The sequence below is a fragment of the Pan paniscus genome, chromosome 10 (genome assembly GCF_029289425.2).
Source record: "Pan paniscus chromosome 10, NHGRI_mPanPan1-v2.0_pri, whole genome shotgun sequence".
In the NCBI taxonomy this organism is placed as follows: domain Eukaryota; kingdom Metazoa; phylum Chordata; class Mammalia; order Primates; family Hominidae; genus Pan; species Pan paniscus.
The window spans coordinates 132,830,754-133,115,547 of NC_073259.2; the positions used below are offsets into that span (position 1 = coordinate 132,830,754).

At 50.7% G+C, this 284,794-nt stretch overlaps 4 protein-coding genes, 1 long non-coding RNA gene, 5 other non-coding genes and 2 pseudogenes across 19 annotated transcripts in view; 4 read left to right on the top strand and 8 right to left on the bottom strand.

Annotated features, from left to right (window-relative positions):
* Window positions 1-27,461: 27,461 nt before the first annotated feature.
* On the bottom strand, window positions 27,462-156,293 carry SCARB1 (scavenger receptor class B member 1). Of its 7 annotated transcripts, XM_034934815.4 has the most exons (19): window positions 153,681-156,286; window positions 144,083-144,193; window positions 138,943-139,035; window positions 130,932-136,137; window positions 127,719-128,054; window positions 120,287-120,435; window positions 116,902-118,825; window positions 71,261-71,418; window positions 68,741-68,882; window positions 67,969-68,172; window positions 65,638-65,733; window positions 63,941-64,056; window positions 61,525-61,691; window positions 52,888-53,006; window positions 48,103-48,176; window positions 38,010-38,061; window positions 36,960-37,106; window positions 33,296-33,424; window positions 29,180-29,195 (listed from the first exon to the last, which is right to left on the bottom strand). In XM_034934815.4, exons 7-18 carry the CDS (start codon window positions 117,025-117,027, stop codon window positions 33,296-33,298), a joined length of 1,530 nt encoding a protein of 509 aa, XP_034790706.1. In that variant the 5' UTR covers window positions 117,028-118,825; window positions 120,287-120,435; window positions 127,719-128,054; window positions 130,932-136,137; window positions 138,943-139,035; window positions 144,083-144,193; window positions 153,681-156,286; the 3' UTR covers window positions 29,180-29,195. The 7 variants fall into 7 exon arrangements, with proteins under 7 accessions (XP_034790707.1, XP_063449839.1, XP_034790706.1 ...); XM_034934816.3 differs by lacking the exon at window positions 33,296-33,424 and having other exon boundaries at window positions 27,462-29,195; window positions 153,681-156,269; XM_063593766.1 differs by lacking the exons at window positions 29,180-29,195; window positions 33,296-33,424 and having other exon boundaries at window positions 35,116-37,106; window positions 153,681-156,293.
* LOC134728506 (uncharacterized) lies at window positions 37,155-39,671 on the top strand. The gene is made up of 2 exons (XR_010108974.1): window positions 37,155-37,495; window positions 39,080-39,671. It is a non-coding gene; the product is annotated as an uncharacterized LOC134728506 (long non-coding RNA).
* Window positions 154,899-154,995, top strand: LOC112436765 (U6 spliceosomal RNA; annotated as a pseudogene).
* An 8,671-nt stretch (window positions 156,294-164,964) lies between the features above and the next one.
* UBC (ubiquitin C) lies at window positions 164,965-169,186 on the bottom strand. Of its 3 annotated transcripts, none has more exons than XM_008971119.4 (2): window positions 169,047-169,186; window positions 164,965-168,233 (listed from the first exon to the last, which is right to left on the bottom strand). In XM_008971119.4, exon 2 carries the CDS (start codon window positions 168,228-168,230, stop codon window positions 165,033-165,035), a length of 3,198 nt encoding a protein of 1,065 aa, XP_008969367.2. In that variant the 5' UTR covers window positions 168,231-168,233; window positions 169,047-169,186; the 3' UTR covers window positions 164,965-165,032. The 3 variants fall into 3 exon arrangements, with proteins under 3 accessions (XP_008969367.2, XP_063449834.1, XP_063449835.1); XM_063593764.1 differs by having other exon boundaries at window positions 164,965-167,781; window positions 169,047-169,114; XM_063593765.1 differs by lacking the exon at window positions 169,047-169,186 and adding an exon at window positions 168,465-168,597 and having other exon boundaries at window positions 164,965-167,781.
* LOC134728505 (large ribosomal subunit protein eL22-like) lies at window positions 169,104-194,194 on the bottom strand (annotated as a pseudogene).
* TRNAA-UGC (transfer RNA alanine (anticodon UGC)) lies at window positions 176,247-176,318 on the bottom strand. Its single transcript has one exon. It is a non-coding gene; the product is annotated as a tRNA-Ala (tRNA).
* TRNAD-GUC (transfer RNA aspartic acid (anticodon GUC)) lies at window positions 181,834-181,905 on the bottom strand. The gene has a single exon. It is a non-coding gene; the product is annotated as a tRNA-Asp (tRNA).
* Window positions 182,332-182,404, bottom strand: TRNAF-GAA (transfer RNA phenylalanine (anticodon GAA)). Its single transcript has one exon. It is a non-coding gene; the product is annotated as a tRNA-Phe (tRNA).
* Window positions 194,134-194,205, bottom strand: TRNAD-GUC (transfer RNA aspartic acid (anticodon GUC)). Its single transcript has one exon. It is a non-coding gene; the product is annotated as a tRNA-Asp (tRNA).
* A 247-nt stretch (window positions 194,206-194,452) lies between these two features.
* Window positions 194,453-194,524, top strand: TRNAA-UGC (transfer RNA alanine (anticodon UGC)). Its single transcript has one exon. It is a non-coding gene; the product is annotated as a tRNA-Ala (tRNA).
* Window positions 194,525-201,307: 6,783 nt separating this feature from the next.
* Window positions 201,308-246,128, bottom strand: DHX37 (DEAH-box helicase 37). Of its 2 annotated transcripts, XM_003817856.4 has the most exons (27): window positions 245,164-246,128; window positions 241,921-242,090; window positions 238,342-238,454; window positions 236,327-236,669; window positions 233,173-233,321; window positions 231,246-231,338; window positions 228,307-228,403; window positions 227,106-227,219; window positions 223,597-223,698; window positions 223,265-223,379; window positions 221,853-221,948; window positions 221,523-221,608; window positions 220,397-220,541; window positions 219,659-219,735; window positions 219,123-219,355; window positions 215,220-215,331; window positions 211,937-212,043; window positions 211,599-211,787; window positions 208,568-208,692; window positions 208,361-208,477; window positions 206,879-207,051; window positions 205,174-205,288; window positions 204,897-205,034; window positions 204,633-204,727; window positions 204,470-204,543; window positions 202,568-202,665; window positions 201,308-202,371 (listed from the first exon to the last, which is right to left on the bottom strand). In XM_003817856.4, exons 1-27 carry the CDS (start codon window positions 245,267-245,269, stop codon window positions 202,286-202,288), a joined length of 3,468 nt encoding a protein of 1,155 aa, XP_003817904.1. In that variant the 5' UTR covers window positions 245,270-246,128; the 3' UTR covers window positions 201,308-202,285. The 2 variants fall into 2 exon arrangements, with proteins under 2 accessions (XP_003817904.1, XP_063449833.1); XM_063593763.1 differs by lacking the exon at window positions 201,308-202,371 and having other exon boundaries at window positions 202,397-202,665; window positions 245,164-245,389.
* A 3,774-nt stretch (window positions 246,129-249,902) lies between these two features.
* The window catches only part of BRI3BP (BRI3 binding protein), a 39,935-nt gene continuing 5,043 nt past the window's right edge, over window positions 249,903-284,794 (top strand). Inside the window, exons 1-3 of the mRNA XM_034934819.4 lie at window positions 249,903-250,271; window positions 271,229-271,331; window positions 283,636-284,794. The exon at window positions 283,636-284,794 is cut by the window's right edge and continues 5,043 nt beyond it. Coding sequence (XP_034790710.1) covers window positions 250,062-250,271; window positions 271,229-271,331; window positions 283,636-284,075 — 753 coding nt within the window. The 5' untranslated portion in view covers window positions 249,903-250,061 and the 3' untranslated portion in view covers window positions 284,076-284,794. The remainder of the gene's footprint in view (window positions 250,272-271,228; window positions 271,332-283,635) is intronic.

The following is a 284,794-nucleotide window of genomic DNA, read 5'->3' on the forward strand; positions in this document are numbered from 1 at the left end:
TCATCCTACAGCTCACTCCCGTCACTCCCCTTGGAGCCTGAGAGACGGTTCCCCAAACAGGCACACTGCAGGCAGCGGGGAGGGGAGGGGGCTTGGCAGAAGCCACGGACATCCCCCCGGCAATGGCCTTTGAATAATTCACCAGCCGCTTCCAGCCCAGCCCAGTGGTAAACACTTGTTTAGAAAGTAACCAAGAGCCTCCAACAGGTTTCCCAGAATGTGGCCTGCTGAAATTTCTGGAACCCCTGGCAAGCCTTCATAACAAATCCCAGCCACCTATGCCCTCAGGTACACAGAACCGTCCACCACCCCAATGCCTCCTGCCTGCCCTGTGTCCAAACTTCAAAAAGTGCCTGCACACCCACACAGAGAGGAAAAGCACAGCTACAGCGCATGCAGGTCTGCAAGCCGCCAACCTGGTTCCCAGCAGAGAGGAAAAGCACAGCCACAGTGCATGCGGGGTCTGCAAACCACCAACCTGGTTCCCAGCAGAGAGGAATAGCACAGCCACAGTGTATGCGGGTCTGCAAGCCGCCAACCTGGTTCCCAGCAGAGAGGAAAAGCACAGCCACAGTGCATGCGGGGTCTGCAAACCACCAACCTGGTTCCCAGCAGAGAGGAATAGCACAGCCACAGTGTATGCGGGTCTGCAAGCCGCCAACCTGGTTCCCAGCAGAGAGGAAAAGCACAGCCACAGTGCATGCGGGGTCTGCAAACCACCAACCTGGTTCCCAGCAGAGAGGAATAGCACAGCCACAGCGTATGCGGGTCTGCAAGCCGCCAACCTGGTTCCCAGCAGAGAGGAAAAGCACAGCCACAGTGCATGCGGGGTCTGCAAACCACCAACCTGGTTCCCAGCAGAGAGGAATAGCACAGCCACAGTGTATGCGGGTCTGCAAGCCGCCAACCTGGTTCCCAGCAGAGAGGAAAAGCACAGCCACAGTGCATGCGGGGTCTGCAAACCACCAACCTGGTTCCCAGCAGAGAGGAATAGCACAGCCACAGTGTATGCGGGTCTGCAAGCCGCCAACCTGGTTCCCAGCAGAGAGGAAAAGCACAGCCACAGTGCATGCGGGGTCTGCAAACCACCAACCTGGTTCCCAGCAGAGAGGAATAGCACAGCCACAGCGTATGCGGGTCTGCAAACCGCCAACCTGGTTCCCGATGCCAGTTTTACTGTGAACTTGCTGTGTGACCACAGGGCAGTGACCTGACCTCTCTGAGCTCCAGTCTCCTCACTTAATGTAAGAGGGATATCAAGGCAACGTGCATACATGTCAGGCCGCAAGATATAACTGATTTTTATTTCTTTCCAATTGACTGGGGACTGATTCCAAACCCCATCCTCCCAGGATGAAGGAAGATTCAGTCTCAGGACTGGGGCTCCTCCATGCTGGGTCGGATCAAAGACCAAATGTCCATGAGGTCCCTCCAGTCACTGGTTCCCCTGGGCACCCTGGAGAGACCTGGGATGGGGAATGGGGACTGTGAAGTGGTCCTTTCTGGGGTGAAGGAGGCGGGCCTTGTCTGTCCTGGAACTCTTGGCTTAGGGCGCCCTCTTCCTGGTGCAGGACACAAATTCTAGACCCCTCACCTCCAGAGCATTGCGGCAGAACCAGGTCACCAGGCCTGCCTCGCTACCTGCTCCCAGCACACGAAAATCTCGCTCCCTCTCTCCATCTCCCTCCAGAACCAGCAACAGCTTTCCTCGCAAGCTGCGGTGTGACCAACGTGTAGTTCTCCTGTTCTGTGGGAGTAAAACTGGCTGGGCACATGGCCACAAAGCCTGAGACCTGGAGACCTCGCTCCCTCCTCCCTTGCTTCTGCTGGAATGTGAGTGGAAGTGTCCACACCTGCTTCACGGGCTTCTCCCTCTCCCCCTTTCCGAGAGCTGGAATGTGGGTCTGGTTTTAACACGGCTTCAACCACGCCATGAGGACCATATCCAGGGGGGATGGACAACAGGATGGAAGGGGCTGGACCCCAATTACTGTAAGGCAAAGCTCCTGGCCGTCCTGACGGCCCGCCTCCGTCAGCCCTCTTACAGTAGAGAGAAACAAGCTTCTCTCTTGCTTTAGCCAATGTTGCATTGGAGTTTCTCTTCTCTCTCTCTCTCTTTTTGTTTCGTTTTGTTTGTTTTTGAGACAAGGTCTTGCTCTGTCGCCCAGGCTGGAGTTCAATGGCTCTATCATAGCTCACTGCCACCTTGACCTCCTGCCTCAGCCTCCCAAGTAGCTGGGACTGCTGGTGTGTGCCACCATGCCCATGTCCAGCTAAATTTTTTTTGTATTTTTTGTAGAGACAGGGTCTCACTATGTTGCCCAGGCTGGTTTCAAACTCCTGGCCTCTAGTGATCCTCCTACCTCAGCCTCCCAAAGCACTGAGATTACAGACATGAGCCACCGTGCCCAGCCTGGAGTTTCTTTGTTACAGCAGCTGAATCTATACCCTGACTAATACATCGAGTTTTCACAAAAGGCCAGTATAGATGGACTATCTTCCAGAGGCTTCTCATCTCTGCCCAGAAAAACAAGTATCAAGGAAAGGGCTGGATGTTGCCTTGGAATTGAGGGAGGGAAATCACAGGGTGAATAAACACAGATGACTATCTCAGTAAAGAACCTGCTTACCACAGTGCCTTCCTTGGGGGGTGGTTTGAAGGACCCCCAGGGACTGATGCACACAAGACAGCCGGCTCCTGAGGCCTGGGGCACAGCGAGTGCCGAGTGCCAGAAAACACCATGGCCGCGGGGCAGCTGCACTGAGCCTTGTCAATAGTGAGCACTTTGCCGTGAGCCCTGTCTGGCTTACAACCTGGCATGTGGGCTTGGGCAAGTCATTTCATAGTTGCCACAAATAATTACCGAGCACCTACTGTATGCCAGGCACCAAATAATTACTGAGCACCTACTGTATGCCAGGCACCAAATAATTACTGAGCACCTACTGTATGCCAGGCACCAAATAATTACTGAGCACCTACTGTATGCCAGGCACCAAATAATTACTGAGCACCTACTGTATGCCAGGCACCAAATAATTACTGAGCACCTACTGTATGCCAGGCACCAAATAATTGCTGAGCACCTACTGTATGCCAGTTCTGGAAGCTGGAGACGAAGTGGGGAGTGAGAAATACCTAGTCTCTGCCCTCTCTGACTCAGCTTTGACTATCTTGAGAGGTGCCAGCCCAGGGGTTCTTTGAGTGCCAGGCTGACCAGCTTCAATGCCCTGCAGCAGGCACTCAAGTTCACAGCAGATGGAGTGATGTGGCAGAGGCACAAGGAGAATGATTAATCTGGCAGCGAAAAACAGAATGGATTCGGCTCAGATGATTAGCAGCCCCAGGAGGGACAAGAAAAAAAAAAAAAAACCCTGACTCTACGATGGCTCAGCAGAACTGCTCTCTCTAATAAATAATAATTCTCCAGCTTTCCTGCTAACAGTCACAGGCAGGATTTTTCATCTCTATGCCCGTCCCCCACCAGAAGTCAGGCATGGCCGTGTGGCTTGCCTGGGCCAATGAGATGTCAGCAGAAGTGATGTAAGTTGCATCTAAGAAGAAGCTCTAAGAAGCAGTGCACAGCCTGCCTCAAGCCCGATGATGCTCCACATGGCAGAGGCCCCCTCTGCATCCCAGAGTGAGAAGACGTGGCACAGAGCCCATCGCCAACACACAGCAGACACATAGCACGGGTGAGAGACAAACGTTGGTTGTTAGAAAACCATGAGATTTTGGAGTTGTTTGTTACTGCAACACAACTGAGCCGATACTGACTGATACATCTCCATTTCACAGGTGAGGAAACAAAGTCTGGAAGAGATCACCGAGGTTACCCAAAGTCAAACACAGAGTAGAGGCACAGACAAGACTCAAAGACAAGTCTGCCCTTTGCTGCAACCCTCCATTCTGAACAAACCCAGCCAAGCCCCTTGCTGCTAACCACTTCAATTAAAGCCAATGTCAAGGCCTCCTGGTTTCTAAATGAACAGCCCTGATCATGTTCGTTAAAGGCCCTGTCTGCACAGACTGCTCATTTTATCTGAAGCCGCCAACAAGATAAATGGCCCTGTAACTTATTATTCTGCTGCAAAGCACCTCACGGCAAGCGGTGGCACAGATGCCAGGAATAAATCACATCTGATCTTCCGAGAGCCAGGCAGAGCGCCCACGAGGAGTGTCGGAGGCAGGGGAGGTTGGCACAGCCCTGGACCTTGGGGGGCTTCACTAAGGAGCAGAGAGCTGCAGGGTCTTTATTAGGGCCCCGGAGCTCTGGAGTATACATTGTTCTTTTTTATCGGCCCAGCACCTATTTCCCCTTCTTGGGGTTTAATAGCACCCCTTTTTCTCTGGGAAAACCATCTCTCCTCCGCTCTCAGTCCGTCTGGTTCCGATGGGGTCATCCCTTCTCCCAGTTACAGGGAGGAGCATGAACACGTGACCTACCCTGGTCAATCAGAGCTTCACATTCTTTTGCAGCCGTGACTAGCTCAGAGCAGGCAGGTGACCCACACCAGGCTGATGGGACCCAAACCTCAGACTTCTGCTGAAACTCTAGGAAAAGAGGAGTTCTCTCTTCTAACAGGTTGCTCACAGAAGGAACTTTTCCGTTGAATTACCTCAGTTTCTAGCACAATTACAGGCACATGGTAGGTGCTTGGTAAAAATGGGCTGGATGAATGAACAATCCACCTGGAGTTAGCACAGCTGGCTTCTTGTCTGGGCGCAGCCATCTCTAACTTCAAGACAGCTTCTTCACCTCTGCAGGTCTCAGTTTTCTTGCCTATAAAAAGGCATTAATAACAGCACTTAGCAGTAGCTGATTGTATCAGTTAGCTATTGCTGCCGACATGCCGCGTAACAAAAGATTCCCACCTGCAATCACTCATTATCATTTCCGTGTCTGCCAGTTGGCTGGGAGTCACCTGATCCAGGATGGGCTGGGCTGCCCCACCTGTCTCTCTTCCTCTTTGGATCAGCAAGTTAACCCAGGGCCTGTTTTTCTCACCCAGTGACAGAGGCACAGCATAATACAAGGTCCCTGAAGGGATAGGGCCAATACTAGCACAGCCTCATTTCCATTGCCTTCTTATGGCCAAAGCAAGTCACATGGCCAGACCTAAAGTCAAGAGGTGGGGAAATGCACTCTACTTCTTTGCCACCCAGTAAAGGGCACAGATGTGGGGGGTGGTGAGGAATTGAGGCTGGCTGTGTACCCCCACAATGCCATTGTCTGTGCCTTGATGTTGACTTGATCCGTGTCCACCTCCTTCTCCACTAGAATAAACCTCGGAGCACCTGGATCTCTGTCTGCTTTGTTCACGGCTGTATCCCAGCATCTAGAACGGGGCCCAGGACAGAGTCAATGCACAGCAAATCCTTGTGGAAAGCCTGGCTAGCTGCCCCTGGCCTCCCTCTGCTGTGAGGATTGAGCCAGGTCAGAGACCCAGACATGGCATTGGAAGTTATGGAAGACCCTCAAAGACTCACGGTGCAGACCCCTGCTCTGGCTTTTAAATATCCAGTGGGAATGAATGTCCCATCTCTGACCCTGATGATCAGCAGTGCCAGGGGTCCGGTTCGGGTGAGGGTTGTCACATCTGGGGAGAGACCTGCTGACACTGGCCGTGTTTGCACACCCATCTCTCTCGCCTCTGACTCAGTGGTCCTGGAGAGGCCCCCTCACAGCTCAAAACCATCCCCTTGGATCAGGAAGGCACAGGTTTAACTCCATGCTGAGGCCACAGACCTCTCTGGGGTGTGCAGGAAGTGGCCCAAAAGGCCCTGGGGAGAGGAACAGTCTGCTGGGGCCATGTGCATGGCCCAGGGCGCCCGAGGCCCAGCCCTGCCCGGGCCTCCCATCCCTGCCCTATGCGGTTTTCCTCTTGCCCTGCTTCCCATCTCTGAGAAGCAGCAAAGTCACCCTCCCCATCTGCCCTTCCCTGGGGGAGCGGTCCCCACCCCCACGTCCATCTGGACCTCAGTGCGGCCATCCCTCCCATGCACAAAGCTCCTCCCAGCCCCAGCACACAGGAAACCTCTCGAGTCTGCCCCCGTGGTGCACACTTCAGCACAAAAGCCTTCCCCCTCTCCAGGCCCAGCCTGAAAGAACCAAATGTTCCTCTATTATGCAAGCTCATTCCTCTCTTCCTGCCGCGGCCGAAATTGCAATCTGTGCGGAGGGGTGGAGGGGGAAGAGCAGGCCTAGGAAAGAGAGAGCTGAACAGCGGCAGAAGGAGCATCCCTCCCACCCTGCTAAACGCCAACTTAGCACCAGCCCCAAGCCCTCGAAGGCCCCGGCTGGACACCCCAGCAGAGGGGATGTGGTGTCAGCACCTGTAACCAAATATGAACCCAGTCGTCCCTGTGGTTTGCCCGGAGGAGATAAACTCTGGGTGTATTCCCACAGTGAAGAAGAACACTGCTGCCAGCCGGCCATCAACTACAGTGCTTTCATTTCAGGGGGGCTAAGGCGGTGTCAAAGGCACTGATCACCGGAAAACAACACGTGGGTATTGTGTGTTGAGAGCTGGCTATGCATCAGGCACTGTTGGAAGCACCTTACCCGTTTAGTCCTCACACTCTACGGATAGGTCTTAGTATCACGCCCATTGCACAGAGGAGGAAACTGAGGCTCAGAGTGGGTGGCTTCACGGAGGAAGCATAATCAGGAAGCAGAGGATCTGGGGTCCAAACCAGGCAACCCGACCTCAGATCTGCCCCGTAAACAGCTGCTCTGTTAACCCACGGATCGGCATTTGTGTTCCACAGGCCTTTCCTGCAAGCCGAAAAGCCACACCATCTAAGATCCAGCAAACCCACTTCTGGGTTTTATTTATTTATTTATTTATTTGAGACAGGATCACACTCTGTCACCCAGGCTGGAGTGCAACAGCGTGATCATGGCTCACTGCAGCCTCGACCTCCTGGGTTCAAGTGATTCTCCCACATCTGCCTCCCAAGTAGCTGGGACCACAGGTATGTGCCACCACGCCCAGCTAATTTTTAAATTTTTATTGGAGACAAGGTCTCGAGATGTTGCCCAGACTGGTCTCAAACTGCTGGGCTCAAGCAGTCCTTCTACATCTGTCTCCCAAAGTACTGGGGTTACAGGCTGAGTCACCATGCTCAGCTTCCACTTCTGGGTTTATATCCAAAAGAACAGAAAAGAGAATCTCAAAGAAATATGTGCACACTGAAGTTTATAGCAGCCTGATGTGTTGATTCACAAGAGCTCAAAGATGGAGGCAACATAAGGGTTTGTGGATGGATGGATGGATGGATGGATGGATGGATGGATGGATGGACGGACAGATGGATGGATAAACAAACTGTGGTCCATCCATACAATGGAATATTATCCAGCCAGGAAAAGGAAGAAAACCCTGTCATGTGCTAACCCAATGGATGAACCTTGAGGACATTATGCTAAGTGAAATAAGCCAGTCACAAAAGGACAAATACTGTTTGATTCCACTTAGAAGAGGTAGCTAGAGTCATCAAATTCATAGAGACAGAAAGTAGAATGGCAATTGCCAGGGGCTAGGGAGAGAGAAATGGGAGTGCTTGTTTAATGGGGACAGAGTTTCAGTTCTGCAAGATGAAAAAGTTCTGGAGATCTGTTGCACAACAGTGTGAATGTACTCAATGCCCCTGAACTGTACACTCGAAAATGGTTAAGATGGTAAATGTTATGTTAGATGTATTTTGCCACAATTTAAAAAAGCGGAACACCATCATTGTTGTCACCATCAGAAGAGTTGCCATGCTTGGACGGCACCTTTTGGACACCCACTGCACTGTTGTAAGGACTTGACTTAACCTCCCTGATAGATTGTGTTGATGGCCCCAAGTTTATACCTCACCCTGTATGCATGCCCTTTGCTGTGGGCTTTGCAATTCCTCTCACCAAAGAGGTAAAGTTACTCCCCAACCCCTTGAATCTGAAATGGCCTTGTGACTGGTGTCAGCTGATAAAAGTAACAATGTGCTAGTGCCAAGGTGGGCCTTGAAAAGCCTGGAGCAACTGCTTGTACTCTTCCACCTCTGCCATCATCTCAGATCCTACCCAGGCTAGCCAGCTGGAGGAGAGATGTGCAGAGCAAAGCAGAGCTCTCCCAGCAATCCCAGCTAAGGCCACCCTGGAGCAACCAATAGCCAGCCACCCCCAGACATGCAAGCGAGCCCAGCTGAAACAGAAGAACCACCCAGCCGAGAAAGAAGAACCGCCCAGCCAAGCCCAGCCTCAATCACTGACCTGCAGATGCATGAGCCTAATAAATGATTATTGTTTGAGGTCACTGATATTTGAGGTGATTTGTTATGCAGCATTATTTTGTCAATAGATAACTGATACAAACTCATATAAAAGGCCCCATCTGTTTACTCGCATATTCAGGTGTTCCAACACAACCTTGTGAAACACCCACTCTGTATCCAGGGATAGAGCTTCAGGCAAAGGCTTCGTGAAGCCCACAGCTCAGAAGAGAAAGATTAAGACCCAAGTGCTCACTACAGCGTGATTAAGTGAAGAGCCCAGGCATAGCCTATGGCAAGAGCACACAGCCAAGGCTTGAGAGATCAAGGAAGTCTTCCCGGAGGAGGAGTGATCAAAATAGAGGCCCGAAGAAGAAGGGGGAGAAGACAGATTGGGGGTTGCATCCAGGCAGGAACAGAAGAAGTTCCGGGTGGAAAAAACAAGGATAAATGCCGTGGCTGGGTGGCGGGGAGCGCGTGGATGTCACAGCCTGGCTGCTTGGAAGAATTGCAAGGCCTTTGGGAAATCTGTGCTGGAGCCGGATCATGCAGGGCCCTGTGTCCCCCATTTCAGAGCTGGGACCTTATTCTGAGGGCCTGGGGGATTTTAGCCGGGAGCTACATGAGCAGATTTGCACTTGAGAAAGATCACTGAGGCAGCAGTGCAGAAGAGATGTCAGCCGAGCATGCAATTAAGCAGGGCGGTGAGAGGCCTCCTCCACACTGCAGTGCAGATGCCCCCATCACCAGGAGTCGCCAGCAGGCGATCGGCTGTCTCCGCTGCCCTTTCCAAAACTGGCTCCCTCTTGGGCAGCGATGCAGAAACGGAGGTTGACCAAGGGTACGCCGCTCCATCATTAGCCCGGCTCCCCAGGGACTCACGCAGTGGCAGGAAGGAGGACTTCTGCCAACTGTCAGCCCACTCCCTACCCAATCAGCGGGGCCGCCAGCTGCAGAAGATGCCCTGCCCAACCGGAGCCATGACGCCCCTGGGGCCACCTTCAACGCATCAGTGGAAAACAAATTTGCTGATCCCAGCCCTGGCCGAAGGCAGCCAAAATCCTCCTGCCAACCCCATCAGCATGTCGCCACCTGGTCAGGCAGCCGGCGCCCCTGCCCCAACTGGCCTCCCCGCACCGGTGAGACCCCTCATCCATCAAGCAGGATCATCCCTTGGCATCCATCACTCCGGAGAAGAGAAATAAAGACATTGCCATATCGTTGAACCAGGATTGATGTCCCTGCTGTGAAAACAAACGTCGCGTCTTCCCGCCAACATTTATTTTTGATAAATGCTGTGACTTTGCCTTGACATTTCAGAAGCAGCAGGAGACCATTACCCGGTGACAATGTTCTATTCCACTGACATTATCTCTTAATTATAATATGCAAGTAATGCTGAAAAAAATGGCCCATAAATAGCTCATTTGGAGTTGCTGCATTCTGCCCTGTCGGGGGACGCTGAACGATTTCATTCAGCACTTGCAAATGAGGGGAGACAAATGGATATCTGGGGACCTTGTGTGTCCTGCCTCCTCAATGACAAAGCTTGCAGGGTGGCAGAGAGGTGGCAAGGAGGTGAGGATTTCAGGGCATCTGCTGGGCTTCCACCAGTCTCCAGGGTGCCCTTCCCCATCCCCCAAATCAGAGGGCACTTCACTCCCACCACCAATCAACAGCCTGCCAACTCCAGTCCTGCAAAAACAGTTTAATATTTAGTGCAGAGGGACAGGCATTGATTTTTTTTTTAATCAGGAAATTAATTGCGTTAAGAGGCACGGAGGTTGAGGGAAGGGCCACCTGGAGGAAATCCCATTTGGCAACTCATTTGGGTTCTTGAGGGCGGACGAAACAGTCCCCAAAGTTCAGAGAGAACGGGCTTCTAGGAGAGGGTCTGCAGGGATGAGGCAAACAGAGGCTTTGGGATGGCTCAAGAAAGGAACAAGGACATCCCGTGTGGAACAGCAGACATGGCTTTTAGAGACTCAGCAGAGAGAGGACAGGTGCGGTGGCTCACATCTATAATCCCAACACTTTGAAAGGCCAAGGTGGGAGAATCTCTTGAGGCCAGGAGTTTGAGACCAGCCTGGGCAACATAGCAAGACTGTATCATCTCTATTTAAAGAAAGAGAGAAAGAGAGAAAGCAAGAGAGAGACCCACAGTACAACCAAAAGTCAGCACTAACATTTATGGGAACCTGACACTTCTGGGGACAAGAAGGGGCAAGTGAATTTATGCTTTAAAAATCATCATGGCTCCAAACACAGACCAGTAAAAACAAAAGCTCCAGGCCAGGGTTTCTCAACCCTGGGCAATTCTGCCCCCCGTGGCACAGCTGGCAGTGTCTGTAGACACTTTGAGTTGTCATAACTGGGATTTGGGGTGGCCCTGGCACCTCGCGGGCCAGGGATGCTGGTAAACACCCTAGAGGACACAGGGCGGCCCCACAGCCCCAGCGCCAGCAGAGCAGAGGCTGAGTGGCCCCGGTCCAAACAGCCACACAGGGAAGTGGTTGATGGGTATTTGGAGAATGTTAGGTGCCTTGACGTGGTTGAGAAAAGTCTAGAAATACCAGATAGCTGTCAGCTTTGGAAGAAGATGTGTAAATATTAAATATGAGGCTTTAACATCTGAGGATCTCTGCTAAAGGGACGGAAGACAATCTATGCTTTCCAGACTGGCAGGGGAGGGGAGGAAGCAAGGAGGCCGGCCCCGGCTCCGTCAAACGCCAAGAAGGGGAAACATCTTCCCATCAGCGCTTTGAGAAGGTTCTCTGTCTTCTTCATTTCACAGATGAGGAAACCAAGGCTCCGGGAAGACCACGTGCCCAGGCGCCATGGTGGTGAGGGCAACCGAGGGGTTCAGCCTTGGAGTCAGACGGCAGCCTGGGCTCACAGGCTGGTCACCTTGGGTGAACGACCTGACTTCTCTGGGCCTTTGCTTCCTCACCTGTAATTGAGGCTGATATGCCCACCGTGGAGGCTGCTGCAGGGATGGGCTGGGCTCACACAGCTCCTCCAGCAGGGAGACAACGCAAGTCCGATGGTTTGAGGCTATCATGAGGGGAACTACCAACCACGCAGGCAGGAAGGTCAGGGAGGTGCTGGGGCTCAGCGGCCAGAACGGTAGGGAGCTGCTGCCCCCACAGCGGAAAGGAATTTCACCTGCAGGCAGGGGAGAGAGGGAGCCATGGAAGGGCCTCCCGGCAGGGGCTGAGATGTGGGAAGGGGACAGAGCTGGCCCCACGGTCATGGTCACTGGGCACCAGCCACAGCCAGACCCCCAGAAGCAGGGAGGGCTCTAGGGGCTGAATACTGCAGCCTCTCTGCTTCCTACCCAGCCTGACGCCAGAGGTGTATGGAGTCCACAGGGTCCCCTTCCCCATAGAGAGTGTGGAGCGGGCACTGCAGGGACCTCTGGGAGAATAACCAGCAGCAGGACAAGCACCGCACAGGCACCAGGAAGGGGAAGGGCACCAGCCTATGGTTGCAAGAAGCAGCAGGAGCAATGGAGCACAGACCGAAGCCCAGCTCCCCAGGTTCAAGTCCACATTGAGCCCTCCTGGCTGTGTGACCCATGCAAGTGGCTGATCCTCTCTGTGCATCAGCTGCCTGATCCGTATAATGGGGTAAGGCTGGCAATCACCTCTGCGGGCCACTGCGAGCGTGAAGCGAGGGAAGGCAGGTAGAATGTATAGCAGGGCCCAGCACACAGTAGGTCCTCAACTAGGCAAAAATCATCCAAACCTTCACTTGAGATCAGGAGTTCAAGACCATCCTGGCCAACATGGTGAAACTCTGTGTCTATTAAAAATACAAAAATTAGCTGGGCGTGGTGGCGTGTGCCTATAATACCAGCTTCTTGGGAGGCTGAGGCAGGAGAATCACTTGAACCTGGGAGGCAGTGGTTGCAGTGACCAAGATCGCACCACTGCACTCCAGCCTGGGTGACAGAGCAAGACTCCATCTCAAAAAAAAAAAAAAAAAAAAAAATCATTCAAACCAGAAAGAAGAATAAAAGATGGCCCCAGTGGGGGTTGGGGGATGGTCTCTGGAAGGGAAGGGAGCTCAGGACGCCTCCAGTATTTTGTGTGTATTTTCCCCTTGTTCTCAAGAATGCCATGAGAGCTCAGCCAAGGGGACACTCACAAGCTCTGGGGGAGACCTGGGTTGGGATCCCAGCGGCCTCATGACCTCACTGTGCAGCTTTCAACAGCTCATTCAGCCTCTCTGAGCCTTGGTGTCCTCATCTGTAACAAGGGGAGAACTTCTCCTTGAAGAATTTGTGTATGGAGGGAAAGACGCAACAGAAGGCAAGCACTAAGCACATAAAAGGCACTTGGAAAATGTGAGCGCCCTTTTAGAAATTCCCAATGTCTATTTTAACCACAGCCCTGGCTGTTGCATCAAAGAGTGGAGAGCTTGGCTGGAAAATGTTACACCTTTAGGTGTTCAGAGATGTGTGGTGACTTCCTCCCCCAGCTTCGTGCATGTGTGTCTTGTACCAACTCTTTTCAACCCACTCCCCAGGCAGTCCGTGCTGGCCTGGTGCCATCACTGACATCACTGTGGGCAGCCTGGGTTGACCTGGCCTGAAACCCCGTAGTCCTCACAGTCTGTCTGCTGCCTTCTCCAAAGGGAGGGGCTCCCCACACCCTGGTTTGTCTGCCACCAGTGGGATCTGCAGATCTCACTTTCAAGGCACTGTGGCCCCAGAGCAAAGGGAACGGCTCCTTTTTCCTTGGGCATGCAGCTGAGGGCAGAGAATAGCTACTCTGTCACTGGAAGGGATTTCTATGACAGCAGAGATTTGGGTCTGTTTTGTTCAATCCTCTCTCCCCAGTGCCTAGAACCGAGCCTGGCCAGGAACATGTGTTCCATAACCATCTGCTGAATGAATGAAGAGGAAGCTGCCATTTACCGAGTACTTGCTATGAGCCAGGCACTGTGCTAAGCCCGTTCAATGCATCGTTTCATCGACTCCTCCCTGCCCGTGCAGAAGGTGTGTCAGTCAGGGAGGTCTAGGTCATGCTGCAGTAACAAATAATCCCCTAGATCTCCATAGCTTGAAATAACAAAAGTCTGCCTCTTGCTCATGCTGCAGAAGCCAGCTTGGGCTCTGCTCCATGTAGTCCTCATTCTGGGACTCAAGGCAATACATCCACCAATGTCTCAGACATTGCCTGTCACCATGGTGGAAGGAAAGAACTCTGAACCAGCAACTAAATGCTGCAGCCCAAGAAGTGAGCTGAGTGATTCTTCGCTGTCAGCTCATCAGCCAAAATGAGTCACAAACGCAACCCCCCATCCACAGGCAGGCCAGGAAGTGCTATCCCCCTGTGTGCCCAGAAGGTAAAAGTTAGAACTCATGGCCACCACAGTGGTGTTTTTATTATCCTCATCTTTACTGATGAGGAAGTTGAGGCTCAGAGAGGTTAAGTGACTTTCTCAAAGTCACACAGCTAGTGAATCATAAACCCAGGATTCCAACCCAGTTCTCTATGACTCTAGAAGCTAGCGTCTTAGCTGTTATCATTCGAAGCCCTTCAGTAGGATCTGTTTAGCCCCGCTCATGCAAAAAACACCACATTCAGTGAATCAGGCTGATGAGGTATAGCCACCCACACACCTCCAGAAAGAGGTGGATAGCCACAGACGTTTAGACTCAAGTTACACACCTAAAAGGCAGAGGCAAATACCACCTCAAAACTGACAGACTGAGTCCTGGCCAAGACATGTTTCATTTGGCCCACATGGTATTTTTTTTTTCTTGAGACATAGTCTTGCTTTGTTACCCAGGCTGGAGTGCACTGGCGCAATCTCAGCTCACTGCAGCCTCGACCTCCTGGACTCAAGCCAACCTCCCGCCTCAGCCTCCCAAGTAGCTGGGACCACACGTGTGTACCACCACGCCCTGCTAATTTTTGTATTTTTTATAGAGACAGGGTTTCGCCATGTTGCCCAGGCCGGTCTCGAACTCCTGGGCTCAAGCAATTCACCTGCCTCAGCCTCCCAAAGTGTTGGGATTACAAGCATGAGCCACTGCACTTGGCTGGCCCATATAGTATTATAATTGGAATTTGTTGCCAATAATTAAAACTCAGGAGATTTCACATTTTAAAAAACCACATTCTCTTCTTAAAAAAAAATAGACGATCTGGCAACATTGGTCTGCATTCCCTTGAGGCAGTAATCAGTTCTGCAATCACAGGAAGGCAGCCTGGGCCGGAGTGCAGAGGGAGGGGATGTCATTACCCCAGAACCCAACACACAGAATGCCACTCTCTTTAACCACAGGTCTAACGCCTCACTTTCACACTTTAACATGTTTTCATCATGGTCTTAACAATAATGGTGTTGGCTGGGCACGGTGTCTCACATCTGTAATCCCGACACTTTGGGAGGCCAAGGTGGGTGGATTAATTGAGGCCAGGAGTTCGAGACCAGCCTGGCCAACATGGTGAAACCCCATCTCTACTAAAAATACAAAAAATTAGCCAGGTGTGGTGGTGCACACCAGTAATCCTAGCTACTAGGGAGGCTGAGACACAAGAAGAATAGCTTGAACCTGGGAGGCAGAGGTTGCAGTGAGCTGACATCACGACACTGCACTCCAGCCTGGGTGACAGAATGAGACTGTTTCTCAAAATAATAATAATAATAATAATAATGGTGCCAACAGTGTACCTTTAAAAGTGATGAACAGGTGCCACTTTGGGGAGGTAAGGCATCAGCTGTTCCCACACCCACCCCCTTGATCTCTAGCCATGCTTATGGGTAGGGCATGCCTTTACCCTCTAGCCAGTCACACAAACTACCCTACCACTCAATGAACAAGCACCTGGCCTGTTGGGCCTATTTACACTGCCTGCCCAGTTCTGTAAGCATTTGAACTTGCCTCCACTGATCCACATGCATCCCTCCATTTAAAAAAACTAGTTTTACACAATGTACGATAACCACACTACTCCCATGTGCAAGAACGCTCATGATGTGTTTGACAGTGGCACCTGCTGGTGATGTGTGGTATTACAGCTCAGCTCCACTAGACCTTGTAAATACTTAGCTAAACTGGGTCGTGGATGTTAGGGTTTGTTCCAAGAGTACTTTATGACACATTTGAAAATCTTCCCAAACTATTTTCAACTGAAAGTGCATAAAATGTTTTTCTTAATGATCCTCATGAGAATCTGAAATTGATGGGGCAGGAATTAGAATTCCTGTTGGACAGAAGTGGACACAGGCACAGAGGGGTCAAAGTGACTTGCCTGAGGGACACAGTGAATCCAATCTTCTTCAGCACACAGCTCTAGCTTCCAAACCCTGCCATCTGCCTAATCTCCAAGGCTGACATCATGAAGGAAACTATGTCCTTCCCTCAAACAGCTGTTACTGCCACAGACAGAGAGACCACAGGGCCAAGCACACCACAGTGCATGACCAGAGATGCCAGTGTTTAATCTCAGAGTCCCTGTTCCCTGAAATGGAAGAAATTCCTGTGGCCCAGAAAAGAACAGATGAGGCTGGTCATAGAAGCAGAGGGAAAATCCCAGAGACCAGAAGGGTGTTGCACAGTTCTGAGAAACCACTGCAGGCCCAACCACAAGCCTCAGGCTTAATACCTTCCACACCAAGTTGTTCCAATCCATCTGCAGAGATGTTTTCCCAGGGGAGTGGAAGTCCCATTTTGCAATGGAAGCTGAGGAGGTAAGTGAGATCTGGTTTGCAGAAACATGTGCATCATGGCCAATGTTGCTCAAACATCTGTTCCTGAAAGGGGGAAGAAAAAAAAAAGCTCCCTCTTAAAAGCCTCCCTCTGCCTCAGTCGAGGACTTCTAAATGCTATGAAGTTTGCTAGGGCTAAGGCTTCATGGCAAACGTGTTGTGAAATCTGGAAACACTCATGACTCCAGAGATATTTGGCCTTTACGCTCAGACCCTCCATCCAGCCTAGCTCCCAAGACTTCAGAGAGGAAAGTCAGAGAAACAGCCCCCACCAGGGCAGTGCACCTTATTCTTCCCTCAGCCAAACCTCCAGGCTTCTCCCTCCCAGTTCTCCTGCCCTCTCTTTCCTGTTTTGTTGTGGGTTTCGGAGATCCAAGCACTATTTTTAGACATGTTTATTCTTACTCCTCTTCTTCCCCTCCCATTCTTGACCTCTCTGGAATGAGCCTGGATGCTCCCCTGCCAGGGGCTTTTCTGGAGTGATTGGACACATGCTTGGTATGCGGGGGGCCTCTTTCTAGATGGAGCTGGGACTGGATTTGGGGGAAATGAGCCTTGCAACCTCCTTTCCTCTCCCAGGCTCCTCAGAAGCTCTAGAGCCAAGACCTGTGTGCATTCATTGCCTTTGCCTGGAAATTATGTTTCTTGAAGCTGGGTTCCCAAGTTCAGTTTCACTTGGGATAAGGGATAAGATAAAGTGGGATGCCTCAGCCAGCACCCACAGCAAGCTCTGGTTCCCAGTCAATGAGGAGGTATGCAGAGTAGCTGATAAGCATGTATGCCCCCCAACCAGTGGCCAATATTCATATCCAGACTCTGACCCTTTCCAGCCATAAGACCTTGGACAATGACCTCGCCTCTCTGTGCCTCAGTTTCCTCATCTGTAAAATGAAGATGATGATGATAACAGCACTCGCCTGGGTTATGATGAAAACTAAGTAAGCATATGCCAAGGGTTTAAAATAGTGCATGGCACTCAGAAAGATTCAATGAATGCTAGCAACAGTCTGTTCCAGGAGAGCAAGCCAGGATGCCAGAGCTGAGCTTGCCTGACTGGGCTGGGAGTGGCCGGCATTGAGATTTTCTTTTTTTTTTTTTTCTTTTCTTTTTTTTGAGACAGAGTCTCACTCTGTCGCACAGGCTGGAGTGCAGTGGCACAATCTCAGCTCACTGCAACCTCCACATCCCGGGTTCCAGTGATTCTCCTGCCTCAGCCTACCCAGGATCTGGGATTACAGGTGCTCACCACCATGCCCAGCTAATTTTTGTATTTTTAGTAGAGACAAGGTTTCACCATGTTGGCCAGGCTGGTCTTGAACCCCTGGCCTCAGGTGATCCGCCCACCCCGGCCTCCCAAAGTGCCGGGATTAGGGGTGTGAGCCACTGCGCCTGGCCCAGTGTTGAGATTTTATATCTTCTGGGCATCTGAGGTTTGGATCAGGATTGCCCATCCCTTGGAGACCACAGCCAGCCATTTGGCCTGGACTCTGAGTTCACAAAAACACCACAAATCAGATTTTGGAGAAGATCTTGAATGTACTGTCCTAAAGCCCCACACCACCAAGATTAAAAGAACTGTGATAATTTCCCCTTTCTAAATCCTGCCCTCTCTGGACATGGTTCATTAAGAATTTTGCAAGCCCTGTAACTAACTTCACAAAAATATATTGCATGACTATTTCATGTATGGAAGCTGTTAAATTTTTACATGTAAACATACAAGAGAACATAGTTCTTGCAGCCCTAGTTCATCAGTTTTTCATTTTTTATCTTTGCTATGTCCAGAGCCTCAAACAACAGACGTTTCCCAGCCCCTGGGACCGCCAGAGAGACCCGGGCTGCTGGGGCCTCTGCACCTGAATCAGGGGCCGCCCTGAAGGCTGGACCCACAGCGCCCCCTGGCGGCCACAATCCGCACGTGCAGCCTCTGGCAGGCCCTGGGCAGGTCTGCAGAACTCCCCTCCCGCAACCACATCCCCAGCCTCGCTACACCCCAGATCATTTATTCATTAACTCAGCAAAGACTGATTTGCATGCATGCCCATGGACCACGAACCCCACAGAACTCGGTGCCTGCCTTCAGCAGCGTAAAGTCTAAAGAGGGAGACAGCGCGACCAATTGCTCACACACAAAAAAAGATCCACCTTGCAAATATAGCCTCACCCCTCAGCCTCCGTCTTCCCATCTGTGAAATGGTCCCCTCAAGACTCCCTGCTGTACAGGTCACTGGATAGCTCCATGAAACATGTGCTCCCCTGAGCATCAAAAGGGGCTGCTGTTATTTGTGCTGTTGCTATGTTGGGATTCCTGGTGGTGCTTTCTCTCTCTGGCCTCTCACATTCCAGACGCCCTGGGGGTGGGTGGACTGGGATAGGGGATGAATCCGGTGTGGGTGACACAACAACCTCAGTGTCCTGACTCCTCCCTCTGCAGCCCCCACAGGGAGTTCACAGCCATTCAATCCATGCTGAGCTAAGCCCGGGTCTGCACTGGGGGATCGGGGCCCTACTTGCTCCCAGCCCCACCTTCCTGCCTCCCTCCTCAGTTAGTGGCACCTCCCTCTGGCTCACACTTGTAATCTCAGCACTTTGGGAGGCAGAGGTGGGCCGATCGCTTGAGGCCAGGAGTTCGAGACCACCCTGGGCAAAATAGTGTGACTCTCTTTCTAAAAAATAAAAATAAAAAATAATAATAATTTAAAAATTAGCCAGGTGTCCTGGCATGTGCCTGTAGACCCAGCTACTCGGGAGGCTGAGGCAGGAGGATCACTTGAGCCCAGGAGGTCGAGGCTGCAGTGAGCCCTGATCGCACGACTGTACTCCAGCCTGGGTGACAGAGACCCTGTCTCAAAAACAAATGAAAATGGCCTGGCATGGTGGCTCATGCCTGTAATCCCAACACTTTGAGAAGCCGAGGCAGGCAGATCACAAGGTCAGGAGTTCGAGACCAGCCTGGCCAACATGGTGAAATCCCGTCTCTACTAAAAATACAAAAATTAGCCATGCATGATGGCGGGCGCCTGTGATCCCAGCTACTTGTGAGGCTGAGACAGGAGAATCGCTTGAACCCAGGAGGTGGAAGTTGCAGTGAGTAGAGATTGCACCACTGCACTCCAGCCTGGGCGACAGAGCGAGACTCTGTCTCAAAAAAGAAAACAAACAACAAACAAGCAAACAAAAACAAATGAAAACTAACAAACAAAAAGCAGCCTCTCCCTCCCCCTGGCCGTCAGGCTCAGACACTTGAGAGTCTCACTGGACGCGTCCTCATCCCTCCCTTCCCACATCCAGTTTAGCACCATGTTCTATGAGCTCCAGCCCCTAAAAATACACCCCACATCTGTCCCTTCTTCATCCACTGCTCCGCCCTGGCCCAGGCCACCACCACCACCACCACCACCATCTGTCACCAGGAGGAGGGCCACTGCCTCCAGCCGGACCTCCAGCATCCACGCCTGCCCCCGCAGCCTCTCCCACAGCAGAAACAGCAAACGCAGCCCTCCCCGATGGAAAAATCTCCAGTGGTTTCCCACTGTACTTAAAATCCTAACTGCAAGGCCCCCCAGCTCTCCACCTCCATCTCCCTCCAACCCCCTCCCACTGTGATCGTGTAAAATATTTATTTGGTCTTCTGCCTTAAAATCCTTGGAATCTCCAAAGTGTTTAGTTTGCCAATGACTCACTGGTGGCCAGCAGCCCCTAGGCAGCTTCAGGATGGGGACTGGTCTCAGGAAAAACCAAGTCAGCGCTACAGGACTGGGACTTTCAGCCCAGTCCCCAACCTCCAGCAGTGAGGGGAGAGAGGCTGAAGGTCAAACTGATCACCAATGGCCTGTGGTTTAATCAATCATGCCCATGTATACAAAAACCATATATAGAGAGAAAGAATGAATAAGACCTACTATTTGATCCCACAACAGGGTGACTATAGTCAAGAATAACTTGATTGTATATTTTTAAATAACTGAAGGAGTGTAACTGGATTGTTTGTAACACAAAGGCTAAATGCTTGAAGGGGTGGATACGCCCTTCCCATGATGTGATTACGTCACATTGCATGCCTGTGTCAACACATCTCATGCACCCCACAACTGTATACACTTACTATGAACCTACAAAAATTAAACATTTAAAAATTTAAAATGATATAATTTTAAAAATTATGCCCACCTAATGAAGCCTCCATAAAAACTCAAGAGGACAGAGTTTTTGAGCATGGGAAGGCTCCTGGAGGGCGGTGTCCTGGAGAGCATGGCAGCTCCATGCCCCTTCCCCATGCCCTTTCCCCGTGCCCCTCCCCCATGCCTCTCCCTAGCATCTCTTCATCTGTATCCTTCTAACATCCTTTATAATAAATAAGCTCAGTGCTTCCCTGAGCCCTGTGAGCCGTTCTAACAAATTAATTGAACCCAAAGACAGGGTCGTGGGAACCCCAATTTACAGCTGGTCTGTGAGAAGCACAGGTGACACAACCCAGGGCTTGAGAGGGGCATCGGGAGTAAGGGGCCGCCCTGGGGTCTGAACCCTCGACCTGTGGGGTCTGACACTGCCTCCAGGTAGACAGCGGCAGAATTGAGTTGAATCAGAGGGCCCCCAGCTGGCATCCGCTGCAGAATTAGGTGTTCATTTGATCTGCTGTGGGGGGAGCCCCCCATATTTGGTCACAGAAGTCTTCTGTGTTGATTGTTGTGGGGTGAACAGAGGAGGAAAAGCAGTTTGCATTTCTCCCACTCAGTCCCACTCTCTGGGCTCCAGCCACAGCGCACCGTTTCTGTTCTGCGTGTTGCTACCCCAGGCCCTTTGCACATGTACTTCCCGGTTCCTGGAGTGCTCTTCTCCAGATTCCCATGAAGCCTTCAGGAGTTGGCACTTCTCAGAGGAAACTTCCGGAAATGTGCTCTCATCTAAGCAGCCCCCCTGCCCAGCACCTCTTCTCCAGCGCACCCCCTGCTCTTCTTTCTATCCTGGCATCGTTGCTTCCCAGAGTGACCTTACTCATGTGTGACCTTACTTATGAGTGACCTTACTCATACGTGACCTTACTCATGCATTTACTCGCCAGCTGTCTCTCCCACTAGAAGGCAAGTTTGTGAGGGCAGGGAGCTTTCTAGCTTCGTCCAGCTTTGTTGTTGTTGTTTTTCTTTTCTTTTCTCTTCTTTTTTTTTTTTTTTTTTTTTTTGAGATGGAGTCTCACTCTGTCGCCCAGGCTAGAGTGCAGTGGTGAGATCTCGGCTCACTGCAACCTCTGCTTCCAGGTTCAACCGATTCTTGTGGCTCAGCCTCCCACAGCTGGGATTACAGGCGTGTGCCACCACACCTGGCTAATTTTTGTATTTTTAGTAGAGATGGGGTTTCACTATGTTGCCCAGGCTGGTCTCAAACTCCTGACCTCAAGCAATCCGCCCACCTCGGCCTCCCAAGGGTGAGCCACTGCACCCGGTCACCTCTGTATTTCTGAAGTGGATACCCTTGGTGTTCTAAGCAGATCCAAATGAATCCTCTTTTTACTGTATTTGCCCTGATTTTGGAGCATTTTTGTATCCAAAACCCAAGACCTATTGGTCTGCCTTTGAGAGCTGTCCATGGCCCTGGGCTGCTAGAGTCCCCTTTGCCCTCCTGGGACACTCCCTGGCCAGGAATCTTGGTCTCAGCGTCTGCTTCTGGGGAACCTAACCCAAGCCGATTCGCAATAAATATGAGGGTGTGTGACACACAGTGAGCACCCAAACAGCATTTGCTGAATGAAGGAATGAACAAATCGACACAGACTTCTCAGAGCTTGACTCCCTCTCAGAGCCCAGCAAGTGCTCTGCACACAGTAGGTGTCTGATAAATGTTTGCTGGAGGCTCAGCATTTGAGAGCTTTCATAATCGTCCCAGGCTGTGTACAGAATGCTCACGCATCCATTTCTTTTCTTTTCTTTTTTTTGAGATGGAGTCTCACTCTGTCACCCAGGCTGGAGTGCAGTGGGATGATCTCAGCTCACTGCAACCTCCACCTCCTGGGTTCAAACGATTCTCGTGCCTCACCCTCCCGTGTAGCTGGGATTACAGGTGCCCGCCACTACACCCAGCTAATTTTTGTATCTTCAGTAGAGACGGTGTTTCACCATACTGCCCAGGCTGGTCTCGAACCCCTGGCCTCCCACAGTGCTGGGATTATAGGCGTGAGCCACCGCGCCCAGCCCTCACACGTCCATTTCGATTCCACCCTTACAGGGGTTCTCAAAGATTCGTACACAGCAATCTTCACTCCCACCTCATGGCAGTCTCAGAGAGGTTATGAATTGCTCCAAGGCCACCCAGCAACTTGAGCAGAGCAGGGAGTAGCACGCAGGTACTGGGAGTAGCACGCTAAGGAGGAGCAGACATCGTGTGACCCTGGTCACCCTGTTATAGGGTTGTCACTCTTGTTCCCAAGGCCCCAGAGAGAAAGGGTTAAGACCCCTTTGAAAATCTGAAGACTTGAGGAAATGCTTCCCAGAATAAAACGCCCAGACACACACGTAAAATACAATTTCTAGGGGTCACGGGTTTCCGAAGCCAGGCTGTGGACCACAGCTTCCCCAGTTTAAAATCAATCCACTCCGTTCCAGGAACCGGGTGATCCGCAGCCCCTCCCAGGCAGCAGCCTCTGGACCACCTGTGTGCACAGCTCGCCCCCCAGTGGCCGAGCTCGGAATCGTCCTGAAGTCTCGAGTGCTGCCGCCAGATTGCAGGGGATCGCGGATGGAGAGACAAGTCGGGGGGACTTTACCCCCAGGATGGGGAAAAGTCACCCACAATTCAAGCAAAGATGACCCTTGTGACAGATTAACATTTCAGGGCCGCTACCTGGAGAATGGACGGCTCGGGACACGCGTGGGAGCCGGGAGGCCAGTGGACCAGACTGGCAGAGCCTTCAGGTGAGACAGGATGGCTCCAGGGCAGGGGCTCGGACACAGGGTCCCTGGCCCTGGACCCACCCACGGGGCCGCCACCTCTTGAGCCCCACGCTGACCCCGAGAGGCATTGTTTTCAGCCGAGGACCACCGCCCTGGCCCACTCCATTCACTATCCACTTCACCCATCTCTCCTGGGTGACATCGCTGCAAAGCAGGAGACGTCCCTGCAAAGCAGATCTGAGTCACCTGCTTTAAAGGAGAGAACATTAGGTCTCCAGAGAGGCTGTGTGACTTGTCCAGGGTCCCACAGCTAGTAAGTGGCAGAACTGTAAAGTTGTTTGAGAGGAAGGGCCGCCTCTGTCTGGTCCACAATTGCAACCCCTGTGCCTAGCGTGTAGTGGGCACTGGATAAATATGTGTTGAAAGAATGGGTGTCTGCGTGATCCAGGGAGTGCTAAGGAATGTGAGTAACCACCCTGGCTAAAAATATTTGTTTCCAGCACAAGGGCATGTACCGGGGTTTATGTTGCAGGTCCTTGGAGTTTGGGGTTACAGCAACTGGTATCAGGACTTCTGGTATTCTAGAACATTCTAGTATCAACTGAGATACAAAGTGCCCCAGGAGTCCTGAGACAGGGAAAAACAGCAAGCAGGAGTGATGGGGGAGGGGTGCTTCCTGGAGGAGAGGGCATGGCTGGAATTGCGCCTTTGATGATGGCGAAGACTGAGAGAGGCAGAGAGGGGGGAAAAGGCCACGCAGGGGCGACGCAGGCTGAGCAGGAAGAAGGGTGCATGGGACACAATCATGGGATGGTGCAGAGATCGCAGGTAGCAGGCTGCTTCGAGGTACTGGGAGGAACATCCTTAATAGTTAGGTATTTATTTTAATGGAGACTGGAAAAATATTACTTGCCCAAAGGACCCATAATTTCACAGATACAACTGCCTTCCTTTTAAAATAAAATTCTTTAAGAAAAAAAGTAAGCCAAATTAAATCAACATGGTAAGTAGTGGAGTCCCATCGTTGGCAGGGGCTGGCGCCTAAAGTGAAGGCATGAGAAGAAAGTCTCGCAGAGTCAAAGATGCTCAGAATCAGAGACACTGAAGCTCAACCGGGTGTCCCGAACCCCTGCCCTCAGGCTGTGGGGCAGGCGGTGCTTCCCTCCCTGAGCCCTGGCTAAGGTCGTTGGCTGGGCTTAAGACCAAGGATGTGTCCAAACGCACACCCTACAAAAAAATCAAACCTCACTCAGAAGCAAGATGTTCACCCAATGAGACACACGGGAGGCTAAGTCCCTCGGGAACACACACACACACACACACACACACACACACACACACACACCCCCCACACAAACACAAGAATGACTTAAGGGCCAGGGCAGTGGCTCATGCCTGTTATCCCAGCACTTTGGGAGGCCGAGGCGGGCAGATCGCTTGAGCCTGGGAGTTGGAGATCAGCCTGGGCGACACGGCGAAACCCCATCTCTACAAAAATATACAAAAAATTAGCCGGGTGTAGTGGCACAGGCCTATAATCCCACCTACTTGGGAGGCTGGCTGAGGTGAGAGGATCGCCTGAGCCTGGGAGGTTGAGGCTGCAGTGAGCAGTGATTGTGCCAGCCTAGGTGACAAAGTGAGACCCTGTCTCCAAAAAAAAACCCGAATGCCTTCTGGGGCCTGTCTTTTTTTCTGTTTTATGAGCAGGTAGACTTGAATGCAAGAGTTAAAACTGTCTGTGATGTGTTGCATACACAGATTAAGTCAAAATCCTCACCGTGGCTATCAAATAACCAAAGCTGGGCTCAGCTTCCCAGAGGATCAGACATGGGGAGTTTGAAGGGAACCATCCTCGGGGCCTGGACTCTCTCCTGAGCTTGTCACTCGCCTGCCATTTCCCCGGGCAGGTCACAAGACCCCCCACCCCTCCACTCTACAGCCAACGGGCAAAGCCTCCCTGACCTCCAGCCCCAATCAGAGGGAACTTGCCGGACACAGGTTTCGAGAACCCATCTAAAGATCGGGTAAGAAATGCTTTTGCAAGCCGGTGGTTTCCACTTTGCTGCTTTCTACAAATTTGAAGAAAGGTCAAACGGACCTGTCTGCTGGGAGATCAGTGAAAATCGCTTCCAATGACAGATCGCCGTGTGACATTCGCATACTACCCAGAAGGAGTATAAGAATTCCACTCCCAGTGACTTCCTTATGAAAACAAGGCTTCTCTGCACTTGCAGGGACAAAGAATTGATGGTAAAAATTGGTTTCATTCTAGCAATACGTGGCAGTCATTCACGGATACATGAATTAATTGGGGGTGGAGAGGAAGTCCCAGTCATCCCAGGACAAGAAGTATTTCTAAGCAAATCAAAGCCACAATGAGAAACCACTACGAAGGGCTGAAGTTTTTTAAAACTGAAAACACCAAGATGCTGGTGAGGACGCAGAGCTGATGGGAATGCAGCCTGGTACAGCGACTGTGAAACTGGCAGTCCCCCAAAAGTGAAATGCAGAGCTCCAGTTTGACTCAGCAGCTCCACTCCGAGGTATACACCCCAGGGAAATGAACGTACGCCTTCACACACAAATCTGTACATGAACGTTCACGGCAGCTTTGTTCATAGTTGCTGATATGGTTTGGCTGCGTCCCTGCCCAAATCTCATCTCGAATTGTAGTTCCCATAATTCCCATGTTGTGGGAGGGATCCAGTGGGAGATCATTGAATCATACGGGCGGTTTCCCCCATACTGTTCTCCTCGTGGTGAGTAAGTCTCACAAGATCTGATGGTTTGATCGGGGGTTTCCCCTTTCACTTGGCTCTCATTCTCTCTTCTCTGGTCCCATGTAAGACATGACTTTGCTTCTCCTTTGCCTTCCACCATGATTGTGAGGCCTCCCCAGCCATATGAACTGTGAGTTCATGAAACCTTTTTTCTTTAAAAGTTACCCAGTCTTGGGTATGTCTTTATCAGTGGCGTGAAAACCAACTAATGCAATTGCCAAAGGCTGCAACCACTCTACGTGTCCCTCAATAAGTGAACGGCTGAAAAGCACTGGTGTGTGCACCCCATGGAGTTCTGCTCAGCAGTGAAAAGAAATGAACTATTGCTACACACAACAACAGGCATGCATCTAGAGACAGTGCTGAGTGAAGGAAGCCAGGCTCAGAGGGTTACAGGCTGTAGATCCCATTTAGAACATTCTGGAAAAGGTAAAAATAGCTAGTGGCCAAGGGCTAAGCATGGGGATGAGGGACTTCCCTACAAAGTGGGAGGAAGGCAGCACAGGTCGCAGGCTGGGTGCAGTGGCTCACGCCTCTAATCCCAGCACTTTGGTAGGTTGAGGTGGGACTAATGCTTGAAGCCAAAAGTTTGAGACCAGCCTGGGCAACAGAGCCAGACCCCCATCTCTATAAAAAAAATTAGCCAGGTGTGGTGGCACACATCTGTGGTCCCAGCTACTCAGAAGGCTAAGTCAGGAGGCTCTCTTGAGCCTGGGAGGTGAAGGCTGCAGTGAGTCAAGATTGAATCACTGCACTCTAGCCTGGGCAACAGAGCGAGACTCTGTCTCAAAAAAAAAAAAACAAAAAAATTATGGGAGCCCACTGTAAAACAAACAAAAACAAAGGGAAGACATGAGGAAATCTTGGGGGATGATGAAATTGTTTTGTCTTGATTGTAGGGGTAATGACTCAACTCTATAAACATGTCAAAATTCATGGAATTGTACACACAGACACACAACTCTAATCTGTAAATGAAAAAGATATATAAAATGCATACCAAAAGGACATGCATTCCAATAAAATTTTGCTTCTTTGATATGTCACATAAAACATAGTGATATAGTTTTGACCAATTGTGTCCTGAGAGTTGAAAGGCAATCCAGATGGTATAGGCTGAATGTTTGTGTTGACCCAAAATTCCTGTTGAAGCCCTAACCTCCAGTGTGGCTGTGTCTGGAGATGGGGCCTCTAAGAAAATAATTAAATGAGGCCCTGATCTGATAGCATCAGTGTCCTTATAAGAGACACCACAGAGCTCTCGCTCTCCCTCTCTCTTCCCCCTTTCACACCGAGGAAAGGCCGTGTGAGGACACAGAGAAGGCGGCCGTCTGAAGCCAGGAAGAGACGCCTCACCAGAACCCAACCCTGCTGGAACCCTGGTCTCAGACTTCCAGCCTCCAGAGCTGTGAGAAATAAATGGTTTAAGCCACCTATTGATGGTATTTTTTCTTTTTGAGACAGTGTCTCACTCTGTCTCGCAGGCTGGAGTGCAGTGGCATGATCACAGCTCACTGCAGCCTCAACCTCTTGGCTTCCAGCAATCCTACCTCAGCCTCCTGAGTAGTTGGGACCACAGGCGCCCACCACCATGCCTGGCTAATTTTTGTATTTTTTTTGTAGAGATTAGGGTCTCACCATATTACCCAGACTAGTCTTGAACTCCTGGCATCAAGCAATCCTCCGGTCTTGGCCTCCCACAGGGCTGGGATTACAGGCGTGTGCCACCACGCCCGGCCTTGATGGTATTTTGTTATGGCAGCCCCAGACCTAAAAAAATTTACCCTTGATGGTCACAAGAAATAAAAAAAAAAAGTTTGCTTCAACTTAAATATTTATGTTGCAGGCAAGTATAAGAGTGATTAATAAAAGGCTTAAAAGCATCAAATATAAATATCATTTAGATAAAATTTTAGGAGGGAAGAAGAAAGGAAATACAAGTTTAAGGGGGAAAAGGGCATAACATTTCTGACCATAAATGAGCTTGTTCATATATTCTTTGAAATGTTCGTCAGTGAATACCCTCTCCTGTTCTAGTTAGATCCCAGCGGGCACACTTAAATACTGATGAAATGGTCTCATATTCAAACATCAACGATGATGACAATCGGAGAAAATTCCATCCTTTGCAACGATCTACACTTAAGATGAGAACTTTTAGATGGCTCCAATCTGTTCTCTTACCCGCTTCTCTTCTTCACCATTTATGTAACAAGCAGAAAGCAAAGGCCTAGAACAACACGGGGCATGTCCTACGGGCACCAGGATTTGTAGATAAATGCACAGAAACACATCCAGGGGGCCCCATGCAAAAGTGGCAAAAGCATCTGCACTGGGGGCTGTGGGATGGGACTCAGACCCTGCTGCTTCTAAACAAGGGCGTACTCATGCAGTATTTCTATGAAACTCAACATTGCACAAGGTTGAAATTTGAAAACAACAGGAAGGTAAGCCAGCAGCCCGGCCCTGGGAGAGACGCTCTTGGCAGCCACCAGAAAGGAGCTATTGACCAAGAGAAGAAGAGCCCGGAACTTCCCAGAGGCCCCCACCCCCACGACCTCAGCAAACAAGGCTGTCACAGAGGCAGGCATCCCATTTTTTTAAACGTTTATTACTTCAAGAGTGAATTATTTTTCAAAGATGATAAAACTCATTTCTATTCCAGTAGAAAAGGGTCACAGGTTTGCCCCTGGGTCCAGGAGCGCCCAGAAGGCAGGGCCCCCAGGCCTCTTCACCTCAGCCTGGGCACCTATAATCTGAGGGACCCTGTGAGGGGGTGGGGGCAGCTCGGGGGCACAGCCTGCGGCCACTTCGGCCAGAGAGTGGCCGGCTCAGTCCATAGGATGATGTCAGTTTAGGCTGGAGGAAAAGGGCGCCAGACAACCCGATGCAGTGCCTGTGAAGACTTCGGGGGGATCAAAGTCCGGCCGGGGTGGGCGGAGACCCTCGGGCAGCTGCACAGGGCATCTTGTGCTCACCCCATTGTTTTCCGAGGCCTGTGTAAAGGCGCTTTGCCCGGCCTGGCAGGTAGACCAAGGCCAAAGCTCGTGGCCAGGGCCTGGGCACTGAGTCCCCACTGAATTTGGCACAGGAAGGCAGCACTCCCAGCCTGGCCCGTCCTGCATGGGGAGCCACCACACCGGGACTGCAGTGTTTCACCTTGGAGGGGAGGAAGCCTGGGCCCAACGGCTGAACGGGACAGGCCAGGCTCACCCGAGGAAGGGGACGCAGGACCCACAGCCCCTGTGGTTAGGCCTGTGGGCCACGTGGAGAGAAGGTTCCAGAACAGTGCTTGTTGACGAGCCTCTCCCTACAAGTCCCTTCAGCAGCAGCTCCATCCCTGAGTGTCTGCACAAGCCTGCACGCATGTGTGTATGTGTGCCAGGGCGTGTGTGCAGGTGTGCAACAGGCACATGGCAGCTGGGAGGCTCAGGCTGTGGGGCTGGGGGGCTGTCCGCTGGGAGAGTCTGGGAGAAGCGGGGTGTAGGGGCTGGGGGGCCGGTCAGGCCCAGCGGCCAGGCCTGGCTGGCTCACGGTGTCCTCAGGACCCTGTGGAGAAAGGCAAAGCTGGGTGACCACCCACGCCCTGTCACCAAACCCCACCCTCATCCCCGCCCACCCCGGCCCTGTACCCACATCCCCAGCAGAGACTCCACCCCCGCCACCAGGCTGTCAGAGGTGAGAAGAGACTGGAGTCACCTATAGACTCCTGGAATGACTCCAAGGGCCTCTTCATCTCACTCAACACCCGCCTGGCCTCCCCGACCTCCTTTAGAGATGGAGAAACTGAGGCCCAAAGAGACTTAATACAGTGAGGGGCAGAGCAAGCGGGGCGGCCTGTGTGCAGCACAGTCAACATGGAACAACCGGGGCAAGCTCTGTCCCTCAGGAGGAGAACGTATGTTTATGTGTTGATTTATTTTTTATTTTTTAGAGACGGTCTCTCTCTGTCGCCCAGGCTGGAGTACAGTGGTGCCATCATGGCTCACCATGGCCTTGAACTCCTGGGCTCAAGTGATCCTCCCACCTCGGCCTCCCAAGTGGCCGGGACAATGACACGTGCCACCACCACGCCCGGCTCATTTTTTTAATGTTTTGTAGAGATCAGGTCTATGTTGCCCAGGCTGGTCTCGAACTCCTGGGCTCAGGCGATCCTCTCACCTCAGCCTCCCAAAGCGCTGGGATTCCAGGCGTGAGCCACCATGCCTGGCCTGTGTTTTTAAACCCATGTCACAGGACGGTATTCAGCCTGAACAGCATTCATGAACAGAAGACAGGGAGGAAAGCCAGCCACACAGCAATACACACAGCAGGATGCAGCTTCGGTCACATTCAAGTGACCTCATGCTCATGGCTGCGCACATGCAGATTCAGAAAAAACAAACCCACGTGCCAAGTTCCTGACCATGGCTGCTCAGGGTATGCGGGGCGCGGGACGTGGGGAGGGGGATGAGGGCCACCCAGGGAACGAGTGAAACTAAGGGCACGAGATGCTGGCCATCTTCAACACTGACAGCTGTCAGCAATGGCTGCGTCTGGGTGAGGGGAACTGGATACTGTCATTTGTCTAGTTTGACAGTTGTAGAAAATTTCTCAACTTAGAAATTAAAAATACAGATAATGCTAATGATAAGAGTGTGGGGTGAGCCTTCGTCCCACTAAGCCCCCTGCCTCCCTTGCCCTGAGCAACAGAGGCCTCCCTGCCCCAGTGGCTGGGGCTGGAAACCGCTGCCCACTCCGCCCACCTGTGCTTGCTTCACCACGGGGTAGGAAAATCAAACTCCTGTTCAGGGCAGAGAGCGGGCAGAAGGGCCAGGGTCTGCTGCACTGAGCCAGGCACGGGGGAGGTCAGCCCCGCCCCCTACACCACCCACTGAGGCAGCACAGGACACCCACAGGTGGCTAGACCTTAGCCATGTGGGCCCAAAGAGCCGTGACTTGAGAAAGTCTCACTCAGAAGTAGAAAGGGGAAACCACCCCCAGGCTGTAAAAGAACCCCTGGTCTTTCCCAAGGAAGACACGTGCAACAAAACCCGCAGGTGCCAGGGGGTGAAGCAGGTTCCTCCTCCTTCCCCTCCTCCTCCTCCTCTTTGCCACTTGTTTGACTGAGGAACATGGACTTGGCGTGGGAGAAAGATCGGTGAGAAGCTAAGAAAGGTCCAGGAACATACCCCTGAAGGGCCACCTGGACAGTTGTCCAGGCTGTTCACTGCACAAAAGGACCCAGCTGAAGGGTTACAGACCAGTGGACACACAGTTTACCAAGCCCCCTGCCCTACAGCAGGCCTCATCTGCCCAGAGGGGCTGTCTTTTTCTTATTTATATAAAAATATCCGTTTTCCCCCCTTCTCCCAAGCAAGGCAGCCCCTCAGGGCCATCCCCATACCCAGGTACAGGGCAAAGGTGTGGGGCCTTCCCCAGGGACTCAGGCCTGAGACTCAGAACAGGACCCAAGAGGGGGCAGCAGTGGCCTGCAGGGGGACCACCAGCCACCACCCCAGGTGCCCACCCCAAGCTGAAGCCAGCCACTGGAGGACACTGCATTCCCCGTTTCACATGCCTAGGGGATCCAGGGCGCTGGGCTGGGCTCCAGACCTTCCAGGAGGCAGGGCAGGAGGGTCTTTTCAAGTCAAACACTTGTCTCATCACCTAAAAATTGGATTCTGTTGGCAAAATAAAGGGGAGACCCCAGTTTTGTTTGGGGGGCAGATGACAGGACATCCTGGTTATGTCCAGGGAGGTGCAGCCATGGGGCCCTGGCCACTCTATCTATGCTAAAAGTGAAAAGCTCCCTGCTCTACACTGACCAGGCTCTGACCAGGCCCTGACCAGCCCCCCACCCCTGCACTCTGGGAATCCCAGGCAAGTTTCTGCAGAAGGGAGCAGTGGCTGGAAGGAGCAGGGACACCGATGGGGCCAAACCGTGCACAGCACTACGGTGTCCTGGAGGAATCCTGGGAGAGAGGAAAGGAAGGGGGTCCGGCCAGAAGGCCTTGCCCCCAAGCCTGGGGACCCTGTCCCAGGGAGGATCCTCTCCTAATATTAACACTCCGCCCCAACATGGTCAGACTCCGCCCCCTACTCCCAGATGGACAGGAAGGGCGCCCCAGAGCTTGACTGGGACACAGGGCTGGCAGCGCCTGCCAACGCCAACAGGCTCCTGCCTGCCCACCCCTTGGCATTTTCTTTTTCATCTCCTTGTCCAGCCCTGGCAAGTGAGATGAGTTAGACACAGCCAAGTGGCCCCAAAGAGTGGGGCTGCTGCCTCACGTCCCCACAATGTGGCTCCCTGGAAAGCTATTTTCACCCAAGTAGGCCTAGCCTCAGAAGCTCTTGAGGGCAGCACATTTTTCAGAAACTAAAATAACAGCTATTATCAGAGGCACCACCGTAGAGCGACTCACCCCTGCCCAACCCCAAGTTGTAGGGCCTGCGGCTCTGCCCGTCACCTCCCCTGGCAAGGACACCATCCCTGGCCACGGCTCCCCCACGACCTCAGCCCTACAGGAACCTGGCCAAGGAAACGCAGAACCCCCAGGGACATCAGCCCATGTCCCCAGCAGATAGGGCGGCCACATAAAATCAGAACGCCTAGTTAAATGTGAATTTCAGGTGAACTACAGACAGGTTTTCAGGATACGTGCGTCCTATCATTGCACAGGAACACAATAAAAATTACTTATTGCTTACCAGAAATTCATATTTAACAGGCACCCTTCTGTTGTTTCTTGTGTTTCGTTTGTTTGTTTGTTTGTGCTCAATCTGGCAATCCTGCCCTCAGATCCAGTCCCAGGTATACAGTTGGTGTTCAGTTGATGCCTACATTCTTTGTTCTTGGTCAGTCATCCCAGATGTGTTTATTTATTTATTTATTTTAGTTTTATTTTTTTGAGACGGAGTCTCACTCTGTCACCCAGGCTGGAGTGCAGTGGCACGATCTTGGCTCACTGCAACCTCCATCTCCCGGGTTCAAGCGATTCTCCTGCCTCAGCCTCCTGAGTAGCTGGGATTACAAGCGTGCGCCACCACACCCAGCTAATTTTTTTTGTATTTTTAGTAGAGACAGGGTTTCACCATGTTGGCCAGGCTGGTCTTGAACTCCTGACCTCAAATGATCCACCTGCTTCGGCCTCCCAAAGTGCTGGATTACAGGTGTGAGCCACCACACCTGGCCAGTCATCCCAGATTTAGATCAATGCTTCTCAAACATGTTTCTACATCAGAATCTCATTAGGGTCCATTAAAATACAGATTCCAGGGTCCCACCATGATCCTATTCCAGAAGGCTAGAAGGCTGCCCAGGGATCTGCATTTCTAGCAGACTTCCCCAGGGGAGTCTATTGCACAAGAGATTCCAGAAGCAGCAGGCCTAAGCCTTGCTCCTGTCTTTCTAATGTGACCTTGCAAATAGGCACCAGCCCACAGAATACAAGTTGCCCTCTGGGATCAAAAAAACTGCTATTCACTCAGAACATAGGAAGGGCAGTTTCTCCAAAAGCAAAATACACAAATATGCATCTTCAGTCTGTAGACACTCCAGGTGAAGTTGAGGCTGAAGGAATGAGCAGGACCCCAAATGTTTTAAGCCGCCAGCATTCTACTTGATATGGGAGGGGGCGGGGAGGCGCACGGCATTACCTGGTACCCACCTACAGTTTTGCTTCCTGCAGCACAGAGCCCTTGGGAGCTGATGTCATCAGGGATTCAGAATAGGCCTGAATGGCCTCCTTATCCTTTGAGCCCTTTTTACTACTACTCCAAAATAAATAGCATTTCTCCTAGAAGATAACCAAGCTAATTTATAGTTGACGTTGAAGCCACATAAAAATGGTTTTACACGGTTCTTCAATTTGCAAAAGGCAAAGAGGAAACAGGAAAGGCACATAAGTTTAGAGTCCAACAACCCTCAACGATTGCAGGTGGCTGAGATGTGGGGAGCTGCCGCTCTTAGACATAAGTACAAGCATCTTCAGGAAACACACCTGGGAGGTGGACAAGCCAAGCTGAAAAGGGCTCGTCCACTTGAAAATTTAAGCCAGCGAGGAAGCAAGGTGGGGAGATGGGCCATGGAGACCGACAACCAGTGGACTTAGCTGGGGGGCTGTTTAAAATCAACGAGGAACAGATTGTTCTGTTAAAATATTTTTGATTTATTTTAAAAGAATGACTTGAGAAGAAAAAATTACTGCTTTTTTTAATTTTTGAGACAGGATCTCACTCTGTTGTCCAGGCTGGAGTGCAATGGTGCGATCATGGCTCACTGCAGCCTCCAACTCCTGGGCTCAAGTGATCCTCCCACCTCAACCTCCCGAGTAGCTCAGATTACAGGCAAGAGCCACCATACCTGGCTCAAGTGGAAAATTTCTCTAAAGAGAAATTAAAATATGTTGAGTTTACCCGCATGTGATTTTTTTTTTTAAATCAGGACAAATTACATAAAAACTGATAAGGCCGGCCAGGCACAGTGGCTCACACCTGTAATCCCAGAACTTTGGGAGGCCAAGGCAGCAGATCATGAGGTCAGGAGTTCAAGACCAGCCTGGCCAACACGGTGAAACCCCGCCTCTACTAAATATACAAAAATTAGCCAGGCATGGTGGCAGGTGCCTGTAATCCCAGCTGCTCGGGAGGCTGAGGCTGAGGCTCCCGCTTGAACCCGGGAGGTGGAGGTTGCAGTGAGCCCAGATTGTGCCACTGCACTCCAGCCTGGGCAACACAGCAAGACTCCATCTCAAAAAAGAAACCAAAAAAAATAAAAATAAAAAAACAAAAAAAACTGGTAAGGCCCTGCTACATCAAAACACACATAATGGGATAAATTTCACTTACGTGGCCTCCAATGAAACCTGCAGGGAGGGAGCCACACTGCCGATCGTAGCATTCTTACTGGATTTGAGGGTGGGATGCTGATTTGGGGGCTGCGGCAGAGAAAGGGACCCTAGCCACAGCCTAGACCTTCTGTGCTTCCTGACCCTCCTTCCCTGTCCCCATTCTGGTGGACAATTTGGAGACAGACAGAAGGAGACAGAGGGATAAGGCTGTCGTGGCCTCCTCTGGCCCAGCCCCTCAGCCAGTCCCCAGGGACCCCCTCATGTGGCTGTGCGTCGTCGCCTGTGGACACCTATGGTGATGCTCTGCCACGGGAAGGTATTCATGGTCTGGGAGTGTGGATTCTGAGTCCTTCTGTCCTCCCTACATAATTCAGTCTAGAAACTGGAGGGAGTTCCCTTTTGCTCGCTGGAGTCACAGCCCTGCTGGGTCCTGGCTCCCCCTGGGGCAGTAACAGAGAAGGGGGCTCCCAAAAGGGCTGGTTGGACCCAATGGTCATTGTTCATCGGGAGCTCAAATGCTAGAGCAGCAACATGATGACAGCTGGTGTCCAGGCTACCACCTCACATTGTGGAAACCTTTTCCCCCCGAAGGACAGGAATTTTGAAAGGAAGTCGGGTTTCAGGTCTGAAAGCCAAGGTGAAGAACCAAGAATGCTTTATTCTCACCCAGCATGCAAGCATGGAAGCAGGCAAGCCTTCCCTGAGACAGGGGAAGAGGAAGAATCATTCACCAGTGCTAAAGGAAGCAGGTGCTGCAGAGGAGCCAAGACCAGCAGAGCAGCAGGGCAGCCCCAAGGCCCCTCAGAAGGCCTCGGCCTGTGGCCCTAGGATGATGCAGGTGGCGGCCACCTCAGAGAGTGGCTTTCTGGTCCATGCATCCAAAAACAGCCTTTCCTGATGCCCTGCCAGTGGGCAGCATCCCTTCCCCTGCCATGGCAGCCACTCGCCCATCTCCACTGCCCCTTGACCTCTGTGATCACAGCTCTCCTGTCCTTCGTGTGACTGTAGTAACTTGCCTAAAGGCCTGCCTTGCCCATCTTTGCTGCAGATCTCATGTTCTGGTCATTTCTGCATCCCCTGACCTGTGCAAAGGGCCTTGCAGTGAATGCATGAATGAATAAATAAATGACCCCGAAGCAAGGAGGGACACTGTTATCACCCCTCTTCCTGCTGCTTCTGGAGGTCTGAAGCCCAGGGCTGGAGCTCTTCCCCACTTCCGTTCCCTCCTGATTGCAGCTGCCCCATCCTGTTCGAGCCATCGACTTCCTCACCCACTGGGGCCTCCCCGCTGGGCCCAGGCTTCCACCCCTCCCAGCCCAGGGCCCATTCCCCAGCCAGCAGCTGACCTAGTGATTCCCCTCTTTAAAAGCCTCCAATGACTCTGTCACTCCCAGAATCAGTTCCAAACTGCTCACTGTGCACCACGAGGCCCTGGGTGGCCCGCCCTGTCCACTCTCAGACACCACCTCCTACCTCTGTCCCTGCCCTCACTCCCCTCCAGCCACCCTGGCCCTACCTGACCGTCCGATGTGCCTTGCCTGTCCCTGCCACAGGGCCTTTGCAGTGGCCGCTCCAGGCAGCATTCCTCATGTGGCTGTGTGCTGAGTGCCTCCCTGGCCTCCATGTCAAAGCTCACTATCTACCTCTTCAGAGAGGCCTTCCTGAAGCTCCATCTGTCCTTGTCCCCACTTGCTCCAGACATGCACTCTCCAGTCTGGAAGCTGCATTCAGTCTGGAAGCCCTTGAAACGGGGCCAGTCCAAAATGAGACCTGCTGCACATGTATCGTACACACAGGATTTCAAAGACTTCATGCAAAAACACTGCAAAAATATTGATGCCGTTTATACTGATTACATGTTGAAGTGATAATACTTTGCATATATTTGGGTTAAATAAGATTAAAATTAATTCCACCTGTTTCCTTTGACTGTTGAGTGGCTATTAGAAAATTTAAACTGAAAACCTCACACGTGGCTCACGCTGTATTTCTATTCGGCTCTAACCCCTCACAGCTCCTATCATGAGTGAAATTATCTTTTCTGCTGATTTACTTGGTTTTCATCTGTCTCCCCGGCTGGAATGCCAGCCCCCCTCAATCCCCCTGAGCAGGGACCTCAGCTGTCTCCTCCACTGCTGTACGTCCCCTCGCCCCTAACAGAACCTGGCATCCCCGGGTGCTGACTTGATGAATGGATGATGCAAGTACCAGGTCTCATTACTCAAAGCCCACCTGCGCCCCCTCCAAGGGAGGGTCCCAGGCCTTCCAGAACAGGCAGAGTAGTGGCAACGCGGCATGCAAAAGACGCAAGCGTGCGGCGCAGCCCCCAGCAGTGACCGCTCCCACTCCGGCAGAGACGCAGGACTGCTGCTGGAGGTGGGCTCCAGGCTGCGGTTGGCCAGAGGGTCCAATCTGAGGCCCCTTTCCCCCAGCAGGCAAGCGAATGGCTGTCAGCCCGGGCCGCCCTCTGGCCAGCACCTACTTGGCTCCGGATTTGGCAGATGACAGGGACCAGCAGCAGGACGCAGCCCAGCGCCAGGAGGACGTACTGGGCATAGTGCATCACCTTGGGCATCAACACCAGCTGGGTGTAGAATGTGTGAAGAGTCTCCCCCTCCATGGCCCCGCTCTGAGGAGACAGAATGACAAACACATGAGCTGGGGCCGCAGGCTGCGGGCTACAGCGCAGATGCCACCCAACACCTTCCTCTGTGTCCGCCTCAGCTTTTCCCCACCTGAAGCTTCCCGGCTAAAGCATGTGTTGGAGCCTGCCAGGGACCTCCTCCCTCCAGGACACAAGGTGAGACTACAATTCCCAGACTCCCTTGCAGTTGGGCAGGGCCATATGATCGTGTCCTGACCAATGGGAGGTGGACCTGGCCTCACGTGACTCTCCATCTCGTTCCCTGCCACTGAATGGAGGCTCTCCAGGACGGCGGGGCCACCGGGGCCCTGGAACCCTAAATGACTGCAGGGAGCAGAGCTCTGCCTCCCCATCAACCCACTTCAGATTCGGCTGTGAGTAGGAAGTAAACTTGACATTCGGAGGCTTGTTTGTCCTGGCCATTAGCTAGCCCTGATTTAAAACGAGGTGGGCAAGAAACAATAAATACAGTAAATAAAATAAAATAAAATAATAAAATAAAACAAGCTAGGCCAGAAGGAATTCTGAAAAGCTGCGAGAGAAGTAAGTTTAAGAGAAAAGCTGACACCTTGGAAACCAACTTCCCCACTTTCAGGAGAAGAGGCCATATGCCTCAACAAAATTATTTTACACCCAGGGCCAGGGACTTTACCTCTTCATGCAGCTTCTGTCTTCCCCATCTCTAGGGATCCCTTTCACCTTGGTGGGACAACTGACATAGGGTGCTTGGACAGTGTGAAGAAGTTTCTGATACGCTGGTCCATGTCACAGTCCGGTTACCCTGGCTCAGCCCTCTCCCTTTCTACAAGCTGCTCCCCGCCTCCTGCCTCAAATGCCCACATTGGCTCTTAACAAAAGCCCCCGACGCTGTGCCCAACGCACCCTTACCTCTGCAAACCAGAGCAGCGGCAGGACCACAGGCTCAATCTTCCCAGTTTGTCTGGAAATAAGCAAGACATAGCTGTGTGAAACAAAGTCTTACACCCAAACTTGATCTAATTCTGCTTGAATACAACATCTAAACAGGTTTAGTATAATTTTGCACACACTAAACCCTCACCACCAAATATAAACAATGAGCTGAAACACTTTAGGAGCCATATGACAAAACTGTCCCCAGGCTGAAGGTCTCAGTCTACAGCCCTCAATAATACTTGTAAATAAGACTAACTTTAAATCTTTAAAAGGCATTTTGTTTTTTTTTTCTTTAGTTGACAAGGTGAGATGTTTTCCCACAGGGCTGTTTGACATCACACAGCTTTGAACCTGTGATCATAAGCTCTGAGGCCAGGAGGGATTTGATTCTGCAATCTCAGTCATCCCTCCTTATGCCATTTCTTACCCTCAGTACAGTACAATAAGATATTTTGAGGGAGAGACCATGTTCACATAACTTTTATTATAGTATTTGTTATAATTACCCTATTCTTAGTTATTGTTAATTGTGGCTATGCCTAATTTATAAATTAACTTTATCATAGATGTGTGTGTATAGGAAGAAGCATAGTATATGCTATACAGGGTTCAGTACTATCCCCAGCTTCAGGCATCCACTGGGGGTCTTGGAATATACCCCCAGGGATAAGGGGTCCACGGTACTTGATTGGCGTGGGCTGAGGGAACCAGTGTTTCGATGTGCTGCCAGAAGGAATCTCCCCTGGCAAAGAGCTTGACAACTTGATGATAATCTTTTTAAACTAAAAACTCACATCTCCTACAGGGCAGAGACCACCAGTGACCCAGCCAAAATCCATTGGTCCCTTTTAGAAACAGGACCCCAATTTTACTCAGGATGGCAATGCACCCACTTCAGCCTCTCTTGTGGCAAGTGAGGCTCTGTGACCAAGTTCTGGTTAATGAGATGTTCGCAGAAGCGTTAAGTGGGATGGCCGGGAGGGCTGCTTAAAAAGAAGCTTTCACAGCTGGGAGGTGAACCTTTTTTCCCTCCTCCCTTTCAGATGCCTGAAACGCAGATGCAAGGGCTGGAGCTCTGCAGACACTGGGACCAGAGGTGACCTTGAGGATGGAAGCCATGTGTTGGGAAAATGGAACAGAAAGATGAGTGGAACTTGGACTATGAATGTCTCTTGCCATACTTGGACTGTCTGCCTCCAGACATCCTCTAAAAGAAGATTTTTAAAATAACAATATACCTTTGTCCCATTTGAGCCACAACTGTTGAGTTTACTGATCTATACTGCCAAACCTAATTCCACCAATATACTTCACGACCCAGCAATTACGCTCTTCAGAAACTGCCCTAGAGATGCTCACACATGCACACAGAGGCACAAAGATGTTCAGTGTTGCTTGGACTAGCAAAGACAAACAGACAAACGACAATATGTATCTTCTCTATGGCCACATATATATGAATGTAAATAAGTAGGAAAAGGCCTGGAAGGAAGCACAGCAAATTGATGATGGTGGGTACGGCTGGGGATGGCGGGGAGTCACAGGAAACCATATTCTTCCCCTCAGGAAGATATGTTCTTATTACCTGTGAAATTAAAACTTACACATCAAGTTAAAAAGATAATAAAATCCAAAGGGAGAATAAAAGTTAACTTGACACTGCAGAAACGTCACAGGCATGACCTCATCCAGGCTATCAAGGTCTACATCAACAGTGATACAGTATGTTGACGGAATGTACCCAAGATGCTCTGAAATTGGAACTTTCTCTCTGTGGTCCTCCTCCCAAAACCCATCACCCCAGTCTAATCATGAGAAAAGCACCAGACCAATCCCAGTAGAGGGGCATCCTACAAAATACCTGACCAGTGCTTCTCAAAAGTGTCACTGTCATCAAAATGAAGGAGAGATGAGAGACTGTCACAGCCAAAAGGTGCCTAAGGAGACCGGAAGACCAATGCGACCCCTGGGAAACTGTGACCTGCCACGACGAAGGGGACCGTGCAAACGTGACTGCATCAAGGCTCTCAGATGGGGAGAGCGTCCTGGAATATCTAGGTGGGTCCATGCAGATGTGGTTACATCAAGGTTCTGAGATGGGAAGAGTATCCTGGAATACCTAGGTAGGCCCCAGAGAATCACAAAAGTCCTTAAAGAGAGAAGCGGGAAGTCCTAGCCAGAGCAATCAGGCAAGAGAAAGAAAAACGAAAAAACAAAAACAAATTTTAAAACCCTAAAAAGAGAAAAATTAATTTTTAAAAAGAGGGGCTGGGGCGTGGTGGCTCACGCCTGTAATCCCAGCACTTTGGGAGGCCGAGGCAGGTGGATCACAAGGTCAGGAGATTGAGACCATCCTGGGCAACATGGTGAAACCCCATCTCTACTAAAAATATAAAAATTGGATATTCAGAGAAGGACTGTGTGGTAGATAGAGCTCCCTCTCCCCTCTCCCCTCCCCCCTCTCCCCTCTCCCCTCTTTCCACGGTCTCCCTCTGATGCCGAGCCGAAGCTGGACGGTACTGCTGCCATCTCAGCTCACTGCAACCTCCCTGCCCGATTCTCCTGCCTCAGCCTGCCGAGTGCCTGCGATTGCAGGCGTGCGCCGCCACACCTGACTGGTTTTCGTATTTTTTTGGTGGAGACGGGGTTTCGATGTGTCGGCTGGGCTGGTCTCCAGCTCCTAACCGCGAGTGATCCGCCAGCCTCGGCCTCCCGAGGTGCCGGGATTGCAGACGGAGTCTCGTTAACTCAGTGCTCAATGGCGCCCAGGCTGGAGTGCAGTGGCGTGATCTCGGCTCGCTACAACCACCTCCCAGCCGCCTGCCTTGGCCTCCCTAAGTGCCGAGATTGCAGCCTCTGCCTGGCAGCCACCCCGTCTGGGAAGTGAGGAGCGTCTCCGCCTGACTGCCCATCGTCTGGGATGTGAGGAGCCCCTCTGCCTGGCTGCCCAGTCTGGAAAGTGAGGAGCGTCTCTGCCCGGCCGCCACCCCATCTAGGAAGTGAGAAGCGCCTCTTCCCGGCCGCCATCACATCTGGGAAGTGAGGAGCGTCTCTGCCCGGCCGCCCATTGTCTGAGATGTGGGGAGCACCTCTGCCCTGCCGCCCCGTCTGGGATGTGAGGAGTGTCTCTGCCCGGCCGCCCTGTCTGAGAAGTGAGGAGACCCTCTGCCTGGCAACCGCCCCGTCTGAGAAGTGAGGAGCCCCTCCGCCCGGCAGCCACCCCGTCTGAGAAGTGAGGAGCGTCCTCCCTCCTCGTCTGGGAGGGAGGTAGGGGGGTCAGCCCCCCGCCTGGCCAGCCGCCCCGTCCAGGAGGTGAGGGGCACCTCTGCCCGGCCGCCCCTACCGGGAAGTGAGGAGCCCCTCTGCCCGGCCAGCCGCCTCGTCTGGGAGGGAGGTGGGGGGGGGTCAGCCCCCCGCCTGGCCAGCCGCCCCGTCCGGGAGGCGAGGGGTGCCTCTGCCCGGCCGCCCCTACTGGGAAGTGAGGAGCCCCTCTGCCCGGCCAGCCGCCCCGTCCGGGAGGGAGGTGGGGGGGTCAGCCCCCTCCCGGCCAGCCGCCCCATCCGGGAGGGAGGTGGGGGGATCAGCCCCCCGCCTGGCCAGCCGCCCCGTCCGGGAGGGAGGTGGGGGGATCAGCCCCCTGCCCGGCCAGCCGCCCTGTCCAGGAGGTGGGGGGGGCGCCTCTGCCCGGCCGCCCCTACTGGGAAGTGAGGAGCCCCTCTGCCTGGCCAGCCGCTCTGTCTGGGAGGGAGGTGGGGGGGTCAGCCCCCGGCCCGGCCAGCCGCCCCGTCCAGGAGGGAGGTGGGGGGGTTAGCCCCCCGCCTGGCCAGCCGCCCCATCCGGGAGGTGAGGGGCGCCTCTGCCCGGCCGCCCCTTCTGGGAAGTGAGGAGCCCCTCTGCCCGGCCAGCCGCCCCGTCCGGGAGGGAGGTGGGGGGGTCAGCCCCCCGCCGGGCCAGCCGCCCCGTCCGGGAGGGAGGTGGGGGGGTCAGCCCCCCGCCCGGCCAGCCGCCCCATCCGGGAGGGAGGTGGGGGGTCAGCCCCCCGCCCGGCCAGCCGCCCCGTCCGGGAGGGAGGTGGGGGGGTCAGCCCCCCGCCCGGCCAGCCGCCCCGTCCGGGAGGGAGGTGGGGGGGTCAGCCCCCCGCCCGGCCAGCCGCCCTGTCCGGGAGGTGAGGGGCGCCTCTGCCCGGCCGCCCCTACCGGGAAGTGAGGAGCCCCTCTGCCCGGCCAGCCGCCCCCTCCGGGAGGGAGGTGGGGGGGTCAGCCCCCCGCCGGGCCAGCCGCCCCGTCGGGGAAGTGAGGGGCGCCTCTGCCCGGCCGCCCCTACTGGGAAGTGAGGAGCCCCTCTGCCCCGCCAGCCGCCCTGTCCGGGCGGGAGGTGGGGGGTCAGCCCCCCGCCCGGCCAGCCGCCCCGTCCGGGAGGGAGGTGGGGGGGGTCAGCCCCCCGCCCGGCCAGCCGCCCCGTCCGGGAGGTGAGGGGCGCTTCTGCCCGGCCGCCCCTACTGGGAAGTGAGGAGCTCCTCTGCCCGGCCACCACCCCATCTGGGAGGTGTACTCAACAGCTCATTGAGAACGGGCCATGAAGACAATGGCGGTTTTGTGGAATAGAAAGGGGGGAAAGGTGGGGAAAAGATTGAGAAATCGGATGGTTGCTGTGTCTGTGTAGAAAGAGGTAGACATGGGAGACTTTTCATTTTGTTCTGTACTAAGAAAAATTCTTCTGCCTTGGGATCCTGTTGATCTGTGACCTTACCCCCAACCCTGTGCTCTCTGAAACATGTGCTGTATCCACTCAGGGTTGAATGGATTAAGGGCGGTGCAAGATGTGCTTTGTTAAACAGATGCTTGAAGGCAGCATGTTCGTTAAGAGTCATCACCACTCCTTAATCTCAAGTACCCAGGGACACAAACACTGCGGAAGGCCGCAGGGTCCTCTGCCTAGGAAAACCAGAAAACTTTGTTCACTTGTTTATCTGCTGACCTTCCCTCCACTATTGTCCTGTGACCCTGCCAAATCCCCCTCTGCGAGAAACACCCAAGAATGATCAATAAAAAAGAAAAGAAAAAAAAAAGACTAAAAAAAATAAAAAATAAAAAAAAAATAAAAATATAAAAATTGGCCGGACGTGGTGGCACATGCCTGTAATCCCAGCTACTCGGGAGGCTGAGGCAGGAGAATCACTTGAACCAGGGAGTCAGAGGTTGCAGTGAGCAGAGATCATGCCATTGCACTCCAGCCTGGCGACAGAGTGAGACTCCGTCTCAAAAAAAAAAAAAAAAAAAGAGGGAAGCAGGAGGTTAGAGGCAGAGAGAAATTGGACAGTGCTACACTGCTGGCTTTAAAGAGGGAGAGGCCAAGTGCAGTGGTTCACGCCTGTAATCCCAGCACTTTGGGAGGCTGAGGTGGGAGGATCACTTGCACCCTGGAGTTCAAGACCAGCCTGGGCAACATAGTGAGACCCCCGTCTCTACCCCCGTCTCTATCAAGATACCTTGATCTTAGCCTTGTTGTGTTCCTTTGAGACTTCAGACTCCCAACACTGCAAGATAGTTTTTAAAAGTGAGCCATGACATTTGTGGCAAAATTGTGACAGCAGCAAAAGGAAATGAATACAGCAACTCACACTCAGTATGGAGCAGCAGGGTGGGCTGGCTCACCACTTGCCCCACACAGACCCCCCCACAACAGGTGTCTAGCAGAAAAGGCAGTGTGGCAAGGTGGTTAATAGTGCACACTCAAGCGTCGCTGCCTGGGTTTGAATCCCACCTGGGCCGCTGTGCAGGCACGTGCTCACGTGGCAGGCCCGAGCCCTTCCACCCCACACAGGCTGCTGGCAAGGCTGGCCCGGAGCTGGCGTCTGGGAGCCTGGATTCGGGAGGCCTCCCATTGCTCCCTAACTGACAAGGATGGCTCACTGTGCCTGAGCAATCTGTACAAGTAATGTGGTTTATACTGACCACCAGCTTGCCTTCTAAGGGTCTGGAATTTCAGTACCTGCCAGGCAGAGGGTGGCCACATGACCAGCCCCTAGTAAAAACCCTGGGCACTCAGTCTCTCTAGCGGGCTTCCCTGGCAGATGACATGTCACGTGGGTTGTCACAACTCCTTGCAGCAAGAATTGGGTGACTCCCCTGGGAGAGGGCTCTGGAAACTGGCACCTGCTTTCCTCTGGACTTGGCCCCGTGTGGCTTTTCCCTTTGCTGATTTGCTTTGAATCCTTTTACCGTAATAAATCATAGCCACGTGTACAACCATATGCTTTGTCCTGAGGCTTCCCAGCAAATCGTCGAGCCTGCGGTGGCCTTGGGACCCCTGACACAGCCACTTACGAGCTCTGTGACCTTGGGCGTGCTACTGAGCCTGTGTCCCTTCTGTATAAGCGAGATATTATGATGTAACTCTTCCTAGGACTCTAGGGAGGATTAAATGCAGTAATACATGTAAAGTGCTTAGAAAATTACCCGGCATATAAAAGTGCTTGGCACATTTATTATTGTTGTTGTTATAATTGTTAAATCCCAGCAAAGAAATGGACACACAAATATTCTGTCACTTTGCCATGCACAGCAGTAGGGAGGGGAGATGGAAGTCACTGAGGGGCGGTGACGAAAGTCAGCACAAAAGGCTCAAATACCACAATCAGAGACCGGGCGCGGTGGCTCACGCCTGTAATCCCAGCACTTTGGGAGGCTGAGGCAGGTGATCACCTGAGGTCAGGAGTTTGAGACCAGCCTGGCCAACACAGTGAAACCCCGTCTCTACTAAAAATACAAAAATTTGCTGGGCGTGGTGGCGGGCACCTGTAATCCCAGCTACGCGGGAGGCTGAGGCAGGAGAATCACTTGAACCCGAGGCAGAGGTTGCAGTGAGCCGAAATCGCGCCATTGTACTCCAGCCTGGGCGACAAGAGCAAGATCCATCTTAAAAAAAAAAAAAGGCTGAAATCCCCCAATCACAATTATTGGAGGTCTCTCAGGCCACTTGTTAAGTAGGGTATTGCACAGTGAAATGGGCTCACACTATCACCCTACAGAGGACGAAACACGATGGGAAGACAACAGACGGTACCATTTACTTTGGCTGCTTTTCTCTGAAAGACTTTGTAAGAACCAATGGGAACTGTATTCAAGTAACACGCAACCCCACTGCCTTTACCTAGCGAGCAAGGAGCACAGAAGCTTCCCCGACAGGTCACGAGACAGCTCTGCTTCCCGGCAGCTGTGTCTCTAGACTTTTCCCACGGCCATCCCTCGTGGCCCTCCACATCTGCTGTTGAGACCACTTTCCTGGAGTGCCTTGTTCCCAGTCCACAGGGAGGTCAGCAGCTGTGCGGCCCAGAGAGGTTGGGTGACCGGTCCACAGGTCACTGGCAGGCACAATCCAGCTGCCCGCGTGAACTGTTTGTTAAGAATGTGAATTAGGCCCAGCGCAGGGCTCATGCCTATAATCCCAGCACTCTGGGAGGCGGATCACCTGAGGTCACAAGTTCGAGAACAGCCTGGCCAACATGGTGAAATCCTGTCTCCACTAAAAATACAAAAATTAGCTGGGTGTACTGGTGAGCACCTGTAATGCCAGCTACTTGAGAGGCTGAGGCAGGAGAATCGCTGGAACCCGGGAGGCAGAGGTTGCAGTGAGCTGAGATCATGCCACTGCACTCTGGCCTGGGTGACACGGCAAGACTTTGTCTCAAAAAAAAAAAAAAAAGAATGTGAATTACCTCCCAATAAGTAAAAATTGACAGAGCTCCTGTTAAAATTCAGATTTGGAAGTCCTTTTGAAAAATGCAGAGGATGTGGCCACACTGAGCCCGCATTTCCATGGGGCTACAGTCAGCTGGTGCTGGGAAGGGGCTGTATCCTCGGCCCCAGGTCGCCTCTTCTATCTGGGTCACCCACTTGGCCCCAGATGCATCCCAGTTAGCAGCCCAGGTGCCACGCAGTGGAACCAGAGGGAGGACTTGGGCTGCAAACGCCTGTTCCATGCCTGGGGCTGTTTCCCCACCCACAGATCCATCAAGAACAAATTCCCTAAGTGGCCTCAAAATATAAAAATAAAATGCAAGGGCGGGATGAAGGAAGAGAGCTCACAGTTATTACTCGCTGCCGTGCTCTGACAAAGTGTTATTCTTTCCAGCCGAGAGGCATTTGACAAAGCTGAATAGATGCTCACATTCCTGCAACCCAGGGATTTTTCTAAGAGAATTTTTTCTTAACGAAACTATTTCAGATATGCTAAGAAGTACAGACACTGACATAGCAACAAATCAGTATAATCCCTCACCAAGTTCTAGCAACGTGTAATGTTATAGCAAGTGCTGGTGCGCGTGGGGAGGAACTGGAACCCTGCTGCACTGCTGCTAAGAATGGGGATGGCGCCGGGCACAGTGGCTCACGCCTGTAATCCCAGCACTTTGGGAGCCCAAGGCGGGCGGATCACGAGGTCAGGAGATCGAGACCATCCTGGCTAACATGGTGAAACCCCATCTCTACTAAAAATACAAAAAATTAGCTGGGCGTGGTGGCGGGCGCCTGTAGTCCCAGCTACTTGGGAGGCTGAGGCAGGAGAATGGCGTGAACCCGGGAGGCGGAGCTTGCAGTGAGCTGAGATCACGCCACTGCACTCCAGCCTGGGTGACACAGCAAGACTCCGTCTCAAAAAAAAAAAAAAAAGAATGGGGATGGGGCAGAGGCTGTGCAAGTCTGACCGTTCCTCAAACGGTTAAACAAAGAGTTAACATAGGACCCAGCGATTCCACCCCTCGGTACATACCTAAGGAAAACGAGAACAGATGTCCACACTGGGACTGACACAGGAACATTTACAGCTGCATTATGCATAACGGCCAAGGCGTGGAAACAACTCAAATGTCCATCAACCGATAAATAAATGTGGTCTATCCAGACAGTGGAATATTATCCAGCCATAAAATATACTGATCCATGCTACGACATGGATGAACCTTGAAAACGTGATCCTAAATGAAAGAAGCCAGTCGCAAAAGACCACATAGTGTATGATTCCATTTATATGAAATGCCCAGAATAGGTAAGTCCGCAGAGATAGGAAGTGGATGAGCGGTTGCCTGGGGCTGAGGGGACAAGGAAGTGAGTGTTAATGAGTGTGGGGTTTCTTTTGGGGGTGATGAAAATGTTCCAAAATTGATTGTGGTGATAGATACACAATTCTGTGAATATACTACAAATCACTGAATTGTGCATTTTATTGGGGGGGTTTTTTTTTTATTTTGAATTGTGCGTTTTAAAGGGGTGAGTTTTATGGTACATGCATTATATTTCCATAAAGCTGTTTTATTTTAAAAATCAAAAAGAGGAAATCAGTGCTGAAAAATTCTTGTAAAATGAATAGTGAAACGTAAGAATGCTGTTTGGTAAGTTTCCATTTTCAAACATTTGGTTTTGCCAGGCTTTCATTTCTGCCACTCTGTCGTGTAGGAAACAGCTTGGATTGAAGCTCTGGCTAATTGGCGGGGAGGGGGTGAATGTTAAAAAAGAAAAGTGGAGGCCGGGCACAGTGGCTCACGCCTGCAATCCCAGCATGCTGGGAGGCCCAGGTGGGTGGATCACTTGAGGCCAGGAGTTTGAGACCAGCCTGACCAACATGGTGAAACCCCATCTCTACTAAAAATACAAAATTAGCCGGGCGTGGTGGCACATGCCTGTAATCCCAGCTACTCAGGAGGCTGAGTCAGGAGAATCGCTTGAACCTGGGAGGCGGAGGTTGTGGTGAGCCAATATCCCGCCCTTGCACTCCAGCCTGGGCAACAAGAGCGAGACTCCATCTCAAAAACAAAACAAAACAAAACAAAAAAGCGAAAGAAAAGTGGTGTTCTGGGGAAGGAATATCAGGATGCAGGTCAGGACCTGGCTCAAAACCAAGACTCCTCAGGGAGAAGATCCACAGGGACTGGATTCCACCCCCAATAGGACCCTCTCCCCTCCCCATGCCCTGGTTCCTGGGGTATGTCACTGGAGTCTGGGACCACTGGAGCACTGAGCACCTAATCTCTCAATGAGCAATGCAGCCCCAGCTCCCAGTCCCCACTCACCCAATGCCTGCGACAGATTTCATGTAGAGGCTCAGCTGCAGTTTCACAGAGCAGTTCATGGGGATTCCCGTGACCTGCGGCAACAAACACAGTGAGGAGACTGGCCACCCCCAAGCTCCAGGGACACCGTCAACCCTCCTCTCCCTGGTCCCAGTCAAGAGGGTGGGCGTCCCAGCTAACTGCCCAGTGGAGCTTGCTTGTATCTTACCTAAAACAAGCCACAGGCTTGGGGGGGTCAACAGTTCTAGAAATGCTGGGCAGGTGCACTGGGATCTCCTCTCCTGATTCTAACCCCTTATAGGGAAACAAGTGCTTCCCACACAGTTATGTTCACAGCCTCAAAGAGGTTCCTTCTATAAAGCAAGGCTGTCTCAGGGTGGAAAATACCTAATCACTTTCACCTGTCCTCCTAAGACAGCGTTTCCCAAAGTGCAGAATGGCAATTTGTCCATGCTCCCTCTCAACCTCCACATTCAATAAAACAGACAAAAGTCCCTTCTCAATTCACTCCCAACTCCTCCTGATCATTTGGAAGAGTAGGTCTCAGCCAGGTGTTTGCATGGTCTTTAATACCCCTCTAATACACCTACACAAAATCTCCACTTCTAACAATGGTGCTGACAGCTGGCCCCAGGTTCACTCCTGCTGACAGACAACAATATTTTACATAGAGCCTAATATTTTTTTCCTTGTTCATTTTTATGGTTGTCTTCTTTTTTTGGAGAATTTTGTAATTTCCTATTTGAGGTAGTAAGAAAAAGCTTCCCTTGTGCAGAAATTTATTTTTATTTCTTTTTGAGACAGAGTCTTACTCAGTCATCTAGGCTGGAGTGCAGGCAACCTCTGCCTCCTGAGTTCAAGCGATTGTCCTGCCTCAGCCTCCCCAGTAGCTGGGACTACAGGTGTGCGCCACCACACTCGGCTAATTTTTGTATTTTTAGTAAAGACAGGGTTTCACCATGTTGACCAGGCTGGTCTCAAACTCCTGGCAGCAAGCGAACTGCCCACCAAAGTGGGATTACAGGCGTGAGCCACCACACCCAGCCTATTTATCATTATTATTTTTGTAGAGACAGAGTTTCACTACGTTGCCCAGGCTGGCGTCAAACTCCTAGCCTCAAGTGATCTTCCTGCCTCAGCCTCCCAAAGCAGTGGAATTACAGCCATGAGCCACTATACCCAGCTCTTTTTAATGAGACTTTTTTTTTTTAAGTAAATAACAGAAGTGACACACATGTGTCATCAAAAACAACAGGAAGGTGGTTCCAGAATGAAGTCAGGAAATGATAGTGGAAATAAAACTAGATTTGAGGTCAGAGAACTGCAGTTGGTTCTTCTTAACTGAGAGTCGCTTCCTCATCTGTAAAACAGAGAGAACTCTCCCAACCTGACAGAATTTTTGCAAGAGCAAAAGTAAGGTATGCAAGATAGCCACACGCAGGGCCATAAATGCCTAGGTTATTATCACGTACACTATAGGGAAAGGATGTTTTCTTCATTATGGCCCAGCATGCTGAGGACCTTCCAGGCCCCTGTGGCAAAGAAGAGCTCATCAAAGGCCTCACTTACGCCCACGACTGGGGAGTGCTTGCCCTCGAGAGCCTGGTGGGATGGGCATGAGATCACCCGTGAGTAGAACAGAGTTCACGCCACAGGCCTGAAGCTGCTCTCCTTAGGAATTCTGCTGGCATCTGGGAACCCAGATTTCAGGAGGGTCCCCACCATCCCCTAACTGATGAGAGTAGTTCACTGGGCCGAAATTATTTGTACAAACAATATGGTTCTTGCTCAGCACCTGCTTTCCTTCCCAGAGCCTAGAATTTTGGTACCTGCCAGGCAGAGGTGCCCACATGACTGGCCCCTAGCAAAACACCATGGGCACTGAATTTCTAATGAGCTTCCCTGCTAGACAACATCTCCTACATGTTGTCACAACTCATTGCTAAAGACATTAAGTGCATCCTGTAGGAACCCCCTGGAAGAGGACTCTGGAAGCTCCAGCCTGGCCTCCCCCGACTTCACCCAAGGTGCTTTTTCCCTTTGCTAATTTTGCTTTGGATTCTGTCATTATAATAAGTCTTAGCTGTGATACCACCATAAGCAGCGTCCTGTTGAGTCCCCCATCCCCATGCCCTCCCCCAGTTTCAGGAGCAGAAAAGTGGCCACACGGAAGCAGCTTCCAACACACGTTCGTTTTTCAAGGCTAAAGGCCAACAGGCAGCAAGCTGATCTCCTGATCCCCCTCCCCAACGTGCCCAGCTCAAAAAACAAAGAAATAAAGGCCACTTCCTCTCCCCGTCGGCCTCAAGCTCATCTGGAGGTAGAATTGGAAGCAGCAGCTAAAGTGGCTGCGGCAAAACAGCTGTTTGCCTCTCTCTGGGCTCCCAAACTTAACCCCTTCTTTCTTGATGTGAGGGGAAGAAAGAAAATCCGTGCCCTGAAAGGAAAGCGATCACTGAGAGCACACAGGAGACTGTGTTCATGGTGGAATTCTCCGGAAGCCAGCAGAGCAAGAGAGGCTGGAGGAGGAATTAACTAAAAGAGGGAAGGCAGAGACCAGGGCTGGGGCCGGGGCCGAGAGGGTCTAGTCAGCGGCTAAGGAGGCCTGGGAGGACAAAGAAAAATGGTGCAGAACAGCATCCGCCACGGAGCTTCGGGAAGGGCCTAAGGTGCACAGCATTGTGGCAAACGTATGGAGCTTCCTCAGACAACGGAAACCAGAACTACCATCGGATCAGTGATCCCACTGCCGGGCATCCCCCCAGAGGAAATGAAATCAGTGTGTCAAAGAGACAGGGGCACTCCCATGTACGCTGTGGCCAAGATACGGAATCAAGCGAAGTGTCCGTCAGTGAATGAATGGGCAGCACAAACGTGGTGCACGCACAGTGGGATACTGTTCAGCGTTTAAAGAGAGGGAAATCCAGCTGGGCACGGCGGCTCACGCCTGGAATCCCAGCACTTTGGGAGGCCGAGGCAGGAGAATTGCTTGAACCCGGGAGGCGGAGGTTGCAGGGAGCCGCGATCATGCCACTGCACTCCAGCCTGGGTGACGCAGCAAGACTCTGTCTCAAAAAATAAATAAATAAAAACAGGGAAATCCTGTTATTTGTGACAACATGACGGACCTGGGGACACTATGCGAAGTAAAGTAGGCCAGGCACAGGAAAGCAAACCCTCCATGACCTCACCTGTATGTGGAATCTAAAAGAGTTGAATTCAGGCCAGGCGCAGTGGCTCACGCCTATAATCCCAGCAACCTGGGAGTCCGAGGCGGGTGGATCACCTGAGGTCACGAGTTCGAGACCAGCGTGGCCAACGTGGCAAAACGCTGTGTCTACTAAAAATACAAAAATCAGCCGGGTGTGGTGGTGTGTGCCTGTAATCCCAGCTACTTGAGAGGCTGAGGCAGGGAGAATTGCTTGAACCTGGGAGGCGGAGGTTGCAGTGAGCCGAGATCGTGCCACTGCACTCCAGCCTGGGTAACCAGAGTGAAACTCCATCTCAGAAAAAAAAAAAAAAAAAAAGTTGAATTCATGGAAGCAGAGGGTAGAATACTGGCTACCAGGGGCAGGGAGGGGGAAGTCCGTCAAAGGATACAAAATTTCAGTTAGACAGGAGGAGTAAGTTTAGGAGATCTACTGGGAAATAGAGCAACAATCACTGTATTGTACTATACAACACAACACAGTGACTAGAGTGAATAGCAATGTATTGTAAGCTTGAAAGTTGCTGACAGTAGATTTTAAATGTTCTCACCACCAATACATCATCAGTATGTGAGGTAATGCATATGTTAATTGGCTTGATTTAGGTATTCCACAAGTTATATACATACATCATAACATCATGTTGTACACTCAAAAATAGACAGCTTTTCTTTTTCAATTTAGAGAACTAATTTTGGCTGGGCACGGCGGTTCATGCCTGTAATCCCAGTACTTTGGGAGGCCAAGACAGGAGGATCGCTTGAGCCCAAGAGTTCGAGACCAGACTGGGCAACATGGCAAAACCGCGTCTCTACAAAAAATATGAAAATTAGCCAGGCATGGTGGTACATGTCTGTAGTCCTGGCTACTAGGGAGGCTGAGGTGGGAGGATCACCTGAACCCAGGGAGGTCGAAGCTGCAGTGAGCCATGATCATGCCACTGCACCCCAGCCTGGGCAACCGAGTGAGACCCTGTCTCAAAAATAATAATAATTTTGTTAAAGGCCCATGGGATAGACCACAAGTGCCCACCCAGGAAACAGAAAACCACAGATTTCTGAATCAATGGTAGCAGCCACCAAGACCAACTGGGCATATTTTACAGAGAACGGAGGTGCCAAGAGAAGAGGCCACAAGCTGAAGGAGTGTCCTTGGGAGGGCCACATGTCCAGCTCCCTGCTTGTAGACAGAACTTCACACGGGACAAATTCCCTGTGTGATTTATCTGCAAGATACCCCAGGCTCTTCTTGGTACCTGAAGATCTTTATGGTATCTTGACACATCCAGAGGGCTGCCTCCAGCTCACATGTAGGAGACATCCCAGCTGATAAGTTCTAATTAATTTACTGTCTTAGGGCCCATTTATGGAAACCAGTACAGGGATCATAAAACCCTTGAACTACCTTGAACTATGGAGTCGGGGTGAAGTAAGGAACTTTGGTGGCTCGAGATTCTAGAAGCCAGGCTTCCCACCACCCCAGCCCACAGCAGCTCTATGCCTGGGGAGAGAGAAGGCAGCCAGGTGTGCTCCAACCAGGAATCACCCACCCCCCACAGAGGATGGCAGGGGCTCACCGGGTGGATGTCCAGGAACAAGGAGTGTGCCTCCTGGTTAGGGTGCAGGCCAGTCACCGCTTCTGCCAGAACCGGGTCGGCGTTGAGGAAGTGAGGATGGGAGAGAAACAAGGGGGCACCTAGAAGAGGGGCAGGGAGGGGACATCAGACAAGGACAGTATATTGGCAGGTCCTGCCAGGCCGGAGGTCTGCACAGAGCTGTGGTCTGCAGAGCACCCCCGTGGCGATGACAAGATAACCAGAGACAGAGAGGATCCCTTCCTCCATTCTGTAAAAAGCCCCAGGCCCTGTGATGAGGGACAAGCTCTGCGCCAAAGAAGGGGTGAGGCAGGAGCCGCTGATTCTGACAGGAGAGACCAAAAGAAGGAAGAGGCCTCTTCACAGGAGCCAGGTGAAGGATGCCCGGGAAGCGCATTCCAGGTGGAAGGGAAGGCAGAAGCAAGCGTGGGGAGGGAGAAATGCATGGTGCACAAGGGTGCTAGGGAGGCAGGGATGGAAAAGGCGACGCCAGATTTGAACTTGGGTGTGGGGAGGGGAGTCTCAAGCGCAAGCCAAGCAGCCCACACTGTCCCCTGCAGGACACGCAGCAATGATCGGAGCTCAGGTGTGTGCACCTGTGGCCAGATCTCCCTGCATCCACAGGAGTGTGTCCCTGTAGACACACCTGCTACAAATGTGAGCTCAACCTCGCCACTGACCAACCAAACCAGGCAAACACCAGCTCACCCTCGGGACAATGGACAACAGGCCTGAAGGACAAGTTAACAAGGAACAGCGAGCGGGCCTCTCTCAAAAGCTCACGAGGGCCAGGCGCCATGGCTTACACCTGTAATCCCAACATTTTGGGAGGCCTCAGCAGGCAGATGACTTGCACCCAGGAATTGGAGACCAGGCTGGACAATATGGCAAGATCCTATCTCTACAAAAATTAGCCGGGCATGGTGGCACGTGCATGTAGTTCCAGCTACTCAGGAGGCTGAGGCAGGAAAATCACTTGAGCCTCAGAGGTTGAGGCTACAGTGAGCCGTGACCGTGCCACTGCACTCCAGCCTGGGTAACAGAGCAAGATCCTGTCTCAAAAGAAAAACAATTTTTTTTAAAAAAGCTCACAAGGATCCAGACAGTGCTAATCCACAGACAGAGCCAACGGGTGGTGACCAGGGGCTGGGGGAGGGGGCGGGGAGTGACTTCTGATGAGTCTGGGTCTCCTTTTGGGGTGACAGAAATGTTCTGGAACGAGATACAAGTGATGGCTGCACAACCTTGTGACCCTGCTAAATGCCACCGAATCGTTCACTTTAAAATGGTTAATTTTATGTTACAAGAATTTTGCCTCAGTAAGAAAGGAAAACAAAACAAAACAAAAACCTGAATCAGAGGCCAGGCACGGTGGCTCATGCCTGTAATCCCAACTCTTTGGGAGGCCAAGGCGGGTGGATCACCTGAGGTCAGAAGTTCAAGACCAGCCTGATCAACATGGTGAAACCCCGTCTCTACTAAATATACAAAAATTAGCTGGGCGTGGTGGTGGGTGCCTGTAATCCCAGCTACTCAGGAGGCTGAGGCAGAAGAATCGCTTGAACCCGGGAGGCAGAGGTTGCAGTGAACTGAGATTGTGCCATTGTGCACCAGCCTGGGCAACGAGAGCAAAACTTCGTTCCAAAAAAGAAGGCCGGGCGCAGTGGCTCACGTCTGTAATCTCAACACTTGGGGAGGCTGAGGCGGGCAGATCATGAGGTCAGGAATTTGAGACCAGCCTGGCCAACATGGTGAAACCCCGCCTCTACTAAAAATAAAAAATTAGACGGGCACAGTGGCGGGCACCTGTAATCCCAGCTATTCAGGAGGCTGAGGCAGGAGAATCACTTGAAACCATAAGGCAGAGGATGCGGTGAGCCGAAATCACGCCACTGCACTCCAGCCTGGATGAAAGAGCAAAACTCCATCTCAAAAAAAAAAAAAAAAAAAGAAAACAAAACCCTCATCAAACTCACACAGTCCCTTCCCACAAAGCATCAGCCATCCCTCACTGCCGGCCAGGTGACTGACGATCACGCTCACATGCATCTCACAACCTCACACTTCTAAAGTATCTCTGCTTTTCTTAGCAAAGCCAAGCACTGCTTTGAAATAAAAGCTGGGATTATCGATGTTGGGCTTCCTCTTTCTCAGTCCTTGTGCATCCCTGCCCTTAAGGTTTCTCAAGCATCACTCGTCCCAGTAGCTTTTCAATTTCATCACATCTGAATGCCCCCTGCACTGTTATATAATGTGCTGCTCTGAACCAACTGCCAGTGCCTTCCTTAAGTCTCTGTATTTTAAAGGGAAGCTTTACAGCTATGCAAACACTTGCCGCAATTAGAAAGTACATATTTGGGCCGGGCACTGTGGCTCACACCTGTAATCCCAGCACTTTGGGAGGCTGAGGCAGGCGGATCACTTGAGGTCAGAAGTTCAAGACCAGCCTGGGCAACATGGTGAGACCCCGTCTCTACTAAAAATACAAAAATTAGCTGAGCATGGTATGTGCCTGTAATCCCAGCTACTCGGGAGGCTGAGGCAGGAGAATTGCTTGAACCTGGGAGGCAGAGGTTGCGGAGGCTGCAGGGAGCTGAAATCGCATCACTGCACTCCAGCCTGGACAATAGTTTCCGGAGGTTGCAGTAAGCCAAGATTGCACCAATGCACTCCAGCCTCGGCAAAAGAGCAAGAGTGTGTCTCAAAAAAATAAATAAAATAAAATAAAGGGCCGGGCGCGGTGGCTCACGCCTGTAATCCCAGCACTTTAGGAGGCCGAGGCGGGTGGATCAGTTGAGGTTGGGAGTTCACGACCAGCCTGACCGATATGGAGAAACCCCGTCTCTACTAAAAATACAAAATTAGCCGGGCCTGGTGGTGCACACCTGTAATCCCAGCTACTCGGGAGGCTGAGGCAGGAGAATCGCTTGAACCCAGGAGGCAGAAGTTGTGGTGAGCCAAGATTGCGCCATTGCACTCCAGCCTTGGCAACAGAGCAAGACTGTGTCTCAAAAAAAAAAAAAAAAAAAAAGGACATAGTTAAAAAATACCGTGGAAAATAATGATGTTGTAAGTTCTAACTAGAACCTGTTACTGCATGAGGCTTTAACTGGGAGCCCTGCTCTTTTTCTGTTAAAAGAAAAAACAAAACAAAAAAGGCTGATGAGTGTGGAAGGCTCTTCAAGTCCTCTCAACACCAAGAGACCTTCTCCTGCACGTGATGGCAAGGAGGAAAAGAGCATGGACCCAGAAGCTCACTCTCACCTCCTTGGACCTTCTGAAGCCATCCCAAGCACCCGCAGGGACAGTGTCCTCCATGATCTGGAAAACGCTGCCTCTCATGCCTCCTCCGTGGAGGAGGCAGCCACGGAGCCAGACTCTGGAGGAATCTCAAACAAGCCCTGGCCTGCCCACAGCCCCAGGTGGAGACCGAGGTGGGATGGAACAACTTGCCAGCCCCCGCCCTTGCTTCAGAGGCCGAGCCTGCATGGACCCACGCACGTGTTTCTTCCAATGTTATTACCAAACACGCCGAGAGAGATCTTCCCAGCTGTAAGTGGTAATTAATTTATAGCTTTATGGCATATCTAGCCAGACATAATTGCCCAGGATTGCCACCGATGATAATTAGTTGGCTCTGTGAGGCAAGTCGGATGCCCTCACGCAACAGGGAGGTTTGAGATGAGGGAGTTGTCTGAGTCCAACAGATTTCAAGGCCCAGAAAGGCAAAGGCATGGTACCTTTACTCTTTAGATAACATGCCACAGAAACACAGACATAGGTGCACCAAACGACACGTGTGCACCACGGTCATGGTTGAAAAACAGGAACTTGGATGCCTAGGAGCAATGGAAGGAGAAGATGGAGGTGGCGCCCACGATGGAACACCACACAGCAACGGAGAGGAGGAGCTGCTACCACCCACAACGTCACGGACAAATTGCACCAGGGTGCTCAGGGGTGCACGGGCCAGAAAAGGAGAAAAAGGAGTCTAACATTATGGGTCCATTCACATGAAGATGCAAACCAGCTGAGCTCTGGGGCTGGACGTCAGGGCGGTGGGAGGACCGCGAGTGGCATCCAGGGCCTGTCCTGTCTGTTTCTCAGTCAGGGTGCTGGCCACGGGGTGCGTTGACTTTGTGAAGTTTCAAACTGCAGGTGTCAGCCAGGCGCAGCGGTTCATGCCTGTAATCCCAGCACTTTGGGCGGGAGGATCACTTGAGCCCAGGACTTCAAGACTAGCCTGGGCAATATGGTGAGACCCCGTCTCTAAAAAAAATTTAAAAATTAGCTGGGCATGGTAGCAACCGCTTGTAGTCCCAGCTACTCAGGAGGCTGGGGTAAGAGGATCAATTGAGTGATGGAGGTCAGACTGCTGTGAGCCATGATGGCACCACTGCACTCCAGCCTGGGCGACAGTGATACCCTGTCTCAAAAAACAAAGCAAAAAACCCCAAAAACTGCATGAGTCATCTGGGAACTTCTTTGTATCTATGTATATTTTATTTAGAAGCAAAAACTAAGCCCGGGCAAGACGGCACAACCCCACCTCTACAAAAAAAAAAAAAAAAAAAATTTGAAATAAGATAAAATAAATTAGCCAGGTATGGTGGTGTGTACCTGTGCTCCCAGCTACCTGGGAGGCTGAGGTGGGAGAATCATTTGTGCCCAGGAGGTCAAGGCTGCTGTGAGCTGTGATTGCACCACTGCACTTGAGCCTGGGCAACAGAGAAACCCTGTCTCAAAAATATAAATAAATATAAGAAAAAACTTTATTTAAATAAGGATTTTAAAATTCCCTTGCGCTTTTGAAATTCTTTTGGCAGATGTGCTAAGAGAAGGCGGGACACACCTCGTCCCACGCCCTTGGAGGGGATGGGCATGTCGTTTCTCCCCCTTCTCCTGGTACCTACACCCCTACTTTAAGCCTTCCCTACTTTCAGCCTTGTGCTTGGAGTGGGGCCGGCCCACCCAGGAGCCAGCTGAGCATGTGACACAAGCCTGGCCAATCAGCATAGTCCACCTCGGCTACTGTGATTGGTTTACAGCTGGGCATGGGAGCCAGGCAGACCAATTAGAGCAAACCCTGGAACTTGTGCTGGAGTGAAGGAAACACAGGTGGCCGCCTTTCTGCAGGACTCGGAGCTGGGCGGAGGTGAGCCTGGAGCCTCCACAGGCAGCCAGGAGGGAGAGCCTGCTTGGCAGCAAAGCCAGTCCAGCAGAAAACTGAGCTGGGACTTGGCAGAGGCAGCTTCCAGACAACATCTGAGTTCTGGATTTGTGCCTAATGCAGAGATCTGCCCTGGAATTTTTCATTACGCAAACCAAGAGGTGCCCTTTTGGCCTAAATCAAGTGGAGTCCAGCATCTGCCACTTGCGACAGTTGCTGTAGCACACCTATTGGGTGTGTAACATCCTCAACCTTACGAGCAGAAATCCCCGCCGATACCAGCAAAGAATGAAGCAAGCAGAGGCCAATGCCCAGACAGGCCAGACAGGACCAGGAGACAGCAGCGGGCGTCCCAGGCCCCAGCTCCAAACCATTCGTTCACAGGTTGTTCCATTCTGCCTGAAATAGGGGAAAGCATCCAATCTGTTGACAGCCCCTCCTCCTGACCCCTGTTGCAGACCAGTCCTTTAGAGTCGCCATTGCCAGCTGGAGGACGGGGCTTCAACCAAAAAGGCTCCTAGAAGGCAAGACACAGTCAAATAGACGGCCGCTTCCGGTCCTACCAACCCTGTGACCTTGGTCGCATCCAGCATCAGGCCTCAGTTTCCTAAATACAGAACGCACTCACCATCCCTATATTCAAATACTGTATGAGTACCCATTACATGCGGGGCACAGTTCTAGAAGCTAAGAATAAAACCAACAAGAGGAGCTTGGGGCCCTGCCTACAGGGATGACACTGAATGGAAGGGGCAATGAATAAAATCCACAGTCCATGAGTTCAGGGAGCAATGAGCACCAAGACAAGAAGAGGAAGACAAGAAGACCAAGACAAGAAGACAAGAAGAGGAAGCCATAGGGAACAGCAGGTGGGAGAGGGGGCAACTTTAGAACAGGAAATCAGAGGAGGCCTCCCGGAGGAGGTGGCATTTGCATGCAGGCCAAAAGAAGGTGAGGGATGATCCACTCAGAAGTCCAGACAAAGAGCTCTCCAAGCAGGGGAAGCAACCCATGCAAACCACAGCGCAAGGCACTGACCTTGGTATACTTTAGAAAAAGGGCGAAGGCATCAGGGCTGGAGAATAATGAACAGGGGACGTGTAGGGAGAAATGGAGTCAGAGAGGCTGGCAGGGCTGGATCCTTCAGAGAGGCCGGTAGGGGCTGGATCCTGCAGGGCCCAGGGCCATGGTGGGAGTTTGGACTTCACTATGAATGCAGACAGAGCTGCCAGACATTTTAAGAGGACGGCGGCCATCTGCATATTTTTCGAGATGGGTCTTCCTCTGTTGCCCAGGCTGGAGTGCAGTGGGGTGATCACAGCTCACTGCAGCCTTGACCTCTGGGCTTAGGCCATCCTTCCACCCCAGCTTTCCACGTAGCTAGGACTACAGGCATGCACCACCATGCCTAGCTAATTTTTTTCTTTTTTTTTTTTTTTTTGCCAGAGAGAGGTCTTGCTATATTGCCCAGGCTGGTCTCGAACTCTTGGCCTGAAGTGATCCTCCCACCTCGGCCTCCTACAGGGTTGTGATTACAGGCGTGAACCACCACACTCGGCCTGCATTGTTAAAAGATCCCTCGGCTGCTGTCGGGAGTGCTACAGAACTTCCTATGATGATGGAAATGTTCTCTATCTGTGCTATCCAAGACAGTAGCTGCTAGACACACATGGCTTATGAGCATTTAACTTCCGGCCGGTGCAACCAAGGAACTGCCTTTTAATTTGATTTCGTTTAAATCAATTTCAATTTAAACAGCCGCAAGAGGCCAGCAGTGACCGCACTGGATGGTCTAGGGGATGGATGGTAAGGCGGCAACGCTGCATTGAGGGATGGGCTACTGAAAGGGCTGGATCACCAGGAAGGACGTGTCCGTGGCCTGGACAATGAGGCGGGGGTTGGGGTGGGGAGCAAGAGAGAGGAAGGAGTGAGGACTCAACCTGGAGGTAAAGCCATCTGGGCTTGTTGACGCACTGGAAGAGCCGGGTGAGGACAGGGAATCAAACTGACGCCCAAGGGTCCAAATTGAGCAACTCGAGGTGGGGGTGTCTCAGGGACTGGCACACAATTGAGACACACCAACAATGTCAGGGGACCGACGCCAACAGCAGTCATCACATCTGCCTAACCACCCACACTGCGGAACGAGAGGATGTTACGTAACACACAGACCCTCGCCAGCCTCATTTCATGTCATTTAGGACACGTACATGCCCTAAGCCCCAGAACCCATGGCTATGTCAGGTCACAGGGTAAACGGGCGCTGGGCCTGCTCAGCAGCTGCCTTGAAGGTCCAGAAATTGGGCCGGGCACAGTGGCTCACACCTGTAATCCCATTGCTTTAACAGGCAGAGGCAGGTGGATCACTTGAGGCCAGGTGTTTGAGACCAGCCTAGGCAACATGGTGAAACAACATCTCTACAAAAACTTTACAAAAATAAAATTAGCTAGGTATCGTGGCCCACACCTGTGGTCCCAGCTACTCAGGAGGCTGAGGCAGGAAGATCGCTTGAGCCCATGAGGTCGAGGCTGCAGTGAGCTATAATCACACCACTATACTCCAGCTCCAGGCTACAGAGTGATACCTTGTCTCAAAAAATAAAAATAGGCTGGGCGCAGTGGCTCACACCTATAATCCCAGCACTTTGGGAGGCCGAGGCAGGCAGATTACTTGAGGTCAGGAGTTCAAGACCAGCCTGGGCAACATGGTGAAACCCCCATCTCTACCAAAAATACAAAAAATTAGCCAGGTGTGGTGGTGCACGCCTGTGGTCCCAACTACTCGGGAGGCTGAGGTGGGAGGATCACTTGAACCTGGGAGGCGGAGGTTGCAGTGAGCTGAAATGGCGCCACTGCACTCCAACCTGGGTAACAGAGTGAGAGTCTGTCTCAAAAAAAAAAAAAATAAGATGGGGAGATTGTCCTGGGGTATCCAGGAGAGCACGATGTGGTCTTAAGGGTCCTTAGAACTGGAAGAGGGGGCAGAAGAGGGAGGAGAGGAAGAGATATGAGGACAGAGTGGATCAGAAGGATGCCATGTTGCTGGCCTCAAAGGTGGAGGAAGGGCCCGGGAGCCAAGAAACACAGAGGGGCCTCTAGAAGCCAGAAAAGGCAGACGCAGCTTCTCCTAGAGCCTCCAGAAGGAACACAGCCGCCTTGATCTGAGCGCGGTGAGACCCACGCAGACTTCTGAACTACAGAACTGCAAGATAACCAGTGTGTGTTGTTCTAAGCCATGAAGTTCATGGCAATTTATTGTGACAGCAACTAATAGACCTGGCATTTCTTCCTTTTCAGATTATCTTCCTGCGGCCTCGTTATCTTCAGCCTAATGGGATTATCAAGAGTACAGAGGCCAGAGATTAAGCAGACAGCACGGGGCAGATAAACCCTCAGCTGGCCCCACCCTCACACCCTCCCGCCATCCCAGCACAGGGGACGGCACGTACTGAACCTGCAGGTGCTGACGTTCTGAATTCCAGACTCCAGGCACGGGCAGAAGCCTTCGTTGGGTGGGTAGATGGACCCGTTGGCAAACAGGGTTTTGGGAGCCACGAAGCGATAGGTGGGGATGCCTTCAAACACCCCTGACTCCTTGTACATTAGCTTCATGGATCTGCAGGGGACAGACAGGGTGAGAGGGGACACCCAGACCCGGCGGCCAGAGCCAGGCCCTGCCGAAGGCTGCCCAGATCCAGCCACTTCTCCCCACGGGCACTACCACCTCCCGGGTCCAAACCGCCCCCATCTCTCACCCGCGTAGCTGCAGCAACCTCCTAACAGGCCTCTCCGCTCCGACTCTGCCTCCCCACCCACACCAATGTATTAGCCACAGCCAGATGGAGTTTTACAAAAGAACAGAGGCCAGGCATTACGGCTCACACCTGTAATCCCAGCACTTTGGGAGGCCGAGGTGGGAGGATCACTTGAGCCCAGGAGTGTGAGACCAGCCTGGGGAACATGGTGAGACCCAGTCTCTAAAAATAAAATTGTTTTTGAAAGTTATGAAATTAAAAAAAGAACAGAATATATCATGCCCCTGCTGAAAATCTGTGACCCTTTCTAGTCTAACCTACCATTAGGATTCATTGACCTTATCTAGCCCCTGCATAAGCTCTGCTCAGCCCCGCCCCAACTTCCTGTGCCCAGGGCCTCCCTGCAGTTCCTAAGCACACTCACTCCTGCCCCAGGCCCTTTGCATCACTGCTCCCTCTGCCTAAGAACAGTCTCCTCTGGCATCTTCATCCACCAGACTTCAGCCCTTCAGTCAGATCTCAGTTCAGCTGTCACTTCCTCGGGTGGCAGCACCGTCCCCCACACCCACCCCATCCACCCTCCATCCGTTCATGCTCCTGTACTTTCTCAAAAGCACTTCTGAACTTGAACATGCACTGTGCTACCCACTCTGTCCACGGCAGCCACTCAGCACGCATGGCTGTCCATCCCGCCCTTGACATGGGGTGAGTCCAAATTGGGATGCAAGTATAAAATACATTCCAGATTTCTAATACTTGCTAGCAAAAAAAAACAAACAAAAAAAACCTCATCAATAACACTTGAAATGATTCCATTTTTGATATATGAGGTCAAATAAAATACATTATTAAAAATAATTTCACCAATTTCTTGTTACTTGTATTAATGCAGCCACTAAAAAATTTTAAATTGCATGTGTGCCTTGCATATTTTGATTTATAGGAAAGTGCCAGCTTAGATAATAGTATTATGTCAATGCCAAATTTCCTCATTTTGATAACAGCATTATGGTTATGTAAGAAAATGTCCTCGTTTCTGAAAAACACCCACTGAGTATTTGGAGGTAAGGGGGCATACAGCCTCCAACCTACTCTCAGATGGTTCCGGAAAAAGACACTCGGCGAGAAGAGGGGGTGGGGGGCTTAACACGGCTAGTGAACCTGGGTGAAGGGGAGACAGGGGCCACTTGTATTTCTCATGCAACTTTTCTTTAAGTTTAAAATTCAGCTTTTAAAGTCAGCTGGGTACAGTAGCTCACACCTGCAATCCTAGCACTTTGGGAGGCTGAAGCAGGAAGATCCCTTGAGGCTAGGAGTTCAAGACTAGCCTGGGCAACATAGCGAGATCCCCATCTCTAAAAAATTAAATAAATAAATAAGTAAAAACTTAAAATAGTAAAAAGTGGCCACACAGAGCAAAAGCACTGTCACTCTCTGACACTCTAGTGTTCGTGCATTTGCCTGAGTTGCCCTGATAGGACACAGCCTCCTGGGGAACGGAGACTTGGCCCACCCTCTCACTACCGGGCACCTGGCACACAGTAGGGCTTCACAGGGTTTGCTGGGAGGGCAGATAAGTCAAGGTCCACATGAGTGAATTCCTAAGTAAAGGACTTTTCCAGAGTGACCAGAATGGAACACGACACAGCAAGGCCTCCAGAAAAGGGCTGTAGGAGCCACCCACTGTCTACTCTTACCCCACAACTGGGACTATGGGACACAGAGCTGAGCCTGAAGGGGCCAAGCAGAGCCAGCTGATGTCTCAGCACCCAGATGGTCACGGGGGCCACCAGCCAGACGCCAGAGGGAGCCCACCTCTCGCCTCCATGTCATGGCCCCCTGTGACTTGACATGTCCTGCCCCCTCCTCCCAGCCCAGCACCACCTGGCTGCAAACCACCACCAGCAGCCTCTCTTTGGGCTGTGCAGAGGCATTGGCAGCTGGAGTTTGGCTTTTGGTGGTGTGACCAAAGAGAATTCAAGCTGGTGCCAAGGGCTACTGAGTCAAATCCACGATGAGTCAAAATGCTTTCCAAGTGCACAGCCAACACCACAGAATTTGGCCATGAGCTACCCAGGAAACCCAGGAGGCCCCGAGTCCCAGTGATTACCGGCAGGCCTCAGGGCTGTAGAACTCCAGCGAGGACTCAGGAGTCATGAAGGGCGGCCACATTTGCCCAGAAGTTCCATTGATCATGTTGCACTGATCGGAATGCCAGAAGTCAACCTGGGGGGAAGCATCCAGACTAGACCCCTCAGTAGGGCCAAGGCCCCTTAATAAGCCCTCTCAGGTGCTGCACACCTAACTCGCCCTGGTGCACGCATGGCCACTCAATTCCCAATACTGGCACAGTGGGAAGAGGGCAGGCTGTGTAGACACACAGAGAGAATGCCTACCACAGCTTCCCCCTCCCAGACCCCTGAATGTGTAACTTCGCTAGGGACTCAGTTCTTTCATCTGCAAAATGGGCCTATCACCCACATTTCCAGCCTGAATCTGGAAAAGAAGTGTGGTGAGCAGGTGAGGTGAGAGGTGGGGCGCGGCTGTGCTCAGCCCTCAGAGCGGAAGTCAACAGGCACCTCCTGAAAACAATCGGCACACAGGCAAACTACTTAAAATCATAATGGTGGCCACCACCGGGCAACCCCAAAACAGAACCTATCAGGTTAACTGACTCTGGGGAGCGAGACCCAGACTCAACAAAACCAACTGCTCACTTTCCAATCTTCTGTATGATGAGGATGTTTAAAATCACGTGCACATGTAGAGTATATTGGAATATACAAGCCACAATGAATGTGAACTCCATCTATCGTGAATGGCTACTGCCAGTTGCAGATGGTGATTTTTGCCACCCTGGGCACTGGTTGGGGTACGATTTGTCCCTAGCCCTCAGGGTCTTTGCAGTAACTACCACGGGGAGTGGGGAGTGGGAAGTCACACCGTCATTTTCACACATATTGAGAAAAGGTCACGAAGGTGAAAAAAGCAAGTTGCAAAACAATGCACGTAGTATGATTTCATGATGTTCAAAGAAGAAACAATTCCGTACTTCTCTGCGTACATACAGGTGTGCACATGGGTAAAAACGGATGGGAAGATATATCCCAAACTGATAACTGCGGGTTTCCTCTGGGGCAAGGGGTAGGGGTGGAAGGTGATACTAAGGGCACTTATCTCCCTCTCTTGTTTTATTTTGTAATGTGAATCTCTTCTCTTTTTTTTTTGGAGACCGAGTTTCACTCTTCTCACCCAGGCTGAAGTGAAATTGCGTGATCTCAGCTCACTGCAACCTTCACCTCCTGGGTTCAAGCGATTCTCCTGCCTCAGCTCATGAGTAGCTGGGATTACAGGCATGCAACACCACACCCAGCTAATTTTTTGTATTTTAGTAGAGACAGGGTTTTGCCATGTTGGCCTGGCTGGTCTCGAACTCCTGACCTCAGGTGATCCCCCCCGCCTCGGCCTCCCAAAGTGCTGGGATTACAGGCATGAACCACCACGCCCGGCCTTCAAAACATTTTTGTAAGTAAAGAATCGAAAGGAAGAAAGCACTCAGTTCCCGGCAGATGCCAGGTGCTCAGTAAGCTCAGTAAGCAATCACTAACCCCACCTGCCCCTCTGGCTGGTCAAGCTTTAACCAAAGGTAAAATCCCTCCTCCAACTTCAAGAGTGTTCATCCTCCCAGCACCCTCTTCACGACAAGGGAAGAAGGAGCTCTGTGGTCCCTGCCATTCCCGAGCAGCCACGTCCCGGCCCACCCTCCCCTCTCCCTGGCGACAGGGGCCCTCGCCTCTCGCCCCTCACCTTGCTCAGCCCGTTCCACTTGTCCACGAGGTGGATCCTGCTGATGTTCTGGACCCCCGTGAACACCGTGAAGAGCCCAGAGTCGGAGTTGTTGAGCTACAGACACAGCAGGGAACAGCATCGTAAGGCTTGGGCCTGCCATTGAGCCGGCCTGGTCTGAACATTCTGGGCTGAGCCCTCCTCCCCCTCCACCAGAAAGACAGGGCCCCCAGCATCTGGTTCACTGCCACATGCCCAGTGTCTGGGGACCGAGAGGAGGCTTGGGAGCTTTCTAGGAGGAATGGTCCCGGGTTCTGTGGCTGCAGTGTCCCACCCTCCCTTCCTAACTCCAGGAGAGTCTGGCTTTCCTCCCAGGTAAATGGCAGATCACCCCCACTACACCCTACTCCAGCATAAAATAAAGCATGGCCAGGTCAGCTCCCTGAGCAATGAAAAAGGAGAAGTGGCATGTCACTTGGGGGGATGCTTTAAGGACTGTGCACACGCCTTTCACCAGGCTCTCTGCCGCTGCTATAGCAGCCAAGGAGGTATGTGTCAAGACAGAGCCTCCCTCAGCCTGGATCCCCAAGTGACCACCACAAGCGCGGGTGCCCCAGTCACCCACACTGGACGTGGAGTGCAAGCAAAGGAATAAGTCTTGGTTGTTCTAAGCCATGGAGATTCCAGGGCTGCTTGTCACAGCAGCAAAACCTGGCCTGTCCTAACCCATCGAGGTTCTTGATAGTGGGGCCCAGGCTTTGGTGCTCCGAGAGCATTTCCCAGAAGCTGGTTTCTAATCCCAAAGACATGCAAAGCACAAAGTGGTATGAGTGACTGAAGGAAATATCTAGAAGTGCTTTGCAGGGTGGAGCACACTGAGGAGCTCCAAGGTTGCCCGGCTGAGTGACTGCACCCATCACAGACCTCCAGAGCAGGACCCAGCACAAGGCCCCAGCCCAGCCTCCCGGGTGTGTCTGTCACTTGCCCATGTGGAGCCAAGAATAACCAGAGCCACTACAAAGGGGAGCATTAAAGGGACTCATGTGCAAAAACGGCCAGGTACAGTGCACCGGACACAGTAAGAGCTCAAAATGATAGTCTTTATTTTCATTATTATTGTTATTATTAATAAATGCTCACCCAATAGGATCCTTAAATGATCATTATAATGGACGGAGAGCATCAGAAACTGCCAGTTACTACCCAAAGCCCAATCTCTCCTTACTCTTTCATACAAAACCCAAACCATACTCAGAGCATCAGCACACCCAGCTAAAAGGCTACCTTTCCAGCTTCCCCTGGAGCTAGGTGTGGCCATGTGACTCAGTTCTGGCCAATAGAAAGGAAGTGGACATTGGTTTTCTTCCTCCCTAAGAGGGAGGAAACTGGGACATGCTGTTTTACTCCCAGTTCCTCCATCTGCTCCCCAAAGCCCCATTATTTTTTCCTTCTTGCTGTGCTGCCTGGAATGTGATGTGATTGCTGACACTCTAGCAGCCAACTTGGACAATGAGGTTATCTTGAGGATGAAAACCACATGCCAAGGATGGCAGAGCAGAGTAGTAGAAGGCTTCCAGATCACTTAAGACCATGAAGCCACCACACCAACACTGAACAGCCCACCGCTAGACTTTTCTTGTGAGGTTTTCATTATATGCAGTCAAACGTAGATTATACTAAACTAGGGACTTTGTAATAACTTTCATTTGCAAAGCACTTCAGGATTTACAAGATGCTTTTACAGCATCATGCCACTTAGCCCAAACTTGCTAATTTACCCACACGACAGGAGCCCGTCACCCTTGACAAAAACGTACTGAGTATCTATCACATGCAGCACCACGATATCCCCCCAGCACTCTACCCTGATCAGCAGAGACCAAAGAGATGGCTGAGGCTGGAGCAGTCCCAAGGACTCAGTGAAACCTGCGGTGAGGGAGCCAAGGTCAGGGTCAGACCCTCCATGGACGAGATGTTGGCTCCGAAGCCCAGTCAGTGACCCTACCAGGTTGCCAGGAGTCAAGATTAAGAGTCAGCTTGTGATCTTTCTCCCCAGCAGCCATGTCCCCTTCCTCCAGCAAAGCCTCCAATTTGCTAAGCTAAGGCCCAGTCACATCATTTGAGCCTGGATCAAGCTGTACCTGAATCCAACCCTAGCATTTTCAGTTCTATGAGCCCCAACATTCCCCATTTCACTCAAGCCGGTTTGAGTCAGGTTCTCAGTCACTTACAACCCACAGTCACTAGATCCCCAGCCAGCTACAAAGCAAGCTGGTGACCAGTGTCCAGGCTGTGTGAGGGGAAGACAGGACACAGGCCTGAATCTTTGGCTTCTCACCAGGCCACACGTACCTCAGCAAATAATCCGAACTTGTCCTTGAAGGGGAACATGCCTGGAAAGTACTTGTTGATGAGGTTCACAAGGGGGTCCTTGTAGCCCCACATGATCTCACCCACAGTGCGGTTCATGAAGGCACGTTCGCCGAGGGTGGTGAATGCCAAGGTCATGATGAGCTTCAGGGTCATGGGCTTATTCTCCATCATCACCGCCGCACCCTGCAAGGCGAAGGGACACTAGTGTCAGAGGCTGGACGTGGCTGGCCCATCCTCCCTTGGCCCCAGCTGGGCCTCACAGCAAAGAGCCCATGAAGGGAAATGCTGGGGTGCAGGAGGCCCCTGGAGTGGCCACGTGGGGCGTCTGGGACACCAGAACCACCCTCTGCTCCTCCAGTGCCAAGGCCACATGTGCTCCCGAGAACCCCTTCTCCCCCTTGCACCCCACTGGACTCAGGCTAAGTGAACTCCAGCCCCAGTCCCAGAGGCGGGCCTGTGGCTCAGCCCTCAACAAGACAGCCCCTTTTGGAGATCTCAAAAAATGTAAATTGAAAAGGGAAAAAAAAGTACTTTGGCCAGGACTTCCAAACCAAGACAGGTGGACCCACCTGGGAAACTCAGAACCCACTGGGGGTGGTGGAGACAGCACAGGGCCGAAAGCCACCCACCAGGCGTGAGTCCCCATGCTCCGACCACCTCAGGGACTGCTCTCTGCACAAGGGGCAGGCGGGAGGAGAGACAGGGGACGAGGTCAGGGTGCGAGGCGGCGTGGGCCACAGGGCAGCCTCACCAAGACCAGGATGTTGGGCATGACGATGTAGTCGCTCTCCGAGCCGTGGGACTTGGAGGGCTGGAACTGGAAGGTGCGGTACTCGAGGAAGGACACGGTGTCATTGTTGTTGAAGGTGATGTTGCTTTTGTGCCTGAACTCCCTGTAGGGGAAGCCAGTGGATCAGACGCCCCGCCCCGCTGCATGGGACGTTTCCCTTCTACTCGCCTGCAGTGCCTGCCTGGGAACCAGGGGCCCTGGACGTCTGTGCACACCTCCGGCCCCACAGCCAAAGCTGAGTTCGGCCCCTCCGCCAAGTCTGTCCCTCCCGCCGCCTGCCCACTGCAGGACATGGTGTCGCCGCCCACCCGGCCTCGTTCTGCTCTCCCTCACCCAACACGGCCATCGCCTCTCCATCTACAAAAGGAAGTAATCACAAGCCCTACTTCACAGGGCAGCTGTGGGGATTAAGCAATCAGATACCCGGAAAGCAATCAACACAGCCGCCGGGTGCAGAGAAAGCACGAGGTAAACATCAGCTGCCGTGACTATTGCTGCTGCTGTCCTTATGATCTCTCATCTCTCCAAGCCACTCTCCACCATCCAGAAGAATCTTTGAAAAGTGGAAATCAGATCGGGAACAGTGGCTCATGCCTGTAATCCCAGCACTTTGGGAGGCCAAGGTGGGCAGATCACCTGATGTCAGGAGTTCAAGACCATCCTGCCCAACATGGTGAAACCCTGTCTCTACTAAAAATACAAAAATTAGCTGGGCATGGTGGCAGATGCCTGTAATCCCAGCTACTCGGGAGGCTGAGGCAGGAGAATCGCTTGAACCTGGGGGGCGGAGGTTGCAGTGAGCCGAGATCGCGCCACTGCACTCCAACCTGGGTGAAAGAGAGACTCCGTCTCAAAAAAAAAAAGTAGAAATCAGATCGTGCCATGCTCTGGACCACAACCCCACTTTGCATGCAGGTTAAAATCAGGCTCCTAACGCGACCTCTGAGGCCCTCAGCAAGGCTCAGGCCTCGTCTCTCCACTGTCTCCCTCCCTCGTAACCCCAGCCGCACAGGCCTCTGTTCCCAGCCTTCAGACCTTTGGACATGCTCTGCCCGGGACTCTCTCTCCCCAGGGCCTCTTCCCACCATGCGGGTCCAGTGAGTGTCCCTTTGCAGAGGTGCTCCCGACCCTCCAGTCAGACCGAGCCCCAAGGCCACCCTCCCTCCTGCACTCCGGCTTCACACTGTTTTGTCTGCACAATACTGATGGCTGCCTGATTTCCCCTTATTTGTCCACTTCTTTACTCTCTCCCCATCAGAACATCAGCTTGGTGAGGCAGGGCCTTGGTCTGCCTGCGCCCCCAGCACACAGGAGGTGCTCAGTCAGTGCTCACAGAATGAAGGAGTATAGAGAGCTTTGGCATTTTTGCCCATTCTGTCCACTGCTGGGTCCCCTGTGCTTAGAACGGCAGCCAACACCTAGCAGGTGCTCAATAAACATCTGTTAAATGAACGAGCGAATGAGTGAATGAGTGAACGGAATGCAGCAGCTGATTCATGTTTCCCACTCCCAAACCTCAGGCACATTTGCTGGGTTTCCATCTTGGCTTTCCCAGAACCAGACCGTGGGTCTCCAACAGCGGGAACACCCTCTGTCCGCCCCATCCCTGGAACACCGTGTGCCGGGGGCAAGTCAGCTCCCCTGTCTGTGAACTGGGAAGCGGGGGTGTGGGGGAGGGGAGGTGCTATGAAGACGCCAGGAGGTAAGGGAGTTGTAACAGGCACATCCGCCAGCCGTCTCAGAGCTCCGAGTGCATCCTGAGTGTCCCGGTGACCCCATGAAGGGGCTCTTGTGTCTCTCCAGTCTGCAGACGGGCAAACTGAGGCTCAGAGGGATGAAGTCACTTCCCCTAGGCCACAGCCAGGTACAGGACAAGCAGAAAGCAAAGGCACAACTCTGTGGTCCTTGGGCCAGCATGTTCCACAAACAGCTGACCCCTTCCCGTGCTGACCCACCCGGTCCTCTGGCCCAGATAGGGTTTGGGGGGTAGGTCCCTGCTCCTGGTCATGCATGCATGTGTGTGTGTGTGTGTGTGTGTGTGTATGCATGTGTATGTACGTGTGTATGTGTATGTATGTATGTATGTGTGTGTATGTATGTGTGTAACTCACACATGCACCCTCCACCCAGACCCACACCATTGGTCCCTCCCTGCTCCATAAAGAACCTCTCTAGGCAACGTCTGGTGATTCACACCTGTAATCCCAGCACTTTGAGAAGCTGAGGAGGAGGATCGCTTGAGCCCAGGACTTCAAAACCAGCCTGGGCAACATAGCAAGATCCCATCTCTAAAAAAAAAACAAAAAAAAAAACCTAAAACAAAAACTTCTCTGGGACTAGCACTTACCCCGACTATGACTTGCCTGCTTCCGGAACAATCTCTGGGGCTCAGTCAGCAGCCTCCCCATCCCGTCCACTCTGAGACCCCTCCCCTGCCCAGCCTCAGCCGGCCCCTCCACCCTCACCTGGACACAGCCTCACCTGTACACGTAGGGCCCGCGCTCCCGCACCTGCGGCTTCTCGCCCTTCAGGATCTCGCTGGGGTTCATGACGTCAAAGAAGTAGACGGAGAGATAGAAGGGGATGGGGATCTCCTTCCACATGTTGAAGGACAGGCTACTGGGGTCGATGCGCACGTTCTGCAGGGGAAGGGACAAGTACGCTTGTGAGGAGAGTGATGAGGGCCCCACGCCCCACCACACGGCTCCGGAACAGCTGCCCGAGCCCGGCCAGGGAAGGGGCTCCTTGGCGGGAGCTTGGGATAGGAGGTGGTGGGAAAGCCCTTCGCACATGAGGCTGTCGCACCTGGAGCTTATGGAATTAAACAGGCAACCTATCCATGCTGTCATAATGCATCTTAAAATATGTCCTAACAGCAACAGGTGACACCAGTCAAGGGACTGTGGTAAACAGGGGCCCATGCACCATCTAAAGGGAGCGCCGGAGCTCAGGGTAGCGGATGGGCTCAGGGCAGGGATAGCCTCATGCAGAAACATGGGCTCCGTGTGGCCAGGTGGATCATTCATTCATTCCACAAGCACGCACTGAGCACTACCACCTGCCAGGCAGGTTCTAAGAGCTGGGGATTGGAGAATGACCAGGACAGACCAAAAGCCCAGCTATGTGAGGGCTTTACCATAGCGGAGGAAAGGCAGGCACCAAACAACTCAGGTAAAACGCATGCCACGTGACAGAGCACAGAGAAAACACAGCAGGGATTGGGGAGAGACTGGGATTTGAGACAGAGTCATCACGTAAGTGAAATATAGGCCAGGCGCCGTGGCTCATGCCTGTAATCCCAGAACTTTGGGAGGCCGAGGTAGGAGGATCACCAGAGCCCAAGAGTTTGAGACCAGCCTGGGCAACATAGCAAGACCCTGTCTCTATAAAGAATAATTTTATTTATTTATTTATTTATTTATTTTTTGAGATGGAGTCTCACTCTGTTGCCCAGGCTGGAGTGCAATGGCATGATCTTGGCTCACTGCAACCTCTGCTTCTGTGTTCAAGCGATTCTCCTGCCTTAGCCTCCTGAGTAGCTGGGACTACAGGCCCCCACCATCACACCTGGCTAATTTTTGTATTTTTATTTATTTTTATTTTATTTTATTTTTTTGAGAGGGAGTCTCGCTCTGTGGCCCAGGTTGGACTGCAGTGGCGCGATCTCGGCTCTCCGAAACCTCCATATCCCGGGTTCAAGCAGTTCTCCTCCCTCAGCCTCCCGAGTAGCTGGGACTACAGGCACCCACCACCATACCTGGTTAATTTTTGTTTTTGTTTTTGTTTTTTAGTAGAAGTGGGGTTTCACCACGTTGGCCAGGCTGGTCTCCTGACCTCAAGTGATCCGTCTGCCTTGGCCTCCCAAAGTGCCAGGATTACAGGCATGAGCCACTGTGCCTGGCCTATAAAAAATAATTTTTAAAAAAGTAGCTGGGCATGGTGCTGCACACCTGTAGTCCCAGCTACTTGGGGGGCTGAGATGGGAGGGTCACTTGAGCCAAGGAGGTCAAGGCTGCAGTGAGCTGTAATGGCGCCATTGTACTCCAGCCTGGGTGTCCAAGCAATACCCTGTCTCATTAAAAAAAAAAAAGAAAGAAAAGAAAAGAAAGAAAGAAAAAGAACACACACAAACACAACCTAGACCCAAAATCAAAACAGAAGGCAGTGAGGAAGGGAGCTCACGAATCTAGAAGGTGGGGTGCAGGGGACATTCCACAGCAACCACAGCCTGTGCAAAGGCCCTGTGGTAGGGAGACGCTGGGAGAGAGCCTCCCTGTGTGGCTGAGTGAGCCAGTCGGAAGATGAGAACACAGAAGTTTTCCATGAAAACCAGAAATAAAGAAATGTATATGAAATCTCCTGATTTAAAAATGTTGCAAAAACATGGTTTTCTTAAAGGGACTATAGGAAACACGCCTGGGGTCCACTTGGACTCCTCTGCCAGCTTTCCTCCTCTAGATCTATAATTCGCTGCCCCAGTGTCACAGGGAGGTCCCCCCCAGTCCACCTGACCCCCACCCTCAACCCAGCCGGGACATATCTCGGGCCCCTCAGTGCCCACACCACGTCAGAGCCCGGCAGCAGTGACCCAGCCCATCAGACTAGAGCTGATGTCGCAAAGCCAGGCGGCTGCGTCACCTTCCACCCTCTTTTGAACATGGCCTTCTAAGACAAGGACAGCCGCCCCCATTGTCCCCAGACAGCCAGAACCAACAGGCAGAGGCTCTACAGGAGGCAGACAGCTGAGCTGGCCAGTCAGGGCCAGCCCCATGTCCCCCAGAAGGAGCAGATTTGGAGGCAGCCAGACTCTGGGTCGCACTCCACGGGGCCACTTCGGCAAGTCAGCCCGTGAACCTCAAGTTTCTCATCTGTACGAAGGAGCTAGTGACACTGTAGCTACAGCTGTGTCTAGTTTGACCTACGTGGCGTGTCAATGAAGAAGCTGAATTCTTTGTCAAGAAACTGGAAGATGTAATGTAAAATCTGGATTTCAGAGTTCTCTTGGAAAAATCAGGAGATCAGAGACTTGCCTTCAAGTGCCATAATTGTTTATTGATAAACGTGTCTTCCTACCCAGCTGCCAGCACCAGAAGGAGCATCTTATGGTCTGAGCAGCCCATAGGTGCAAACGAAGGCGCAGAAACTCAATATTAATGAGGTAACAGAAGCGAGTATTTCCGGGGTGCGCCATGAGCCTGGTGATGCTGTTCACTGTGTTCTCATCCTCTGAACAGCACCGTGACTCTTTGAGGCAGCCACCTCCACTATTATTACCCCCATGTTACAGATTAGCAAACTGAGGCACAACTAAGGCTGGAGAGAGATTCAACCAATAGTTGGAGGGCACTGAGGAGTCCGGGAGGTCTTCCTGGGGGAGGTGGTATGTGAGCTGGATCAAAGAGCAGTCCTGCCCCCTCAGTAACGCCCTCCCCACCCCATGGCGGCTCCCGCCACCCCATGCGACCACAGCCCACAGGCACCAGCTCCAGCCCCTCCCAGCTCTCAGGCCCCGATCGCCCAGCCCTTCCTTCAGTCCTGGCCTTCACCCAGCCTCAAAGCCCATGCACTGCAGGTCCCTCTGTCTGGGACAGACCCTGCAGCCCTGGGGACCCTGCTCACCACAGGCCAGACCCCTTCTCCAGCCTGGGGGACACATCCAGCTGCTGGTGCTCCCCCCATAGAAAACACAGCATCAAAACCCAGAACCCTGGAAAATGTGTTTGGGGAGTAGAGCACGAACTATATGTTCTCACCACAGAAAACAGTGGGGGGCAGGAGGGAACCGTAGAGGTGACAGGTATGTTCAGCACCTGGATCTCAGGGGCGGGTTTCCCGGTGTGCACACACCAGCCCATCAAACTGCATATATTAAATATGTGCCATTGTTTTATATCAATCACACCTTAATAAAGCTGCTTTTTTAAAAAAGCAAAACAAGGCCCAGTGCGGTGGCTCACACCTGTAATCCCAGCACTTTGAGGGGCCGAGGCAGGCAGATCACTTGAGCACAGGAGTTCAAGACCAGCCTGAGCATGGAGACTCCATCTCTACAAAAAATACAAAAATCAGCCATCCATGGTGGCAGGTGCCTATAGTCCCAGCCACTTGGGAGGCTGAGGTGGGAGGATGACTTGAGCCCAGGAAGCAGAGGTTGCAGCGATCTGTGATCACACCACTGCACTCCAGCCTGGGCAACAGAGCGAGACTCCATCTCACACACACACACACGCAGCCTCAATTTCCCTTTGCAGCCTCCCTCTCCCACCTGGTTTCTCAGCAGAGGCTGCTGGGCTGGAGATACCTTTCTCCTTTGGAATCTCACCATGCTTTCCTCCTCCCCTGGCCACTTGGCCTGGTTCTGAAGATGAATCAGGGCTAAACCAAGAAGTCATGGGATCCGGCCGCGTGTCCATGTCTCAATCTCTCTCTCTCTCTCTCTCTCTTTCCCCAAAGAAGAGGCTTTCAGGCCCTGGGTTTCAGCCCATTCATTCAGCACTGCCCAAAGGGAATCTTCAGAGACCCAGCGCAGCCCTGTCCAACTGGGTGATCAGGGATGGGTCACTGACCTTCTCCGAGTCTCAGTTTCCTCAACCATACAATGGGCGTAAGGAGAGTGTCGCCTCATGGGCTGCTGTGAGGTTTGAATGAGTCCATGGAGGTAAAGTGCTTAGAACAAGGTCTGAAGACCCCGGGCACCAGAGGGTCAGCCCTGCAGTCATTAAGTGACCCTTCCTCCTCTGCCCCACCTCCACCCGGGTTAAGGGATGGACTTTGCCCTGCTTTTGATCAGCAGGATGACTTTTTTCCATCACACTAGACCAGGCAGCTGATTAGATAACAGTGGTGGGGACACTGTGGCCTTTTGCCTAACATGGCTGATTCTGTGATTCTGTCCCCACCACCCCCAAGGTCAAAGACCATGGCCCTGGAACACAGAGTTGGGATAGAATGCCAAGGTGAGCCCTTGTTGGACGCCACTCCCTCCCCCTTTGAGCCCAGGAAGGCTGCCTGGAGGAGGGGACATCTGAGCTGGGAATTTTAAAATAAGCTGGGCTTTGCTAGGAAAAGAAGATGGTGGAGGAGTGCCTGGCAGAGGACACAGCCTGTGCAAAGGCTGGGAAGCCTTTAAGAGCGTGACTTGCCTGAATGTTCACCAAAAACAAATATGGAATGATATATCCATATTTGACAGTTGGAAACAACTCAAATATCCATCAACAGATAAATGAATTGCCACATATCCACACAATGGAATGCTACCTGGCAATCAAAAAGAACCAACCATGGATGAACACCACAACACAGGTGAGCCTCAGAAGCACTACCCCAAGCAAAAAAAAGAAAAGAAGAATCATACTACACAACACCATTTCCGCGACATCGGGGAAAGGGAATACTCTAGAGAGAGAAGCCAGACCAGTGGCTGCCGGGGACCGGGATGGAGGGAGGGGACTGACGTGAACTGGCCCAGCTATCTTGATTTTGGTTGCCATATAGGTGAAGTGTATACATCTGATGCAACTCATCAAATTAGGCCAGGCATGGTGGCTCATGCCTGTAATCCAAGGACTTTGGGAGGCCAAGCCAGGAGAATTTCTTGAAGCCAGGAGTTCAAGAGCAGCCTGGGCAACATGGTGAAACCGTGTCTCTACTAAAAATACAAAAAATATTAGCTGGGCATGGTGGCGCACACCTGTGGTCCACTTGAGCTGGGAGGATCACTTGAGCCCAGGAGTTCAAGGCTGCAGTGAGCCGTGACCATGTGCCTGCACTCCAGTCTGGGCCACAAAGCAAGACCCTGTCTGAAAAAAACAACAGCAACTCCACCACCCATGACATGCTATATTTACCGCTATGGAACAATCTCCGGAATATTTTAAGTAAAAAATAATTTAAAAATGAATACTATTACTACCTTTAAAATATAATGCAATCATGTTGATCAAAAGGCAGATATGTGCATACACATATAATCCCATTTATGTGACATTCTAGAACAGGCAAGACTAACATATCAATAGAAACCAGAACAGGGGTCACCTGGGAGGTTGGGGGATAAGGGGGTGAAAATTCTGTTTCCTGATCTGGTTGCTGGTTACCCGGTACTATGTTCACTGAAAAATGTATGGTGTTATTCCCTTTATATGTGGGCTTTTCTATACGTGTGCTACACTTCACTAAAACCCTTTTGAAACTATAATGTGAAATTTTAAAAATAAAAGATTAACTGCAAATGGGCAAAGGACTTGAAAAGACCTTTCTCCAAAGAAAATACACAAATAGCCAACAAGCTCATGAAAAGGTGCTTGACATCATCAGGGAAATCCAAATCAAAGTCACAATGGGCCACCACTTCTCACCCACCAGGATGGCTAGAATTTTTTTTCATGGAAAATAGCAAGTGTTGGCAAGGGTGTGGGAACTGGAACCTTTATGCATTGCCGGCAGAAGTGTAACGTGGAACAGCCACTGTGGAAACCAGTCTGACCGTTCCTCAAACGATCAAACACAAAGTTACCGTATGACCCTGCAACTCCACTCCCCAGAACAGACCCAAGAAGAACTGAAAATGGGTGTAAAAAACAACACGTACAAGAATGTGCACAGCAGCACTGTTCGCAATGGGCGAAAACAACCCAAGAGTCCATCAACAGATGAATGGCTGAACGCAGTATGGTCTGTCCAGACAGCGGCATCTGAATCATTCAGAAAAAGGAATGCATGGGTTGGCTGTTTACTACTGCGTAAAAAAGAAATGTATTTAAAGAGCCAAAAAAAATAATTTTAAAGAAAGGAATGCGGCCGGGTGTGGTGGCTCACATCTGTAATCCCAGCACTTTGGGAGGCTGAGGCAAGTGGACCACCTGAGGTCAGGAGTTCAAGACCAGCCTGGCCAACATGGTGAAACCCCGCCTCTACTAAAAAAAAAAAAAAAAAAAAAATACAAAAATTAGCTGGGCATGGTGGCAGCCAACTGTATTCCCAGCTACTCGGGAGGCTGAGGCAGGAGAATCGCTTGAACCCGGGAGGCAGAGGTTGCAGTGAGAGCCGAGATTGCGCCGCTGCACTCCAGCCTGGGTAACAGACCGAGATTTCATCTCAAAAAAAAAAAAAAAGAGAAAGAAAGAAAGAAAAAGAAAGGAATGCAACACTGACACATGCCATCACATGGACAAACCTCAAAAACCTGACATGGAGTGAAAGAAGCCAGTCAAAAGGCCACACTTAGTGTCTGACCACACTTATGAAATGCCCAGAATAGGCAAATCCAGAGACAGCAGACTGGTGGTTGCCAGGGGCTGGGGGAGAAAGGAATGGTGGGTGACTGCTTAATGGGTACACGGTAATGAGAATGCTTTGGAACTAGATCGTGGTGACGGTTGCGCAACCTTGCGAACGCACTAAATGCCACTAAACTGTACATTTGTAAATGGTTTTGGTGAATTTTATGTTAACTGGATCTTAATCACAATTTCAAAAAGAAAGATTAACTCCAAATTAAAATGAGATATCATTTCCCAGTAGATGAGCAAAAATTAGGACATCCAAGAAAACAACTACAGGCAAAGATGTTTGGAAACAGGACCACTGTGCACAGCGGGGGTCAGGCCACTGGGGAGTTGGGACAGTTTCTAATCGGGTCAGGTGTGAGCAAAGCCCCATGGTCTGTGGGTTCCCTGTTCAGACATGGTGCAGAGCACCAGCTTCCCAGCTCCTGCCACGCTAGGGCCACGACCTGCACACCCACCAGAAGCCTCATAAGGGAACACGCACCTTCCCAGCATGATGCAACTTACGTTATGACTCCATTATTCGCCCCTCTGATATTCCATCCTATTCCATTCTGTTTTTAAAATGCTGATCCCAGGCCAGGTGCAGTGGCTCACGCCTGTAATCCCAGCACCTTGGGAGGCTGGGGCGGGCGAATTATGAGGTCAGGAGATCAAGATCATCCTGGCCAACACAGTGAAACCCTGTCTCTACTAACAATACAAAAAAATTAGCCAGGCGTGGTGGCAGATGCCTGTAGTCCCAGCTACTCGGGAGGCTGAGGCAGGAGAATCGCTTGAATCCAGGAGGTGGAGGTTGCAGCGAGCCAAAATTGCGCCACTGCACTCCAGCCTGGGCGACAGAGCGAGACTCCATCTCAAAAAAAAAAAAAAAAAAAGCTGATCCCCACCCACCCCACTTATTTCACAACCCACAATCTGATCACATCTGACAGTTTGAAAACTCTGCCCTAGAAAGATTCTCCTAAGTGTGCAAGAAAGCGCCAGAAGAATTGTCAGACCTCAAAAAAAGAACAGAGGGCCAGGCACGGGGGCTCGCCTGTGATCCCAACACTTTGGGAGGCCGAGGCGGGTGGATCACTTGAGGTCAGGAGTTCCAGACCAGCCGGGCCAACATGGTGCAACCCCATCTCTACTAAAACTACAAAAATTACCCAAGCACGGTGACATGCACCTGTAGTCCCAGCTACTCGGGAGGCTGAGGTGGGAGAATCGCTTGAGCCCGGGAGGCGGAGGTTGCAGTGAGCCGAGATCACACCATTGCACTCCAGCCTGGGTGACAGAGCGAGACCCTGCCTTGAAAAACAACAGAGAGCCCAGCCAGGTTCTCAGTCAAAGATAAGCTGGGCTTCTGCACACACGGTGGCTGCACGGTGAGTAAACGCCATCAACTTGCAGATATCTCAAAGGCAGAATCTTGACAGAAGGACAAATACTGCAGGACAAATACTTCCAGATTTGTCTTTTAGAGGTGAGGAATCTGAAGACATTGAATACACAGAGAGTTGAATGGTGCTTACGGGGCGGAGGCTGGGGAGGTGGGGAGATGCAGGTCACAGGGCGCAAAGCTGCAGTCATGTGGGATGGGTGGTCTGGAGGTTGCATGCACAACACGAGGACTGTGATTAATACTGTACTGTACACTGGAAGCAGATTTCAGGTGCTCTCACCACTAAAAACAAAGAGGTGGCCGGGACTCATGCCTGTAATCCCAGCACTTTGGGAGGCCGAGGTGGGAGGATCACTTGAGGTCAGGAGTTTGAGAACAACCTGGGCAACATAGGGAGCCCGTCTCTATAAAAAATACAAAAATTAGCCAGGCACAGTGGCGCGCACCTGTGGTCCCAGCTACTCAGGAGGCTTAAGTGGGAGGATCACTTGAGCCTGAGAGTTCAAGGCTGCAGTGAACCGTGATCACCCCACTGCACTCTAGCCTGGGTGACAGAGCGAGACCCTGTCTCAAAAAAAAAAAAAAAAAAAAAAAGAGGTGACTATATGAGGAGATACATATGTTAATCTGCTTAACTGTAGTAATCATTTCACTATGTGTGTGTATATAGCAAAACAGCATTTGGATGCCTTAAATATACATAATTTTTATTATTTATTTATTTTGAAACAGAGTCTCGCTCAGTTGCCCAGGCTGGAGAGCCTTGACTTCCCGATCTCCCCAGATCAAGCAATCCTCTCACCTCAGCCTCCTGAGTAGCTGGGACTACAAGGCACATACCACCACGCCCGGCTATTTTTTTATTTTTTTATTTTTTTGCTTTTAGTAGAGACAAGGTCTCACTATGTTGCCCAGGCTGGTCTTGAACTCCTGAGCTCAAGCGATCCACTCGCTTCAGCCTCCCAAAGTGCTGGGATTATAGGTGTCAGCCACTGCACCTGGCCTCAATTTTTATTTTTAAAGAAAAAAAAATCTTGAGTGGAGAAAAGGCTAAAGAAAGAAACAATTGACATGGGCCTCTTGATGTGAATTTTCCAAACACATGAAATAATACTCTATATTCTTTCTGAAGACAAACCCATGTGGAAATGTAGAAAAACATTCAGGGAAATGATACCTGCAAACAATCTCAGGAGAGGGCTGGGGGCTGGGGATGTGGGAAAAGCTTTAACTGTCATTGTGAACATGTTATTTCTTGAAAATAACATACGAGCCACTGTCCGAACATTGGCCTACAAGCCCCTCTGCCTGGTCTGGCCCCTGTTTTCTCTCTGGCCCCACATCCAACTGTAGCAGGACAAGTCACAGACAAAACTCCTCAGACACCGGATTAAAGAAGGAAGAGGTTTTTATTCGGCCGGGAGCATCGGCAGACTCGCGTCTTAAGAGCCGAGCTCCCCGAAAAAGAAATTCCTAGCCCTTTTAAGGGCTTACAACTCTAAGGGGTCCATGTGAAAGGGTCATAATAGATCAAGTAAGTGTGAGGAACGTGACCGGGGGCTACATACATCAGCTAACAGAACAGAAAGTTTTACAGTGCTTTCTCATACAACGTCTGGAATTTACAGATAACACCAGTAGTTTTGGTCAGGGGTTAATATTATTATTATTATTATTTTAACCGCCAGGGCCAGGTGGTGGCGCCAAGATCGTCTAGCTATTTATCTTACTTCTGTTTCTTTCCAACTTTTTGCTTTCTCCCTTTTCTCCTGTCTTATAAACTAGGGAAAAGGGGAGGCTGGGGAGAAGCTGGGAAGGACAACAGGAGAAGCGGTGGTCTCATTCCACAACCACTGTCTGTTACTCAGCCCAGCCCCACAGCCTCCTTGCTATCCTGTCTAAGAGGCCACGCTCCTGCCCCAGGGCCTTTGCACCCACTGCTTCCTCCTAAACACGCGGTCAAATCCCTCACCCCTTCGAATCTCTGCTTACATGCCCCCTTCTCAGAAGGCTCATCCAACCTGCCCCTAAAACTCCTGACCTCCCGACCTGCCGTGTTGTTTCCATGCTGCTTGTGGCCTTCGAGCACACGGTATAATTAGCTTATCAGGTTTATTGCTCTCCATCTGTATCACCTGCCTGGCCATAAACCCACAAGGGCAAGATCCTCAGCTGCTTTGTTTGGCGATGTGTCTGTCCTCAGGGCCTGGGACAGCTCTTGGCACCTTGCAGGAGCTCTGTAAATATTTTCTGGGTGAATGAGCAAAAGTGAGACCTGAAACCATATAATCAACGTGGAAATGTCTACCGGGTGGTAACGCTAGTCCTCCTTTGTGTGTTTTAAACAGCTCATACTTAAGAAGGGATTTTTTTTTTTTTTTTTTAATACACAGAGAGTGCCGCCTGTTTAGGCCGGGGCAACAACTCGGTAAATGTGTGATGGATGAGATGAAGATTTCATAGATATTAATTATTAGCATTCTCTTCCTACCACCCACAGCACTCTCCCCTGCACCTGGAGAGGCCCCTGACCTCCAAACCTAACACCCCGCTTGCCCAGGTGCCACCTCCTCCATGAAGCCCACTGGAACGACCTCGGCCTACAGTGAGGCTGCTCTGACCTCATTGGGATTGCAGTTCATGCCCTGTACAATCACCCGCCCCATGCTAGATGCTATGCTAGGAATTTAAAGACACAGGGATGAACACGATGGGGCCCCTGCCCTAAGACGCCCCTGCCCTCAGACACCAGGGGAGCAGAATCGTCTGGACAATCTGCCCGGCCCTGTTCAGGTAGCGAAACGCTTCCACCTACTTCACCTCTTAAATTCTCAATGGCTCGTCTCATCGAAGCAGACACTGAGGCTCCAAAGCCAAACGCCTGACCAAGGTCACAGGAGCAGGGAGAGACAGAGCCCCAGGCTCCATATCCACGTCTAGGCCTGTGCCCTCACGCTTCTCTCCTAGGCCATCCCCGCTGGGCTCCTTGCACGGGAGCTTCACAAATGAATCATTAACTTGACCTGGCCACTGAATTGCAAGGTCTAATTCCTCCTCCTATGAGAAGAGAAAACAGGCTTCCAAGAAACACACCTCTGACCAAATGAGCCAAGAAGCCAGTTTGCCCAGACGAAGCCTAGTTCTGGGACAAGGCCAGGCCCTGCCCACTCTGGACCAGCAGTCAGTGGCTGACTACACTCTCAATCCCAGGGCTCCAGGCATCCCCAGCTCCATGGGGCCTTAAGATGCAGGAACAACTACGACACAGGCTAATCCAATCTGGGACTTGGGAACACCACACCCTTGGCTCATGTTCCAACTTCTTTTGATTTTTAAAGGACTAAGGTAAGAAGACTAAAATAAAAGGTTTTTACAAGAAACCCACGCTTGTAAGTTGCTTAAGCGAAGAGGTTGAGTCATTCCTGAGTCCTCCATTTTCCTCCCACCTAGCACCCTCCATCAGCAAGGCTGGGCTGCTCTCGCTTTAAAGCATGCCTCAAATCCATCCACTTCTCTCCAACACCATCCTGGCCCCCATCCTGGCTTGTATGGATGGGTGCCGTAGTTTCCCCGCTGTTTTCCTGCCTCTGCTCTTGCCCCCCGCCCCGTTCTCCCCACAGAATCCAAGTTATCCTTTTAAGATTAAAGTCAGAGCATGTCATTCTGCTCAAACCTCCCCCATGCCTCCCTATTTATCTCAGAATAGAATCTAAATTCCTGACAGTGACCTATGAGGTCTTGCACAACCCAGCTCCCTGTAGTCACTCCAGTCTCCTCCCCCATTCCTATCTGCCTCGCTCACTCTGCTCCAGCCACACTGGCCTTGCTGTGCTCCTGAGCCACCAGGCAAGTTTCTGCCACAGGGCCTTTGCACTGACTCTTTGCTCCTCCAGGGGCAATCTTTCCCCTGATGCCCACAAAAGTGAGCCCCTCACTTCTCAAGTCTAAAGTCACTTTCTCCATGAGACCTTCCCTGAGCACTTTTCAATCCCTTAACCATCTCTATTGAGCCCCACTGTATGGCAGGCTCTGCTCTAGGCCTGGGCACTTCAATAGTGAACAAAATGGATGAAAAGACCATTCTTCCTAAAGCAGCCCTTCCCCCATCACATTGTATTCATCACCCTGTTTTATCTCCCTGACATTATCAATATCTGAAATTTCTATGTAGTTGTTGATAAGTCCCCCTTCCTGCTGCCCGGAATTCAGTCACAATGGATGGAGCTAGAGCAGCCATCTTGGATCATGAGGCACCCTTAAGAATGAAAGCCACACATGAAGAAGGGCGGAGCAGAACAGGAGATAGGAGAAAGGATTCCTGTGACTTCCTGGAGCCACCCACCAGCCCTGGGTGGCTTAGTCATCAGAGAAATGTCCACTGGACTCACAGTGAGATCCCATGCCATACACCAGAATGGCTACAATGAAAAAGACTGACAATAACAAGTGCTGGTGAGGATGTGGAGCAGCCAGAGTGCTCACACATTGCTGGTGGAAGTGCATTAGTGCAGTCACTGTGGAATATACTTTTTCTACCAAAGCTGGACGTTCACCCTACAATATAGCAATCCCACCCCCAGTATTTGTCCCAGAAAAATGAAAGCATGCACCCACACAAAGATCATCCACAAATGCTCATAGCAGCCGTACCCATAACAGCCCAAAACTGGAAACAACACAAATGTCTACAAGCAAGTGAATGCATGACAAATGGGGACACACTCATACCATGGAATGCTACCCAGCGACAAAAGGGAATGACCAATTGAGACACACAATGACAGGGTAAATCACACACAGGGACCACGTGCATGAATCCATATAAGTGATGTCCCGGGGAATGGCAAAACCAATCCATGGGGATAGAGGTGGGGGCAGCAGGACCTCAGGGGTGGATACTGACAGGGAGGGGTGCGGGGGAGCCGTTTACACTTGGTATAGGGGGTCATTACAAGCGTGCATACCTAGGTGAAAATCCATCAACCTCTAACCGAAATTGTGCACTTTTCTTAATGTATTTGATACTTCAATTTTTAAAAAGAAAAAAAATTAAAGCAAAACAAATTTTTTCTTTTTTTAGACAGAGTCTCACTCTGTCGCCCAGGCTGGAGTGCAGTGGTGTGATCTCAGCTCACTGCAACCTCCACCTCCCAGGTTCAAGCAATTCTCCTGCCTCAGCCTCCAGAATAGCTGGGACTACAGGCATACGCCACCATGCCCAGCTGATTTTTTTTTTTTTTAGACGGAGTTTTGCTCTGTCACCCAGGCTGGAGTGCAGTGGCGCGATCTCAGCTCACTGCAACCTCTGCCTCCCGGGTTCAAGCAATTCTCCTGCCTCAGCCCCCCGAGTAGCTGGGATTACAGATGCCCGCCACCACACCTGGCTAATTTTTGTATTTTTTTAAGTAGAGACGGGGTTTTGCCAAATTGGCCAGGCTGGTCTCAAACTCCTGACCTCAGGTGATCTGCCTGCCTCGGCCTCCCACAGTGCTAGGATTACAGGCATGAGCCACCGCGCCTGGACTGATTTTTGTATTTTTGACAGAAATGGGGTTTTACCATGTCGGCCAGGCTGAGGTCTCCAACTCCTGACCTCAGGTGATCGGCCCACCTTGGCCTCCCAAAGTGCTGGGATTACAGACGTGAGCCACTGCGCCTGGCCTAAAGCAAAAAATTATTGATCCAGGGGTGGGTACTCTTCAGATGTTCAATACACCCTCAAGTGGTGTCTCTAATAAGAGAGCACCTACAGCCACCAAGGCCCAATCAGGGTCCCAGTGCCCCGTCAAATCTGATTTCTGAAGCAGAGCAGCGAGGCCAGCCAGGAGACCACCAGGGGCCCTGGAGAGACGTGAGAGGTCTGGGGTCCCCTCTTTACCAGCAAAGGGGCTCTGTCCACTCCCTGTCCCCTCAACCCCCTGCCCATCCTCCACCTACCAGCAGGCGCCTGATACAACTTCCTGTGCCTGTTTCTTTACCTGTAACAAGGAATAAAGGATAGGACCCATGCAGCAGGGACAGGTCATGTTGACATAATGTGCTGGGAACAGCCCTTTGTCACTGCGATCTTCCTTCCAAAACCCGGAACTAGGGCCTAATCAATAGAAGAACAACAGACAAATCCCAGCAGAGGGGCGTCCTGCAAAATTCCTAGCCGGTGCTCAGGAACGCAATCCAGGTCATCCAAAGCCAGGAAAGTCTGAGAACCCACAGAGACCAGAGGATCCTAAGGCAACGTGAGGGACAAACGCAATGTGGGGCCCTGGATTGGGTCCTGGGACAGAAAATGATACGAAGGAGAAACGAAGGAAACCTGAATCCTGTCTGGATGTTAGTTATTACTGATGTATCAACATTGGTTCATTCGTAGCAACAAATGTATCCCATTCCTTTAAGATGTTAATAGCAGGGGACACTGGCTGTGGGATATGTGGGAACTCAGCACTATCTTCCCAATTTTTCTGAAAGTCGAACTGTTCTAGGCCGGGCGCGGTGGCTCACACCTGTGGAATCCTAGCACTTTGGGAGGCCAAGGCAGGTGGATCACTTGAGGTCAGGAGTTGGAGACTAGCCTGGCCAACATAGTGAAATCCCGTCTCTACTAAAAATACAAAAATTAGCCAGGTGTGGTGTCAGGTACCTGTGGTCCCAGCTACTTGGGAGGCTGAGGAAGGAGAATCACTTGAACCTGGAAGGCGGAGGTTCTAGTGAGCCGAGATTGTGCCACTGCACTCCAGCCTGGGCAACAGAGTGAGACTTGGTCTCAAAAAAAAAAAAAAAAAACTGTTCTAAAACAGAAAGTTATTTTAAAACAAGCAGGCTCTGTCGCGGCAATACAGGGAGGGCCAAATCAGTGCCTCACCAAATCATATTACAGCTTCAAGCAAAAGGAAAAAATGTGCACCCCATATTTATACTTTTTCCAGAACATTAAAGTCTTTTTGTAAAAACACTGACAATTTCAAAAGTTCACATATTAACACAACATTATTTTAAGTTTAAATATTTTATTTAAGCCCACCCAAACCAGATTATACTATCATGTTAATGACCTGGCTTTAATGGAAGCATTTTCATTGTATTAGCTTCCCACTGCTGCTGTAAGAATTAACAATTAACACTGGCTCAGATCAATACAAAGTTATTATCTTACAGTTCTCGGGGGGAGAAGTCCAAACTGGGACTGCCCCTGAGATGGGATGAAAGTCACGGTGCAGGCAGGGTGCTTCCTTCCAGAGCTCAGGGGGAATCCATTGCCTTCCGTTTCCCAGCTTCTAAGAGGCCTCCGCATTCCTTGGCTCCTGTCCCCTCATCACTCCACCCCCTGCTTCTGCGGTCACATCTCCTACTCTCACCCTCCTGCCTCCCTCTGACAAAGATCCTTGTGAAAGCATCGTGGCCCCTGGGACAATCCAAGTTCATCTCCCATCTCAAGATCCTTAACTTTTTTTTTTTTTTGAGACAGGGTCTCACTCTGTTGCCAGGCTGGAATGCAGTGGTGTGATCACGGCTTACTGCAGCCTCGAACTCCCGGGCTGAAGCAATTCTCCTTCCTCAGCCTCCCACATAACTGGGACCACAAGCACACACCACCACACCTGGCTAATTTTTAAAATTTTTTATAGAGATGGGGTCTCACTATGTTGCCCAAGCTGGTCTTAAACTCCTGGGCTCAAAAATCTCCCACCTTGGCCTCCCAAAGTGCTGGGAATTCAGGTGTGAGCCATCATGCCTGGTGTAAGATCCTTAACTTAATCACACCTACAAAGCCACTTTTGCTGAGGAAGGTCACATATTCACAGGTCCTGGGGATCAGGACGCCAGCACCTTTTGGGGACATTGTTCAGCCTGCCAACCCAGAGACCCCAGAGCATCCTCCCACACAGCCCCCTCCACCCCAGGGAACACCCCTGCACCAGGGAGTGTGACATTTGCCCCGTGCACCCCTTCCTCTCCCCACAGCCCTATCTTGGCCAGAAGGCAGGCTTCACTAGAAACAAGGTGGACCCAGCAGGAAGCCCAGTGTCCTCTTTAATGGGAAGCTCCACGCCCAGGATGCTCACACGTCCCCCGCTTTTGAACCCTGCTGTGTTTCGGCCTGAGCTGTCCTAAGAGAAACCCGGGGCCGGGGAATGATCTGCGGAGCAGGACACTCTCCCGCGGCTGCTTTCAAGCAGCTCAGCGGGGGCACTTTGTTCTTGCAGCTGGGATCTGAAAAGCAAGCCCTCTGGGCTGCGGACGTGCCCGTGCTGCCTGCACTGCCTCCTCGTGACTCCCGAGACCTCCTGCCAGTGACACGAGGGTGTCCAGAAACACAAACCGAGGCCCGCCCTGAAAAGGGCTAAGCCAGCTTCATCCTCAGCCACACGGGAGGAAGAATGCAGGCAACAGCCAGCAGGGGCCTGAGGGGCCCTGCAAGGCCAGAGCCAGGGGTCTTGTCAAAAGCAGGCCTCCCAAGCCAGTGAGCTCCCACGGGACACACGGGGGGACAGGGAGGCAGCCAGAGGTCAGAACCACTCCAGGGTCCTCAGGTTCCCAGAAACTTCCAGGCTGGGCCGGGACCAGAAACAGACGTCACCGGTGCCAGTCCCTTGTGCTGGTCCCTGAGCCACAGCCCCTGAGGCCCCCAAAAGGGGCCCAACCAACAAGGGGCTGAGGGTCCAGGCAGAGCCTCCCACTCCAGGCATGAGGTCTCGGGCAATTTCTGAACACTGGAGCAGGTCCACCTTTCAAACCTCATTACTGCCCTACAAACGACTTTTGGTGTGAGCATAGTACTGTGGTCATGCTTGGGGATCTTCTTTTGCTTTATCATTGTGGTGGTGTTTACTAGGTACCCGTTCGGGCAGTGGTTCTTGAAGTGTGGTCCCTGGCTGAGCGTGGTGGCTCACGCCTGTAATCCCAGCACTTTGGAAGGCAAAGATGGGAGGATCACTTGAGCCCAGGAGTTCAACAGTCTGGGCAACATAGCAAGATCTCATCTCTAGAACAAAATTTTTTTACAATAGCCAGGCATGGTGGCATGTACTTGTAGTCCCAGCTACTTGGGAGGCTGAGGCAGGAGGATTGCTTGGGCCCAGGAGGTCGAGGCTGCAGTGAGCTGTGATTGCACCACTACACTCCAGGCTGCACAACAGAGCAAGACCCTGTCCAGCCCCCCAAAAAAAAGGCGGCCTCCAAACCAGCAACATCAGCATCACTTGGGAACTCGATAAAAAAGCAGATTCCCAGGCTCCATGCCAGGTCTGCCGACTCAGACACTCAGGGGCTGGGGCCTGGTGATCCGTGTTTTAGTGAGCCCTCCAGCATCCAGACTCCAATGCACCATGAAGTGCCGTGGCTATACTAGAGGCACATGCAGAAGGCAAGACTTGATATCTCCTCAGCAAGTTACAGGGCCCATGACCATCACACCGGTCTATTTTTATGTATGTTTGAATTTTTTTTTTTAAGAGACAGGGTCTTGCTCTGTCACCCTGGCTGGAGTGCACTGGTGCAGTCCGAGCTCACTGTAGCCTTGAACTCCTGGGCTCAAACCATCTTCCTGCCTCAGCCTCCTTGTAGCTGGGACCACAGCAGCTTCTGTCACCATACTCAGCTAATTTTTTCATTTTTTGTAGATTTTATTTTTTGTAGGGGTCTCGCTATGTTGCCCAGGCTGGTCTGAAACTCCTGGCCTAAACCAATTCTCCCGCCTCAACCTCCCAAAGAGCTGGATTACGAACGTGAGACACTGCACCCAGCCCTTGAAATTTTTCATAAATTTTTTTTAATTCACTCAAAATTTCTTATACACCGCATCCTCCCCGCCCCCACTAAAAAAAACACAAACTAGGTCTTGTCTCTTCCTGAACCAGATGCCACAAACTGGGCCCATGGGCCAGATTTGGCCAGTAGATGGGTTTTGAATCACATGATATTTCAAAATATTTGAATCTGTTGACAGTATCTTAAACCAGCAGGTAAATTCCTGCCTTCTGGCTTCTTTTGGGAACCTCGGTGATGTCCAGCTCTGGGCCTGCACGCCACGTGGCCCAGCCTGCTGGAGCAAAGCAGGGGCCGCTTCACAGTTGGGGTGTGCCCTCCAGCTTGCAACGGGCCCCACCACTCCCTATCACCTCATGCCAGGGCCCTTCCCCCATGTATGTTCCTGCACAGTTTGCAATCCCTGTCCTATAGTAACATACGATGAGAACGTGGCATTCATTCATTCATTCATTCACTCAGTCATTCATTCATTTCAACCCTGCCTGAGCATCCAAAGCGGGCGATCAGTGCTACAGGGGTAAAGTTAATCCAACAGGATTCCTGCCCTCGTGGACTGAGCAGGAAGTGGGGAAGAGGACATGCAATTCACAAGTGACTCAGGTACCCAGCAGGAAGAGCTCAGGGACATCACACGTATTCACTGGCACACACTGGCAAGCACCAGAGGTCTCGCGCATGTGTCACTGGCCAGAGTGTCCATCAGTACAACCACCTCGGAGAGCCACTGGGCAAAATCTACTGAGGCAGAGCACGATGTTCTGAACTGCTGAATGCATCTGGAAACCACCACCTCCCATCTCTCAGGAAGCACAACAGTAAACATCTGCATTACAGAAGCCACTGGAGGCAAGTTTTATGTTGTTTCCAGCTCAAAGCATCCCATTTAAAGCAATGCTTTCATTTATTTAAACCTAACAATTAGGCTGGGTGTGGTGGCTCACACCTGTAATCCCAGCACTTTGGGAGGCTGGGGCAGGAGGATCACTGGAGCCCAGGAGTTCGAGACCAGCCTGCACAACACAGTGAGCCCCATCTCTACAAAAAATGTTTAAAAATTTGCCAAGTGTGGTAGTGTATACCTGTAGACCCAGGTACGTGGAAGGCTGAGGCAGGAGGATCCCTTGAGCCCAGGAGATAGAGGCTGCAGTGAGCCATGATCGTGCCACTGTACTCCAGCCTGGGTGACAGAGCAAGACCCTGTCTCAAAATAAAATGAAATAAAATAAAATAGAATAAAGCTAATAATTCGTCTCCATTTTACTGATGAAGAAAGTGAAGTACAGGGAGATTAAACCACTCGCTTGCCCAAGAGCACAAACCCAATGGTGGCACAGAGTCTTGACCTTGGGTCTGACACCAAAGGCTGGGCACTGCCTTGGTAAAGGCCCAGCACAGGCATGGCAAGTAAGGAGCTCAGACCAGCGAAGAGAATGCTGGAAGGTGCATACAGTCCTGGTCCCCGGGCACAGAGATGAATCAAGCACAACCTCTCCTTCCCCGCCAAATCAGGGCCTCATCCTGCTCCCCAGTTGCACCTGCATGACGGGAACTCTAGGCAGCCCACCTCTACTTGCTTTTTTGGACAAAAACAATTTCTACCAGGGCTGATCCCAGCCCCACTGTTTCCACACAAGTCAGACAGTGAATATGCCTTCTTTCAAACACCCCAACCTCAATAAAGCTGGCTGTTTTCAAGCAAAAACATTATTCTTCTCTGTTCTTAGAAAGGTTTCAACAAGCTACAGCCTGTGGACCAAATCCAGCCTGATGCCTATTTCTACTCACCCCACAAGCTAACAATCATTTTGCATTTTCAAATGGAAAGAAGGGAAAGAGGGAAAGAAAGGGAAGAAAGAAAAGAAAGAAAGAAGGAAAGAAAGAAAGGAAGAAAGAAAGAGAGAAAGAAAGAAAGAAAGAAAGAAAAGAAAAGAAAAGAAAGTCAGCCAGCTGGGTGCAGTGCTGCACGCCTGTAATCCCAACACTTTGGGAGACCAAGGTGGGAGGGTCACTTGAGGCCAGGAGTTCAAGACGAGCCTGGGCAACATAGTGAGGACCCCCTCTACACACCCACCCACCAACCTATAAAAAAAAAATGAGCCAGGCGTGGTGGCACATGCCTGTTGTCCCAGCTACTCAGGAGAGTAAGGTGGGAGGATAGCGAGCCCAGGAGGTCTAGGCTGCAGTGAGCCATGATGGTGCCCCTGCCCCCAAGCCTGGGTGACACAGTGAGACCCTGTCTCCAAAAAATATGTTAAAAATAAATAAACAAACAATTGAAAGAAAAATGCCATTTCATGACATGTGAAAGTTATATGAAATTCACATTTCGGTGTTCATAAATGCAGTGGCACTGGCCCACAGCGGCCACCTCGACTTATTTCTGTGTCGTCAATGGCAGCCTCAGCATCACAGCAGCAGGGCTGAGTAGCTGAGACACAACCCGTGCAGCCTGCAGAGCTGAGCATATTGACTCTCTGTCTCTGTACAGAAAAGCATGCCAACCCCAGCCTAGACCACACAGAAATTCAGGAAGGGCCGTCCCCTGCCAGGCCAGCTTCACGGGTGAGGCCGGATCTGGCCATTAGGGAGAGGGCCAGGGCTGCAGACCTAGTTCTGGCCTCGGCTCAGTCAGCCCCTCCCACCCCGGTCCCCTGATATGCCACATGGAGACGTGACTGCCTCCCCATCCTCCCCGTGGCAGTGCAGAGAGAATGAGATGACCCAGGACATGTGTCTGTTGTGAAGAGGGCACCCGGCTATAAACATGCCTCAGGGAACTATTGTTACAGGAGCCTCCCTGAGCTCACCACTGGCTCCAGTTCAAGAACACGTCATGAAGCCAGCCAAGGTCTTGTAAAATAGGGCAACGGTGGTTTGGGCCTGGAGGAATCAGAAGCTCAGGGCTGCCTGCTTCAAAGGCTAAGTCTTCTGCAACAGGCTCAGCATGTTGGAATTTGACCCTGGCCAACAGGCTGGGCCGTCTGGTCTACCATCTACAAACCAACAGCCCAACCCATTCAAGCAGGAGGGGCCGGTACCATTTCTCCCTTCAGGTTAAACCCTGCCACAGTTTTTAATTTTAATTGGGGTAAACATAAAATTTACCAACTTAGCCTTTTTTTTTTTTTTTTTTTGAGATGGAGTCTCGCTCTGTCACCCAGGCTGGAGTGCAGTGGTGTGATCTCAGCTCACTGCAACCTCTGCCTCCCAGGTTCAAGAAATTCTCTGCCTCAGCCTCCTAAGTAGCTGGGATTACAGGCGCCTGCCACCATGCCAGGCTAATTTTTGTATTTTTAGTAGAGATGGGGTTTCACCATCTTGGCCAGGCTGGTCTTGAACTCCTGACCTCGTGATCCACCCACCTTGGGCTCCAAAAGTACTGGGATTACAGGCATGAGCCACTACGCGCCCAGCCCAACTTAGCCATTTTTAAGTGTACAGTTCAGTGGCATTAAGGACATTTGCAATGTTGTGCAATTATCAGCAACATCCATCTAAAGAACTCTTTCATCTTGCAAAAGTGAAACCCTGTATCCACTGAAAAAGAGCTCTGCACCCCCTCTCCCCCAGCCCCTGGCACCCACCATTCTCTTTTCTGTCTCTGTGGATCTGGCTACTCTAGGGAGCTCATGCAAATGGAATCGTACGGTATTTGTCCTGTTGTGGCTTATTTCACTCGCATAACTTCCTCAAGGCCCGTGCATGTCGCAGCATGCGTCCGAACGTCCTTCCTTTTCCAGGCTGAATCCTATTCCAACGTGTGGATGGGCCCCAGCTTCTTACCCACCACCCATCAGCGGACACTCGGGTTGCTCCCACCGTTGGGCCATCGTGAACAGCGCTGCAATGAACGAGGTGGCCAGATTCCTCTTCAAGTTCCCACTTCCATTTCTTTGATACCCAGAAGTGGGGTTGCCCCACCATATGGTAATTCTATGTTAAATTTTGGGGGGGGCCTCCACACAGCAGCTGCACCATCCTACATTCCCAACAGCACACATGGCCCCCGATTTCTCTGCACCCTCACCCCAACAGCACACATGGGCCCCGATTTCTCCGCATCCTCACCAATATTTGAGATTTTCTGTTTTCTCAAGTGGCCATCCTAATGGGTATGAGTGTGTCTCACTGATTCTCATTTCCCTAACGATGAGCGAGTGTCGCTGAGCACACTTCCATGTCCCCGTTGGCTATCTGCATTTTTTTTTTTAAGACAGAGTCTTGCTCTGTTGCCCAGGCGGGAGTACAGTCTTGGCTCACTGCAACCTCCACCTCCCAGGTTCAAACGATTCTCCTGCCTCAGCCTCCTGAGTAGCTGGGATTACATACAGGCGCCTGCCACCACACCCGGCTAATTTTTGTATTTTTAGTAGAGACGGGGTTTCGCCATCTTGGCCAGGCTGGCCTCGAACTCCTGACCTTGTGATCCGCCCACCTTGGCCTCCCAAAGTGCTGGGATTACAGGCGTGAGCCACCGCGCCTGGCTGCCTGCATGTCTTCTTTGCAGGTGCTTGGTCCGTGTTTTAATGGGGTTGTCTGACTCTTGTTGTTGAGTTGTCCTCGCTTGATTTTAGGACCAGAGTTAAGGCCCACACTCCATCTGCTCTCAACCTCCCTCCCCCGATCTTCTCGTCTCGGAAAACGGCTCCACCATCTACCAAACTCCTCAAACCGTGAGGAACCACCCTTGATTCCTCTCCTTCCCTCGCACCCCAGTCCACTGACCTATCTTGTTGACTCTCCCTGAAAAAAAACTCGAATATGTTCCCTTCTTTCCATTTAGAAAACTACCCCCACCCTGGCTCAAATCACCATCTTCTCTGCCTCCCCGCTTCCAGCCTGGCCCCCAACACTCCCTTCTCCAGACAGCAGCCAGAGAGCTCTTCAAGACTGAGTCAGGCTGGGCGTGGTGGCTCACACCTGTAAACCCAGCCCTTTGGGAGGCCAAGGCAGGTGGATCACCTGAGGTCAGGGGTTCAAGACCAGCCTGCCCAACATGGTGAAACACCATCTTTACTAAAAATACAAAAATTAGCCGAGTGTAGTGGCACGCACGTGTAATCCCAGCTACTCAGAAGGCTGAGGCAAGAAAATTGCTTGAGGCTGGGCGCGGTGGCTCACGCCTGTAATCCCAGCACCTTGGGAGGCCGAGGTGGGCGGATCACGAGGTCAGGAGATTGAGACCATGCTGGCTAACACGGTGAAACCCCGTATCTACTAAAAATACAAAAAAATTAGCCGGGCGTGGTGGCGGGCGCCTGTAGTCCCAGCTACGCGGGAGGCTGAGGCAGGAGAATGGCATGAACCAGGGAGGCGGAGCTTGCAGTGAGCGGAGATTGCGCCACTGCACTCCCCCGCCTGGGCAACAGAGCAAGACTCTGTCTCAAAAAAAAAAAAAAAGAGAATTGCTTGAACTCGGGAGGCGGAGGTTGCAGTGAGCTGATACCATGCCACTGCACTCCAGCCTGGGCGACAGAGAAAGACTCTGTCTCAAAAAAAAAAAAAAAAAATACTGAGTCAGATCATGGCTCTTCCCTGCTCAGAACCCTCCACGGAATTGAAAACCAAATCTGAACTCCTCCAGGTGTCCTGCAAGGCCCCCACATGCCTGTCCCCTCTCACCCCCTCCAGTCACTTCTCCCAACCCCACTGGCCTGCTCCCTCTTCCTCCAACACAGCAGGCTCCTTCGCACTTCCGGCCTTTGAACCTGCTGTGCTCTTTGCCGGCTGCTCCCCAGCTCATAGAGCCCCTCCTCTGAGAGGCCCTCCTGACTCCCACATCAGAAGGAGTCCCCTTCCCAGCAGTGGCTCCATGTCAGCTCACCTGCCTTGTCCCCTTCCTAGCTCTTCTCGCCACCCCACCTCTTCCATGTGCTTCTCCATGGCCCATCCCTCCTGCTAAAGCGTAGCTGCCGTGAGCAGGACCAGGTCTCTTTTGTCCACGGCTGTAGCTCCAACACTTGGCACGAGACCTGGCCCACAATTTGTGAGCAGTAAACATGGGCCGAAAGGATGAGTAACCTTCCCTGCCACTTCAGCCCTGGGGGTCCCTCCTCCTCCTCCCACAGTCCTGTGTGCCCCATTCAGGTGGTTCATAAACAGCTGCCCGGAGCAGATTCTCCACTGGGGTTTGTCCCATCTGTAAAATGAGGGTTGTAAATGTGCCCAAACAGCTGGGGATGAATGCAAAGCGCCCCACGCCCCGTGTCACTCCCAGCCAGGAGCAAGAGGGCACCATGCCAGTGCTGCCTCTGGCCCAGGCAGTCACCTGTCCAGGGGAAACAGGCCTCTAAGGCTCCAATGGCCTCACGCACTGGAGTTCATCAATAACACAAAGCCGAGAAAGCCCCAGGAAAGCTGGAGACGCTGCCGGAAATTCAAAGCTGCTCATTCTTCCATCCGTCCCAGCTAAAGGGGTTCGAGGAAGCTCCTCCCCACACACCTCCCAGGGTGGAAGGGGACCTCATATCTCAGCGGGGCTCTGGCCCTGGCCCCAGCATCCCAGTCCCTGTCTCTTCTCCCTGCCCCCACCAAGGGCACAGATGCCCAGGCCTGCTGGCAGCTTCATCACACTTATCTGCACTCCCAAGCCACAGATTACAGCTGTCAGGCCCAGAGGAAACGTGGCGGTCACATCAACCCTGACTCTGAAAAAAGCCCTGAAAGACACAGGGGTGTTTCCAGTACAGCAAGGTCTTACTGGAAAGGACCCCTGGACCCCAATGTCCTAGAGGTGTGCCCCACGACCCCACATGCCCCTCTTCACTGCTCTGGCCTTTGGGAAACACAGCCCTGTCCTTTACAAGGTCCTATTTGCAAAGCCTGCTGGGAGACAGAGGCCCAGGGCTGGGATGAGGATGGGTTCCGTGCGGGAACAAGAGATGCCAAGATCCACCTAGGTGCCCCAGCCAAGAGGCAGAAAAGCATGGGAACCGTGTGCCCTTGTGGGACGTGTGCCACGGAAGGGAAGGATACGGGTGTGGGTCCCCCTCTGTGGACGCAAACATGTTTATTGCAGGAAGGAAAAACAAGGAACTATTAACCCAAGTCACCTCTGGAGCAAAGACCAGCTGGGGCCAGGGGAGCAGTGTCGTGCTGTGATCTTTCCAGAAGGCTGACTCTTTTTCCGTACACTTTTAATTTGTTTGATCATATCCCTATTTTACCTTCCTTATTTTTAATGCCAGCCAGGGCTTTCTGGGTAAGAGCTGGGCACACCCAGGGAGAGGCACGTGACCATCCGCAGCTGCTCTCCTTGGCGTCCAGTTTGTTTTGTTTTTGTTTCTTACTTTCTGTGGAGATGGGGGGGGTCTTACTATGTTACCCAGGCTGGTCTTGAACTCCTGGCCTCAGGCGATCCTCCCACCTCTGCCTCGCTAAGTGCTGGGATTACAGGCATGAGCCACTGCGCCTGGCCTTGACTTCTGGTTTGTGAGATGGAAGAACATTGGCCCCATGTGCAGAGGTGGAAATCGGCTTTTAGGAAAAATGTGAGTTTCCACAGGACCCAAGTAATGGGACCTGGATTTGAACCCAGAGCTCTGCAGATCTGAGGATTGGGCACCTGCACACATAGTGCTGGTCTGAAGCATGTCCCCTGCCAAATTCATGCCCACCTAGAACCTCAGAATGTGGCCTTATTTAAAAATAGGGTCTCTACAGATGTTACCAAGTTAAGGATCCCAAGATGAGATCATCCTGGATTTATGAAGGGCCCTACATCCAAGCTGGAGCCCCTCCAAGCCCAAGCTGGTGGGGTCTAGCCCCAGTTTGCTCTGTGACCCTCCAACATGGCCCTCAAAATCTCTGAGCCTCAGACCCCCACCTGAGGACTTATGAAAGGAAGAAGACTCAAATTCACACCTCAGAAAAGCACATGAGAACAATGCTGCACCACGTACCCTCACTGAGACCCCAGACATTCTCGAAGGCTAAATCGTCTCAGGTGCTGGAGAGGATGTGAGAGCTGGGAGGGTGAACAGCAGTGGCCCTTCTGGAAGGCATGTTGGGTGAAAATGGCTCCCCCTCTGCCCTACAGCAATTCCACTCCTGCGCATCCCCAGGAAATTCTGGAGAAGTACAAGGCAGCAGGGTCCAGCATATTTGCTGTTTGTGGAGGCAGGAGTCAGACATAACCAAGGTACCCCCGTCGCTAAGGGAATAAATACAACAGGATGAACATGAATTAGGGGGTCCAGGCAGCAGAAGGAAGCAATAAGCCTGATACACACATAGGAACACGGATAGATTTTAAACAGGGCAGCACGAGGAATGTTGACACGAGTTACCGTGCATGGCATGGAGAAGCCGCCCTCTCCTCAGACGTGACCCACCACATGAAGGGGGCCTCCCTGTGCCACCCCCAGCTCAAAGAACTTCCACCTCTAGCTCCCTCAGTCCTCACTGAATCCTATAGGAAGGCATGGTTTTAGCCCATTTTATAGGTACCCTACTATTATGAGCTGAACAGTGTCCCCCCAAAATTCCCATGTTGCAGCCCTAACCCTCGGTGCATCAGAATGTGACTGTATTGGGGAGGGGGGAGGGCCTTTAAATCGGTGATGACGTTAAAATGAGGCCAGTGGGGTGAGCCCTAATCCAATCTGACTGACGCCCTTAGAAGAGGAGATTAGGACCCACAGAGAGTCACCGGGGATGTGCGCACACAGGGAGAAGGTGGCGTCTATGAGGCCGGGAGAGGGGTCTCCGGAGACGCCAGCCCTGCCGACATCCTGATCTTAGACTTCCGGCCTCCAGAACTGTACGGGAATACATGGTCTTTGGCCCATGCACCTGTTATGGACATTTTTTTCTTTCTTTCTTTCTTTTTTTTTTTTTTTTTGAGACAGGGTCCTGCTCTGTTGCCCAGACTGGAGTGCAGTGGCACGATCTCGGCTCACTGCAACCTCTGCCTCCCATGCAGACTCGGACACCCACCAGAGACCAGAGACTCGAAGAGCCTGTCCATGGTCACACAGCAGCAGGAGGCAGGGCCGGGATCTGGACCCACCCCTGCAGGCTCCGGAATCTGTGCTATCGCCCAGGACTGCACAAGGTCCAAGGACACACTCAGGTTTACAGACGCAGCCACACAGAGGATGGGCGCAGGGGCAGGGCGGGCTGAAGAGCGAGAGGGGTGAGGGGAAGGAGGGCATAAAAGGAGACCACTGAAAGCAGAAGCCAAGCGAGTTCCCGAACATGCGCGCTCCCAGCAGCACCGCTCCCGGCAGCCACCAGCCCAGACGCCCATCCACAGAGGCGCGGAAAAACAGCATGCAGTCCACCCGCACCGTGGAGGCCTGCTCAGCTACAAAAAGGAAAGCAGCACTCCACATGCCACACCACGGATGAACCCCAAAACATGACGCTAAGCGGAAGCAGCCAGGCACTTAAGGCCACACATTGCATGATTTCATTTATAAGAAATGTGCAGGGCTGGGCACGGTGGCTCAGGCCTGTAATCCCAACACTTTGGGACCGAGGCAGGTGTTTGACCTGAGCTCAGGAGTTTGAGACCAGCCTGGCCAACATGGTGAAACCCCGTCTATATTAAAAATACAAAAAAAAAAAAAAAATTAGCCGGGCGTGGTGGCGGGCGCCTGTAGTCCCAGCTACTGGGGAGGCTGAGGCAGGAGAATCGCTTGAACCCAGGAGGCGGAGGTTGCAGTGAGTCGAGATCACGCCACTGCATTCCAGCCTGGGTGACACAGCAAGACTCTGTCTCAAAAAAAAAAAAGAAATGTCCAGGGCTGGGCACGGTGGCTCAGGCCTGTAATCCCAACACTTTGGGACCAAGGCAGGTGGATGACCTGAGGTCAGGAGTTTGAGACCAGCCTGGCCAACATGGTGAAACCCGTCTCTACTAAAAATACAAAAAAAAAAAAAAATTAGCCGGGTGTGGTGACGGGCGCCTGTAGTCCCAGCTACTCAGGAGGCTGAGGCAGAAGAATCGCTTGAACCCGGGAGGCGGAGGTTGCAGTGAGCCAAGATTGCACCACTGCACTCCAGCCTGGGCGACAGAGCAAGACTCTGTCTCAAAAAAAAAAAAAAAAAAAGAAAGAAAGAAATGTCCGTAACAGGTGCATCTGTAGAGACAGAAAGAAAATGAGTGGTTGCCAGGGGCTGGGGAGCTGCAAAGAGTGGAGAATGGGCAATTCTACTTGGGAGGGATGGAAATGTTTTTAAACTAGGTAGAAGTGGTGGTATCACTGAATTATTCGATTTACAAGGATTAATTATATGATATGTGAATTTGAACTCAATAAATTATTAAATGAAAAACAAATGATAGGATTGGAAACGCTGCAACCACTTTGGACAAGAGCTTGGCCCTTCTCCATGCAGGTGAAGACACGCACGCCATGACCAGCCCCCCTACTCCGACTGTCGGGCCCTAGAGGGATTCAGGCACATGTCCCTTGCAGGCAGGGACACGAGTGTGTCATAACCCAGAAGTGAACACAGTCACCAGCATCAGGGTTAAAACAGATGAACTGGCCGGGCGCGGTGGCTCACGCCTGTAATCCCAGCACTTTGGGAGGCCGAGGCAGGCGGATCATGAGGTCAAGAGGTCGAGACCATCCTGGCCAACATAGTGAAACCCCATCTCTACTAAAAATACAAAAATTAGCTGGGCATGGTGGTGCACTTGGGAGGCTGAGGCAGGAGAATTGCTTGAACCCGGGGGGCAGAAGTTGCAGTGAGCTGAGATCGCGCCACTGCACTCTAGCCTGGCCACAGAGCAAGACTCCATCTCAAAAAAAAAAAAGACAGATGAACTGTGACACTCAGCTTCTTCTGATTAGCATCATGAACTGTGATATGACATGGCCATGAAAATAGAGTGCAGCTTATCGCAGCAATGTGGGTGGATCCCACAAATACGATATGAAGCAACACCAGCAAGACCAAACCAAACAAAAATACTGAGAGTATGCCTGCATCCAAGTTAAGTCCAAAACCGGACCAAACTAATCCCAGTGTTTAGGGATGGCTATGAGGGAGTGATACTATAAAAAGCAAAGCAAGCTGGGACCAAACACAGTGTCTTCTGCAGGGGCTTCAGGGCAGATGAGCTTTCACTCTTCTTCACGTGGGGTGATTGCATGCATGTTCATCTTAGTTACATGTTTGGTTGCATATGTCTTACACTTTCCTCAAAGTGAGCAAATTTCACAAAAAACAGAAATCCAAGACTCTGGGTGGAAAGTGCAAAGCGAGGGCTTGCAGCAGGTGGAGTCCAGGAGCCTGGGAACAGACAGTGGAAGGAAATCCCAAGGACAGGGGAGACTTGGCTGTTCCCAGAGCTGCCAAGGGATCCTGGCTGCAATGGGCTCTCGGCCAAGTAAGGCCAGTTTGACCTCCACCGGCCTGCCAGGAGGCCAGACAGGGCCAAGATGATCTGGCACAAGAATTTCCACAAGGCTCTGAGGCCTGGGCATCTGGGCTAGTGGCTGCCGGGAGGCCCAGGTAGGGAGAGGCAAAACAGGAAAAGCCCCCACCTGCCACTCCATCCAGCCTCCCGTTTCCACCCGACCAGCCCTGAGACCCCAGGGTTTCCACAATCTTTCTGGTCCAGGGGATGAGTCAGGGATCAGATCCGCCATCTCTTCCCATGTGATGGCACCGGGGTGGGCAGAGGCTGGCCGAGGGCCGCTGAAGGATGGACACATCACCGCTCAAAGGCAAGGAATGAGAGCCAGGAATTTTAGAAAGCAGGTGGAGGAAGGGGCCAGGAGGAATCACAGGCTTCTTCAACCCAAGAGGTTCAGACTTGCACTGTGACTGCCAGGCTGGGAGCTGGGGGAGGATCCAGGCACCCAACCCCGGCTCATCAGAAACACTCTGCTCCAATCTGATTCACACAATGAGGCTTTTGTGTGGGAGTCTGTGGGAAGACCACGTGCACTCCTGAGAAAGCAATCAGACAGATCCAAATCAAGGGCCATCCTGCCAAAAGCACCCGCCTGGCCCCTTTACAGATGCCAGTGTCCTGAAAGACCCAGCAAAGAGAAAAGGGCTGGAGAACAGGTCTGGATTAAAGAGGAAAAACACATGAGGCAACCAGACACAGGATGCAACCTTGGATTCAAAAAAAAATTTTTTTTTTTTGAGACGGAGACTCACTCTGTCGCCCAGGCTGGAGTGCAGTGGCACGATCTCGGCTCACTGCAACCTCCACCTCCTGGGTTCAAGCAATTCTCCTGCCTCAGCCTCCCGAGTAGCTGGGACTACAGGTGTGCGCCACCATGCCTGGCTAATTTTTTTACTTTTAGTAGAGACAGGGTTTCACCATGCTGCCCAGGATGGTCTCAATCTCTTGACCTTGTGATCCACCTGCCTCGGCCTCCCACAGTGCTGGGATTACAAGCGTGAGCCACCACGCCCAGCCAATTCAAAATTTTTTAATGAACAACTACGACAAAAAGCGTTATTGGGACCGTAAGGGAATCTGAACACAGAATGTCAGATTAAAGGTGTGGATCCTCGTGGCCTTCTTGAGTGGGGCCGTGGTCCACGGCCATGGAGAAGGACGTCCTTGTCCTTAGGATGCACCCAAAAGGCTCAGCAACGAGAGAGAGAGGATGCACATGCAGCAACTTGTACTTTTCTTCCCATTTTTACAAAATAAAATTTTTGAAAATAGAACCTTGGGTGATGTGGTGGTGGAAGAACACACTGGGCTGCTTTATTTTACAAGCTGGATGCCTCCCTCGTGAGAACGGCAGAACGAGCCGAGGTACATCCGCACCGTGGAGCGTTTCCAGCCATCTAGAGAATCAGAGCGTGATCATCACCAGAAAATCCCGGCTGACTGAGGACGACATGGAGAAGCGATGACAGCGTGAGAAACCCACGGTGCAGCAAAGCGTGCATAGTAGGGTCCCATTTCAGCAAACTGCTGACAGATGGATCCCTCTCTATGTCTGTGTCTATCAGGTTAAGATGTTGGAAACAGCCAGCCCTTACTTGACACTTGCCGAGCTGCTATTTGAAGTGTGACATGTGCCAATTCTGCCACCTTAAAAGCCCTATGTAGGAGACACTTTTATTAACTTCATTTTACAGAAAAGTAAAAAAGGCACAGAGAGGGTAAGTCACTTGCCTGAAGGCACCCAACTGGGAAGTGGCCAAGCCAGGATTTGAACCTGGGCTGCCTGCCTTCAAAGTCCATATGCTGGGGTCCACCTGAGCTGCTGGAAGCTAAAGCCCTGCCAAAGGCTGGAGAGAAGCCTGGGATGCTGCTGGGACACACTGCAGGGTAAACCCAGTGGCTAGGATTCCAGATCAACTCCTCCGCGGGTGCATCTGGGCAGCTCATCCCCCCCACCCCTACCTCATCCCCTCTCTGCCCACGGCACACCCCTGCAGCCTCTCACCTTGGGTGGACAAAGCCTGAACTTTGGCACACCAGCCCTGATATCTCCCCCACTTTTTAAAAAACGCCTCGTCCCAGTCCTGCCGCCAGGATGTGAACAGGCAGGGGTATCAATGGGACCCTGGGAACTTTCTGCCTGAAGAACATTCGTTAATGACTTCCTCCTGCACCCACCCAGGCCCCTTCCACCCTTGCTGCCCGGGCCCTCCTGGCCTCCATCCAGCTAGCCTGGGACAGTCGGCCCCACCCAGCACTCGCTGCTAACTATCTCCGTGGCCTTGAGTAAACCTCTGCTACCTACAGAATTTGGTTTCCAAAGGAAAAATAAAAGATAGAACTGAGCTTCGGAACCCAAGTCAGTCCAGATCTAACAATCTGACAGCTGATGAAACTTTCCCCATTAAAGCAATTAGGCCAGGTACAGTGATTCATGAATGTAATCCCAGCACTTTGGAAGACCGAGGTGGGAGGATTGCTTGAGGCCAGGAGTTCAAGACCAGCCTGGGCAACATAGCAAGACCCCTGTCTCTACAAAAAAATCTAAAAATTAGCTGGGCATGGTGGTGCACACCTGTAGTCCCAGTTATTCAGGAGGCCAAGGTAGGAGGATCGATTGAGCCTGAGTGGTTGAAGCTGCAGTGAGCCGTAATCATGCCACTGCACTCCAGCTTGGGTGACAGAGTGAGACCCTGTCTCAAAAAATCTAAATAAATAAATAATAAAGGGTGGGCACTGTGGCATATGCTTATAATCCCAGCACTTTGGGAGGCCAAGGTGGGTGGATCATTTGAGGTCGGGAGTTCCAGACCAGCCTGGCCAACCTGGTGAAACCTCGCCTCTATTAAAAATACAAAAATTAGCCGGGTGTGGTGGCGGGCACCTGTAATCCCAACTACTCAGGAGGCTGAGGCAGGAGAATCACTTGAACCCGGGAGGCGGAGGTTGCAGTGAGCCAAGATCATGCCACTGCACTCCAGCCCGGGCGACAGACTGAGACCATGTCTCAAAAAAATAAATAAATAGGCCGGGCTTCGTGGCTCACACCTGTAATCCCAGCACTTTGGGAGGTCGAGGTGGGCGGATCACCTGAGGTCAGGAGTTCGAGACCAGCCTGGCCAACATGGAGAAACCCTGTCTCCACTAAAAATACAAAATTAGCTGGGCACAGTGGCGCAGCCTGTAATCCCAGCTACTTGGGAGGCTGAGGTGAGAGAATCGCTTGAACCTGGGAGGCAAAGGTTGGCGGTGAGCCGAGATCACACCATTGCACTCCAGCCTGGGCAACAAGAGAGAAACTCTGTCTCAAAATAAATAGGTAAGTAAATATAAGTAAATAAATAAATAATAAACAGCTGGTAAGCTACTACCTCCTCAAGAGGCCTTGGTAAACAAAATAGTCAGCCAAACAAAATAATCTCTAATACTGTAACAGCCAGAGACAGTGAAAGGCAATGCGGGGATGAAGTGGGAAGCTATCTGGGGGCAAAGGGGCTCAGCCCCATTTTTGCTGCCTATGGCCGCCTCGTCCCCCTGACAACAGCCCCTCCTTTTTGCCTTTTGGGAACCACCCCACTCCTACCTGAGTCTCTGTGGGCAAGAACTACTTCCCTCCCTGGCTCCAAATGGGCAGGCGACCCAAGGCTGACCAATCACAGCAGTCCATTACTCGAGCCACAGCAATTGGTCCAAGGATGCACATGTGATCCCAGCTCAGCCAATCACAGCCAATGAGTATTGACTCCATAAGTTGTGCCAGCCACTGAGAAAATTCTTTAATTCTCCTTCAATATCCCTCAGGAAGGTTCCCTTCCAAGAGCTTCTGGGAATTCCAAAGCAGTCAGTTTCTCCCTGACGTGGTGCAGATGCCATTTATTTTCTAAGCGTCAGAGGAAGCCACTGGCAAGTGAGACTGGGGCGTACATATAAAAACATAGGAATCTAATTCTAGAATCGCATTCAGCCTGTCCAGATGCCCTGTCACGGGACCCAGGAAGAACAGCAGGGTCACAAGAAACTCACTCCCTACATTGACACTAACCAAGTCTACTTACGAGGGTCACTGCTGTTTTCCTTTTTTTTCTAATTGAATGCATGTAGATGATTTTGCATGAATGACATGCTTATGGGCCACACCTCCACATTCCTGCACGGAGCAAAATCACAAGCAGAATGGACCTCGGTCTCCTGATTCAGCCTCGCACAGTCCTGCTAATGAGAACAAAGTGAAACATAAAGGATTCCATTCTTTTTTTTTTTTTTTTTTTTTTTTTTGAGATGCAGTCTCACTGTCACCCAGGCTGAATGAAGTGCAGTGGCGCGATCTCAGCTCACTGCAACCTCCACCTCCCGAGTTCAAGCAGTCCTCTGCCTCAGCCTCCCAAGTAGCTGGGACTACAGGTGTGTGCCACCATGCCCAGCTAATTTTTGTGTTTTTAGTAGAGATGGGGTTTCACCATGTTGGCCAGGCTGGTCTCGAACTCCTGACTTCAAGTGATCCACCCACCTCAGCCTCCTAAAGTGCTGGGATTACAGGCATGACACCTGTAATCCCAGCACTTTAGGAATAATGTAATAATGGTGCCTGGCCTATAAATGGTTCCATTCTAAATAATGAACCTTGGCTTAAATGCTCAGGGAGAGAAACACTCCCAGCCCCAGCCCCATCCAAGACACCTGATGGGACCAAGATGCCAACAGGAGGATCCCTGCTTCCTCCTGGAGGCAGGAGATGGCCCCAGAAACAGCCTCCACGCTTCCTGTGGCCCTTCCACCATGACAGGTGCTGTCTCTTTACCCACCATCCACAGACAGTCCCGATGACATCTTTATACACCCGCATCCCTTCCTTCTGGCTACTCCACCTTCATGCTGGGGCAGGAAAGGGGTCAATCAGAAGCCACCAAAGCTCAGACAGGGAAACAGCCCAGCACTGGAACCAGGCAGAAGTCATTGAAATCCAGATGGAGTGTGTTAAGACTCAGGCCTACAATCTGTGGATGCATCCCAGGGACCCAGGCTTTGGGGTGTTCCCCAGGGCATATGACCTCCCTTACCCCTCGCTACAGCCCGAGGAGGGAGGCCCAGAGAAACATGCCCGGCAGGGTTATGCAACTCACCCACAGCCACAGAGACAGGAAGTGCAAGAGCCACTGCTGAACTCAGGGAGTCTGGTTCCAAAGTCCATGCTGCGGAGGACCCCCACTGGGGCCTCTCTGCCTTAGCCCAAGGTCCTACGCTAGGCGGTTCTCTGCCCTGGACAAGGGTCTCCAACTATGAAATGCAGCCATGAACGAGACAGATAAAGTCTCTGTCCTCATGGAACTCACACAAGTGGACGAGATAATTTCAGAGACTATTAAGGGCTCAGAAGGGAATAGCATGGTGTGGTTATAACACAGATGGCGCAAGCCAGGCGTGGTGGCTCATGCCTGTAATCCAAGCACTTTGGGAAGCTAAGACAGGTGGATCACCTGAGGTCAGGAGTTCGAGACCAGCCTGGCTAACATGGTGAGACCCCATCTCTACTAAAAATACCAAATTAGCTGGGCATAGCAGTGCACGCCTGTAATCCCAGCTACTCAAGAGGCAAGGCTGGAGAGTCGTTTGAACTGGGGAGGAGGAGGTTGCAGTGAGCCGAGATGGGGCCATTGCCCTCCAGCTGAAAAACCACACAGATGGCACAGACAGTGGACGTGGGGGGCAACTGTCCATTGGGTGGGGTGGGCAATCACGGGGTGTCTTCTTCAAAAGGTTACATTTAAGCTTCAAAAGGTTACATTTAAACATAAAAGAGGAACCAAGCATAAGAGCCAGGGAGACAAAAAGACGGTCCAGGCAGAAAGAAAAGCACTTCCAAAGGCCCTGAGGCAGGACAGCATGTGACATGTTGGAGGAAAAGGAAGGCCTGTGAGGTTGCAGTGGGGTGAGAATGCTGAGTTGAGATGGGCAGGGCCCATGAAAATGAGGCTCACAGCTTTGATACCAAATGCAGGAAGATTTTATTCAGCTTCTTGAAATGATCCAGTTTGCATAGTTTTTTTTTTTTTTTTTTTTTGGGAGACGGAGTCTCGCTCTGTCACCCAGGCTGGAGTGCAATGGTGCAATCTCGGCTCACTGGAACCTCCACCTCCCAGGTTCAAACAATTCTCCTGCCTCAACCTCCCGAGTAGCTGGAATTACAGGCACATGCCACCACGCCTGGCTAATTTTTGTATTTTTAGTAGAGACGAGGTTTCACCATGTTGGCCAGGCTGGTCTTGAACTCCTGACCTCAGGTGACCCACCCACTTCGGCCTCCCAAAGTGCTGGGATTACAGGCATGAGCCACTGTGCCCGGCCCAATTTGCATGTTTTAAAGAGCATCCTGGCTTTGATGGGGAGAAGTGACAACAGTGTGGTATAAATCAGCAGAGCAAACAGCCCCATGATGACACTCCAGCATCCACTGGGAAACAACGGTGGCAGCTCGGTCTGGGGTGACGGCCACGGCCGGTGGAGGAGTAGGCCCCATTGCCCTGCACAGGACCACAACCTGCCACTGGTCACGAACCATCCTGTGAAACAACCCTTGTCTTTCAAACATCCTTTCAATAAATATTTGAGAACCCGCGATTATGTGCTAGGCATTGTTCCAGGGGCTTGGGTCACGGCAACAAATAACACAAAGGTCCCTGCCCTCACAGTCCGACATTCTCATGGGGAGAAATAGACAATAAACAATCAACATGATACCCAGGGAAGTTCCAGGGTATCTACAGTGGCTGACAGGTCTAAGCAGAGCGGGTAAGGAGGGCTGGCAGCACAGGGGGACAAGGGGGAACCTGCATGATGCACAAACGGAATCAGGGGAGGGTCTCTGTGAGCAAGTGAGAGCTGAACAGAGACCTACGGGAGATGAGAGGGCTTGTGTCAGGAGAGCTAAGGCGATTGGGCCCATGGGGCTGAGGAATGGCCAGGAGGCCATTGTGCAAGGGAAAAGGGAATGGGGACGTCGCCAGAAAAGTGGCAGGGGTGGATGGCACAGGCCCTGGGCCAGGTTAGGACCTGGCTGTGACTCCTAGGGGATGGGTCTGGCCATGTCAGGGCTTTGAGGGGAGGAGGTGCTAAGTGCAATCTTGATGGGCTCCCATGGCTGCTTATTGAGAAACCCCACTGGGGAGCAAGGGTGAGCACAGGGAGGCCAGTGAGGAGGCGGATGCAGGAATCCGGGGGAGAGGTGATGGCGCCTTGGACCAGAGGTGATGGCGCCTCGGGCGTGGTGAGAAGTAGTTGGAATCTGGGTATATTTAGATGATGAAGCCATAAAACTTTCTGACGGGTTCTCTGCGGGAAGTGGAGAGAACAGAGTCAAGGCTGAGTGCAAGATGTTGGCCCGGGCAACTGGAAGATGGGGGGGCTATGATGGAGTGGGAAGCTGGTGGGAGCCACAGGTGTGGCCGAGGGTGATGAGGAGCCAGACGGGGCGAGCGTGAGCTGCCTTTGACCCCGAGTTGAGATACGGACTCTGCTGTTGGACACTCGGGGGTGGGGTTCAGGGGAAAGGTCTGGGCCCAGGGATACCAATTTGGGAGTGGTCAGGACAGAGATGCCATTCAGGCGCGAGGCTGGAGGAGCCCACCCCAAGGATGAGGGATGAGGAGACACAGAAAGGATGCCTGGAGCTCCACCAGCAGGAGGCGGGAGGCCAGGGAGATGAGGAGGCATCAGCAGGCAAGAAGACAGAGCAGCCAGGAAGGTGGGAGGAAAACCCAGAGAATGGAGATTTAAAGCGCCTCAAGGGTCCTTCTAGAAGCTTCCAGAGGAGGTGTAAGGAACTTCACCCAAAATGCCAGGAAGTGAACAAGGTCAGGCCCCTCCCGTTCCTTCCCCCTCCCCAGCACAGGCAATCAGTGAACAGGAAGAAACAGTGGAGTGGAGGGAAAGAAAACAAGAAAATTAAGACGGCCAGGCCTTGGGCCATGAGGCTTCCTGGAACCCGGGACCTGGGGAGCTTCTGAGCAGGCGGAGTGTCTCCATATCTCACACAGGCTTTGGGAGGAAAATCACCCCCAACACCCACAGGGAGCCAGCCCCTGGGCCCTTTAAGGCTTCAAAGTCAAGAACGCAGCTTTTTGTGTTGTTTTTGTTTCTCTTTGGAAGACAGCTCCAGCCTGGCCACTTTTGGGCCAGCAGAGCTCAAGATCATGTCCAAACAGGGGGAGGGAGACGAGGTAAATAAAAGGGATTCTCTTTTTGTTTTGCGTTTTTGATTTTTGACTGAGCCCTAGCGTTGAATTCTCCGCACAATTAATGTGTCTGTGGTGTCGGAGCTGCCAGCGCCTCCTGGAGCAGAAGGCCTGGACCGAACTCTCCTCCACAGAATCCTCCAGGCCCAAGATTTAAACCACAAACTCTCTGGGCTCAGCCTTGGGGGGTGTGGCTTATGGCCCCAGGGGCCTCTCTTTTGCTGACCACAGACATGGAATCACCCTCTGGACACTAAGGAACCTCCATGCAGGACCCACGAATGACAGTGCCAACAAGCCTGCAGCAAATCGCCACTGGAACCAAGACTAATCCAGGAAAAACACCTTCATGGAGCAAGCCCTCCATGGGGACTCACTTCCATCCCATTTGCTAGAAACCAAAGGCCAGGGTAAGGCGATTCCAGGTGGCTGAGCTTCGCCACGTTCTAGTTAATCAGGGTGCATCTCCCGGCGGAGGCACAGCAAGTACCGGCCATTCCGGGAAGGGACAGGGAATGTTTCCTGGAAACCCCAGGTGCTGGGCCTGGCCCCAGAAAGGCCAACCACAGCGGGACACATCAACATGTATGTGCAGACACATCAACACACAAGGACATGCATAAACACGTGTGTTCATGTGTGTCCATTTGCATGTACAGACACACCATGTGTGCCTGTGTCAACATATGTGGGCACACATCAACACAGGTGTCTGCATACACATCATCATGTCGTCACACATCAAGGCAGGTGTGTGCATGCCTACACAGGTGTGTGTGTCACTGTTTTCACCATCAGCACGTGTGTACACACACCAACACATGTGTGTGCAAACACACACACACTCACGAAGACAGGGAGAGGCAAATCTACCAGGAGCAAATAAACTAGACTCACGCAAACTAAAAATAGCCCATGTTTTTCAGCCGTCGCCAGGGAGTAAGTTGAAGCTGTCTCTCACATGCTAGAAGGAGTAGGAAGTTCAATGGCAGGAAAGAGGAAGAAAAACAAAACAGAATTGGCACACACCTGTGATCCAAGCTGTCCTCGAGGAGCCCCCTCCCCACCTGTGCCCAGTGATCAGTTCTAGGGCTTTACCCCACATGTCCAAACAAGGGGGTCCTACAGGAAACGCCCGGTAGGTGGAGACACTGGGCCTCCCTCCCAGGTTCCGCAGGGGGGCTGATAAAGGTGCAGCGCGGGGCTGATAAAGGTGCAGAGCGGGCGGCCCCTGCAGGATGGGTGGGAGTCCAGCCCCCGGGGTCACTGGGAGCCCTGGGCTAGGAACAGGTGGCCTCCCCGGGAGCCTCACTTGGTGCCTTTGATTGAAGAACATGTCCCTGGTCTCAGACTACCCCCGGAAGGGAGAGGCCAGGGTGCACTCTGCACCAGCAAAGTTTGGCGGGGTGATGATTAGGACAAAGCCTCGAAGGGACCCTGCTGTTCCCTGGTGATGCACAGAAAAGGAAGGGGCAGCCCAGGAAGAGAATATAAGAAGGGCACCCCCCGCCGCCCGCCTTAAGCATGCAGTCGACCTGCTCAGACACACGGAGGACCGGGAGGACGCAGTGCGCAGAGGCCACCGGGACCAGCTGTGGAGTCGGCCCCCAGACTTGAAATCCTGATTCAACCGCTTGGAGCTATGTGACATGGGGCAAGTTACTTTCCGCCTCTGTGCATCCATTTCCCTCAATAAAATAAGACACAATAGTACCTATTTTAGACACTAAAATGAATAATGCACATAAACACTTGGAACAGTATCCGGCCACAACGAGTGCCCATTGATTGTTATCTCCCATCAACCCCCATCTTTTAACTGATTGACAAAGATTTCCCAAAAGGCACAAACTCAGAGACAGCCGGTGACATCCCTGGCTGGCCCTGGTGCCTGGGCTCCCCAAGGCACACTGTGTGGCTCTGGCTGAGGGAGGCAGGGGTGAGATAAAGAGCCTGAGGCCAGGGCTGGGGGTCGTGCCCGCCTCATTCATTCTGTAACCTGACTGGTGTTGAAGGGGTGGCAAGGAGCTCAGGCGCTGCTATGGCCCTCGGGGACGCTGCAGTGACAGTGATGGGAAAGCCCCTGCCTCAGCAGATACAGGGGTATCAGGAAAAAAGCATGCAGGCAAAGATGACCGAAGGTTTTTGCCTCTACCCCTGGGGAAACAAATGGAGGTGCCGTTTATTGAGACAGGGATCATAGGTGGGGGAAGCCCAGCAGGAGGACAAGGCAACCGAGGTTGAGTCCATCTAGAAAACCAACTTAAAGACAGCAGAGGGGACCCAGGTTCTCTCCTGGACGTGGAAGAAGGCCATGAGGCCTATCATTGAAGATGGTGGTCTTGGAAGATGACCCCTTCCCTGCAGCCCAGCAGTAGTGAGGGGCCTCTCCCCACGTCCACCAGCTGGGCCTTCCTTGGAGGACCAGAGACATAAGGGCACTTGGATGTGTGCCCCCCAGGACCTGAACCAGGCCTTCGTTACTCACCCACATACCTGAGCACAGCTGCATGCCAGGCTCAGATCCAGGGAATGGGAGCAAGAGTCCCCATTCTCATGGCATCTGCCTCTGGGACAGACAGACACCTTCACGCACACACACACACGTGCATGCATGCACGCACACACATACACTAGCGAGGTCACTTGGGGCAAATTACTCTCTTCAGCTTGTCTCCTTAACGGACACTGAAGACAATAAGTCATATGTCACGACCCTCTGCAGGGACTAAACGAGACAATTTTCACAAAGGTGCTTTGAACCCTGCCCGGTGCACAGTAAGCTGCCCATGAATGGATGCCACGAAGTTCACAATCGCGGCCCTTAGTGTGCCTGTCCAAACACCTCTCTCCAATCCTACCCACTGGCAGAAGGGAAAAGAAATGAGTTGCGCTTCCCCAAAGCCTCTCCAAGCAACCTCGACCACAGGGCCCCTTTGCAGTGTGCCTCATCGGTCTGTGTGGTGCATTCATCTGGCCAGTCTTTGAGGAAAGCTATGTATCTGTTCATTTGTAATTTTTTTTTTAAAAGATGGGATTTTGGCCGGGCGTGGTGGCTCACGCCTGTAATCCCAGCACTTTGGGAGGCCGAGATGGGCGGATCACGAGGTCAGGAGATTGAGACCATCCTGGCTAAAACAGTGAAACCCCGTCTCCACTAAAAATACAAACAATTAGGTGGGTGTGGTGGCGGGCGCCTGTAGTCCCAGCTACTCAGGAGGCTGAGGCAGGAGAATGGCGTGAACCCGGAAGGTGGAGCTTGCAGTGAGCCGAGATCGCACCACTGCACTCCAGGCTGGGCGACAGAGCCAGACTCCGTCTCAAAAAAAAAAGAGATGGGATTTCACTTTGTTGCCCAGGTTGGAGTACAGTGGCACAAACACAGCTCACTGCAGCCTCGAGCTCCTGGGCTCAAGATATCCTCCCACCTCAGCCTCTCAAGTAGCTAGGACTATAGGTGCATGCCACCATGCGCCAGCTTAGTTTTTGTTGTTGTTGTTGTTTTGTTTTGTAGAGATGGGGGTCTCACTATGTTGCCCAGGCTAGTCTTAAACTCAGGGCTTCAAGTGACCCTCCCACCTCAGCCCCATAAAGCGCTGGGATCGCAAGTTTGAGCCACCATGCTTGGCCTTGTAATTTTTAATCAAACACGTAGCATGTGGATACATTTTCTTTGTTAAAACAAAAATAATGGCCGGGCATGGTGGCTCATGCCTGTAATTCCAGCACTTTGGGAGGCCGAGAGGGGAAGATCACAAGGTCAGGAGATCAAGACCATCCCGGCTAACACGGTGAAACCCCATCTCTACTAAAAATACAAAAAAAAAATTAGCTGGGTGTGGTGGCAGGCACCTGCAGTCCCAGCTCCTCAGGAGGCTGAGGCAGGAGAATGGTGTGAACCCAGGAGGCAGAGGCTGCAGTGAGCCGAGATCGTGCCACTGCACTCCAGCCTGGGCGACAGAGCGAGACTCCATCTCAAAAAAAAAAAAAAAAATAGCATTACAGATAAAGTATTAGGTTTCCTTTGGCCACACCCCCAGTGTCCTGCCTTCTCTCATTAGAGTAGCCACTTCTGTTAGTCTCACCTTTTCCCAAACTTTAACTTATTCTAATATTAAGCCATTGAAAATAATGGCGGGGCGCGGTGGTTCACACCTATCATCCCAGTGTTTTGGAAGGCCAAGGCAGAAGGATCACTTAAGGCCAGGAGTTCGAGACCAGCCTGGGTAACATAGTGAGACCTTGTCTCTACGAAAATAAAAATAAAAATGGAAAGAAAATATAGAATATTGTTTGGTGGGGTTTTTTTTTAACATAAATAGCACCAGAGCTTTTTTCAATTAGTAATGTGTTTTTATGGCCTACCCATGCTAAGACATATTTCTAAGTTCCTTCATTTTTTTTTTTTTTTTTTGAGATGGAGTCTCACTCTATTACGCAGGCTGGAGGGCAGTGGCGCGATCTCAGTTCACTGCAACCTCAGCCTCCCAGGTTCAAGCTATTCTCCTGCTTCAGCGTCCCAAGTAGCTGGGATTACAGGCATGCACCACCATGTCCAGCTAGTTTTTGTGTTTTTTAGTAGAGACAGGGTTTAGCCATGTTGGCCAGGCTGGTCTCAAACTCCTGACCTCAGGTGATCCGGTGAATAATGAAGACATGGTTCAGATCCCTGGGGGCACACATCCAAGTTCTGTGAAAAGGACATAGACATGAAATGTGGACAAGAAGCCATTCTTAAGAAATTCAGTCTAAAGAAGCAGGCCAAGGGGAAAAAGATGTCAACTAGTGTGACAATATCCACATCTTCACCCCAGCTCATCATTGAAGACGGCAGCCTCGGAAGATGAGCATCCCTTTTTTGCAGCCCAGCTGCAGTGAGGGGCCTCTCCCCCATGTCCAACAGCTGGGCCTTCCTTGGAGGACCAGAGACACATGGGAACTTGGCTACCAAAAAATGGTAATGATAAATCAGTAATTACCAGTGATGGCAGAGATAGGGGAAGTGGCACAGCCCCATACCTTGTGGGTGGATGTAGCAACAGAGCTGTGCAGAAGGGCAATTTGGCCGTAATCATCAAAACTCAAACTGAGCACACCTGCTCCCAAGGCCCCACTTCTAGAAATCCACCCTATGGAAATGTTCATGAACCACACGAAGAGGGATGTGTCGGGATATCGCTGTCATTTGTGACAGAGAAAATGATCAGTCAATGGAGAAACAGGTAAACAAGTCTATAACCATTCAAAGGAATACCAGCAGTGATGAAGGAAAACGCGGGGTAGATTTATTGCTGAGACATGGAAAATTTTTCAGATGGTATCTTTGAATTGAAAAACAAATTGCAAGATAATTATACATGTTCAAGTTCACTTACACTTAGTTCAAGTTATGTAAAATATATATTAATATGTATACATACAGGCTCCTGGTACACAGAAAAGGGTCTAGAAAGATCCACACCAATGATGGTGATAATAGCTCAGGAGGGGAATAAAATGGGGGAAACTTTCTCTCTTTTCCTCCATTTGAACTTTTTTTTACGAGCAAGTATTCATATACTTTATATAAAGTCGTCCCTCAATGTCAGAGGGGAATTGGTTTCAGGACCCCCATAGATACCAAGATCTGCAGATGCTCAAGTCCCCGACATAAAATGCTGTGGTATTTGCATAAAATGCTGTGGTATTTGCATATCACCTACGTGCATCCTCCCGTATTCTTTAAATCATCTCTAGGTTACTTATAATACCTAACACGATGTAAATGCTATGTCAATAGTTGTTATACAGTATTGTTTTTATGTCTTTTTTTAGTTGTATTATTATTTTGGGGGGATTTTTTCTGAAAACTTTTCATCTGCAGTTGATTGAATCCACGGATGCAGAACCTGCAGACACAGAGGGCCAACTGTAGGGACTTCTGTTGTTAACCAAAAAGCATATTAAAAAAAATAAAATAAAAGCACAAGGCCTCCCATTCAAGTTGCACACAGACTCATGTAGCCAAAGAAAACACCAGCGGGCAGTCCCTGCTTATGCGCGTGTCTCACCCGCCTGGTCCCCTGAACACAGGCTCTCTTCTTCCATGCTAAGGCACTTGGCCGCTGCTCCAGCCTGGGCGGTTCCAGAAGTGGCCGTCTTGGGCTGGGCGTGTCTTCCTGCCTTCACACCACTCGGCCCCAAACCAATCGCCTTTGGGATATCCACAGAAGGATGCTGGGAGGCTCCTGTTCAACTTTAAGCCAGATGCTCCTAGCTCCAGGACAATTGAGGACAATGTGGTTTTCCTCTTTAGAAGCCCAGGAGAGGAGTGGGGAAATTTGGTGGTGCATGCATGTGTGATGCACACACACACACACACACACACACACCCTACTGACATACTAACCTGATGACAACCTGAGAAAGAAAACACCTTGAAATAAGCCCCCGAATAACTGAGTTGGCAAGACTCTTTACCTGGCATAAGTCCCCACACTCCCATAGCAAGAGACCAGGTGCTCACTCACAGCACAGGGTCACATGCTTGAACTGCCTGAGTGATAGCCCCTCTAGGGACCCTGCATACACACAGTGGGGTCCTGGCACTGCAGCAGCCACAAGGCTGTCTGTCACTGACACACACGTTTCAGTATGAGTAGGCCACAGAAAAATAAAGCTCCCGCAGTGTAACAGAGAAAGCTTCTGAGCTGTCATGGGGGAGAAGAGGCCATTCTGCCGATTTTCCTGCCATCCCCAGAGACAGTGTCACCATCCACCGGGACCTCTTTGCAGTCAGATTACAGGCTTTGGCGGGACAAGATTTGAAAAATCAAAAATAGACACAACGTGGCTAAGATGCCCTAGACAACTGCTCACTCAGAGACCTTGAGAGAGACCACATGTTGCTCCATCTTTAAGGCCAGCTAGCTGGGTCCCAAGAAGTGTGGCAGCCAGATCTAAGCAGATCCTTCATTCATTCACTCATTCATTCGCTCTGTGAATGAGGGAACAGACATGAAATGTGGACAAGGAACCATTCTTAAGAAACCCAGTCCAAAGAGGCAGGCCAAGGGGAAAAGACGTCCATTAGAGTGACAATGTCCACATCTTCACCCCAGCTCTGCATCTGGCTAGAACTTTGATAAGAGTGAGCCCCAGTTTCCCCTCCCCGCCACTGCATGTGTGGGTTCCAGGGCTTCAAAACTCTAAATGGCTTTTAGTTCAAATGTGATACTCTGCAATCTCCCAGCCCTTCCCTAACTCCAGGCTCATTCAAACAGGCCACCCAGGCACCCAGGGCAGAGTCTGTCCGTCTGCAGACCAGCTGACCGCCTAATCTGTCTCCCTGGTTGAAAGGGCAATGGTATGCAAGGTTAGGATCAGAGGAAAGACCTAAGGCTGCGTGCACTCAGAGGACCTTGGGCTGGTGCCTGCCTCTGCATGAATCTGGGGAGAAAAGCGGCTTATAGCTTCCAGACTGAATCACGGAGGCAGTGAGCAGGGAGAACAGAGTCGCGCATTCTGCCTCTGGGAAAGGGTTCCTATGGGGAGATTCTGGGCAGTGGAGGATGCTCAGCTGAGCACCTACCATGTGAGCTGGGCACCCACGTGGGCCTCACAGAAGGTTCCTGTCCTCCTGGGCTCACAGGATACAAGCAAAGTGCAGCTCTAATTTTACCGGACCCTGCTACCGGCTGCTGTGAAAGCAGAGGTTCACACACTCCTGGGCTCCTTCGGGCGGCACCACGGAAGCAACCTGTCCACACTCCTGATCCGTCGTGGGCGCCCAGACCCTTTAGGGCGGGTCAGGGGCCCGGGTGGTCTCCCGTCCAGGCCTCCCCAACCCTGGCCTGCGCCTCCAGCAAAGCCCCTGGGTTCCCCCCTAGCCTCAGTCTGGGGCGGTGAGGGTGGTGGGGAGGCGGGCAGCAGCCCCTCCCGAAGCGCCTGGCCTCCCTCGTGCTCTGCGGCGCCAGGCCCGGGCGCCGATTCCGCTGCGGTCGCCCACCCACCGCAACGCGCGGGTCCTCCCGGCGCCCAGCGCCCGACAGCCCGGGTCCGTGCGCGGACCCCCTGGGGGCTCCCTCACCCACCTTAAGGACCTGCTGCTTGATGAGCGACGGCACCATCACGATCATGACAGCGCCCAGCACAGCGCACAGTAGCCCCGCGACGCCCAGCGCCCCGGCAGCCCAGCGCGCTTTGGCGGAGCAGCCCATGTCTGCGCGCCTGGGGCCCACCCGCGGCTCGCAGGGCTCCGCGCCTGGCAGGAGACGGGGACGGCGACAGAGACGACACAGGCGGGGACTCCGGGCACGCAGGCCGCAGAGGTACGGTGGATCCGGGACGGCAGCGCACGCAGGAGCAGCCCGGCAGGTGGCCAGTGGTTTTATGCCCCATCGCCGGCGCCGCCGGACCGCCCCCGAGCAGCCTTGGGCTTCAGGATTCCGGCGGCAGGGGCGGGGCCTGAGCGGGCCCGGGGCGGGGACGGGGCGGAGCGCTGATCGGACGGGCAGGGGGCGGGGCCATGGCCGCCAAGACAAGCCCCGCCATGCTGCCGCTGCCCCCACGGCCTCGCTTCCGTTTTGGGGCGGGAGCTGAGGAGGCCTCGTGGCCGCTGAGCCAAAACGTCTATGGGGCCTGGTGCCCCTCACCCTCTTGCTCCCTTCCCCTTTCTCCTACCCCTTCCCCCACCTATGCCTCCCCTCCTCCCAGCTCTCCCCTCTGAGCCCCTCACCCTTCCCTTTCCCTCCTCCTCCCTCTCCTCCTCTATCGGGACCATCGTCATGGTTGGTCACTGTGAGTAGGACTTCGCCAGCCCACCCAGGAACCCCAGAGCCCTTACAACGGTCCACATGCCCCGCCACCACCTTCTAGACCCTCATCTCCGCAGTCCATCTCCAGCCTCACTGTCCCTGGAAGAAGCCCGGCAGGCCCCAGCCCCAGGGCCTCCATACACCCTGCACAGGCAATTCTGTTCTCCCGGGTATCCGCCTGGCCCTATCCTTCGTAACGCTGGTGCCACCATCACCCTATGACTGAGCACCCCCTGGCAGGTTCACGTTCATTTGCGTCCTTGCATTCTGACCATGTGCTCCAACTGGGATGCCAGCCCGTGAGGCGGGGGCCCCCCCCACGCGTCCTGAGCTCTAGAACGTGGCCTGGCAGGGAATGCCTGCTCACAGTAAATATTCTAGAATGAATGACTGAGGAGCCTTCTAGGTGCTGGCCCCTGTCCTGAGTGCTTTGCACACAATGGTTCCATTTTACAGTAAGAAAACTGGGAGGTGGCTCACGCCTGTAATCCCAGCACTTTGGGAGGCCGAGGCGGGTGGACTTCATGGATCACCTGAGGTCGGGAGTTGGAGACCAGCCTGACCAACATGGCGAAACCCCGTCTCTACTAACAATACAAAATTAGCCAGGCGTAGTGGCGCATGCCTGTAATCTCAGCTACTCAGGAGGCTGAGGCAGGAGAATCGCTTGAACCCGGGAGGCGGAGGTTGTGGCGAGCCGAGATAGCGCCATTGCACTCCAGCCTGGGCAACAAGAGCGAAACTCCAACTCAAAAAAAAAAAAAAAAAAAGAAAAGAAAAAGAAAGAAAGAAATGAAAACTGAGGCACAGGGAAGCTTAGTTAACCCAAACCAAGTCCCCACTTTCTAATGAAGAGGGAAACCAATGATGAGCACGTGAGCAAATGAATGAAGGATAATTGCAGGCAAGTGCTTCAAGAAAACAGAACAGGCCTGGTGCATGGTGGCCCACAACTGTAATCCCAGCACTTTGGAAGGTCCAGGTGAGGAATCACTTGAGGCCACTAGTTGGAGACCAGCCTGGGCACATAGTGAGACCAGTCTCTACAGAAAATGGAAAGATTAACCAGCCACAGTGGCATGCGCTTGTGGCCCCAGCTACTCAGGAGGCTGAGGCAGAAGGATCCCTTGAGTCCCGGAGTTCAAGGCTGCAGTGAGTCCTGATCTTACCACCGCACTCCAGCCTGGGTGACAGCAAGACCCTGGGGGAAAAGAAAAAAGAAAAAAAGGAGAGAAGTGGGCTGGCACTAAGTGGCAGTTGCCCTTAGATGGGTGAGTGTATCCCTGAAGCCCTCCATGCCCCCCTGAAGTCCTCCACCACACCCCACCTGGCCTGCCTTCTGGTCCCTGAAGTGCTGGCCAGTCCCCTCATTTTCTGAATGAAGTTACTGAGAAGACGAGACTCCTGGGTTACACAGGGACAGGAGGGTGGTGTCCCCAGCACCTGGGTAAGGCAGGCTCAGTCCTTGAGTGCTCCGAGGGAGGCTTTCTAAACCTCTTATTTAACTCCAGAAGAAAGCAGCCTTCTCGTAGGGCCATCCTTAAGCAACATGTCTTCGCCTGAACCAATATTTACAGAGCACCTGCTATGTTCTTGTTAGACAGCTTTGCCTGGCACTGCCTTCCTCTAAGGAGGCCGAATATGGTCCAGTGCCCCAAGGGGCAGGGCCCAACTCCTGAGGGAGGTCAGAGTGGCTGAGGTGAGACTGTGGTAGCCCCGGGGGACAGGTTCAGAGAAATCCAGGCTCCGGGGTTTCCCACATTGGAGTCCTGGGGCAAGTGGTTTGGGCCTTTCTGTGCCTCAGTCTCCTCATCTACGAAACGGGGATTAGAAGAGCCCCTTTCCAAGGGCTACCATGAGGATTAAACAGGTCAAAAAACGTGCCAGTGCTTAGAACAGTCCCTGGAATGTGTCAGTGCAACTGAGCTGGGGAGTGTCGTCGTTATTTTCCGGACCCACATGAACTGGCGCCTGCCCATCTCTCTGCCTCCATCTCCTGCCCTCTCCCCCATTGTTTCAGTTCATTGAGCATCCCCAGCTTTTTCTTGTGTCAGGAACTTTGCACTTCCTGTTCCTCTGTCTAGGATATGCTTCCCCTAGATCCTTCCATGGCTCCCCACTCTCCTCTTCTGGGCTCAGCTGAAACCCACTCCTCAGAGAAGCCTTTGCTGTTACATCTGTCGAAAACAGGAGTCCCAGCCCACTCTGTCAGGCCACCTTGCTTTGTGTGAAATGGTCTCATCTGTTTCCTTGTTCATCTCCTCCAGCTCCCGAGAGACAGAAGCTGACCCTGTTTTGCTTATCGATGTATCTCCAGCACCTGGAAAAATGCCTGGCACATAGCAGGTACTCAATAAATACTTCACTCAATCAGCTAATTAACTCATTAATTAATCGATCAAGTAACTGATCGATTGATTAATTAATTAATATCACTTCATTGAATTCCTTAAGGCCTTCAACAGTCTTCAGCTATGCAGTTGCCTTTTTTTAAAATGACTTTTGTAGTTCTCGGAAATTAGCCAGTTAACTAAAATCTGTGGTCTGCCTGGCCCTGACACCCTCCTCCACTTCCTTGATACTGACCTGCCTTGACCATCTCACCCAATCTAACTCTGATTCATGACCAAGTCTTCAAGGTCCAAATGTACGTGATGCTTACCCAAGAGGGCTGCAAGGCCATGGCTGGAGAGCCCTCATGTCACGTCATGCTGTCACTCGAGAGAGAAGGGCAGAGATGAAAGGGTGCTGGGACACGTGAGCCACCTTGGCCTTGCTGAGGGGAGTCACTTCCGGTGGCAGGGAGGGCAGCTTAAGAAGGGAAAAAAAGACTTCGTCATGTTTGAGAGAGAGGTCTTGCCCTGGGGAAAGTCGAAGATACAGAAGAAAAGAAAGAGTGCTGATAACAAAATATGATCAACATGGTGTCACAGGGCTCCTGGAAAATCAAGTCAGATGCTTTTCCTCCTCTGCTCAGAGTCCTTTCGTGATCAAAGATGGAGAATGACTGCAGGCAAAGACCTGGAGGAGTTTGAAGCCTCTTGAGGTGCTTGTGGGATTGTAAAATGGTGCAGCCTCAAAAGGTAAACATAGGGGTCCCCTAAGACCCAGCAGTTCCACTCCTGGGTATATGCCCAGGAGAAAGGAAAGAGCATGTCCACACGGAAGCCTGGACGCAAATGTTCACAGCAGCCAAGCAGTGAAAATAACCCACACCCCCATCAGCTGGTGAATAGGTAAATAAAATGTGGCATAACCACACACTGGAATATGACTCAGCATAAAAAGGAATGAAGGGCTGACGCATGCTACACCATGGATGAACCTTGAAAACATTGATAAGTGAAAGAAGCCAGACACAAAGGCCACGTGTATGATTCTGCTTATATAAAATGTCCATAGTAGGCACATCTATGGAGACAAAAAGTAGACCAGTGGTTGCCAGGGGCTGGGGAGAATGAGGAGTGACTGTTACAGGTTTGGGGTTTCATTTTGGAGTGGTGAAAATGTTCTAAAAGTGACGGTAAAAGTGATGGTAATGATGGTTGCACAACTCTGTGAATATACAAAAAACCATCAAATTACACACTTTATTTACTTTTTCTTTTTTTCAAGAGACAGGGTCTCACTCTGTCACCCAGGCTGGAGTGCAGTCTTGAAGTCTTGGGTTCAAACCATCCTCCCGCCTCGGCCTCCTGACTAGCTTGGACAACAAGTATATGCCACTATGCACACCTGATGTTTTCATTTTTGTTGAGACAGGGTCTCACTTTGTTGTCCAGGCTGCTCTCAAAATTCTGGTCATCCTCCCACCCTGGCCTCCCAAAGTGCTGGGATTACAAGTGTGAGCCATCATGCCTGGCCAAATTATATACTTTAAATGGGTGAATGTATGATATGCAAATTATATCTCAATAAAAACTGTTATTTTAAAGAAATGGCCAGGCGTGGTGGCCCATGCCTATAATCCCAGTGTTTTGGAGGCTGAGGCAGGAGGATCCCTTGAGGCCAGGAGTTCGAGATCAGCCTGGGCAACACAGCCAGACACCATCTCTACAAAAAATAAAAAGTTAGCCAGGTAAAGTGGCACACACCTCTAGTTTCAGCTACTGAGGAGGCTGAGGTGGGAGAATCACGTGAGCCCAGGAAGTCGAGGCTGCAGTGAGTGAGCTATGATTGTGTCACTGCACTCCAGCCTGGGCAACACAGTGAGACCCTGTCTCTCAAGAAAACAAAAAGAAAGAAACCTTTCCGTGGCTCCCACCTCATTCAGCATGAAAGCCAAAGCCCTCACCATGGCCCACAAGATCACCACATCTCATACTAGAGAGACAAAGTCAAAACACACCCAGATGGGCACATCTCCCTGACCTCATCCCCCTCCCTCTCCTTGCCCACTCTGCTCCAGCCACATCCTCCTCCCTGGAGCTCCTCCACCTGCTGCCCGGCTCGTGCCCCAGAACCTTTGCACTCCCTGGTCCCCTCCTGGAATGCTCCTCTCCCTAACACCCAGGAGACTCACCCTCCCTTCCTTCAGGTCCTTGCTCCAATGCCATCTTCTCAGCAATGACTTCCTTCCTGCCCACCCTTTGAAAGTACAAACCACCCACAGGACCCTCCCTATCCCCCTTGGCCGCTTCATTTCTCTCTGTGCACCGACTGCCCTCCAGGGCGGGTGTTTGCTTGTTTGATTGGCTTCCTTCCTCTTCTAGGATAAAAAAAGCTCCACGGGGCAGGAATCTGCCTGTTTCGTCCATTGCTGTGCCCCCGGCTCCCGAACAGCACGTGGCCCACAGTAGGCCCTTGGTCGGTGTGTGTGGATGAACCACATCTACCAGAGTCCAAGGTAAAAGCTTGCCTCTGCCGCCGGAACACGCAGCTGCCTGGCATGGCGGCCTGGGGCAAGTTGCTCAGCCTCTCTGTGCCTCGGCTCCCTTATCGGTGCCTTGGGATTGGTCTGAGTCATGCCTGCACCCTGGGGTGGTCATGAGGATTACATGGGCTCATCTTGGTCATATGCTTAGCAAGGTGCCTGTGTGAGGCGGAGCCAACACCTCCTGCAGGCAGCCGCATGCCCTGTGCCCCACCGCAGCCTGGGAAGAATCACGCTCATCCCCAGCGGCAATAGAACACAGTGAATGGAAGCTGAAGAGCTTCCTTAAAGGAGGCACAGCTGGCTCCTGGCGAGCAGAGAGCAGAGATGTGAACCAGTGACTTGCCACACACATGACCACTACGCTGTTTGCTGAGGGAAAGGAAAAAGAGGAAGAAAGTGAAGGAAAGCAAAGAGACGGGTGCGAGAAAGGACAAAATAAAAAGCAAAGGAAGAGGAAACCTTATTTTTTTTTCTTTTGAGGTGGAGACTCGCTCTGTGGCCCAGGCTGGAATACAGTGGTGTGATCTCAGCTCACTGCACCCTCCGCCTCCCGGATTTAAGCAGTTCTCCCTGTCTCAGCCTCCTGAGCAGCTGGGATTACAGGTGCATGCCACACGACTGGCTATTTTTTTTTTTTTTTTTTTTAAGAAGAAGTCTTACTCTGTCGCCCAGGCTACAGTGCAATGGTGTAATCTCAGCTCACTGCAACCTTCTCCTGGGTTCAAGCGATTCTCCCGCCTCAGCCTCCTGAGTAGCTAGGATTACAGGCACCTGCCATCATGCCTGGCTAATTTTTGTATTTTTGTAGAGACGGGATTTCACCGTGTTGGCCAGGCTTGTCTTGAACTCCTGACCTCAGGTGGTCCGCCCACCTTGGCCTCCCAAAGTTCTGGGATTACAGGTGTGAGCCACTGCACCCGGCCAATTTTTGTATTTTTAATGGAGATGCAGTTTTACTATGTTGGCCAGGCTGGTCTCGAACTCCTGGGCTCAAGTGATCCACTCGCCGCGGCCTTCCAAAGTGCTGGGATTACAGGTGTGAGCCACCGCGCCCAGCCAGGAAAGCATTGTAGCCACATCTGCCACCTGGATTGCTGCTGGTGAGGGAGGAAAGAGAGCTCACGTGTGCCTGCTGGATTCATTCAGTTCACATTGAGCTCCTACTCTGTGCTGGGCACTATGTTGGGCGTTTGGGGACCCAGCAGGGACCATAAGCAAGCCCCTAGCCTTGCGGGTCCTGTATGTTAATAGACAAGCAATAACAATTAGTGATAAACATCATCATTGGTGGATTTTATAAAATGTTAGAGCTATGGGCACGGTGGCTCACACCTGTAATCCCAGCACTTTGGCCGAGGCAGGCACTTTGCTTGAGCTCAGGAGTTTGAGACCAGCCTGGCCAACATAGCAAAACCCTGTTGCTACAATAAATACAAAAAAAAAAAAAAATTAGCTGGGCACGGTGGCACGCACCTGTGGTCCCAGACACTCAGGAGGCTGAGGTGGGAGGATCACTCAAGCTCAGGAGGCAGAGGTTGCAGTGATCCAAGATGGCATCACTGCACTCCAGCCTGGATGACAGAGCAAGACCCCATCTCAAAAAACAAAACAAAAAGATATTAGAGCTGTGCTATCCAATACAGTAGCCACTGGCCCTATGTGGCTATGGGACACTTGACACGGGGCTAGTCTGAATGAGATATGCCATGTCATATACATCCCAGACTTCAAAGGCTTCATATGAAAAGAGCGTAAAACATCTCAATATTCTTATATTGATTACACATTGAAATGACACTATTTGAATATCACCGATAAGGGAGCCGGGGCACAGACAGGCTGAGCAACTTGCCCCAGGCCACCATGCCAGGCAGCTGCGTGACCCGGCGGCAGAGGCAGGCTTTTACCTTGGACTCTGGTAGACGTGGTTCATCCACACACACTGACCAAGGGTTGAATAATATTACAAGTTAAATTAATTTCACCTGTTTCTTTTTACTTTTTAAAATATGACCCCTAGAATTCTTTTACCTTTTTTCTTTTTTCAGAACAGGTTCCTCTGTCATAAAATTTTTAAAATTGTGTGTGTGGTTTGTGCATGCTGCATTTCCATGGGACAGGCAGTTAGAGGACAATGCATGCTTTAGGGGGAAAACAGAACAGTGTAAATGCTGCTGGGGGAGAGGGGTTGCCATTTAAATGGGGTGTTTGAAGACAGCCTCAGTGAGAAGGTGACATTTGGGCAAAGACCTGCAGGAAGTGCAGGAATGTGTTGAGATCCAGGGAAGAACATTCCAGGCAGAGGGAATAGCCAGGGCAACGACTCTGAGGCAGGAGGTGCCTGCATAGATTTTAATCAGAATGCGAATCTCTCATGTTGCTACAAGTGACTTTTTAGGAGCTGTTTCTCTTCAGTAGGTCAAAATGCCCCCTGCAATATTGTGAATATCAGAGAAGGTCTCCAGAGCCCCCAAACAGCCCCTCCAGAAACTTAGCCTCTGCCCCTGGACTTTAGCCCCTGTGCTAGAGTCTGAATGTGTCCCCTGAAATTTGTACGTTGAAACCTAATTACCATGTGATGGTATTAGGAGGTAGGGCTTTTGGGAAGTGACGAGGTCATGGGGGCAGAGGCCTCATTGATGGGATTAGGGCCCTGACACACGAGGCTCTAGAGAGCTGCATCTCCCCTTCCACCAGGCAAGGACACAGAGAGAAGCTGCCATCTGTGAACCAGGACGCAGGGCCTCACCACCATCAAATCTGCTGGCGCCTTGATCTTGGACTTCCCACCCTCCAGAAATGTGAGAAATAGATGTCCGCCGTCTGTAAGCTCTCCCCGTCTATGGTACTCTGTTTTAGAAGCCTGAGCAGACTGAGATGCCCTGTAAATCCTGTCTTCCTTCAGAATCATGCCTTTCTGAGTCCCCGATCACTGACTTCCCTCCAGGAGTCTTTCCTCTCTGACTCAGGGCTGGCGATCAATCCTCGCCTTTGTCCCTGGCCTTTGGGGACTCTGATATGTCCTCTCTGGCAAGGGCTAACCCTCCAACACAGACGTGCTTTCCAGGACAAAGGTGCAAGTGTGTGGGGAGGACCCAGCTGGCAGCCGCGAGCTAATACGTTGCTCCGTGGGCCAGGTCACTGGAGGACAGAAGTTTCTATCAGCTGCCACTCTCAACAGCAGCTGGAGAAAGGAAGATGATTCCTATCCCAGGACCCAGAAGATTCCTCTGAGACCACCTGGTCCTGTCCTACCTACCAGAGAAGGGATGGACATGCTCATTCATTCATTTATGTGGCAAATACTTGCTGAGCACTCGCTATGTATCAGGCCTACTGTGTGCTAGGGCCTGGGGGTAGATAGGGAAGAAAGCAGGCAGGTCCTCTCTGCCCTGGCCTTACTTTTTTTTGAGACAGGGTATGGTTCTGTCACCCAAGCTGGAGTGCAAAGCTCACTGCAGCCTCCACCCCCTGGGCTCAAGCGATCCCCCCGCCTCAGCCTCCTACAGACATGTGCCACCACACCAGCTAATTTTTTGTTTTGTTTTGTTTTGAGACAAGAGTCTTGCTCTGTCGCCCAGGCTGGAGTGCAGTGGTGTGATGTCAGCTCACTGCAGCCTCTGCCTCCCGGGTTCAAGCGATTCTCCTGCCTCAGCCTCCCTCCCGAGTAGCTGGGACTACAGGCGCCTGCCACCACTCCCAGCTAATTTTTGTATTTTTTAGTAGAAATGGGGTTTCACCATGTTGGCCAGGCTGATCTTGAACTCTTACCTCAAATGATCCACCCACCTTGGCCTCCCAAAGTGCTAGGATTATAGGTGTGAGCCCCTGCACCCAGCCAAGCTAATTTTTTTTAATTTTTATTTTTTTTAATAGAGGTGGGTGTCGCACTATGTTGCCCAGGCTAGTCTCGAACTCCTGGAGTCAGGCGATCCTCCCACCTCGACCTCCCAAAGTGCTGGGATTATAGGTGTGAACCACCACGTCTGGTCTGCCCTGGCCTTTTTAGTAAGGGAAAGAGAGAGAGATATTAAAATATATATATGGTTTTTAAATTTATCTATAAATATATGTATAAGCAAATAAATAGATAAGGATTATAGATGGTGCTACGTGCTAATGAGAGAAATAAAAAGGTAATGCCACAGGGAGATGGGGGCTGGCGGGGGGAGACCGGAAGGGTGAGAGCTGGGGAGGACCTTTCTGGCAAACAAACCAGCAAGTGCAAAGGCCCTGTGTCAGGGAGGTGCTCAGTGTGCCCAAGAAACAGACAATCAGGGACCACTGCACCTTAGACGGTGCAGTCACCCCGGTTTATACCTCTTGCCCCAATAGTATCATTAATAGCACCTCCAAGTCACTGCATGTGGGGTGGTCTGTGATACCCCAACTGCACTGAACTGAAACACACAGGCTGGCTGCAGCTCTTGAGCAGAGGTCACGGTCCCTGGAAGGCAGCCCTCTCTCGACTCCTCTCTCCTCCCGGGTTCCAGGTGACACTCCCTGCCCTCCTCCCCTCAGCCCCAGGGTGGGGAGCAGCTTCACTCTCCCTTTCGTTTTCCCTGCGCCTTTGTATATATCTTCAAAGTCCCCAATTTTGAGTGTTCTCTCCACTTCCTGCTCAGACTACTACAGGAACTGATTCTGTGGTGGGAAAGGAATTAGAGGAGAGAAAGAGAGGCTCAGAGGCAGTGTCCAACAGCTGCGGTAGAAGCCTGGAGGTAACGGCCAGCACAGTGGCTCACACCTGTAATCCCAGCACTCTGGGAGGCTGAGGCGGGAGGATGGCTTGAGGCCAGCAAGTTCAAGACCAGCCTGAGCAGCATGGTGAAACCCCATCTCTACTAAAAATACACAAAATTAGCCGGGCGTGGTGGCACATGCCTGTAGTCCCAGCTACTCGGGAGGCTGAGGCGGGAGCATTGCTTGAGCCCAGGAAGTAGAGGCTGCAGTGAGACACGATCATGCCACTGCACTCCAGCCTGGGCAACAAGAGTGAAACCCTGACTCAAAAATAAAGAAAAAAAGAAAGTAGGCTGTCTTTAGGAAGAAAAAAAAAAAGAAGAAGAAGGCTACTAGTTTTAACTGACTAATAGTTTAAAACAGCAAGTCTGGAGCCAGACAGTCCAGGTTCAAAACCCTGCTCTCCTATGGACACGTTACTTAACTGTCTGGGCCTCGATTGCCCCATCTGTAAAATGGGGCTAATAAGACCCACCTCAGAGGTGTGGAATAAGTGAATCGCTTGAACCTGGGAGGTGCAGGTTGCAGTGAGCTGAGATCATGGCACTGCACTCCAGCCTGGGCGACAGCAAGACTCTGTCTCAAAAAACAAAAAACAACAAAAAGAAATTAACATAGAATTACCATGTGATGCATCAATCTCATTTCTGGGTATCAAAGAAATGAAACTGGGAACTTGAAGAGGAATCTGGCCACCGCGTTCATTGCAGTGCTGTTCACGATGGCCCAACGGTGGGAGCAACCCGAGTGTCCGCTGATGGGTGGTGGGTAAGAAGCTGGGGCCCATCCACACGGTGGAATAGGATTCAGCCTGGAAAAGGAAGGACTTTCTGACGCATGCTGCGACATGCACGGGCCTTGAGGAAGTTATGCGAGTGAAATAAGCCACAACAGGACAAATACCGTACGATTCCATTTGCATGAGCTCCCTAGAGTAGCCAGATCCACAGAGACAGAAAGGAGAATGGTGGATGCCAGGGGTTGGGGGAAGAGGGAAAGGGGAATTATTGATCAATGCATATGCAGTTTCTATTTTGCAAGATGAGAAAGTGCCAGGAGGGATGGTGGTGATGGTTACACAACAATGTGGATGTCCTTAATGCCACTGAAATGTACACTTAGAAATGGTTAAGATGGTAAAAACAAACAAACTACACAACAAAAGGCTGAGCCAGAGAGAGGGTAAGAGCCTCCCACAAAGTGCAAGTTTGGGGTCAAGAAATCTGTTAGGAGACTTGAGGGGACCTGAGCAATGAGGAGCAGCTGTGATCTGTCTTTGATCGAGAACCAGGGAGGCAGAGATAAGATGTGAGTGGGGCGGGCTCAAGGAGGACAGCAGGTCCACCGGGCCCTCTGGAGTGTTCTCTGCGCCTCCAGACAGGGAAATGAGGGGACTCGGGGCCCCCAAACTGTCCCCAAGCCCACTCCTGGGGACTTTCTAACTTTTCCACCCTGTCCTGAGCCACAGAGAAAAGTGCTGGTGAGTGTGACAGGAGTCCGTGTCAGCTTCCCTGAGCAACACAGACTCAGACCCAGGTTCTGTCCCAGAAAGGAGTCCCCACCACACGGGGAGGAGGGATCGGAGCCGCCCAAGAGGGTTTTCGTTATATTCACACTCTGGGCGACACAGACTGGATTTCTAGGCAAGTTGCTCATCTTCTCAAGGCCCTGGCTGCCCCTCTGAGCCCCAGGTATTCCCTCTGAGCTCCAGCTGCCCTTCTCAGCCCACAGTATCCCCTCTGAGTCTTGGGTGCCCCTCTGAGCCCTGGGCCCCCTCTGCACAGTGGGAATGAGAGGTGTACCAAGGTTGGAACAGTGGATACAGCCCCCAGCCTATTCAAACTCGGGTTGCTATTTCTTATCACTGTGCGCCGGTAACTCTAAAAAATGTCAGCGATAAAACAATCCTCCTGAAACAATCTTTTATTGGTCTAAGTCTGAACTGGGAGTTGGCAAACTACAGCCCAAAGGCCAAACCTGACCCCCAGCCTGTTTTTGTAAATAAAGTTTTATTGACCTGACCCCCAGCCTGTTTTTGTAAATAAAGTTTTACTGGAACCCAGACACACCTATTCATATAGTTTATGGCTGTGTCCAGGCTACAATGGCAGAGTTGAGGAATTTTAACAGAGGCCCTGTAGTGCAAAAAGTTAAAATAGTTATTATCTGTTGCTTTACAGAAAGAGTTTGTCAATCCTTGGACTAAACAATTGCTGTGGTTGAGTTTTAATAATACATATGTGAGTTTCAGATTAGTACAACCATATTACTTTCCTTTTAATAAATATTGTATTCCTCATGGAGTTTAGTTCAGAGAACTCCACATGCCCCTGCACACACACAGACACACACATTGACACACACAGACACACAAACACATGCAGAGACACACACAAACACAGACACATTGACACACACAGACACACACATTAACACACTCAGACAAACACATGCAGAGACACACACAAACACAGACACATTGACACACACAGACACACACATTAACACACTCAGACAAACACATGCAGAGACACACACAAACACAGACACATTGACACACACACACATTAACACACTCAGACACAAACACATGCAGAGACACATACAACACACAGACACACAAACACACACACAGACACACACATTGACACACACACGGAGACACACACATTGGCACACACAGACACACAAACACATGCAGAGACGCACACAACACACACAGCCACACACACAATATTTTACTGAATTTGAATAAATATCTCTTTTTTTCTTTATTTCTACACAACAGGGATATAAAAATAAATATCAGGCTGGTCGGGGTGGCTCACGCCTGTAATCTCAGCACTTTGGGAGGCTGAAGCAGGAGGATAACTTGAGCTCAGGAGTTCAAGACCAACCCTGGCAACACAGTGAGACCCTATCTCGAAAATAATTTTTTCTAATTTAAAAGAAAGGAGAAGTTGGGGGTGGTTCACGGGTACAAAAAAAATCATTTAAAAGAATGACTAAGACCTACTGTTTGCACAATGGGGTGACTAGAGTCAATCATAACTTAATTGTACGTAGTAAAATAACTAAAAAAGTAGAATTGGAGGCTGGGTGCGGTGGCTCACGCCTGTAATCCCAGCACTTTGGGAGGCCGAGGCGGGCAGATCACAAGGTCAGGAGTTCGAGACCAGCCTGGCCAACATGGTGAAATCCCGTCTCTACTAAAAATACAAAAATTAGCTAGGCATGGTGGTGGGCGCCTGTTTTCCCAGCTACTCAGGAGGCTGAGGCAGGAGAATCACTTGAATCTGAGCGGCGGAGGTTGCAGTGAGCTGAGATCGTACCATTGCACTCCAGACTGGGCAACAAGAGCAAAACTCCATCTCAAAAAAAAAAAAGAGTAGAATTGGATTGTTTGTAACACAAAGGATGAATGCTTGAGGGGATGAACACGCCATTCTCCATGACATGATTATTACACTTTGCTTGCCCATATCAAAACATGTATCCCATAAATAGATACACCTACCGTGTACCCACAAAAATTTTAAAAATTAAAAAGATGATCCACTCAGAGGTCAAATACGAGATACATGCTGATGGGGACAAGTAATACCTCAGAGGGTTTTTGTGAGGATGAAATTAAACAAGTGTGATGATAGATACCATTGGTGCCTTTCTGAAATTCATTCTTTCTCACCCCTTCTTTCTTGAAGGCAGAGGGTCTATCTGCTTCCCGGCAGTCACAGATGCTCAAAGAGGGGGACCTCATTTTCCCATCTGGAAGAAATCCTGATTATTCTCAGCCATCTTGGTAATACAGTTCCTCTCACTACGATTGGCTTAGGGGTGGACATGTGAGCACATGCTGGTGAAAAACACGAGAGGGGGTGAGCTGGGGGAATTCTTGCAAAGGTTTCATTGCTGATAAAAATGGGCCAAGGAAGAGATGCTTCCTGCATGTGTCCTGTTGGATGAGATGCCCAGACAGAGGCAGCCACTGTGCCCTGCAGAAAATGCCAGAGCAGAGAGATGCAGAGAACCTGGCTCTTCAGGGATCCCCTTAACATTGAAACTGAGAGCCAACTGGGCGCAGTGGCTCACACAGGTAATCCCAGCGCTTTGGGAGGCCGAGGCGGAAGGATTGCTTGAGGCCAGTAGCTCAAGACCAACCTAGCCAACATAGTAAGACCCTGTCTGTATTTTTAAAATACAAATATAAATAAATAAAATTTAAAAAGAAATTGAGAACGCCAGGCCCCGTGGCTCATGCATGTAATCCCAGCACTTTGGGAGGCCAAGGTGGAAATATTGCTTGAGGCCAGTAGTTCAAGTCCAGTCTGGCCAATATAGTGAGACCCTGTCTCTATTTTAAAAATAAAAAGCCTGGGCACAGTGTCTCACACCTGTAATCTTAGCACTTTGGGAGGCCAAGGCAGGTGGATCACCCAAGGTCAGGAGTTCGAGACCAGTCTAGCCAACATGGCTAAACCCCATCTCTACTAAAAATACAAAAATTAGCCGGGCATGGTGGCACATACGTGTAATCCCAGTTACTCAGGAGGCTGAGACAGGAGAATCGCTTGAACCTGGGAGGTGGAGGTTGCCATGAGCCAAGATCACGCCATTGCACTGCAGCCTGGGCAACAGAGTGAGACCCCATCTCAAAAAAAAAAAAAAAAAAGAAATCGAGAACCCCAAAGCTGCCCTATCTCAGGACTTCCCCTTATATGGAAATAATAAATATCTTTATTGTTAAACCTCTTGGGTGCTTTCTAGGACTTTCAGCCAAAAGCAGTCTCAATGGCTACAGATATAAACCCGGCTGGCAAGTAGCCAGCAGCCACAATCAACAGTTTTATTGACTTTGTCCTTCAGTGAGTATTCACGGAGTGCCCTCAGTGCACCAGGACTGGGCACTGCAGCTCATGAAAAGGGATTTCTTTCCTAGAGGCGCACTCCAGAGGCTGCAGACAGACACCAAAGCAAGTCCAGGAATAAGGCATCAAAACAGCTTCAGATAATGTTCAATACTGGCAAGAAACAAAACCCAGCGGTTTGAGAGAGAGCGAGGGAGGGTGTGGGCTCTCTGGAAAGGTGACATCTAACAGAGAACTGAATGAAGAGCCAACCATGGGAAGACCCAGAGACAGCATTCCAGGCGGAGGGCACGGCACACGCAAAGGCCCTGAGGTAGGAGTGAACGTTGTGCGTCGGAGGAACTGAACCGTGGAATGTGAGAGCATCACAATCGTGGCAGCAGCTTTCAAGAAAGTATGTAAAAGCGAACAAAAGGTCCACAGTCCGAATTTCTCGCCTCCCTTTTTTAAAATTTTTTAAATTTTTTTTTTTTGAGACAGGGTCTCTCTGTCGCCCAGGCTGGAGTGCAGTGGCGCAAACTTGGCTCACTGCAGCCTCAAACTCCTGGGCTCAGGCAATCCTCCCACACCAGCCTCCAGAATAGCTGGGACTACAGGCACCTGCCACCATGCCTGGCTAGTTTTTGTATTTTTTTTGTAGAGATGAGGGTCTCACTGTGTTGCCCAGGCTGGTTTCAAATTCCTTGGCTGAAGGGATCCACCTGCCTCGTCCTCCCAAAGTGCTGGGATTACAGGCATGAGCCACTGCGCCCAGCCTTCTCCCCTTTTCTTTGGGCTTTTGCTCCCGGGCCCAGTGTTTAAGGGCTCTGCTATGTTGGAATCGGAGATGAGTTTTTGAGGTTCACTTTCTAACTCAAGAACCACCTGACCTCTCACCATGCATGGGCCTGAAGAATACAGGCTCTTTTTTTTTTTTTTTTTTTTTGAGACAGAGTCTCACTCTGTCACCAGGCTGGAGCGCAATGGCGCAATCTTGCTCACTGCAACCTCCACCCCCCGGGTTCAAGCGATTCTCCTGCCTCAGCCTCCCAAGTAGCTTGGATTACAGGCGCCCGCCACCATATCTGGCTAACTTCTGTATTATTAGTAGAGACGGGGTTTCACCATGTTGGCCAGGCTGGTCTCAAACACCTGACCTCGTGATCCGCCTACCTCGGCCACCCAAAATGCTGGGATTACAAGCATGAGCCACCATGCCTGGCCGAACATAGGCTTTTAAAATGAAAGCCGAAGTTTCATGCTTCAGCCTAACCAAACAGCTCCATGTACAGCTAGTCCCCATCTGTTTTGCCTGTTTTCCTACTGGACCAACATTTTCCTTCCTGCCCAGAAAACTGCAGCTCTTGCCACTGGCCCCTTGTCTCCAACACCCACCCGCTCTGCCCAGGGCCCACTGAGGCCCAGGGATACCGTCCACAGCATCAGAGAGGCCAGCTGCCATGGAGCCAGGCAGGAGGTGCCTCCCTGAAACCAGCGTGGGTACCAAGAACACCGGAGCTTAGGAGATGCCCTTGCCCTTCAACGCAGAACCGCAAAGCTGTCAGTTTCTTTCCTGAGGGGGAGCTGTTCTTAGGCTGCAGGCCGAGGCGTCTGCCAGGGATGGCTGGAGCCCACGGAGAAGCTGGTTCCAAAAATATTCTTTGGGCTGGGCGCAGTAGCTCACGCCTGTAATCCCAACACTGGGAGGCCGAGGCAGGAGGATTGCTTGAGCTCAGGAGTTCAAGACCAGCTTGGGCCACTTGGCGAAACCCCATCTCTACAAAATACAAAAATTAGCTAGGTGTGGTGGCAAACGCATCTGTAGTCCCAGCTACTCCAGAGGCTGACTCAGGAGGATCGCTTGAGCCCCGGAGGTTAAGGCTGCAATGAGTCATGATCACGCCACTGCAGCCCAGCCTGGGTAGCAGAGTGAAACTCTGTCTCAAAAAAAAAAAAAAAAAAAAAAGGTGGAGGGGGCCAGGCGTGGTGGTTCATGCCTGTAATCCTAGCACTTTGGGAGGCCGAGGCAGGTGGATCACTTGAGGTCAGGAGTTCGAGACCAGCCTGGACAACATGGTGAAACCCATCTCTAATTAAAATACAAAAATTAGCCAGGCATGGTGGTGGGCACCTGTAATCCCAGCTACTTCGGAGGCTGAGGCAGGAGAATCACTTGAACCCAGTGAGCCAAGATCACACCACTGCACTCCAGCCTGGGAGACAGAGCAAGACTCAGCCTCAAAAAAAAAAAAAAAAAAAAGACAAAACAAAAACAAAAACAAAAATATCCTTTGGAAAACAATGGGCAGAAATACCTTTCTGGGCACATCTGGTGGTAGCTGAGGCTCCTGTTTGGGCAGGGATGGGCAGTGCCAAGGAGGACCACTGGATACACACTCACAGGGTCATTTGTGAAACTTCTTTTCAGAGCAAGGTTTTGCTCTGTCACCCAGGCTGGAGCGCAGTGGGGTGATCACAGCTCACTGCAGCCTCAAACTCCTGGGCTCAGGTGATCCTCCCTAGTAGCTGAGACAACAGGCACCCGCCACCACACCCAGCTCTGTCAGACTGTGCCGACTGAGCACTTCCTATGGGCAAGGGGGCACGTTAATCACCTTCTCATAAAGATCACACACCAGTGGGACAAAGAGATTCTTCTCACACCAATGAGTCTGCCGTGACACCTGAGAAAAACGCTTTCAGGGAGAGGAATCCACCTCGGTGAGGGCGCATTCCAGGGGCACAGAGTGGACCTTTTTCAAAGCGAGTGGGATTGTGTTACTTCCTGCTTGAACTCTGTTGGTTTCCTGTTGCATAAACTCCAGGTCCTCCCCGGGCCGCCCTCCTCTGCCTCCCTCTCCGCTCTCTGGGATGCAGCCACCCTGGCTTCCTTCAGGTTCTTCTTATGGGGTCAGCCTGTGCCCACCGCAGGACCTCAGCACAGGCTCTGAGCCCCGCTTCAAATGCTCCTCTTGTTTAAAAGGGCTCCACGGAGGCTTTTTTGAGGGGCAGCTCCAACATCACCTCCTCAAAGAGGCCTTCCTCAACCAGCCCATCTAAAGTAACCCTCTTCTCTGGCACAGGGCTCGCACCTGTAATCCCAGCACTTTAGGAGGCTGAGGTGGGCCGATCACTTAAGTTCAGGAGTTCGAGACCCTCCTGGCCAATATGGTGAAACCCCATCTCTCCTAAAAATACAAAAATTAGCCAGGTGCGGTGTGCACCTGTAATCCCAGCTACTCGGGAGGCTGAGGCAAGAGAATCACCTGAACACGGGAGGCAGAGGTTGCAGTGAGCCGAGGTTGCACCACTGCACTCCAGCCTGGGCGACAGAGTGGGACTCTGTCTCAAAAAAAAAAGAAAAAAAATTAACTGGGCGTGATAGGTGTGTCTGTAGTTCCAGCTGCTCCGGAGGCTGAGGCGGGAGGATTGCTTGAGCCTGGGAGTTCAAGGCTGCAGTGAACCATGATTGTACCACTGCACTCCAGTCTGGCCAACAGAGTGATACCCTGTCTCTAATTAATTAATGCTCTTTATGTCGTCGTCCTGTTTTATTTTCATCACACCCTGACATCATCTGTCCTGATTTTTCACCACTTGTTTCCTCCATGTTTCTGTAGAGAAACACCACGAGGGCAAAAACCTTACCTGGCCTCACAGCTGAATCCCCAGCACCAGCACAGGGCCCGGTGCATACAAGGGGCATGATGGTTTGTGGAATGAATGAATGAATGCATGAATGAGAGACCTAACCCCATTGGAGGAAGTCAGGAAAGGCTTGCTGAAGAAGTGGTATCTGAAGTGGCATTGACGGGTGAGAAGGAGTTGGGCTGTGCACCCCGACTTTGGCCAATGATTAGAACTCCCTGGGGGCCAGCGCTTGTACCCCGCCCTCAGCGGTTTCCCAGGGTCTGGGTCGGGCACAGGGGTTGGTGTGTGTTGAAACTCCCTGTGTGATTCTCATATGCACACTAGGCTGAGAACCGTTCATCGTGGGCCTTTGTTCTCCTCCAGGTGTTCTCCAGAGCAGCAGCAGCACCAGGCCACCTGGAAATGTGATAGAAATGCAGGTTCTCAGGCTGGGTGTGCTGGCTCACACCTGTAATCCCAGCACTTTGGGAGGCCAAGGCTGGAAGATAACTTGAGCCCAGGAGTTTGAGGTCAGCCTGGACAACATAGTGAGATCCCATCTTTGCAAAAAAAATTTTTTTTAATTAGCCAGGCACGGTGGCAAGTGCCTCTAGCCCCAGCTACTCAGGTAACTGGGTAGAATTGTGTCCCTCCAAAAAATGATATGTCCAAGTCCTAGGCCCCTGGTCCCTGTGATTGCAGCCTTATTTGGAAATAGGGTCTTTGCAGATGCAATTAAATCAAGAGGAGGGCCTGCAGGATTCGGGCGGGGCCTAATCCAATAGGACAGGGGTCCTTATAAGAAGAGGGACATCGGGCCGGTGGGGGGATCTCTTGAGCCTGGGAGGTGGAGGCTGCAGTGAGCCATGTTCACACCACTGCACTCCAGCCTGAGCAACAAAGCAAGAGCCTGTCTAAGAAAGAAAGAGGAAGGAAGGAAGGCAGATTCTGAGTCAAAGAAAGGAAAATTGATTCTGAGTGAAAGGAAGGGAGGGAGGGAGGAAGGAGGAAGGAAGGAAAGAAAGGAAGGAAGGAAGGAAAAGAAAGAAAGAAAGAGGGAAAGAAAAGGAAGGAAGGAAGGAAGCAAGGAAGGAAGGAAAGAAGGAAAGCAGATTCTGAGTTCTCACCCCAGACCTGTGACTCAGACACTGGGGAGTAAGGCCCAGGAATCTGCATTTTCACAAACCCTCCAGGGGCTTCTGACTCACTCTGGAGTGATGGGTGAAGTGGAATCTTCCAGAAGGACAAATGCTTTCAGCCATGTCTGGTGTCAGAGGCAGGAGCTCCCACACTTATGTGCTGCCTGGCTCCTCACCAAGACAGGTGCTAGACTATCTCTGAGACTATCTTTTCCCTTGAGGCAGCTGAGAGCTGGAGCAGCTTCAGATGCCTCCAGATCCTGGGCCCTTGAACTTCAACTCGAACTTGGCTCTAAAGTGTCGCCCTCAGCAAGAGTCAATGCAATTGGGCCCTGGCTCCGTGAGTGTGTGGACAGGGGCCTTGCTCGCTCCTTCTTCCCCAGCCCTGCCCCATGGGGGAGAGAGAGAGGTCGTCAGGTGAGACGGAGTTTGTTTCAGCAATGTGTTTATGAGTCCCAAGAACTTAGGATAAAGTTTCTGAAATACTAGCCTGAGGATGTCCCTCTTTGAGAAAAAGGGAAAAAGGACACCGCGGTTACCCCAGCTTTGTTATTCATGTAACAACAGCAGGGCATTTGAGTTCTTTCTCTTTTCATCCTACTTCCACTCCCACATCTAATCACTAACATTTCTCTTGTTTTGCTGTTTGTTGCTTCCTTTCATTCTCCCCATCTGAGGTGGGTAGAATTGTGTCCCTCCAAAAAATGATATGTCCAAGTCCTAGGCCCCTGGTCCCTGTGATTGCAGCCCTATTGGGAAATAGGGTCTTTGCAGATGCAAATGCAATTAAATCAAGAGGAGGGCCTGCGGGATTCTGGCGGGCCCTAATCCAATAGGACAGGGGTCCTTATGAGAAGAGGGACATCCGGCCGGGCGCGGTAGCTCACGCCTATGATCTCAGCACTTTGAGAGGCCGAGGTGGGCGGATCACCTGAGGTCAGGAGTTCGAGACCAGCCTGCCCAACGTGGTGAAACCCCGTCTCTACTAAAACTACAACAAATTAGCTGGGCGTGGTGGCGGGCGCCTGTAATCCCAGCTGCTCAGGAGGCTGAGGCAGGAGAATCATTAGAACCCGGGAGGCAGAGGTTGCAGTGAGCCAAGATCGTGCCACTGCACTCCAGCCTGGGCAACAAGAGCGAAACTGCACCTCAAAAAAAAAAAAAACAAAAAAGAAGGAGAAGGACATCTTGTCACAGAGGCACATACAAAATGTCATGTGCCATTGAGGCAGAGATTGCAGTGCTGTATCTGCAAGCCAAGAAATGCCGAGGGCTGCTGGCAGCCACCAGAGGTCGAAGGAGGCAAAGAAGGCTTCTCCCCACCCCAGGCTTCAGAGGGCTCTGCTGATGCCTTCGTTTCTGATTTCTGCCCTCCAGAAAGGTAAGAAATGCATTTCTGTTGTTCTGAGCCACCCAGTTGGTGGCACGTTGTCCCGCAGGCCCAAGGGACTTACGTACCCTCTCCACCCTCTTCCTTTAGCCCAGCGAGCATTCTTGCACTTGAGCAAACAGCAGAACCACCTGAAGGTTTAGTGAAACCCAGATGGCTGGCCCCGCCCCTGGAGTGCCTGATTCAGTAGGTCTGGGTGGGCCTGATAACTGCATTTTCAGCAAGTTTCCTGAACACGCTGGTGCTGCTGGTCTGGGGACACACTTTGAGAACTGCTGATCCAGATCACACCATCTCCTGCCTGGATGACAGCTCCAATCCCCTAACTGGCCGGAACCCTCTCCCCTCCTCCCTTCCCCCTCCACCGGCAGGCAGGCTGAGCTTCCTAAAACACCTAGGAAATTGTCACTCCCCAGTGTAGAATCTCCAGGGGCCTCTCACGGTCTGCAGGACAAAGTCCAAACACCTTCGCAGGCCACTGCAATTGCCTGGTCTCAGCTGAGGTGCTCAACACAGACTCCCCACCCACCCCCAGGCACAGGAAGGAAGGGAGAAAGAGATGCTTTCAAGAATTGTTTTTGTTTTATCAAATAATTGTGAATAGACATAGTGTTAGTTTGCTAGGGTTGCCATGCAAAGCACCACAAACCGGGCCGCTTAAAGCAACAGAAAGCTGGGCGCAGTGGCTCATACCTGAAATCCCAGGTCTTGGGGAGGCCGAGGCAGAAGGATCACTTGAGTCCAGGAGTTCGAGAGCAGCCTGGGCAACATGGCGAAACCTTGTCTCTACAAAAAAATACAAAAATTACCTGGGTGTGGTGGTGCCTGGCTGTACTCCCAGCTACTTGGGAGGCTAAGGTGGGAGGATTACCTGAACCCAGGGAAGTTGAGGCTGCAGTGAGCCAAGATTGTGCCAGTGCATTCCAGCCTGGGTGACAGAGTGAGACCCTATCTCAAAAAAATACAAATATATGAATAAACAGAAAGTTTACTCTCTGGAAGTTCTGGAGGCTGGAAGTCTGAGATGGGGATGTCTGCAGGGCCACACTCCCTCTGAAGGCTCCGAGGCTCCTTCCTCACCTCTTCCAGCTTCCAAGGGGCTGGCTGGCAATCCTTGGAGCTCCTTGGCTTGCAGATGCCTCTGCAGTCATGGGGCCATCATGACACCATCTTTCCCTGTACATCTGTGTTGACAAGATGGCTCTGCTCTTACAAGGACACCAGTACTGTTGGATTAGGGGCCCAACCTACTCCAGCAGGATGTCACCTTAACTCATCTGCAATGACCCTACTTCCAAATGAAGTCACATTCTGAGGCACCAGAGGATGGGGCTTCAGCATATCTTTTTGGGGAACACAATTCAACCCATGACAGATTTTATTTTTCTTTTGAGACAGGGTCTGGCTCTGTCACCCAGGCTGGAGTGCGGTGGCACAATCGCAGCTGACTGCAGCCTTGACCTCCTGGGCTCCAGCAATCCTCCCGCCTCAGCCTCCCGAGTAGCTGGGACCACAGGGATGCACACGGTGCCCAGCATTTTTTTTTTTTTTTTTTTTTGAGATGGAGTCTTGCTCTGTCGCCCAGGCTGGAGTGCAATGGCGCAATCTCAGCTCACTGCAACCTCTGCCGCCTGGGTTCAAGTGATTCTGCTGTCTCGGCCTCCTGAGTAGCTGGGATTACAGGTACACACCACTACACCCAGCTAATTTTTGGTATTTCTAGTAGAGAAGGGGTTTCACCATGTTGGCCAGGCTGGTCTCAAACTCCCCACCTCAGGTGATCCACCCGCCTCGGCCTCCCAAAGTGCTGGGATTATAGGCGTGAGCCACCGTGCCTGGCCTATTTTTTTATTATTACTTGTAGAGACAGGGTCTCCCTATGTTGCCCAGGCTGGTCTCCAACTCCTGGGCTCAAGTCATCCTCCCACCTCAGCCTCCCAAAGTGCAGGGATTATAGGTATGTGCCACTGCACCCGGCCCCATGGCAGATATTGATCATAATAATAGCTGATATTCATTAAGACTGAACTTCATGCACGGCAGTGTTCTAACTGTTTTACATTTTAGCTCATTGAATCCCACATTCACCTCTGGAGTCAAAACCAATATTATGTCTACTTTTCAGATGAGGAAACTGAGGCATAGAGAAATAAAGTAACTTGTTCAAGGTCACACAGGGACACAGCGGGGGAGTAACCAGGCCCGAATTTGAACCTGAGTTGTCAGATGCTGGAGTCTGAGCTTCACAAAATCCAAGTGAAACAGAAAGAACAGAAAGGTCTATTAGATGAAAACAAGGCCCTCCCTCACCCCCGACACCTGTACTCCTCTTGCAAAGTTTGGAAAACATTTGGTAATTAATGTTCTGCAAAAGCAAAGAGTAGAGAGTACAAGATCATCAAAGCACTGTCAGACCATCAGACTGGCTTTTACCCACCTCACTGCGCAGTGGGAGGGTTATTTTGAATTCCAGCGGAGCAGCGGGGGCCCTTCCTTATCTTCGGGGGATAAGCTCCAGGATCCCTAGCGGATGCCTGAGACCTAAGATAGCACTGAACCCGGTATAGACTGTTTTTCCCCATGATAAAATTTAATTTATAATTCAGGCACAGTCAGAGATTAACAACAATAACTAATAATAAAATAGGCCATGCGCAGTAGCTCACGCCTGTAATCCCAACACTTTGGGAGGCCAAGGCAGGCAGATCACTTGAGGCCAGGAGTTCAAGATCAGCCTGGCCAACATAGCAAAACCCTGTCTCTACTAAAAATACAAAAATTAGCTGGGTTTAGTGACACATGTACTCGGGAATAGCTTGAACCCAGGAGGCAGAGATTACAGTGAGCTGAGATCATGCCACTGCACTCCAGCCTGGGCAACAGAGCGAGACTCTGTCTCAAAATAAATAAATAAATAAAACCAAGTAAAAAATTGAAATAAATATATATATAGTGTGTGTGTGTGTGTGTGTGTATATATATATATATATATAATTTTTTTTAGAGATGGGGCCTCGCTCTGCCACCCAGGCTGGAGTGCAATGGTGCGATCATAGCTCACTGCAGCCTCTACATCCTGGGCTCAAGCGATCCTCTCACTTCAGCCTTCGGAGTAGCTAGGACGGGACTACAGGTGCATGCCACCATGCCTGGCTGATTTTTTTTTTTTTTAAGACAGAGTCTCGCTCTGTCACCCAGGCTAGAGTGCAGTGGAGCGATCTCTGTTCACTGCAACCTCCGCCTCCTGGGTTCAAGCAATCCTCGTGCCTCAATCTCCCAAGTAGCTGGGATTACAGGTGCCTGCTACCACACCGGCTAATATTTCTTTGTATTCTTAGAGACAGGGTTTCACCATGTTGGCCAGGCTGGTCTCAAACTCCTGGCCTCAAGTGATCTACCTACCTTGGCCTCCCAACGCGCTGAGATTACAGGTGTGAGCTATCATGCCTGCTCTGAGTTTTAAAAATTTTTTGTTGAGATGGGATTTTGCTGTGTTTACCAGGCTGGCCTTGAATTCCTGGCCTGAAGCAATCCTCCCACCTCAGCCTGCCAAAGTGCTGGGATTACTGGCAGGAGCCACAGTGCCTGGCCCCCTCGTTATTTTTTATTTCTAGAATTTTCCTGGCAATTTTCCTTCATTCACATCCTTTGATGAACTTTGGCACCATTTTCTCAAATCTCCCAAAAGTTTGTGTTAGTATTTTAATTGGGATTGTATGGATTTCTAGTTAAATTTAGCAAGCTCTTGGCATCTTTCCAAAGCTGATTCTTCCTCTCAAAGAACAAAGATTGTCTTCCCATGAATGCAAGTCTCTTTTTATATTACAACAATAGTAGAATTTTTTTAAAGCTTTTTATGTTTGTATCCTCCACCTTTCTTGGGAAGTTTGCTGTTCAATATTTCATCATTACAGTTGCTATTGTAAACAAGACCTTTTCTTTCATTAGAAGTAAAGTGGCTGGGCGTGCTGGCTCACGCCTGTAATCCTAGCATTTTGGGAGGCCGAGGTGAGCAGATCACGAGGTCAAGAGATCGAGACCATCCTGGCCAACGTGGTGAAACCCCATCTCCACTAAAAATACAAAAATTAGCCGGGTGTGTTGGTGCACACCTGTAATCTCAGCTACTTGGAGGCTGAGACAGGAGAATCACTTGAACTCGGGAGGCAGAGGTTGCGGTGAGCCGAGATTGTGCCTCTGCACTGCAGTCTGGGCAACAGAGCAAGATTCAGTCTCAAAAAAAAAAAAAAAAAGGTAAAAATCAAAGTTGTATAAAAAGGGCCAGGCACGGTGGCTCACGCCTGTAATCCCAGCACTTTGGGAGGCCGAGGCGAGTGGATCACGAGGTCAAGAGATCAAGGTTGTAGTGAGTCGACATCGCACTCCACTCCAAGCACCACTGCACTCCAGCCTGGCGACACAGCGAGATTCCGTCTCAAATAAATAAATAAATAAAGTTAGATTTATAAAGTCGGGTCCAAAGATTGATTCCACAGATTTGGGATAAGCCCCTGAGAAAGCTGCATTTTCAACTAATCCATGCCCCAGCCAATCCTAAGGCAAGCTAATGTCCAAGAACCATTCTCACTGCCTACTACTGTCTGGCAGGGGCTGGGATATCATGGGAGACAAAAAGGCACAGTTCCTATTCTCAAAGAATTTCTATTTCAGTGCAAACCACTGTTTAAAAAAGTAAAAATCGGCCGGGCATGGTGGCTCATGCCTGTAATCCCAGCACTTCAAGAGGCCAAGGCGGGCAAATCACCTGAGGTCAAGAGTTTGAGACCAGCCTGGCCAACATGGCGAAACCCTGTCTCTACTAAAAATACAAAAATTAGCTGGGCATGGTGGCGGGCACCTGTAGTCCCAGCTACTTGGGAGGCTGAGACAGGAGAATCACTTGAACCTGGGAGGTGGAGGTTGCAGTGAGCTGAGATCACACCACTACACTCCAGCCTGGGTGACAGAGCAAGACTCTGTCTCAAAAAAAAAAAAACAAAGTTGTATAAAAAGGTGAAAGCCACCTGTGTTAGGGTATACGTTAAGCTGCTAAGAGACCTCAAAATACAGTGACTCTAACAAATTAGAAACGTATTCCTCTCTCCCTTAACATCGCAGAGGTGGCTGCTAGTCCAAGAAGGCAGGAGGTTCGGCTCCACGTGGTCACCCAGGGACCCAGGGACCCCACCTCCTGCTGCTCCACCATCCCCAGGGACAGAGCTGGCTTCTCAAACCCTGTCCACGTTCCAGCTCAAAGGGAGTGGGAAATAGAGGTGGACAACCAGCTTCCCTTCTAACCATCTGGCCTGGAAGTGTTCCCGTCACATCATCCACCTGTATCTTATAGGCCAGAACATAGTCTCGAGGTCACACCTAGCTTCAGTGGAAGCTGGAAAACATCACCTCTGGCTGGGTGACATATGCCCATCTGGAATTTTAGGGACTCTAAAACTAAAAAGAAAAGAGGAATGTGGGCCGGGCATCACGCCTGTAATCCCAGCACTTTGGGAGGCCGAGGCGGGTGGATCACAAGGTCAGGAGTTCGAGACGAGCCTGGCCAAGATGGTGAAACCCCATCTCTACTAAAAATATAAAAATTAGCTGGGCATGGTGGCAGGTGCCTGTAATCCCAGCTACTCGGGAGGCTGAGGCAGAGAATTGCTTGAACCCGGGAGGCGGAGGTTGCAGTGAGCCGAGATTGCGCCGCTGCACTCTAGCCTGGTCTATAGAGCGAGACTCTGTCTCAAAAAGAAAAAAGAAAAGAAAAGAGGAATATGGTAATTGGGGAGCAATTAAAAAAATCTCCCCCACACTGTCCCACCTTCAGCCTCACCCTCATCAATAACTGGCACACTGTAGACACAAATTGCAGATGGAAAAATTTTATGATGGGCAGCAGTTCTGGATTCTTCCTGTGGTCTCCTTTCTATGTTCTTTGGAATTTCTGAAAAATAAAGAACTGAAATTAGAGTTTTTCCCAGCATCGAGCTGACAAGAGGAACTGCATTCTTATTAAGTGGAACAAAACAAGAACTCTTGTATTCCCACAGAACAGATGTTGATGCTGTTCAGAGAAAATGGCTTTCTCCTTTAAAAAATAACCTCTTTGGGGCCAGGTTATGGTGGTGCATGCCTGTAATCCCAGCATTTTGGGAGGTCGAGGCGGGAGGATCACTTGAGCCCAGGAGTTTGAGACCAGCCTGGGCAACACAGTGAGACCCCTTCTCTACAAAAAATACAAAATACAAAAATAAGCCGGGTGTGGTGATGCATGCCTGTAGTCCCAGCTACTCAGGAGGCTGAGGTGGGAGGATCACTTGAGCCCAGGAGGTAGAGGTTGCAGCGAGCTATGATCACACCACTGCAATCCAGCCTGGGCGACAGAGCAAGACCCTCTATCTAAAGAATAACAACAACAAAAAGAAATAACCTCTCAAATCAAGACAAAGCCGGCCGCAGTGGCTCACACCTGTAATCCCAGCACTTTGGGAGGCTGAGGCAGGCGGATCACCTGAGGTCAGGAGTTCAAGACCAGCCTGACCAATATGGAGAAACCCCACCTCCACTAAAAATACAAAATTAGCCAGGCGTGGTGGTGCATGCCTGTAATCCCAGCTACCTGGGAGGCTGAGGCTGGAGAATCATTTGAAGCCGGTAGGCAGAGGTTGCAGTGAGCCAAGATCACGCCATCGCACTCCAGCCTGGGCAACAAAGAGCGAAACTCCATCTCAAAAAAAAAAAAAAAAAATTTCAAGACAGAGCCTTCATAAACCTTCATGAAAGGAGGCCAAGAAGCGTGGCTGGGCTCTTTCCTGGCATGCAGGCTGTGATCCTCCCAGCAGTCTTTAGGAATTATCCACTCCAACTCCCTTGTCTAACCAATGGGGATACTGAGGCTCCGAGAGACCACTCATAGCCAAGGTTCATTTTGCATAAAAACAAACTGCACAATTGTCTATGGAAATGTTACATTAGAAAACTCAAAGAAAATCTCTGGAAAGCTATACAAGAAACTGATAATAGAGGTTGCCTCTGGGGAGGGCAGTCAAGGCAGGGCAAGACTTACTTTTTGCCAAAACCCCTTTTATATACAGTGATGGCTTTCTTTTCTCTCTCTGTCTCTCTGTCTCTCTCTCTCTCCCTTTTTTTTTTTTTTTTTTTTTTTGAGACGGAGTCTTGCTCTGTCACCCAGGCTGGAGTGCAGTGGCGCGATCTCGGCTCACTGCAAGCTCCGCCTCCCGGGTTCAAGCAATTCTCCTGCCTCAGCCTCCCAAGTAGCTGGAACTACAGGCGCCTGCCACCACGCCTGGCTAATTTTTTGTATTTTTAGTACAGACAGAGTTTCACCGTGTTAGCCAGGATGGTCTCAATCTCCTGACCTCGTGTTCTGCTCTCTCCCTCTTTTTTTATTTTTATTTTTATTTTATTTTTATTTTTTGAAATGGAGTCTTGCTCTGTCGCCTGGGCTGGAGTGCAGTGGCACGATCTCAGCTCACTGCAACCTCTGCCTCCCAGGTTCAAGCAATTCTCCTGCCTCAGCCTCCTGAGTAGCTGAGACTACAGGCGTATGCCACCACGTCCAGCCAATTTTTTGTATTTTTAGTAGGGACGGGGGTTTCACTATGTTGGCCAGGCTGGTCTCCAACTCCTGACCTTGTGATCCACCCGCCTTAGCCTCCCAAAATGCTGAGATTACAGGCGTAAGCCACCGTGCCCGGCCCTCTCTCCCTCTCTTGAGATAGGGTCTGGCTCTGTCACACAGGCTGGAGTGCAGTGGTGTGATCTTGGGTGTCAATGCAACTTCTGCCTCCCGGGTTCAAGAGATCCTCCCACCTCAGCCTCCCAGGTAGCTGGAACCACAGGTGTTCGCTACCACACCCGGCTTATTTTTTAAAAATTTTTTATAGAGACAGGGTCTTGCCATGTTGCCCAGGCTAGATTCAAACTCCTGGACTCAAGTGATCCTCCTGCTTCAGCCTCCCCAAGTATTGGGATTACAGGCATTAGCCACCGCACCTGGTCAGGGATGGTTTTAAAGCATTTATGAATTCTGTAATCCCAGCACTTTGGGAAACTGAGGTGGGTGGATCACTGAGGTCAGGAGTTCTAGACCAGCCTGGCCAACATGGCGAAACCCTGTCTCTACCAAAACTACAAAAAATCAGCCGGGGGTGGTGGCACACACCTGTAGTCTCAGCTACTTGGGAGGCTGAGGCAGGAGAATTGCTTGAACCTCGGAGGTGGAGGCTGCAGTGAACCAAGATCACACCACTGCCCTCCAGCCTGGGCAACAGAGCAAGACTCCATTTCAAAAAAAAAAAAAAAAAAACAGTTGTGAATTCTTTAAGATTTCTCCATAAAAAGGCAGAGCCTACTATGCATCAAAGGACACAATCAACAGAGTTCCTTCCACACAATGGGAGAAATTATTTGCAAATCATGTATCTAACAAAGGATGAATATGCTAAAACTCACCAACAAATAACCCAATTTTTAAAATGGGCAAAAAGTTTATTGTGATGGCTCATGCCTACAATCCCAGCACTTTGGGAGGCCAAGGTAGACATAGCACTTGATATGAGTTCAAGACCAGACTGGGCAACATAGCAAGAATCCATCTTTCCAAAAAATGAAAAAATTAGCCAGATGTGGTGGTGAGTGCTATAGTCCCAGCTACAGGCTGAGGCAGGAAGATCGCTTGAGCCCAGGAGACTGAAGCTGCAATGAGCCATGAGCACACCACTGCACCCCAGCCTAGATGACAAAGCAAGGCCCTGTCTCAAAAAAAAAAAAAAAAGTGTCGGGGGCAGGTTGGTGGCTCACACCTCTAATCCCAGCACTTTGGGAGGTTGAGGTGGGAGGAGCGCTTGAGCTCAGGAGTTCAAGACCAGCCTGGCCAACATAGTGAAAGCCCCATCTCTATAAAAATACAAAGAAAATTAGCTGGGTGTGGTGGCGTGTGCCTGTGGTCCCAGCTACCCAGGAGGCTGAGGTGGAAGTTGCAGTGAGCCAATATCACACCACTGCACTCTAGCCTGGGCAACAGAGCGAGACCTTGACTCACAAAAAAAAAAAAAAGAAAGAAAAGAAAAAGAAAAAGCAGGAAGGGGCAAAAGACTTGAACAGTCATTTCTACAAAGATGATATACAAATGGCCAATAAGCAAATGAAAAGATGAACGTCACTCATAACCAGAAAAATGCAAATTGAAACCACAGTGAGATATCACCTCACACCCATCCAGAGGGCTGCTTCCAAAAAAAAAAAAAAAGCAGGCCAAGTGCAGTGGTTCATGCCTGTAATCCCAGCACTTTGGGAGGCTAAGGTGGGAGGATCACTTGAGGCCAAGAGTTTGAGACCAGCCTGGGCAACATGGCAAGATGCCCTCTGTACCAAAAAAATATAAAAATTAGCCAGGCATGGTGGTATGCACCAGTAGTCCCAGCTACTCCTGAGGCTGAGGCAGGAGGTTCACTTGAACCCAGGAGGTTGAAGCTGCGGTGAACCGAGATGCCATCACTGCACTCCAGCCTGTGCAACAGAGCAAGACCCTGTCTCAAGAAAATAAAAAAAAAACCATAAAATTAAATTACATTAAAAAGTGGCCAAGTGCAATGGCTCACACCTATAATCCTAGCACTTTGGGAAGCCAAGGTGGGAGAATCACTTGAGCCCAGGAGTTTGACACCAGCTTGGCCAACATGGTGAAACCCATCTCTACTAAAAAGACAAAAGTTAGCTGGGCGTGGTGGTGGGCACCTGTAATCCCAGCTACTCGGAGGGCTGAGGCAGGAGAATCACTTGAACCTGGGAGGCAGAGGCTGCAGTGAGCCCAGATCATGCCACTGCACTCCAGCCTGGGCAACAGAGCAAGACTCCATCTCAAAAACAAAAAAATTAATTAAAAAGTGGCATTTACTACATTCACGGTGTTGTATAACCACCACCTCTACCTAGTTCCAGACATTTTTATCACCCCAAAATAAAACCCTGTACCCATTAAATACTCCCTCCTCACTCCCCCTCCTCCAGCCTCTGGCAGCCACTCATCTGCTTTCTGTCTCTGTGCATCTGCCTGTTATGGATATTTCCCATAAAAGGAGTCATACAATATGTGGCCTTTTTGTCTCTTGTATTTAAAAAAATCAACTATTGTTGACATTTGAAAATTTGTTTATGTTCCTACCTAAATACCATTCCTATTACTCCATCTTGAGAACTAATTAAGAATTGTTTGAAGTTAGGAAGGATCCTTTGGGAAGATAAGACTCAAAACTGTAACAGAAACAGCTCACCAAGATAGCAAAAAAATTATTATCCATTCATTATTTAGTCTACACGTATTTATTGAGCACCTACTATTGTCAAGCCCTGTTCTGGGCACCGGGATACAGCAGTGAGACAGACGAGGCCCCTGCTGATGGAGAATGCTGGAGACTTAAGTAAATACCAGGGAGCCAAAAGTGCTAAGTAAAGAAGTAAAACAGATGGGATCAGGCAGGACCGGATGGCAACCTGAGGTTGGGAGGTCAGGGAAGGCCTCTCTGAGTTAAACTAACCTGGAAATGACAAATTAGGCCTGCCACTCAAAGCTGGGAAAAGATTTGCAGGCAGAGGGAACAGTACGTGAAAATGTCAACAGCCCAGGAGACTGAGGCTGCACATCCTTTAACTGGTGGTCAAGGGAAGGGGAGAGAGGGAATGGTGCCCTCAGGGAGGGCAGCAGTGTTTTCTGTAGCCACGACGCCAACAGCAGAGGAAAGCAACCTCTCCCTTGCTGTGGGTAAGGCTGGGAATTGGCAACATGTTTCTGAAGGACAGATTGGCAACAGAGTCAGAAAGTTTTAAAATTTGCAGACTGCTGGGTGTGGTGGCTCACGCCTGTAATCCCAACACTTTGGGAGGCTGATGTGTGGGTGAATTGCTTGAGTCCAGGAGTTTGAAACCAGCCTGGGCAACATGGTGAGACCCTCATCTCTACAAAATATTTAAAAATTAGCCAGGTGTGATGGTGTGTGCTTGTGGTCCCAGCCACTGGGGAGGCTGAGGCTGGAGAGTCACTTGAGCCCAGGGAGGCTGAGGCTGCAGTGAGCCAAGATGACGCCACTGCACTCCAGCCTGGGCGACAGAGTGAGACTCCGTCCCCCCCCCAAAAAAAAGAAAGGAGCGGCTTAGACTCTGCCTGGGGTGGGGCCTGGGTTGGTCAAGGAGCTTTCTGTTAGCTGCTGTAACAAATCATGAACATAGTGACTTAAAACAACACAAATTGATTATCTTCTCATTAACTTTCGTTTCTGGAGGTCAGAAGTCCAAAACGGTTTCACCTGGCTAAAGTCAAGGAGTCTGCAGGGCTGCATCCCTTCTGGAAGCTCTAGGGGACAATCCGTTTCCTCACCTTTCTCAGCTTCTAGAGGTCGCCTGCACTCCTTGGCTCACGGCCCCCTCCTCCACCCGCAAAGCTCATCACTCCAGCCGCTGCCCCTGTGTCCACGTCACCTTCTTCCCCAAGACTGACTCCTGTGTCCCTCTCATAAGGACCCTTGTGGTTACATCAACCCACCAGATAAGCCCCAGATCATCTCCCCATCTCGGCACTTTTAATTTAATTCCAAAGTAACATAGTCACAGGTCCCAGAAAATTAGGATGCAGACATCTTTGGAGGAGCCATTGTTCAGCCTACCACAGAGGGCCTCTTTGATGGGTAAAATCTGAATCGAAACCAAATGATTGAGAAAAAGTCACCCATGAGAGCAGAGCATTCTGGGTAGCGGTGGGCAGCAAGTGCAAAGGGCCTGTGGCAGGAGCTGGTTCGGCGGCAGTTGGAGCACAGACCGTGAGACAGAGAGTGGCACCAGGGACGGGCCCGGGGCAGCTAGACCTTGTGGTCTGCAATGAGGTATCATCCTTCCTTCTGCTCAGGCTGTGATAAGTATGATGAAAAACAAACTCAGGTTCATGTAGAAGACAGAGACGGTGTGGGACGAACAACAGATAGGACAATCTTGGAGTCTCTCCAAGGAACTGACTTTGACCTCAGACCTGAGTGGTCAGGGGGGCAAGGATCGGGAGGCCCTGGTCCTGTAGGGCCTTGTAGCCTTCGCAGAGGTAGTTGCATTTTTTGTGTATGCATTGGGAAGAAACAGTTGATGGGATTTAAGCAGGGATGGGGCAGGAGTCGTGTACAAGTTTTAAGGCAATCCCTGGCTGCTTTGCAGAGAGATTCAAGGATGAGCTGAAAGTCTCTATATTGAGAAGTTTTGCTCATCATAATCCGAAAGGAAGGGGAAGAAAACAGTTTGGCAGTTCACCAACAAGTTAAACATACAGGGAGTCTCTCTGAACCTATTCTGGTTCAGGGTCTGCTTGATTGAAACAAAAAAACGAAAAGAAAAAGAATCAAGTTATACATAGCATCACTATATGACCCAGGAATTCCACTCCTAGGCATACATCCAAGAGAACTGAAGACAGGCACTCAAACAAACACCTGTTTATGCATGTTCATAGCAGCAGTATTCATAACAGCAAAAAGCAAAAATACACATCACATAATACTCATTCACTTTTAACCATTTAAAAAACTATTTGGGAGACAACTCAAATACCCATCAATGGATGACAAAATGTGGCCTGTCCATACCATGGAATATGATTCAGCCATAAAAAGAAATGAAATATTGGCTGGCCATGGTGGCTTATACCTCTAATCTCAGCACTTTGGGAGTCTGAGGCAGGAGGATCACTTGAGGTCAAGAGTTAGAGACCAGCCTGGCCAACACAGAGAGACCCCATCTCAAAAAAAGAATTTTTTTTTTTAACACTGATACATACTACACCATGGATGAACCTTGAAAACCTGATGCTAAGTGAGAGAATTCAGGGCCAGGCACAATGGCTCACGCCTGTAATCCCAGCACTTTGGGAGGCTGAGGTGGGCAGATCACCTGAGGTCAGGAGTTCAAGACCATCCTGGCCAACATGGCAAAACCCCGTCTCTACTAAAAGTACAAACAAATTAACTAGGCATAGTGGCAGGCGCCTGTAGTCCCAGCTACTCCGGAGGCTGAGGCAAGAGAATCACTTGAACCCGGGAGGCGGAGGCTGCAGTAAGCTGAGATCACACCACTGCACTCCAGCCTGGGCGACAGAGCAAGACTCTGTCTCAAAAAAAAAAAAAAGTGAGAGAAGCCAGATACAAAAGGCCACACAGTGCAAGATTCCATTTATAGGAAATCTCCAGAGTAAGCATATCCATAGACAGAACACAGAGGGGCTCACGCCTGTTATCTCAGCGCTTTGGAAGGCTGAGGCAGGAGGATTGTTTGAGGCCAGAAATTTGAGGCTGCAGTGAGCTATGATTGCACCACTACACTCCAGCCCAGATGGCAGATCAAGACCCTGTCTGAAAAAAAAAGAACAAGAGACAGAAAACAGATTGGTGTTCACCAGGGACTGGGGAGAGGGGGAAATAGGAGGTGACTACTAATGGGTACAGGGGTTTCCTTTGGGAATGAAGGAATGTTCTGGAACTAGATGGAGGAGGTGGTTGCATAACATTGTGAATGTCCTAAATGCCACTGAACTGTACACTCAAAATGGTTAAAATGGTGAATTTTTTTTAATGGCGAGTTCTGTGTTATGAGTATTTTACCACAATTTTTAAAGGACGGAGGAGATGGAGGGGTGCGGAGATGGAGGGGTACAGGGACGGTGTGGGGAACGGTGGCGCCACCTGCGGGTACCACGCTCGGTGCCCACTTCCTTTAGGTGATGCCAGCACCCGGCTAGGAGCGAGTCACCTCCCCACTCCCCCTTGTGGCTGCCTTATGTTTTTTGTGGTGGCCTTGGAGAGAACTGGGGTACCAGGACAGCCTGCATACGCTTGAGAGATGCTCTGGCTTTTGGCCATGGACTCTCAATTTAGGTTCGGTAACATTTCACCAGGGCCCTTGCCAGCCCCTAACTCAGCGTGGTGCCCGTGAGCACGCACAGAAACCTCCCCATGCTGGGAGGGGGCAGTGCTCCACCATCTGGGAACATTTTAGAAGCCCCCCAAATGGAAGACTCAACAATTGTTTCCTGTTTCTGCCTGCTTTCTAAACATTTTTCCACGTCTTACCACCATGCACATAGTTTTTAACCATTTCATCCATTTGTGTGTGTGACACTAAGGGCATTCACATTGCTGTGCAGCCGTTGCCACCATTCATCTCCAGAACAGTTTCGTCTTCCCAAACTGAAACTCGGTCCCCATTTTCATCCTTCAAAACTACAACTCCATACCCATTAACCCATTTCCTGTTTAGAAAAAAAAAAAGTGCAGTTTGCTGCCAGCACTCATTTAATTTTACATAAACACGCTCTTTGAGGCTGAAGCAAATGTGACTGATTTTCAATGTGAAAATAAAATATAAAAACTGTTCTTGGCTGGGCACAGTGGCTCATGCTTGTAATCACAGCACTTTGGGAGCCCGAGGCTGGTGGATTGCTTGAGGTCAGGAGTTCAAGACCAGCCTGACCAACGTGGTGAAACCCCGTCTCTACTCAAAATACAAAAATTAGCCAGTTGTGGTGGCAGGCACCTGTAATCCCAGCTACTCGGGAGGCTAAGGCAGGAGAATCGCTTGAACCCGAGAGGTGGAGGTTGCAGTGAGCTGAGATCGTGCCACTGAATTCCAGCCTGGGTGACAGAGCAAAGAGCTGGGATTACAGGTGTGAGCCACTGTGCCTGGTCTACACTGGTGGACTTTTAGGGTTGTTTTTTAGGGTTGTTTTCTGATTTCGGCTGTGAGCATGGGCACACCATAATTCTTTTTTTTCTTTTTTTTTTTGGAGACAGAGTCTTGCTCTGTCGCTCAGACTGGAGTACAGTGGTGCGATCTCAGCTCACTGCAACCTCCGCCTCCCGGGTTCAAGCGATCCTCCTGCCCACCACGATGCATGCCACCATGCCCAGCTAATTTTTGTATTTTTAGTAGAGACGGGGTTTCACCATGTTGGGCAGACTGGTCTCAAACTCCTGACCTCGTGATCCACCCACCTCGGCCTCCCAAAGCGCTGGGATTACAGGTGTGAACCACTGCACCCGGCTATAATTATTTTCAATGTTACACGCTTCAGCTAAGTCACCAGGGTTGTCCCTCTGTGGCTGCATGAATCTTAGATTCCAGGAGCAAATCAGTCCATCAGCCACTGAGTTTGGGGCAAGTGAAAAAGGACAGCCCTGCTGGCCGGGTGCAGTAGCTCACACCTGTAATCCCAGCACTTTGGGAGGCCGAGGCAGCAGGATCACTTGAGCCCAGGAGTTCCAGACCAGCCCAGGCAACATAGCAAGACCCCATCTCTACAGTCCCTTATTTGTTAAATGAACAAATAAACAAACTGCACAGTTAAATGAACAAACTGCACAATTACTTTATAACAAAATTACCTTTGAGAAACATTATAATTTTTTAAACAGTGACAGCCAGGCACTCTTGCAGTTTGTCATAGCTTCTGCCATTCCATATCCAATTCCGTCTTTCTCTCTGCATCCACCATAGCTAATAATTAGCAACACAAGCTCAGTGCAAACGACAGATGAGGCAATCATCACAAACATTAGATGCCCTCCTGGAGGGCAAAGTCTCCGCGTCCCCAGCTGAGATCCCAAGGGCTTCAAGAAGTGTTTTCCACATGGAAAGTGACTTTGTCAAGTGAAATAATCAATGAGGTCCTTATTGTGTGAGGGAACACAGAATAATTTTTAAGGTAAAACTATCACCGGGCATGGTGGCTCATACCTGTAATCCTAGCACTTTGGGAGGCTGAGTCGGGTGGATCACCTGAGGTTAGGAGTTCGAGACCAGCCTGACCAACATGGAGAAACCCCATCTCTACTAAAAATACAAAATTAGCTGGGTGTGGTGGCACATGCCTGTAATCCCAGCTACTCGGGAGGCTGAGGCAGGAGAATCACTTGAACCCGGGAGGCAGAGGTTGCAGTGAGCCAAGATCACGCCATTGCACTCCAGCCTGGGTAACAAGAGTGAAACTCCATCTCAAAAAAAAAAAAAAAAAGAAAGAAAACTATCATGAGATACTGTAATTCACCTAGCAGATAAATAAGCAAAGTGTGAGAAGCTCCTTGTGTTGTTAGGGTGTGAGGAAGCAGGCACTGCTGACGGCTGTTGGTAGAAGGGTAAATTTGTGTAACCTCTTTGGAGGGGAATTTGACAAAGCCTGTCTAAATTTAAAATGCATATGGCCTTTGACCCAGCAAGTTCACTTTGAGAAGTTATCTTTCAGATATATATGCACACAAGGGCAAAAATCTATGGATAAAAATAGCCAGCCGGATGCAGTGACTCACATCTGTAATCCCAGCACTTTGGGAGGCTGAGGTGTGCCAATCACTTGAGCTCCAGAGTTTGGGACCAGCCTGGGCAACATAGTGCTACTCCATCTCTATGAAAAATACAAAAATTAGCCAGGCATGGTGGTGCATGCCTGCAGTCCCATCTACTTGGAAGGCTAAGGTAGGAGAAGCACTTGAGCCTGGGAGGTCGAGGCTGCGGTGAGCTGAGATCATGCCACAGCACTCCAGCCTGGGCGACAGAGCAAGACTCTGTCTCAAAAACTAATAATAACAATAATAAATAAAATACCTGTGCTCACTTCGGCAGCACATATGCTAAAATTGGAATGATACAGAGTAGTTTAGCATGGCACCTGTTTAAATTTTAAAAAAGGAAATAGCCTTGGCTGGGTGCTGTGGTTCATGCCTATTACCCCAGCACTGTGGGAGGCCGAGGCAGGCAGATACTTGAGCCCAGGAGTTTGAGATCAGCCTGAGCAACATGGTGAAACCCCGTCTCTACACAAAACACAAAAATTAGCTGGGCATGGTGGCGCATGTCTGTAGTCCCAGCTACTTGGGAGAAAGAAGTCAGAGGAGAATCACTTGAACCCAGGAGGTGGAGGTTGCAGTGAGCTGAGATCGCACCACTGCACTGCAGCCCGGGTGACGGAGCGAGACGCCATGTCAAAAAAAAAAAAAAAAAAAAAAGGATGTGTACATTATTGAGTTTATCCAGAAGACAGATCAAAAGTAGGTGCCCTTAGGTTCCATCACCGCTGCTTTCAGCTGCCTACCCTCAAACCCATATGGCATTCTGATTGTTTTTTCAGGGTGGCGACATATTCAGCTTCAACTAATGGATTATAATTGGTCTAAACCAGTGGTTTACAAGGAGGGAAAATTTTGCCTCCCAGGGAACTTAGAAAATGTCTGGAGACTTTCTGGGTTGTCACAACTAAGGATGACTGGGGTCCACGGGATAGAGGCCAGGGATGCTGCTAAGCATCCTACAATGCACGGGACAGCCCCAAGCAAAGAATTCTCCAGGCCAATACGTCAGTCAATAGTGCTGAGTTAGAGAAACCTTGGTCTAAACCAAACATAAAAACCCTATCCCCTGCTTCACAGCCTCCTTTGCAGCTATTGACAGCCACTGGACCCAGTTCTGACCAACGAGACCTGAAGGAAGTCAGTGAACGCTTTTCTTCATAAAAGAAACTCATGTGGCTGACCCCAATCTTCTCTGCTTCTTCCTTTGAATACAGATGTGTCTGGATTTGTGGCAATAATCTTGCAACTGTGAGAGAAAGAACAACAGAATCACACCCTGACATCAGAGTCCCTTATATCCAAATCCAGATGTCATCTTCTTCCTTTTTTTTTTTTTTTTTTTTGAGACAGCACCTTACTCTGTCTCCCAGGCTGGAGTGCAGTGGTGCAGTTATAGCTCACTGCAGCCTTGACCTACCGGGCAACCCTCCTGCCTCAGCCTCCCAAGTAGCTGGGACTACAGGCATGCACCTCTAGGCCCGGCTCTCATTCTTTTTATTGTTGTTGAAACTATAGAATCTATTTTTAAATCAGCCCAGCTAATTTTTTATTTTTTGTAGAGAAAGGGGTCTTGTTATGTTGCCAGGGATGGTCTTAAACTCCTGGCCTCAAGTGATCTTCTCACCTCGACCTCCCAAAGTGCTGAGATTACAGGCATGAGCCACCGTCCCCAGCTAGATTTCTTATGTGAGAAAATTTACATCCCCTTGTTTAAACCTCTGTAGTTTGATTTTTCCTGTAGGGTGTTTAAATACCCTCTTGTTTAAACCTCTGTAGTTTGATTTTTCTGTTTCCTAATCCGTGTACTACCACTTAGTCTAATTCTAGTTGGTGGACCAATGAGATTTCAGTTTCAGTTCTGCTTATAGGCCTGATGCTTCTCTTCTGCAGAGTAAAAAGTTAGGGGCCGGGCGCAGTGGCTGACACTTGTAATCCCAGCACTTTTGGAGGCTGAGGCAGGTGGATCGCTTGAGCCCAGGACTTTGGGACCAGCCTGGGCAACATGGCGAAACCCTGCCTCTACAAAAAATACAAAAATTAGCTGGGCATCGTGATGCACGCCTATTAGTCCCAGCTACCTGGGAGGCTGAGGTGGGAGGATCACTTGAGCCTGGGGAAGTCGAGGCTGTAGTGAGCCATGATCTCGCCATTGCACTATGGCCTGGGCAACAGAGTGAGACCCTGTCTCAGAAAATAACAGTAATAATACCAGTCTGGCCAATATGGTGAAACCTCATCTGTACTAAAAATACAAAAATTGGTTGGGTGTGGTGGTGCACACCTGTAATCCCAGCAACTCAGGAGGTTGAAGCATGAGAATCGCTTGAACCTGGGAGGTGGAGGTTGCAGTGAGCCGAGCCACTGCACTCCAACCTAGGTGACAGAGCGAGATTCCGTGTCAAAAAAAAAAAAAAAATTAAAAAAAAATTTTAAATAATATGTTTAATTAAAAATATAAATAAAAATTCTCTTCACATTCACTTGTTTCAGGGATGGCAATCCCACCCCCAGGAGAAGATCCTGGCTAACCTTGACCTATCACTGGCCATCCCATTCCCTTTGCCAGTAAATGGTTTAAGAACAAGCATCTGCTTGGTGTCTGGAAGCATGAGAGTGCTGTTATTTCAAACTTTCAATATTTTTCTAATTCATCATTTGAGGAAAGACAACTCTTGTTCTGAGAAAAAAAAATTTAATGATTGTTTTGGCCCAAAGGAAAAGCCAAAATTCTATTTTAATATGATATTAAAAGAAAAGAACCGGCTTGGCGTAGTGGCTCACACCTGTAGTCCCAGCACTTTGGAAAGCCGAGGCGGGCGGATCACCTGAGGTCAGGAGTTTGAGACCAGCCTGACCAACATGGAGAAACCCCGTCTCTACTGAAAATACAAAATATGCCAGGTGTGGTGGCACATGCCTGTAATCCCAGCTACTCGGGAGGCTGAGGTAGGAGAATAACTTGAACCCGGGAGGCAGAGGTTGTGGTGAGCAGAGATCATGCCACTGCACTCCAACCTGGGCAACAAGAGTGAAACTCTGTTTCATATATATATATACACATACATACATACATATGCTAAAATTCCTGCAAACTAACGTTAACTTTGTCTTCATTGAGAGCAGAATGGTAATAACATCATCTGGAGGTTATGATGATGTCATCTGGGTGAGAGGTAAATTTTTTTTTTCTCCTTACACTGGGCCCCACAGAAGGGGGTGAGGTTTGGCTCCAGGTTTGGGGGATATAGCTAAGGAAGGATGTCAGCTCTGGGCCAAAGACAGGAATGACCTATCAGATCCCCCAGGGAAGGAGCAGGACCCTGGAGCATTAATATCTGCGGCACACAATTGTGATTTCTCCGCGTTGCAATTTCCTTTCACTACCCCCATGTCTAGCTGTCCTAAGGAAAGAGCCAGATCCCTGAGGCAACCCAGAGAAGCCAAGTCTAAGATGTCAGAGGTCATGGGCAGAATCTCCCAAGGCAGCCAGCTGGCTGAGTGACAAATGACAACAAGCACAGATTTGTGGAGAGTGCAAGCATTCTTCAGAAACTCCCAAAAATACCAGTGAGGAGAAACTGGTAAGTGGACTTCCTCGAGGAGTCACGCACACTGCAGAACAGACCACTGTCCCACGTGCTTGCAGGGACACGCTGGCCTCTAAACACTGGCCCACACAGCGCTGAGTCACACTTGCCCCTCCCTCTTGCCTACGGTCACTCCCCAGCCACAGTTGATGCTAACGAGCTTCGCCCTTCACTCCCGGGAGTTCGGCAGCTTTTGCACATTTTAAGATCAACTGAGAGTTTATAAATATGCCCTGTTTTTCTATGACCATCGCTATGGGAAGAGATGAATGTGTTCTAACCTGTTTCCCATCAAAACTTGTGTTCTAACCCCAAAAGGAAAAGCAGCAATAAAAACAACCAAAACATTTTTTAAAAATAGGTTCTATAGTTTCAAAAACAATAAAAAGAATAAGAGCCAAGCCTGGAGGTGCACGCCTGTAGTCCCAGCTACTTAGGAGGCTGAGGCAAAAGGATGGCTTCAGCTGGGGAGGTTGAGGCTGCGGTGAGCTGTGATCACACCACTGCACTCCAGCCTGGGCGACAGAGGGAGACACCGTTTGTAAAAAAAAAAATTTTTTTTTTTTGAGATGGAGTCTCCCTCTGTCGCCCAGGCTGGAGTGCAGTGGCGCAATCTCGGCTCACTGCAACCTCCGCCTCCTGAGTTCAAGCGTTTCTCCTGCCTCAACCTCCCGAGTAGCTGGGATTACAGGTGCATACCACCACGCCTGGCTAATTTTTGTTTTGTTTTGTTTCGATTGTTTGTTTTTTTTTTTTGAGACGGAGTCTCTCTCTGTCTCCCAGGCTGGAGTGCAGTGGTGCAATCTCGGCTCACTGCAAGCTCCGCCTCCCAGGTTCACGCCATTCTCCTGCCTCAGCCTCCCAGGTAGCTGGGACTACAGGCACCTGCCACCATGCCCAGCTAATTTTTTTTTTTTTTTTTTGTATTTTTAGTAGAGACGGGGTTTCACCGTGTTAGCCAGGATGGTCTCAATCTCCTGAGCTCATGATCCGCCTGCCTTGGCCTCCCAAAGTGCTGGGATTACAGGCGTGAGCCACCGCTCCCGGCCTCCTCCAGCCCCATCTCTTCACATGCTTTTCCCACCTCAGTTATGCTGGTCTCCTTTCTGTTCCTCAAATATGCCCAAGTCTTCCAGCCCCAGGGCCCCCGTGCTATTTCCTGCCTCTCCACCTTCTGCAAAGCTAAGGCCCATCTTCCAGGTCTCACATAAATACTGTCTTTCCCGAAAGCCTCTTCCAACCATCCACAAGCAGGATCCCAAACTCCTCCCATTCAACCTGACAGCCTCACATAGCTCCTGTCACCATGTGTAATTTTTGCTTACTAGCAGATCAAAGAACAGAAGCAAGCCGTTTGATTGTTTCTTTTTGTTTTGTTTTGTTTTTAGACAGAGTCTCACGAGCCTCCTTACAAAATAGAAAAGTCAATGGGATTTCAGGGAAAATGGATAATCTTCGTTGGGGGCAGTCAAGGAAGGCTTTGTGGAACCTTTGAATTAGATCTTGACATTATATCTTGACAGTACTTTGAATAAATACAAATAATGTTATTTTTTTCTTAAGACTCATGCAACCGCATCTATGTAAATGAATCCGTACATAGTATTCATTCGAGTGTGAAATCAGACTTTGGGATGCTTTAAAATTTAACAATCAGGAACACTTACTCTATTTTATGGACTTAAATTTGTTGAGGTGGCAGGGAACAACTTGAGTGAAGGGTGGGACATGGCAGTGTGTATGTGGGGGAAAAAGGTGGCCAGCAGATAAGGGAAGCAGGGGACAGAGTATTTTGAGGGATTAGACCTGACCAGCTATAACAGGAAATTGAGGCTGTAGATTGAAGGATAGCTACAATGGATGTTATGGAGAAATTCCAACTGGGGTGGAAACATGTAGCTGCAAAATTGGAAGAGCAGCTTATTCTAGGCAGAAAAGAAGAAAGTAAAAGGCATCTGAGGGGACAGTAAATTAATGCTTACTGATAAGTAAACAAGCCTCTGGAAGTAGAAAGGTAAAAGCATAAATTGCTTGGTCAACCACAACCGCTTGGGAGTGCTGCAGGCTTCATGACTAAACCAAAGTCTGTCCCTGAAGCTCCCTCTTCCGGCAGAAATAAATACTGCACACTAAGCTGGCTGACTCCTTTAATTAAAAGGTGCTTGCCAATCTCTAAACAGTATACCTGTATGGGAGTCATAATTGTAATATCTTGGTGAGGATTTTGTTGTGCTTTCAGGCAAACCATAAAAGGAACACTAATTTAAATAAATACAAACAATGTTATTTTGTTCTTAAGATTCAGGCAACCACATCTATGTAAGTGAATCCTTACATGGTATTCATTCAAGTGTGAAACCAAACTTTGGGATGCTTTAAAATTTAACAATCAGGAACAAGACTCTGTTAAAAAAAAAAAAAAGAAATGTTAGAACTCTGTCAAACTATAAAAATATAAAGTGAAATAGCACAGTGCAGACAGACTGTACAGACCAGTGTGCTACCTTTCATGTAAAGGGGAATTACATATATTATATATATAATTTTTTAATTATTTGTGTATATACAGTACTCACTGTATATGCATAAAGTCTGCAAGTACATACTGGGGGGAAGGGGTGGATGGGAGACAAGGATGGAAGATTTTTTTGTTGTTTTTTTTTGGAGACCGAGTCTCGCTCTGTCACTCAGGCTGGAGGGCAGTGGCACCATCTCAGCTCACTGCAACCTCCACCTCCCAGGTTCAAGAGATTCTCCTGCCTCAGCCTCCCGAGTAGCTGGGACTACAGGCATGCATCACCACACCCAGCTAATTTTTGTATTTTATTAGAGATGAGGTTTTGCCATATATATATATATATGAATATATATATATTGGCCAGGCTGGTCTCGAACTCCTGACCTCAGGTGATCTGCCCACCTCAGCCTCCCAAAGTGCTGGGATTACAGGTGTGAGTGGCCTGGAAGATTTTTTATTATATACTGTTTAAAAGTTTTTAAGTAGTTGAAACACATGAAGACATCACCTCAAAAAGTTATATCAACAATTCAAAAATATGCACATTAAGGATTAATTTTTTTGAAAAATTTAAAAATTGTGAAATATCATGGGACAGTAACACAGTAATCATGAAGAATTATAAAAATAAGTGCTGGCCGGGCGCAGTGGCTCAAGCCTATAATCCCAGCACTTTGGGAGGCCGAGGCGGGCAGATCACAAGGTCAGGAGATCAAGACCATCCTGGCTAACACAGTGAAACCGTCTCTACTAAAAATACAAAAAAAATTAGACGGGCTTTGTAGCGGGCGCTTGGAGTCCCAGCTACTCGGGAGACTGAGGCAGGAGAATGGTGTGAACCCAGGAGGTGGAGCTTGCAGTGAGCCGAGATCACGCCACTGCACTCCAGCATGGACAACAGAGCGAGACTCCATCTCAAAAAAAATAAATAAATAAGTGCTAAGGCTGATTATTTTATTAGCCCTAAGAATCCAATTAAAATAGAAATCTTGTATTTATGCTATTCTTTCAAAATCTTTATGTAAAGCAAGCTTTTAATAGGATGTTATAAAAATAGATTTTGCTCCTTGTGTTCAAGTTTCTCCTCTTGAAATTGCACATTTTACATTTTTTAAAAAATTAAAATTAAAAAACAAAATAGTATGATAGTGTTAATTTGGCAGTTCCAACTTTAGTAACCTATCTTACAGAAATATGAATAGACAAAATAAAGATGTGTGAGGGTGTACTTTGCAGCAGCATTATAATAGCAAAAACCTGGAAACAAATACTGATGGACAGGTTAAGTAAATCATAGGGCATTCATACAATGGAATACTAGCAAAAATATTAAAAAGAATGAGGTAGATCTAGATATGCTAGTATGGAAAGATGTCCATAATTATCTAGTTCCCCACCTCAAAAAACAAACAAACAAAAAAAAACCTGAGAATCATTATACTGAGAATGGTCCAATTTGTGTCTGTATGTACATACATATGTACGTAACAAATATAGTATATTTTTACACAGGGGAAAAGTCCAAAAGAATATCAACCTGTAAAAAGTAGTTATCCCAGCTGGGCGCGGTTGCTCATGCCTGTAATCCCAGCACTTTGGGAGGCCGAGGCAGGCAGATCACAAGGTCAGGAGATCGAGACCATCCTGGCTAACACAGTGAAACCCCGTCTCTACTAAAAATACAAAAAATTAGCCAGGTATGGCGACGTGCGCCTGTAGTCCCAGTTGTTGGGGAGGCTGAGGCAGGAGAATAGCGTGAACCGGGGAGGCGGAGCTTGCAGTGAGCCGAGATCGCGCCACTGCACTCCAGCCTGGGCGACACAGCGAGACTCCATCTCAAAAAGAAAAAGTAGTTAGTTATCCCTGGAAAGTAAAATTGAGTAGGAACTTAAATGGGTTACTATCACCTTTGACTTTATAAACCTGCACACAAACACACAAAATGTGTATGTATTTAATTACAAACAGTAAGAGACCTGGCATGGTGCCTCACACCTGTAATCTCAGCACTTTGGGAGGCAGAGGCAGGAGAATCACTTGAGGCCAGGAGTTTGAGACCAACCTAGGCAACAAGCGAAATCCCCCCCCGCCTTTTTTTTTTTTTTCCTGAGACGGAGTCTTGCTCTTGTTGCCCAAGCTGGAATGCAGTGACACAATCTCGGCTCACTGCAACCTCCACATCCCGGGTTCCAGCGATTCTCCTGCCTCAGCCTTCCGAGTAGCTGGGATTACAGGCGCCTGCCAACACACCCAGCTATTTTTTTGTATATTTTGTAGAGATGGGATTTTGCCATCCCTCCAACTCCTGACCTCAGGTGATCCGCCCACCTGGGCCTCCCAAAGTGCTGGGATTACAGGCGTGAGCCACCGCACCCGGCCTGAAATCCCCTATTTTTAAAATAGGTAAATAAACGTATTTTCTTTTTCTCTGGGAGTGACCATACGTGGAAATTTCACTTTCTACATCACTAATTTTATGAATGTGCTTATGTTGCTCTATACTGCTTTTCAAAACTTTTCTAGTACCTATGCTTGTAATTCGGAATTTCTCACTGAACTTGATAGAAGCACTTTAGTTCAAGGGGCCAAGTGTTCTTCAGTGAGTTTTCAAGTGAGCATCCTCACCTCTACAACATTCACACAGCTTTATTAAATAGACTAATGTTTGCTCACACCAAGATCCTGCCGGCTCTGCACAACACTGTTAACACCAATGTGACCCAGTTCCATCCCACATCTTCAACAGCTTTAGCAGCCATGGCCTTTCTTGTACTTGACTTGATGCAGCTTTGAAGTTTTCAAAAAGCACCTTACACAGATTTATCAATGTTACAATGCCTGACACCAAGTGTACATCTTTAAGACACTATTCAAGGTATTTTTTCCTTACACTAAGGTCATCCTGATTTTAATGGTAACTAAAATTACACAGAAAGTTGCATACTAACTGGAAGTGATCGCCTGTCTAGTAGTGGTTGAGTTTGTTGGGTTCTTGTAACGTTTCCTGATTCACATGCTCACTTGCATGGGAGGGTCATGGAAATTATACATTGGATGCACTCATAATGAAAACTCACAATGCATTTAAGATTTATGAATTTCTCAAATTTTAGTCCAGTAACCCTAACCCTAAAGCTAAAACTGGTTTAAGCCACCCTCAGTTGCTTTACAATTGCTAGGGACATGAAACTATTCCACAGCAGCTGTTCATGAATCCCCTAAAACTTTAGGCGAGAGAAGAGGGAGTGATTCTCCTTGGGAAAAACATTCCAAGGCCTTTAACGGGCCTCTGGATGACTGCCTGGTGTCCACCCTTGTACTAAACCAGTTTCCCTGCAACTTCCACCTTTGGTTCTAGTCAACATTAACACCTTACCAGGACCATTCGATTGGGCAAATGCTACTATACACTTGGACAAATGCAGAGGTCAATTGTTTCCCCCACTGGTTAGGTTATGTGCCAATCCTCCACCTGTAGTCACATAAAATGTGACATTTTACCAGCAAGAATTGTTTCAAGAACGCAATTGTTTCAACGAATAGCTCACTCTCTAACCACTAATTCCTTTTCCACACCTTGGTAGCTATGCCTTTTTTTACCTTCCACATCCTCTTAAAATTTGATCCCATGACTGTCTATGCAGCTCAATGTGCATTTATATAGACCTATGCACTTAAAGCATCCTTTCAGTTACCCCATCACTCCCACCTTTTAAAATTCCTCTTTCCTGGTGTTCCAGTAATTCTCCCATTCCGTTACCTTACACATCACCCACAAACCAGTACTTTTAAAGTTAACTTATAAGCAAATCTACATATGCAAAATACTTCCATCTCCCTATAACTTTTTGAGTCTTGCTGTCACCCCAGCTGGAGTACAGTGGCAGTATCTCAGAGCACTGCAACCTCTGCTTCGTAGGTTCAAGGGATTCTCCTGCCTCAGCCTCCCATGTAAGCTGGAATCACCGGCACTCACTGCCACACCTGCCTTTTTTGTATTTTCAGTTGACATAGGGTTTCACCACGTTGGCCAAGCTGGTCTTGAAGCTGGCTTTTATTTGCACCCACCTTCTACAGTTCATACTATATTAAGGCCACCCCCTTCACTGACATTTCACCGTTACCACAGGAACATTTGTAGACCGAAAACCTTGACCCCCTTCACCCAGTCTAATGCAAAATAAACTTAAAAAAAAAAAAAAACAAAAAAAAACACCAATTGGGAATGCAACAACTTTATTGAAAGGAAAGTGCAATGAAATTTGTTGAAACCTTAAAAGGGGAAACTTAGACACCCCCCCTCAAGCGCAGGACCAAGTGCAGAGTGGACTCTTTCTGGATGTTGTAGTCAGACAGGGTGCGTCCATCTTCCAGCTGTTTCCCAGCAAAGATCAACCTCTGCTGGTCAGGAGGGATGCCTTCCTTATCTTGGATCTTTGCCTTGACATTCTCGATGGTGTCACTGGGCTCCACCTCGAGGGTGATGGTCTTACCAGTCAGGGTCTTCACGAAGATCTGCATCCCACCTCTGAGACGGAGCACCAGGTGCAGGGTGGACTCTTTCTGGATGTTGTAATCAGACAGGGTACGACCATCTTCCAGCTGTTTCCCGGCAAAGATCAACCTCTGCTGGTCAGGAGGGATGCCTTCCTTGTCTTGGATCTTTGCCTTGACATTCTCGATGGTGTCACTGGGCTCCACCTCGAGGGTGATGGTCTTACCAGTCAGGGTCTTCACGAAGATCTGCATCCCACCTCTGAGACGGAGCACCAGGTGCAGGGTAGACTCTTTCTGGATGTTGTAGTCAGACAGGGTGCGCCCATCTTCCAGCTGCTTTCCGGCAAAGATCAACCTCTGCTGGTCAGGAGGAATGCCTTCCTTGTCTTGGATCTTTGCTTTGACGTTCTCGATGGTGTCACTGGGCTCGACCTCAAGGGTGATGGTCTTGCCAGTGAGTGTCTTCACGAAGATTTGCATCCCACCTCTGAGACGGAGCACCAGGTGCAAGGTGGACTCTTTCTGGATGTTGTAGTCAGACAGGGTACGACCATCTTCCAGCTGTTTTCCGGCAAAGATCAACCTCTGCTGGTCAGGAGGGATGCCTTCCTTGTCTTGGATCTTTGCCTTGACATTCTCGATGGTGTCACTGGGCTCCACCTCGAGGGTGATGGTCTTACCAGTCAGGGTCTTCACGAAGATCTGCATCCCACCTCTGAGACGGAGCACCAGGTGCAGGGTAGACTCTTTCTGGATGTTGTAGTCAGACAGGGTGCGCCCATCTTCCAGCTGCTTTCCGGCAAAGATCAACCTCTGCTGGTCAGGAGGAATGCCTTCTTTGTCTTGGATCTTTGCTTTGACGTTCTCGATGGTGTCACTGGGCTCGACCTCAAGGGTGATGGTCTTGCCAGTGAGTGTCTTCACGAAGATTTGCATCCCACCTCTGAGACGGAGCACCAGGTGCAAGGTGGACTCTTTCTGGATGTTGTAGTCAGACAGGGTGCGCCCATCTTCCAGCTGCTTTCCGGCAAAGATCAACCTCTGCTGGTCAGGAGGGATGCCTTCCTTGTCTTGGATCTTTGCCTTGACATTCTCAATGGTGTCACTCGGCTCCACCTCGAGAGTGATGGTCTTACCAGTCAGGGTCTTCACGAAGATCTGCATCCCACCTCTGAGACGGAGCACCAGGTGCAAGGTAGACTCTTTCTGGATGTTGTAGTCAGACAGGGTGCGCCCATCTTCCAGCTGCTTTCCGGCAAAGATCAACCTCTGCTGGTCAGGAGGAATGCCTTCCTTGTCCTGGATCTTTGCTTTGACGTTCTCGATGGTGTCACTGGGCTCGACCTCAAGGGTGATGGTCTTGCCAGTGAGTGTCTTCACGAAGATTTGCATCCCACCTCTGAGACGGAGCACCAGGTGCAAGGTGGACTCTTTCTGGATGTTGTAGTCAGACAGGGTACGACCATCTTCCAGCTGCTTTCCGGCAAAGATCAACCTCTGCTGGTCAGGAGGGATGCCTTCCTTGTCTTGGATCTTTGCCTTGACATTCTCAATGGTGTCACTCGGCTCCACCTCGAGAGTGATGGTCTTACCAGTCAGGGTCTTCACGAAGATCTGCATCCCACCTCTGAGACGGAGCACCAGGTGCAAGGTAGACTCTTTCTGGATGTTGTAGTCAGACAGGGTGCGCCCATCTTCCAGCTGCTTTCCGGCAAAGATCAACCTCTGCTGGTCAGGAGGAATGCCTTCCTTGTCTTGGATCTTTGCTTTGACGTTCTCGATGGTGTCACTGGGCTCGACCTCAAGGGTGATGGTCTTGCCAGTGAGTGTCTTCACGAAGATTTGCATCCCACCTCTGAGACGGAGCACCAGGTGCAAGGTGGACTCTTTCTGGATGTTGTAGTCAGACAGGGTACGACCATCTTCCAGCTGTTTTCCGGCAAAGATCAACCTCTGCTGGTCAGGAGGGATGCCTTCCTTATCTTGGATCTTTGCCTTGACATTCTCGATGGTGTCACTGGGCTCCACCTCGAGGGTGATGGTCTTACCAGTCAGGGTCTTCACGAAGATCTGCATCCCACCTCTGAGACGGAGCACCAGGTGCAGGGTAGACTCTTTCTGGATGTTGTAGTCAGACAGGGTGCGCCCATCTTCCAGCTGCTTTCCGGCAAAGATCAACCTCTGCTGGTCAGGAGGAATGCCTTCCTTGTCTTGGATCTTTGCTTTGACGTTCTCGATGGTGTCACTGGGCTCGACCTCAAGGGTGATGGTCTTACCAGTCAGGGTCTTCACGAAGATCTGCATCCCACCTCTGAGACGGAGCACCAGGTGCAAGGTGGACTCTTTCTGGATGTTGTAGTCAGACAGGGTGCGACCATCTTCCAGCTGTTTTCCGGCAAAGATCAACCTCTGCTGATCAGGAGGAATGCCTTCCTTATCTTGGATCTTTGCCTTGACATTCTCGATGGTGTCACTGGGCTCCACCTCGAGGGTGATGGTCTTACCAGTCAGGGTCTTCACGAAGATCTGCATCCCACCTCTGAGACGGAGCACCAGGTGCAGGGTAGACTCTTTCTGGATGTTGTAGTCAGACAGGGTGCGCCCATCTTCCAGCTGCTTTCCGGCAAAGATCAACCTCTGCTGGTCAGGAGGAATGCCTTCCTTGTCCTGGATCTTTGCTTTGACGTTCTCGATGGTGTCACTGGGCTCGACCTCAAGGGTGATGGTCTTGCCAGTGAGTGTCTTCACGAAGATCTGCATCCCACCTCTGAGACGGAGCACCAGGTGCAGGGTGGACTCTTTCTGGATGTTGTAGTCAGACAGGGTGCGCCCATCTTCCAGCTGTTTTCCAGCAAAGATCAGCCTCTGCTGGTCAGGAGGGATGCCTTCCTTATCTTGGATCTTTGCCTTGACATTCTCGATGGTGTCACTGGGCTCAACCTCGAGGGTGATGGTCTTACCAGTCAGAGTCTTCACGAAGATCTGCATTGTCTAACAAAAAAGCCAAAAACGGCCAGAATTTAGCGGACAATTTCCTAGTCTAACACTGAAAATTACATATTGACCCAAATGATTACATTTCAAAAGGTGCCTAAAAAACTTCACAAAACACACTCGCCAACCCCGAGCGCATAGTTCAAAACCGAAGCTTCAGCTACTTAAGAAGACAGGTACATAAAACCGACCAAAGAAACTGACGCCTCACTTATCCCTCCCCCTCACCAGAGGTCCGGCGCCTGTCGATTCAGGAGAGCCTACCCTAGGCCCGAACCCTGCGTCCTGCGACGGAGAAAAGCCTACCGCACACCTACCGGCAGGTGGCCCCACCCTGCATTATAAGCCAACAGAACGGGTGACGTCACGACACGACGACGGCGCGCGCTCCCAAAGGTACGGGTGCACTGCCCAACGGCACCGCCATAACTGCCGCCCCCGCAACAGACGACAAACCGAGTTCTCCAGTCAGTGACAAACTTCACGTCAGGGTCCCCAGATGGTGCCCCAGCCCATCTCACCCGAATAAGAGCTTTCCCGCATTAGCGAAGGCCTCAAGGCCTTGGGTTCTTGCCGCCCACCATGCCCCCCACCTTGTTTCAACGACCTCACAGCCCGCCTCACAAGCGTCTTCCATTCAAGACTCGGGAACAGCCGCCATTTTGCTGCGCTCCCCCCAACCCCCAGTTCAGGGCAACCTTGCTCGCGGACCCAGACTACAGCCCTTGGCGGTCTCTCCACACGCCTCCGTCCCACCGAGCGGCCCGGCGGCCACCAAAGCCCCGGCCAGCCCAGCAGCCCGCTACTCACCAAGTGGCGATCACAGCGATCCACAAACAAGAACTGCGGCCCAAATCCCGGCTGCGACGGAACTAGCTGTGCCACACCCGGCGCGTCCTTATATAGTCATCGGCGTTCACCGCCCCACGGAGATCCCTCCGCAGAATCGCCGAGAAGGGACTACTTTTCCTCGCCTGTTCCGCTCTCTGGAAAGAAAACCAGTGCCCTAGAGTCACCCAAGTCCCGTCCTAAAATGTCCTTCTGCTGATACTGGGGTTCTAAGGCCGAGTCTTATGAGCAGCGGGCCGCTGTCCTGAGCGTCCGGGCGGAAGGATCAGGACGCTCGCTGCGCCCTTCGTCATGACGTGGCAGCGCTCGCCGTGAGGAGGGGGGCGCCCGCGGGAGGCGCCAAAACGCGGCGCGGAGGCCGCTGCACCCGGAGCGGGTGGGCGGCCCCTCCCCTCAGCCCCCGCGATCCCCTCGGGTCGCGAACCCCGCGTTCGGCGGACGTGGGGCACGCACCGAGCGCCTTCTGCAGAGTCGGGGTCTCCCTCCCCTCCCTCCTGACCCGCCCTGGCCCACCCTGCGAGATGGACGGGCCTTTATTTTTGGGTCACATTTGAGGTAATGACGGGGCTTCCTTTGCTCAGCCCCCTTCAACCTCCCTGAGCCTCCCAGGCCGGTCGCGGGGGGCTCCCGGGGCCGCGCCCATCCCCCGCTGCGGGCCGCGGGACAAGGACAATGACTCGGCAGATCTCAGGGCGGGCGTGGCCCTAAAGCTGGGGAACGCTCGAGAACTTTCCAGGGGAGACACTGCAGAGGAGCTGGGTGTCCAGGTTAAATTTGGAAAAAAGAGGCGGAAACCCCACACAGTTTTATTTTAGCTGGAACCCAAGGCTGAGCGAACGACATCCTTCTAGACTGTTCTTCCACCTTCCTGTACATTCTGAGGGCCAGGTATGGAAAGGTCCTACTTGATGCCAACAGGGAGGCATGGAAATTTCTCTGGTTTCAATGGGTACGATTATTGTAAGCAGGATCCATTCAATAATCGGACCCATTTAAACCGGAGATTTTAAAAGACAGGAATAGAATCCCAGCCCTATTTCAGTGCAGGGTAGGGTGTCAAATATGAAATGTAATTCTACAGGGCAATTCTATTTTGGTAAAAGAAGTGGGGAGAAAAGCATCACCAGCCAGCTTTTTAAATTTTTACCACAACCTATTTTGTGATCCCTACGTGTCATTTCTTCAGTATATTTTTAAAATGTTTTAAAATATATGAACATGGTGAGATTTTTTAAATGTCTTTTTAAAGTGTACAGTGAAAAGTCTCCCTCATGCCCTCAATGTCCCAGCCACTGTTCCTTCTGGACTCTTCTACAAATAGTCCCTGTTTCTACAAATGTATTGGAGGTAGGGAGGCTATTTTGATTTCTACCCTTGAAAGCTTCAAAACAAGAGAAAAAGAGGCTACCAACTGAAAAATATTTTGCCATTAGGAAAAGGCTGCATTCTTGTTTTAAGTTATGAACATTACATTATTTAAACGGCAGACTTAAAATATGCATCAAAGCAAAATGAACCTGCTATATATTTTCTATGGTAACCCATGTTTGTGTGTATTTACGAAAATCCAAGATCTGTGCATTATTCAAAACAGACTTTGACATCTCCAATTTTTAACATTTTAAAGAGAATGAATTCATGTGTTACTGGGAAATTAAAACGAATAATAAAAGTGTCATTTTCCAGGATTGGCAGGATACCCCAGTGATTTCCAATACACATTTCTGCAAAGTTTTTGTTTTTTGTTTTTCCCCTAGATTTCGGGAAGGAGTTTTGAAGGGATTAAAAAGCTGAGATTCTTTCTGAGGTGACCAGGCCTGGCTTTCAACCACGCCCTGGTTGCTTTTGGCTGTTACTCTGCTGCAAGCCTTGTGATTCATGTTGTTTAAAGGCTGAGTCACCAGCTTTGTGACATAGCTTTTTTCAGAGTCCAAAAGGTACGGAGAAAAAACAGCCCTAACTGCAGAGGCAGGGGAGGGAGAGGAGGACAGGAGGAGGAAAAAGGAAGAAGAGGGGATGAGGGTAGGGTGGGTAATGGGCCAAAGGTTAGCTGCAAAGAGAAACCAATGTTGTCTCTAGCAGAAAAAAATTATTGAAAACATCCCAGCATTCCCTGACTTAAATGGTTATTGAAGCAAACAGAAATAAACCTTTCTCCAAAGTCACTGAGGTGACAGGGAAGAAAATGGCCTCCCAAAACGCAGGTGTCTGATGTTTCTCTACAACAATGGTTCTCAACAAGGAGTGATTTGCTCTTTCAGGGGACATTTGGCAATATCTGGAGATATTCTTGGTTGTCACAACTCAGGGGAGGTTAGGGGGTGCTACTACTAATACTAGCACTGTTGGTAGACACCAGGGATGCCACTGAACATTCTATGAGGGACAGTCCCCCACAACAAAGAATTATCAGACCCAACATATTAATAGTGCTGAAATTAAGAAACCCTGTCCTACAAAGGATTTTTGTTGTTGCAACAACTGCTTTTCTATTTTCCGAAAGGGTTCCCAAAGTCTAAATGTCCCACTTGGACTCAGGAGTCAGGTATCAAGTCACGCTCTTAAAACCTAAATCCTGCTGACCTAGAATGCGATGTGCTAGAATGTGCAAGAATCGGGATGAGTCACTGGATCCGTTTTCAGTTCGTTCCACCCACAGATCCGTCCTTTGCAGGCGCCCCAGAAAAGATTGCTTCAGAGCTGGCACCAATGGAGAAGGGACAGAGGCCCAGCAACAGGACGGGATTGGCAGGCGGAAGGGAGCGTGTGAGGACCTGAGCTCACAAAGGGCCGGGGTGCTGGGCTGCAGCTGGGGAGGGCGGGGGTGGATCAGCGCCTGCTCCTCCGCCTTCGTTTTTCCCCTCCCCCTAAAGATTCAGTTCCCCCTTCTGAAATTCACCACCTTGTATGTGACTTAATCCAGCCCCATGAAACTGTCTGAGAGCATGAGTGCGGGTCAACAAACTTGCTTCCCCCAAGAAAAAGGGTGGAATCAGAGAGGTGGTGGGAAGGGTTTGCCTTGCTTTGTCATCGCTTATATAACCATAAAAGGTTGTCAAGGACGCCTGCAGGTTAGAGGCCTGGCAAACAGGAAGTGAAAAAAAAAAAACCTGGGGAATGTGTTCTTCTTCCTGTTTCTGCTTGTGCTGTATAACTGTGTGGTGGAACACAAACCGCTCCAGCTTAAAAATAACCCATTCATCTCAGCGGTCAAAACCGGACTTAGCTAGTCTCCAAATTTGCCTACTTTAGGAACATTAGGAAGTTATTTAACCTATTTGGGCTTTGTTTGTGTCGTTGTTTGGTTTTGTCTTAAAATTGTGGTAAAATACACATAAAATTTACCATTCTTAAGTGTACATTTCTGTAGCATGAAGTACATTCAGTATTGTGCATCAGCCATCACCACCAAGCCATTTCTGGAGCTCTCTTCGTCTTGCAAAACAAACTCTGTCCCCATGAAAAACTAATTCCCCATTTCTCCCTCCCACCAGCCCCTGGCATCCACCATTCTACTTTCTGTCTCTATGAATTTGACAACTCATGTGACCTTATATAATAAGCTTTGTTTAAGGGTAAAATAAAATTTAATAGTTGAAAAAGCACTTTTTTCAAAGAGTATTTCTAGGAAGCTCCAATTCCTGACACCAACCTTTAACAATAACAACTCCCTGCGGTATTTTTTTTCCTTGTCATGCACTAGTAGAAATATTTGGCTTTGTTTCTTTGTTTTTTGAAACAGTATCTCGCTCTGTCATGCAGTGGTATGATCACGGCTCACTCTGCAGCCTGGATGTTCCGGCTCAGGTGATCCTCCCACCTCAGCCTTCTGTGTAGGTAGGACTACAGGTATGCGCCACCACACCTAATTTTTGCATTTTTTGTAGAGAGGAGGGTTTCGCACTTTGGGAGGCTGAGGCCGGTGGATCACCTGAGGTCAGGTGTTCGAGACCAACCTGTCCAACATGCTGAAACTCCATCTCTACTAAAAATACAAAAATTATCAGGTGTGGTAGCTCACGCCTGTAATCCCAGCTACTCCAGAGGCTGAGGCAGGAGAATCACTTGAGCCCTGAAGGCAGAGGTTGCAGTGAGTCGAGATCGTGCCACTGCACTCCAGCCTGGGTGACAGTGAGACTCTGTCTCCAAAAAATAAAATAAGAGATGGGGGTTTCACCATGTTGCCCAGGCTGGTCTTGAACTCCTGGGCTCAAGTGATCCTTCTGCCCTGGCCTCCCACAGGGCTGGGAATACAGACGTGAGCTAATGTGCTTGGCTGAAATATTTAATTATAAGGTACAAAGTAATGTCATATAAGTGTGGGGTCATAGTAAGAAATAAAAAATAAAAATAAAAAATATTGAAAAAAATAGCCAGGCATGGTGGCCTACACGTGTAATCCCAGCATTTTGGGAGGCCAACGTGAGAGGGTCACTTCAGCCCAGGAGTTAAACACCAGCTGAGCTACATGGTGAAACCCTGTCTCTACCAAAACAAACAAACAAAAATTAGCCAGGCGGTGGTGCATGCCTGTAGTTCCAGCTGCTCAGGAGGATGAGGTGGGAGGATCACTTGAGCCCAGGAGTTTGAGGCTGCAGTGAGCTGTGATTGCACCACAGCACTCCAGCCTGGGCAACAGAAACAGACCCTGTCTCAAGCAAAATAAATAAATAAATAAACAAAAGAAGAAACAAAGTAAAACAGAAGTGAAACTGCCTTTGCAAAAGTCATAACAGAAAATTATTACAGTGAAAGAGATCTGACCTCACTGACTCCATCTCGCGTCTAACCTCCAAACTGTCTTTGTTCATTCCTAGGTGTAGGCTGAACTGACTTTGGAGGAGCTTAGTTTATAGTTTAATTTTGAAACAAAGGTGATAACAGCCTTTTCCTAAAACAAGCCCCCTTCCTGCCTGCGCACTAGACTGCTTTGCAGGACTAACAAATTGGCCACAAGATTACAAATTATGGTTTAGGAGTCACGCAGCTGGAGACTGCAAGATTCTGTCCATGCTGAAATTGCTCCTGAGGATAACATCACTATTGTAAAACCTAAGACCAGTGCTTGAGATATTTTGCATACTCTGCACTCAGTGGGCCGACTGACACCACCCAGATTGATAAACTGGCTCATCTGGTCTTGTGGCCCCCACCTAGGAACTGACTCAGGGCAAAGGGACAGCTTCGACTCCCTGTGATTTCATCTCTGACCCAACCAATCAGTACTCCCGATTTCCCGACCTCCCTACACACCAAATTATCCTTCAAAACTCCAATCCCTGAGTTTTCAGGGAGACTGATTTGACTAATAGTAAAACTCCCGTCTCCCACACTGCCAGCTGTGTGTGAATTAAACGTTCTCTATTATGGCAGGGCGAGGTGGCTTGCGCCTGTAATCCCAGCACTTCGGGAGGCTGAGGTGGGCGGATCACAGTTTCCCTGTCTTAATAAATGGGCTCTGTCTAGGCAGCGGGCAAGGAGAAACTGTTGGGCAGTTACAGAAGCATGTAAGTTTTGTGTTAGGCCTGATGACTTCAGAAATGATCTTCAATGATTTTCCCCTAAAACCTTGTTGACATTTAGGGAGAAATAACCTTTCCTGAAGCTCATTAGAAACAAGCTGTCACCAATGCGTCACCACCTAACTGGTGAGTCAGTTCGCAAGTTTCATTTTCCTCATCTCAAAAATGAAAGCTCTATCTAGATCTAGGATTAGACGCTTTTACCATTTGAAACATGAAGTCAAGTCAAATGAAAGAAAGGGGCTGACAGGTGAGGAATTCATTATAATTGCAAAGAACTGTACCACAGAATGCAGCCGTATCCCTTCTTTCATTCTTATTATTATTTAGAGAGCTGGGAACTGGTTAAACTTTAAAAAATATAATTTATTTTTATGTATTTATTTTTGCCTAAAGATCATTCATGCAAGTAAATCAATGTCCCCTCCCCTCCCCTTCCCCTTTCCCTCCCCCTTTCCTTCCCCTTCCCCTTCCTTTCCTTTCCTTTCCTTTCCTTTCCTTTCCTTTCCTTTCCGAGCCAAGGTCTCCCTTTGTTGCCCAGGCTGCTTTCAAACTCCTGGCCTCAAGCAATTCTCCTGCCTCATGCCTCCCAAAGTGCTGGGATTACAGGCCTGAGCCACCATCTTTTGCTTTCAGTGATAAAATACAGAAACACAGTGGAGGTGAAAGCAACTCCATCTTGGTTGCTAATCCACCAAGATAACTTCTGATTAATGCCTCTTCCAGGAAGGTCTCTAAGATTTCTACTTTACTGTTACCATAAACTCTGCCCTTAGATCAGAACAACCTAGATCATAAATCCTTCCCTTATGCGGATTCACATAACATTCTTGCCTTGCTTGAGGGGTCAACTTCAATTGTCCTACATATATTCCTTCCCTATGGTATGGAAGCCCTGGGTCGGGGGTTATGGCGCAGCAAACCTTATATCCTCTGATGACCACCCTGAGACTATGGCTTGTGTTGGTAAGTCCCTAATAAATGTTTTTTCCTGAGAAACTGGGTTTGTCAACCCCTTTCTTTGGCCTCTCAGCTCCCTTGGCCTTTGGGGTAGGTTTGCATAGGCCTGCTCACCCCGGAACACAGTGTATGAATATAAATGTAAATTGCACTTGCATTACAGCCGTGGAGACGTGTTGCTGAGGAAGCAGAGAGCAAAGCCCCGCTGGGATGCGAGTTTGCTTTTGGGTTCCTCCCATGCAAATAAGGTGGTTCGTGGCAGTGCAGAGGAGGAGTGAGATGGCAAACAGGGGGGCCCAGACCTTCCAGCAACTTACACACTTGCCCTCTGATGGCCAAGAATGCGTCAACAGCCCTCGAGGCCAGTGCAGTACAATCACAGTGGCACGAGATGTGGTGTACACTCCCCAAATGATCATCCTGCTCACTTTTGCTGTGGTTTCAGTCATCGAGTCAGGTTTTGCCTTAACACTTTGCTGCTGATTACTCCCATCAGCCTCTTCTAACTCATGTGCATTTGAAACATTAGAGATTTCAGAATGGGAAGATCACACCTGGTGTGAAAATCTGAGCTCCAAGTAGTGCCTGGAATCACAATACTTATGATAATCACATCCATGGCACTTTAATGATAAAGAACCACGGACCAAAATGAATACAGAAATCAACAAAACTACAATGGAGATGCCGGGGATCGAACCCGGGGCCTCATACATGCAAAGCATGCGCTCTACCACTGAGCTACATCCCCCTCCCTTTTCTGTACTTGCTTTTGGAAGTCCTTGCTATACTCTATTCTTAAAGGCGTTTTTCCTGTTTCCACGTGTCTCATTTGTATTTTTGGTTTTTATTATTGTTTGGACGCATAACAATTGTGCACATTTATGAGGTGTGGTGTGATGTTGTGATCTATGTACACAATTTGTAATGTTCAAATCAGGGCAATGACCACATCCATCCTTTCAAACATGTATCATTTCTCTGTGCTGGGAGACATTAAAAATCCACGCTTCCAGCTATTTGAAAACGTACAATAAGTTGTTGTATTCACTCTATAGGGACACTGGAACTTATTCCTCCTATTCAGCTGTACTTTTGTATCCAGTAACCCCCCTTTGGCTATCCCACCTCCCCCCACCTTCACTACCTGCAGTAACCACTATTCTGTCTGTGAGACCAACTATTTCAGCTTCCGCACGTGAGTGAGATCATGCAGTATTTATCTTTCTGTGCCCGGTTTATTTCACTTTAGGTAATGTCGCCCAAACTTAACCATGTTTTTATTTTTGTTTCGTAGAGGAAAAATGACAGGATTTCATTTTGTTTTGTATTTTTTTAAGGTCGGATAGTATTCTATTGCGTATGTACACATTTTCTCTATCCATGTATCTGTTGACGGACACACCTAGGCACTTATGAATAAAGCTGCAATACACACGGGAGTGCGAGAGGCTTTTAGTTTTTGGTTGGTTGGTTTGTTTTGAGACAGAGTTTTGCTCTGTCGCCCAGGCTGGAGTGCAGTGGCATGATCTGGGCTCACTGCAACCTCCGCCTCCTGGGTTCAAGCGATTCTCCTGCCTCAGCCTCCCGAGTAGCTGGGACTACAGGCGTGCACCACCACGCCTGCTAATTTCTGTATTTTTAGTAGAGATTGGGGGGGGGGGGGTTTCAGCATGTTGGCCAGGCTGGTCTCGAACTCCTGACCTCAGGTGATCTGCACCCCTTGGCCTCCCAAAGTGCTGGGATTACAGGCGTGAGCCACTGCGCCCAGCCAAGGATATTTTCTAAATTAAATTTTGTGTGTTTAAGTGAGTGTTAAGAGTTTAGCAAAACCACCACAACAACAAAAAATTGTTTTATGTTTCCCAAGTAGGTTAGCTCTTCATAACCTTGCAACTAAAATTCTAGCGGATACCAGAACCAAGGAACAAATGTAAACTGATCCATTCTTAAATGTTTCTCTTCACAGACAGAAGAGAAGAGAAGGAAAATCGAGTTTCTTTCCAACAAATAAGGGCATTGGCTTGATTGTACCTTCACCTAGAAACCTCTGATTTCTCATCCTTTAAAACCATACCAACCTTCAGTGACTTTGAGGTTTGCATATCAGCTGGAAGACATTTTTTCCTCCCAAAAGAACTATTATGGCCGTGCGCCATGGCTCATGCCTGTAATCCCAGCACTTTGAGAGGTAGAGGTCGGCGGATCACTTGAGGCCAAGAGTTTGAGACCAGCCTGGCCAACATGGCGTGAACGCCGTCTCTACCAAAAATACAAAAAATTAGCCAGATGTGGTGGCGAGCGCTTGTAGTCCCAGCTACTCGGGAGGCTAAGGCGAGAGGATTTTTGGAGCCCAGGAGGCAGTGGTTGCAGTAAGCCAAGATCACCCCACAGCACTCCAGCCTGGGAGACAGAGGGAGACCACATCTAAAAAAAAAAAAAAAATTCCGTCTGAATATAAATATCAGCAAACTGAAAAGAAACATACCCACTTCCCAGAATGAGGGCTTCGGCTTGGAGGAAGGAGTCTCTTTACAATTGCCCACCGAAAAGAGCCATTCTTTTTGTTTGTTTGTTTGTTTTTTTGAGACCGAGTCTCGCTTTGTCGCCCAGGCTAGAGTGCAGTGGCAGGATCTTGGCTCACTGCAGCCACCGCGTCCCGGGTTCAAACGATTCTCCTGCCTCAGGCTCCTGAGTAGCTGGGATTACAGGCGTGCACCACTACGCCCAGCTAATTTTTGTATTTTTAGTAGAGACGGGGTTTCACCATGTTGGTCAAGCTAGTCTCAAACTCCTGACCTCGTTATCCGCCCCCTGCCCCCCTCCCGCCCGCCCCAGCCTCCCAAAGTGCTGGGATTACAGGCGTGAGTCACCGTGCCCGGCCCTAAGAGCCATTCTTTAACTGTGAATTTGCATCTCTCTTCCAGAGGGTTTCTTAAGCACACCAGGGGAGAGAAGTCACAATGTCTGGTGTCCTTCAGGTCATCAAAAAGCTGTTCCTTGGGGAAAGAATGGGTGAGAAGCTAGGAGAGGGCGGAAAACTGAAGGCTATACCTCTTTCCATCAGCCTTGAGATTTCTTGGCTGGAAATAGACACTTATTGTGATAAGGAAAGCTTGCATCAAAAATGTCCTGCCGCCTCGTTCTCCATAGTTCCGTGACAGCTGCTGGCACTTGAAACTCTTCCTAGCCAAAGACCATGCAAAATTGTCAGAAAAGTTAGTAGCCTGGGGGCAAGAAGTGCTGGACACAGCAGCTGTGATTGCATCACCTAACCTCTGGGCCTCATCTGTGAAAGAGATTTCAATGTACCTACCTCATCTGGTTATTGTGACAATTTAATGAGTTACACATAAAATATGTATAATAGTGTCTGGTAGAAAGCACAGGCTCTGGGCTGGGTGCAGTGGCTCTGGTCCATAATCCCAGTGCTTTAGGAGGCCGAGGTGGGAGGATTGCTTGAGCCCAGGCGTTCAAGACCTGCCTGGGAAACACAGTGAGACACCCCACCCCACCCCCACTCAGGAGGCTGAGGCAGGAGGATCTCTTGAGTCTGGGAGGTCAAGACTGCAGTGAGCTGAGATTGTACCACTGCACTCCAGCCTGGGCGAAAGAGCAAGACCCTCTCTCAAAATTAAATAAATAAATAAATAAGGCCAGGTGCACTGGCTCGCAACTGTAATCCCTGCACTTTGGAAGGCCGAGATGGGTGGATCACCTGAAGTCAGGGGTTCGAGACCGGCCTGGCCAACATGAGGAAACCCCGTCTCTATTAAAAATACAAAAAATTAGCTGGTCATGGTGGCACGGGTCTGTAATCCCAGCTACTCAGGAGACTGAGGCAGGAGAATCGCTTGAACCCAGGAGGCGGAGGTTGCAGTTAGCCGAGATTGCACCACTGCACTCCAGCCTAGGCAACAAGAGCAAAACTCCGTCTCAAATAAATAAATAAATAAATAGAAGGCAGGAACTGTGAAATGTGGGTCTGGCTTTTATAAATGTGTTCTTATCATAGGACTCTGCTGGAGGGCAGTTGCCTCTTCTATTCAGCCCGGCGTGATGCTTTGCTGACCCGTTTTGGAGAGATGGGGGAGAGCAGGAGGGCAGTGGGGAGGTGAGGAATAGGGACCACCGTGTAAACCATCCTCTGACCTCATTTCCCCAGCCTAAGTGGGAGCCACGGGAGAGAGACCCTGGCAGCAGAAGAGCAGGATGGCGCCATAGGTGGCATCATTTTGGATGTGGTTAAGGAGCAAGCCCACGGGTTGTTCTCAGTCCGCAAGTGCCCCTGCTTCCTCTTGTGCCCACCCACCTGGCTGCCAGAGGGCACTGCTCAAACAAACCTGAATGTTTCTCTCTGCATGAAACTCTCAGAATCAAACCCATACCTCCTGCCCTCTGTATCCCTTCAAGGTACGATGTAATCCGGCCTCTGAGGGCCGCTCTGACTTCACCTCCTTCTGCCCCACTCCTCCGTCCTCCCTCTCCTCTTCCATGGGTGCTTCTGCCACACCAGCTTCCTCACTGTTTCTTCCCACTTCAGGGCCTTTGCACTTGCTGTTCCCTCTGCCTAGAATGCTGTTCCCAGTTCTTTTTTTTTTTTTTTTTTTTGAGACGGAGTTTTGCTCTTGTTGCCCAGGCTGGAGTGCAATGGCGCGATCTCGGCTCACTGCAACCTCTGCCTCCTGGGTTCAAGCGATTCTCCTGCCTCAGCCTCCTAAGTAGCTGGGATTACAGGCATGTGCCATCACATCCAGCTAATTTTGTATTTTTTAGTAGAGACGGGGTTTCTCCATGTTGGTCAGGCTGGTCTCAAACTTCTGACCTCAGGTGATCCACCCGCCTCTGCCTCTCAAAGTGCTGGGATTGCAGGCGTGGGCCACCGTGCCCGGCCTCCGGCTCTTCTTATGGTTGGCTCTTTCTCATTTTCCTGGTCCTGGTTCAAATGCCACCACCGCAGAAAGGCCTCCCTGACCACCTCTCTAAAGGGGCCTATGAATCCCACTCACTCCCTATCCCATGCCTCTGGTTTGCCTGGTTTTTCTTCATGGCATTTACCCATTTTATCCTATTTGTTCAATGCCAGGTCCTTCACTAGGTGGTAATCTCAACAGGGCAGCACCTTCTCTGTCTTGCTGCCTAGAGCCGTGCCTGGCACATAATAGGTACTCAGTAAATATCTGTAAAATGAATATGGAAAGTTAACAAAAGATAAGCGCCCGGGAAAGGTGATAGCTGTATTCAGGAAGCTGAGTCTGCAACTGCCTAAAGACAAGAAAACGTCTCAAATCTATCAACATTTTCCAAGGGCCCTCCCTCGGGGCTGGAGCAAATCCTAAGACGGAAGCAGAAGGAGCAGTTCCTGGCCTCGGAAGCTGATAATCTTATTCTGAGAAACCATTACATAAACCAAACAGTTTGCAGGAGGGGTGCAAGAAATGGATGAACACGGCCAGACACGGTGGCTCAGGCCTGTAATCCCAGCACTTTGGGAGGCCGAGGCAGGAGGATCACCCGAGGTCAGGAGTTCGAGACCAGACTGGCCAAAACGGTGAAACCCCATCTCTACCAAATATACAAAAATTAGCTGGGCCTGGTGGCGCATGCCTGTAATCCCAGCTACTCGGGAGGCTGAGGAAGGAGAATCGCTTGAACCCAGGAGGTGGAGGTTGCAGTGAGCTGAGATCACACAACTGCACTCTAGCCTGGTGACAGAGCAAAACTCCGACTTAAAAAAAGAAAGAAAGAAATGGTTTCTAGGCCGGGTGCAATGGCTCACGCCTGTAATCCCAGCACTTTGGGAGGCCGAGGCGGGCAGATCACAAGGTCAGGAGTTCGAGACCAGCCTGGCAACATGGTGAAACCCCGTCTCTACTAAAAATATAAAAATTACTCGGGCGTGGTGGCGGACGCCTGTAGTCCCAGCTGCTTGGGAGGCTGAGGCGGGAGAATCGCTTGAACCCGGAAGGCGGAGGTTACAGTGAGCTGAGATCGGGCCACTGCACTCCAGCCTGGGAGACAGAGCGAGACTCTGTCTCAGAAAAAAAAAAAAGAAAAAAAAAAGAAATCGTCTCAAAAAAAAAAAAGAAGGAAATGGATGAACACTTCCACATGCGAGCACTGCCTTTTTCTTGCTTTCCTGTAACAGTGTGACACCCAAGGAGGCCAGAGACAACCACAGAACCAGAGTCCCGTTTACCTGCCGGGTTTATTCTTCATAGGAAGAGTAAGGAAAAATACGGAAGAATGGTAAAAACACACGTGGTCTCCCCGTCGGGGAATCGAACCCCGGTCTCCCGCGTGACAGGCGGGGATACTCACCACTATACTAACGAGGACCGCCCGTAAAACGGGTTCTTCAAGGGACTCTTTTAAGGTAAATCTAGCTTTCCCTAAACACTTTCCAAAGAATTAAGTATCTTGTATTTCCCACAAAACAACAGGTCCGACTTGACTTCATGCCATTTTAAGGCGATCGTTTCCAGTTCAGAAAGCAGACGTTAAAAAACAGAAAGCAAAAATGAACAAACAGGCATCAACAAATGTGCATTTGAGACATGAAGGAGGTGGAGACGGGAAAAACTTGACCTTATTTGATTTACCCAAACGGGGAGTGGAGGGGGAGTTTCCTTTCCCTCTGGCTCCTCGCGGACACTGCTCGGGGCTTTGTTAAATATAGAAAGTAAAAGCCTTTGATCAATTGGAAGGAATCGGCTTCGTCTATGCACCTCCTTTTTCCCCCAGGGGGAAGGAAAAAGAGGAACTGCCGAAACCCGGGATCGAACCAGGGACCTTTAGATCTTCAGTCTAACGCTCTCCCAACTGAGCTATTTCGGCAGCCGTTGTGACTACCATGCTCCTTTATCCTCCTGGTCGTTTTGCCGACCCGGGTCTTTGACACAGACGCTGGGAATGCAGGTTCAGCAGGGACTGCGTGCGGTGGCCTGTTCGTCTGTCAAGGCCACGACCTCTGAGAAGCCTTCTCTGATCACATCTCCCGCCATGGCCCAGCCTTTACTATTTATTGTTAACTTTATCATTTTCCTTGTCCGTCTCCCCAGCAAGCATGACAAACACAAGAGGAGCAGGAACCTTGTCTACCTCGGGCACCGCTGTGTCCCTCAGTACCTAGAACAGTGCCTAGCACATCGTGGGGGCTTGACAAATATTTGTTGACTGATTGACTGACTGACTACATGAATGAATGCATGCGTGAATGAATGAATCCCACCTGGTTCAGAGCTCGGGTTTCTCAAGCCCACTTCTCCGCGCAAAGGAAAAAGGTCATCCCCCGGGCGCAGCTCCGCAAGCAGCGCGAGGCGTGGCAGGGATGTTGACCTCGCCAGGGCCTACGGGAGGACGCGTCGGCCGGAACGCAGCGTTCCTCGGGCAGGGAGTGACTCAGATCCGGCCTCCGAGTGTGGCCTCCATGCTTGTGAGCACCTGCTCAGCTTCCAAGCGGGAAGACGTCAACAGGTTGGCATCCAGACTGGGCTCTTCGCTTTGGGAAGTGGGTGGTTGGACGGTGCGGGTGTTGTCCGGGACAGAATCAGGAAGTCCCTCATGACCTGAAGTCATTCAATAAGCATTCGCCGAGCACCTAATAATCGTCTGACCCATCAACAAATACAATTAACAGGCCAGGTGCGGGGGCTCAAGCTAGTAATCCCAGAGCTTTGGGAGGCCCAGGTGAAAGCAGACTCGCTTGTGGGTAGGAGTTCGAGACCAGTCTGGGCAAAATAGTGAGCTCCCTATCTTATTAAAAAAAAAAAAAAAAAGCCAAATACAATAACAAAATAAGTCCACATAATAGTAAATGCTAAGAAAAATAAAATACCTGCACTGTGGGGGCAGCAAGAGAAGGGAAGATCTGAGAAGACCAGAAGACTGAAGAGCCACGGGAAGACCTGGAGGAAGAGCATCACAGACGGAGGGAACAGCTAGTACAAAGGTCCTGAGGTTGAAACCAGGTTGGCTTGTCAGAGGGACAGAAAGAAGTCATGATGGAAGAGGTGGAGGGGAAGAGGAGTGAGGGGAGGGGGCAAGGTCTGAATGTGGGGCGGAGACCAGATCTCGCCATCTTTGGAGGCCTAGGAGATGAGCCTGGGTGCCCTGGATCTTGGAAAGCCATGGGGGAGCGAGATGATTTCCATCTGCAAAGTCACCCCGGCTGCTGGGTGGAGAATGGACTGGCCAGCCAGAGTGGCAGCAGGAAGTCCAGCGAGGAGGCAGTTGGAGGTGTTGATGAAGGGACGAATTTGAGACTGGCTTCAGAAGGAGGGTGGGAGGACTTGTTGATGGATTTCATATAGGGAAAGGGGAAAGAAAGGGGGGTGAAGGATGACACCCAGCGGCTGTCTGGGCTACTGGACGGATGGTGATGCTCTTGCCCGAGGGCAGGTGCCTCAGAGTGAGTAAGGAAATCAAGACTTCAGTCACAGGCATGTTACGTTTTGAGATGCCCACTACACTTCCAAATGGATGCACTGGGTCAGCCAATTTCCTGAACTTCCTGGAGCAAACCGGAGTCCCCTTAAGAGTCCTCAAACCTGGTGTCATGGGCTGAATTCTATCCCTCCAAAGTCTGTATGTTGAAGCCCTAACACCCAGTTCCTCAGAATGTCACCGTATTTGGAGATAGGGCCTTTAAAGATGTGATTAAGTTAAAATTAGGTCATTAGGGGAAGCCCTAATCCAATGTGACTGTTGTCCTCGAAAGAGGAGGAGATTAGGATTAGGACACAGACACACATGCAGGGGGACGACCATGTGAGGACCCGGCAGGGAGGCAGCCATTCGCAAGCCCAGAAGAGAGGCTTCAGAAGAAACCAAGCCTGCCAGCACCTAGATCTTAGACTTCCAGCCTCCAGAAAAGTGAGAAAATACGTTTCTGTATCTCAAGCCCCGCCAGCCTGTGGTATTTTGTTATGGCAGCCTGAGGAGACTAATACACCTTCCACCCTACTCACTGTGGCTGGATTTTCCAAAAGAGTGGAAAGATTTCACATTGTCTCTCTTCTGAAATTCTTCACTCCCTTCCTGTCAAGAATAGAGCCCCTTCTAAAGATCCTCCCACAAGAGCATGGCAAATGGCCTTTGGGGGGGCCCAGCATTGTGTATTCATTTCTGATATGGGTATCAGGTCTGGCTAGATCCAGCTCCAGACAGCTAGGCCAGCAATGCAGCACATCCAGCTCTGAGCCTGTGAGAGAAGGAGTGGGCTTTGGTGTCCATCCGGCTCTTCAGTCTGCAGCAATCCCAAACCAAGGTGTGTGTTCTGAAAATGTGTGTTGCTAAAGAAATTGAGAAGGGAAAACTGGAGTCTCCTGGCAATTTCTAATATTTTTAAAAATGACTTACTCATTTTGTTTTGTTCCCCATAGTTTGTTCTCAAATGATTCAGTTCATACAACCAATGCCCTATTTTTCTCACTTGATAATGTATCAGCTCAGTGCTTTGCATATAGGAGGCTGTCAATGAATATTTGTTGGATAAACAAGTTGCCAGGTCTTAATCACTTAATCACTTAATGGCTTCTAATGCTGCAGTAACAGATCACCACAAACTGAGTGGCTTAAAACAACAGAAATTTATTCTCTCACAGTTCTGAAGACCAGAGTCCAAAATCAAGGGGTCAGCAGTGCTTGTTCCTTCTGGAGGCTCTGGGGAAGAAACTGTCCCATGCCACCTCCCACCCCCAGCTTCTAGTGGTGGCCTTGGTGTCCTTTGTCATGTAGTTTCATCATTGCACTCTCTGCCCACTTTTTCACATAGCCTTCCTCTCCATGCCTCTGTGTACTTTCCCCTTTTCTTTCTTTATGTTTGTTGTTGTTGTTGTTGTTACATTTTTTGTAGAAATGGGGGTCTCAATATGCTGCCCAGGCTGGTCTCCAACTCCCAGGCTCAAGCCATCCTCCCACCTCAGCCTCCAAAAGTTCTGGGATTACAGGTGTCAGCTACCACAAACGGCCTGCTTTTTCCTTTGCTGTCTCCTATAAGGACACATGTCATGGGATTTAGGATCCACCCTAATCCAGGATCAACTCATTTGAGCTCTCTCCCTTAATTATCTCTTTAAAGACACTTGGATTCCAAGTAAGGTCACCTTTTGAGGTTCTGGGCAGATATATCTTGTAAGAGGTCACTATTCATCCCACTACAATTACCAATCACATATTTTTTTATTTTATTTTATTTTATTTTTTTTGAGATGGAGTCTCGCTCTGTCTTCTGGGCTGGAGTGCAGTAGCAGGATCTTGGCTCACTGAAACCTCTGCCTTCTGGAATTCAAGTGGTTCTCCTGCCTCATCCTCCCAAGTAGCTGGGACTACAGGCGCACATCACCACATCTGGCTAATTTTTGTATTTTTAGTAGAGACGGGGTTTCACTATGTTGGCCAGGCTGGTCTCAAACTCCTGACCTCAGGTGACCGACCTGCCTCAGCCTCCCAAAGTGCTGGGATTACAGGTGTGAGCCACCATGCCCAGCACACATATTTCATTTTCATGAGTTGATTTTTTTTTTAAGCAAAATATGAGGCTGGGTGTGGTGGCTCACACCTGTAATCCCAGCACTTTGAGAGACCAAGGTGGGTGGATCACTTGAGCCCAGGAGTTCAAGACCAGCCTGGGCAACATAGTGAGACCCCGTCTCTAATACAAAAATTAGCCAGGTGTGGTGGCACATGCCGGTAGTCCTAGCACTTTGGGAGGCTGAGGTGGGTGGATCACGAGGTCAGGAGATCGATACCATCGTGGCCAACATGGTGAAACCCTGTCTCTAATAAAAATACAAAAAAATTAGCTGGGCGTGGTGGCCGCGCCTGTAGTCCCAGCTACTCGGGAGGCTGAGGCAGGAGAATCACTTGAACCCGGGAGGTGGAGGTTGCAGTGAGCCGAGATCACACCACTGCGCTCCAGCCTGGTGACAGAGCAAGACTCCATTTAAAAAAAAAAAAAAGCTCAGTATCAAGAATCATAGAAAAGTATGAAGATGTGAACTAATAAGCATCCATATCCTTCTTCTTAGAAATATCCCTCATGGATAGTAATTGAACACCATTCTAAGCCTCTCTGCAGTGGATATATACAGAGAGCATGAGAGATTGGCAGATTGATTGTATTAAAATGGAATCAGATTATATATTTTATTTTTAATCTTTTTTTGGGACAGAGTCTCACACTATCGGCTGGGCTGGAGTGCAATGGCGTGATCTTGACTCACTGCAACCTCCACTTCCTGGGTTCAAGTGATTCTCTTGCCTCAGCCTCCTGAGTAGCTGGGATTACAGGTGCTCACCATTGTGCCCGGCTAATTTTTTGTATTTTTAGTACAGACGGGGTTTCACTATGTTGGCCAGGCTGGTCTCGAACTCCTGGCCTCATGATCTGCCCACCTCAGCCTCCCAAAGTGCTGGGATTATAGGCATGAGCCACCGCACCCAGCTTTATTTTTAACAAAAGGCAGCAACATCAATTTTAGTTTCACAAGAGAATAAGAAATCAGAAATGAAATGGAAGGAATTACTGAACTTAAGATAACTGTTTTGGGGCTGGGCGCGGTGGCTCACGCCTGTAATCCCAGCACTTTGGGAGGCTGAGACGGGGTGGATTAACTGAGGTCCAGAGTTCGAGATCAGCCTGACCAATATGGAGAAACCCCGTCTCTACTAAAAATACAAAATTAGCCAGGCGTGGTGGCGCATGCCTGTAATCCCAGCTATCGGGAGGCTGAGGCAGGAGATCATGCCATTGCACTCCAGGCTGGGCGACAAGAGTGAAACTCCATCTCAAAAAAAAAAAAAAAAGATAAATGTTTTTTCACCCCCATGAGACAAATTAGTTTGTAATCAATTCCATGTGTTAAGAAAAAAATAAACATTTAGAGGCTTTATTTTTATTTTTGAGATGGAGTTTCCCTCTTGACGCCCAGGCTAGAGTGCAGTGGCACGATCTCCGCTCACTGCAACCTCCGCCTTCCGGTTTCAAGCAATTCTCCTGCCTCAGCCACCCGAGTAGCTGGGATTACAGGTGCCCGTCAGCACGCCAGGCTAATTTTTGTATTTTTAGTAGAGACGGGGTTTCATCACGTTGACCAGGCTGGTCTTGAACACCTGACCTCAGGTGATTCCCGCCCGCCCGCTGCCTACGGCTCCCAAGGTGCTGGGATTACAGGCTTGAGCCACCATGCCCGACACCATTTAGAGGCATTTTAAAAGAAGTCACATTAGTTTGGCCCGGTGCGGCAGCTCAGGCCTGTAATCCCAGCACTTTGGGAGGCCGAGGCGGGCAGATCACGAGGTCAGGAGATCGAGACCATCCTGGCTAACACGGTGAAACCCGTCTCTACTAAAAAACACAAAAAAATTAGCTGGACGTGGCGGCGGGTGCCTGTAGTCCCAGCTACTCGGGAGGCTGAGGCAGGAGAATGGCGTGAACCTGGGAGGCGGAGCTTGCAGTGAGCCAAGATCATGCCACTGCACTCCAGCCTGGGCGACAGAGCGAGACTCTGTCTCAAAAAAACAAAACAAAAAAAATTCACATCAGTTTAAATTGGCACGTGCTATTCATCACCTGATATAGAGCAATTCATTTAACTATATTCTGATCTGTGGCTATTTAGGTTGTTTCTGCATAGGTTTTTCCTTTTGTATTTAAGATTTGTTCACTAAAGGCAAAATTCCATATATAGATTATGAAGTCCGAGTGTGGGATCTGGAAGCAGTTTCTGAAAAGGCTGAAGCCATTTATAGCTCCATCCTTCCCATTCCATTCTTGTCTTCTCCAAACATGGCTTAGGCTTAGTCTTTTTTTTTTTTTGAGACGGAGTCTCGCTCTGTCACCAGGCTGGAGTGCAGTGGCGTGATCTCGGCTCACTGCAACCTCTGCCTCCCAGGTTCAAGAGATTCTCCTGCCTCAGCCTCCTAAGTAGCTGGGACTGCAGGCCACCCAGCTAATTTCCACCTAGCTAATTGTTTTATTTGTATTTTTAGTAGAGACAGGGTTTCATGTTGGCCAGGATGGTCTCAAACTCCTGACCTCAGGTGATCTGATTGCCTCCGCCTCCCAAAGTGCTGGGATTACGGGCGTGAGCCACTACGCCCGGCCGGTCATTTTTAAAAGTAAATGTTTTTGTTTGTTTGTTTTGTATTGAGGTGAAACTCACATAACATAAAACTAGCCTTAGAGATCGGGTTCTCACTATATCTCAAACTCCTGGCCTCAAGCAATCCCCTCGCCTTGGCTTCCCAAAGTGCGGCAATTACAGGCATGAATCAATGCGCCTGGCCAAAACCAATTATTTTATTTATTTTCTTTTTTTGAGATGGAGTCTCTCTGTCGCCTAGACTGGAGTGCAGTGGCATAGTCTCAGCTCACTGCAGCCTCGGCCTCCCAGGTTCAAGCGATTCTCCTGCCTCAGACTTCCGAGTAGTTGAGATTACAGGCACACGCCACCATGTCTGGCCAATTTTTTAATTTTTAGTACAGACGAGCTTTTTAGTAGAGGCCAGGCTGGTCTCGAACTCTTTACCTCAAGTGATCTGCCTGCTTCAGCCTTACCAAGTGCTGGAATTATAGGCGTGAGCCACTGCACCCGGCCCAAACCAACCATTTTATTTTATTTTTATATATTTTTGTGTGTGTTTTTTTTTGTTTTTTGTTTTGTTTTTTTGTTTGTTTGTTTTTTTTTTTTTGTTTTTTTGTTTTTTTTTTTTTTGAGACGGAGTTTCGCTCTTGTTGTCCAGGCTGGAGTGCAATGGCGCGACCTCGGCTCACAGCACTCTCTGTCTCCGGGTTCAAGCGATTCTCCTGCCTCAGCCTCACAAGTAGCTGGGATTACAGGGATGCGCAACCACGCCCGGCTAATTTTGTATTTTTATTTTTAGTAGAGACGGGGTTTCTCCATGTTGGTCAGGCTGGTTTCGAGCTACTGACCTCAGGTGATCCGCCCGCCTGGGCCTCCCAAAGTGCTGGGATTACAGGTGTGAGCCACTGCCCCTGGCCAAAGCCAACTCTTTTACAGTGAGCAATTCAGTGGCATTTGGTACATTCGCACTGTTGTGCAACCCCCATCTCTATCTCATTCCAAACATTTTCTTTCTTTTCTTTTTCCTTTTTTTTTTTTTGATGGAGTCTCAACTTGTTACCCAAGCTGGAGTGCAATGGCGTGATCTCGGCTCAGTGGAACATCCGCCTCCCAGGTTCAAGCAATTCTCCTGCTTCAGCCTCCCGAGTAGCTGGGATTACAAGCGCACGCCACTACACCCGGCTAATTTTTGTATCTTTAGTAGAGACAGGGTTTTCACCATGTTGGCCAGACTGATCTCGAACTTCTGACCTCGTGATCCACCTGCTTCGGCCTCCCAAAGTGCTGGGATTACAGGCGTGAGCCACCGCGCCCGGCCGATAAATGAAATTTAATCCTCGTTTTCCTCCTCTTCGTCCTGGTTAATTTGGAAGTAACGTAATTCGTAACTCTGTTTGCTGTTAGCAACTACGCGCAACCAATCATGTAGATTATTCTTCTTCAGATATTTTTTGGTGAGATATTTCAAATACCTTTTGGAAAAGGGCAGCTTGGATGTCACGCTGGTCTTGCTCTTGCTCCCTTCGATGGTCACTACCCCTCCACCAAAGTTCCCAGCTTTTCCGTTAATTTTGATCCTTTCTTGGAAAAACTGCTCAAAGTTGGCAGCATCCATGATTCCATCTTCTACGGGGTGGGTGCGATCAAGAGTGAACTTTGGAACCTGCTTCCTTTTTTTGGCCCCCCTTTACCACAAGCTTTTTCATGGGCGCCATGGCGGTAGCGGAGGCAGAAAGAAGACAACATGTGTTTGTTTGTTTGTTTTGAGATGGAGTCTCTCCCTGTCACCCAGGCTGGTAGTGCAGTGGTGCAATCTTGGCTCACTGTAACCTCCGCCTCCTGGGTTCAAGCAATTCTCCTGCCTCAGCCTCCCTAGGAGCTGGGACTACAGGCGCCCGCCACCATGCCCAGCTAATGTTTGTATGTTTAGTTGAGACGGGGCTTCACCATGTTGGCCAGGCTGGTCTCGAACTCCTGACCTCGTGATCCTCCCGCCTCGGCCTCCTATAGCGCTGGGATTACAGGCGTGAGCCACCGCGCCCGGCAGGAAGACAAATGTTTTTAAAGGAAAAAAAGGAGGAGGATTACATAATTGTTCTGACATAATTATGGTTGGCTACAAAGATCAATAACAGAGGTGACCGTAGTCTGAGGCTGGACAGGCAGCTGCTTGGCGGATGTCCTTGCAGTAGTCTTTTTTGTGTAAGGTCGCGAAGGCGTTTGTGCAAGGTTGTGGTTTTTCTAGAGTCTTTTATCAGGCCTGCAAGCACGGGAACTCTCTCTTCATGGCCTTCCCTGGTTCTATTTGTCAGGGTTTATTTATTTATTTATTTACTTACTTAACATCCATGACTTCATTTTGATTCTGACAACTTTCACAACATCATGGGTTGAAAGTAGTAACTTGTGTTTTACTTCCATTTATTTAAATACTTCTAAGAGCCAAGCTTTTCTGTAAGTTTTATTAATGAATCATTTTTCCTCTTCTGTAAATTCATTACCTGTTGATTGTGATCTATTGATATTTTTGAATTTTTCTTAGGGATTTAAAAAATTATTTCTATAATAAAGATATTAGGCTGGGCGAGGTGGCTCACACCTGGAATTCTAACACTTTGGGAGGCTAAGGCGGGGGGATTGCTTGAGCTCAGAAGTTTGAGACCGCCCTGGCTCCTCCTAAATGATTGAAAGGACACAACATAATGGATATGCTGTAATTGATAAAGAGACCTTAAAAAAAGTAAAATCAGGAAGATTACCAAATAATTGGTCTGCTCACGCTTGCAAGTTATTCGCACTTAGGCCCTAAAATATTTACAGAACCAGGTAGGAACTATCTATACTGACTCTAAATATGCCTTCAGGGTATCTCATACATTTGGAAAAATTTAGGCTGAGCGAGAACTATTTAACAGTAAAGGTAAGGAACTTGCTCATGAAACACTAGTTGTTCATGTTCTTAATAATCTTCAATTATCGGAAGAAATAGCCATTGTCCATGTTCCAGGACACCAACCTAATTTTTCTTTTAAAAGTCAAGGAAACGGCCGGGCGCGGTGGCTCACGCCTGTAATCCCAGCACTTTGGGAGGCCGAGGCAGGCGCATCACGAGGTCACGAGATCGAGACCATCCTGGCTAACACGGTGAAACCCCGGCTCTACTAAAAATACAAAAAAATTAGCCAGGCGTGGTGGTGGGCGCCTGTAGTCCCAGCTACTAGGGAGGCTGAGCCAGGAGAATGGCGTGAACCTGGGAGGTGGAGCTTGTAGTGAGCTGAGATCGCGCCACTGCACTCCAGACTGGGCGACAGTGCTAGACTCCCTCTCAAAAAGAGGAAAAAAAAAGAAAGAAACTTAACAGAATGCAGTGAGGTCAGGCACTTCCAAGAGCTGACCCATCAGTCAGCCCTTATTCATCCCCGAGTGGTTGTATGGTGGTATTGTGGAGAACCTTTACTGGACACTTTGCCAAATAATTGGAGCGGTACTTGTGCTCTAGTTCAGTTAGCTATCCCTTTTACCCTGGCATTTCATCAACCAGAAAAACAAACAAACAAAAAAACATGACATCGTAAAACAAGAGAAGCCTCTCTTAGGTCCTTTGACCCCCTTGTTTATTTAGATACAACTGACGTTCCACGAGGTATATCAGATAAATTCAAAGCTAGAAATCAGAGGGCTGTGAGGTTCAAATCCCTTCTCCCACAAATAACAATTAATAAGAATGTAAATTGGATAAACTATATTTATTACTATCAACAACAATTTATTAACTATACTTAAAGATGCTATTAAAGGAATAGCAGAACAGTTAGGATCCACTACTAAAATGGCTTAGGAAAATAAAATGGCTTTAAATGTAGTATTAGCCGAGAAAGGTGGTGTTTGTGTTATAATTGAAACCCAATGTTGTGTACAACCTTCATCCCAAATAACACGACTCCTAGCAGAAGTATAACCAGAACCTTACAAGGTCTCACTGCTTTATCTAAAGAGCTTACTAGAAATTCTAGAATTAATAACCCTATTTCAAATTGGCTAGGACGATGGTTTGGTCAACGGAAGGAAACTATAACCTCAATTCTCACTTCTATTACTACCGTAATAGGTACACTTCTCCTTCTCGGATGTTATACCATGCCTCCGGAAGCTAATGACAAAATTAATAACGACAGTTCTTACCAAAACTACTAAAACCTATCTTAACTCTCCTCCACCTTATTCTAAGAGATTTCTCCTCTTAAAAGCTCAAGTAGAATAATTAAGCCAAAACATGCTAAAACAGTTTAAAAAGGAAAAATTATAAAAATTAAAAGGGAAGGAAATGTAGAAAGCAAAAGTTCCTCTTCAAAGCTTCCCCTTTAAATCATAAATGTTATTGATATCTTTTCTCAGAACTAACTTTCTTCAAATTTCTTATTTTATAGTAATAACTCTCTGTTAAGCCTTAGGTAGCAAATGTAACAGAATAAGCACACTCTGACTTCGGTATCTGTGTTAAACATGCTCACAGGCACGTAGTACATTCTATGTCCTTGTACCTTTGTCAAAATATTCGTGCTGGACGTGCCCAGGCATGTCCCAGCTGGCAGCCTACACTCTTCCTTATTTAGGAATATTATTACTTTTCTAAGTCCTTTCGTAAGGAACATCCTTTTTTCCTCTGTTCCTCACTGCTTTTACCTATTTAAAAAATTTTTGAACTGTTAGCTAATCGGGTTTTAGTTTAAATTGTGAGGTCTGGCTGCAGCCAATGAAGTCAAAACACAGCAATAGGGACCTCATGCATAAGGAATAAATATTCTTCAGTTGTATCTGACTTTTAAAAATTAGACGTATCATTTTGATAAAAATCGAATAAGAGAGGAAAGAAAAGAAGGGAGAAAAAAAATAGAATTCCAAAAGTCCAGAAAGGTACAGAAATCGAAAGTCAAAAAGTCACTCCTCCCACCCACCACCCGAGTCCTTCTCCCCAAAGGCCCCCTATGTCTACAGTTGATCGTGACTGATGTGACCGCGGGCGGGCCACGGAGCCTCTGTCTGTGCCTGTATTTCATCAGTTTGATGTGGAGAAAACGGCTCGTTGGTAGGATCCTTGAGGATGTAATGCGTGAACACTAAAGCGCTTACCAATACCGCCCCGCACATGTTAAGAACTGTATATTGTTGGCTGCTGCTCCTGCTGCTGTTGTTACCGTGATGCCAATCAGAAACATTAATATACTCACACATTTGTGTGCATATCTATAATTTTTTGACATAAAAATGAACCTATTATGCTCACTGCCGAGCACCCTGTTTTTTCTTCCCTCGAACTCTCCTTGGAGGGAAGGAACCCTCGTAAGGGCCCTAAGTCAGTGTTGAAGGCACACCTGCGATGTGCACATCCTCGTATACCTACTTTGTATATTTTGGAACACTGAAAAGCATCGCCAACAAAGTCTCCCCTCTGTATTTCAAAATATGAAGATACTTGGCCTCCCCGTCGGGGAATCGAACCCCGGTCTCCCGCGTGACAGGCGGGGATACTCACCACTATACTAACGAGGACGAGCCTTATGGGATTTCCTGCAGCTCCCTTCTTATGTCCATACCATTCTCTCGCTGTCGTTCCTAACCTTTCCGGGCCATCCAGGCTCCGCGCCGGGCACCCTGGCTGCTGGGCTTATCCAAGGCGGGTAGAAGCCCCTTTGAGTGGCTGGAGGCACTGCACGTTCCGAAGCTAAGGCACCTGAACTAGCAGAGCGAAGGGCACTTCCTGTATCACCATCCCCAGAAAAGACCGAGGCAAGAGTAAGGGGATGTAGCTCAGTGGTAGAGCGCATGCTTTGCATGTATGAGGCCCCGGGTTCAATCCCCGGCATCTCCAGACTTTTCCGCCTTTTTCGGGCAAATTACAGTCACATGGTTACAAAAGCTTGGAAGAGGACCCAGGCAACCCTCAACAACCTGCCTGCGAAGAAAGCTCCCTTGGAAGGGGCTGCGCCAGCACATTTCCCTGCCCCTAATCACAAATGCCCTGGGCCCCTCCACCGGAGATTCGCGTTCAGTAGGTCAGTGACGGGGCCGGGAATCTGCCACTTGAAACGAATACTCCCAGTTATTTGTTTCATCAAGCAGATAGAAAAACATGGATTCCTTAGAAAGGTTCTGCAACTGACCATTCATTAACTCCTGAGGGCCTCATGTCAGGTTCCGTGCATGCACTGAGCACCTACTGTGTGCCAGGTAAAGTGTACGTCCCCTGGTATCCCTGGATAAGACAGGCCAGGCAAGCTTTCTCAGCCTTTTTGGACTTTATAGTCTAGTCCTGGAGACTTAACAATAAGCAAGTAGCGATACGTTTTATGAAGACAATAATAGCGATGAGATGGAAACTCAGGGGTGCAGGAGTGGGGGTTGCTTTAGATTAGCTGCCAGGGGAGGCCTCTGCAGAAACAGTGCTTCCAGCGAAGGAAACGGCAGGTGCCAAGGCCCTGAGGCTGGAGGAAGGGCGCTCAGTGTTGAAGGGGCAGGAAGAAAGCCATGCCCTGGAGCTTAGTGAATGAGGATGAACTTTATCTTCGAAGACACTGGAAGGCCTGACGCAGGGGAACGCGACCAGATTCAGGTTTGAAAAGGCTCCCTCTGGCTGCCATGCGGAGAACACACCCTGGGCGTGGGTGGATGTGGGGAGATCGGGAAGGAGGTGCAGCCACCGCCCAGGAAGCTGCTGGAGACTTCCTCCAGGGGTGCTGCAGAGGAAGTGCGAGCCTGATGGAGTTCAGGACAAATGCTGGACGTGGTTGCATAGTATTTCCTAACGGAGGGGTAGCACGCTTTATTACCATTCCTCCTAGTGATGCGGGTAATTTTGTTTCCTCTCACTGAAGTCTTGTAGTCAGTGATCTGGTGCATGCGTTTTCCTTGCCTTCTGGCGCCGGTACCTCGATGGGGCAGATGTCCACAGGGAGCAATGCAGGGTCAAAGGGCATGGATACTTTTAAAAACGTACTTCTCTGTCGCCCAGGCTGGAATGCAGTGGTGCGATCATAGCTCACTGCAGCCTCGAAATCCTTGGCTCAAGAGACCTCCCAGCCTCCCCAAAAGCTGAGACTACAGGTATACTTCACCACCTCCAGCAAATATTTTTCTTTTTTTTTGTAGAGACAGGGGTCTCGTTATGTTGTCCAGGCTGGTCTCGAACATCTGGCCTCAAGTGATCCTCTCACCTCAGCCTTCCAAAGTGCTGGGATTACACGCATAAACACCATGCCTGGTTTATTTTAAATATTGCTAGATTTTGGGCCAGGCATGGTGGCTCACACTTATAATCCCAGCCCTTTGGAAGGGCGAGGTGGGCAGATCACCTGAGGTCAGGAGTTTGAGACCAGCCTGGCCAACATGGTGAAACTTCATCTCTACTAAAAACATAAAAAATTAGCTGGGTGTGGTGGCACACACTTGTAGTCTCAGCTACTCAGGAGGCTGAGGCAGGAGAATCACTTGAACCCAGGAGGCAGAGGTTGCAGTGAGCAGAGATTGCACCACTACACTCCAGCCTGGGCAACAGAGCAAGACTCTGTCTCAGAAAAAATAAATAAATAAAAACAATAAATATTGCTGGATTTTTTTCTAAAGGCTGTGGCAACTTACATATTCAATAACAATGTATGAAGGTGCTCTTTTCCTTATATTCTCAGCACTGGGTGTGGCCATGATTATTAATTTTTCCAATCTGTTGGGTAGGAAGTAGAACTGAATTATTTCTTTGCTTTTTTCCTGCCTACTTTCTAGGGTGTGCATGTTTTCAGGTATCTACCAGCCATGCAGATGCAGGTTTTTGTGTGTTTTTTTCCAGATGGGAATCTCACTCTGTCATCCAGGCTGGAGTGCAGTGGTTGATCTCAAATCTCCACAACCTCCACTTCCTGGGTTCAAATGATTCTCATCCCTCAGGCCCTCGAGTAGCTGGTATTACCGGTGCGCGCCACCATGCCTGGCTAATTTTTGTATTTTTTCATTCAAGACGGTGTTTGGCCATGTTGGCCAGGTTGGTCTCGAACTCCTGGCCTCAGGTGATTTATTTGCCTCGGCCTCCCAAAGTGCTGGGATTATAGGTGTGAGCCACTGCACTCGACCTTAGATGCAGTTTTTTTTGTTTGTTTGTTTTTTTGAGATAGAGTTTAGCTCTTGTTGCCCAGGCTGGAGTGCAGTGGCACAATCTCGGCTCACTGCAACCTCTGCCTTCTGGTTTCAAGTGATTCTCCTGCCTCAGCCTCCCGAGTAGCTGGGATTACAGGTGCTTGCCACCACGCCTGGCTAATTTTTGCATTTTTAGTAGAGATGGGGTTTCACCATGTTGGCCAGGCTGGTCTCGAACTCCTGATCTTGTCTGACCTCGTGATCCGCCAGCCTCGGCCTCCCAAAGTGCTGGGATTACAGGCGTGCATGAACCGCCACGCCCGGCCTAGATGTAGCAACTGATTTTTTCATGGCCTTTGCCCGTTGTGTTTTTCTCACCAAAGTGCAATAGCTCATCCAATAGTACGACGCTGTTTATCATGTTTTGCAGTATTTTTCATCTATTCTTTCATCTTCTAACTTTGTTTATACAATTTACCATGTCAATGTAAGATTTCCATAAGGTAAAATGTCTCCCCTTTCCTTTATAGTTTCTGGGAAGTTTGTTTAACTTTGTTTTTGTTTGTTTTGCTTTGTTTTTTGAGAGAGACAGGGTCTCACTCTGTCGCCCAGGCTGGAGTGCAGTGGCACGATCTTGGCGCACTACAACATCTGTCTTCCGGGTTCAAGTGATTCTTCTGCCTCAGCCTCCCGAGTAGCTGGGATTACGGGCGCCTGCCACCACACTGGCTAATTTTTGTATTTTTAGTAGAGACGGGGTTTCACCATGTTGGCCAGGCTGGTCCTGAACTCCTGGCTTCAAGCGATCCGCCTGGCTTGGCCTCCCAAAGTGCTGGGATTATAGGCATGAGCCACCATGCCTGGCCTTGTTTAATTTGGAAGCTTTTTCCAGTGTTCTTACAAATATTCACTGCAATTTACTTTTTAACATTTGCCCTACCATGTTTTGGGGACCCAGGATGGTAAGCAAGACAGAAGATCTGCTGTCACTGGGCTTGCTGTCCAGAGTGGGTGGCAGGCAGGCCACCCTCCCTAGGGAGGCGTCTAGAGGGGCTTGCCTCTGAAGATGAGAAACCAGAGGGAGCAGGAGTTAGGCTCAGAGCACCACAGGAGAGGGAATGGCACCTGCGGAGGCCAACAGGGCTGCTTCGGGGAAGATGGAAGGAGAGCAGGTTGGCCCTTGGGTGTGGTGTGAGTGGAGTGTCCGTGCAGGTCCAGTCTCAGAGGCCACGTTTGAGTTGGCCTTGATCCCTTGGGTAATGGGGACTCTTCATAGGGCTTTAAAGCAGGGCAGTGGCTGGGCGTGGTAGTTCACGCCTGTAATCCCAGCACTTTAGGAGGCCCAGGCGGGCATATCACCTGAGGTCAGGAGTTCGAGACAAGCCTGGCTAACATGGTAAAACCCTGTTTCTACTAAAAATACAAAAAATTAGCTGGGTGTGGTGGCGCTCACCTATAATCCTAGATACTCGGGAGGCTGAGGCAGGAGAATCACTTAAACCTGGGAGGTGGAGGTTGCAGTGAGCTGAGATCACATCATTGCACTCCTGCTTGGGCACCAAGAGCGAAACTCTGTCTCAAAAAAAAAAAAAAAGAAAAAGAAAACGAACAAAAAATAAAGAAGGCTGGTGACGTGATCTGATCTGGGACACGATTTTCACAGAGGACAACCTAACCATTTCTCTTTTATCTTTTTTTTGAGATGGAGTTTCACTCTTGTCATCCAGGAAAGCAAGAAAAAGGCAGTGCTTGCCTGCGGAAGGGTTCATCCATTTCTTTTTCTTTTTTTTTTTTTGAGATGGAATCTCGCTCTGTCGCCAGGCTGGATCTGCCTCAGCCTCCTGAGTAGCTGGGATTACAGGCACCCACCACCACGCCTGGCTAATTTTTGTATTTTTAGTAGAGATGGGGTTTCACCATGTTGGTCAGGCTGGCCTCAAACTTGTGACCTAAAATGATCCACCCACCTTGGCCTCCCAAAATGCTGGGATTGCAGGTGTTAAGCCACCACGCTCGGCCACCTAACCATTTTTCAAAGGGAAGAATCCCCAAGTCTCTTGACCTGGCAATCCCACTTCTTGGCATTTGTCTTGTGGATACACACCCAGGTATGAAATGACTTGTCTATAAAGATGCTCAACACATCTTTGCTCATTATAGCAAGGTTAGGAAGTACCCATTGCTGGGACTGATTTTAAAAACAATGGTAGCGCTACCTAGTGTGAAATGTTCTGCAGCTGATAAAAAGGATGGGCCAGGCCAGGTGCAGTGGCTCACGCCTGCAATTCCTGCACTTTGGGAGGGCAATGCAGGAGGATTGCTTGAGCCACGGAGTTCAAGACCATCCAGGGACTGGACACAATGGCTCACACCTGTAATCCTAGCACTTTGGAAGGCTGAGGCAGGTGGATTGCCTGAGCTCAGGAGTTAGAGACCACCCTGGGCAACATGGTGAAACCCTGTCTCTACCAAAAATTAGCTGGGCATGGTGGTGGGCGCCAGTAGCCCCAGCTACTCAGGAGGCTGAGGCAGGAGAATCACTTGAACCCGGGAGCTGAGATAGTGCCACTGCACTCCAGCTGGGTGAGAGTTGAGACTTCATCTCCAAAAAAGACCAGCCTGGGCAATATAGCGAAACCCTTTCTACCACAAATTTTAAAATTAGCTCGGCGTGATGGCGTGCGCCTGTAGTCCCAGCTCCTCAGGAGGTTGAGGTGGGAGGATTGCTTGATCCTGGGTGGTCGAGGTTGCAGTGAGCTATGATTGTGCCACTGCACTCCAGCCTGGGTGACAGATAATGTCTCTTTTAGAGACAGTAGGGAGGGTCTTTTAGGGTCGCAAGACCATTCGGGGGAAAGAACTGCCTCTTTGACAAATGGCGATGGGACTGAGAACCACATGTAAAAGAATGTTGACCACCTGACCACACCATATATGCAGAAATTAATTCAAACTGGATGAAAGTTTTTTTTTTTTTGAGACTTTGTCTCAAAAAAAAAAAAAGAAAAGAAAAGCTAAATGACATTGGCCAGGCAATGGTGCTCTTGGTTTTTTTTTTTTTTACTCTTAGGTATATACCCAAGAGAATGGAAAATACACATCCACACAAACAAAAACCTGTACATCAATGTTCACAGCAGCTCTATTCACAATAGCCAAAAGACGGAAACAAATAAAAATGTGGTCTATCCATACAATGGGGTATTATCCAGCCATAGGAAGGAATGAAGTACTTCAGGAGCTCAAGACCAGCCTGGGCAACATAGCAAGAGCTGTCGCTACTAAAAATTTTAGCCCAATATGGTGGAGTGTGCCTGTAGTCCCAGCTATTTGGGAGGTAGGAGGATCACTTGAACTCAGGAGATGGAGGCTGCAGTGAACTAGGATCGCACCACTGCACTCCAGCCTGAATGACAGAATAAGATCCTCTTGAAAAAACAAGCAACAAGCCAGGCGCGGTGGCTCACACCTGTAATCCCGGCACTTTGGGAGGCGGAGGCAGGTGGATCACGAGGTCAAGAGCTCGAGACCATCCTGGCCAACATGGTGAAACCCCGTCTCTACTAAAAATACAAAAATTAGCTGGGTGTGGTGGCATGTGCCTATAGTCCCGGCTACTCGGGAGGCTGAAGCAGAAGAATCGCTTGAACCTGGGAGGCAGAGGTTGCAGTGAGCCGAGATTGCGCCACTGCAGTCCAGCCTGGTAACAGAGTGAGACTCCGTCTCAAACAAACAAAAGCAACAAAAGAGATAAATGTCCAGAACGGGCAAATCCAGAGACAGAAAGTGGATTCGTGGGGCTTGGAGCTGGGGAACTGGGAGAAATAGGGGCAGACTGCTGATGGGTACAGGGTATCTTTTTAGAGCTATAAAAATGCTCCGGAATCAGGTCATGGTAATGGTTGCACAACTGTGATATACTAAAAGCAACTGTATACCTTAAAATGGGGAATTTTATGGTGTGTTAATTACATAACATTTTTTAAGAAGAATTGCCTAATTACAACTGTGGATGCTCTGCTGTGGTTGTGGAGTGCAATGAGGAGGCAGGGACGTCCCTGAGGAGGCTGCCTTGGCGCCTGAGACACTGGTGGGAATGATGGCTTCCGCTTTCATCTCAGAATTGCTAGCCCATGTGCGGTGGGATTTTAGGAAAGCTGGAGGTCAGTACTTACGAGTGGGAAACAGCCCAATTCTACATGTTAGTGAGGAGTTCAAGTCCTCCTCAATCACCGGGCGGGTCAAGCGAAACGTGTCTGCAGGCTGCCCTGGCTCATGGCCCTGCCTTGGGCTCCTGGGGAGGAACATAGAGTGAGAAGGGCCGGGCTGCCATCTCGGCTCTGGGGCAGGTGGGGAGAGGTTGCTGCTTGGGCTTTGAGAGCAGCCAGGGAGGTAAGTAAACCCAGTGAGGAGAGGCCTCCTTAAAGCAGACAGCAGTGCTGGGAAGGCAGGTCGGCCACCAGGCCACGTCCCGGGACAGCACACTGGCCACCTGGGTGTCCTTCCCCAAGTGCATTCCACAACACAATCTGGGTGCAAGGAACATTTTATTCCGTAACTGTCTCCACCGAAGCCGCAGAAGCAAAGCCAGGAGCAGAATCCATTCTGCCAGCGCTGGGCTCTGGGGAGACATCTGTGCCCTCACCATGGAGGACAGAAGGCAGGGGCCTCCCGACTCCTTGGTCCTGCCTGGGGTGCTCCTGTCCCTCTTTCTTGCTGGGGGACCTACCCCACCCTCCCCCTCCCACCTCAGCCACAGAGGAACAAGGGAGACAAACTGAGGGCTCTGCAGTCCCCGTTCAAGGCCAACATAATAGTCGTGTGACCCCAGCCCAGCTAGGCGCATCCTCTGCGGCATGGCAGCGGTGACCAAGCACAGCCAACGTCAGCTCCGCTCCCTGCCGTCTGAGAGCTGACCACAGGCAGATGAGATGCCCACTCCCTGTTGCCATAACACAGGAAAGGTGTTGGCGGCCACCCTCCCAAGAAGGCATGGAGCCTGGGGGCCCCCAGCCAGGCCCCTCAAGGTCAACACAGAGCTCGGTGGCTCACCTAACATCTGGGACGGCTGTGAGGCCAGGGCTGGGCAGCCCTCTCTGACTCTGGAGAGGGAAGAATTGCAGGAAGGAGGCCCTCCACGTGCCTCCTCGGCCTTCTGGCAGGGCAGGCGGGGAAGGGACTGCAGAGATCTCCAGCCCTGCTGCTCCACAGGGGACTAATGTAGTCCAAAGAGCACACTGAACAGAACAGCGTCCAGCACGTGAGATGAAATCATCATCCACCATATAATAAACAGTTCAAAAAGTCACCCCCAGGCCAGATGGCACGGGCGGCAGCACCCTTCATACGGGATCGAGCTCTCATGGATGAGGGTTCCCAGGGCTTGACCCACTTCCTGAGAGCAGGCCACGAAGCCCATGCCAGGTGGTCACGGTCGCACGGTGACAGGCTGCTGCCAGCCCTCCAGTCCCCAAACCAGTCCTCGGCCCTGCAGCCAGGTTTCTGGTCAGTGGACAGTGGTGGGGGGCCAGGCTTTCTCGATATCGGGGTGCATGGCCTGTGGAAGCCACTCACAGTACTCAGCCAGCAGGTCTGCAGGGGAGGGAAGGAGGACAGTGTCAGGGTGACCCTGGGCCCAGGGACTCTCCTCAGGTGGCAAAAAGCTGGCCAGCAGCTGTGGGGCCAGATCCTTCTGCCAAGCCAGGGCTGACCGTGCACAAAGCACAAAGCCCCTGCCTCAGTGACCCCATCCTGTCTACTCCCACCCCCTGGCCTTGGTCAAACTCACATTTGGGGTTTTTCTTCCAAGCAGCCAGCAAGGCTTCATGGCAGTCAGCCTTCTCTGCAACCAGGGCTCGCAGAAGGCTCTCCGTACGGGGCTGCAGCCTGTGGGGCAGGAATGCAGGTTGGTGGCAGGCAGCCAGGGCACAGACCGGCTGCTGCTGGGGGCCCGAAAGCAGGGCAGGCATCACCACCCCACCAGCCCCACCCAGGAGGGTGAAGAGCTGGCTGGGCATGGTGACATGCACCTGTAGCCCCAGTTACTCAGGAGGCTGAAGTAGGAGGATCCCTTGAGCCTGGGAGTTGGAGGCTGCAGTGAACCATGACTGCACCACTGCACTCCAGCCTGGGCAACAGGGCAAGAACTTGTCTCAAAAACAAACAAACTGGCTGAGCGTGGTGGCTCACGCCTGTAATCCCAGCACTTTGGGAAGCTGAGGCAGGTGGATCACCTGAGGCCAGGAGTTCGAGACCAACCTGGCTAACATGGTGAAACCCTAGCTCTACTAAAAATCCAAAAATATTTGCCGGGCATGGTGGCAGTCACCTGTAATCCCAGCTACTCAGGAGGCTGAGGCAGGAGAATCACTTGAACCCAGGAGGCAGAGGCTGCAGTGAGCCAAGATCACGCCATTGCACTCCAGCCTGGGCAACAAGAACAAAACTCGGTCTCAAACAAACAAGCAAACAAACAAAACTCAAAAGCAAAAAAACATAATTCTCTAGACAGGCCTTCTAAAAAATAAATAATAATAATAAAATAAAAGAGAAGGCAAAGGGTCCCCTTCCCCTAATCATCCCGGGACAGAAGGCTCTAGATCCCACCTCCTCCCATCCACCCTGGCTGCCTCTGGTCCACATTCCTGGCCCACCAAGGCTGCTCTGTGCATGCAACTTGTCTCATCTAGAACCTTCCTCCAGATTTGTGCCCAGCTGCAGCCCTGGCTCCTTTGAATCTGCCCAGTGAGGCTCTCCCCGACCAGCCCAGTCGCACTCCACCCCCTGCCCACCGAGGCCTCACTCATGTCCTGCTCTGTCCCTCTGGGGCCGAGCAATGCCGCTGTGGGACAGAGATCGTGTCTGTATCCCAGCCCCGAGAACATGCCTGGGACAGGGCCACACTGGAAAACGTGAGCTGAGTGACTGACACGGCTCCTGACAGCCCAGCAGCGGGTGCTGTGCCCCACATCCCCTCTCGAGTCCCTGGCACCTGCCTGCACCTTGAGGCCTGCCTCCAGTGCCCCAAGCCCCTGCACCATAGGCCCCACCAGCCCCAGGAAGGGGGAGGTGTCTGTGGGTCTGGACCACAGGCAGGAGGAGAGCAGAAGCAGGAGGCAGAGGGCAAGGGTGAGCCCTGAAGCAGAGGTGGTGGGCGGGATGGGGCAGGGGTCTGCTCAGCTGGGAGGAAGTCCCCAGGGCCAGGAGGGCAGGATGCCTCCCACTGACACCTGGCGGCTCTGTGGGAGCTGCCCAGTGTCTCCCCTATCCCAGATTCATGTCCACCCAGAACATCAGCGTGTGACCTTATATGGAAAGAGGGTCACTGCAAATGTCATGAGTTAAGGAGAGGTCATCCTGGAGTAGGGTGGGCCCTGAATACAATGACTGGTGTCCTTATAAGGAGAACACAGGGAGGGAGACTAAAGACACACAGAGAGATGGCCACGTGAAGATGGAGGCAGAGACTGGAGTGATGTGGCCACAAGCCCAGGAGGCCGACAGAGGCAAGACGGACCCTCCCCGAGAGCCGCTGCACAGACCGTGGCTCTGCAGAGCCTTCAGACCTGAGCACAGACTTCTGATGTTTTAAGCCTCCCTGTGTGTGGTGCTTTGTCCCGGCAGCCCCAGGGAGGTCATTCAGGCCTCGGACCCCTCCTGCCCACTGCGAGGCTCCCACCGAAGGCAGTACCTGGCCCACGTCTTCAGCATGGTGCCAGGGCTGGACAGCAGACAGCTCTGGTATGAGGCCAGCTTGCGGAAGACCTGATGAGAGACCACAGGAAGGGGTGAGGCCCGGGCTGCTGCTGCCCACGGTACCCGAGATGAGGGTCTGGAGCCGCTGTGCCACCTACCTGCCCTTCCAGCAGGAACCGGGCAAAGTGCTTGTAGCGGTCAATCCCCTCTGGAAAATCCACCTCGATGGCAGGGAGCGGCCAGCCCACGCGATCTAGAAGGTGGGAGCCAGTGAGACAGGGACCCTCCTGCAGCTGCCCTCCCGAGTCCCATCCCTGCCCCACCCGAGACACACACGTCCGGGGGCAGGGGACAGGACCGTGTGTCCGAGAAGCCCATGGCTGCAGGAGGCTCAGGTTGCCCAGGACACTGCCCCAACTCACAGAACACGCTGGCCCGGTGACACAGCACCCGCCCCCGCTCGGGGCAGTAGGTAGGGGCTGGTTCCTCCAGGGGCTTGTCAAACTGGCAGTAAGAGGGCAGCAGGGCCGGGATCCACTGGACCTCCACGCTAGAGACGCCTGGGGGCCGGGGGAGGAAGCTGGGGTTACAGTGGCACCCTCCGTGGGAGGGGCTGCCATGCCTCTGCCCCAGGGTCCCAGCCACACCCCCATTAGCGTCACCATCGGGGGACAAGGGGCTGTCCGCAGGCCTCGGCACCTTTCATGTACATCTTGGTGGTCTCCACGATTTCCTGGTAGACCACAAACTCGGGGAGCTCTTTGAAAAGGACGGAGCTGGGGTGGATGAAGACAGGGTCGTCGAGGAGAGGGGTCTGCAGAGAATGGAGAGTGATGTGGTCAGGGAAGAACCCATGCCCAGGGGCTCCGCATACTTTCAACCCAGGAGAAGAATCTGATTATCCACTCCAGCCGCAAAAGTGGGAGAGTGCTCCATCTGCCGGGAAATGCGGCCCATCCACACACTGGAGTCTGATCCAGCCGTGAAAAGGAAGGAAGTGCCGGGTGCGATGGCTCACGCCTGTAATCCCAACACTCTGGGAGGCCGAGGAGGGTGGATCATCTGAGGTCAAGAGTTCGAGACCAGCCTGGCTGGTTTCACCATGTTGGTGAAACCCCATTTCTACTAAAAATACAAAAAATTAACTGGGCATGGTGGCACACACCTGTAATCCCAGCTACTCGGGAGGCTGAGGCAGGAGAATTGCTTGAACCCGGGAGGTGGAGGTTGCAGTGAGCTGAGATCATGCCATTGCACTCCGGCTTGGGCAACAAGAGCAAAACTCCTTCTCAAAAAAAAAAAAAGGAAGCACCGACACCTGCCATGGCGTGGATGGGGCTTGAAAGCATCACACTAAGTGAAAGAGGCCAGACATGAAAAGCCATGTATGTTAAGATTCCACTCATGCCAAATGTCCAGAACAGGCAGATCCACAGATGGAAAGCAGGATCATGAAAACGGGGGTGACGGGGAACTGGGGACTCACAGCTTACAGATGTGGGGTTTCTTTGTCGGGTAATAAAAATGTTCTAAAGTTAACTATGATAATGGTTGCAAAACTCTGTGAAAATACTAAAACCCACTGAATTGAACACTTTAAATGGGTTTAAATGCAGGCCAGATGCAGTGGGTCACACTTGTCATCCTAACACTTTGGGAGGCCAAGGTGGAAGGATTCCTAGAGGCCAGGAGTTCAAGACTAGCCTGGGTAACACTGCTTGTAAGCCCAGCGTTTTGGGAGGCCAAGGCGGGCAGATCACTTGAGGCCAGGAGTTCAAGACCAGCCTGGCCAAAATGGTGAAACCCCTTCTCTACTAAAAATACAAAAATTAGCTGGGCATGGTGGCACACACCTGTAATCCTAGCTATTTGGGAGGCTGAGGCAGGAAAATTGCTGGAACCCAGGAGGTGGAGGTTGCAGTGAGCTGAGTTCGCACCACTACACTCTAATCTGGGCAACAGAGTGAGGATCTGTCTCAAAAAAGAAAACAACAACAACAAAATTAGTCGGAGGTGGTGGTGTGCCCCCTGCAGTCCCAACTACTCAGGAGGCTGCGGCGAGAAGGTTATTTGTGCCTGGGAATTCGAGGCTGCAGTGAGCTATGATTGTGCCACTGCACTCTATCCTGGGCAACAGAGCGAGACCTTGTTTCTAGAAAACACAAAAAACCCCAAAAGAGTTTAAATGCTGTGTGAATTCTATCTCCACTAAACTGTTATTAAAAAAAAAAAGTTGGGAGAAACTAACCAAGGAAGATGTGATTCTACTGCAAGCCCCACTTGTTCCTCAGTGGTGACCCACAGCTGAGAGGGAACAAGCCTCCCCAGACCCTGAGGGCCCAGCCCGCCTGCCCCTCGCCAGGTGCCCCAAGCTACCCGGGCAGGGAGGCGGTGGGGGCCGCACCTTGTAGGCGTTCCTCCACTTGTCCTCCAGCATCTCCTCGCTCTGGACCCTGCGGGCCAGGTGGTCCCCCAGGCCGGCCGTCACGATCTGTCGCAGGTAGGTCACCTGGCTCTCGGTGGGCGGCTGCATCTTGGGATCCACGAAGAGCTCAGCCTCGGGGCACACGGCATTGACTGAGGGGAGAACCAAGAGTGAGGTCGGTGGTGGCAAGGCCCGGAGCCAGCTCTGCCCTGACCTCCTAGAAAGTCCCAACCATGCTCAGTGCTCTAGCCTCAGCCACCTGCTTGTCTCAGCCCCTCCCCAGAGGCCACCAGCAGGACCCAAAGCCCCCAGCAGGCAGGATTGCAGCCGCCCCCCCATTCCCTCCTCCTCCCTTGGGACAAAGCCCCACGTCCTGCCTGGGCAGCAGAGCATTCTTCCAGGAGACAGCCCTCCCCTAACACCCAGGTGGCCTCAGACTCAGTTCTGGTCCATGATGTGAAGAAGGAAGTTGCGGCTGGAATTCCTGGAAACGTTCAATACGGGAACAGGACAGCCGGTGGGTGCCCTGGCCTCATCCTTCCCTTCTCTTGCCTGGAAGGCAGAGGTGACTAAGCCTCCAACTACCTCCTCAGCCCAAGAGGTGACCTTAGGATGGAAGGCACAGCGAATGGCAGGAGGATGGCAGCAGAGAAACGCCCTGGGCTGCTGACTCAAGTGACTTGTCTTCCTTGCAACAATAAAGGTCTAATGTCACCACGCTACTGTAACCAGCGCTGTCTGGAGACTGACTGCAATTCTAAGCTGCTGCACCTGGAATGGGGCTGCTCTGGAAAGCCACAGCCAGAAGGACACAGAGCATGGTGACAGGGCCACCACCATGCACCTGGCGCTGGGAGAAGGATCGGCCGGAAGAGAGCCATCAATTCTGGCATCAAACCCTGGGATCTGCTTAAATGGAAGGCAAATTCTCCACTAGCCTTGGGTGCAAGAACGTGGCCTGCCCAGAAGAGACCCAGTGTCCACGCTGCCCTCTCTACGCATCGTCCTCTTGCCATATGTTGGAGGACATTTCCTTCCTCTCAAGCTTCCCTGGGTGTTGGTGGCAGGAAGTATTTGTGCTGCTGAGCTGAGGTAGAGTCCAGGGCAAGGCCTCATCCTTCTGCATGAGAAGGGTCTGGGGGACATGTGGGAGGGAAGAGGGGTCCAGGCCACAGTGGTGATGGAAAACGGCAGGGGGTATCGCCAGGGAAAAGGTGAAACTGAGCGACGACCTGGTGGGGGAGGGTGCAGGCTGGTGGCTCGAATCTGTTAGTGCCCTGCTCATGTGCACATTCCCTTGTTCCTGGAAAAGCTTCCCAAGTATTGATTTAGGGTTATAAATACATTTTGGTGCGTAGCAAGTTTGCAAACACGGACTCTATGGATCACTTTTTTAAACATTTCAGGTGCCCAGGTCAGGTTGCCCGCCGGGTGCAGCGGCGTGCCGGCGCGGGGCCGTACCTGCGGTGGTCAGCTGGCCCCGCAGGCGCCGGATCTCCATCATGGCTTTGTACCGCAGCCCGTTGGCTTCGCAAAACTGGGGTGTGCAGCCGGCATACTCACAGGCTCCCACGGCACCTGGGGGACGAAGAGGGGGCATGCTCTCTCTCTGACCCATCCCAGACCTGGGTGACCCTCCCGCCACCCTCCAGCGGGCAGGGCACAAACCCAGCAGCACCATGAGGTCGCCGAGCTTCAGAGAAGCCCCCTGCCCTGCCCAGGTCCTCTTCATCTGGGCCACCCGGGCCCGCTTGCTCTTCAGCCTGGCGAGCTCCTCGTCACTGGCCGCTGGTCTGCAAACACACATACATACTGTCTGGGCTGGGGCCTCGGCTGCGCTCAGGGCCTCAGCGCGGGGAACTCCTTTATTCATCGGGACAGGCTCAGAGGCCTTGTGGGGTCACTGATGAATGTAATTAAGGTATTAAGGTCCAGCTCAAAATTCACCATTGGCAGCCACCGCTGCACTGTTGTTCTTTTTTTTTTCTTTTTTTTGAGACAGAGTCTCGCTCTGTCGCCCAGTGCAGTGGTGTGGTGTGATCTCGGTTCACTGCAAGTTCCGCCTTCCGGGTTCACACCATTCTCCTGACTCAGCCTCCCGAGTAGCTGGGACTACAGGTGCCCACCACCAGGCCCGGCTAATTTTTTGCATTTTTTGTTTAGTAGAGACGGGGTTTCACCGTGTTAGCCAGAATGGTCTCGATCTCCTGACTTCGTGATCCGCCCGTCTCGGCCTCCCAAAGTGCTGGGATTACAGGCATGAGCCACCGTGCCCGGCCACTGCACCATTTTTAGGTAATAAAAAACTCTGCAAACTGCTTAAATAGCTGCCAAGGGTGGACTGAATAAATGAATGATGCCAGTGGCTTCCAAACCTGAAAATAATACTAACACTTACATATGTGTCAGGCACGGCTCAAGGCACTTTGCTTGTGTTAACTCATTTAATTCTACCAACAATCCAATTATTATCATTATCATCATCCCCATTTTCCAGATGGAGAAAATGAAGCTCAGAGTGGTACAGTCACTTGCCTAAGGTCACACAGCTCAGAATGGCAGAGAGAGATTTGAACCATACCTGAGCTCTCAGTCACCACGCTACAGAGCCTTGACACCAGCATCACGTGGGAGTCTTAGAGATGCTGGGACCAGGAGATCTGGGCAGAGGCCAAGACACCTGGTTTTCAAGACCTTACATGTAATGGTTAATTTTGTGTCCACTTGACTGGGCAAAGGGATGCCCAGATAGCTAATTAAGCCTTATTTCTGGGTGTTTCTTTGAATTGGTGACTGGCATAAAGCTACTGCCCTCCCCCAATGTGGGTGTGGGCCACATCCAATCCACTGAGGGCCCAAGTAGGCAGAGGAGGTGTGACTTCGGGCTCTGCTGACTGTGTGAGCTGGGTCTTCCCTGCCCTCGATGCTCCTGGTTCTTGGGCCTTCAGACCCCGACTGAAACTGACACCACTTTCTGTTTCTCCAGAGAACCCTATTATTCTCCCCCAAGGGATTCTGATGAATAGCTGGGATTACAGGTGTCCATCACCATGCCCGCTTTTTGATTTTTAGTAGAGACAGGGTTTCACCATGTTGGCCAGGCTGGTCTCAAATTCCTGACCTCTCAAGTGATCTGCCTGCCTCGGCCTCCCAAGTGCTGGGATTACAGGCGTGAGCCACCATGCCCGGCTAAAGCTGCTTTTGAAGTTCAGATGCACTGACCCTGAAAAGATACAGGACCATCTGATCTCATTTCCTCAAATTAAAACTCTGTCCGTGCAGAGCACAGGGAAAGGTCTGGAACTCCACTGGCCAATACAGTGGCCACTAGCCACATGTGGCTGTTTAAATTTAAACTATTAAAAATAAGTAAGGTTTTAAGTCAGTTTGTTGCCGTAACTGCCACATTTCACAGGCTGAGGCCACGTGTGGTTAGTGGCTGCGGTATGGAATGGCCCATGCAGTGACGTGGCCTAAAGCAAAGTTCCTGGTTAGGGTGGGTGGGACTGGGGAGGGGAGGTGGTGGAGGATAAACAAAGAAAAACCATCCAGATCTCAACAGATTCCCCAGTGTCCACCTAACTGCCTTCCCAACTAGTGTCTGCTCTGTCATCTGACAAGATGGTCCAAACACAGGCAGATTGACCCTAAGGGAAGCAGCAGGCTTTGCACAAGATGCAGAGGCTCACAGAGTCGATGAAGTGACATTGTGGGCCTGCCTGTACCATTCACAGTGGACGAGAGATGGTGGCAGCAGAAGCCTGGCTCACAGCTGAGGGAGAGATGGTCAAAACTGATGGCGTGAAAGGCGGTTTCAGGAGGAATGATGTGAACGCTGAAGACTTACCAAGCCCTTGAGAAACTCAAGTTGCTTCCAGAAATCTCTGCAGAAATGACCCCTTTTATCATTAAGCTGCCAAAGGCAGATCTACGCAATAGGATGCCAGGAAATTATTAAATAATTGTTCATTCTAAGAATTAGCATGTAGTCATAATCTATAAGTAAATTTTGTTAAATACACAATGCACTAAACATACTTTCAACATACTTTCACAGTCTTAGTGTCACTTTTCTTTTTCTTTTTTTAGAGAAGGGTCTCACTCTGTTGCCCAGGCTAGAGTGCAGTGGCACAATCTCAGCTCACTGCAACCTCTACCTCCTGGGTTCAAATGATTCTTCTACCTCAGCCTCCCGAGTAGCTGGGACTACAGGCATGCACCACCACGCCTGGCTAATTTTTGTATTTTTTTATACAAATGGGGTTTTACCATGTCCAGGCTAGTCTCAAACTCCTGACCTCAAGTCTCAGCCTCCCAGAGTGCTGGGATTACAGGTGTGAGCCACCGCACCTCGCCTTAGTGACACTTTTCAAGGGTACTGCTTTTCCCTATTTTGGTCTATGTTTTAAATGGTTTCACTCAAAGTGTCCTTTTTTGGAATCTATGACCCACTGATGATCGGGGGGATCCCCCCACCTCCTAGTCTATTTGATGTGACGTATAAGGGGCAGCAGACAGGCACCAACACGGCCACTGCAGAGATCAGAATACCGAAGGGCTCAGAGAGAATGAGGGTCTTGCAGGAGGCTACCCAACACGCCGGTGATTCCCTAGGAAGCCGGGGTGCAACTCGGCTCTCAGCCCGGAGCCCCCGTCGGAACTGAGCTTGGCCCTGAGTGCCCAGCCGCCAACCTTGTACCTGTCCAGCTCCTCAAACAGCTCCCGCACCGTCATGCTGGCCACGATGGTGATGGCATAGGGCAGGCAGCCGTGTTGTCGGCTCAGCGCCAGCATCTTAGCGTAGCGGGGTGCCACGGGGAACGTGGCCATTGTCCGGCCCAGCGCAGTGATGGGGCAGCTCAGCCGGTTCTCCTGCAGTTGCTTCACCCTGGAGATGGAGGTGGTGGTGGCAGTGCTCTGAGAGGAGCTCTGGAGCCACAGCTGGGAGGCCCCACGCTTGAGGCAGCTCAGGCCCAGCAAAAGGGAGAAAGGGCCCTGAACGGGGCAGGAACTGGGCTCTGCATCTCTTGGCCTTACCTTTCTGCTTTCTGGGGCGGTTGCAGGGCACCCAGTGCGATCAACAGCTCCTCGGCGGCAAGAAGGGCTTCCACGGAGGGGGGCGTCGGGAAGGGGAAGTTGATGACCTGGGACACAAGGAGACGTGTGGCAGGGACAGGGTGAATGCCAAGAACAGGTCCGGTGCTCCCTGCTCCGTCTGTGGCAGGCACTCCCTCCAGCCCCTCTCTCCGGACTCAGCTCATGCCAGTGGGGACACAGGGGCCTGGGGCACTCTCAAAGGCCAGGTCCCAGTGGAACCCCAAAGCCTCCTTCACTCACTCACCTCATCCATTCACTCAAAAACACGTCCCAAGCACTGGCTAGGCACTGAGGGCTGTGCTTTGCCCCCGCTGGGTGCTTTTTTCGGTTTTTAACAGACTATTATACTCATGAGGACTGAGCGTCATTTGACCAGGAGGGGCCACAGGTAGTTAGTGAGGCATAATATGAATAAATTGGCCTGGTGCGGTGGCTCACGCCTGTAATCCCAGCACTTTGGGAGGCTGAGGCGGGCAGATCACCTGAGGTCAGGAGTTCGAGACCAGCCTGACCAATATGGTGAAACCCCCCATCTCTACTAAAAATACAAAAATTAGCTGGGTGTGGTGGCGCTCGCCTGTAGTCCCAGCTACTTGGGAGGCTGAGACAGGAGAATCACTTGAACCTGGGAGGTGGGGGTTTCAGTGAGCCGAGATCACACCACTGTACTCCAGCCTGGGTGACAGAGTGAGACCCCATCTCAAAATAGTAATAATAATGTGAATAAATTTATCACAATAGCCAAAAGATGGAAGCAACCCGCGCGTCTGAATGGAGGAGCGCATGAACAAAACGTGGGCCACCCATAAAATGGACAATGATTCAGCCGCGAAAAGGAGTGAAGCAGCGACACGCGCTACACCATGGATGGACCTTGAGAACATCATACTTGGGGAAAGACGCCAGGCACAAAGGCCACGCGTTGTAGGATTCCATCTGCATGAAATGTCCCAAACTGGCAAATCCATGGAGAGGAGTGGGCACAGGGGCCAGGGAGCTGGGAGGTGGTGACAGATAAAGGGTACGTGCTTCCTTTCTGGGGTGATGAAAATGGCCACGGTGGTGATGTCTGCACAACTTTGTGAACACACTGGAAACTACTGACCCGCACACTTTCAATGGGTGACTGTGGTGCCTGAACTCTATCTCAATAAAGCTAGAGGCGGGGTGGTGAGCCTGCAGCAGGCACGCAGGTAGGGAGGCAATGCTAGGAACCCAGGTCTGGGGGAAGGCAGGAGGGGGCCTGCTCTGGAGCTGACTCAAGAGCCAGGGGAAGCCACTGCGGAGTTCCTACAGAGTGGACTTGATGTCACTTGTGGGAGGCACTCCCGACAGTGCTCCCAGCCACACTGAGCTCCCAGCCCAGCCCTGACACTTTTTATCCATGTGACCCACAGTCAGGCCTGTCTCAGTGTCTCAGGCTCCTCATCTGGAAAATGGGGTGATAACACTAGTAACTCCCTCCTAGAGTGGCTGGGAGGATAACCTGAGGTCACACGTGCTGAACACCCAGCACATACTTGGCATCCATGATTCTTTTTTTTGTGTGAGATGGAGTCTTGCTATATCGCCCAGGCTAGAGTGCAACGGCATGATCTCGGCTCACTGCAACCTCTGCCTCTTGGGTTCAAGAATTCTCCTGCCTCAGCCTCCCGAGTAGCTGGAACTACAGGTGCCCACCATCACGTCTGGCTAATTTTTATATTTTTAGTAGAGACGGAGTTTCACCATATTGGCCAGGCTGGTCTCGAGCTCCTAATGTTGTGATCCACCCGCCTCGGCCTCCCAAAGTGCTGTGAGCCAATGCACCCAGCTTTTTTTTTTTTTTTTGGGACGGAGTCTTGCTCTGTCTCCCAGTCTGGAGTGCAACGGCATGATCTTGGCTCACTGCAACCTCTGCCTCCCAGGTTCCAGTGATTCTCCTGCCTCAGCCTCCCAAGTAGCTGGGATTATAGGCACCTGTCACCACACCTGGCTTTTTTTTTTTTTTTTTTTTTTTGGAGACGGAGTCTCGCCCTGTCACCCAGGCTGGAGTGCAATGGCGCAATCTCGGCTCATTGCAACCTCCGCCTCCCGGGTTCAAGTGATTATCCTGCCTCAGCCTCCCGAGTAGCTGGGATTACAGGCGTGTGCCACCACACTCAGCTAATTTTTTGTATCTTTACTAGAGACGGGGTTTCACCTTGTTGGCCAAGCTGGTCTTGAACTCCTGACTTTGTGACCCACCTGCCTCGGCCTTCCAAAGTGCTGAGATTACAGGCGTGAGCCACCGCGCCCAGCCTCCCTGGCTAATTTTTTTTTTTTTTGTATTTTTAGTAGAGACGGGGTTTTGCCATGTTAGCCAGGCTGGTCTCAAATTCCTGACCTCAACTAATCCACATGCCTCAGCCTCCCAAAGTGCTAGGATTACAGGTGTGAGCCACCAGGCCCGGCCAGCACCCATGATTTTTATTAGGTGAAAAAATCAAGCCCCCAAAGCAGCATGTAAAATATCAGACAATATTCAGAAAACCACAGGAATAAAGTACAGGATGTTATGTGTTTGGAAACATAACTGGGACACAGGTCACAAATGGTGGACAGTGGGACGGGCTTCACCTTCTCCCCGATGATCTCAAGTATCTGAAGTTTTTATGATTTTGAACATATTAACATCCAGAAAAATCAGTGAGCACAGATGTTTAAAAGGCACTAGGAGACCATGTGGGTTCTGTCACTTACTAGATGTGTGTCCCTGGACAAAAACCTTCACTTCCCTGCCTCCGTTTCCTCATCAGTTAAATGGGGATCTGAATGCCCACAGGACAGCACGCAGCGTGGCACGGGGCACTGCCTGGCTCAGCCTGCCCTGGAGCAGGGGGAGGGAGGGTGACCCTAGAGGGATCCCCCCCTCCACTGGAGGACTGGGTCGGAGAAGGCTGCAGCCAGGAAGAGACGGCAGCACGTTCTGCACGCCCCACGGACGGATAGTACATGAACAGCGTGCTGGACCCTGCTGCCTCTATTCCAGGCAGCCATCCCCTGGGTGCCCACGGGGGATGCAGCACTGGGGAGGCAGCGGTCACAGGAGCCCAGAAGCCCTGGGAGCACCTGCTGATACACTGTTGTGTAAGCAGCTGCCGCAGGCCAGGCACCAGCAGACCCAGCTCTGGGCTCCCTGCCTCAGGGAAAGGGAGGTGGTCCACTGGGGTGGCTGAGAGCGGGGCTGGGGGCAGCAACTGACCTTTTCAACGTTGAGTGCCTTCATTTGAAGGATTAAGTCTTCAACAGGCCTCCGGGTGATTTCTGGAGGAGGAAACTGCTCGAAGTCACCAAAAACCGCAGATGAATACAGCCTGGACGGAGAGAAACCGGGACAACAAACACAAAACTCACACCAAAAACCACAGACGAATACAGCCTGGGCAGACAGAAACCGGGACAACAAACAAAACTCAGTCATGCCACTGGGACTGGATCTTGACCTGACAGCAGGCATGGTGCTTTACCGCTTCCTGCCTCATTCTCCTCACCTGTGAAATGCAGCTCAAATTGCAGCTGCCTCGTAAGGAATTGGTGAAAATTAATTAGCTATTATTCCACTGGCTGGGTGTGGCGGCACACACCTGTAATCTCAGCACTTTGGAAGGCTGGGGTGGGCGGATCACTTGAGGTCAGGAGTTCGAGACCAGCCTGGCCAACATGGGGAAACCCCATCTCTACTAAAAATACAAAAATTAGCCAGGCACAGCGGCGTGCATCTGTAGTCCCAGCTACTCGGGAGGCTGAGGCAGGAGAATCACTTGAACCCAGGAGGCAAAGGTTGGGGTGAGCCAGATGGCGCCACTGTACTCCAGCCTGGGCGACAGAGCGAGACTCCATCTCAAAACCAAAAGAAAAGGTATTATTCCATGTAGAGTACTTAAAACAGGGGATGGTGCATAGCACTCTACACTTTAACTACAGTTACTTCTTACTGGTTTTCTTTGTAAATTTTCTAAATTTTCTACTTTTGTAATTAACATGTAGCCCTGACAAAAGGAACAGCAATAAAGCTATTTATTACATACACGCGTGCACGCACACACACACACACACAATTACAGCACACGGATTAGGAGAAAATATTTGTCAATGACACATTTGATTAGGATCTAATATCCAGATTATATTATATAAAGAACTTTTTTTTTTTTTTTTGAGATGAAGTCTCGCTCTGTCGCCCAAGCTGGAGTGCAGGGGCATGATCTTGGCTCACTGCAACCTCTGCCTCCCAGGTTCAAGTGATTCTCCTGCCTCAGCCTCCCAAGTAGCTGGGATTACAAGTGCATGCCACCATGCCCAGCTAATTTTTGTATTTTTAGTAGAGACAGGGTTTCACTATGTTGGCCAGGCTGGTCTTGAACTCCTGACCTTGTGATCTGCCCGCCTCATCCTCCCAAAGTGCTGGGATTACAGGCGTGAGCCATGGCGCCTGGCCTAAAGAACTCTTACAGATCAATAATAAAAGGACAAATAACCTAATTAAAAAATGAGCAAAAGATCTGAATAGGCAGTTCCCTAGAAAGATGCATAAAGGGCCAATAAGTACATGAAAAGAGGCCTTCATTAGTCATTAGGGAAACATAAACCGAAGCCACAATGTGATACCACTTCACATCCACTAGGAGAGCTAGGCTCAAAAATACTGAAGCTTTCATATTAAAAAAAAAGTGGGGGTGGGTGAGGTAAGGGCACCTGTTCTCAGAACCAGGGCAGGGCTGTGTGTGACAGGAAATAGTCACACATTAAAACAAAACAAAAAAAACACCTGAAGCCAGGCACAGTGCCACGTGCCTCTACTCCCAGCTACTTGGGAGGCTGAGGCAGGAAGACTGCTTGAGCCCAGGAGGCGGAGGCTGCAGTGAGCTATACTTGGGCCACTGAACTCCAGCCTGAGCAACAGAGTGAGACTTTGTCTCTCAAAAAAAACCCCAGCAAAACAAAAATATTAAAAATAAGTGTTGGTGCTGGCCAGGCGTGGTGGTTCATGCCTATAATCCCAGCACTTTGGGAGGCTGAGGCAGGTGTTCAAGACCAGCCTGGCCAACATGGTGAAACCCCGTCTCTACTAAAAATCTAAAAATTGGCCGGGCGCCGTGGCTAATGCCTGCAATCCCAGCACTTTGGGAGGCTGAGGCAGGTGGATCACCTGAGGTCAGGAGTTCGAGACCAGCCCGGTCAACATAGTGAACCCCCATCTCTACTAAAAATACAAAAATTAGCTGGGCGTGGTGGTGGGCACCTGTAATCTCAGCTACTTGGGAGGCTGAGGCAGGAGAATTGCTGGAATCCTGGAAGTGGAGGTTGCAGTGAGCTGAGATTGAACCATTGCATTCTAGCCCAGGCCGACAACAGTGAGACTCAGTCTCAAAAACAAAACAAACAAACAAACAAACAAATTATATGCACATGGTGGTGCATGCCTATCATTCCAGCTACTCGGGAGGGTGAGGCAGGAGAACTGCTTGAACCCAGGAGGCGGAGGTTGCAGTGAGCTGAGATTGCACCACTGCACTCCAGCCTGGGTGACATAGCGAGACTCCATCTCAAAAAAAAAAAAATTAAAAAGTGCTGGTGAGGACGTGAAGAAACTGAAACCCTCATTCACTGTTGGTAGGCATGTCAAATGGGGCAGCTGCTGTGGAAAACAGTTTGGTGGTTCCTCGGTAAGTTAAACCCAGAGTTACCATACGGCCCAGCGGTTCTCTTAGGTTCCACTGCAAGAGCAATGAAACCGGAGCCAGACAAATCCTTGCACTTGAGTGTTCAGAGCAGCACTATCCACAATAGACAAGAGGTGAAAACAACCAAACGTCCACCAGCTGATGAACAGACAAACAAAACTCGGCACATCCATATGGTGTGATATCATTCAGCCACAGCCAGGAACGGGGTGCTGACACCTGCCACCCAGGGTGAGCCTTGAAAACTCACCGTGCTGAGCGGCAGAGGCCAGACACGAGGGGCCACACCTTGTATGACTTTATTGCATTTATCTGAATTGCCCACAACAGGCACATCCCTACAGACAAAAACTAGTGGACTGATGCTTGCCACAGGCTGGGGCGGGGAAGAAGAGGGGTGACTGCAGTGGTCACGGGGTTTATTTTTGGGTTGATGGGAAGTTCTGACATTGATTGTGGTGATGGTTGCACAACTCTGTGACTGTCCTAAAAACTCCTGGATTGTATGCTTTAAAATTATGTACTTTATGGTATGTGAATTATATCCTGATCGAGCTGTTAACAAACAGCACTCAAGAGCTGGCCCTGACCTCAGTAGCAGAATAAAGAAACAGTGGCCGGGCACGGTGGCTCACGCCTGTGATCCCAACACTTTGGGAGGCCGAGGCGGGTGGATCACGAGGTCAGGAGATCGAGACCATCCTGGCTAACACGGTGAAAACCCATCTCTACTAAAAATACAAAAAAAAAAAAAAAAATTAGCCGGGCGTGGTGGCAGGTGCCTGTAGTCCCAGCTACTCGGGAGGCTGAGGCAGGAGAATGGCGTGAACCTGGGAGGTGGAGCTTGCAGTGAGCCAAGATCACGCCACTGCACTCCAGCCTGGGCAACAGAGCGAGACTCGTCTCAAAAAAAAAAAAAAGAAAAAAGAAACAGTGCGAGTAGGCCAGGCATGGTGGCTCACCTGAAGTCAGGAGTTCGAGACCAGTCTGGCCAACATGCTGAAACCCCGTCTCTACTAAAAATACAAAAATTAAAATAAATAAATACATATAATAAAAATATAAAAATTAGCTGGGCGTGGTGGCGCACACCTATAATCCCAGCTATTTGGGAGGCTAAGGCAGGAGAATTGCTTCAACGTAGGAGGTGGAGGTTGCAGTGAGTCGAGATCACGCCATTGCATTCCAGCCTGGGTGACAAGAGTGAAACTCCATCTCAAAAAAAAAAAAAAAAAAAAAAAGAAATAGTGTGAGTATCTGAAAGCCAGCAAAAGGGCTGGGGAGCACCCCAAAGTCACAGGGGCCCGGCAGGACATGGAACATACTACAGATGGAGGTGGGGGTCAGCATCCTTCCTTTGTTCCTCAGTGGCTACCGCAAGGCGGCACCAACGTCCCTGAGGAGGAGCCTGGGTGACCCACCTGTAGCAGTGGCCGGGCTCTGTCCGTCCTGCTCTGCCCGCTCGCTGGTCAGCTGATGCCTGGGAGACCCAGGTGACACGGAAGGAGGATACGCCGGTGACACGGTCGTAGTAGCGCTTCTTGACCTTCCCACAGTCCACCACGTACTTGATGCCAGGGATGGTAAGAGACGTCTCGGCCACATTGGTGGCCACAACACACAACCGAGTCCCCTCTGGTGGAGGCTTAAAGACCTAGGATTCGGGGAAGGGATGGCAGGAAAACACCAGAATCAGAAAAGAAATCGTGGAATGGAGGCTCAAGGACAAAGCCAGCCAGGATGGTGTGCTGGAGACGTAGCAAGGACAAGCCATCCCATCTGGGGCCCAGTGCCTTGGGGGAGGGTTCCCTATTCTCCAAAACTACCCCAATATTCCTCAAAACTCTGGGGATGCTGATCAAACAGCAGATGGAGAGGACCACCAAGGGCTTGACCAACCCCACTGTAATGCCCTTAAAAGTGCCCCAAAAGCTGGGCACCGGCCCAGCACGGTTACCTGTGCTTGCTTCTCTGGGGCCAGCAGAGAGTACAGCGGGAGCACGTGGAGCGGGAGGGAGGCATCCGGCTGCTCACCTGGAGCGAAAGCAGAGGTCACTGGCACCCAGGCCGGGACAGATGCCCACAGGCAGGAGCTGGCCACAGCGGCCTTGCACCCCCAGGCTTCTCCACCAGAGCTCCTTTCTTTGCCCTGCTGCAGAGGCTCCCCTTGGGACCAGCCAGGCCAAGCCTGGGGGAACTGCTGAGAGGTTCCCAGGGGCTCTCTTGTCTCTGCTGCCCTGAACCGGATCTGAACCCCTGTGCTGCACAATCTCCTCCTCCAAACCCCTGGCATGGATCCCGGGGGCCTGACTCCACTCCTCGTGTCCTGGCAGCATTGTGGTGGGGTCAGGCTGAGCCCGTACTGGGGTACTCTCTGCTGCCCCACTCAGCCCCTGGCTGGGCACAGCAGGGCACTGGGTCTGCCTGCATTCAGGGGGCCCCTGCGAGCACACAGAGCTGGGCAACACCCCCGGGCTCTGGAGGCCTGCGTCCCTCAGCAAGGGGTTGGCAGCCCCCATTACATTCAACATGGCAAATGTTTGAGGCCTCCTCGTGCCAGGCAGTTTCAAGAACTCAGGAAGCATCGGGGACAAAGCTGCTAGAACCCCGGCCCCCGGGGGGCCCACAAGGGCTCTGGGCACATCCTCAGGGCAGAGATAATGAACATGAGCAGGAATCGGTGCTCGGGCCACACCTCCATCTTGCCCGCCATCCCCCAGGTCCAGATCGAGGTCGGAGTCCAGGGCCCCCTCTTCCTCATCCACTTCTGCCTCCCTGTCCTCATCGCCTTCGCCTGCCGGTAACACTGAGTAATGATCCAAGTTGATCTGGGGCAGCACCTACGGCAAACAAGACATAGACACCTGGGCTGCAGGGATCCTGGGTGTGAGGACGTGGCACGTGCAGGAAGACAGGTGCCCTCTCATGGAAGCCCCGGTCCACACCCATGGGCCATGCAACCCGGGGCAGGCCACATAATTCTCTCTTCCTGCCAGAATTTCCCCACCTAAACATTGGGGACTATCATAGACCTTGTCTCCCAGGCTGGTGGGAGGGTTGTGTGAACACACGCGAGGAACCTGGATCGCTGCCTGACACATCGGTAGTGCAACAGGCAAGTCAGAGACGGCTGAGTGCTTACGCTACCATCACGGAGCACAAGACCCACGGTGCCTTCACACAGAGGCTAGAGGAAAGCCCCTCCCAGCCCAGCCATCCCAGAGTAGCTGGGAGTACAGGTGCACACCACCATGCCTGGCTAATTTTGTATTTTTAGTAGAGACAGGGTTTCGCCATGTTGGTCAGGTTGGACTTGAACTCCTGACCTCAGGTGATCTACCTGCCTCAGTCTCCCAAAGTGCTGGGATTACAGGCATAGCCACCACGCCTGGCCTTCTTTTCCTTTTCTGAGACAGAGTCTCGCTTTGTTGCCCAGGCTAGAGTGCAGTGGGACCATCACAGCTCACTGCAGCCTTGACCTCCTGGGCTCAGATGGTTCTCCCACCTCAGCCTCTGAGCAGCTGGGACCACAGGCATGCGCCACTGCACTGGATTAATCTAAAAAAATTTTTTGTAGAGACATGGTCTCACCATGTTGCCCAAGCTGGTCTCAAACTCTAGGCCTCAAGCGATCCTCCCACCTTGGCCTCCCAAAGTGCTGGAATTACAGGCATGAGCCACTGTGCCTGACCAGGAACTGGATTTTTAACTTCATTTTATTCCAATTACACTTAAACCTAAGCAGCCACATGGGGCTGGCAGCTGCCATCCTGGACAACGCAGCCTTACTCTCCAGGAGTCCCTGCCAGCCCCCGACGTACCTCAGCCCGCGCCTTCTTGGCCCTGGCCCTTGACTTCTTAAACTTCCGCATTTCCTCCACCGAGTCTTTCTGATCGTCGTCCTTTTCTGGGAGAGGGGCAGGTTGGGGAGAAAGGCGTCTGTGGCCGGCGTGGTCGCCAGCACACTGCTCTTTGTTGTTCAAGGCATGGCCACTCAGTGGTGGCCATTTATTCGGGGGTGAGGTGGGGGATGGCAAAGGTGCTGATGCTTCCAGAGAGAAGCTCAGAGGCGGGAGCTGCACCCCAGCCAGGGAGCGCGAGGCCAAGCCCAGCTGCTCAGGGCAGAGTGCTGGTCGGGGCGTCCTCTTTACCTTGTGGCCGGGCTCTGGAGGGTGGGAAAGCCTTCCTGAGCCTGCGGCACAGCGCATGCACCTCAGCCTGCCCCGTCAGGAACACCAGGATGCCACCTGTGGAAAGAATGGGCCCCTCTATTATCCATCAGTCACTCACAAACATTTGCTTAGCAAAAGCACCTGCCAAGCCATGCTCTGAGAGGCAAGGTTCCAGGGATAATGGGGGAGGACAGGAGTACACAGACATAGATGAGCAGGGGGCAGCACGCCCAGACTGAAGCAGCTGCCGCCAGGGAGTTCAACAAACACGGCGACTGCACAGCCCAGCAGCATCACTCCCAGGAACAGACCCAAAAGCCCTGAGAAGCGTGCTCACATCGAACCCTGCACACCACACTCACAACAGTGACAGCGCCGTGGCTGCCCTGAGACCTGAGGCTGCAGGAAGGCTCACTGCCCAAGCTCCAGCCTCACCTCCCGCCAGCCCCAGTCTCCCAGAGAATGGATGGGAGCCCCGAAAGGCCGTAAGCAGAGCAAGGACAGAGCATCATGAAGCAGCAACCTCGGCTTCCTTGAAGGACGAGGTCAAGCTTGTTGGGAAGCACCCCCATGGCTCCTTGCCTCCCTAACATGAAGAAAGCCAGCCTTGGGCCCGAATTCGGCACACAAGAGTCTCTGGCTAGGCTGGGTGCAGTGGCTCACACTTGTAATTCCAGCACCTTGGGAGGCTGAGGCAGGCAGCTCACCTGAGGTCAGGAGTTCGAGACCAGCCCGGCCAACATGATGAAACCCCATCTCTACTAAAATACAAAAAATTAGCCGGGCGTGGCAGTGTGCGACCAGTGTGGGACCTGTAATCCCAGCTACTTGGGAGGCTGAGGCAGGAGAATCACTTGAACCCGGGAGGTGGAGGTTGCAGTGAGCCAAGATCCGCCACTGCACTCCCGCCTGGGCAACAAGAGTAAAACTCCGTATGAAAAAAAAAAAAGTCTGGCTGGAAGCGATCACAATCTATTCACACAGAAAGGTCACATCCATTTCAGTAACATGAGGTGGGTAACGGAGCAGGTATGATGGGGACAAGGCAGAACTGTGAAGGGTATCCGTGACTCTCGGGGGGATGTGCCTGTTCCCCTACAGTGTCTATGGTCACCTGCCAGCACTGGCCTGGGCCCTGTGGGTTTTTCTGCTTATCAGATGGGGACAGATGGCAAGCTCCACCATCTGGTAGCTGCTGAAGCCTCATAGTATTTTGAGTGGAATAAGGCCAGACAGGTGTCATGAACACTCTGGAATAAGTGAGGAAGCCGAGGCCTGGCAGGGTCAAGGGACTTTTCTGAGCCACTCGGAGATGGGCCCTCCCACACTCGTGCCTTCAGCGAGGGTTTAGGAAGGGAGGCTTCTTTCCCCTGACCTGGCCAGGGCCTCACCTGCGGGCAGCATCCGGTGGATCTTGCAGACCTTCCGGAAGCACTCGCCACTGTAGTCTTCCAGCGGTGTCCGCTTGTTGAAATGCACAGTCACTGGGAACTGCCTGGATTCCACCTGTGGGACGCCCAGGAAGGCATGGGGAGTGGGGGGGCACGAGCTTCGGCCCAGGGCTGCCTTCCCTTTCCCCATTATTCCGAATCAAGGTTTCTAACACCCGCTCCAAGCTGCTGTCAATCCCCCCTGTGACCAAGTGAGGTCTCTCAGGGGGCTCCCGACACCAGGGCGTCCTTGTGCCATCCAAGCTCACAGAGGACATGGGACCCTGTGTTACCTTGATGACCGGGGGCGGCTTGGTGAAGAGCCGCGGGTTCTGGGTGAAGTCCTCCACCCGCAGCGTGGCCGACATGATGAGCAGCTTGAGTGGCAGGTTCCTCTGCAGAAGGACAGGCTCAGTGACCGTGGCCCCAGGACCGCAGGTGGGTCTGAAGCCTGGGAAATCGGCATGGGGGTGCCCTGCTGCCCACCCCGTTTCCAGCCCCCACCCTCTGCCCCTTTCTGGATGCCAAAGGCTCCTTGGAGAAAGTGAGTCAATAGTGGGACCTGCCGCTCCCAGGTCAGTGGCTTGTTCCAGGGGGTCTTTCAGAGTCAGGCTTTGATGGTAGAATATGAGGCAGGTGGGCTGAGACTGGGGCCCACCCAACCCAGCTCCTACCTGACACCAAGATTGACTGAGTGTCTGTGCCGGGGGCTCAGGGAAGAGCTGCCTGATTCTCTGGGGTCTGTGGGGGGTGGGAGAGAGCTCCCGGGAGCTCCCTGGTCCCCAGGCCGCTCAGCAATGCCTAATGGCCTCATGGTGAGCTCTGCTTCAAGCTCTTGCTGCCTTTGCTGCTACGAAACCCCAAACCCAGAAGCTAAGGAGTGGCCAAAGCACCTCTGTGGGAGGCAGGACACCCAGCACAGGCCCCTCTCTTGCCCCACAGTGACCGTCCCTGCCTGCCTCACCCCCGTGCCTTCCAGACCCCACCTCACCCTCTCTGCTTGGCCACTCTAGACTCCCTGATGGCCCCTAAAGACATAAACCAAGGCCACAGTGAGGTGTCACTGTCCACCCACAGGGATGTCTAGAATAACAGAAATGGAAAACGACAAGTGCTGGCAGGATGTGGAGAAACTGGAAGCTCTGACACTGCTGGTGGGGAAGTACCATGGAATTCTGCAGCCGCTGGGGGAAATCATTTGCAAATGGTTACACACAGAGTGACCATGGTCCAGCTTCTTGGGAGGCTGAGGCAAAAGGATTCCTTAAGCCCAGAAGGTCGGGGTTGCAGTGAGCTGTGATTGCACCGCTGCACTCCAGCCTCAGTGACAATGAGACCCTGCCTCGAAAAAAAAAAACAAAAACCACCACAACAAAAAACCATAAAAGGCATAGCGTTTCTTTTTGTTTTTGTTTTTCAGATGAAGTCTCGCTTTCTCACCCAGGCTGGAGTGCAGTGGCGCGATCTCGGCTCACTGCAAGCTCCACCTGCTGGGTTCAAGTGATTCTCCCGCCTCAGCCTCCTGAGTAGTTGAGATTACAGGTGTGCGCCACCAGGCCTGGCTAATTTTTCGTTTTTTTAGTAGAGACAGGGTTTCACCATGTTGGCCAGGCTGGTCTTGAACTCCTGACCTCAAGTGATCCACCCGCCTCAGCATCCCACAGTGCTGGGATTACAGGCGTGAGCCACCGTGCCCGGCCTAGGGTTTCTTTTTGGATTGATGAGTGACAAAATATAAAACTGTGGTGATGGCTGCACACTCTGTGAACGGACTAAAAACCACTGAATTGTACATTTGAACAGATGAATGATATGAAATGTGAATCACAGCCCAATAAAGCTTGTTACCAAAAGAAAAAAGGCACCAGGCAGACGCCCACCTCAGGACCTTTGCATTGCTCTCCTCCAGTCAGACTTCTCCTCGCTCTGCAATGCACGCCGCTCACTCCCTCCCTCATTCAGCCTTCCACTTGAGCTCAGAGGTCACTTTTCGGGTGAAGCCCTCACTAGCCCTGTGTCCTCCCTCCACTGCCCTCGGCTTTGTCTGTCACTGGCTCACATACTCTGAGTCTGCGTCCTGCCTGCCACCCTTGCTGAAGTGGAGGCCCCAGGAGGGCAGGAACTGTTAGAACAAGACAGCGTCTTGTTCACTGTTGATTTTCAGGGCCTTGAATGTGGCCAGGCTCGTGGCACATGTGGAGCGCAGGCCCCTCTCCCCGCCGAGAGGGTGAGACAGGCCTACTGCATGAAGCCGCGCCCCAGGGTGGCACCCACCAACTCAGCAGGCCCCTGTGTCAGGCTGGGGCAGGGAGATGGAGAAAGAGGCCCTGGGGAGCCCCTCTCAGAGCTCCGGGAGCCTGGCCCTTGGCTGGGCAGGCCCACCCGCTCTGCTGATCCCAGAGGCCCAGAGGCCCAGAGGCCTCATCAACCAGCCCCATGGCGCCTGGCCAGGCATCAACACTTCTCCTGAGCCTCTTGCTTTGGATGGGGAGAAGGACACCAGTTGATGAGGCTGGCACTGGGGCGGTGGGGAGGGGATCACACAGGGGCTGTTCCAAGATTCACAGCCCTGGCACTAGGCCTAGACCTAGGTCCAGGGAGACCTTGTGCTCGGGGCTCCCCAGCACCCGCCTCCTGCGCGGGTACAACGGGGAACAGGTGAAGGAAGCCCAAGCCTCTGACAGAGCTGGGGGGGGGGGCCAGGGCTCGGGGCTCCCCAGCACCCGCCTCCTGCGCGGGTACAACGGGGAACAGGTGAAGGAAGCCCAAGCCTCTGACAGAGCTGGGGGGGGGGGGCCAGGGCTCGGGGCTCCCCAGCACCCGCCTCCTGCGCGGGTACAACGGGGAACAGGTGAAGGAAGCCCAAGCCTCTGACAGAGCTGGGGGGGGGGGGCCAGGGCTCGGGGCTCCCCAGCACCCGCCTCCTGCGCGGGTACAACGGGGAACAGGTGAAGGAAGCCCAAGCCTCTGACAGAGCTGGGGGGGGGGGGCCAGGGCTCGGGGCTCCCCAGCACCCGCCTCCTGCGCGGGTACAACGGGGAACAGGTGAAGGAAGCCCAAGCCTCTGACAGAGCTGGGGGGGGGGGGCCAGGGCTCGGGGCTCCCCAGCACCCGCCTCCTGCGCGGGTACAACGGGGAACAGGTGAAGGAAGCCCAAGCCTCTGACAGAGCTGGGGGGGGGGGCCAGGGCTCGGGGCTCCCCAGCACCCGCCTCCTGCGCGGGTACAACGGGGAACAGGTGAAGGAAGCCCAAGCCTCTGACAGAGCTGGGGGGGGGGCCAGGGCTCGGGGCTCCCCAGCACCCGCCTCCTGCGCGGGTACAACGGGGAACAGGTGAAGGAAGCCCAAGCCTCTGACAGAGCTGGGGGGGGGGCCAGGGCTCGGGGCTCCCCAGCACCCGCCTCCTGCGCGGGTACAACGGGGAACAGGTGAAGGAAGCCCAAGCCTCTGACAGAGCTGGGGGGGGGGCCAGGGCTCGGGGCTCCCCAGCACCCGCCTCCTGCGCGGGTACAACGGGGAACAGGTGAAGGAAGCCCAAGCCTCTGACAGAGCTGGGGGGGGGGGGGCCAGGGCTCGGGGCTCCCCAGCACCCGCCTCCTGCGCGGGTACAACAGGGAACAGGTGAAGGAAGCCCAAGCCTCTGACAGAGCTGGGGGTGGGGGGGGCCAGGGCTCGGGGCTCCCCAGCACCCGCCTCCTGCGCGGGTACAACGGGGAACAGGTGAAGGAAGCCCAAGCCTCTGACAGAGCTGGGGGGCGGGGGCCAGGGCTCGGGGCTCCCCAGCACCCGCCTCCTGCGCTACCTTAGCCCGGAGAGTCACAATGCGGGACAGGAGGCCGATGAGGATGTCCGTGTACACGCTCCTCTCGTGGGCCTCGTCGATGATCACCACCTTGTACCGCAGCAGCAGGAAGTCCTGGGGGGAGGTCCGGGGTGAGGCCCACCCTTCCAGCCTGAGCCCCAAGGGCCGCTTCACGTGCCAGAACTCCCACTTGAGGAGACAGTGTTAGAGGAAGGGCAGCTGCTCTTCATCAGAGGTGAGCTGCTCAACTCAGATGCCCGCGGAGTGGGAGGGCAGGTGGGAAATGGACATGAGATGTGGGGTGGGGCCGTGGGCAGTTGGACAGCAGGTGCCACCCAGACAGGGGCCACCCAGACCCAAACTGCATCCACCGCCACCCCCAGGAGTCCCAGTGGCTTCAAAGCCAGGAGGGCTGGAATCACCTTTGCCATCCCCCTGGGAGAATGGCCCTGCCCAAAGGGACGTCACAGCCAGCACGGAGCACAGCTTCTTCACCAGACAGCAGTCCCCCACCCGGGCCCTGCATGCTCTCTGGACACGCATGCCACCCACTTGACCGAATGGCCGGCTCCCTAGGAAGCATGGGGTGCTTCCCCAAGGCCCAAGTGGGCTGACTAGGGAGGCAGCAGCTGGGGTTCCGATTTACAAACGGAAAGTCCTTGGGACGCAGCTTCTGAGGCCAGGGACCGTGAAGACGCTCAAGGGCAAGCCCCAGCGGCCCCTCCCCTTTCCCTCAGCCTGAGGCTGGTACCCCACTCCGAGTCTGGTGCTGCCCCTCACCAAACGCAACTGGACTCGAAGCTCCCAAGAGGGGGCTGTGTCTGGACCCGCCGCGGGGCAGAGCCTGCACACCACAGGCTTTCAGTACACCCCCGGCAAGGCGTGAACTCTGTGAGTCAGTCACAATAAAAATACAAGTTCACATTTCACGAGCACCATCTAGGTACGGGCCACTGTGCTAAGCTGTCAGCATGCACTCTACAACTTCCGCTTCAAAATGATTCTCTAAGGAATGCACCAACATACTCATCAAGAAACTGAGCTTGGAGAGGTTAAGTAACTCGCCCAAAGTCACACAGCAGCACCGTGGGAGTGCTGGATCAACGGGTGGCTTGCCGGCTGCTCATATCCCAGGTGACATCCTAGCACCCCGCCCCCATGCCCACTGGCCTTGCTCTGTGAGCCAGGATCCGCAACCAACCTTCTGGATTTCTTTGAGCAGCACACCATCCGTCATGAACTTGATTCTGGTCTCCTCTGTCACGTTTCCTTCATACCGGATCTGGTAGGAGACGACCCTGTATGGGCAGAGTTCGGGTTAGGGCAGAGCCGCGCCTGGCTGGGGCTGTCGCCACGGGGCCACTACAAGGCAGGCCGTGGAGCAGGCAGGCGGCTTGAGGGCAGGGCCCGCCAGCAACCTGAAACAAGTCCCAGACATCTCCCCAGTCCACTCTCCCCCTCCAAAATCCTGGTTTCTGAAGGGAAGGGAAGGAGCTGTTAAGGGCAACTGAGGAGCCAGGCCCTGAACACCTCGGCCAGAGCCCTCCTCGGATGGCGACTATGCCAGGAGGCGCTGGGGAGACCTGCACATGGGCTGGAGTGTGTTCCAGAGACTTCACAGACTTGGCAACTGTCATCGGGGTACTGCAGCTGTATGTGTTTCACAAAAAGTCCTTGTCTTAATTCAAAAATTAATCTGGTGTGGTGGTGTGCACCTGTAGTCCCAGCTACTCAGGAGGCTGAGGTGGGAGAATTACTTGTGCCCAAGAGGTTGAGGCTGCACTGAGCAAAGATGGCACCACTGCACTCCAGCCTGGGCAACAGAGCCATCTCAAAAAACAAAAAATGGCTCACGCCTGTAAACCCAGCACTTTGGGAGGCCGAGGTGGGTGGATCACCTGAGGTGAGGAGTTCAAGACCAGCCTGGCCAACATGGTGAGACCCCATCTCTACTAACTACAAAAATTAGCCGGGCACCTGCAATTCCAGCTATTCGGGAGGCTGAGGCAGGAGAATCGTTTGAACCCAGGAGGCAAAGGTTGCAGTGAGCCAAGATCGCACCACTGAACTCCAGCCTGTGTGACAAAGTGAAACTCCGTCTCAAAAAAGAAAAAAAAAAAATTAGTTCTTATCTCTCAGATCTGTACAGCAAAATATTGAGGATAAAATAAGATACCTAAGATTTGCTTCTAAACAGTGGGGGGGAGGGGGGCCAGGAGGAGAGTACAGACCCAACAGGGTAGGGCAAGAGTTGACAATTATTACAACTGGGTCTTGGGTACCTGGGGGCTCATTATACTATCCTTTCTACTTATGTATATGCGCCCCCCCACCCTTTTTTTTTTTTTTTTTTTGAGATGGAGTCTCACTCTTGTTGTCCAGGCTGAAGTGCAATGGCGTGATCTCGGCTCATGGCAACCTCTGCCTCTCGGGTTCAAGCGATTCTTCTGCCTCACCCTCCTGAATAGCTGGATTATAGGCATGTGCCACCACACCCACCTAATTTTTTTGTATTTTTCGTAGACATGGGTTTTCTTCATGTTTGTCAGGCTAGTCACAAACTCCCAACCTCTGGTGATCCGCCTGCCTCGGCCTCTCAAAGTCCTGGGATTACAGGCGTGAGCCGCCAAGTCCTGGGATTACAGGCGTGAGCCGCCATGCCCAGTCCCCAAATTTTTTTTTTTTTTCTGAGACGGAGTCTCGCTCTTTCGCCCAGGCCAGACTGCAGTGGTGCTATCTCAATCTCGGTTCACTGCAAGCTCTGCCTCCTGGGTTCACGCCATTCTCCTGCCTCAGCCTCCCGAGTAGCTAGCATTACAGGCACCCGCCACTGCGCACGGCTAATTTTTTGTAGTTTTTTCAAGAGACGGGGTTTCACCGTGTTAGCCAGGATGGTCTCGATCTCCTGACCTCATGATCCACCTGCCTCGGCCTCCCAAAGTGCTGGGATTACAGGCATGAGCCACCACACCCGGCCACCCAGTCCCCAAATTTTTATAATATTTAACAAGTTAAAAAGAGAATGAGGCAGCTTTTTCTAGACGCACGCTGACTATGCACAGAATTGTCCAGGAGGACGTGCAGGAGATGGGCAGTGGTGGCTGCTCCTGGAAAGGAGGCAGGGCATTGGGTGAGAAGGGGCCCCCAGTACTCCATCCCTGCCTTAGCGTCCTCCGAGCCTAACGTACAAAGACAACAAGTCCCCCAACTGGCATGCTGACCCGGGGGCCGGTGGCTCTGTCTGGTCCACCACCACGTCCTGAGAGCCCAGGACGGGCCTGGCACACTAGATGCTGCCTAGTAACATCTGCTGAGTGGGCAGATGAGGCAGGCTCTCACTCTGTGCTCTTTTGTGCCTTCTGGATTTTAGACCATGCTGGACATGTTAGACACAGGCCTCTGCATTATAAACATATGCTCCCAGCCATTGTAAAGCAAGTGCTATATCTGCCTGTTCAAGGCTGCTTTCCAAAGCAAGTCCTACAGACCTACCGCCTGAAGATTTTTTTTTTTTTGAGACAGAGTATCACTCTTCTTGCCCATGCTGGAGTGCAATGGTGCGATCTTGGCTTACGGCAACCTCTGCCTCCTGGGTTCAAGTGATTCTCCTGCCTTAACCTCCCGAGTAGCTGGGATTACAGGCATGTGCCACCACACCTGGCTCATTTTGTATTTCTAGTAGAGACAGGGTTTCTCCATGTTGGTCAGGTTGGTCTCGAATTCCCGACCTCAGGTGATCTGCCCGCCTTGGCCTCCCAAAGCGCTGGAATTACAGGCGTGAGCCACCACACCCGGCCAAGATTTTGTACTTTAGAACCTTGAGTTTTAGATTAACCCGGCAATGCTAGGTACTAGCTCCGTGACTGCCTGCATCTGGCCCCCTGCTCTGTTCTTGAGCCCCTGGATGGGCCACTCTGTCCCCTCGGCACACTGTGCAGGATGTAAGCTTGCTTGGAGGCCCCCTGCTTGGGCAGGTCCTGGAAAGTTCTCTCCCACAATGATTCCCAGTGCTACATGCAGAGGTGACACTCCACCCAGCACCCTCGGCACAGATGCTGCTCACCTCCTCCTGGGCTTCCCACATCTGGGCAAGGCCACAGGACCACCCCATAGTCCGCCCCAGGGAAGTAGAGCCCTCACCGCTGGGACAGATTCATCTCCTTGGCCACTCGCTGGGACATGGCCACGGCGGCCACTCGGCGGGGCTCCGTGACACCGATGATGCTGTCTTCACTGGAGGAGGAAGAACATGGCCATCAACAGTGTGCAGCCCCACCTGTTCATCCCAAAGCCTCATGCAGTTCCACAGCAAGATTTGCCATACTGACCTGGCGCTCACCCAGGGGCGGTGGGAAACAGTGCCAGGCTGCACTACTTTTAACAGCAAACGGAACAGCCCAAAGGCCAACAACACATAGAAAACGGTTCGACATTCACCATGCAGCCGACACCAGGCAGCCGCTAGAAGGAACGGGGCCTGGGGGAACCAGGCTGGGAGCTCTGTTTACGCCAGTCAAGCATAAGCTCCTCCAGACACAGGAACCCGCCAAGCCAATGGGTGGCTGGTCCCAGCTCTGTGGGAACATTAACGCCACAGACCTGCAGCTGCTCTCCCTCGAAAGGCTGCTGACGGGGCTGGCCCTCGCTGGGTGCCTGAACCTGTACAACAGGAGAGCTCCTTCCATTCCCTGTAAATGCGGGGCCCACTGTGCCCAGCCTGTTTGTGCAAACAGGGTGGTTTATGCCGGACACCTGCTTTCCTTTTAGGCATCTAGGATTTCGTTCCTGCCAGGCAGGCCGGGCTTAGGCGACCCCAGTAACAGCCGTGGACCCTGAATCTCTAACAAGCTTCCCTGGTGGAGGATAGTTCCTGTATGGCCACAGGTGGCTACTGGAGAATCCAGTGCGTCCTGTGTGAGTCCACCAGGAGGGGAATCTGGAAGCTGGAGCTGGGCTTCCCCAGAACACCCCAGGTACCACTGCCCTCTGCTGATCGCGTCCTTCGCTGTAATATACCATAGCCATGTGCAGGGTAACATGCTGAGTCCTGGGAGTCCCCGGTCAATCACCGAACCTGAGCATGCTCTTGGGGACCCCAACACACATGGGTCAAAAGTGCCAATAGCAGGCTACACAGTGAAAATAGTAAGCACAGGCTGGGCGGGGTGGCTCACACCTGTAATCCCAGCACTTTGGGAGATCGAGGTGGGTGGATCACATGAGGTCAGGAGTTTGAGACCAGCCTGACCAACATGGTGAAACTCTGTCTCTTGGCCGGGCACAGTGGCTCATGCCTGTAATCCCAGCACTTTGGGAGGCCGAGGCGGGCGGATCACGAGGTCAGGAGATCGAGACCATCCTGGCTAACATGGTGAAACCCCGTCTCTACTAAAAATACAAAAAAATTAGCTGGGCGTGGTGATGGGCGCCTGTAGTCCCAGCTACTTGGGAGGCTGAGGCAGGAGAATGGCGTGAACCCGGGAGGCGGAGCTTGCAGTGAGCCGAGATCGCGCCACTACACTCCAGCTTGGGCAACAGAGTGAAACTCCGTCTCAAAAAAAATAATAATAAAAAGAAAAAAGAAAAAAAAAAGAAACCCTGTCTCTACTAAAAATACAAAAATTAGCTGGGTGTGGTGGCGGGCGCCTGTAATCCCACCTGTTCAGGAGGCTGAGGCAGGAGAATCGCTTGAACCCGGGAGGCGGAGTTGCAGTGAGCCAAGATCACACCACTGTACTCCAGCCAGGGTGACACAGCGAGACGCTGTCTCAAAAAAAAAAAAAAAAAGGAAAAAAGAAAATAGTAAGCACATAGCTCTACGTGCCAGGAATTAAGTGTGCTACGCAAGTTCACTCACTTAATCCACACGACAACCTTGTGAAGTAGGCGCTATTATTCCCATCTCACAGCTGGGGCCCAGAGAGGTTAAGTAGCTTGTCTGAAGTCACACAGCATGCACAGGGCAGATCCAGGATTGGATCCTGGGGAGCCCAGGCTCTTATCGACCTTTCAGGGCATCTCCAGTGTCACTGAGGGACCCAGAGAGAACCCGGTATCCAGCCCCTACCTGCTGAAGCCTGCTTCATAGAGAAACTGAGGCACCTGTGTGGTCTTCCCGCTGCCGGTCTCACCACACACGATGACGATGGGGTGCTCGGCCACAGCCTCCATGATTACTTGCTCTTCGGAGAGAATTGGGAGCTTCAGCCGTTCCTCCTGGAAGGAGAGGAAGTCAGCACTTAGGGAGCAGCAAGACTATAGACAGTGATGGGACCTCCAGGAAGGTGGCAGCTGACACATGGGTGCTGAACAGATGTGCCTGCTGGGGAACAGAGGCCCTGACAGCTGGGGAGGGGACCAGGAGCCATGGTCCAGGAGAGACAGAGACAGGGATCACATCCTTCAGGACACCAGGACTGACATCCCCAGGCACAGCTTGGTTGGGGCAGAGCAGTCTCTCAGAGATATGGGAACCCTCGGCTGTTGCTGGCAGGAGTCTCAATTAATGGCCCAGCCACTTCGATAAATAATCTGGTGCAAATTTTCTCAAAGTTAAGATGTGTGGCCCTGCAGTTCCTCTCCTAGGTACATATTCCAGAGCAGGGGCTTTCTACATTTTTTCCTGTGACTCATGGAAAGAAACACATTTTATATCATGACTCAGTACACACACAGGCATGTATATGTATCATATATGGAAGGAACAGTTCTGTGAAACATGGCTCACCCTAAGGTGTATGCAATGGCGCGATCTCGGCTCACTGCAACCTCTGCCTCCCGGGTTCAAGCGATTCTCCCGCCTCAGCCTCCCGAGTAGCTGGGATTACAGGCACATGCCACCACGCCCAGCTAATTTTTGTATTTTTAGTGGAAATGTGGTTTCACCAGGTTGGCCAGGCTGGTCTTGAACTCCTGACCTCAGGTGATCTGCCCACCTCGGCCTCCCAAAGTGCTGGGATTACAGGCATGAGCCACCATGCCTGGCCAGCAAGCTCATATTCTTAATTTTTGTTCTATTTCTATTCTATTTTATTCCACTTGTTGTATTTATTTACTTTTTGAGACAGAGTTTCACTCTTGTTGTCCAGGCTGGAGTGCAATAGTGTGATCTTGGCTCACTGCAACCTCCACCTCCTGGGTTCAAGTGATTCTCCTGCCTCAGCCTCCTGAGTAGCTGGGATTACAGGCACCCACCACCATGCCCGGCTAATTTTTGTATTTTCAGAGAGATGGGGTTTCACCACGTTGGCCAGGCTGGTGTCAAACTCCTGACCTCAGGTGATCCACCCGCCTCGGCCTCCCAAAGTGTTGGGATTACAGGCGTGAGCCATCGTGCCTGGCCTCCATTTGTTTTTTTTAAAAATATGAGGCCAGGCATGATGGCTCATGCCTGTAATCCCAGCAACTTGAGAGGCCAAGGGAGAGGATTGCTTGAGGTCAGGAATTCAAGACCAGCCTGGGCAACATAGCCAGACTCTGTCTCTACAAAAAAATAAAAATAAAAAAGTTAGCCAGGCATGGTGGCACATATCTGTAGTGCCAGCTACTCAGGAGGCTGAGGTGGGAGGACCGCTTGAGCCCAGGAGGTAGAGGCTGCAGTGAACTGTGATCACACCACTGCACTCCAGCCTGAGTAACAGAACAAGACACTGTCTCAAAAAAAAAAAAAAAGAAAAGATTAAAAGCTACTCAATTCATGACCCAGAGATGGCTATCATGTCATTTGCAAACACTGCCCAAGAGAAACTTCTGCACATGCGCTCATAGGAGAGGGACAAGAACGTTTAAAACAGCAGTGAAGGCCAGTCATGTGCTCATGCCTGTAATCCCAGCACTTTAGGAGGCCAAAGCGGGCAGATTGCCTGAGTTTGGGAGTTGCCTGAGCTTGGGAGTTCAAGACCAGCCTGGGCAACATGGCAAAACCCCGTCTCTACAAAAAAAATACAAAGTTAGCCAAGCGTAGTAGCGTGTGCCCACAGTCCCAGGCTCTTTGGGAGGGTGAGGCAGGAAGGTCACTTGAGCCTCGGAGGCGGAGGTTGCAGTCAGCTGAGATCAAACCTCTGCACTTTAGCCTGGGTGACAGAGTGAGACCCTGTTTCAAACGAACAAACAACAAAAACAGCAGTGAAGATAACAGCAAAAAGCTAAAACAACCAACTATCCAGCAACAGAATACTCATCCTGCGCTATATTCACACCGTGGAATACTCGATAGCAGTGGGGAAAAAGTAAATGAGCCTCAGCTGCCTGCATCAACATGGATGTATCCCAAGATATAATGCTGAGTAACAAAAAAGCAAACTGGAATAACGTAAAGGACATGATGCCACTTTTAAATACAGGCAAACCTACGGTATGTATTGCTTAGGAATATGGACAGGATACGAATAGGGAAAAATTCACAAAGAAAAGCAGGAACTGAAGTCCCAAGGGATGGCAGGGACACGGGATGGAGGAGGCCAAGCCCCTGAGTGACCGCGCGGAGCAGAACCCCACACCCTCCTTGCCACCAGATGGCACTGGGTGATGACATCACCTAGAAGCAAACGTTTGTGGTGTGAAGCCACTGGCACTTTGGGGTCATTTGCTAGAGCGGTCAGCTTACCCTGATGAAGACTTATAAAAGCAGAAAAATGTACTTAGAAGCAGGATCCCAATTCCATTCAACAGCCAACATTACTCCTCTAGGGATCCAGAGTTCCTATGTGGGCTGTGGGCTTTCCATGCCCCAAATCCTTTCATTGTCATCACAACCCAGTGAGACACTCATTGTACCAGGAAGGAAACAGGCACAGAGAGGGGGAGCCCCTTCAGTAGCCGGAATATTCCCATTTTACAGATGCGCGGGAAGTGAGCTGGAGAGCAGGGGAATCAGCACTTCATTTCGGGTCAACTGATTCACAGCCCAAACTCTTGTCTGGATCGGGGCAGCCCAGGCCAGGCCCGCTGGTCAGAGGGCAGTGGCGATGAAGCTACTGCCACCGACCTCCAGGGCCCCGAGCCTGCCAGGCGTGCCACCAGACACCCGCCCTGCACTGTGATCCTCCTCGCGCACCAATCCCTGCCACAGCCTCAAGGGAGGCGCAGTCACTCTCCCCTTTCCCAGATGGGGACATGGAGGCACAGAGAAGGGATGCCCTTGCCCCACTTCACCAGGACGCCCTCTGTGCGCCCCTTGCCCGCTAACCTAGATTCTTAATCACAAACACGGGGTGGCGAACCTGCATTTCCGGGGAGCGGTTCACAGGGATGAAGACGGCGGGCTTAGCCAGGGCCCTGGGCAGTGGTGGGGCTGCAGCTGGAGGAGGAGGAACAGTCATCCCAGCCGGCACGGGCTGACTGCTGGGTGCTGGAGCTGGCGGCAGAGGTGCCACGGTGGTCCCCACACCAGCCTCAGCCGGCTCAGCAGCTGGGTCCTCGTCCAGCTCCGACTCCTCCTCCAGCTCCGATTCTGACTCCTCCTCCTCCTCCTCCTCAGCTGAGGGCCAGCGGCGACGCTTCCGGTGGGCACCGCTGAGGCTGCTGATCTTCTCCTGGCCCGGGGCTACCACCTCGTCAGCCTTCCTGTTGAGATAGCAGAGACTTCAGGCACAGAGGCCCCACCTCAATCCCAGAGGTCAGGACTCCAAGGCCACACCCCTTTCTGCCTCAGGGACTTTGCACCTGCTGTTCCACTCCCTGAAATGCCCTTCCTGCAGATACCTCCTCTCACTCCACTTAAGCCTCTGCTTAAGCACTAGCTGTCAGGGAGACTCCCTGACCACACACAGACCCCACATCTCTCCCTTCTCCCTCCACCTCGCTCTTCCCTGCTTCATTTTCTGCTCAGTGCTTCCCAGCGCGGGACACAGATGCACTCACCTGATGACTTCCCACGATTACATCTCCCGCCATGACACTGGGAAGCTCCTTAAGAGAAAGGACTTTATTTCTGTGCACTGCTCTATCCCCAGGGCCTAGCAGAGAGCCTGGGACAGTCTCTGCACTCGATAAACAGTCACTAACTGACAGTGCTCACAGGCACCAGTCAGGCCTCATGTAAATGAGCAGCATAGGCTGAGGAGACCACAGAGTGGGGTGGGACTGGGTGGGAGGGGCACACAGGCCATTTAAGGGTCAGCAGCTTGGTGGGGACACTGCTGGTGTGGCCGGATCGTCCAACTAGTCGAGACTAGGTGGGAACATGAATTCACCTTGTCGCCCAGGACGGAGTGCAGTGGTGCAATCACGGCTCACTGTAGCTTCAACCTCCCAGGCTCAGGTGATCCTCCCACCTCAGCCGCCAGAGTAGCTGAGACCACAGGCATGAGCCACCATGCCCAGCTAATTTTTGTATTTTTAGTGGAGACAGGGTTTCACCATGTTGGCCATGCTAGTCTCAAACTCCTGACCTCAGGTGATCCACCCGCCTCGGCCTCCCAAAGTGCTAGGATTACAGGTATGAGCCACGGCACCCTTCTGGCTTGGTTGTTCTAAGCCACCGCTGTTTGCAGTAATTTGTTATGGCAGCGCCAGGAAGCTAACATATTGGCAAACAGCACTCATGCCTTAAAAAACGACACAAACCAGTCGGGCGCGGTGGCTCACGCCTGTAATCCCAGCACTTTGGGAGGCCGAGGCGGGCAGATCACCCAAGGTTGGGAGTTCGAGACCAGCCTGACCAACATGGAGAAACCCCGTCTCTACTAAAAATACAAAATTAGCCGGGCTTGGTGGTGCATGCCTGTAATCCCAGCTACTTGGGAGGCTGAGGCAGGAGAATCGCTTGAACCTGGGAGGTGGAGGTTGCGGTGAGCTGAGATCACGCCATTGCACTCCAGCCTGGGTGACAAAGCAAGACTCTGTCTCAAAAAAAAAAAACAAAAAAAAACACGACACAAACCAAACCAAACCCGCTGATGGGCCAAATCCAGCCCTTGACCACCTAATGGCAATTTCTGGCCTAATCAGCTGCACAAAAGCTGGAAGAGCTGTAACAAGGGACTCTACACCACAGGAAAACACCGACATCACTGGAGCGAGAAACTTTGCTGTCCTGTGTGTCGCAGAAGGTTCAGCAGCAACTGTGGCCTTTACCCACTAGAGGCATTTAGGATGACAATGAATTTTCAGCCACTCAGGCCACCATAAAGGTATTTTCTCAAATGTTCCACCCCCAGAGGACCCCATAACCTGTGCGCCCTCCCTAGGGGGCCCTGGAGGGAGGGCAGGGTTAGGAAAGGACTGGCCAACTCACTCTTTGGTGTGGTACATGCGGTCCCCAGTGCCTAGCTTGGAAGTGGCATAAAAGAGTCTCATCTCAGCTTCGGAAGCCTGGACTTCACTCAGCTTCTGTAGCATCTCTGCTCGCTGGGAAAGGAAACGAGTGTGTTATGCATTTGCCATCACGACCCTCTCTTAAGAAGGGAAGTGAGACTCTAATAAAATTTCAGCATCATTAACACCTGGAGTCTTTAAAAATCGGCGGTCAAATTGCAATTCTACTGGTGCATGGTGTTCTTCCATCAACAGACACAGCAAGCTGGCTTTTTTAACCCCTTTTACAGAATCTGGGGTTGTATAAATGAGGTTCTCTGCAGCAGGGTATCACAGTAGAAGATTATGGCCCACCAGATGTCCATCAACAGGAGATGAATAAAGCACAGCTCAGTCATGTACAGCAGTGCTCCCTAGCTGCTCTGAGGAAGGAGGCGGCTTTGTGTGTCTGATGTGAATTGGTCCCCGAGCTACCCTGAGCAATGCTGTGTGCAGGGGGTGTACCCAGTTGGCTTCTTTTAGTTGGGTGAGGGTTTCGTGAGTTTTTACTTTATTGTTCTTGTAATTGTACATATAGGTTTTATACACACTTCTTTTGAGACAGAGTGTCGCTCTGTCACCCAGGCTGGAGTGCAGTGGTGCGATCTCGGCTCACTGCAAGCTCTGCCTCCCGGGTTCACGCCATTCTCCTGCCTCAGCCTCTCCAAGTAGCTGGGACTACAGGCGCCCGCCACCATGCCTGGCTAATTTTTTGTATTTTTAGTAGAGACGGGGTTTCACCGTGGTCTCGATCTCCTGACCTCATGATCCGCCCGCCTCGGCCTCCCAAAGTTCTGGGATTACAAGCGTGAGCCACCGCACCCAGCCTACACACTTCTATGTGTGTATTACACACACACACACACACACACACAGAACAAGGTATAGCACAGCGGGAAAGCACCCTAAATAGGATTTAAAAAGGACACACTGACCAGGCACAGTGGCTCACGCCTGCAATCTCAGCACTTTAGGAGGCCGAGGCGGGTGGATCACCTGAGGTCAGGAGTTCAAGACCAACCTAACCAACATGGTGAAACCATGTGTCTACTAAAAATACAAAAATTAGCCGGGCATGGTGGCGCATGCTTGTGGTACCAGCTACCCGGGAGGCTGAGGCAGGACAATGGCTTGAACCTGGGAGGCAGAGGTTGCAGTGAGCTGAGATCATACCACTGCACTCCAGCCTGGGCAACAGAGCAAGACCTTGTCTCCAAAAAAAAAAAAAAGAACACGCTCACAGGTGAGTAAGTCTTCCCCCTACTAAGGCTCTGGGGACTGCCCATCCACGGCTGCTGGAGAGAGACCCTCAAGCCTCCTGATGTGAAGACACAGCTCCCACGTGCAGTGGCCTCACCAAAAGTCAAACTTGATTCTCATGAAGGCTCCAGGTCAGGGTTCCTCAATCTCAGCACTATTGACATTTAGGGCCAAATAAGTTTTTGTTTTTCTGTGCATTACAGGCTGTTAACAGCATCCCATGGCTCCACCCGCCAGACGCCAGCAGCACTCCCAAGTTGTCACAGCCCAAAATGTCTCAAGACACTGCCAAATGTCCCTGGGGCAGCGGGGGGCGGCACGCAAAACTGTCCCGGATGACAGTCACTGCTACAGATCCAAATACTAATGTACAAAAAACTCAGATGGCAGAGGAGCATGTTTAAAATAAAATTTTAAGGCTGGGCGCAGTGGCTCACGCCTATAATCCCTGCACTCGGGGAGGCCGAGGCAGGTGGGTCACTTCAGGTTGGGAGTTCAAGACCAGCCTGACCAACATGGAGAAACCCTGTCTCTATTAAAAATAACAAAGTTAGCCGGACGTGGTGGTGCATGCCTGTAATCCCAGCTACTCGGGAGGCTGAGGCAGGAGAATCGCTTGAACCCGGGAGGTGGAGGTTGCGGTGCGCCGAGATCATGCCATTGCACTCCAGCCTGGGCAACAAGAGCAAAACTCCATCTCAAAAAATAATAAAATAAAATAAAAATTTTAAAATCCAGAAGGTAGGAAACTGTAAGACAAACAACAAATAAACTACAATGGGAAAAAAAAACAAGAAAAGGGTGAGGAGTATCCATGAAACAACAGGAAATTTAACCACTTGCTAGATGTTTGATATTAAAATAAAAGATTAGGTGTGCTAATGGTATTCTGGTCATTTTTAAAAGTCTCTACTTATAGAGATACAAATTGAAATATTTATGGATATAATGCTATGTATAGTGGGTTAAATGGCAGCCTCCCTCAAAGACGTGTTCGTATCCCAGAACTTGCGAACGTGACCCTATTTGGAAAAAGGTTTTGTAGATGTAATTACGTAATTACGTGAAGGATCTCAAGATGAGATGATCCTGAGTATCTGAGCGCGACCTAAATCCAATGAGAAGCGCCCTTCGAAGAGACACACGGAGGAAAGGCCGAGGGAAGAGGGAGGCAGAGATTGGAGTGACGCAGCCACAAGCCAAGGGAACGCCTGGAGCTGCCAGAAGCAGGAAGAGGCCAGGAATGACCCTCCCCTGAGCCCAGTGAGGAGCACCGCCCTGCCAACACCTTGATCTCAGACTTCTGGCCTCCTAAGCTGGGAAGGAACAAATTTCTATTGTCCTAAGCCCCTCAGTTTGTGGTCATTTGTATGACATCCCCAGGAAACTAGTACAGATTCACTGTATGTGGGATTTGCTTCAAAGTGACCCAGGGGTGGGAAAGTGACCAGCAGTGGAGATAATCCAAGATTGACCAGGGGCTGATCAATGTTGGAGCTGACGATGGGCACATGGGAGTTCATCATACTGTTCTCTTTACTCTTGCAAATGTTTGGATTTCCCTTGCAAATGTTTGAATTTCCCATGACAAACTTTTTTCCTCTATGAAAAAATTAAGGTTGGCCGGGCATGGTGGTTCACGCCTATAATCCCAGCACTTTGGGAGGCCGAGGCGGGCGGATCACGAGGTCAGGATATCAAGATCATCCTGGCTAACATGATGAAACCCCGTCTCTACTAAAAATACAAAAAAAAAAAAAAAAATAGCCTGACGTGGTGGCACGCGCCTGTAATCCTAGCTACACAGGAGGCTGAGGCAGGAGAATCACTTGATACCAGGAGAACCCAAGATCATTTCACTGCACTCCAGCCTGGGCAACAGAGCAAGACTCCATCTCAAAAAAAAAAATTTTTTTTAAGGTTTGGTAGAGCCAGAAAAGATGTCGGGGGTGGGGGAACAAAACAAAAAAGAAAAAAAAATTAAATTTAAATTAAAAAAAAAAAAGAAGAAAAAACAAGGAAAAAAGTTTGACATTCTCTGGAATAGTTCAGTTCAGTTCCTCTGCCATAGTAGCTGCATTTCAAGTGCTCAACAGCAATATGTGGTTAGTGGCTACTGCACTGGACCATGCACTGGAATTTTCCTCCTTCCAGAAAGTTCTATTAGTTGCACCACAGAGACACCCTCAGGAGGAGAGAGACCCCCCATCTCTCTCTATGCTAGAGAGCCACTTGCAGACCCTGCCCGAGTGGGGTGTACCTGGCTCTTTTTCTCCTTCTGTTCTAAGATTTTCTGCAGCACTTTCTTCTCCTTCTTGGTCAGAGGCTTCTTCTCCTTCTTCGACAGGGGAGGGGCTTTGGTCTTCTTTTTCTTCTTCCCCGGTAGAACGAGCGCGTTGCTTGCATCAACTCCCTTCAACGTGTCCTTGTCTGAAAGATCACAGTTATTAAGTCCCCATTCTCCTTGAGGTAGCTCTGGTCCCGCCTCCCATAGGCCCCCTGACCTGCATGGGGGCCTCCTGAGCCTGCACACAGGAACAGGGGGAACTGTGAGCTCAAATCTATTTTCATAACAATACTATGATGTTCTCAAGGCCGGGCGCAGGGGCTCATGCCTGTAATCCCAGCACTTTGGCATGCTGAGGCAGGTGGCTCACTTGAGGTCAGGAGCTCGAAACCAGCCTGGCCTATGTGGCGAAACCCTGTCTCTACTAAAAATACAAAAATTAGCCAGGTGTGGTGGTGGGTGCCTGCAATCCCAGCTATTTGGGAGGCTGACAGGAGAATCTCTTGAAACTGGGAGGTGGAGGTTGCAGTGAGCCGAGATCGTGCCACTGCACTCCAGCCTGGGCGACAGAGTGAGACTCCGTCTCAAAAAAAAAAAAACCAAAAAAAAATACTATGATTTTCTCTTGTTTTTTTGAGACGGTGTCTCACTTTGTCCCCCAGACTAGAGTGCAGTGGCGTGATCTCTGCTCACTTCAACCTCCGCCTCCCAGGTTCCAGCAATTCTCCCGCCTCAGCCTCCCGAGTAGCTGGGATTACAGGCATGTACCACCATGCCCCAGCTAATTTTTGTATTTTTAGTAGAGACGGGGTTTTACCATCTTAGACAGGCGGTCTCAAACTCCTGACCCCAAGTTAGCCACCCGCCTCAGCCTCCCAAAGTGCTGGGATTACAGGCGTGAGCCACTGCGCCCAGCCTGATGTTCTAAGAGCGTACGGTGGGGCCGGGCGCGGTGGCGCACGCCTGCAATCCCAGCACTTTGGGAAAATCACCTGAGGCCAGGAGTTGGGGACCAGCCTGGCCAACATGGCAAAACCCTGTCTCTACAAAAAATACAAAAACTAGCCAGGTGTGATGGCATGCACCTATAATCCCAGCTACACGGGAGGCTGAGGCACGAGAACTGCTTGAACCCGGGAGGTGGAGGTTGCAGTGAGCAGAGATCACGCCACTGCACTCCAGCCTAGGCGACAGAACAAGCCTCTATTTCAAAAAAAAAAAAAAGAAAGAAAGTATATAGTGGACTGGGCTAAGTTTCTGTCATATCTATTTCTAAACATAATAGTTTGAAAGTATACAATCTAGACAATTTTAGAAGAATTCAGTTATCACATCACTCCACCAACTGCAGAATCTTAGGTAAGACAGACCTTAGCAAGTACCTGTGTCTGCCTGACGTCTGATGCTGGGGTTTGCTCTCTGGTGTTCCTGTGTGGGGAGGATCTGATTCTTTGATTAACCGTTCGGTTTCTACGTCTTTATGTTACAAAGAGGACAGGTTTTGTGACCCTAATTAATTAAGTACAATGGGCTGGGTGCGGTGGCTCACGCCTGTAATCCCAGCACTTTGGGAGGCCGAGGCAGGCAGATCACCTGAAGTCAAGAGATTGTGCCACTGCACTCCAGCCTGGCGACAGAGCAAGGCTCCATCCCAAATAAATAAATAAATAAAAGAAGGTAATCTGAGTCATGTTCTTATGAGATTCCTCTGGCCCCTGAAAAAGGCAGGGATACATGGAAATGTCCTGTTCTGATGTGAGAAACAACTTTCCCCAAATCTCTGGGTCTGAGAGACCTCAGCCCCTCTGCTCAGGTGGTCCAGTTCCAAGTGTCAGCCCAGTGTCTACGGCTGTCTTTGAGGTGCCATCCTGAATTGTCACTGCCATCATAACGGTTGTCACCTGTCCCGGGAGACACCCCACCTCTGTAACCTTTCTTTATTTTTCAAAGCAACATATTTTCCCAAATTACCATCTCCAAAACTCTGATAGGAGGTAAGACGGCTACTACAGGTTAAATATCCCTTTCCAGAAATGCTAGGAACCAGACGTGTTTTAGATTTAGGAATATCTGTATTCTATTCACTGGTTGAGCATCCCTAATCTAAAAATTTGAAATCTGGAATGCTCCAATGAGCATTTCCTTAAGTGTCATGTTGACACTCAAAAACTTTTGAATTTTGGAGTATTTTGGATTAAGGCTGCTCAACGTGTGCTACTGGTCCCATTCTGCAGATATGAAAACGAAGGCACAGAGATGTTAGGGGATCTGCCTCAACTCCCAGCCTGTCTGTGGAACTGTTTTTTTTTTTTGAGATGGAGTCTCGCTGTCTCACCCAGGCTAGAGTACAGTGGTGCGATCTTGGCTCACTGCAACCTCCGTATCCTGGGTTCAAGCCATTCTCCTGCCTCAGCCTCCCGAGTAGCTGGGACTACAGGTGCCCACCACCACGCCTCCTCTGCTCTAAACGCTCCCATGGCTGCCTTCTCCCATAGAGAAAAAGCCCCAGTCCTCGCCAAGACTGCAGTCCAGGCCCAACCTGCCCTGGGCCCCTGTTTTTTCTCTCATCTCCAGGCAGCCACTCAGGTCTCCTTCAGATCTTGACTCTAACAGAGTGATGTCTTCTCCAGCAACTCTATGGGATGCTGCAACCCACCTAATGGCCTCTTCTGTTTTATCTGCTCACTGTAGCCACAGAAATTTCTATATGTTTATTCTTTGCCTGTCTCCTCCTATACAGCAGGTAAACTCACGGATTTTCTAAAAATCTCCCTTTCTGCTATGTCTCCAGTGCCTAGAATAGTGCCTGGCATGTAATAAGGGCTACTCCTAAAAAGGGGTCTGAGAGAAATGTCAGCCAGCCTGGAGCTGAGCAGACAAGACTGGGCTGAAAATACACATTTGGGGGTCGCTGGAGATTATAAAGAGATTATAATCGAAGTCATGGGAACGGATGGAACTACTCCTATTTTTTTTGCCAAATTCTCCATGTTACTATTTGAGGGCGAGAGAAATCCCGGGTATTCCATATACACTGTTAAAACTAGGCTGTCACTAAGCCCCTCTCCTTTGGATCATCTGGAATGGGGGTCCCATTCCCCCATTCCAGATGATCCATCCCACCCCTCTGGGATCCCCACCCGAGAGTCCTGGAGGCAGGGCACAGGCCGCCCTGGGAAATCCCCGAAATCCAGCCCCCGTCCGGGGATGTCTTACCCTCCAGTTCCAGCTGCACAGGGGGCGGCTCGGGGGGGCCCTTCGAGGGGCCGGGGCCCGCCTGCTGGCGCCCCTTGATGTTGTAGCGCCGGCGCAGCTTCCCCATGGCGACTAGGCCAGGGTGGGCGCTCCAGCGGGCCGGACGAGCAGAGCAATCCGAAACCCAGCCCACGTGGGTTCCCAGACCACCAACTCCGGCAGTGAGACTTCCGGGTTGCGTTATCGCGAGAGCTGTAACTGACTTTGCCGCTGAGGGGCGGGGTTGCAAGAGAAATCCAGCGAAGAGGAGAGGCGGAGCCGGGCCGGGCAGGGGGCGGGACTATTTAGAGAAGTAGGCGGGGCCTGAGGTCCCAGCGCAGGCCCGAGTTTAAGTCCTGGGCTGTTCTCGCTTGGGGTAGTCTGGGTTTAAATATGAATTATATCTACTGATACTAATTTGGCTGCTTGGGAGTGGAAGTGTTTTGCCACCTTTTAAAATATACCCCTCCCCCAGTACTCCAAACTTCTTCCCCCCAACCCTGGTTTGCGCATCTGTATTTTCTGATATTCCTACAAGAAACGTATTAGTCGTGTACTTTTAAAAAGACACCAGATATTTCCATCACAGGGATAGATGGAAGATCTAAAAGGAGGCCTCTACGGGCGCGGTGGCTCACGCCTGTAATCCCAGCACTTTTGGAGGCCGAGGTGGGTGGATCACGAGGTCAGGATTTCAAGACCAGCCTGGCCAAGATGGTGAAACCCCCGTCTCTACCAAAAATACAAAAAAAAATTAGCTAGGCCTGGTGGCAGGCGTCTGTAATCCCAGCTACTCGGGAGGCTGAGGCAGAGAATTGATTGAACCCGGGAGGTGGACGTTGCAGTGAGCCGAGACTGCACCACTGCACTTCAGCCTGGGCAACAGAGCTAGACTCTGTCTCAAAAAAAAAAAAAATACAGTTGTCTATTAGATAACTTTAAATTCCCATTACCGCATCACATTGTAACACACTGGGAAACAATGCATTATTATTATTATTATTGAGACAAGGTCTGGCTTTGTTGGCCGGGCTGGAGTGTAGTGGAGCAATCTCGGCTCACTGCAACCTCTGTCTCCCGGGTTTAAACGATTCTCCTGCCTGCCTCAGCCTTCCGAGTAGCTGGGACTACAGGTGCCCACCACCACCCCCAGCTAGTTTTTGTATTTTAGTAGAGATGGAGTTTCACCATGTTGGCCAGGCTGGTCTCAAACTCCTGACCTCAGGTGATCTGCCTGCCTCGGCCTCCCAAAGTGCTGGGATTACAGGCGTGAGCCACCGCGCCCGACTCTTTTTTTTTTTTTTTTTTTGAGAGATAAGATCTCACCCTGTGGGCCAGGCCAGAGTGCAGTGGTGCAATCACCACTCGCTGCAGCCTTGACCTGTCCTCCCACCTCAGCCTCCTGAGTAGTTAGGACTACAGGCACACACCACCATAACCAGCTAATTTTTCTTTTTTTTTGTAGAGATGGTGTCTCCCTATGTTGCTTAGACTGGTCTCAAAATTCTGGGCTCAAGGGATCCGCTTGTCTCGGCCTCCCAAAGTGCTGGAATTACAGGCATAAGCCACTGCGAAGGCCTTAATGAATGACATTTAAAAAAATCATAATTAGCGTATCAAATCTGTGGGGTTTTTTGTTTGTTTGCTTGTTTTTGTTTTTTTGAGACAGAAATCTCCCTCTGACGCCCAGGCTGGAGTGTAGCGGAGCAATCTCGGCTCACTGCAACCTCCACCTCTCGGGTTCAAGCGATTCTCCTGTCTCAGCCTTCCAAGTAGCTGGGATTACAGGCACCCACCAAGATGCCCATCTAATTTTTGTATTTTTAGTAGAGATGGGGTCTCACCATGTTGGCCAGGATGGTCTCAAACTCCTGACATCAAGTGATCGGCCCACCTTGGCCTCTCAAAATGATGAGATTACGGGCCTGAGCCACTGCACCCAGGCTCAAATCTGTGTTTTTATGGATTTTGTTGCTTAGGATGATAGTGATCTAAAGTTTCTTCTTTAAATATGTTTATTTAAATAAACTAAAAGTTTAAGAAACGTTTAAAAAATGTTAAGTAGGTAGTAGTACACTTGCCTATATTTCCTTCTAAAATGTAATATATCAGTGAATTACCTTCCAGAAGGTATAGACCATTCTAGACAGCAAGAAGAAGGCAGATACATAACAGCATGGATGGATCTCACAAATATAAAGTTGAACAAAAGCCGGGCGTGGTGGCTCACGCGTGTAATTCCAGCACTTTGGGAGGCCGAGGCAGGCGGATCACCTGAGGTCAGGAGTTTGAGACCAGCCTGGCCAACATGGCGAAACCTGTCTCCACTAAAAATACAAACATTAGCCGGGTGTGGTGGCGCATGCCTATAGTCCCAGCTACATGGAAGGCTGAGGCAGGAGAATGGCTTGAACCCCGGAGGCGGAGGTTGCAGTGAGCCAAGATCATGCCACTGCACTCCAGCCTGGGCAACAGAGCAAGACTCCGTCTCAAAAAATAAAAAAATAAATTAAAAAAAAAGTTGAACAAAAGAAGCCAACCCCCAGAGTACTGTGTGGTTCCATTTACATAAACTTCAAACACAGGCAAATGAATCCCCTAAATTTTAAGAGGAACATAGTGAATGGGAGGGGACAAAGGGAGGCTTTTGGGGGGGAACTGGTAATGTTTCGTTTCTTGATTTGGGTGCTGGTTACCTTGGGTATTCAGTTTGTGAAAATTCATAAAAATTTATATGATTGTGTATTTTTCTGTATGTTATACCTTAATTAAAAAGTTTATTGTTATTATTATCATTTTTTATAGAGATAGGTTTCACTATGTTGGCCAGGCTGGCCTTGAACTCCTGTGTTCAAGCAATCCTCCTGCCTTGGCCTCCCAAAACAAGCTTGTGCCACTACACCTGGCGTAAAAAAAGGTTTTTGTTTTGTTTTCTTTTGTTTTTGGGACGGAGTTTCACTCTTGTTGCCCAGGCTGGAGTGCAGTGGCTTAGTCTCGGCTCACTGCAACCTCCACCTCCCAGGTTTAGGCGGTTCTCCTGCCTCAGCCTCCCGAGTAGCTGGGATTACAAGCAGGCACCACCATAACTGGCTCGTTTTGGGTTTTTTTTTTTTTTGAGACGGAGTCTCCCTCTGTTGCCCAGGCTGGAGTGCAGTGGCACGATCTCGGCTCACTGCAACTTCCGCCTCCCGGGTTCATGCCATTCTTCTGCCTCAGGCTCTGAGTAGCTGGGACTACAGGCGCCCGCCGCCACGCCCGGCTAATTTTTTGTATTTTTAGTAGAGACGGGGTTTCACTGTGTGTTAGCCAGGATGGTCTCGATCTCCTGACCTCGTGATCCGCCCGCCTCGGCCTCCCAAATTGCTGACCTTGTGATCTGCCCGCCTCGGCCTCCCAAAGCGCTGGGATTACAGGCGTGAGCCACGGCGCCTGGCCTCATTTTGTATTTTTAGTAGAGACGGAGGGATTTCTCCATGTTGGTCAAGCTGGTCTCGAACTCCCGACCTCAGGTCTCCCGCCTCAGCCTCCCAAAGTGCTGGAATCACAGGCGTTAACCACCGCACCCGACCTACAAAAAAGTTTTTAAAAAGATAAACAATACAGGAAAAAATGTGTAAAGGACATGAATAGGTAATTCACAGAGAAGTAATTCAAATGGCCAATAAATCTATGAAAATCTTACTAGGAATCCAGAAAATGTAAATTCAAAAATAAGAGCATTTTGTATTCTTTGGATTGGCAAAAATTGAGTTTTATTTTCTTGGTTGTCTAAAAAAAATGTTGGTTAGACTTGATTTGTTTGATTTAGGATGCACACAAGGTCCTTGCATTGCATGGGTTATTATGGCTCTCAAGTCTTTAAAACCAATTATCCTCCTCTTCGCTCACCTTTTATGCCGCTTATTTATTGAACAAACTGGGTCGTTTGTTTGGTAGAATGCCCCACATGCTGGAGTTGGTTGGTTGCTTCTGCTGCTTCTAAGTTTTCCTTACCTGCCATATTTCCTGTAAACTGTAGGTTTGATCTAGAGGCCCCATCAGGTTCATGCTCAACTTGTCTTGGCAAGAATCCATCGCAGGTGGCGCTGGTACTTCCTGGCACTAAGATCGATTGGCGGGACCGGGACTTCGCGGCTTGGCCCCTCCATTTTCAAGTTCCCCGCCAAACCCTCGCCTCTTGGTTTTACCCATTTCTGATGATCATCGCGTGAATCCATCATTCTATTGAGGGGTGCCAAATACTTTTCCGATTCTCTCATTCATCCTCATGTATTAGCTGGACTTTGCTAAAAGAAAGTCCCTCCCCAACTATTTTGGGGCTCTGAAATACAGTTCATTCAGGAAGGGCAGGAGGATGCCTGATGCTTTCTTGTTATTTAAAATTTTCAGGATGAATGAGCTGATGCCCACGAGGGCCAATTTTGGGGTACCATTATAATACATTCAGGGAGATTACATATATGTCTATTTCATGTTTTTCAATCAGTTGCAGTCACTTTCCTGGTTGAAGCTGTTGCAAGTTTTACAGGCACGGGTTGCTTTTCCACGGATAAGTTAAAAAAGAGAATTTTTTTTTTTAAATGATGAGAAGCCGCACCGGGTCGGGGCAGGCTTCCGGGAGGCGGGCGCGGGGCCCCGGCGCCGGGTCGCCTTGGTCCCGCGCCGGGGGCGGGGCGCGGCGTGGGCTGGGCCGTGCGCCTTTGCGCGCGGGGCGGGGCGGGTGGCGCAGCGGCGGCGGCGGCGGCGGCGGCGGCCGCGGCTGTGGGTTAAGGCGCGGCGCGCGGCCCCCGAGCGCGCCAACCTTGCCCTAGCCGGAGCCCGCTGCGGCCCAGCGCACGGCCCTCACCCCGCATCGCGACCTCGCGCCCCGCCGGCCGAGCATGGGCGCGCGCGCCTCAGGCGGGCCCCTGGCCCGGGCCGGGCTCCTGCTGCTGCTGCTGCTGCTGCTGCTCGGGCTGCTGGCCCCGGGCGCGCAGGGGGCGCGGGGCCGCGGCGGCGCGGAGAAGAACAGCTACCGCCGCACGGTCAACACCTTCTCCCAGAGCGTCAGCAGCCTGTTCGGCGAGGACAACGTGCGCGCCGCTCAGAAGGTGGGCGCCGGGCCCGCGCCCGCGGTCACCTTGCTCCGGTCGCCACGCACCTGGCTACCGGGGCCGACCTGGGAGGAGCGCGGCCTCCGGGGCTGCCCGCCCGGCCGGCGCGCGGGAAGAGGGGGTCCGGCCTGCGCCTCGGGGCCTGCCGCCTGCGGCCCCCGCCGGGCCTGACCAGTGCGGGTCTGGGCGGCCGGGCCTCGGGGCGCCCTCTGCTCTGCGCCGCGCTTCTCCTTGGACCTTGCCCCCGCGGTCGGCGCAGCCAGAGTCTCTGCCGGCTGCGCTGACGCCTGCCGCGCGTCTCATTCATTCATTCACCGCGTTTGAATGGCTCCTACTGTGAGCCAGGCAGCACACTGGCGCTCTCGGTCCCCACGCGGCTGCGCCCTCCCCAGCTACCCCGGGTTTGTCCTAGCCTCGCATCCCGACCCACTTCCCCTGGGACCTTCTGCCCCACTCCTCCTCCTGCTTTGAAGATACTTGGAGTTGTTTTTACTTTACAGGAAAAGAAGGGAGCAATGCTATTTGCTCGGTGGCTTTGGGAAACCGAGCACCTACTGTGTGCGGGGCCTTTCGCGTGGAGCCTTTTGTTTAGTTTGGGGAGGTCCCGGATCCTGCAGCCTCCTGGGAAGAGTGTTGAGTCCCAGGAGGATCGCAGGGGGTTTTCCCCAATTCCTGCTCTCTGGAGCTAGGTGCGACAGGGGTGCCATTCCGGGCCGAAGTCCGCCGACCAGCTCCTGAGAAGGAGGAAGTTACTGGGGACGGTTGTGTGTGGTATTGCGGTTCCTTTGCTGTTCCCTGGGGAGGAGGGGGCTCTTGCTTGCTGCCAGCCTTCCTGGGGTTTTGGAGTCAGAGAAGTTTGGGTTCAAGTTGGAGCTCTACCAGTTGGATGACTTTGGGGAAGTGACTTCACTTCTTTGAGCCTGTTTCTTTATTTGTTAAATGGGGATAGTAATCATTCCCCTTCATTGCGAGGTTGTAATTATGACTAGTTGGTACCTTCCTGGCCCAGAATCATGGCTAAAAAGTTAAAGTTTTCTGCTCATTGAGAGGGAGTGGGGAATAGAAGGGAATATGAAGGCCGAAATCAGATTGACTGCATGTTCTTACTGGATAACATGAAAGGTTAATTTGTTAGGAAAACGGTAAGTTTTGACCTCCCTCTCCTGTGGGCAGGGGCGCCTCTTGCACAGGTGGGTCTGTGTCTTCATACATGTAGGGGAGAGAACGCTTTGTAGGTGGCCAAAGAGGGGCAAAGAAGCAGGGCTGAACGCCTGAATGTGGAAAGGTTGCCCTGGAGTCTGGCGGGGGAAAGGATCAGGGGTGTGAGTGCAGGGAGTCTCACTTACTTCCTCTTGATGCCGTTTCGGAGCTATTTGAAGGCAGAAATCATTTGTTTTAGAGCAAAAATAAGCCTGTCTTTTTCACGCAGGGTGACCACAGGATCCCCATGTCTCAACTGACGGTGGTTCCATGTGACAATCTAAGGCCAACAAACATGAAATACGAGTGGTTATTTAAGACTTTTACTTAAATAAGACAATCTGTATTCTGGCAGAGCATCTCCGAATCTGGGGGTCAGAGCTCTTCCTGGGCTAAACCGGGGTTTGTGCCTTTAATAGAGATACTAATGATTACTAAGTGCTTTTGTAGATAGAATAATCTTATGTAATCCTTAGAATGACCCTGTGCGGTAGGTACTGTTACTGTTCCCATTTGACAGATGAGGAAACTGAGACACAGAGCAGTGAAGTGGCTGGTTTCAGGTCAGATGAGTGGCAGAGCCAGGATGTGAACCTAGGCAGAGTGGACATGGAGCCCACATTAGTATCTCTCGCCTGTTTTCCTGCTTCATGACCCCTTCCCTGTTCCCCGAGTCAGTACAGCATCCAGAGGCTGACCTGACTTCTTTCCTTTTTGTTTTTTTGAGACGGGGGTCTGGCTCTGTTGCTCAGGCTGGAGTGCAGTGGCGTGATCTCGTCTCACTACAACCTCCACCTCCCAGGTTCAAGCGATCTTCCCCACTCACCCTCCCAAGTAGTTGGGATTACAGGTGTCCACCAGCATGCCTGGCTAAGTTTTGTATTTTTAGTAGAAAAGAGGTTTCACCATGTTGACCAGTCTGGTCTCAAACTCCTGACCTCAAGTGATCCTCCTGCCTCGGCCTTCCAAAGTGCTGGGATTACAGGTGTGAGCCATTGCACCTGGCCTGACTTATTTTATTTCCTGCTGAGTGTAGCCCACACTGGCCAGGCTTGGGGATATTGTTTTGTTAATTTTATGGTTTTTTTTTAAATTTAATCAATTAATTTATTTTTTGAGACGGACTCTTACTCTGTCACCCAGGCTGGAGTGCGTTGGCACGATCTTGGCTCACGGCAACGTCTGCCTCCTGGGCAAGCAATTCTCCTGCCTCAGCCTCCTGAGTAGCCGGGATTACAAGTGAGTAGCCGGGATGACAAGTGAGCACCACCACATCCGGCTAATTTTTTATGTTTTTGGTAGAGATGAGGTTTCATCATGTTGGCCAGGCTGGTCTCAAACTCCTGACCTCAAGTGATCTGCCGACCTCAGCCTTCCAAAAGTGCTGGGATTACAGGCGTAAGCCACCGTGCCCAGCCTGTTTTGTGAATTTTAAATAAAGGAAAACTGGGTCTGCTAGCAACTGTAGTTTTCAGCATGCCTGGGTTTACGAATTAGAGCCAAACCTGCTTTGTGAAGTTTAATGGTATTTAAAAAAACACCCCATAGTCTTTTTTTTTTTTTTTTTTTCCGAGATGGAGTATTGCTTTGTCACCCAGGCTGGAATGCAGTGGTTCAGTCTTGGCTCATGGCAACCTCTGCCGCCCAGGTTCAAACAATTCTCCTGCCTCAGCCCCCTGAGTAGCTGGGATTACAGGCATGTGTGCCACCATGCCCGGCTAATTTTTGTATTTTTAGTAGAGATGGGGTTTCACCATGTTGGCCAGGCTGGTTTCGAACTCCTGACCTCGTAATCCGCCCTCCTCAGCCTCCCAAAGTGCTATGATTAGAGGCGTGAGCCACCGTGCCCGGCCTCCCATATTCTAATCTAGGACTTGTCTGAAATACCCCTATGACCATCCTGTTTGGAGCATGGGAACAGACATGAGTTTGAATCCTAGCTGTTTCTCACTCGCTCTGTGACCCTGAGCCAGTTGCTTTACTTCTCTTTTTTTTTTTTGCTTTACTTCTCTTTTTTCTTTTTTTTTTTGAGATGCAGTCTCGCTTCTTCTCCCAGGCTGGAGTGCAATGGCGAGCTCTCGGCTTACTGCAACCTCCACCTCCCGGATTCACGAAATTCTCCTGCTTCAGCCTCCCTACTAGCTGGGATTACAGGCAGAAGCCACCACGACCAGCTAATTTTTGTATTTTTAGTAGAGACAGGGTTTCACTGTGTTGGCCAGGCTGGTCTCGATCTCATGACTTCAGGTGATCTGCCTGCCTCGGCCTCCCAAAGTGCCGGATTTACAGACGTGAACCACCGTGCACCACCCAGTTGCTTTACTTATCTGTGTCCCATTTGTTCAGAGGAGATAAATTGGGGAATTAAAGGAGATTGGTTGGGCTGCACAATGCCAGGGACTGAATAAGCATTTAGTAAATGGTAGAATATTTCTATATGAAGGGAATTTGTCTGGTAGGAGGTAATAGACTTGTTAATTCCTTTAAAAATTATTAAGTGATGCCCTGGCATGGTGGCTCACACCTGTAATCCCAGCACTTAGGGAGGCCAAGGTGGGCAGCTCATCTGAAGTCAGGAGCTCGAGACCAGCCTGGTCAACATGGCGAAACCCTGTCTCTACTAAAAATACAAAAATTAGGCCAGGTGTGGTGGCTCACGCCTGTAATCCTAGCACTTTGGGAGGCCAAGGCGGATGGATCACCTGAGGTCAGGAGTTCAAGACCAGCCTGACCAACATGGTGAAAGCCCGTCTCTACCAAATACAAAAAATTAGCCAGGCGTGGTGATGCATGCCTGTAATCCCAGCTACTTGGGAGCCTGAGGCAGGAGAATCACTTGAACCCGGGAGGCGGCCGTTGCAGTGAGCCAAGATTGCACCATTGCGCGCGCCAGCCTGGGCAACAAGAGTGAAACTCCGTCTCAAAAAAAAAAAAAAAAAATTAGCTGGGCGTGGTGGTGCAAGACTGTAATCCCAGCTACTTGGGAGGCTGAGGCAGGAGAATAGATTGAGCCCAGGAGGCTGACGTTGCGGTGAGGTTGAGTCGCCCCACTGCACTCAAGCCGGGGGGACAGAGACTCCGTCTCAAAAAAAATTATTAAGCAACTTATACACATGTGTTCATAGCAACACTTTTTACGATAGCTAAAAAGTGGAAATATCCCAAATGTCTTATCAGCTGATGAAGGGATAAAATGTGATGTGTCTGTATAATGAAATATGATTCAGCCATAAAAAGGAATGAAGTATTGCTATATGCTACAACTTGGACGAACCTTGAATAAAAAAATGAGAGAAGCCAGTCACGAAAGGGCACACATTATATGATTCCATTTACAGCATATGAAATATCTGGAATAGGAAGATCCATAGAGACAGAAAGCAGATGGGTGGTTGCCAGGGGCTGGGGGAGGGAGCAATGGGGGAATTACTGCTTAATTGATCTAGGGTTTCCTTTTGGGGTGATGACAGATTGTGGAACTAGATAATAATGGTTGCATGATATTGTGAACGTACTCATGCCACTGAATTGTACACTTTAAAATGGTTAAAATGGCCAACTTTATGTGTATATGACTACAATTTTTTTTAAAAATTGGCCTGGTGCAGTGGCTCACATCTGTAATCCCACCACTTTGGGAGGCCTAGGTGGGAGGATTGCTTGGGCCCAGGAGTTTGAGACCAGCCTGGGCAACATAGTGAGACCCCATCTACGAAAAACCAAAACCTTTGGCTAGGCATGGTGGCGCACACCTGTGGTCCCAGCTACTTGGGAGGTTGCATAGGGAGGATCGCTTGATCCTGGGAGGTTGAGACTACAGTGAGCTGTGATCACACCACTGTACTCCAGCCTCAGGGACAGCACAAAACTCTTTGTCTCCAAAAAAAACAAACAAATGAAAAATTTCAAGCACCTACTGTATGTGGAGAAAATGATTCCTCTCAGGCAGAATATAGCTGGACTGATGTGGTGGAAACATCCTGAATGCCAGGTCAAGAAACTAGTACTTTTTTCCCTTGCTCCTTGGTCGTAGTTGCATGGAATACAATTTCATGTAGTTCTGAAGGTTAAGAAACTAACTCCACTTCCCACTACTGACCCGTCTCCCACCCCCTTCCCCGAAGCAGCCAGATATTCTGAACATGTATAAATATATGGATCTATAGATCTGCTCCCTATTGTTGGTTTTTGTTTATTTTGCACTATGCGCACTGTTTTGTATTTTTATTTTATTTTTCCCTGAAACAGAGTCTCCCTCTGTCGCCCAGGCTGGAGTGCAGTAGCTCAATCTTGGCTCACTGCAGTCTCTACCTCCCGGGCTCAAATGATCCTCCTGCATCAGCCTCTCAAGTAGCTGGGATTACAGGTCTGCACCGCCATGCCCTGCTAAGTTTTTTATTTTTTATTTTTATTTATTTATTTATTTATTTTTCTTGAGACGGAGTCTCCCTCTGTCGCCCAGGCTGGAGTGCAGTGGCACAATTTCGGCTCACTGCAAGCTCCACCTCCTGGGTTCATGCCATTCTTCTGCTTCAGCCTCCCAAGTAGCTGGGACTACAGGCGCCTGCCACCACGCCCGGCTAATTTTTTTTTGTATTTTTAGTAGAGACGGGGTTTCACTGTGTTCGCCAGGATGGTCTCGATTTCCTGACCTCGTGATCCGCCTGCCTCGGCCTCCCAAAGTGCTGGGATTACAGGTGTGAGCCACCGCGCCCGGCCTTAAGTTTTTTATTTTTTGTAGAGGTGCGGTTTCACTCTATTGCCCAGGCTGGTCTCTAACTCCTGGCCTCCAGTGATCTACCTGCCTCAGCCTCCCAAAGTGCTGGCATTACGGGTGTGAGCCACTGCGCCGGCCCCTGTTTTTAAAAATGAATAAATTTTGGGCTGGGTGCGGTGCCTCATGCCTGTAATCCCAGCACTTTGGGAGGCCGAGGCGGGCAGATCACAAGGTCAGGAGATCGAGACCATCCTGGCGAACACGGTGAAACCCCGTCTCTACTAAAAATACAAAAAATTATCCGAGTGTGGCAGTGTGCACCTGTAGTCCCAGCTACTCAGGAGGCTGAGGCAGGAGGATGGCGTGAACCCGGGAGGCAAAGCTTGTAATGAGCCAAGATCGCGCCACTGCACTCCAGCCTGGGCAACAGAGCAAGACTCTGTCTCAAAAAAAAAAGAATAAATTTTGGAGGGCTGGGTACAGTGGCTCACGCCTATAATCCCAGCACTTTGGGAGGCTGAGGCAGGTAGATCACCTGAGGTCAAGAGTTCGAGACCAGCCTGGCCAACATGGTGAAACCCTGTCTCTACTAAAAATACAAAAATTAGCCAGGCCTGGTGGCATGTGCCTGTAGTCCCACCTACTCGGAAGGCTGACACAGGAGAATCGCTTGAACCCCGGAGGTGGAGGTTATAGTGAGTGGAGATCACGCCACTGCACTCCAGCCTGGGCAACAGAGTGAGACTGTCTCAAAAAAAGGAAGATCAGAACTTATCAGTACATAAACTTTGCTTCCTCCTTGTGAAGGGCTGCAAAGAGCTCATTGCTGTAAGGATGTGCCATCGTTAAACCTGCCCCTGGTAGCTAACATTTGATCCTGTCTCGGGCCATTCTAAACATGGCTGCAGTGTAGGTCTTTCTGTATGTATTGTTTTGTGTGCACCTAGACAAGTTCATCTGTAAATTGTTAGAAATGGAATTGCTGAGTCAAAGGGTCTGTGCATTTAAAAAGAAGTTTTTTTTTTTTGAGATGGAGTCTCGCTGTGTCACCAAGGCTGGAGTGCAGTGGCGCGATCTTGGCTCACTGCAAGCTCTGCCTCCCGGGTTCACGCCATTCTCCTGCCTCAGCCTCCCAAGTAGCTGGGACTACAAGCGCCTGCCACCACGCCCTGCTAATTTTTTGTATTTTTAGTAGAGACGGGGTTTCACCGTGTTAGCCAGGATGGTCTCGATCTCCTGATCGCGTGATCCGCCCGCCTTGGCCTCCCAAAGTGCTGGGATTACAGACGTGAGCCACCATGCCCGGCCTTTTTTTTTTTTTTTTTTTTTTAAGAGATAGGTTCGTGCTCTGTCACCCAGGCTGAAATGCAGTGGTGAAATCATAGCTCACTGAAGCCTTGAACTCCTCGCTTCAAGTAGTCCTAACCTCAGCCTCCCAAAGTGCTGGGATTACAGGGGTGAGCCAGCACTCCCTGCTCTTTTACTTTTTTTTTTTTTTTTTTTTTTTTTTGTGAGACGGAGTTTCATTCTTCTTGCCCAGGCTGGAGTGCAATGGCATGATCTCGGCTCACTGCAACCTCTGACTCCTGGGTTCAAGTGATTCTCCTTCCTCAGCCTCCTGAGTAGCTGGGATTACAGGCGCATGCCTCCACACCCAGCTACTTTTGTATTTTTAGTAGAGACAGGGTTTCTCCATGTTGGTCAGGCTGGTGTCGAACTCCTGACCTCAGGTGATCCACCTGCTTTGGCCTCCCAAAGTGCCGGGATTACAGGCGTGAGACACTGCGCTTGGCCTCTTTTACATTTTTCATTGAAATGTAATTGGTATACGTTTTTTGCTTACATCAGTCTATAGCATCATGAATTGTCACACACAGAACACACTCCTTGACCAGCAGATCTAAAAATGGATTGTTCCAGCCTCCAGAAGTCCCTTTCTGCTCCCACATGGTTACTAACCCCCTAAGGTCGCTACTATGTGTGCTACCCATGTGAATTAACTCTGTTTGCTTGAGCCCTTGCATAGTAAGGGCTCTATATGCATTGTTCATATTGCAAAGATACTACTAAATGGTCCTTCAAAGGGTGATAGCAGTTTCTACTCTCACCAGACACGTGTGAAGGCTAGTTCCCAAGCCCTTTCCAACGAAGTGGCTCGTTAATTTTTTTTTTTTTTTTTTTTTGAGACCGAGTCTTGCTCTGTCGCCCAGGCTGGAGTGCAGTGGCGCGATCTCGGCTCACTGCAACCTCCGCCTCCCGTGTTGAAGTGATTCTCCTGCCTCATCCTCCCAAGTAGCTGGGATTACAGACATGTGCCACCACGCCCGGCTAATTTTTGTATTTTTAGGAGAGTTTTTCTCCATGTTGGCCAGGCTGGTCTGGAACTTGCGACCTCGTGATTCGCCCAACTCAGCCTCCCAAAGTGCTGGGATTACAGGTGTGAGACACCCGACCCGGCCTCATTAAACTTTTTGGCTTTATTATATATGAGACAGATGGTCTTTTCATTTATTCAGAATCCATCGATATGTTCTGGGAACTGCCTTTTGGTTTTTCTTTTTTTTTTTTTTTTTGCCGTTCTATTGAGCTGTTGGGTTCTTTTGTTTTTGCTTTTTTTTTTTTTTTTTTTTTTGTAAAGAGGTTTGCATTTTTTGCTGTTTGCAAGAAAGTATTTTGAGCAAAATAACTTTGACACTTTCCAGTCCTTTTTCCCCTACCAACATTTTAACAGCTTTTTTGAGGTGTAATTGCACTACACCTCAATAGACTGTGCGTATTTAAAGTGTACAGGTTGACACCTTTTGACATACACACTTGTGAAAAATTACCACAGTTAAGATAAAGTTTCATATGATTTTTTTTTTTTTTTTGAGAGGGAGTCTCGCTCTGCCGCCCAGGCTGGAGTGCAGTGGCGCAATCTCGGCTCACTGCAAGCTCCGCCTCCCGGGTTCACACCTTTCCCCTGCCTCAGCCTCCCGAGTAGCTGGGACTACAGGCGCCCACCACCACGCCCAGCTAATTTTTTGTATTTTTAGTAGAGACGAGGTTTCACCATGTTAGCCAGGATGGTCTCGATCTCCTGACCTCATGATCTGCCTGCCTCGGCCTCCCAAAGTGCTGGGATTACAGGCGTGAGCCACCACGCCCAGCCTGTTTCCTATAATTTTTTATGTTGATAATTTTTCAAAGTACTAAAATGCTGAAAGAACAGAACAAGGAATAGCTGCAAACATCTCCCCTAAAGTCACCAGTTCTTACATTTCCCCTCAAACTTTTTTCTCTACAAACACATCCGATAGACACATACACACATGCACACACATTTATTTTTATTTTTTGGCAGGATCATTTGAAAGTTAGTTGCAGACGTCTTAATACTTTTTCCTACAGAACCACAATACCATTGTCTCAGCCAAGAAACTTAAATATAGTACAGTATTTTGTAACATATAGTCCATATTCAAATTGTCTTTATAGCTCATAAAAAATCCAACACCCAGTCAAGGACTGCTCATGCATTTGGTGTTCATGTCTCTAGTCTGTCAGAGTTTCCTCACTTTTGGTGGAGGAAGGGACTTAATTATGAATTTTTTTTTTTTTTTTTTTTTTTGAGATGGAGTCTTGCTCTGTCACCCAGGCTGGAGTGCAGTGGCGCGATCTCGGCCCACTGCAAGCTCCACCTCCCGTGTTCACGCCATTCTCCTGCCTCAGCCTCCCAAATAGCTGGGACCAAGGGTGCCCGCCACCACGCCCGGCTAATTTTTTTTTGTATTTTTAGTAGAGATGGGGTTTCACCATGTTAGCCAGGATGGTCTGGATCTCCTGACCTCGTGATCCGCCCGGCTCGGCCTCCCAAAGTGCTGGGATTACAGGCGTGAGCCACCGCACCCGGCCCCAATTATGCATTTTTTTTTTTAGACAGGCTCTCACTCTGTAGCCCAGAATGGAGTGCAGTGGCGCAGTCTCGGCTCAGTGCAACCTCTGCCTCCTGGGTTCAAGCGATCCTCCCACCTTAACCTCCTGAGTAGCTGGGATTACAAGCATGTGCCACCATGCCTATTTATTTATTTATTGTATTTTTCGTAGAGACAGGATTTCTCCTCGAAATCCCTGTGTTGCCCAGGCTGGTCTCTTGACTCCTGGGCTCATGTGATCCCCCCGCCTTGGCCTCCCAAAGTGCTGGGATTATAGGCGTGAGCCACTGCGCCTGGCCCAGTAAGGGACTTTTACAGCATTGACATTTCTGAAGAGTACAGACTAAATGTCTTTTTTTTTTTTGAGCTATAATTCATATACCATACAGTTTATTCATTGAAAGCTCAGCAGTTTTTAGTATATTCACAGCGCTGTACAGCTGTCACTACAGTCAGTTTTAGAACATTTGCATTACCCCGAAAAGAAACTCTGTACCCATTAGCAGTCACTACTTTTTTCCTTTGCCCCAACTCCCAGCCTTAAGCAACTGCCAATCTGCTTTCTGTCTCTATTTCTGAGCCTACTGTGGGCTTTTCATAGGAGTGGAGTCCTGTACAGTCTGGCCTTTTGTGTCTGGCTTCTTTCACTTAGCCTCATGTTTTCAAGGTTCATCCATACTGCAGGATCAATACTTTATTCCTCTTTATGGCTTTTTATTTACCTGATCATCAATTGATGCACATTTCGGTTTATGTCACTTTTTGTCTATTGTGAAGGGATGCTGCTGTGAACAGCCATGTGCAAATATTTGTGTGGGCATTGTTTCCAGTATTTTGTGGTGCATACCTAGGAGTCCAGTTGCTGGGTCATACAGGAACTTTTTGTTTAACACTTTGGGGAACCGTCACCCTTTTCCAAGGCAGATGTACCGTTTTACCTGCCTACCAGCAAGGTAGGAGGGGCCTGGTTTCCCCACATCCTTGTCAGCACTTGCTATGGTCTACCTTTTTAATTCTAGCCATCTTGGCAGACGTGAAGTAGTATTGCTGTGGTTTTGACAGTCCAGAACTGGTTTTTTTTTTTTTTTTTTTTTTTTTTGAGACAGAGTCTCGCTCTGTTGCCAGGCTGGAGTGCAGTGGCACAATCTCTGCTCACTGCAACCTCCGCCTCCGGGGTTCACGCCATTCTCCTGCCTCAGCCTCCCGAGTAGCTGGGACTACAGGCACCCGCCACCACGCCCAGCTAATTTTTTGTATTTTTAGTAGAGACAGGGTTTCACTGTGCTAGCCAGGATGGTCTCGATCTCCTGACCTCGTGATCCGCTCACCTTGGCCTCCCAAAGTGCTGGGATTACAGGCGTGAGCCACCGCACCCGGCCCAGAACTGTCTTTTGAAATGTCCCACAGTGTGTATTGTATTAGCTGATTATTTCCTCCGGGTTAGGCTCAGACTTAGCTTTCATGGCAAGAATTCTGCAGAAGGCATCATGTGTCCTTGCTGAGGCAGTACCATATCGGGGCTCATGGTGTCTGTCTGTGCCATCGCATTCTCGTTGGTTGACGCTGAATTTGATCTCTGGGTTGAGGCTGGGCAGGCCCACTACGCTGGGGGTGCCCTTTCCCCTCTGTGGTTCATACGTGGTCTGTATGTTATGTTCCAGCATTTTCCGTTCATCTGGCTTTTGCATTTCTGTGTGTTCTTCAGATGCTTGGGAAACCTCTGAATGGCAGAATCTCCCGTCCCCTCTCCCTGGCTTGCTTATCAAGATGCCTTTGCCCTCGTGGCCTGATTTTCCATAGGACCCGTTTGCATGTGCCTGAGGGTGATGGAGGTAAAGCGAGATTAGGATGCAGGAAGGCCATTGTCACCCAACCCCGGTGTTGGATGTCCCCGGGTGTTGGATGTCCCCCGCCTGACTGCTGCAAGAAGAGGGCTGATGAAATCCCAGGCTTGAAGCAATCTTGTTCCCTCCCACGGAGGCGATGGCTGGGCCTTGTTTGTCTGAGTCCTCAGGCATCCACAGTTTGCTCACCTGGTCCCCTTATTTCAACTTTCCATTCTGAAAATTGTCCAACATAACCAAAGGTAGGGAGAGTACAGTGAACCCTTGTTCACCCAGGTCTTCCCATGTAGCAACTTTCTGCCATTCTGGTTACTTCTTTCCTTCCTAAATTTTTTTGAGGGTGCCTGGAATAATATTTTAAAGCTAATCCAATACATTAGTTCACCTTTGCATATTTCAGTTAGCATCTTTAACAATAAAAATTTTGTGAAAATCAAAACCACAATACCGGCCGGGCATGGTGGCTCATGACTGTAATCCCAGCACTTTGGGAGGCCGAGGCGGGTGGGTCACTAGAGGTCAGGAGTTTGAGACTAGCCTGGCCAACATGGTGAAACCCCATCTCTACTAAAAATATAAAAATTAGCTGGGCGTGGTGGCGCTCACCTATAATCCCAGCTACTCAGGAGGCTGAGGCAGGAGAATTGCTTGAGCCCAGGAGGCAGAGGTTGCAGTGAACCAAGATTGCACCACTGCACTCCAGCTTGGGCGACAGAGCGAGACTCCATCTCAAAAACACACATACACACATACAAAAAAAACCACACAATACCATCATTACAGCTTATAACAATTCCTTAACATCTAATGCAGGTCCATTTTCTGATTTCCCTGGCCCAAAATGTCTTTACAAAACTTTTTGTTTGAATTTGTATCTAAACAAAGTCTACACATGAAGTGTCTTTTAAGTCTCTTTTTTAAATTTTTAAAAAATTTTTTTGAGACAAGGTCTTGCTTTGTCCCTCAGACTGGAGTGCAGTGGCACGAACACAGCTCACTTGCAGCCTCAACCTCCCGGGTTCGATGATCCCCCAGCCTTCTCCCGAGTAGCTGGAACCACAGGTACATGCCACCATGCCCAGCTAATTTTTTAATTTTTTGTAGAGACAGTGTCTCGCCATGTTGCCCAGGCTAGTCTCTAACTCCCAGACTCAAACGATCCTCTGGCCTTGGCCTCCCAAAGTGTTGGGATTACAGGCGTTAGCCACCATGCCCGGCCCTAAGCCTTTTTTAAAAAAAAATTAACTTTATTCTTTTTATAAGTAGAGTTTAAAAAACAGTCTTTTCTTTTAGAGTTATAGAAAAATTGTGAAGATAATACAGGGAGTCGCCATATACCCCTCACCCCGTTTCCCCCATTATTAACGTTGTATATTCATGTTCTATTAATGAACCAATATTGGTACATCAATTATTTGCTGAAGTCTGTACTTTATTCAGACTTCTGTAGTTTTTCCTGCCACCCTTTTCTGTCCCAGGATCCCATCTGGGATCCCACCCGATATTTGGTCCTCAGGTCTCCTGAGGTCCTCTCGGCTGGGAGTTTCTCAGGCTCTACTTGTTTTTGATGACCTTGACGGTTTTCAGGAGCATTGATCAGGCCTTTTTCTTTTCTTTTCAAATCTCCCTGTGTCACCCAGGCTGGAGTGAAGTGGTGTGGTCTCTGCTCACTGCAACCTCTGCCTCCCAGATTCAAGCAATTCTCCTGCCTCAGCCTCCTGAGTAACTGGGATCACAGTTGCATGCCATCACACCCGGCTAAGTTTTGTGTTTTTAGTAGAGTCAAGAGGTTTCACCATGTTGGCCAGGCTGGTCTTGAACTCCTGAACTCAAGTGATCTGCCTGCCATGGCCTCCCAAAATGCTGGGATTACAGGTGTGAGCCACAGCGCCCAGCCGGTCAGGGATTTTGTAGGATGCTCCCAATTGGAATTTGTCTGATGTTTTTCTCATAATGAGACTGGGTGATGGGTTTTGGGGAGGAAGACACAGAGTTAAGGACCATTTTCATCCCATCACATCCAGGGTACAGCAAATCGTCATGATTTAAGTCACTTTTAATTTTAATGCCCCCACCTCATGCTTTTTCTTGGATGCCATCTTATTCTGTGGAGAAACTGGGTCTCACCCCATAGCATCTCCACCATCTGCATCTGGCCGGGTGCATCCTCATGGTGGTGTTTCCCTGTGTCCCATTTCCCAGATCCCCAAGAACCAGTGGTTAGATCTAGAGGCCTGGCCAGGGACGGTGGCTCATGCCTGTAATCCCAGCACTTTGGGAGGCCGAGGCAGGCAGATCACTTGAGGTCAGGAATTCAAGACCAGTTTGGCCAACATGGTTGAAACCCCATCTCTACTAAAAATACAAAAAATTAGCCAGACATGGTGGCTTACGCCTGTAATCCCAGCTACTCGGGAGGCTGAGGCATGAGAATTGCTTGAACCCGTGGGGTGGGGAGCGGAGGTTGCAGTGAGCCGAGATCGCGCCACTGCACTTCAGCCTGGGTGACAGAGCAAGACTGTTTAAAAAAAAAAAAAAGATCTAGAGGCCCAATAAGATTCAGGCTTGCATTTTCACCGGATTTCTGCTGGAACAGCCTCCAGGCTTTGGGCTTCGCTGTAAGCTCCTGTGTTTGTGTGCACTGCAGCCCAGTCGCCTAAACAGCGGACATACATTTTCTCCCATTCTGGAGGCTGGAAATCTGAGCTCGAGGTGCCAGGGTTGCTTTCTCCTGAGGCCCCTCGTCTTGGCTTGCAGATGGCCACCCTCTCCCTGTGTCTTCGAGTGGTCTTTCCTCTGTTCATCTGGGTCAAACTCTCCTACTTGCATAAGGACACCAGTCGCATCGGATTAGGGCCCACCGTAAATATCTCATTTCAGCTTAATCACCTCTGTAAAGACCCTGTCTCCAAATACAGTCCCATTCTGAGGTCCTGGGGTTTAGGGCTTCCACATAAGCCTTTTGGGGGACACAGTTCAGCCCATATTATTCCCCTTAGGGCTCCTGTGTCTCCATCCACACAAAGTGGGTCAGGGTGTCACACACCAGAGCAGGCAGACCCAGCCCCACAGGGAACAGCAAATTCTCCAGCCAAATGGTTCAACGGCAAGAGATGGGATCCTCCCCGAATTCACCCTCTCCTGCCCGGGGCCAGTTTTCAGGAGGGGAAAGGTGCCGTTCTTTCCACCGTGAGAAAGAACCTCTGACCTACACCTTTCTTAGCACTGCTAGGAGCTCCTCAGGCACGCCAGCTTCTCAGGCATGGCAGTTTTCAGAGCACCTGCCTGTCAGCTTGTGTTACATGGGAGGTGACTGCTCAGCTTGCAGGGAGTTCCAGGTTGCCACCCTGCAACCCATGAATCTGACAAGAACCACCTCAGCCGCTCCGACACGCTGGGCACCTGCCGTGTGCTGGGCGCCGCGCCGAGGTCTTTACAGGTTCTGCTCTTGGATCCTCTCTCAGTCCCATTTCTCCCACAGCAGAGAAAACTGAGGCACAGAGAGGTTCAACAGTGTGAGCAGGAAAGTCTCTTCCTCCCAGAATAATTGCTTCCACGCACCCTTTCCTGGGCACTTGGTGGCATTTTAAAGGCCTGCTACTCTTTTCTCACAAAAACCTTTCTTTTTCCCTCCATTTGAACAAATTATAGAAATTGCTATATATTATCTGGGCGCGGTGGGTCACGCCTGTAATCCCAGCACTTTGGGAGGTCAAGGTGGGTGGATCATCTGAGGTCAGGAGTTTGAGATCAGCTTGGCCAACATGACAAAACCCTGGCTCTACTAAAAATATAAAAATTAGCCGGGTATGGTGGCACATGCCTGTAATCCCAGCTACTTAGGAGGCTGAGGCAGGAGAATTGCTTGAGTCCACAAGGCAGAGGTTGCAGTGAGCCGAGGTCGCACCACTGTACTCTAGCCTGGGTGACAGAGTGAGACTCTGTCTCCGCCCCCCCCAAATAAATTGCCATATATTGACAAACATGTACAAGTCACACATACTTTAAATAATTGTAGGTTGAGCGCGGTGGATCACACCTGTAATCCCAGTGCTTTGGGAGGCTGAGGCAGGCAGATCACCTGAGGTTAGAAGTTCGAAACCAGCCTGGCCAACATAGGAAAACCCTGTCTCTACTATTTTACAAAAACTAGCCAGGCTTGGTGGCATGTGTCTGTAATTCCAGTTACTCAGGAGGCTAGGGCAAGAGAATTGCTTGGACCTGGGATGGGGAGGTTGCAGTGAGCTGAGATGGCGCTAATGCACTGTAGCCCAGGTGACAAAGCAAGACTCTGTCTCAGGAAAAAAAAATGTAACAGGAAGAGCTGGGCATGTAGCAGCTGCCTGTGGTCCCAGCTACGTGGGAGGCTGAGGTGGGAGGATTGCTTGAACCCAGGAGTTTGAGACTGCAGTGAGCCGTAATTACCCCCACTGTACTCCAGGCTGGGCAACAGAGCAAGACCCTGTCTCCAAAAAAAAAAAAAGAGCGTACATTCTGTAATCTATTTATTTACTCATTATTATTATTTTCTGCTATTTCTCGATGTTGCTGGATATGTCCATCGTTGTTTTTGTTGCTGTGGAATTGGACTCCATTCTGTGAGCAGATCATGTCTTACTACGCGTCTCTTCCGTTGTCCACGTATGTCTGGCCTGCCTGCAGCTTTTTAGTGCAGTGGCGCTCTGAAGGCACATGTGCAACTGCCTCTCTCAATCAAGGTCCTCAACCTGGAGTGTGCCTCAGCATCACCAGGAGGGCTGTGGAAACAGATTGCTGGGCTCCATCCCTGGAGAGTCTGAGGCAGTGGATCTGGGTGGGGCCCTGAGAGTCTGCATTTCTGGCAAGCTCCTGGGTGATGCTGCTGCTGCTAGTCCGGGCACCACCACACTCTGAGAACCACAGAGCTGGGATGTGTACCGTGACATGGAATCTCTGAAAGACCTCTTCATGGGTGTGGTTCTGATTCATGCTGGGCTTCTGCAGGCCCTCCTCCCAGATCCCACCGCCTACCCCCACCCAAGGGAGGGGCAGTCACCCTCCTCTTCTTTCTTTTTTTTTTTTTTTAAATTTTTTTGAGACAGAGTCTCGCTCTGTCGCCCAGGCTGGAGTGCAGTGGTGCCATCTCGGCTCACTGCAAGCTCCGCCTCCCGGGTTCACACCATTCTCCTTCTTCAGCCTCCGGAGTAGCTGGGACTACAGGCGCCCACCACCACGCCTGGCTAATTTTTTGTATTTTTAGTAGAGACGGGGTTTCACCGTGTTAGCCAGGATGGTCTCGATCTCCTGACCTTGTGATCCGCCCACCTCGGCCTGCCAAGTGCTGGGATTACAGGCGTGAGCCACCACGCCTGGCCACCCTCCTCTTCTTTCTAATGCAGCGGTCCTCAACCTTTTTGGCAGCGGGACCGGTTTTGTGGAAGACAGTTTTTCCATGGACTGGGTCGGGGGATGGTTTCGGGATGATTCAGGCGCATTATGTTTATTGTGTACTTTATTTCTATTATCATTACATTGTAATATAGAATGAAATAATTATACAACTCACCATAATGTAGAATCAGTGGGAGCACTGAGCTTGTTTTCCTGCAACTAGACAGTTGCATCTGTTCCATCTGGGGGTGACGCGGACAGTGGCAGATCATCAGGCATTAGGATCTCACAAGGAACATGTAACCTAGATCCCTCGCATGCAGTTCACAATAGGGTTCACACTCCTATGAAAATTTTTTTTTTTTTTTTGAGACAGAGTCTCGCTCTGTTGCCCAGGTTGGAGTGCAATGGCGTGATCTTGACTCAGTGTAACCTCCACCTCCCAGGTTCAAGCGATTCTCCTGCCTCAGTCTCCCAAGTAGCTGGAATTACAGGCGCACAACACTACACTCAGCTAATTTTTTTTGTATTTTTAGTAGAGATGGGGTTTCAGCATGTTAGTCAGGCTGGTCTCAAACTCCTGACCTCAGGTGATCCACCTGCCTTGGCCTCCCAAAGTGCTGGGATTACAGGTGTGGGCCACCGCACCCAGCCATCTTTTTTTTTTTTTTTTTTTTTTTTTGAGATGCTGTTTCCCTCTATCACCCAGGCTGGAGTGCAGTGGCATGATCTCGGCTCATTGCAACCTCTGCCTCCCAGGTTCAAGCAATTCTCCTGCCTCAGCCTCCCAAGTAGCTGGGATTACAGGCATGCACCACCACACCCAGCTAATTTTTGTGTTTTTAGTAGAGACAAGGTTTCGCCATGTTGGCCAGGCTGGTCTTGAACTCCTGGCCTCAGGTGATCTACTCGCCTCGGCTTCCCAAATTGCTGAGATTACAGGCGTGAGCCACCAGGCACAGCCTAAAATGTTTTCTTAAGGTAAATTAGAGATGGGGGGGGGGTCTCATTTTGTTGCCCAGGCTGGTCTCGAACTCCTGGGCTAAAGCAGTCCTCCCACCTCAGCCTCCCAAAGTGCTGGGATTATAGGTGTGAGCCACCATGCCCAGCCTCTATACTGTTTTTTAGGGCTAAAATGTTGGTGTCCTCACAGGACATCGTGGAGTCAATGCTTCTGTTAGAATATTGGACATCGGCCGGGCATGGTGGCTCATGCTTATAGTCCCAGCACTTTGGGACACCTAGGCAGGCGGGTCACTTGAGGTCAGCAGTTCGAGACCAGCCTGGCCAGCATGGTGAAACCCCATCTCTACTAAAAATACAAAAATTAGCTGGGTATGATGGCAGGCGCCTGTAATTCCAGCTACTCAGGAGGCTGAAGCAGGAGAATCTCTTGAACCCAGGAGGCGAAGGTTGCCTTGAGTTGAGATTGCACCAGTGCACTCCAGCCTGGGTGACAGAGTGAGACCCTGTCTCAAAAAAAAAAAAAGAAGAATATTGGATGTGGATGTCAACAGGAGTCTTGAACACTTACCATGTGCTCAAAGCATTTCACGTGAATATCCCATGTAAAGCTCGCAATAACCAGATGAAGTAGGTACTGTTATCTCCATTGTTAGTGGAAACCCTGCAGCCCCAGAGAGCTTATGAATATATATAATATGCTCATGGACACCCAGCTAGTAAGAGGCAGAGCTGGGATTTGAACCCAGGCAGTCGACAGCCTGGCTTGTGCTTTCTCAGCCACAGTGCTACCTCTGAGGTTATTGGCATTTTCTACTCTCCTGGTCCCTGATTCAGCCCTGCTCTTATCTCCTCTGTCCTGTAGGAACCATCCAGTCAGGATATCCAGTTTAAAATGCTGTAGCCGGCCGGGCATGGTGGCTCATGCCTGTAATCCCAGCACTTTGGGAAGCTGAGATGGGTGGATCACAAGGTCAAGAGATCGAGACCATCCTGGCCAACATGGAGAAACCCCATCTCTACTGAAAATACAAAATTAGCTGGGCATGGTGGCGCATGCCTGTAGTCGCAGCTACTCGAGAGGCTGAGGCAGGAGAATCACTTGAACCTGGGAGGAGGAGGTTGCAGTGAGCCGAGATCGTGCCACTTCCACTCCAGCCTGGTGACAAAGCGAGACTCCAAATAAAATAAAATTAAATTAAAACATAAAATACTGTAGCTGCCCGGGTGTGGTGACTCACGCCTATAATCCCAGCACTTTGGGAGGCCGGGGTGGGCAGATCACCTGAGGTCAGGAGTTCAAGACCAGCCTGGCCAACATGGTGAAACCCCGTCTCTACTAAAAATATGAAAATTACCTGAGTGTGATGGTGCGTGCCTGTAGTACCAGCTACTCGGGAGGCTGAGGTGGGAGGATTGCTTGAACTTGGGAGGTGGAGGCTGCAGTGAGCCAAGATCATACCACTGCACTCCAGCCGGAGTGACAGAGCGAGACCCTGTCTTAAAAAAAAAAAAAAAAAAAAGCAAGCTGTAGCCAATTCACGGAGGCATTTACCCTTCACACGTGAGCCGAGTGGCCCACGTAGGTGGGTTCTATTATGGCAGCACTCTGCGTGATGCAGCCCTGCAGAGTCCCAGCCCCCATAGATACCTTGGTCAGCCCTTACAAGGAAAGGGGCGTGTTTTACTCAGTTTTGCTCAGTTGTTGGGCTGTCATCAATTAGTATCAAGTTCAAGTTAATCCCCTGGGCCAGTAGACCACTTGGTGGCATTCATCATGGGCTCGCTGTTTTTTCCCCTGTAATAGCAAAGGCTGGAAACCATGTAGGTATCCATGAGTATGGGCCTGGCTCCAGGTGTACCATGTTTAAAAAGGATGAGGCAGCTCTGTGTGGTCTGAGTGTGAGTATCTCCAAGACAGAGTGTTGCACGAGCAAAGCAGCTCAGCTGTACACCTGTGCTGCCATTGCAGAAAGAATATGTCCGTGCCATTATTCACCTGGCACGTCTAAGGAAGGGTTCCTCCGGAGGGGGATTCGAGTTGCCAGGAAATGAGAGGGAAGGCTTAGTCTCCACTGAATACCTGTTGGTAGGCTTGAGTTTTATGCTACATGTATACAATATCACTAATTAAAAAAAAAAAAAAAAGTTAAAATGAGGCTGTACCTTGTATTCATGTTTCTTTAGCCCTGTGTCACCTGGAGGGCAAATAAAGACCTCAGAGGCTCAGGGTCCTTAGAGTTGGATAGAGCATGGGGCTGTATCATTACCAGCTTCCTTGGAGCAGAAACTTCCACTCTTTAAAAATGAGAAACCCGCAGGGTGCGGTGCAGTGTTTCACGCCTATAATCCCAGGACTTTGGGAGGGCCAGGCAGGAGGACTGCTTGAGGCTTAGAGTTTGAGACCAGCCTGGACAACATAGCAAGAGCCCATCTCTACAAAATAATAATAAAGCCTGGTGTGGTGGCTGCACCTATAGCCCTAGCTACTTGGGAAGCTAAGGCAGGATTGCTTGAGCCCGGGAGTTTGAGGGTGCAGTGAGCTATCATTGCACCACTGCACTCCAGCCTGGTCAACAGTGAGACCCTGTCTCTTTAGAGAAATCAGGCAGAGGAAGGTAGAGACCCTGACCCAAGAGGAAGCATGAAAGACAGCAGGAGCAATGGCAAGCGGCGTAACGCGGCCCTGCAGAGAGTCCCAGCCTCCATAGGTGCCTTGTTCAGCCCTTGCAAGGAAGGGGTCGTTTTCACCAGTTTTTCTCAGTTAGGCTGTGATCAGTACCCAGTTCAAGTCAATCCCCTGGGCCAGTAGTCCACGTGTGTGGTATTCATCATGGGCTCACTATTTTTCCCTTCCCAGGTATAAACTCCCAAGCTCCCCGGTTCACTGCTTGACTGATGGAGGAAAACAGTGATTGGGTGATGACCGTTGTCTTGTTTCTGCAGTTCTTGGCCAGGCTGACTGAGAGATTCGTGCTGGGAGTGGATATGTTCGTGGAGACACTGTGGAAAGTCTGGACCGAGCTCTTGGATGTTCTTGGACTTGACGGTAGGTGTGGGGGTGGCATTCACGTAAGGTGTCATTCTATTTTGGTGGTTCTCATAGTGTGGAACTGGTACTCACAGTGAGTAATACATGAGAAGGTTGCGGAGGGCTGGTCAGTGAGGATATGAGTGAACATTTTTTATTTTAATAGTCTCATATATAGGCCAGGCATGGTGGCTCATGCCTGTAATCCCAGCACTTTGGGAGACCAAGGTGGGAGGGTTGCTTGAACCCAAGAATTCAAGACCAGCCTGGGCAACATGGTGAGATCCCATCTCTATAAAAAAAAGTACAAAAAAATTGCTGGGTGCGGTGATGTGCACCTGTAGTCCCCATCCACTTGGGAGGCTGAGGCAGGAGGATTGCCTGAGATGAGGAATTCGAGGCTGCAGTGAGCTATGATCATGCCACTGTACTCCAGACTGGACGACAGAGCAAGACTCCTCTCAAATAATCATAAAAATAAAAAACAAATGGCCCATCAAAGCTGAGATTTCCCAGATGCCACTTAGGATAAGGTGCGACTGGGTAGTGCCAATTTGTGTGCAAAACACATGGACCAGAGGTATAGTGCTCTGGCTTACTGGCATCCGTGCAAGAAATGACTAGTTATTTAGGCAGAAGGGGATTTCATGAGACAGAGACACTCACAGAACCATCAGAAAGGCTGAGGAAGAGATGCATGGCCTCAGACACTGCCGAACTGGCTGTCCAGGGTTGCAGCTGTTGAAACCGTTGAGTTCGAAGTCACACAACTGTAGTATAATTTGAGGACCAGGAGGCCACTGCTGCCGCCACAACAACTAGACTTTGCATGTAGGTGCAGGGACCCTTGCCATTTCTGGAACCATGCATATCAGCTGCAACACTTCACTTAATTTCCAAAGTCGTGTGTGTATGGGGGAACTGCCAGGTGGAACTTACTTTCTGTCCAGTCCCTAGCTGCAAGGGAGGCAGGCTAATGCGGTTCTTAGCTCTCCAGCTTCTGCCATCCAGGAAGGTAGCCTGGGAGCAGGTGTCACCTAATGCTGCACCAGCCCATCCACCATACCCACCGCACGGGGCAAGAATTTCCAGGGGAGCTGGCCCCTGGTTTTGTGGGCTAGGGGAGGAGGGTAGTGCAGTTTGATAGTGCAGTGCTAGTCACACGTTTATAATCAGGAAGAGAACATTGGTGGGGCACGGCCCCTCCCTTTCTACATGTGGGAGGGGGCACTGATACTGGTCTTGGCGGATGGCAAGGCAGCAACGGTCATGGTAACTGAGCTGGGCACTCCTAGTCCAGTCCTGCAGCCTGTGCTACCCCCAGCCTTACACTCCCCTTCCCAGGTGGCTCTGCCCCACCTCCACCTGCATTCCATCGGGGGGTGACAGGAGCTAACCCGGGCAGAGTGCCCAGGGTGTACAGCTTTTATACCCAGAGGAGACCTTGTCCCTTACCGCCTTAAGAGCTTCAGAGGCATCCCATGCTCTCAGGATGAAGTAACCTTCCCGTTTTCTCTACCGTGCCCCATGGTGTGCCAGGTAAGCAGGGATCTCCTAGCTGCCCCCGCTCCACTGCTCTCCTTCTGTCCACAAGGTGGAGGCCGCTCTTCCCCTGGGCCTTTCCAGAGGAAATTCCCCAGCTGGGCTCTTTCCAGCCCCACCGCCCTGGTCCCTGGTCCCAGCTGCCACCTGTCTCACGGGAAGGTCTGCAGTTGCTGCATGTGGCAGGGTTCCTAAGACCATCTACAGGCTCGCCGGTTCCCTAGGAGCACTGGCAGGATTCAGCATATAGTTGTCCTCACAGCCGTGATTTATTGTGACGGAAGGACGCAAACACCATCAGCAAAGGGAAAAGGTGCGCGAATTCCCGGGCAGGCCAGGCTCAAGCTTCAGAGTCCTCTCCCTGTGGAGTCACACGGGACACACTTAATTCCCCCAGCAGAGGGTGCCCACCAAGGACTCCCTGCCCAGGCTTTTTACTGGGGGTGGTCATGTAGTCACCCTCTGCTTGACACGTGTCAAAATTCTAGACTCCCAGAGGGAACGCAGGTGTTGTCATAAACCACATCATTTGTGTCAACAGCCTAGGCCTGGCGTCTCCAGGCTGCACTCTGGCCCCAGCTCTGCACCTGGCACAAAGAGGCCCTTTTTGTTTTTGTTTAGGATCTCACTCTGTTGCCCAGGCTGGAGTGCAGTGGCTCAATCACAGCTCACTACAGCCTCAACTTCCTGGGCTCTGATCCTCCCACCTCAGCCTCCCGAGTAGCTGGGACCACAGGCCCATGCTACCACACCTGGCTAATTTTTGAATTTTCTGTAGAGACAGGGTCTTACCATGTTGCCCAGGCTGGTCTCAAACTCTTGGGCTCAAACCATTCTACTGTTTCAGCCTCCCAAAGTGCTGAGATTATAGGCGTGAGCCACCACACCCAGCCCACCCTTGGTTAATAAGAGCAGGAGGGCTGTGGGTCCCACTGCTTAGCCAGTCATGTGGGCTGAAATGTGCTCCTCAAGAATATGTGTTCCAGTCCTAATCCTGGACCTGTGAGTGAGCCCTTGTTTGGGAGTGGGGTCTGCAGATGTGATAAAGTTAAATGAGATCGTCTTGGATTAGGGTGGACCCTCAGTGTAATGATTGCTGTCCTTATAAGAAGTGGGAAATTTGGACACAGAAACACCAAGAAACATAGGGAGAAGACGGCCATGCGAAATGAGAAACAGGGACTGGAGGGACGGAGCCACAAGCCAAGGAACACTGGGACCACCAGAAGCTGGAAGAGGCGAGGAAGGATCCTCCCTTGAACTTTCAGAGGGAGTGTGGCCCCACCAAGACCTTGATTTCAGACTTCCAGCCTCCAGAACCACAAGTGGATGAATTTCTGTTGTAAACCACCCAGTTTGTAGTGGTTTGTTGCGGCAGTCACGGGAAACCATTATACCATAGCCCTGTTACATGCGGAATCTCTCAGCACCGCCCATCGGTGCTTGACACCCACAGACGGGGGAGTGGGGTCCACTGGCCATGATGGGCACGCACACTGGTTCATACCTGTTGACACCCCAGGCCATTCAGAAACGTCTCCAGCCTTAATTCATTGAGTTCAACCTTTAAGAGGCCTTAGGCCAACTCAGTCACCTCACTGCTCAGACAAAGAATCAGAGGCGTCAGCATAGCCAGAGGACACTGTGCACCTGGCAGCCCCCTGGGGCCACTCATGGCCCCTCCAGGGACTTGGCAGAGTTAACGCACCCTCCCCCAGATGCAGCCACCGCGTGCAATCCTCTTAGCTTCCGTATCCACCACCTGCCCGGATTGTCAAACTCTCTGTGTTTTCGTCGCCACCCATTGAACCCTGGAGAAACAAACCTGATTGCAGAAAATCGCACGCAGCTTGGAATGAAAAACTACAGAGTAGGAACAGCCTCCTAATCATATGGAAGAAGCCCAGAATAGAGGCATCGGCAGCGGATCCACGAGCCCTGAATGCCTGCATTCATCAGGGGAGCAGCTGGCGCGTTCCGGAGGCGAAACGAGCTTGCTTCCGTGTCGAAGCTTTTCTAGTTCTGTTTGATGCGTAAGCTTCAAGGCATCCGAAGGCCTTTGGAATTCGTGTCTTATGCGTAGAAGTTTGAGTGCAAAATGCTTTACAGGAAGTCATACACCAACGTTGGATATTCTGGTAAAAAAGGTTTCTGTGAGCACAATTCTATAATTTCTTTCTTCAGTGCTTTTTTTTTAAGAGTCTGGTTAAAATGGGAACTCTGTAGCCCCGAATGGTCTAATAGCAAAAAAATGTGAGCCCCCTAGGTGATGTGAAGTTTTCTAGTAACCATGTCAAAAGAGTAAAAAGAAATGGTGAAATTAATTTTTCTTCCTTTTTTGGGGCGGGGGGGCGGGGTGGTGGGGAGTGGGGGGTAGGAGGGATGAAGTCTCACTCTGTTGCCCAAGCTGGAGTGCAATGGCACTATCTCGGCTCACTGCAACCTCTGCCTCCTGGGTTCAAGTGATTCTCCTGCCCCAGCCTCCCAAGTAGCTGGGATTACAGGCATGTGCCACCACACCCGGCTAATTTTTTTGTATTTTTAGTAGAGACAGGGTTTCACTATGTTGGCCAGGCTGGTCCTGAGCTCCTGACCTCGTGATCCGCCCGCCTCAGCCTCCCAAAGTGCTGGGATTACGAGCATGAGCCACTGCGCCCAGCCTTTTTTTGTTTTTTGTTTTTTTTTTTTGAGACAGAGTCTTGCTCTGTTGCCCAGGCTGGAGTGCAGTGGTACAATCCCAGCTCACTGCAGCCTCCACCACCCCAGGCTCAGGTGATCCTCCCACCTCAGCTTCCCAACTAGCTGGGACCACAGGTGTGCGCCACCACGTCTGGCTATTTGTATTATTATTATTATTTTGAGACGGAGTATTGCTCTGTCGCCCAGGCTAGAATGCAGTGGCCGATCTCGTCTCACCACTGCAACCTCCACCTCCCGGGTTCAAGCAGTTCTCGTGCCTCAGTCTCCCAAGTAGCTGGGATTACAGGCACCTGCCACCATGCCTGGCTAATTTTTGTATTTTTTTAGTAGAGATGGGGTTTCACCATCTTGGCCAGGGTATTCTCGAACTCCTGACCTCATGATCCACCTGCCTCGGCCTCCCAAAGTGCTAGGATTACAGGCGTGAGCCACCGTGCCCCGCCTAATGTTTGTATTTTTTATAGAGATGGGGTTTTGCCATGTTGCCCAGGGTGGTCTCGAACTCCTGAGCTCCAGTGATCTGCCTGCCTTGGCCTCCCAGAGTGCTGGGATTACAGGCATGTGCCACCATGCCCAGGTGAAATTAATTTTAATAAGATATTTTAGTTAACCCAACATATTAAAAACAACTTATAATTAATAGAAAATTATCAGGTGTCTCACATTTTTTTGGGTAACTAAGGCCTTTGAGACAGTCTCTATTTGACACTTAGAGCGCACATCAATTCTGACTTGTCACATTTCAAGGGCTCAGCACACGATAGATGGCACAGCCTTTGTCCCCATTCTAGATCTGCTGGCACAGAGCATGTGTCCAGGAGTTGGAAGGATGGCTTAGAAGGATGGATTTAAGGCTCATGTCTTCGTCGTGTTGCTTACCCCTCTGAAGCTGCTGAGGCCACTTCCAACAAAGTTTCCAGTAAACTGGGGAAAATAGGAATCGTGCTTCAGTGATGCGTCGGCACAGGGCAGGGGTTGTGTGGCTCCGGAAACTGGATCCCCTGGTTCCAAATCCCAGCTCTGCCCTGTCCTAGCTGTGGGACCCTGGGCAAGGAGTCCTTGTGTGGAAAATGCTGTTTACCCTATCAGCGAGTCATGAGGACTGGATGACTGTGTGTGTAGGGTGGTGGGATGGTGCCCAGCCCATGGTCGGTATTCAGTAAACACTCGGGGGCTTACAAAGGGGCCCTCCTTCAAAATGTACATCACTGTGCAGTTCTGGGACCTGCCAATCTCACTTCTCCACACTGAGGGGCGGCTGGCCAGCTGCACCCAGAGCCAGCTTCCCCTGCTGCAGCCATCAGGACTTGACGGGTGTGCAGGTATAAACCCGACCCACGCTGAGGAACAAGTTGGCCACCAAAACATTCACTTTGCTTGAACAGTGCCTGTTAGGAGTTGAATTGTGTCCCCCCGTATTCATCTGTTTTATCTGTCGAAGTCCTAACCCCCAGAGCCTCAGAATGGGGTGCTATTTGGAGATGGGGTCATTGTGGGTGTCATTTGTTAAGATGAGGTCATAGTGGAGTAGGGTGAGTCCCAAATCCAATGTGACCGGTGTCCTTATACGAAGGGGAAATTTAGACACAGACACACGTAGGGAGAAGGCCACGTGAAGGCAGAGTAAGAGAGAGGAGTGTGTCTGGCAGTCACGGAGCGCCAAGGATCACCAGCAACCCGCAGACACTAGGAGAGGCCCGGGCAGATTCACCCTCGAGCCTCTGAAGGAGCCAGCCCTGCTGACACGTTGTTCACAGACTTCCAGCCTCCAAACAAACTGAGAGAATAAACTTCTGTTCTTTTTTTTTTTTTCTTTCCTTTTCTTGAGATGGAGTCTTGCCCTGTTGCCCAGGCTGAAGTGCAATGGCGCTATCTCGGCTCACTGCAGCCTCCGCCTCCTGAGTTCAAGCGATTCTAGTACCTCAGCCTCCCGAGTGGCTGAGATTACAGGCACATGCCACCAAATCTGGCTAATTCTGTTTTTGTTTTTGTTTTTGTTTTTTTGAGACAGAATGTTGCTCTGTTGCCCAGGTTGGAGAGCAATGCCGCAATCTTGGCTCACTGCAACCTCCGCCTCCCGGGTTCAAGCGATTCTCCTGCCTCAGCCTCCTGAGTAGCTGGAATTACAGGCACCCACTACCATGCCTGGCTAATTTTTATATTTCAGTAGAGATGGTATTTCACCATGTTGGCCAGGCTGGTCTCGAACTCCTGATCTCAGGTGATCCACCTGCGTTGGCCTCCCAAAGTGTTGGGATTACAGACATGAGCCACTGCGCCCGGCCTTCTACTCCTTTTTAGCTACTTGGCCATGGCAGCGCTAGGGAAGTCAGATGGTGCCCCTTTGCTGTCAGAACGTGCAGGGCCACTCGTGTTTTCTTTAGGATTTTCAGGGCCTCAGGGAGTGACGTTGCTTTGGACCACCCTTCCTTGGTTTAAAGGACAGCTTTCACTGAAGTCACCGAGGGGTGGAAGGCAGGGGTGGCATTCTCGTCTCTGGGCATCTTTCCTGGCTGATCACTATCTTGGCCCCTTGACGACACGATGCTTCTCAAAGTATGCTCAGAGGAACCCCAGGAGGTCCCTGAGACCCTTTTGGTTAGGAGGGGTGACTGTGAGTTCCTCTCTTCTCCAGTAACATGTCTCTGAGGTCAGGGATTCAGTACGTACTTTAATACTTCCATATATATTGATGCCACGTTAAGATGATGACATTTTAGATAGATTGGATTAAACAAAATATCTTATTAACATTAATTCCACCTTTTTTTTTTTTTTTTTGCCTTTTTTGCTGTGAGTACTTGAAAATTTTCAGTGACAAACATGACTCACATTTGTGGCTGGTGTTCTGTTCCTCTGAATTCAAAACCAGATTTGGGGGCCAGGTCTCCTCTAAATAGCTAGATAGGAAAGAGACTGGCAAACATTCAAAGCACTGCCACTGTTCTCAGAGTGATTTGTTCTGCTTTAGAAACAGTTGCTTTTCGTGAAAAATATTTTGTGTTAACCTATTGTCTTGGTCAGTTCAGGCTGCTATAACAAAATTCCATAGACTGTGTGGCTTATCAACAACAGACTTTTTTTTTTTTTTTTTTTTGAGATGGAGTCGCTCTCTGTTGCCCAGGCTGGAGTGCAGTGGTGCAACCTCAGCCTCCTGAGTAGCTGGGATTACAGGCATGCACCACTATGCCCGGCTAATTTTGTATTTTTTTTAATAGAGACGAGGTTTCGCCATATTGGTCAGGCTGGTCTCGAACTCCTGACTTCAGATGATCTGCCCACCTTGGCCTCCCAAAGAGCTGGGATTACAGGCATGAGCCACTGTGCCTGGCCTAACGGACATTTTCATTTCTTACAGTTTGGAGGCAGGAAGTCCAAAATGAAGGCACTGGCAGATGCAGGCTGTGGGGAGAGCCCTTTCTTGTAGACGATGCCTCACTGTGTCTCACGTGAAGGAACAAGGCAGTTCTCTGGGACCTCTTTATAAGGGCACTAAACCCATTCATGGGGGCTCCACCCCTACGACCTGATCACCTCCCCGGGACCCCACCTCCTAAGACCATCACTTTTGGGGTTAGGATTTCAACATAGGAATTTTGTGGAGGACACAAACACTCAAAGCCTAGCATCTGTAATGGGTTGTTATTTGAAAATGAGTTAATGATAGCAATGTTTTTAAATTATTAACAATGGCTGGACACAGTGGCTCATCTGGTAATCCCAGCACTTTGGGAGGTTGAGGCAGATGGATTGCTTAAGCCCAGGAGTTTGAGACCATCCTTGGCAACACAGTGAGACCCTGTATCTACAAAAAATCAAAACATTAGCTTGGTGGTGCATGCTTGTAGTCTCAGCTACTTGGGAGGCTGAGGTGAGAGGATCGCTTGAGCCCAGGAGGTAGAGGTTGCAATGAGCTAAGATCATGCTACTGAAGTCTAGCCTGGGCTACAGAGCAAGACTCTGTCTCAAATAAATAAATAAATAATAAAATTTAAAAGATAATTAACAACTAATTAAAAACTACCTAATTTTCTGCTATAGAAAATATATCAGTTAGGTAGAACCCACATAAACAAAAGCTCTGGGGACGCTTCAATAATACTGAAGAGTGCAAATGGTCTTGAGACTGAGAGGTTTGGGAAACACTGGTTTAGCCTCCAGTCTGCATGGGACAGGTGTGAAAGTCAGCTCCCAAGTCAACCACATTTAGTCAAAATGCTCACGATGCCTCAGGAAGGCACAGTGTAGCAAACACACTCTGGCTTCTGGGGAGTCCTGGTGACCCCAAGCCTTTAGTCCCAGAGATGGCTGCTGTTTACAGTGTTGGACTCTAGACACTGGCCAGCTGTGCGGAGTCTGATCATTTTGGGGAACTATGAGATGTTCACACCGTAGGTGTCGTTATTGACCGGAGGAGCTCCGGGGTTGAGGCTTCCCATCTCAGGCCTGCTCTGGATTTGCGCTTGCCCACTCCAGATCGTTGTGTCACACTTTGGTCCTCTTTGGCTGGGCGTGGTGCCTCACACCTATAATCCCAGCACTTAGGGAAGCCAAGGCAGGCAGGTTGCTTGAGCTCAGGAGTTCGAGACCAGCCTGGGCAACATAGCGAGATCCTATCTGTATTCGCTGGTTTCCACACTGCTATAAAGAACTACCTGAGGCTGTGTAATTTATAAATAAAAGAGATTTAATTGACTCACAGTTCCACATGGCTGGGGAGGCCTCAGGAAACTTGTAATCATGGCGGAAGGCAAAGGGGAAGCAAGGCACGTCTTACATGGTGGCAGGAGAGAGGAAGCAAGAGCGAGGGGTAAACTGCCAAACACTTTTAAACCATCAGATCTCGTGAGACTCACTCACTTTCATGAGAATAGCATGGAGGAAACCACCCCCACGATCCAATCACCTCCTACCAGGTCCCTCCCCGGACACGTGGGGATTACAATTTGAAATTAGAATTGGGTGAGAACACAGAACCAAACCACTTCACTGTCTCTACAAAAAAATACAAAAATTAGCCAGCTGTGGTGGCGCATGCCTATAGTCCTAGCTACTCAGGAGTCTGAGGTGGGAGGATCGCTTGAGCCCAAAAGGTCAAGGCTGCAGTGAGCCGAGATCACACCATCACACTCCAGCCTGGGTGACAGAAAAAGACCCTGTCTTAAAAAAAAAAAAAAAAAAAAAAAAAAAAAAGGCCACAGATTCTTGGGCCCACCCAGGACCTACTGAATCAGATGTCCTGGGGGTGGGGCCCAGCAACCTGTTTTCCTAAGCCCTCCAGGGGATTCCTGGAGGAATCACACAAGTTTGAGAACTGCTTGTGTGAGAAGGCTTAGGATATAACTCTCCTTGAACTCATTAAACCACACTGTCAGGAAACAAACAATTGCAGCATGTAGGACCTCCTGCAAGAAAACCATCCTGGAAAAATTAGACTTCAGAATTTCAGTGTTTCTAAAATGTCATGGGTCTCTTCTCAATTAATGGAGACTAAAGTGATGGCAAATGCTGAACGTGAACTGTCGCTGGGTCCTGGTGAGGGTTGGGAGGAAACAGCTATTCCTGGATAACTGAGAAATTCAAGTGATGTTATATGGAATTGTTAATTTATTATTTATTTATTTTTTTTTTGAGACAGAGCCTCACTGTGTCTCAGGTTGGAGTGCAGTGGCGCCATCGGCTCACTGCAACCTCTGCCTCCCTGGGTTCAAGCGATTCTCGTGCCTCAGCCTCCCAAGTAGCTTGGATTACAGGTGTGTGCCACCACGCCCAGCTAATTTTTATATTTTTAGTAGAGATGGGGTTTCACCATGTTGGCCAGGCTGGTCTCAAACTCCTGATCTCAGGTGATCCACCCACCTTGGCCTCCCAAATGCTGGCATGAGCCACCGCGCCCAGCCTGGAATTGTTAATATTCTTAGAATGATGATAGTATCATGGTTTTGAGGTGAATGATGTCTTTATTCTTAGATGTATGATGAAGTATGATGTGTACATCTTTCAAATGGATTAATCTAAAAAGTATGTAAATGGAGAATGCAACATTCAGAATTTTTAATAATTGTTCAGTCTAGTTGGTTTCAAAAGGAATATTCTACTGTTCTTTTAACTTTTTTGTTTGAATTTCTTCAAGTCAGGCACACAGAAGATGCTACTCTTACATTCCACTGCATTCTTGAGATGGAACTTCGTGTGTGGGTACCAGTTAGGATCAGGTTTGGCTGAAACAGAAATCCAACATAACATTGGCTTAACCAAGATGGACACCTATTTCCCTCTTATATGCAAGTTCTCAGGGAGGTGGTGAGGCGGGTTTGATGGCTCTGATGCATGTGGTGCTCTGGACCAAAGCACCTTCCATTTTATTGTTCCTCCATGAGTGCCTTCCCTGACCTCATGTTCCAAAATGGCTGCTCCAGTTCCAGCCATTGTATCCATGTTCCAGCAGGCAGAAGAGGTAAAGGACACATTCCTGCTACTTTTAGGGAAAACATGGCCAAAGCTTAGTTATGTAGCTGCAAGAGAGGCTAGGAAATGCTTTAATCCTAGGTAGTCGTGTGCCCAGCCTGAAGGTGGGCATTTGTTACTATGGTAATTGAAGGACAATTTGCAGGCTATGCCCCACTTCCAGAGGTGTTTTAGTAAAAGGTGAAAGTTGTTTTTTGAGACAAAGTCTTACTCTGTCACACAGGCTGGAGTGCAGTGGCACATTATGGCTCACTGCAGCCTCTACCTCCCAGCCTCAAGTGATCCTCCCACCTCAGCCTCCTGAGTAGCTGGGACTACAGGTGTGTGCTACCACACCTGTCTAATTTTTTTAAAATTTGTGTTCTCTAGAGATTGGGTCTGTATTAGTCTATTTTCACACTGCTATCAAAACATACCCGAGGCCAGGCGCAGTGGCTCACACTTGTAATCCCAGCACTTTGGGAGGCTGAGGAGGTGGATCACTTGAGGACACTAGTTCAAGACCAGCCTGGCCAACATGGTGAAACCTCATCTCTACTAAAATACAAAGATCAGCTGGGTGTGGTGGCATGTGCCTATAATCCCAGCTACTTGGGAGACTGTGGCAGGAGAATTGCTTGAACCTGGGATGCAGAGGTTGCAATGAGCCAAGATTGTGCCACTGCACTCCAACCTCAAAAACACAAACAAAAAACCCAAAAAACCTGAGACTGGGTAATGTATAAATAAAAGAGGTTTAATTGACTCACAGTTCTGCATGGCTCAGGAAACTTATCATGGCAGAAGGCAAAGGAGAAGCAAGCACCTTCTTCACAAGGCAGCAGGAGAGAAAGAGAGAGCAAAGGGGGCAGCTGCCAAACATTTAAACCATCAGATCTCATAAGACCCCCCACCTCCACTGTCACAAGAACAGCATGGGGAAACCACCCCCATGATCCAATCACCCCCCACGAGGTTCCTTCCTCCACACGTGAGGATTACAATTCAAGATGAGATTTGTGTGGGAGCACAGAGCCAGTCCATATCAGGGTCTCACTATGTTGCCCAGGCTAAAGGTGAAAGATGTATATGATTTGAAGAGAAACCAGTGTATGGAGAGGTTTTTAAAACTCAACATGGCAGGTTGTCTTAAAGGGCTTCCCTGGCTGGGCATGGTGGCTCATGCCTGTAATCCCAGCACTTTGGGAGGCCGAGGCAGGTGGATCACCTGAGGTCAGGAGTTCGAGACCAGCCTGATTAACATGGAGAAACCCCGTCTCTACTAAAGATACAAAATTAGCCGGGTGTGGTGGCTCATGCCTGTAATCCCAGCTACTCCGGAGGCTGAGACAGGAGAATTGCTTGAACCCAGGAGGCGGAGGTTGTGGTGAACCGAGATCACACCATTGCACTCCAGCCTGGGCAACAGAGCAAGACTCCATCTCAAAAAAGGCTTCCTTGTGTGTCCTCATGGAGCAAAGTGTGACTATTCACAGAGGAACTTCCTTGAGTTCCTTGGGTTGTTGCAAAGGCCTTTTAAGCCCCACAGGCCAGCTCAGCTATCCAATTCTAGCTTGTTAAGAAACCCCTGGCCCCTGTGTAACGAGCCCTGTTCCTCTTTTCTGTCCCGCAGTCTCCAACCTGTCCCAGTATTTCAGCCCAGCCTCGGTGTCCAGCAGCCCGGCCCGCGCGCTCCTGCTGGTCGGCGTCGTCCTCCTGGCCTACTGGTTCTTGTCCCTGACCCTGGGCTTCACTTTCAGCGTCCTGCACGTGGTGTTCGGCCGCTTCTTCTGGATCGTGCGGGTCGTCCTGTTTTCCATGTCCTGCGTGTACATCCTGCACAAGTACGAGGGCGAGCCGGAGAACGCGGTGCTGCCGCTGTGCTTCGTGGTGGCCGTCTACTTCATGACCGGGCCCATGGGCTTCTACTGGCGAAGCAGTCCCAGCGGCCCCAGCAACCCCAGCAACCCCAGCGTGGAGGAGAAGCTGGAGCACCTGGAGAAGCAGGTCAGACTGCTCAACATCCGTCTCAACCGGGTGCTCGAGAGCCTGGACCGCTCCAAGGACAAGTGAAGGTCAGCCGGCCGGGCGGGTCCACAGTTACCAGCACGCTGTCTCAGAAAACGAAAACGGAGGAAAAAAACCCCAAACCCCAAACAATCTTAATAAACACGACTGAGCAAGAAAGTGGCACTGTGTAAGGCTATTTCCACCCACCCGGCAGCTCTTAGGACACATTCCCAGAAGAGCGGAAAGATCATTGACGTGGAACTACACACGAAGTGTAATTAGTGGGGGAAAAAATATTTTTTAAACAAAGGATATAACCATATTTAGTTGTACAGTAAGAGAAATTTATCTGTGCATAGAGCATAAAGTTAATTTTTTCAAGCATTTAAATACATCTTTTGTAAGGTTTTTTAATAAAGGCAGATTGAGTCAAGTTTATTAAAACTTTACATGGAGGGGAAGAATATGCTAATTTGACATTTGAGAAAAGTTTAAATGCGAGCGTTTGTTTTCGCAGCTTAGGGATTGGTGGGTGAGGTCTGTGTGCGTTATTTTCATGTTCCCAAACTGTGAGCTTTATTTCATGTTATTTTTGGTGGATGTTGACTTAGTTCATGAATGTTGTCACTTCTAAATGTGGACAGTTGGGCTGCAGGATGCAACTCAACCTCTTTTGGATCCTAGAGACCCCTGCCAGGCCCCCATCAGTCCTATTTTTAAATGAAGACATTGCCATTTCTAGAAGACCTGAGATTTTCTTCCCTCTGTGCTTCGATGTATTT

Excerpts from the sequence above, each read along its gene's own strand:
- SCARB1 (XM_063593766.1), bottom strand. The coding sequence starts at position 117,027 with ATGGGCTGCTCCGCCAAAGCGCGCTGGGCTGCCGGGGCGCTGGGCGTC. Across the intron at positions 68,883-71,260 it reads CGCGGGCCCTACGTGTACAG|GGAGTTCAGGCACAAAAGCA; the intron begins GTGAGGCTGTGT and ends CTTCCCCTACAG. Across the intron at positions 64,057-65,637 it reads AGTGGAACGGGCTGAGCAAG|GTTGACTTCTGGCATTCCGA; the intron begins GTGAGGGGCGAG and ends GCTTCCCCCCAG.
- UBC (XM_008971119.4), bottom strand. The coding sequence starts at position 168,230 with ATGCAGATCTTCGTGAAGACTCTGACTGGTAAGACCATCACCCTCGAG.
- DHX37 (XM_063593763.1), bottom strand. The coding sequence starts at position 245,269 with ATGGGGAAGCTGCGCCGGCGCTACAACATCAAGGGGCGCCAGCAGGCG. Across the intron at positions 219,736-220,396 it reads GGATGGCGGGCAAGATGGAG|GTGAGCAGCCGGATGCCTCC; the intron begins GTGTGGCCCGAG and ends CTTTCGCTCCAG. Across the intron at positions 212,044-215,219 it reads AGGCACTCAACGTTGAAAAG|GTCATCAACTTCCCCTTCCC; the intron begins GTCAGTTGCTGC and ends CTTGTGTCCCAG.